Source organism: Ambystoma mexicanum, chromosome 7q (assembly GCF_040938575.1).
Source record: "Ambystoma mexicanum isolate Mex_15411 chromosome 7q, UKY_AmexF1_1, whole genome shotgun sequence".
NCBI classification, from domain to species: domain Eukaryota; kingdom Metazoa; phylum Chordata; class Amphibia; order Caudata; family Ambystomatidae; genus Ambystoma; species Ambystoma mexicanum.
Genome location: NC_090941.1, coordinates 1,127,464,479 through 1,127,752,836, shown reverse-complemented (window position 1 = coordinate 1,127,752,836; position 288,358 = coordinate 1,127,464,479). Strand labels below are relative to the sequence as shown.

Sequence of the window (288,358 nt, the reverse complement as noted above, 5' to 3'; positions counted from 1 at the left end):
GAGGGTGCAAAGACCCTCATTGTTCTATTATTGAGAATAGATTGGGTCCAGCTATTAGCTTTGTCCGAGAAGTGTGCTGCAGAGGAGAGGTGGTTGCATAGGACCATGTGGTTTACTAAGTCAATTGCAGCTGACAAGTCTAATAATAGAATGAGGGCTAGTTTGCATTTGTCCTTGAGGTTTTCAATTTGGGTCTTAAAGTCGATCAACACTGTTTCGGTCCCGTGCTTAGGTCTGAAGCCAGATTGCCTAAATCCAAGGAGGTTGTTTGCTTCTAGGTGTTCTTGGATCTGCAGGTAAGCTGCTCTGTCTAAGATGTTTAGAAGAAACGGCACCATGGTGATGGGTCTATAGTTTGCGGGGATATTGTAATCACGGGTGGGTTTTTTTAGAAGTGGGAGGACACAGGCGTCTTTTAGGTTATTCGGGACTGTGCTTGTTTCAAAGGAGGCATTGATGAAGGATGTGATGAATGGCGCCAGGTCTTTGGCTGCCTCTTTGATGACCGGGGCAGGACAGATGTCACTCTGACATTTCGAGGGTTTTAATTTAGAAATTAGATCCTCAACTTCTGTGCTTGAGAGGGGGAAGAAGTTGAATGTTTTGTGATTGGCCATGTGAGGCATTGGTGAAGTCAACTGGGCGTGTCCGATGATAGGCTTAATTTCTTGGCTTCAATTTTCTCTTGTAGCATTGTGATTTTTCCTAATAAGGCTTTCTGGAAGTTAGCACACCAAGTGGTATCTTTAATGCATTTGTCACAGGGTGAGGTGGGGGTTTCAAGCTCTGTTACGCTCACCTGGCTCCCACAGGGGCATTGGTCGGACCCGGACAGCTGCGGTCTCCACCCACGTGATGCGTAGTGCAGCGATGACTGACTGGATCTGCCCTCCTAATCTTGTCTGCTTAACCCGTAGAAATATTCTCCTGCAAGTGCACCTGGGTGTCCTTCCATCAGAGTGTCATGATAATTGGAGATGACTAGTTCTTGTAGTTCCTTGTGTGGTAGAAATAGTCGCCCTTGATAATAAGGTAGGTCATTGATGACTGAGTAGTCCGGGCCTTTCTTCACCCAGTCCTGCAGGGCTGTTGGATCGAAGAGTTGTTGGATCTTTACTTGAATATCCTCTAGTGTCTGCAGAGTGGTTATGCCAAGAATTCTTTGTTCTGAAATTATAGGCACCAGTTCCGGGTTCGCATATGCTTCTCCCATCCCTATTCGGGATAAGGCATCTGCCTTGTCATTTTTACAACCTGGTCGATAAGTGATCACGAAATCGAACTCGGCAAAGAACAATGCCCATCGAAGTTGACGCGACGATTGGGCCTTGGCTGTTTTTAAATACTGCAAGTTCCGGTGATCAGTGATTAACGTAATGGTATGCCTAGCACCGAGAAGACAATGCCGCCAAGCCTTGAAGGTGAATTTGATGGCTAATAATTCTTTATCGGTAACTGCATAGTTTAACTCGGGTGCCGCAAACTTTCTGGACCAAAATGCTACTGGGTGAAGTTGACCGGTTTCAGTATCCTTCTGGGACAGGACAGCTCCCATGCCTAAACTGGATGCATTAGTTTCAACTATGTATGGAAGTTCGGGGCGTGGATGCTTTAAGACAGGTGCAGACGTGAATTTCGCTTTCAGCTCTTGGAAGGCCTTTTCAGCTTCTTCGGTCCACAAGAAGCATTTCTTTTTTCGCAAAAGTGCTGTGATAGGGTGTACAACATGTGAGAAATCCGGAATGAATCTGCGGTAGAAATTAGCAAATCCAAGCATGCTTTGTACCCCTTTAACTGAACTGGGTGATGGCCACTTGAGGATTGCGTCCACCTTTCGAGAGTCCATTCTGACTCATTTTGGAGTCAGGATAAATCCAAGGAATTCAACTTCTGTAGCATGAAAAACGCATTTTTCCAATTTTGCATACAACTTGTGCTGGCGTAGTTTCTCAAGGACTGCACGAACGTGCTTCACATGGTCTGATTCTGAAGAGGAGTACACTAGAATATTGTCTATGTATACAACAACACAGACGTCAATGAGTTCACGAAGGACATCGTTCATAAAATACTGGAAGGCTGCTGGTGCATTGCACAACCCGAAGGGCATCACCTGGTATTCGAATAACCCGTACTTAGTGCGAAAAGCAGTCTTCCATTTGTCGCCTTTCTTTACATATTCTTTACAGATGATATGCCCCTCGGAGATCTAATTTAGTGTAGATGCAAGCGTCCTTTACTTGGTCTACTGATTCGGGGATCAGAGGCAATGGGTATCGGTTCTTAACCATGATCTGATTTAATGCGCGGTAGTCTATGCACATTCTGAAGTCACCTTCCTTTTTAGGCACGAAGAACAAAGCTGAAGATACAGGGGACTTGGATGGACGAATTAAGCCATTAGCAAGGTATTGGTCCAAATATTGTCGTAGGTGAAGGTTTTCGGGTTGCGTAAGGGCGTAGATCCTACTACATGGAGGTTGTGCACCGGGTATGAGATCGATTTGACAATCGTATGATCTGTGAGGTGGTAGGGTGTTTGCCTGTTCCTTTTGGAAAACATCCTGGAATTCTTGATATTCCTGAGGTAACTGCACGACTGGAGTAGCGACTGTGGCCAGGCCTTGGTTCAAGGTTTTTTTTGGGTAACAAGTATGTGCACAATCCGGGAATGTTATTCTCTTCTCTCGCCAATCAATGCAAGGATTATGTGTTTCTAACCAAGGTATCCCCAGTATTATTTGGAACTGCGGGGCTTTGATTAAATCAAACACAATAGTCTCTCGATGCCCATCCTGACCCAATAGTGTCATTTCTGCGGTGGAATGAGTTACAGGCCCAGAGGCAATTTCATTTCCATCGACTGTGGTGATGACATCCGAAGTGGTCTTTTTGCAGAGAGATAGATTCATCCTAGAAGCTAACTCGTGGTCCACATAGTTTCCTATGGCCCCGCTATCAATGTATGCCCTCACTGTGTGCATACGTGATGGCTGCCTTGGATTTATAAGGACCATTGGTATGATGAAGTGCTAGGTCTGAGTATCCTTCAAGCTCGGCAAGCAGACCTCTACGCTTGTTGGCTTGGTCGTTTCCTGAATCAGGCTCTGTTTGATTTTTATCAGCAACTCCAACTACTTTTTTAGATGTTTTTATAGGACAATTGCGTAGAAAATGTCCTGCGGCCCCACAGTACAGACACAATTGCATCTGCTGTCTTCTTTCTCTTTCTTTTTGAGTTAAGGGTCCCTTGACCCCCCCCGATCTGCATCGGTTCTGATACATCTGTTCCTTTGAGGGTAACATTGGGTTTAACCAATACCCGATTCTCGAACTTAGCTCGATCAGACTTTCTATTCTGAAGTCGGTGGTCTAACTGGACCACTAAGTCTATATATTCTGCACAATCCTGAGGTGGGTTCACAACTTGGGCCAAAACGTCTTTGAGTTCACCCCGAAGTCCACAATGAAATAATGTAATTCGTCCTACCTCTGGCCATCCGGTTTCCACCACTAACCTATTGAAAGTGGCGATATAGGTTAGTAGATTCTGGTTATCTTGTCGATAAAAGTTCGTTATCCAGGGCCTGTCCCTGTGAATGTCTGGCAAATAGTCTTTCCATGATCAATTGAAAACCTTGAAAATCCCGAAGAAGAGGGTCATCCTGGTTAACTAATGTAATTGACCAATCCGCTGCACTGCCACTAAGATATGATAGAACAAAGGCTACTTTGGTTTGGTCGTTCGGAAAAGCTCCAGGTCTGCATAAAAAGTGCAAGCGGCAATGGTTCATAAACAGGGCAAACTTTTTTGTTTCCCCAGCAAAACGTTCGGGTGGAGCTAAAGGAATGCTCCCTGGTAGAACCACTTGCACAGGATTGCTCGATGAAACAGGAGTTGGATTCCCCCGAGTCCAGGTAATGGTGTTTGCCCAGCTTGGTTTTGCAGTGATTGTCTAGCAAGATCATCAGTGTGCTCCTTTGACACAATCAGTTCTCTTCTGAGGGCATTAGTCTCTTTGCGCGCGGAGTGCACTTCTGCCCTAAGTTCCCCCAACAATAGGGCTAGTTGGTCGGTTTCTGAGGTTTCCATAACACCCGGGTGGGGATTTGTAGATAGGCTGCGCATTCTGTTACGCTCACCTGGCTCCCACAGGGGCGTTGGTCGGACCCGGACAGCTGCGGTCTCCACCCACGTGATGCGTAGTGCAGCGATGACTGACTGTATCTGCCCTCCTAATCTTGTCTGCTTAACACGTAGAAATGTTCTGCTGCAAGTGGAGAGATGGATTTAGCCACTTGTGGATTCAAGTGCTGGCACCCCCACAGTCCTCCCCAACTAATCACCTCCGAAATGCCTTCACAGCAATCTCACCTTATATTCTTGAAAGATGAGCTCTCCATCCTGCGTGGATTTGCAGGGGCATGTTGATTCCAGTTACTTCACTGGTATGAAGGCTCGGGAGAGTTCCGGAGAGTATTGACTCTGAGGTTCCTGGTGAGGACCAGTAAGTATTAAGTTCATAGAGTTCAATATGTCCAATGTTCACTCTTGTTCCCCCCTTCCTTTCTTGTCTTGCAGCTGGCTCGTGAAAAGATGCTCTTGTGGCAGCTGGTGGCACTCAGGTAAAAGTCTGTATTACCCGGCGCTGTCCGGTAAATGTTGCATGAGGAAAACATGTTGTTTTGTCTCTCTTTACAGATGCGGCACGTGAAAATATAGAGTCACAAAAGGATGCCTCCGGTGGTAAATCAGGTAAGTCTATGGTGGTAAGAATTATATTTGTTGATTCCCTCGGCTCACCTTGCGGTTTTCTTTTGTCTCCTAGGTGCCGAAGTTCGGCCAAGAAATGATGGAGGCAGCGCCGACCCGAAGGATGCTGTGAAGACTGGTGAGTATGGTGCGGCGCTGCAGCTGGAGGTGCGGTGCGTGTAGAAATGATGTTCTTTACAGGTCTGGAGACAAGATGGATCCAGAATCAGGTGTGGAATAGAAATAAGTTTGTTTTCTAACCTTGTCCCTTTCTTTCCTCTTTGTTTTAGGAGCTCTGGATTCGAGGCGGGCGTGGCAGATGACTGGATGCACGGTGAGTGTTACGCTGCTGGAGGCAGAACAATGCGAAGCGTGTGTTGCTGGTTGGGTGCGGTTTAAATAGCCTCAAAAGTAGTCCCAGGTAAGAAGTCCCTAGAACCACACCTGAGTAAAAAATAGTCCCTGTAGAAAAATAGTCCCTTTCAGGCTTCATGTTGGATTGGAGTCATTTGCAGCATGGTCTGCCTGAGGTAAGTAATGACTATGAGACTGGCACCTTAGGCGCCAGGACTGATTCCTACTATGAGCCTGGCACCTAAGGCGCCAGGACTGAACCCAGATAGCCCCTAGCCGGGGCTGCTGAGGTTTTATTAAATGTCTAGATGCCTGCTCCCTGGGATGATGGGCTTGGTCCGGGTGCCTGGGGGTAGGCATCATGACAAGCTGTTTGAGAATGTTAAAGAGTTCTTTTGTGCTAGATTTGGCATTCATGATGTGCTCATTATAAGTGTCTTTTTTGCCTGTAGAATAGACTCTTTATAGTTGAGGGAAGCCAGTATAAAGTTGTTTTTGTTGGTGACTGTGGGGAGGCTCTTCCATGCGGCTTCTGAGTTTCTTTTAATTTTGCTTAGGGACCTGAGGTGCGGAGTGAACCATGAGTTGAGGTGGGCCCGGTGTTTAGCTTTGCGTGGTTTTAGTGGGGCTGATGTAAAGATGGCCTTGAGTAGAGTGTGATAGTAAATGTCTACCATGACAGTAGGATCAGAGTATGCGGTGGGAGCAGTGAGGATGGGCTGTAACAGTGGAAGTAATTCCTCAGCTGTTATATTGCGGTAATTTCTTGTGCATAGGGGAGGGGCTACGTTTTGCTGGTTGGGCTGATTGGTTTCCTTCAAAGTGAATGTGATAGCATGATGGTCCGTCTAGGCACAGGGTGTGTTGGCATGTATGTTAATGTCGCAGTTGATGTCGAACAGCCAATCTCACTTCCTTTCTTTGTTATGTGTTGGTTCTGTGATGCAGTGATTGAAGCCAAGTTCAGAAATTGAGTTTGCAATGTTTATTGCCTTACAGTCTTTAGGGTCTTGGAAGCCCAAGTTCAGGTCACCCAATAAGATCATTTGGGATCCCGGCTTAGTGTAGGTGGCAAGGATAAGTGTGATGTCCTCTTTGAATGTGGAGGGGGGCCCAGCCGGTCTATAGCCTAAATGTACAGTAGTAGTGCTGGATGCTGAGATAGGTATCGTAATGGATAGTAGTTCAGCTGACTTAATGGGATTGCTGAGGATGAGTCTCATGCCTGGGATTGTTTTGGTGATGAATGCGATGCCCCCTCCTTTAGTGAGGTTAGCGTCTCTGTCCTGGCTGATGATGAAGTCATTTTCAGGTATGGCTAAAGCTAGGGATGGCCCTTCAGCCTCATGGAGCCAGGTCTCTATGATTGCCAGAAGGTCAAGGTCATTGGATGTTATGACATCCGCAATATCAAGGGCATGGGCAGGCAGGGATCTAGCATTAATGAGACCTCCTTTGATAAGAGAAGCAGGGTTATTTGGATTGCATTTTCTGTGTGAGAAATTTGTATTGGGTGAGATAAGGTTGTGTACTGGGTCTGATGAGCAATGTGGCAGTGTTTCTATCGGGTGGTGAAGGATGTGTGGGCCTGAATCTGGAGCCTAGTCTGGTGTTCCTACTTTGAAGTGAACATGGTTGGTTGGGGGTGGGGTTGGTTGCGAATTGATTTATCCATTTGGTAGGGGTGAGATGGTAATGGTTGCTGGTCGAGGATGGTGCAGTGTGCATGAGATTAAGGGCCTCATCACGAGTTGGGTGGTAACGCCAGCGCTAATAGCGCCGGCGCTAATAGCCCTACTGCCAACCCCCCCATCGCTATTAGCGCCGGATCACGGGTTTGGCGGAAGTGTTATTTCCCATTCCTCATTGGGCCCAATGGGGAAAATTCACGCTATTACTGCCGGCGGATTTCCCGCCAGCGGTAATAGCGCCGAAAATCGGCAATTTTGCCACGGATTTCCCCCCAGCTCAGATCTGGGGGGAAATCCACCAAAGCCATGATCTGGCAGACCCTTAAATGCAGCGGTAATAGCGCTATCGCCCCATTTAAGTGTTACCGCCAGACTCGTGATGAGGCCCTAAGTGTAGGGCGAAGGCATGATGGTAAGAATTTCGATGGAGGTATGCAGTCAAGCGATGGTAGTTTTTTGGACATCGAAAGCCGGATGCTGGGAGAAATGGGTGTAACATGGGTGGACGTACTGCTGTTCGTGGTCATGAAGGCAGAGCTGGTGATCAGGTGTGTGCCGTAGATCAGTGTAGAGGGGAGTCAGAGGGTTTGACCCAGGGACACGACTCGCAGAGTGAATTATGCTAGCACTAGTTAGGTGACTTATTGTCAGCTAGGTGGTTGCCCAGAGTATTGGAGATTGCTAGAGAGACATGCGACTGTGATGCTCAGATGGTATATAGGCTAAGGCTGGATGCAGATCAGGGTGTAGGCAGGTCATCAGAAAGGAGGAAGAAGGTCTAGTGAGATGTGGCTTATGCAAGTGGCAAACAATTGTGTCTCTTAATATTAAAAAAATCAAACATACAGTAGTACCGGAGCAGATTTGAAAATGCACCAAACAATTATAAATGCAACTGGAGTGAACGCTTTTGGATGCCTATGCTGGTGATTAGGTCAGACATTGGGCATACAGAAAGAGGTGCATGTGCAACAGTAAAGCATACAATGTAACAGGAGCAGATAGAATATAAAGTACAATATACAATTATTATATGGTGACTTAGCAAATAGAATGCAGCAGTATAAGGTGCCTCAGGGGCGACCTGTTGATGGATATGAACAGAAGCGCAAAGGAAATGAGTGAATCATAGCCATGCTAAGGCCCCAAGATCAGACAATCAACAATCACCAAGAAAACTACAATTAGTAAATGTACTTTGGGACAAGAATGAGGTGAACTTAAATCGACGGAATGTAATGAAACTCCTCCACTGTGTGCCATCGTTAAGAACAATTACATCAGAAGACATCGACATAGTGGGTACGCGTCGGAAACTCGTTCTAACTGGGTAATTCTCCATGTGCATTCACAACTAATTGAAAACACCCTAAAAGCCGCTTGTAATGAACTATTCATTTTTGTATATGAGTTGAGTGGATACAAGGAAGTCGATACCAGGCAAGCAGTCGAAGTTCAGAGCCCAAGGGCGTCATTACGTGGAAGATTGACTGTAAATGAACAAAGGAGAGAAAATGTGTTGGAAAGGCATAAAATAAGGGGTGGATGCAGCAAAGCCAATAGTCACCACGATGTTAGATTGCAAATAACAAGGAACCGGAAGGACGGACGTTCAAGGCAATTTTAGCAAATAACATCTACACCAAAGACTGAATGTTCTCTAGTATCTTGGAATACAAGAGGCTTCATGCACTTATTTCAAGAGGAAGGGTTAAAGAAAGAAAAAAACTCAATAAGATGCCTTTAAGAGACTTGGCTTCGCGAGACCCCAGTGTGTGATGGATACACAATCCTCCTCAATGCAGCCTGGAAGAAAATGATTGGACGTCCATTCTCTGGCTTTATAATCATGATTAAAAATAACGTGAATTGGAAATAATCAAAAATCAAATCCTAATATATTTGTTCAGGGAATGACCATACAAATAGTCTACCAAATCAAGATGAAAATAGAACATCTTCTGATTGTTAGCACCCACTGGAACCCTGCAAAGATATAATCTGGGATGATGCTGATTGATGACTGTATTTTGGAATTTAACAATCCATTCATCATTGTTTGTGGAGATTTGAACTTCTCATGGTTTGATGAAAATGGATTGTTGAAAGAAATGAAGACAGATCAGTTTCATCAAAAGAAATAGTGTGGCATATGTTGGGTGAAAGAGCTGGCTATTAGGAATTGTGAAATGCTAACCGGTCAAACCAGAGGTGACATTTCGGCAAGATATACTTGGCACAGAAATTGGTGCCACAAAACACTCCATTATATCTGGTCTTCAAGAAATCTTCCACAGAAAATTACGAACTTAAAAATGACCAGGATGAAAAACAGTGATCATGGTGCTGTAAATCTGACCTGGATGACAGAGATGTAACCAGTTGGAGAACGTTATGTGTGTAATCTGAGAGTTAACCAAGGTCTAAATCGACTGAGGATGAATTGAAACGAGATTGTGGACCTGACAAAGAAATGTATATCTGTGAATCAACAAGAACTAACAGTCCCAAACTATGTTCTGTTATTATCACAGTTCGAAATAATTAAAACTGGTCTCAGATCTGACCATCCAAAAAATAAATATCCTTTTAGTATAAAGGTGGCAGAAGAAAAGAAAAAATGAGAAAGGATATCAAGGGACTCAAGAGTCCTGCAATCCATTGCAGTGGAGTTTGGCAGTAAAGAAGCCCTGTCAAAAATACTGCAATTGGCTAATCTCATTTAAACTAATTTGTGATCAAGAGAGAGCCGAGACAATGCTAAAAGCTATAAATGCCCGCCATGGTAGAGATACCTGTACAATTATAAACTATGGTTCTCTATCTCAGAAAGCTAATATGATCATCAGTGTCAACGCAGATGTGTGGGTGAATCACTGCTCGCATGTATTTAAATACTCCACCCCGCCAGTCCCTGATCCAAGTAAAGAGAAGAAAGTACGTTGGAAGATCTGTCATACCAAAGATGAAATTGCAGAGGCAATTTCTAAATTGAAGTACTCAGGTGCTGCTGGCCCTGATGGCATTTCGAACATCATGCTAAAGAAAAACAAAGAAGAGTGGGCCACATTTATCGAAGCTCTCTTGAAAGGTATCTCCATTGAGATGACAATTCCATCGTCTTGACAATTGGCGGTTGTTTTACCGATTTTCAAAAAAGGGGATCGAGCAGATCCCAACAACTACCACGCGATTGCGCTGCTAGATGTCATCGGTAAGATCTTTGCCTCATTCTTGCAAAAAAGATTAAATAAATGGGCAAATGACGCTGGAATTGTAGACGCCAGACAATCAGGCTTACAAAAGGAGTAGGGATTGAGTTAAACTTGACCTTTTTAAATTTGTTAAAGCTTGAGATCATCAAAGGAGGCAAGGAATTATTCCTGGTATTTGTTGACTTACGTGAAGCATTTGACAGTGTAAAAAGAGCAACTATGTGGAAGAAATTACAAGGGTGGGATTGCCCACCGGATCTTTTACAAGCCATCATTGCACTTCACTCTGATACATCAATTCGAGTCAGAATTAATGCTGAGGGTGTGCACACAGAGAAAATCACAACTGAAAGGGGCATAAAGCAGGGGTGCCCGCAAGCTGCTTTGATCTTCAAGTTGTATATTGCGGACTTGCCAAAAGTCTTGACAGAGTGTAACTCCTTCCCTCAGAGAAGCAACGGCCATCAGATAGCTTGGGTACCCTATGCAGATGATTTGGTGCTCTTGGACACCACGCTAATAGGGTTACAGCGGCTATTGAACACCTTGTAATTATACTTGCATAGGAATGACCTACAAATAAACATTAAAAAATCCAAAATTATGTCTTTTGGGTCAAATCTTGGAAAGAGAGGCAAAGATTTCAAGTGGTGCAAAACTGGCAATCCATTAGAAATCATAGATAGCATCCGATACTTGGGTATTCTCTTTAACAAATTCATCAGAGAATGGCAGTGGACTCAAGATTTAAAATTGGGAAGGAAAAACCTTTCACTACAAGTAGCAAAATTACATGCAGATTACGCAAATTTACACTCAAACCCGTGATTATGTTTTTCCGGCAGAAGGTGGTAGCTGCATTAACATTTGGCAGTGAAGCCAGTTTAAATATAAGGTGGGCAAAATGGGATGTGTTGGAGGGTCAATTCTGCTGTAGGGTCCTCCATTTGCCTAGATGTGTGTTGAACTCAGGCTGCAGTCAATGTTTGCTACAGTTCTTTAGAAATCAGTGGCAATGATGTGGAAAATGTCAACAGAGTCTTCAGCGGGCATGGCTAGCATGCAAGCAAGGAAGACCTGAGCCTTTGCGGGCTCCCAAAACCGCTGCCAGTATCCTGTCTATTATGTTGTTTCGGCGTACCAAACTACTTCAAAAATACACCCACGAAAGGAGAATAATATGGTGATCGAGGCAGCAAACACAGAACTGTGGAAGCGGTTCCCTGCCGGAGCTGTGCCGAGTGGAGGGCTGTTAAGATGGATTTCTGAACTCTGACCTGGAGGGGCAGAGGTTCAGAAGGCCAGCCTAGTTTCTTGGAACAGGGTAACCTCTGGACAAGCCTGACCAATCAGGGTAGCGATGGCGGCGGTCAAGACTAAGTCTCAAGAGGTGTGAGGGTGACGGAAAGACCTCAATGAGCACACAAAGCAAGGGCACTTACAAATTACTCCAGACAGGTGTTATATTAAAAATATAGACAAATTTATTACAAGGCCTTTGTAAAATCAACCATAGCAAAGAATCGCAATAGTACTAAAGTAAACCAACACATCACAATCACTACAATATACATAAAAGACCATGGGGTCTAAGGAGTTAGGAGCACGTAATATGTAGACTACCTAGATGGGGAGGAAAACAGGCAGTGCAAGTAATCATTAGACCCAGTTCGACATCTGAAATACACCTAACTAGGAGGAAGTCCGAGCCCTACGAAGAGAGGAGCCTTATGCTCAAAAGTACCTGCACACGCTAGTGCCAATGGACAAAGGAGGGTCTCTTCAAGGATATCAGGCAGTTCAGGAAGGTGAATGAAGCAATGCAGAACAAGTCCCCACTACTCAAGCAAGGCCTCCACTTGTGGGCAGAGGCAGGGTGAGAGTGCGGGGTGGAGTCGCTATTTCGCAACTGCGGTAGAAAAGAAATGGGCTCCTGCGCAAGGGGCCACTGGTTGGGGTATGGAATACTCACCGGTCCCCGACGCAGGCAGACCCAGACTTCTCTAGTTGAGTTCACGTTGCTGGCATGTTCAGCTGCGATGATCAGGATGTCTCGACACTGGGTAGATTCTGTGTAGCAGGATGCAGGGTAGAGGGTGTCCCAAATGCAGCGGACGTACACAGGTTGTTGCCACAGCAGGGCAACACGACAACCGCATTTACTCTGGTCCTGGTGCACTCGTCTCACTCCAGACCTGGGAATGCCAAGTGTTCGAATTCAGTGTGAGGGTGCCGTGGACGCAGAGCAAGCAGTAGCCCAAGTTTCGAGGGCTTCTCCGAAATGGTGGCGGTGACAGAGCAACGCGTCCTGCGTAAACTGGTCAGCCCACTGGTTGGCCCAGGGACACTTCCGGAGAGGCTTACTTGCAGGTTTGATGAAGGTGCCGGGAATAGTTGGTCCCACTATTCCAAAGGGTCGAAGCGCCTTCGCATACCTTCTAGGACGATCAGATGCAGAGGGGTCTCACAGGCCGACAGCAGTTCAGGGTGCCAAACCTACAGCGGGTCACCAGCGGTTCCTCAACTAAGATGCTTGTTGCAGGATACTTGGCTCCTTATCCCTTGTTCGGTGTGAACTCAGGAGATCGACTTGGGTAGTGGTGTTTTCAGCCTCCTCTTATCCAAAGTTCCCTTCGCGCCAAAACGGAGAGGTCCCAATGGGAGATCCGCACACAAACACTCACACCATACGTGGTGGACCTATCACGGACCACGGTGGTCCCAGGCATTCAGGGCACTCTAGACTCTCTGACACCCAGGATGTGTATTGGGAACAGACATCCCAGCCCACATCCTGGAGGCACACACAAGGCATGCAGAAGCCTGCGAAATCGTTGTGTTTCGCGGGAAATTGCATGACCAAATAAGGACTGCCCCGGGTCGGCTCGACCTGGGAGAAGGTGAAGGGGCAAGACGGTCAGCGGACAGGGCAAAGAACCTCGTGGCATGGCTATTTTGGGAGCCAGGCCACCTATTCGTGCCAAACGCGGTAAGCGCGGATACATGGCAAAAAAGGGTTCAAAACACAAGAGAAACGATAGCTGCCACCAGTCCTGTCCGTGACACACTTGCACATTTCATAATAAGTTCAGTGAGAGTTTCTAGGGCCTTTGGAATGACTAGAGACCCCAGAGCGCGGTAATGTAAGTTACGGTGCACTCTTGTTTCATGTTGCTCAAAAGCTGCAACATGATGAAAGGACTAAGGGATACAAAGTCTCCCAGTACTGACTGTCTTAAGGGCATGTCAGTTTCCTCATAAGAATTGAACGAAAGCCCAGAGGAGTGCGGCGGGAGTCTGCGCTTCTCTGGCAAAGTCTAGATCAGGGTTTAAAACAACAGCAAAAAGTTTGGGGGTTGCCACATGGAGGGAAAATTACATACAATTATGAAATCTTTCTTCACACTCGCCCCTCCCAGATTAAGGACAGGGGGAACTAATCCACTCCTGGATGAGTTTCTTGTTCAGGTCGTTTAAACATTCTGGACAACCCATCAGCATTGCTATGTTGGACACCTGGCCTATGCTCAATAGTGAAGTCAAAGCCTTGCAGATTTATGGACCACCTAAGCAACTTTGGATTCTCTCCCTTCATGTTCATTAGCCACTTTAAGGTTTTATGGTCAGTTTGCACAGTTAAGTGGGCCCCATAGAGGTAGGGCCTCAGCTTCCATAGGGCCCTCACAACAGAGAAACATTCTTTCTCGACTGTGGACCATCTGAGCTCTCTGTCCTTAAGCTGGCGACTAATGAACCCAATAGGGTGTTCCTTACCCTTCTCATCTACTTGTGATAGTACAGCTCCTTTCCCAGTGTCAGAGGCATTTGTCTGCACAATAAAAGGTCTTTGGTAATCAGGGGCCCTGAGAACAGGGGCCTGGCACAAGGAGTCTTTTAAGCATTGAAGGCCTTCTCACACTCTTCAGCCCAAGTTACCTTCTTGGGTTTCTTCGGAGTGGTGAGAGCAGTCAGAGGAGGAGCTATGGTGCCATAGTCTGCCATGAAAATTCTGTAATACCCTGTGAGTCCTAAGAAGGCTCTCACTTGAGTCTGTGTAGTGGGGGTAGGCCAGTCTTGTACTGTTTGTACTTTACTGGGTAGAGGCTGTACCCTCCCTCCACCTACTTCATGTCCAAGGTAAACCACTGAGCCTTGTCCAATCTGGCATTTACTGGCCTTTATGGTCAAGTGGGCTTTCTGAAGAGCCTGTAGCACAATCCCAAGGTGTTTCACATGGTCTTGCCAGGTGGCACTGAAAACTGCTATATCATTCAGATATGCAAAACAGAATTCATCCAACGCATTCAACACATGATTCACAAGCCTCTGAAAAGTGGCAGGTGCATTCTTCAACCCAAAAGGCATTACCCTGAACTGGTAAAGACCTTCCGGAGTTGAGAATGCTGTCTTCCACTTGGCATGTTCTGCAAGGGCTATTTGCCAATAGCCTGCAGTGAGGTCAAACGTGATGAGGTATTTGGAGGCACCCAAGGTATCCACCAGCTCATCTGTTCGAGGCAAGGGGTGTGCATCTGTCTTGGTGACAGCATTCAGAGCTCTGTAATCCACGCAGAACCTCAATTCAGAAGTACCTGCTTTTGGAACCAAAACCACAGGGCTGGACCAAGGTCTACTAGAGGGTTCAATCACCCCAAGATCTAACATTTTGTTGACCTTCGTCTTAATGTAAGACTGTACTTTGTCTGACATCCTGTATCCCCTACTTCTGGTAGGTACACTGTCTCCTGTGTCAATGTTATGTTTGCACCAAGGTGTCAACCCAGGGGACTGTGAAAACAGGGGGGAAAATTGCCTAAGCAAACTTTTCACCTCATCCTGCTGATCAGAAGTCAGGTGAGGGGCCACTCGGACACCCTCAAAGGAGCTATCTGAAGGACCACTTTGAAACAGGTCAGGGAGAGGTTCAGACTCCTCTTCCTCAACATCGGAAGCCAATAGCAGTGCTGTGATTTCAACTCGTGGGATGAAAGCCTTCAGCCTATTTACGTGGAACACTCTTGGAGCCCTGTCCAGGCCTTCCAAGGTCCACTAAATAGTTGACCTCACCCAGGGGCTCCACCACTGTGTAAGGGCCTGACCATTTATCTTGTAAAGCTCTAGGCCTTATGGGATTTATGATCAGGACTTGCTGACCAGGTGTGAAGTTGATGAGGGAAACTTTCTGGTCATACCAATGTTTCACCAGGGCTTGTCCTGCCTTCAACTTCTCACTAGCCAGACCCAACAGGAGTACCACCCTTTTTCTGAGCCCTAACACATAGTCTACTACGTTGGTAGTAATACGGGGAGTGGGCATCTCCCATCCCTCCTTGACTATGGCTAAGGGTCCCCGCACAGGTTGACCAAACCGAAGTTCGAAGGGGCTGAAGCCAACACCCTCCTGTGTTACCTCTCGGTAGGCAAACAGTAAGCATGGTAAAAGAAGATCCCATTTTCTTCTCTGAGGTTCTTCCAGAGCCCCAATCATAATTTTTAACATTCTGTTAAACCGTTCCACCAGACCATTGGCCTGGGGGTGGTATGCGAAAGAGAACTTGTAGGTGACCCCACATTCTTTCCACATAGCCTGCATATACTTCGACATAAAGTTGCTGCCTCTGTCAGACACAACTTCTTTGGGGAAGCCAACCCTAGTAAAGATGCCGAGTAAAGTTTTTGAGACTGACTTGGCAGTCACAGTTTTCAATGGGATGGCCTCAGGATATCTGGTGGCATGGTCAACCAATACCAGGATAAACCTATTGCCTGAAGATGTTTGGGGGTCAAGGGAACCAACAATGTCAATCCCTACCCTCTCAAATGGTACTCCCACAACTGGGAGTGGTACCAATGAAGCTTGGATTGTTCAGCCACTTAACTGGCAGGAGACACAACTCCTGCAGTGACTTTCTACTTGCACCCCCATCTTGGGCCAGTAGAAGTGCATGGATAACCTTTGCTTGGTCCTCTTAATACCAAGGTGACCAGCTATGGGCATTTCATGCACCAGCTGCAGGAGGAAGGGTCTTACAGCAAGGGGAACCACCAACCTCCTATGGTCTCCTTCTGTAAACTCTGTGGGCTCACTATACAGGAGTCCACCTTCCCAATAAATCTGATGCTTCCCAGAAGGTTCACCCTCAAGCTAGCTAGGAGCAGGCCTGTCTCCTTAGGCCTTCCAGAGATGGGCACTCACATTGGCCTTTACTGAATTCTTCCCTGTCAGGACCACCTTCTACTAACAGATTGTTTAGTCCAGGATGGTCATTGGAGTCAAACACTTCAGGCATCACCACCTCCTCATCAGGTCCGGGTGATTGACCAACTACATCCACCGCAGTGGTAGGTGAGTTAGGGGGAATATTTTCTTTCCCTCTTTTTGGTTTCTTGACTCCGTTAGCCTTGGGTTTCCCCTTTGGCTGGGGCAGAGCATTGGTCTTGGCCAGTTCTGCCCTCGTTTGAGACCTTGTGCAGGGTCTGTCAGCAGTATCTCCCACAAGCTCTAAAGCTCTGACATCATTGCCCAACAAGACCTTTCCTGGGACACTACTCTGAATGCTCACTGGAATCCTGACTGCTGTACCATTGATAGTAAGATTTACAGGTATTACTGGGAACATGAGAGGTGGGGCGTCAACCAACTTAGTGGGCGTCAGAGTAGCTCTGGCAACTTCCTCTGAGTCTACCAAGGTAGAATCCACTACAGTTCGACTGCACCCACTATCCCTAAAAGCTGGAGTATCTACTCCATTGATCAGCACACTGTCTTTAAAGTAGTGTTTGGTATTATCTGGAATCCTAGCATAAGCCTCTGCGACTTTAGGCTCCCAGGAACCCAGGGAAACTAAAACTACCTCAGCTTCGATCCCACTGGGGAAGGAGTCTGAGGAGAAGGATGCTCCGGTAATCTCTTCTTCCTCGTAGGAAGAGAAGGCCAGATTAGCAGAGTGGACCCCCAAGGTTTTGACCTTACATCTGTGGTCAGTTGCTCCACAAGCAAAACAAGATCCATTGGGTCTGTTTACATAGGGAGGCTTATTATAACCAGAGTTCTGTTTTGGAGGCTGACCTCCACTACCCTGTGAGTTCTCTTGTGTGTTACTCTTATTTTTCTTTTTGTGGCCCTTTTGGGAAGAAGATTTATCAGTTTCCCCACCCTCCTTATCTTTGGATTTTTTTCCTTCCTCCTGCTTACCAGGATGTGTCTTGTTGTCATGATGCCTACCTCCAAGGAGCCAGGTCCGACCCAGCAACCTCAGAGGCAGGCATCATTTCCCCCAGGGGAGTGCCAGCAGGCCCAAGCTGGGGCCCTTTGGATGCAGTCCTGGCGCCTTAGGTGCCAGGATCATGTTGGACCTCTGTCCTGGCGCCTTAGGCGCCAGGCTCATAAAGCTAGACATGTGTTCAAGTGTTTTAATGTGCACTTACCTGATGCAGACCATGCTGCCACATCCAGGCCCTCTTGAGGCCTGAATGGAACCACTTTACCTGTGGGACTACTTTCCACCGGGGTGTGGTCGGGGAAGGATACATACCTGATCGGTGGAAGGATACACACTTGGAACTTCTTCCAAAGCTATTTAAACCACACCCGATCAGCAACTCACGCTTCGCGTTGTTCTGCTCCTCGCAGCTGGACGCTCACCGTGTCAGCTCCTGCATCTGGACCTCAGCCACGCCTGTCAGTATCCTGGGTCACCGGCAAAGGGAGACAAAAGACCTTACCTGCTAAACCAGCACCACGGAGACATCACACCGACGAGCCTGAAAAGGAAGACATCATTTTTAAAAGCATTTCGCTACGATCGCTGCAGCGCTGCATTTCACTCACCTATCCTGGACGCCTCCATATTCAGCAGCGATCATCCGGATCCACAGCCACTTCCCAGAGCCTAGAGAGAAAAAGACAAGAACAAGGTGAGAGAAGGAAGGGAATAGGAAAAGCTCAGTTTCCTGCTAAGACTTACCTGTTGGGTCATTCCCATTTCATTTCGGGTCTTGCCGCTTCCAGGCATTTTCCGGACCCCGGCCCCTATGGGGAAAAAAGACAAAGACATTGAATGAGCGAATGCAAAGACATTACCCGAGCGCTCATCCAGAACTTACCTGTCATTTACTGGAACTGCACGTTTCACTTCGGGTCGGCGCCATATCTCCGGCATTCCGAACCCCGGCCCCTAAGGGGAAAAAGACAATGAACATTATTATTAAGCTTGGACTTTTGAACTTGCAACAGAACTTTTACAGAGCCTTACCTGAATAGTCAAGCTTACCTGAACTCCCATCAATCCTCAATCCAGTGAAGTAACTGGGTTTCAACGCGCCCCTGCATCTGAAGCAGGATGGAGAGCTCATCCTTCCTGGCCCTAAGGTGAGACTTAATATCAAATTCACAGAAAAAATCAGCTCAGAAGAAATAGAATTTTTAGATCTACAACTGTACACAGATGGTGACAAGATACTAACAGACTTGTATATCAAACCCACAGCAGTCAACAACAAGCTACATGCACAAAGCAACCATCCAAAACACACCATAAAGAACATCCCATATGGAGAAATACTTAGAATAAAACGCAATTGCAGCTTGGATACCAGGTACCAAAAACACCTAACAGATCTAAAAGAAAACTTTATACAGAGAGGATATAAAGAAGACTCTCTTAACCATGCAATTCAGAAAGCAGAAAAAGTAACAAGAACCAGCCTATTAATTGAAAAACGAAAAGTAAAGAATAAAGAAATGAAAACCCATTTCATTACAACATTCAGTAGTGAAATATACAACATAAAGAAAACTTTGAATAAACATTGGAACATTCTATTCACAGATGATACACTCAGCACCATTATTGAAGAAAAACCATCAATGGCATTTAGAAAAGCTCCAACTCTGAAAAAGAAATTAAGTCCGAGTCATCTAAGGAACCCAGTAAAGGACTCCTTGAGTAGTTTTTTGAAAGTGCCGGCACCAACAGGATCCTACAAATGCAGCAAATGTTCAATTTGTTCACACATGATAAATGGAATCAAACAAATTAAATTACCCACTGGAAAAATGATTGACATCAAACAATTTATAAACTGCAGAGGTCAATATGTAATCTATGCTATACAATGCATTTGCAACAAGAAATACATCGGGAGCACGATAAGAGAAATTAGAATACGGATATTGGAACATCTTAGAGCAATCAAGAACGGGGATGCAAGGTACCCAATGGCCATACACTTTGCAAAAGAACACCAACAATCAGACATCAAGGACATCAAAATCATTGGACTGGAAAAAATCGAGCAACCTGAAAGAGGAGGAGACAGAGAACTTATATTAAGGAGAATGGAGTCAAAATGGATTTGTATAATGGATACATGCCAAACTGGTCTAAACACAGATCCAGAGATGGCAAACTGGTTATAAAAACACTATTGATTGTATATGTGCATCATCCTAAGTACCTCTCTGTCTACCACTGAAAGCATGTATAAGCAACTTGTTGTTCATTTATACATAGAGCCTATATACTCTATACCACATACACTGAAATATAGTAAATGGAAAGCTGGATCCAACGTGTTGATGCCATCACATACGCATAGATACAACAACATTTAGAGACACAATTAAATTAAAGAAGACATTAGTGTTAGCTTAGGGGTTCTTTGAAAATAAATCCATTCTTTTGCATAATAGCAATGCAACCTGAAAATTATTTGTACAAAAATGAAGGCTACAACATAGAAACACAATTTTTTTTTTTTTTTTTTCCACAAAAAACAAATCAAGATGGCCGCCGCACGTTTTTTGACGCGTATGACGTCATCGCGGCACATTACGCGATGACGTCATCACGCGACGTGCTCCGTGATATATAAACAGAAGCAGAATTGAGGTAAGATGCATCCGGGAACCACGGATGCACAGAGGCAATCGTACCGAGAGAAAGGAACATCTTTGAATCCACAAGAATCTACACACAAGGTAAACTCTATAGCAATTTAAAATAATTTTCTCTAGAAATGTAAAGGGCTACCTCATAGAGGGTGCATAAATTCAATCAAACTGAATACCAATGCAAATGCAGAATTTATACTAGTAATAATGGACCAATACTAAAATGCCATTCTATATAGGCTAGGAAGGACACAGCACACTGTATAGGACAGCAAAGACTGCTTTGCTGTTCAGAAATATAACACATTAATAGCCAGTATTAGAATGTGAACCAAAGCATATGAGCTTTGTGCATTTTTCTTATAGGGAAAAAAAGAAAAAAAGAAAAAAAGAAAAAAAAGGAAAAAAAAGGGAAAAAGAACAAAAGGAAGACAAATAGAGAGCCGATGAGAGAGAAAATTGAATACCAATCAATACTGAATCAGAATTATGAGAAACATGACAAGGGTGAGTGTATGTCCCCTTCTCAGATAGAAGTGGTTATGAAACTAGAGGTTTAATGCACTTAAGTCTCTGTTTATATACAATGTATGAACTTGGGTTCTTTTTTCACTTTAGAATCTCCCCTGAGGAACCGTGGCTAAAGTCATGGGGAAACACGTGTTGGGAGACAATTTGGGAAACAAAGTTTGTTTATTGAAACTTTAAGTGTATGGAGTATCCAGAACCTATACTGAATAAACAAATTGGAATTAACATAACCAAGTGATTGAGTAATTCTTCCCAAGGAGCGCACTAAAGGGTACCAACTTTATTTCTCAGTATCCTGGGTCACCTGCAAAGGGAGACAAAAGACCTTACCTGCTACACCAGCACCACGGAGACATCACACTGACGATCCTGAAAAGGAAGACATCATTTTTAAAAGCATTTCGCTACGATCGCTGCAGCGCTGCATTTCACTCACCTATCCTGGACGCCTCCATATTCAGCAGCGATCATCCGGATCCACAGCCACTTCCCAGAGCCTAGAGAGAAAAAGACAAGAACAAGGTGAGAGAAGGAAGGGAATAGGAAAAGCTCAGTTTCCTGCTAAGACTTACCTGTTGGGTCATTCCCATTTCATTTCGGGTCTTGCCGCTTCCAGGCATTTTCCGGACCCCGGCCCCTATGGGGAAAAAAGACAAAGACATTGAATGAGCGAATGCAAATACATTACCCGAGCGCTCATCCAGAACTTACCTGTCATTTACTGGAACTGCACGTTTCACTTCGGGTCGGCGCCATATCTCCGGCATTCCGAACCCCGGCCCCTAAGGGGAAAAAGACAATGAACATTATTATTAAGCTTGGACTTTTGAACTTGCAACAGAACTTTTACAGAGCCTTACCTGAATAGTCAAGCTTACCTGAACTCCCATCAATCCTCAATCCAGTGAAGTAACTGGGTTTCAACCCGCCCCTGCATCTGAAGCAGGATGGAGAGCTCATCCTTCCTGGCCCTAAGGTGAGACTTCACGGGGAATCGTGGAAGGGTATCGTGGAGGGTTGGAAGAGAGTGGGAGGCTTGAGCATAACTCAGTCAGTAGGTAATACTCCCTTTTCACGCACAGGGGAATATTCCTGCGAGCCGGAGAAGCCAGAGTAGAGGGCCCTTCCTGTCCATCTTCAGAGTCCTGCGCTTCACCATTGAAGAAGCATCAGCACTCAAAGCCAGACCTGCGCCTCCGTGGGAATCAGGTGAGCGTTACACTTGTCCTTATAGGACACTCGATGTGACACCCATAAATCTGCTGCAATGGCAAGCTTCTTAGGATCTATCTCCAAATGCTGCTTAAGCTCAGGGGAAGAAGATGCAAAAATATGTTCCAGCATGACAAGACTTATCATACCTTCAAAGGTAGAAACCTTATAACCTTCGACCCAGCCAGTCAAGTTTTTTAAGGTCTCATTTACATAAGATACCCAAGTACCACCTTCTTTTTTCTTATACTCTCTGAATCTTTTTAAGTATTGGGCAGGAGTCTTTCCAAACTTTAAAAGGAGAGTTTGTTTCAACATTGCAAAATCTGCTCTCTCAGCCTTCGACATTTCCATAATGGCACTGCAGCCAGAATGGAGCAGTCAGCTAAGTAACCAGGCAATTTTATCAGCATGGTCAACTTGTTGAACTTCACATGCATACTCAAATGTATTCAGCCAGTCCATAATGTCATTCTTTTCTTCATACACACTGAGCAGATCTTTTGGAAACCTTGGATGAGAGGATGCCCCAGACCCATGTCCAGGACCCTTGGATCCAGTGGCAACTTGAAGCTTGGCCAGTTCCAACTGGTGATCCCTGTCTTTCTGTTTTTCTGCCTGTACGATTTTTAGTTTGGCCATATTGAAATCAAGCTCCTTCTGCCTAAACAGCAGTTCTTGCTTCTTGAATTCAAGTATGGCCTCCCCATCAGCACTGGCAGAGGAAACATTGGGAATTTCATCCTCCCTGTACTCATGGTCGTGGTGTACCAGTGCAGCGGCAGAACTGTCAGTTTTACCAGTGAGAGCAGCCCCACCTCCTTCTGCACTGTCCTCTGAAGCTATAGCGCTAAGCTGAGCTTCTGGCCATGCCATGATTCTTTGGATCATTTCCATTTTTGTGCCTTGCGAGGAGACACCTCTTTCAGTACACATCTTTTTCAATGTTTCGGATTTAGAAGCATTTAAAGTTAACAAGGTACTTGTTTCCATACTGTTAGATAGGACTATGGCCTTTAAATAGTTATACTACGACAATTCACTACTTGTCCTGTTAGGAAGAACTTGAAATGCCTTCGCTCGTGCACAACACTGGATACCTTCAGTCGTATCCCACTCCTGCCACCAATTTGTTCAGATGGATTTCTGAACTCTGACCTGGAGGGGCAGAGGATCAGAAGACCAGCCTAGTTTCTTGGAACAGGGTAACCTCTGGACAAGCCACACCAATCAGGGTATCGATGGCGACGGTCAAGACTAAGTCTCAAGAGGGGTGAGGGTGACGGAAAGACCTCAATGAGCACACAAAGCAAGGACACTTACAAATTACTCCAGACAGGTGTTATATTAAAAATATAGACACATTTATTACAAGGCCTTTGTAACATCGACCATAGCAAAGAATCACAATAATACTAAAGTAAACCAACACTTTTCAATTACTACAATGTATATACAAGACCGCGGGGTCTAAGGAGTTAGGAGCACGTAATATGTAGACCACCTAGTTGGGGAGGAAAACAGGCAGTGCAAGTAATCATTAGACCCAGTTCGACATCCGGAATACTCCTAACTAGGAGGAAGTCCGAGCCCAACGAAGAGAGGAGCCTTATGCTCAAAAGTACCTGCACGTGCTGGTGCAAATGGACAAAGGAGGGCCTCTTCAAGGATATCAGGCAGATCAGGAACGTGAATGAAGCGATGCAGAACAAGTCCCCATTACTCAAGCAAGGCCTCCACTTGTGGGCAGAGGCTGGGTGAGAGTGCGGGGTTGAGTCGCTATTTTGCCACAGCGGTAGAAAAGAAAGGGGCTCCTCAGCGAGGGGCCACCGGTTGGGGTATGGACTACTCACCGGTCCCCAACGCAGGCAGACCCAGACTTCTCTAGTTTAGTTCACGTTGCTGGCAGGTTCAGCTGCGATGATCAGGACGACTCGACACCGGGTAGATTCTGCGTAGCAGGATGCAGGGTAGAGGGTGTCCCAAATGCAGTGGAAGTGCACAGGTTGTTACCACAGCAGGGCAACACGGCAACCACGTTTACTCTGGTCCTGGCGCATTCGTCTCACTCCAGACCTGGGAATTCCAAGTGTTCAAATTCGGTGTGAGGGTGCTGTGGATGCAGAGCAAGCAGTAGCCCAAGTTTCGAGGGCTTCCCCGAAACGGCGGCGTTGACAGAGCAAAGCGTCCTGCGTAAGCTGGTCAGCCCACTGGTTGGCCCAGGGACACTTCCGAAGAGGCTTACTTGCAGGGTTTGATGAAGGTGCCGGGAATAGTTGGTCCCACTATTCCAAAGGGTCAAAACACCTTCGCAAACCTTCTAGGACGATCAGATGCAGAGGGGTCTCGCAGGATGACAGCAGTTCAGGGTGCCAAACCTTCAGTGGGTCACCAGTGGTTCCTCGACTCAGCTTCTTGTTGCAGAATACTTGGCTCCTTATCCCTTGTTCGGTGTGAACTCAGGAGATTGACTTGGTAGCAGTGTTTTCAGCCTCCTCTTATCCAAAGTTCCCTTTGCGCCAAAATGGAGAGGGCCCAATGGGAGATCCGCTCACAAACACTCACACCATACGTGGACCTATCACGGACCACGGTGGTCCCAGGCATATAGGGCACTCTAGACTCTCTGGCACCCAGGATGTGTATTGGGAACAGACATCCCAGCCCACATCCTGGAGGCACACACAAGGCATGCAGAAGCCCGTGAAATCGTTGTGTTTCGCGGGAAATTGCATGACCAAATAAGGACTGCCCCGGGTCGGCTCGAACTGGGGGAAGGTGAAGGGGCAAGACGGTCAGCAGACAGGACAAAGAACCTTTTGGCATGGCCATTTTGGGAGCCAGGCCACCTATTTGTGCCAAACGCGGTAAGCGCGGATACATGCCAAAAAAGAGTTCAAAACACAAGAGGAACGATAGCTGCCACCAGTCCCGTCCGTGACACACTTGCACGTTTCATAATAAGTCCAGCAAGAGTTTCTAGGGCCTTTGGAATGACTAGAGACCCAAGAGCCCAGTAATGTAAGTTACGGTGCACTCTTGTTTCATGTTGCTCAAAAGCTGCAACATGAGGAAAGGACTAAGGGAAACAAAGTCTCCCAGTACTGACTTTCTTAAGGACATGTCAGTTTCCCCATAAGAATTGAGCGAAAACCAAGAGGAGTGCGGCGGAAGGCTGCGCTTCTCTGGCAAAGTCTAGATCAGGGTGTAAAACAACAGCAAAAAGTGTGGGGGTTGCCACATGGAGTGAAAATTACATACAATTATGAAATCTTTCCTAACACGCGCTGCGTATGGTGACCGAGATACACTACATTAAAATGGCCAACTGCAGCTCCCTGTGCTGACGGAATGGACGACCTGCACTGGTGCTCTGCAAGAATGGGATGCGGGGTCCTGACACTGGTCAGTGGTAGTGTCGGAACAGCCCAGCGCCAAACAGGAGTCCGCCCGTACCTCTGACTACTCTGAGCCCCGGTGACACTGTGATGTGGGGTAAGTAGGGAGCTGGTGAACTCTCTGGTGGGAGGCACCATGGAGCTGAGGTCTGGCGAAGGTGCGGACGAGGAAAAATCACATGCTGACAAGCCCAGCTGCGGGATCCCCTTGTCTTCATGTGCTGTATGGGAGACACGCTGTGACATCTCTCTGCAACCGTGGAATCCTGAGTAAGGTTGCGCAAAGTGTCAACTGAAGCACGGCAGCCAACTGTGGAACTCAGAGACAGAGACATTTCCTGACTGGAAGCGGCTGACCCCACAGCCGACTCCAGACCCACGGTGTGAGACTGCACAGTATGGAGCACATTTCAGCTACACAGGTCTGCAGGTGCTGAGCGCATAGTGGGTCGCTGTGGCGATCGGGGGGCATCTTCTGCACTGGTGATTGCCGCATTGCCCTTCTCTTTGAGACACAGCGCCCTGGCATGGATCCGCCCTCCTTTTGATCCGGAGAACGAGGGGCCATACGGCTCATCTCCTCAAACTACTGGCTGCCCTGCTGAGCTCTGGATACCCAAACTGAAAACACGATAGGACCGCCCTGAGATCCACCGGGCAATGATTCTGAAATAGCCCCGTGTACAATGGCAACGGAGAGCGGGAATTGCAGGCAGTCTAACCTGAGGAGTGATACGACCACTATGCAATAATATTGCGGGGAACAACACCTCACTGTTCACAGTATTCTGTGGCTTGCCATTCCCGTTTCAAGCCAGGTGAAGAATTGTGTTCCACTGCGTGGCCCGGAACTCAACCCAACATGAGACTATGGTGACACAAGCAGACCCCGCTGGTGTCCCGGCCCCCTACAGCGGCTAGACATCGGCAGCCTATCGATAGTATCTGCCATTGGACGACCTGCCTCAGTCCAGATGTGTTGCGGAATGACCATGTAGCAACCCCTGGTGAGGTGAAAACTACTGGGGAAGACCTGTGCCTTGAAGCTTCCTAGTGTGTGGCAGTGCTCAATTTAGGCCAAAGAAAGATCCAGGAATCACACCTTGCAACGCAAATCCCCACTTTTGTGAATACATCATATTACAGCGACAAGCCTCCAATACATGCACTGAGTGAGGATCGAGAAGAAGATAGGACAGAACAGGGGCATGGCTGGGTGGCCGGACAGGATCTGTGGTGGAGATGGGGTGACCCCCCCGGACCCTCTTGCCACCCTGCTAGGACCTTCAGAGCACAGAAGTGTGAGGTGGCCGCCCTCTGATTGACATCTGCTGTGCTGCCATAGCCCACCTGAGGTTCCGGACTGGGGGGTCACAGGAGTAGCTGTACACACAACCCTCCTGATGGGCCAAAAACTAACCTTCACCACACAACTACTCACGAAGGACGCACTGACTCCTATCGGTGCTGCTACACGAGGCAGCGACCACAACGTACCCCTGGAATACACCCGGCTTTCTTCCTAGCCACCCGGAGTCAACATACCCCTGTTCACTCACACGACCTGTCGCTCCCTTACCAATATTGCACTTGACAGCCAGTGCTCTGGCTATATCCGAAGACCTTCTGACCCTTATAACCACTCAAGTCGGAGCATGGGGAAAGACAAAACCAAGAAAGCATCCACACAAAGTACCATGGACCAATATGCAACTAATACCTCCACTACAGCGATGGACACAGACCCGTCGATGGCCTCCGTCGATGGCCTCCGCAGCTGAACCTTTAACCCTGAAAGATGTGATGGCCGCCATTGCCAACTCTCGATCCTCTATGGAGATGAAGATGGGCAGTATCTCTGCGGAGGTCTCCTTCCTCCAACATGACCTCCAAAAACTGTCCTCCCGCACCGTAGAAGTGGAACATCGGGTCTCGGAAGTGGAAGACAATCTCAGTGGAACACAGCTAAAGCTCTCGCAGATAATGGCACGTCTAAAGACCCTTGAGGCATGAGTGGATAAGGGCAAGGGTAGATCATGCCACAATAACGTTTTGTATCCTGGGCCTTCCAGAGAACGTGGAGGGCTCCAGCATGGAACTTTTCCTGGAACAATGGCTGGCCGACGTCTTCGCTCCAAAATCCTTTTCAAACTTTTTTTCAATAGACAGAGCCCATCGGATACCTCCAGGTCGCCCGATCCCGAGTGCTTCCCCGAGAACAGTCATAGCTAAACTTTAAAAATACTGGGATAGAGACGCAATTCTGCAGATGGTTCGTGCAAAAGGGACAATCACACACAATGGTTCCAGAATCACCTTTATTCAAGGATTATACCCGAGAAGTCCAGAAAGCTAGACAATCCTTCAAAACGCTGAAAAGGAAGCTTCATTCTATGAACGTTAAATACGGAGTGCTCTTCCCGGCTCAATTACGTCTATCTACTAGATACCATCCCAAAACCGATGGCCAAACCGAGCGGATGAATTAGACACTCAAGCAATATCTGAGGTGCCTACTCCACTATTCAGAAAGTACATGGAAGGATATGTTATGGGTTGCAGAAAATACCTACAACAACTTATACCACCCCACGACAGGACAAACTCCGTTTTATATCATGTATGGGCGACACTATCGAACATCCGTTTTTGACCCTCTAGAAGAACTGGAGATGCCTGCAGTAAAAACTTTTCACACAAGAATTAAGCAAGTCTTCAAAGAGGCTACTACACAGCTGACCCAAGCCAAGGAAAGGCATAAAACATTTGCAGATCAACACCGAAAAAAGTCCCCCGAGTACAAGGTCGGCGATGCTGTGTGGTTGGCGTCAAAACATGTGCCTACGAAAGAATCCAATACATTTTGTCCCAGATACCTAGGACCATACACCATTGAAGCCGTAATCAACCCGGTTGCAATGAGACTAACCTTACCTCCAAACATGCGCATCCACCCAGTATTTCACGTGTCACTCCTAAAACCAGTCCAACCTGGCACCTGACTGAAAACCCCTCTGGGCACCCACCGATGTGGACAGGGAACCGGAGTATGAGGTCAAAGAGATATTGGACTCTAAGATTAACAATCCTCAACTGTTTTACCTTATTGACTGTAAAGGATATGGACCGTAGGACAGATCGTGTGAACCCAGCATACATGTGCATGCCCCATGATTAGTAAGGAAATTTCACCATGACCATCCAACCAAGCCAAGGCCGGGAATCCCATCCTTAAGAGGGGCCTTAGGGGGGAGTGCTGTCACAACCACTAGCTCCATGGGAGACTCCAACCCCAATCCCTGCACTCATGCACACATATTAGGAAACCCCATTGGATCACATAGGCTCCATGGGCACTGTTTGGGGGCTCATACCAGTTTAGGTGTCAGGGTTGGGAAACATAGTAGGGCCCAGGCATGGCACAATTGGTGCCACATCAATTTTCCAATAAGTAATGCTGGGGGTTAGTCACTTCCTGTCTCCCCCAACATGGAAGAGACCTACACACACAGTTTTAGAAGCTGCAGACTAGCTATTGGATATGTCAGGGAAGCTTTGGGCGTGGTCAGGAGTAGCCAGGTATATAAACCACACCCAGATTGCTTCTCCTTGCTTCACGTTACTCTGGTTGTCAGCGTAACGCTCAATGGTACCAGCTCCTGCAATAGAGAAGAAGAAACATTATTCAAGGGTCAGATTATCGTTTTGCTTACTTGCGGATTATCCAGAAGAACGCTCCTGCAAGTCTCTGAGTCCCGCTCCGGTAAGGAAGCATCATCACACCGCACCTGTGGAAGAAACAAAGAACAGTAAGTGTTGCGCACACCAAGCAGCGCACACCAAGCCAGAAACACAGCACACATTCAAGGCTGCATTTAATAAAACTACAAAAGCCATACAACTACAAAAGCCATACAAATACGAAGAGTGGAAAGAAAGCATAGCAAATCACACGAAAAGAGAAAGAAAGCAAGGAAAAGCATGCACAAAGAGAAGGATAATAGAATACCGCAGAGAACAACCTTGTGCACGGGGGAACCCAAGCAGCTGAAGAACAGCATATTCAATGCAGAAGTGTGCATTGTACATGAACACTAACTGAACTGAAAAGACAACGTGCACAGCGTAAAGGCACGTATTGAGACTGTGGCAAAGACTAGGTGGGAGCACCGCCACGTTGCCATATAAAGATCACGCCACAGCAGGTCTGGGCGGGAATCAATGCTACGACCAGTGAGCCAACTGGTCTTCTATACGCGCCCGTGCCTGAGGAATAGGCAGGCTGGAGAGCGTCCTTATCCTATAACAAAGGTGAGCATTGTCCCAAGGGTTTTGAGCCACAGGGAGGGTGTGGGAAATCTTGTTACACTCCTCTCTAATTCCAGTGTTCCTGTCACAGGGGAAGCTCCGGTGCAGCAGTTGCAGGTCTAGGAGGCCCTTGTCCAAACCCTCAAGAGGTTCCAGGTGCTGCTGCTGAGCTAAGGTGAGCATAACACTTTCTGAGCAGCAGAGGACAGACCTAGACTCCGACATCACTGAGGCTGAGATCGCTGACGCCATTCCACAACTGCCATTGGGTAAGAGTCCAGGTCCTAATGGATTTCCAATCGAAATCCGGAAAAAGCTGGGTAGCAAGAAAATCGCAACTCCCCTTCATAAGATGTTTCTCCAGGCTAGGGAGGAGGGTACCCTCCCACCTGATCTGTTTAGGGCATTGATCGTGGTCATCCCCAAACCAGGCAAACCCCCTGAACAATGCACTTCATATAGGCCCATATCATTGATTAACGGGGATCCTAGCTAAACTTCTTGCCAAAAGACTGCAACGGGTCATCTCCTCACTGGTTCATCCCGATCAATGCAGCTTCATGCCGCATAAATCGAACATACAACATCTCCACTTGTTGCTGGAGCGGGCCCCCATCATAGATAAGCCACTCGTGTTGTTTGAAATCGACTTTGAGAAGGCATTTGACTCAGTACTGTCGGATAGCCTCTGGGAGACCATGAGATGCATGGGGTTCAGCGAAGTCTTCCTGGGCTCGGTACAGTTGTCATACACAGACCCGTTGGTAGAAGTAAAGGTGAACTGGTGGCCCTCTGGTTCCTTCCTGCTTTGGAGAGGTACACGTCAGGGGTGTCCCCTATCCCCCCACCTTTTTGTGCTGGCAATTGAATCCCTTCCCTTAAGGCTCTGCCAAAGCAGCAATTGGTTGGGATTTAAATGGTCAGAAGGTAATGAAGATAAAGTATCCCTATGCGCCGATGACCTCCTAATATACTTGAGTGACCCTACCCGAACATTCCCAATAGTCACACAAATGCTGACACGCTTCACAGAATTCAGTGGACTAAAAGTTAATTGGGGGAAGTCAGTCTTTTTTCTGGTGAAGGGTGGCCCCTGGCTATTCCCTAAAACTGCCCATATAAAATACAGGAGAACGGCTTCCGTTACTTGGGGATCTGGGTCTCCGGAGACCTCTCAAAATATGTGACCCATAATTTGTTCCCTCATTGCTACCGATGTCCGGCACTGGAAACTCCTCCCCCTAACACTGATGGACAGGGCCGCACTCTTCAAAATGATGACCTTACCACAATATCTCTTTATATTGCAGAACGCCCTGCTTAGTACCCCTCATTGGGAATTCGAAAGCCTCCTTAGAGAACTTATATGGGGGGGGAGGGGAAAGCCCGAATCGCACTTACTAAATCGCAGAGATCAGTTTGGGAAGGGGGCATCAGGGTACCGTGTCTCCAAACTTATTACTGGGCAGGCCAATTGGTGGTAATTAATGACCTACTTCATGGGAATTGTGAGTTACCACATATCAGAGCCGAACTGACCAATCTTCATGACACCCAACCAATTCATTTGCTCTATCAGCCTCTTGCCGGGCCACCGCCACAAACAATGGGCGCACACACTACCATAGTCTGGAGGCACGCACATACTTTTCTTGGATGGGGACACAGGGTCACCACGGCACAACCCTTATGGCATAATAATAACGTGGCTGAGTTGGACTAACTCAGAGCATGGCACAAATGGACAGAAGCAGGTATTACTAAAGTAATTGACATTCTCTCTGAGGGGGGCATCGCCCTGTTTGAAACCCTGCAACAGAGATTCCAACTCGCAGACACCAAGCATTATCATTACACACAGCTCACTCGTGCTCTGTGGAAACATATTCCAGCAAGCACTACAGTGCCTGACTATACAACCTTAGAGCGTAACATGCTTATAGCATCCATCACCACTAAGCTTATTTCTATCCTGTATAATGCTATGACACCCTTTGCTACTCCGGAACTGTCTAATCTCAAAAGGAAATGGGAAATTGATGTGGGAACTATAGAACCAGAGGATTGGATACAGGTGCTAATGCAGCAGCGTGAAATAGCAATTCCCTCTAGGCTTCGCCTGATCCAACTTAAAGTGCTGCATCACGTCTACTATCCTAGAACAGCACTAAACGGTTGGAGACGCGCCCCAAACCCCAAATGTTTACGATGCCAAGAGGGGGAGGGCTCCTTTATACATATCCTCTGGGAATGCCCCCTAATTAAAACCTTTTGGAGCAAATGCTGCAATAGACGAACTTACCCGAAATAAACCTCCTGATCCTAAAACACTGCTGCTGGGCATGCCTGATGAGGGTGCCTTTAACAAGCGGAGAGACTGTTCCTATCCAAGGCCGCTGGCCTGATAAAACGCAATATTGCCCAACAATGGTGTGTCCCAGAATGCCTGACTCTGGAGCAATGGACTGCCGATATGGACATGTGTGCTGCCATGGAGCATAGAGTGTATACGGCAAGAGGCTGCCCAGCAAAAGACGAGAAAATATGGGGAAGATGGGAAGCGGAGGGGGAATAAATACTTAAAGGGGTTATGATGTGTGGCGTCCACGTGAATCGCCTACTGTGATTAAGTACATGATGATAACCTATGCTACCAGGACTGCGATGTATATAAGGTCCGTAGATAAAAGTAAGTTTTTGTTTGCGCTTTTCTTTTTGGTTTGTTATGAAAATCAATAAAATATTTTATTTAAAAAATAAACAGAGTCTTCAGTAATTCCTTATCATATCTTGAATTCCACACCAGGAAAGCCCCATACAGGATTGCTAAAGTAATGGATTGGGAAGCTCAGTGTTCAATTAGCCCATGCAGGTTTTGACTTAGACACACTATTAAACAAACCTGGGGCAGTAAAGAAAAAGCAAATGTACTGTGACTGGATCGAAACTGTGAATAAAAGATCTAATCTTACCACCGCATTATGATGGGCGTGTGATGAAGCATGAAAAGTCAACACACCTCCGAAACATCTGCAAATGTTCCCATCCAGATATCATCGGGATCAAGTTCTGCGGCTACATCTAAACCTTCATCCGACTAAGAAGATGCTATTCTTGAAACATCAGGAGGCTACTTCAAATAATCATTGTCGATTTTGCAATACCGTAGTAGAGTCTCTAAAACATTTGATGACTGAATGTTTAATTTCAAATGTCCAAAGAAGTGCATTTCTGGAGAAATATGCACCTCCAAATGGAAACATGGAAGAGTGGTGGCATGTATTCCTGTCTGGCAGGAATTTACTGATGACTTGTGCTGGATCGATTATTTAGATAATCTTCTGATGAATTAGCAATTAAATATTCTTAAAATTTAAGTTTTTTTATCATCAAATTGATGAAGATTAAATAAGTTAAAAGAAATATAAAATGTAAAATAAAGTTTGTAATAAACTAAAATTAACAATAAAAGAAAAATCCTGGCCCATCGTTGGGCAGTCCATGCTCCTCTGGGTTAATGTATTGATTATTTCTTTGATGTACGTACTAAACAGAAGAGGGGCAAGGACACATCCTTCCTTACTCACTTTCTCACACTGAAGGAGGCAGTTCATTCTCCAGCAAGGTCAAAGCGCACAGCTGCTTTATTCTCAAAGTATTATAACTGAATAGCCGGAACCAGGCCGGGGGAGCTCCCTTATCCCTCAGGATCTGCCAAAGAATTTCCCTTGAGACCCTATCAAAGCGTGTCCTGAGATCCACGAATACAGAGTATAACTTCTTCTTCAGTAGCACAGTGTACTTCTGGATCAACAGGAACAGTCAAAACCTTTGATCTACTGTGCTTTTCTGTTTTCAAAAGCCCGTCTGAGGATCATTGATGATATTAGTCTCATCTACCTAAGCCTGTAAACGGAACAGGACAGCTTTTGCAAATATCTTGCCTATGCTGTCCAAGAGAGAGATGGGTCGGTAATTTGCTGGGGAATCCCTGCCCCCCTTTTTATAAATTGGTACAATTACCACATTCTGCCAGGAGGCAGGGATTATGGCAAGTCTAATAACTGCAAAGTTTGGCACAATACTGGGACCCAAATCTTTAACTCGTCTTTATAAAGATTGTGGGTATTCAGGTGCTTTTAAACTTTTTTGGGTCTTTATTACCCTGCATACTGCCTCTATATTAAATAATAGTTTTGCCCCTACAATTCATCTTGTCGGGAGATTGCACGGTCACATCCAGATGGTGCTCCTCAGCTGAATTGCGGAAACCAAGTATGTGCCCATGTACAGCATTGAAGGATAATATCCATATAACCGCCTCACCTTCAACTGATTTACAATAAGAGGTATGGTCATTGAAGGCAAGCCCCTGAATGCTCACCACGGAGAGAATACAACCCACTAGGGAAAAAAGGCAGCAAGTCGATCTTGTAAAAATAACAAGTTTAATCTCACATAAAATGAGAGCAACAGCAAAGAAATCTGCTGCTAAGAATGTTCTGGAAAAATCTGCATGAGCAGCACATTAAGAAGGCACATTGCATCATCGGTGACATCATCATATACAGTAAAAACCTGTGCGACTGGTTGATGGGCACCTAAACAGGGTCTGTCTGCTCTACAAGGATGCCAGGTCATTGGTTCCAGTCCAGTCCAGTCCGTCCGTCTTCCATCACGTGGGTGCTGCTGAGATCATCTTCTTCTCACCAATGAAGGTCAAAGAACACATGAACTACACTCCTAACACAATGCTATTTCATCATTATACTGTGCACCTGGCAGGCTTTAAGACTGGTACAAAGGAGGTTCTGGGGCAATCTGACCTCCACACACACATTTCACTCACTCCCTTCCATGCCATGCAGCTCCAAGGTTTCCACCCTCATTTTGAACTGTAATGTATCCCTCCCAGCACCTCGCAATACAAATCATATTATTGTAGCTCACAGACGTGCAGTGTCTGTTATTTTTGTACATTCAAGACTTGTTACTTTAGTGTTGTAGGTCGAAGGTCACCTGGTGCCAGGAATTCAGGGTTCTTAGGGTTTAGTCAGTTATATGGGCTATAACTTGGGGTCGCCTGGGGCTGGGCTGGGTCATGCTTTGGCCAGTGTGACATAACATACACACCAGGCACCGGTCTCTGATTGCGTCCTTGTAGGGCACATTCCTTTCGACTAGAAAAACATCCTTGCAACACTGTAAGAACAATAAATTAGCTTTATGGCAGTTGGGTGTGTCGGTTGTCCTCATGGGAGCTCAGGCCTAGATGGGGGTTTCACTCGTCTCGCAATTATGGCCTAGTGCATGAAATGCTGCATTCGCTGTGCAGGCTATGTCTCCTAACTATGGTTACTAACATCTATACAAAATGAACTAACACCTGCACAAAATGGCAGTCTTACTCGTGTAATGAGCTATACTATGCGGGTTTATTATATTGGGGTGGGGTCCTAACACTGTCGCCCCTACCGCCTGGCCCATTATAGTGCTTCAAATTGCTGTTTGCCCGACTCTAAAGCGCTTAGGGGGAGGGTCGGTGTCGCCCTCTTCCCAACATCTCCCTCTTCAAATTCTTGCAGAAGTGCCTCCCATTTTTGGGCGACAAAATCGTTCTTTTTCTCTGCAAGTAAACACTTGTAATTGGATCTGTACTGTCAAAGTTAGGTCTAATCCACAGCTAAAACAGTTCTTAAGAAGCCTACTATTTTACTTCTCTCCTCCTTGCATGCTTCATCATACCAACCAGATTAATTATTGCATTACTTTTTGCACTCAAGGCTGCACAAGTTATGTGAGGGACGAGATTCTCTGATAACATTTCAAATTCAGACATCATTTCAAGATACAATATATTCTCAGAGGTAATAACTGCAAGGTTTTCCAAGATTGCTTCGTATATGACTGGCTTCAAATCCTGTTCCATAAATCTTACCTATTTCACCAACTTGTGAGTATCACCTGTGAGGGTTTTGTTTCTACCATTAATGATTGAGCAGCATTAACACAACATAAAAGGGTACTCAAAGATTTATGATCACTTTCAATTCTTTGGTGCATCTCAAAATTGGTCACCCCGTCCCAGTCCCTAGCCAATTTCATGATATATCTGATGATACTAGCACCATTATGGCCAACATAAATTGGTTAAGCTGGCTCGTCTTTTAAAAACTTAGTTTTACAAGTCCTAAATTCCAGATTATAGAATATAAGGGCTGTATCAATGGCAAGGTAATGGACCCTCCTTGGGCGGGCTGCAACTGGACATGGTATGCCCCAGGCACTATCCTGGCCCTCCCACAATTCCTCCAGTTCCCTGATGTATTCCATTTGCAGGTTCAAATCACCTGCAACTATTACATAGATCTTGAAGTGATCATAGCCCATCCAGGAACTTATCAGATCATTAATTATTTCGACCACGGCTAACCTACCAGTTTGAGAAGGTCTGTTATAAAGATAAAATAGGAGGATTCATTCACCACCCTTGGTACAGACAACCAGATGCTGGAGCTCTTTCCGACGGAAAGAAAAAGAAAAGAAAGAACAAAGACTCTGGAAAAGCAGCAAAGAACTACAACTACAGAACGCACCCCCACAGTCAGGAACGAGAATCGAACGAACACTGAGAGAAAAGACAAATCTTTCTACTTAACTCCTTATCTCACTGACAACTGGTCACCAGAGCAAACCAACCCAACGCTAGAATCAGCAACATCAAACTACCCAACACAAGCGCGCAGAAGAAGGATGAACAAAACAAGAAACAGCAAATACATGACCGATGCGATAAGACCTTACATGACCAATGCAAGAAGAACTTCCAATCCACAACCACAACTCCTGGAAGACGAACCTGATGAAAACAAAAACCCAAGACAGAACCTAGAAGAAATCTTCGACGATGCTGACCCCCCAAAACCTACACCTCAACAAGAGATCGACCAGGATGGAAACCCCAACACCGATCAGAAGACAACCTCAACAAGAAAGCCCAAACCAAACAACACCTCCAAATTCCACTGCAATCTCATAAACACAAGATCCATGTCAAAACACTCAACAGAGATCTTCGACCTACTCGATGACAATGGCATTGACATCCTGTTCATCACAAAAACATGGCTGGACGACAACTGCAAAATCACACTCCAAAGCTGCTTTCCAGCTGACTTCAAATACCTTCAAATAAACAGTAAAAACTAAAAAGGAGGAGGCATCACAATAGCATTCAAAGGACACCTGAAAATAAAAACAGACAAACCGCTCAACATCCTCAACTGCGGAACCATGGTAATAAATCTAACAGCAAGCCCAAAAACCAATGTCACATTCATCCTGGTGTACAGTCAACTGACATATGATGCAACCTTCATCGACAACTTCATAGAAGCCATCACCAACATAGCCATCAACCACGAACACCTAATCATCCTGTGGGACTTCAACATCTGGTTTGAAGACAGTCACGCCAACTCCCAAAACTCACTGATCGAACAACTCGCCACCATGAAACTACGACAACTAGTTAAAAGGGCAACACACTCAGCAGGACACACCCTTGACGCAATTTTCACCAAGGAAAAACTCATCACCACGGCACCACCGATACAAATACTGTGGAGTGACCATCTCATCATCCCATTTGTGATCACTCTGCCTACTCAAGTCTGCATCCAACCTCCCAATTCACAACCACCACAAAAAGAAACTGGAATCACGTCAAATAAAGCAACCTATTCGAACAACTGGAGCTAACCAAACCCTCAACTACAGAACTAGAGCTAGCGGACCTAGAAGGGAAAGTGGAGCTACTACACAAATGGATTGCGTATACAATCGAAAAGATCACCCCAGAAAAACCATTCACCCCAAATCAAAAAAAAGAGCAATGGCAAAATGGTTCACCCCACTATTAAGCACCATGAAAAAGGAAAAGAAAAAGCTGGAACTGGAAAGGAGGAAAGAATACAACCCAGACAAAAAAACAGTGTTCCAGGGGCAAATCCACGCATACAAGAAGGAAATTCAAAAGGCGAAGAGGAGGCATTATGATGACAGAATCACCAATGCCACCAACACACAAAAGGAATGTTTAACATCATTAAAGAGATGAGAAATCCACCAGGCAGTGACAACACCCCAAACCCCTCAGAAAAACTATGCAACGACCTGGCAGACCACTTTTAGAAAAGAATCAATGACATCCGACAAACCATACAAAACATACCAATCGACCACAAAATACTACCAAGTGAACCTATCGCAGAATCTCGGCACAAACTCAAAAACGTTCCTGAAATATCAGCAGAGGCATTCGCAATGCTGATAAAACACAGCAAGAAAGCTGGATCACCCATGGATCCCTGCCCCGGGGCATCTACAAATCAATCCTCGCACAAGGAACGCCAGCAGAATACTACAGAAACCTTCTGAACCTATCACTAGCAAAAGGAACTGTACCAAGGACCGTCAAATCAGCATATATCAAACCACTTCTGAAAAACACAAGTGGCGACGTAGAAGACCTCTCCAACTACAGGCCGATTTTAAACATTCCCTACACGACAAAACTCCTGAAAACCTACATATATAAACTAACCCAAGAACACGTAGAAAAACAGCACCTGCTAGATCAAGCTCAAGTCGGTTTCAGACCCGCAAGAGGAATGGGAACAGCACTACTATCCATCTGGGACGACCTAAAATCTAACGTAGACTCAAACACAACCTAAGCCCTAATTCTACTCGACCTCTCCGCAGCCTTCGACACAGTTAGTCATGACACCCTAAACAAAAGACTAGAAGACATAGGCTTAACAGACACAGCATTACTCTGGACTAAATCATTCCTAGCAGACAGAACAGAAACCGTATGGATTAAACCCTTCAAATCCACTCCACGAGTTAACGGCTTTGTAGTGCCACAAGGATCCTCACTATCACCACTGTACTTCAACAACTACCAGACTCCGGTTATGAGAATCTTCAAAATATACAACATTACATGCTACAACTACGCAGATGATACTCAAATCATCTACAAAATGAAAGACACCCAAGCTGATCACTCAGCCCTAACCGAGTGTCTAAAAGAAGTCTTCAACTGGATGAATGCCAACATCCTGAAAATCAAGCCGGCAAAGAGAGAAATCATGATCATATCCAAAGACCAAGAAAACAAAACCACCATCACATGGCAAACGGAAATGGGAACCGCACCATCACCATTTAAGGTAGTAAAAAATCTGGGAGTTCTGATGGACAACACCCTAACCCTAGAACCACAAATAAATGCAACAGTCAAGAAATGCTTTTTCCTCCTCCACAAGGCAAGAAGAATCCTACCTCTTCTCTCCTTCACGCACAAAACACTCACTGTCGTCGCCCTCATCATGTCAAAAATCGACTATGCAAACAGCCTCTAGCTCAGAATACCAGAATACCTTCTGAAGAAACTACAATGGATCCAAAATACATCAGCCAGAATACTCCACAAACTATCAAGAAGAGAACACATCACTCCTGCCCTAAAAACACTACACTGACTCCCAGTAAAAATACTGCATCACCTTCAAAACAATGTACATAATGCACAGGGCAATCAATGGACAAGGAGCAGAATTCCTACAAAAGAAAATAACAATCTACAAGCCAACACGACTCCTCAGGTCAAGTAACGAAATCTGCCTGGAACCAAAACCATACCTCAAGAAAAAACTTGGAGGCACCTCCTTATACCACTTAGCCACAAAAACCCGGAACAACATCCCAAAAGAAATAAGAAACACCAAAGATCACCTAAAATTTAGGAAATGACTAAATACCTGGCTCTTCAACACCACAGACTCAAACTGAAAACCAAAACAACAGAAAGCAAAAGGGATGACTAAACTGGAGTGGACACGGACAACTCCCAGAACTGACTGGGAAGCTCCCACAGCACCTGGATGGGTGACGCCGGGTAGAGTGGAACACAGGCGACACCCATGGAGACAGAGTCAACAACCCCACCCTAATCCAACCCAACACCTGCACTCATCCTTAGTTGCCACCAGGTACCACAGTGTTGTGGAATTGTCAGGATATTAGCAATCACCTCACTAGCTGAGTCGTGGACATTGGCAGGTGCACTGGCCATATGAGTGGGAAGGGAAGACAGGTAGGGCTGAGAGGGAGGCTGGTGAAGGAGGGGCCAGATGTGAAAGGGACCTTGAAGGCCGGACGGGCCCATGTCAGGACAGAGGTGCAGGGGTGCTCCCGAACCTCATCTGGGGAGATTACACAAACCCAGCGCCTCAATTCAGGATAGAGATGCCAACTAACCAATTGCACTAACAATTTCTCCCTCTGCATACACCTCTCAATCTCTAAACCAAACCCATCCACAAACCTACAGCACAACAAACTGCGCAAACTTCACTACATGGCAACAACAAAAATACACAGAGACTTGCACAACAGCACACGACGACTACCAGCCGCAAACACACCAGGCCCAGCCAACTGACCCACCGTGCTGAGGCCGCCAACAGCACATCACTGCTCTCTTGCACTTTTCCAGCTTCCTCCCACTAACCCCCCTTTAGTCCTCAGCGTGCCAGGGGACCACTCTGGTGGTTATAGTGCACGGTACAAATGTCCTTTAACATTAACATTAACATTAACACTGGACAGGAGTCCATGATTTGCAAAGTTTTTATTCTCATTTTCTCTTTCACTTTTACATAGTGATTGTGGAATTGCCATAAGGATTTGAAGGATTGCTTGCATACATTACACATTGAGGTGCAGGGCCATTTGTAGACGGGATGGGTTGGTTTGGTGGAATGGAGAGTTGGTTGTAAATTTGTTGGGGATATTCTTTCAATGAGGGTTTCTTCTGCCATAATGGTGTTGTCTACCATTTCATACCCTCAGCCACTGCTATGTATTGCAATTTGGTTTCTCTGCTCTTGTTTGTATGCCTCTTCATTGAAATATGGTTCTGTGCTGGTTGTGAGAATCCACTCACCTGCACTGAAGTTTGCAAAGGTATCTATGCTGACATTGCGCTTGTTGCAAAGTATTTTTTGTAGTTTACTAATTAATTTTGTTAGAGGCTTCATTCTGGTTAAAATTAATATGAACAATTTTCTTTTGAGGAGCAGTGCACTGTCAATGAGAGCTTCCAGTATTAGTCTTTAGCAGTAAGTTTTGTGGGTTGAACGTGATTGCTCTGCTGTTTTTATAAGATTCTGAAGTACTCTATGTTGAAACATTTTTAGTCAAATTAATTTTTGGGAGTGCTTGGCTGTGGCTACGTTAACATTGGTAGATGCAATGCTAGCTGGTACTTTTATTCTTCTTAATGTATTTTGTTTTAATTTTACTTTTTGAAAGAGGGGCCATACTTTCTTTCTTGCTAGCTGCTTCTGTTGTGGCGAGTGACTGTATTAGCTGCTTTGTTCAAACATTTGCCACAAACTCTGCTAGAGGTGGATGACTATTTTGCATGCTTTTAATTTTATCTGCTCTATTTTTCCGTTGTTTTCTACGGACTTGCTTTTTGGTAGGCATTCTCTTCTTTCTGTTGGAGAAAAAAGGAAAGGGAGGGTTTGAAAGTTGTGCAATGTATTTGTGTGCAATATGCATGAGTGTCTGAATATCAGGGCAGCCATAAATAGAGGCCTGAGTGATTGTGTAATGGGCTGTTAGTTCTGGTTGGGAAGGTTGTAATAGTAGCTATGTGTGTTGATATGTGAAGGGCATATGATGGTGTACTGTGCATGCATAAGTAAGGACATTACAATGTTTTCACAATATTAGTGGGTGTTACGAGACTGGTGTTCAGATGAGAATACAAAGAGTGTGCCTGCTGAGGTGCAATGAATAAGAGTGAAGCAAATGCTTTTCAATTGGATAGAAATGTGTAGGCTACTCTATGGCTACACTGCACTGTATGATTAACAGAAAGAGTACTAGTACACTACTGTACTTACTTCGTTGGATGTGAAGAGTACTTTTCTTCTCGGTTTTATCTTCTAGTAGAGATTTTTCTGTCTTTCAGGAGGCTCTTCTTCACTGCAGTTGGGAAAGAAGCAAATTAGTGGGCATGTGTGGTAATGGCAAAATATTTGTGCTGGAAGAACACATTATTTTACACTGTTGGGGGATTTGTTGGGAAGAAGAGTTAGTAACAATGCATATGATTACGAGTATGGTTGTAACACTGCTGTTGGTGCAGAAGTGTTGGCACCAGATCTAATACATGTTTGTCAGGTAGCTTCCCAGTGTCACTAGGATATTACAAGTCCTGTTGGTCTGGAAAGTCAGGTGTTGGAAAATGTCACTCTCTATGTATGTGCAATTGTACAACACTGTATGGGAATGGGGAACTTGGAAGCACCAGCACTGTTGGTATTGGGGGTGGTGGTCCTCTGATATGTATGCTATACAGGGCTGCAGTTTTTAAAGTGTGCGAGTTGTTGTTGTCCTATTTGTATTGGAAATGGAGTACTGCAAGTCCTAGTAGGCTCACAGAAATGGAGAAGCCAAGACAGATGTACAGATTGGAAAGGAAAATGTTAATGTGTGCAATTTCATTAACATTCCCATACATGGATGCTTGGTACATGCCTGCTACTGCAGTGTGCAGGAGAAATGCTTCACCTTTCCTTTCATTAATTTACTAAATATTCCAGACAACATTGCTGTAAATGTGCACATGCATTTATTTGGTTTCCTTCAAATGGTGGTGAAATGACTAGTTAGAAACGCAGTGCATTTTGTCATTTTGCACTCTATGTACATGGCATGCTTTGGTAACATATATCACGTTTTCGTTTTCAATGTGCATTGTGGAAGTTTTACTGCAGGTGTGTTAGTGGGAGAAGTTGTTTTAAAAGTGAAAGAAGGAAAAAAGTAAATAACAGTTTGCACATTAGAATGGATGTTATGGGTAAGCATGCATGGCATGGTAATATATTGCACTTCCACATAGGATGTGCCTCTTAACCATGCTGTGGACATTTTTAAACATGCATTTCTTTTCTGCTACAAAAAAAGTCACACTGAGTGATGCTGAAATTGAAAAGTATGTTTTGAAACTGTTATGAAAGTGCTCATTAAAAGAGACCTTTCTCAGCAGACAATCTTGTAAGTAACTGCCACTTGATGTCAGGAGATGGGACAAATGAGAGTATGATTATTGAGTTGGTTATGCAGGGTAAGTGGCAGGAACCCTGTTTATTTGCATTTTTGATCGAGTTCGCAATTTACTGAACAGAATATATGCATACCTGCACTTTGTATTGCTAGATGCACATGTGGTTGAATCCGGAAGTAGAAATCTTGCAGAGCTTTACAGTACTTTTTGATGCAGGAGCGTGTGAATCACAGGAGACCTGTACTCTGAATGTTGAACAGTGCATCTGCAGTGGTGAACTGAGATGACAGAGTTAGATGTAGAGTTCTTGGCTGTGAGTGGTGGATGGGTGTGTAACTGCCTAGCAGTAGCCAATGAGGGAGTGCTGCAAAAAGTGAAGTGGAAAGGGAAGAAGGGCTGTCCTGTGTTGCGCGGGCCACAGTCACCACGGTAGTCCGCAGATAGGGTCTGTCACATCTGAGCCTTCTCAGCATGACAGGCATGGAAATGGGACTGTGGAGATTAGCCAATCAGAAGTTCAGGTTTGTGCTTTATAGGAAAAGAGGGTAATATGTTATGTCATTGCTGTGTGTGCTGAAGATGGCTGTTGTTGGAGAGATGGCGAGAGCTATTGTGTGGATGGTGGGCGATTCCTTTGAGAGTGACCTGCAGAGGTATGCAGAGGGAAGTGGCATTTCTGCCAATCTTGGATTTCAGGGAGTGGAGGCTTTATGGTGCAGTGTGTCTGGCTGCAATTTGCAAGGATTACTTGCGCTTTGCAGAGATATGGCCACTTTCAGTACTCCTAATGTTCTTGTGGTGCACTGCGGGGGAGTGCATTTGGGTACATCAGTGCTGCAAGTTTGCTCAGTGCACTGAAGGACTTGGTGAAGGCACTGATGCTGCTTTTTCCCAGTGCAAAGGTGGTTTTCTCACACCTACCACCTAGAGGAGTATGGAACAACCCCAATGTCTTCAGTCCTCAGCAAGAGCAAGACATGTCTTCATTTATGTGTAGTGCTGGGATGTTCTCTTTCCAGAATGAGAGCATTAATTCTGTGAGTGTGAACTTTGTCACTGCAGATGCCATTTCTTTGCCAAACATTGGAAATGGCATTTTCGTTTACAATGTAAGGGATGCTTTGAAGAGGTTCATGTAAGCCTGTAAGGAAGACAAGAAGAGAAATAGTCCAAACAAATATTTCCCAAAAAATTTTTGTTTGCAAGCACCTAAAAAAAGGCTCTTTTTAGAGCCACCACTAAAGTGGAAATCTCCTACCCTGGGTTAATTTCTGTCCCCACCCCCTTGAATTAGACGATATGTCCACAGACACCGCAGAAGTCTGTGGATTGCACGTGCCACATCTGGGGCTTTTAAGGATGGCAGGCATGGAAATGGGGCTGTCGAGGCCAAGGAATTGGCCAATAAGGTTTCCTGGGTGTGGTATGCAAGGAGAGAGTGTGGCAGAAGGTCTGTTTGCAGAGAGGAGTGCAGATGGCAATGGCTATGGCTGTGTCTTCCAGGAGGCAGAGTGTGTGGATTTTGGGGATCCACTGGTTGCAGGAGTATGCAGAGCACTGTGGAGTGGCTGCACATCTTGGATTTGATCATGTTGATGTGCAGTTGTATGCCACTTTGTGCCACTTTGGTGATATGCCATCATCCAGCCATTATTTTCGTTCCTTGTGGAGGGAATGGTTTAGGCCAAGTAACAGGAATTTCACTGCAGTTTGCAATGAAGAAATCATTTGGGAAAATGATGGACATGTTACCAAATTCCAGAGGAATTTTTCTCGCATTGCCCAGGGACAGATGTGGCTGCGCTCCAGTTCATTTGGTCCACAAATGGTGAAAGTGAGATGCAATGTCAATGAGGCTGTTTGTGCATTTTTGTGAGATGTTGGCATGACCTCTTTCCACAATGAAAACATAAAATTTCACAGCACCAATTTTTTTCGCAGAGGTGGAGTACATTTTGCTGATGCTGGTAATCAGCTTTTTTTTGTGAAATATCCAACATGCTTTGCATCCCTTTTTGCAAATATAGCATTTCATACTAGGTGTTGCCTACCTACTTTATCTTAAAACCTTTAAAAACACCTTCCAAAAAAAAAGGCTCTTTTGAGAGCCACCACTTTCTCCCGCAAAAGAGTGCATTGGTTTACATGCTGCCAGCACCCACATGTTTGGGATGTCTGCGGACTATCGCACTGTCCGTGGACTTTGCAGGCAGCACACGGGTCTGCATCATTTATTGGGTACTTCCATTTTTCAACTGTGAAAGGTGGCTCTGAAAAGAGCAGTTTTTCTTTGGTTTTTGTTGTTTTATAGTTTTTTTGTATTTTTATGCAGGACACACAAGGAAGGGCACAGCACCTGTCCGACTTGTCCGCTGCCGTGTGGTGCACTTTTAATTAGTTCGGGGATTCCACCCCTGTCCTGTGGACAGTGGCACGCATGCGCCCCTCATCGCACTGTGCCCCCAGACACTGTGCCTAGGGCAGACATGTACACTCACATGTGGTGCACTTTTAATTAGTTTGAGATCTCCGCCCCTGTCCTGCGGACACTGAAAAGTATGCGCACGTCATCTTCCGCCCAATAGGTGTGCGCAGGACAGCCGTAGTGTCCCCGGGGATGTCATGACGTGACCACACCCACGCAGTGCGATGGAGGAGTCTGCGGATGGTGTCTGTACCACCAGACAGATTAAAACTGCATTTTAGGCCAATCTAGGGTGTTTCAAGGTGAAACTTTGCCCTTGCAGAGCTCCTAGATCATGTCTTTGTTGACCTGGCAACTTTTTATAACTTCTTAAGCCCTATTTGTGGCTTGATAGTCCACGGACAGTCGTGCGGTCCTCGGACAGCCCCTCTGAAGGGACCCACTCATAATTGTTCCTAATTCTCAATCTGGCTGTCCAGTACAGTGCACCTGTTTGTTTACTGTGCAGATCTTTGCAGAAAATGTATTAGAGACCAGAATGGCATCTGCTATGCCCATTGCAGCTCTCCAACCACCACCACCATCTGGAGGGCCTGGAGAGGAGAGCAGGCATGGAGATGCAGAGGAGGATCAAGAGGAATATTAAGATGAGGTACTGGAAGTCCCTCTCCGTTGTTCCCGTCGTGAGTCCTGGGTGTGGCAGCTGTTTATCACTGTAGCGGGTGTACCAAAGGCTCGGGCAGACAAGGTTTGATGCAAGCTTGTACTCAGTCGCGGAAAACAGGGTCTGTACTCCTAAAGGACCACCTCCATGCTGCGCCACATCAAGTCAAATCAAAAGGGAGCAGTGAGAAAGGTGGAACCTTTCAAAGGGACGAGTAGGCTAATGCCCTCTACCTCATCCTCATCATCTGCTCTGATCACCAGAAGGGGGACTCCTGGGGGCAGAGGATCCCAGCAGAAGCCTTGCAGGCCATACATAACACTGTTGACCTTTACCATACGAGGGTCACAGTACTGTGTATGTACTGCGACACACCACTCTGTAGTGGGTAGCAGTTTTGGAGTGCTTTTGATGCCACGGTAAAGGAGCATGGGAAACACTGCTCACTACCTGATTAAGGCCCACCCAACATCTTCCTCTCTCCACCTGCCCCTCCATCCCTGTGGTTGGTGCCCATGTCCTCCCTTCCCTCCCCTCCCTTGCCTGTCTCGCAAAGAAAAGCCAAAAAATAATATAAAACACTCAAAAAAGGTTCCTTTAGGAGCCACCTTTCACAGTTGAAAAATAGAACAAACAAAAAAAGTTACAGGCCCCTATACAGCCTGTGAAGTCTGAGGACCATAATGTGTGTTGGTGGCATCAAAAACATGTAACTCTTTCGCATGGGAAATTGATGGCTCTGAAAATAACCTTTTTTGTATGTTTAGCTTTTCTAATTGTTTTTCAATTTTTATAGTAAACTAAAGAACATTGTACTAAACTGAACTATATCTTTGAACTTGCAATAAAGTAGGCATTTTGTTTTCCCGTTGTTTCCTTAAATTGTTTTTGCACCTACTGAAAAATGCTTTGTATATTTACAAAAACTGCTTCAAAGCATTCTGAATTTTTTGCAGGAAAATCTGATAACCCACATCAGTAAGATGTACACCATCTCTGCGGAGAATGTTGGCAGTGTCAAATTTAATATTTTCATTATGGAAACGTCATGCCAACATCTCCCAAAAATGCCCAAACACCCATATTGACATTGCACTTTGCTTTCTCCATTTGTGGACCGAATGAACTCAAGCACATCCACATCTGTCTCTGGGCAATGTGAAACAAAACCATTCCTTAATTGGGGAACATTTCCTTCAATTTCCTTCATTGAAAACTGCAATGAAATTCCAGTCACATACCCTAAACTGTTCCCTCCACAACCAACAATGATAATGTCTGGATGATTTAGTGTGACCGTATTTACACAAAATGGGAGCAGGTCCACACACTTCATGCTGCGCACTCCATACCATTTACATATAAATAAATCATCAAATCAAAGATTTTACGCCACTCCACAGTGCTCAACATACACCTTCAGCCATTGGATCCATGAGTCCCCCAAAATCCAAACACTCTGCCACCTGAAAGACATAGCCATAGCCATCTGCAGTCCTCTCAGCAAACTAAGTTTCTGCCAGCCTCTCTCCTTGTATAACACACAGAGGAAACCTGATTGGTTGATCCCCTGGGCTGTACAGTCCCATTCCCATGCCTGGCATCCTCAAAAGACCCAGATGTGGAACGTGCTGACCGTGGACTACCACTATGTCCGCAGCCAGAACACCCAATTCAAGGGGGTGTGGAGGTTTACACTTACTTTAAAGAATTTAGTGTACAAAGGTGGCTCTTTTTCAGGTTAGATTTTTTTGTGCTTTTTAGGTTTTTCTTTCCTACAACTACTTCGAAATATTTTCACATGCACTCTACATCATTTTTACAGGAACTTTCTCAATGTTTTGAAGACCGATTAATTTCCAAAATCAATGAAAGTCATGCCATCAGTCAAAGAATTGTGTACACAATCCGGCACAATGTTCTCACTTGCAAAATATGTCACCCCAACACCGTTCAAAAATGTACATAACACTTTGTTTACAAGGCACCTTCGTGCTTCTTGTTGGGGCCAAAACACATTGGTGCATCTTCATACTGCCCTAGGATGTATTTGTGAAAAGATAATATTTCCACGTGGAAATAGTTCCATTAATGCTTTCTGCATATGTTTCAATGCAATCTGCAAAGATATTGCTCTAATGTAGCCAAAGTATGTCCTCCACAATGTACCACAATTAACTCTGGACATTGAAATTGAGACATACTTTTGCAAAATGCAAATAAACTCCCCCTGTTTTGTACACTATACTAAGAAACCTCCACTCTCTCTAATCCAATGTTACCAGAAATGGCACACATTTCTGTCTATTCTTTCAGATTAAGCATCCAAGAATCTCCCATCATCCACACAGTAAGCCTTCTCATAGCAACAACCACAGCCATCTTCCCTACACACAGCAATAAAAAGAACTGCTACCCACTCTTCCAATAGACCACAACCAGAACACCTAGTTGGCTAATCCCTGCAGTGCCCTTTCCATGCCAGGCATCCTTACAAGACCCGGATGTGGCACACCCTGTCCGCTAACTGCCATGCTGTCCGCGGACCCCATAACACAGAGCAGCCCTTCTTCCCTTTATATTTTAATCTTTATAGCACTCCCTCATTTGCTACTTTCAAGCAGTCACACACCCATACACCAATCACATTCAAAAACTCTATATCTAACTCAGTCATCTTAGTTCAACACTTCAGATGTACTGTTGAACTCTCAGAGTACATGTCTCCTGTTACTCACAAGCACCTGCATCAAAAACTACTATAACAATCTCCAAGATTTCTATTTGCAGATTGTTAGGGAGAATTCTCTGTTTAGGCTGAATTTCCTAACCTAGTGAGTCCCCCAGCAGCTTTGCTGGATTTTTGGGGTTTGCCAAGAGTGAGACTCTTTTACCCTCACTCTTGGGCATGATTTGAGTGTGTTTCTTTGAATCTAGATGTGTTTAATGGGCTATGGGGTCTTTTACTCCATAGGGCTTCATGTGTTTTTGTGATGTGTGTTACACAGCACCCTCCTTGCAGTAACACAGGGGTGTCATAGTGACCCCGCAGTATAGACTCCATACCCTGGGACTGACTAATGTCTCCCAGGGCATGTAAAGTCACCATTGACTTTACTAGTCTTAAATTCTGAACAGAACCAGTACAAACCATCATATTGTGGATGTACTGGCTGGGGCAATTTAATTGCCCCGGGGTCTGTTAGTCGAGGGGGAACGTCTCCATCCCCCCTGATCGAGTTTTGGCTGGTGGCAGTGGATACTACTTTTTATATTCAACCGCAAATATTTTCCTATGGGATTTCCCATTGTTTTAGGCTACTACCTTTATTTAATTATTTACGGTAGCCTCGAACATACCGCCGGTTAATTTAATTAATATTAATTCTCCGGTTGGTATTTTTTGCCAAAACTTGATTCTAAAATGGCGTTTGTGTTCTCTTCTGTGACTCCAACCCAAGTCGAGCCCTTTGTTCCACTTTTTGGCAGGCTTCTCCACAGAAGCCCTCCAAAGTGGTGCCACTCTGTCTGGGGTACTTAGGAGGGGTGGAGGGAAATTTAGGCACCCTGGACTGAGTTGCCTAGGCAACTCAAGTCGCACTCCATCCTGATTGGCCCAAGTGGTGAGCCGGCCGGTTCACCACTTATCATGTTTGAGTGACAGCTAGGCTGAGTGAATGGGGGTTTGCTGCATAAAAGCAGGGCTTTGGGGACTGGAACTTCAGAAGTCGCCACAGGACCTAAGAATCTGACGAGGGAGAAGCTGAGCCGACCTGCCACGACACCACTACCGTTGGAGCCCTGCTGGACTGCCTCACCACTTTTCCCAACGACAGAGGAGATCTCCCGCCGGAGAGTCTTCTTCCCCTGACTGGTGGGGATAACCAGTTTCCCCGTCTTTTTGCTTTCCCGACGTACCTCGTGGCCGCCTTGCCCGTGCCAAGCACCCCGGCAACCGGGATACCACGACCGCGAAACAAAGGTACCACCTTTAACCGGAAAACTCCGCGGCTGGTTTCTGCCCTGGTAGTGCAACGACCTTCATCTTTCCTCCAAGTTGAGATCTTCTCTTCCCCTGGACGATGACACAACTTGCACCCACTACCAGGAACAACTGCCACCGCTGGAGGATCCTTCCCACTTAAGGTACCGTGTCCCGCCTGGCTTCCCTTGCTACCGACTGTACGGGTTAGATTTAGCCCCCGGCTTTCGAACCTGGGTTAGCCTGGGACACCCTGGCTAAACTTTCCTAAAGCCTCTCTAAACTTTTTTTGAACCCTCTGCAAGACTTTCTAAGCCTAGTGTAACTGTGTGATCTTGGGCGCATTTGTGCTCTGCTCTCTCTAAGAGTGAGCCCAGCCTTTGGACTTTGGCTCACCAGTGACTTCTGCTCTTCTGCCTTGCTAATAGTGTTCCTGAATCTTAGAGTGGTGTACCTTTCCATATTCTTTCTTTTTCCCTCCCTTTCTCGCAAATTTATTGGAGTGCCATCTAGTAAGCGCTCACCTCTGTATGAAAATAAGTGGTGTTTTACAGTGACTTATCTGATAAGGAAAAAGGGGTGTATATATTACAATAGTAATTGTGTTTAGAATATTTTACAATAAGAGTGCTGGAGTGTTTCAAACTGTGTGTTTTTAAATAAATAATTATATACTCTGATACCAAAGCTCTGGTCAGTGTTTGCTTGTATTATTGTATCTGAGTGCCTATTGTGTATACTTTTCATACTGCCTAACTCTTCTTGAGGGAAGTCTGACTGCTCAGCCACAGCTACCAGGTAAATCTGGGTGGTACAAATTGCTACCAAGTGGGTTTACTGCCAACACCTGTAGTCTTAAATCTTTTGCAGTGGTCCCTAAGGGAACTGCACAGGTTTCTGCCTAACACAGATTGAACATCATCTCCATCTATCAACACAAAGTACAGGTATGCTTATATGTTTTTAATTATATTTCCAACTCTTTTACAAATGCATATCAACCTTGTTTCCGCAACATACCCTGCATTAACCTAGTCAATAATCATACTCTCTTTTGTCCGACTTCCTGACATCAAGTGGCATTACTTTCAATGCTGTGTGGTTACAAAGTTTTCTTTAAATGAGCATTTTCATAACAGTTTAAAAATACATATTTTCAATTCCAGCAGCACTGTCTGTGTCTTGTTTGTGAAAGAAAAGAAAACATCATGTTTAAATGCCAGATCCTGTGTGAAAGTTCAATATATTGACAGTACATGCATTCTTACCAATATGACCCATTATAATCTACCAAGTGTTATTTTTTTTCTTTTATTCTGTCATTTGTAATACTTCTCCCACTAAAAAGTTACACTAAAACTCCCACAATGCAAAGTCAAAACAAAAACTGCATGTATGTTACTAAAGTATGGCATGTACATGGAATGAAAGATGGCAAATTCAATACATTTAAAAATATTTCTTTCAGCACCATTTCAAGTAAAACTAATAAATGCATGTATACATTTACAACAGTATTGTGGTAATTTTTAATAAATAAATGAAAGAAAATGGAAAAGATTTGTGCAATGTTATGAAATAACACTCAGTGTTTGCAATTTGATTAATTTTGATGCAAATGCATACTTGTTAACATTCCCCTTTCTAATCTGTGCGTGCTTATTGGCGCCTATATTTTTGTGTCATTCTGGGACTTGTAGTGCACCTTTTCTAATGCAAAATGTGCAGTCACAACTCCCACAATACAAACAAAAGAACCATCATTTAATAAGCAAATACACATTGGAATGCATCACATTGGCACGTTTGCACGTACTGACAACATGATAAACTTTCACACAAGTGCCAATTAAAAGTGCTCTACAAATATTTTCCATCTCCATTTCTTTTTTTTATTGAAAAGTTACGCACAGTGCTGCTATACATCCACAAAACCATTGTTTTACTTTCATGTACAGCCTGCCTAAAAAGAAAGCTTTTTAAACATTCAGCATTTTCCATATAGCATTGTATAATACTTATCAGGGGACCACCAGCCCCATTAGCAATGGTGCCAGTGTTCCAATGTCTCCACTCCCGTAGAGTCCTATGGGACTCCAAGGGAATAGGGACTAACATTTTCTGGGACCTGAGTTTCCAGGCCAATGGGACTTGTAATGTCCTGGTGCCAACGGGAAGCTAGGTGCCCGAAAAAGTATTAGGAATCTGGTGACAGTCCGTGTGCAGCACCAGCAGGGTTACCACCATACTTGTAAGGAGGCCCAATGTTATTAACTCTTCTTCCCAACAACTCCTCCTACATTTATAAATAATGTCTTCTTTTACCATATATACCCACTAATGTTCTACTTTCGCAATTGAGGTGAACAACAAAGTCCAGGAAGACAACAACCTGAAGAAAACTACTCTTCATATCCTACAAAGTAAGTGCATTAGTGTAGTAGTATTCTTTCTGTCACTCATAAAGTATAGTTTAGCCGCTTAGTAGCCTACAAAATGGATTTCTAATCAGCAACATTGATTTTGCTCTTACTGCTTACACTCAACATGTACACTCTTTGTATTGTCATCTGAACACCATTATTATAACATGCACTATTATCCTGAAAACATTGTAATCTCCTGATTTATGCGTTCACACTACAACTCTTTTACACACTAACCCAAGCCCTTCACACATCTAAAACCAAAGCTACTCTTACAAAATTCCCAACCACAACTATGAACCCATTACACAATCACACAGCCCTCTATTTATGTCGGCCATCATAATCACACACTCATTCACAATACATGCATATATATTCCACAACTTTCAAACCCACACTTTCCTTTTTTTCCAACAGACAGAACAGAATACCTACTAAAAAGCAACTCTGTAGAAAACAAAGAAAAAATAGAGAATATAAAAATAAAAGCATGCCAAATACTCATTCACCTCTAGCATAATTGATAGCAAATATTCAAACAAAACTGCTAGTACAGTCAAAACGACTAAACATTAACCACTAAAGAAAATAGAACCCCTCTTCCAAAAAATAAAAATAAAATGTTCAAAGAAGAAAACTGCTAATGACCCTACCACTATGTCTAACAATGTAAACGTAGCCACAATTAAGCATTCCCAAAAATGTATTTTTCAAGAAATATTTGAGTACTTCACAATCTAATGAAAACAGCTCAAAAGTCACAATCTACCCTTAAAAATTACTGCAGAAGACTAATCCTGGAAGCTCTAATTGACAGTGCAATTCTGACAAAAAGAAAATTGATTATATTAATTTTAAACAGAATGAAACAATTAATTAGTAAATTACAAAAAGTACTTCTAAACAACTGCAAAATAATCATAGATACCTTTTCAAACTTCTGTGAAGGTAAATAGATTCACACATGCAGTATCAGTATATAATTCACCACTGCACCCCATAGACACCATAGACGATGCATTAGAAACATATCAAATGCATCAAGCCAAAGGATCTCCAATCAGCATATGGGAGAAAAGTGTAGAAGCACATTCCTTTCTTCTACTCTTTCCTACAAGAAAAGGAGAAAGCTATGATGAAAGTTCCACACAAATAACAGCATCAGAATATCGCTCTATAAGAATGTATTATGAAGACCCCAGATTCATACAAAATGCAAAATACATATTCCACCTCCTCTTCGAAAGTGAACTAGCAACTATATCTATGGAGTTGCACACACATTAAAACCAGGCTCTAATTTATTAAACATGTCTACTACCCAACTGCTTCTAAAGATAAAAGACAAAGATGAAGTTTTGCAGTCAAGTATCACAAATCTCTTGGCAAACATGCGTGGTACAAACGAATACCGGTTCCGACGTCACACTGATATACATTGGGGCCGATTCATGGAATAATTGTGTGCCGAAATTGGTGGTGCAAACGAGAAAAATCCTGGAAGTATGTGCGCTGGATTTTCCTGGGAGCTGCCCAAATCTGCACCTACCTTACACGTCAGACGACATCCCGAACACTGTGTGCGATGTGCACAGCGAAAGTGCATGATGTGTATCGCACACACCAAAAAGGTTGCTGGACACACGGAATGGGGAACAACGTGTGAAAATGAGGGCATAACTGGGAAGTACTGCTGTGAAATACATGGAAATCCCACACGCACGCGAACAACATGTATTCATGAAATCAAATAGTGAAAACCTGAGCACACCAAAAGACATGCACAGGCATAAACACGTCCGCCACACGAAGGCAGGCAGAAGCACCCCCGCACAGTTTAAAAGTGCACTCAAACAACAAACAAGCATACACAGCTACGATGAATGTCCCATTTCTCGCAGCAGTGATCGTGAGACACCGTAAGAGGAGGAGAATAGCTAGGCCCTGCTTTTTTTGCCCAGGACCAGCCTTTTTGGGATGCCTGATGACGAGGTCTATGGCAGGTATAGGTTTACACCTCATATCATCCTAGACCTGGTCACTGGAAGGGAGGATGAGCTCACATCACCCACCTTGTGCTCCCAAACACTGAGCCCCTTGGAAAAGGTGCTCAATGTCCTGCATTTTTTGGTCACTCGGTCATTTTAGCAGACAACTGCCATAGTTGGGGGCTTCTCACAGCCCACGCAGTCACACTGCCTACACCAGGTGTTGGCCATCATGACTGCACGCCACTCAGTCCGCGGGCACATATACATGCCCAGAACACCCGCAGAAAGGCAGGCTGTGGTCCAGGACTTTTACAGGGTGGCACACTTCCCCAAAGTGCTTGATGCCATAGATTGCACCCATGTGGCCCTACGTCCACCTAGGGCCACTGAGAACATCTACCACAACCGCAAGCACTGGCACTCCATCAAAGTACAGGTTGCATGCGATGCCCATGGAATCATCACCTCTGTCTATGCAAACTATCATGGGTCTACCTATGACAGTTTCATATACAGAATGTCCACCCTGAACCGGGCCCTGGAAGCTGGGAAGCATGGCAACACATGGCTCATTGGTGAGTAGAAATGTCTGTGCACATGCATGCATGTCACACACAGACAAATACACAAACCCAAATAATGACAACCATCATCTCCTCCCCAGGGGACAGTGACTACCCTCTGAGCACCCACATGATGACGCCGATATGGAATCCCACCACACCACCCCAGGTAAGATACAACACAGCCCATATTGCAACCAGGGACATAGTGGAGCGCACATTCGGAGTGCTCAAGTCACGCTTCCACTCCCTTGACCGCTCTGGCAGACAGCTACTATATGCACCCCCAGTAATGTGCAGGATCATTGTGGCAGCATGTGTCTTGCACAATGTTGCAACACGGTGGGGTGTAACAGTGGACATGGTGGTGCCCCCACATCCCCAACCACACGCACAGGCACTGCGCATGGGAAGGGAAAGGGCACGTGGCGAGGCAGTCCGGACCCAGCTTGTGGCCAAATTTTTCACCTAAACTCCCACCTCTGCGGAGTGCACACAGGCCTGGCACATACCAGGTGACAATCGATGATGACAAAGAGACAGTCAATTGTCACAACCTTACCACCCTGAGAATGTTTCCACATAAGTGCTACATTGTGTGCATCCCTAGCTACCTAAACATAACCAATCCAGTGTGACCAAAAGGGACACATGCAAGGTGCATATCCCACCAGCGCCCCTGCAAAACAGGCCATAAAAATCCCTGGTATGTCACCCAAACTGGTCCTTGCTGGATGGCACCGCCCGCGGCTGCAGGACTGCATCCCTCCATCAACATGATGCCCCAGGCGCATCAGCAACTGGTGTGGAGTGTGACCGTGCGTCCAGAACTATCACAGGCAGATGTTCCAACACTGCCTGGCCCCTCAGGGCAGGTGTCGCGGACAGAAGATCATCCACATCAGGATCATTCACCGGCGACAAATCGTCATGATGCGCATCAAACTCAACATTGTGCTCAGAGTGTTCATCAGAGCTTGACTGATTGCCAGCCCTGGCCACGACGGTCTGGAGCACAAATGGGTTCTCGTGGTCTACCACCCAACAAACCCCTCTTGTGCCGGGTTGCTGATGTAAAAGCAACCCTGTTTCTGAAATCTCATATCATCCTAGACCTGGTCACTGAGAGGGAGGATGAGCTCACATCACCCACCTTGTGCTCCCAAACACTGAGCCCCTTGGAAAAGGTGCTCAATGTCCTGCATTTTTTGGTCACTCGGTCATTTTAGCAGACAACTGCCATAGTTGGGGGCTTCTCACAGCCCACGCAGTCACACTGCCTACACCAGGTGTTGGCCATCATGACTGCACACCACTCAGTCCGCGGGCACATATACATGCCCAGAACACCCGCATAAAGGCAGGCTGTGGTCCAGGACTTTTACAGGGTGGCACACTTCCCCAAAGTGCTTGATGCCATAGATTGCACCCATGTGGCCCTACGTCCACCTAGGGCCACTGAGAACATCTACCACAACCGCAAGCACTGGCACTCCATCAAAGTACAGGTTGCATGCGATGCCCATGGAATCATCACCTCTGTCTATGCAAACTATCATGGGTCTACCTATGACAGTTTCATATACAGAATGTCCATCCTGAACCGGGCCCTGGAAGCTGGGAAGCATGGCAACACATGGCTCATTGGTGAGTAGAAATGTCTGTGCACTTGCATGCATGTCACACACAGACAAATACACAAACCCAACTAATGACAGCCATCATCACCTCCCCAGGGGACAGTGCCTACCCTCTGAGCACCCACATGATGACGCCAATATGGAACCCCACCACACCACGCCAGGTAAGATACAACGCAGCCCATATTGCAACCAGGGACATAGTGGAGCGCACATTCGGAGTGCTCAAGTCACGCTTCCACTCCCTTGACCGCTCTGGCAAACAGCTACTATATGCACCCCCAGTAATGTGCAGGATCATTGTGGCAGCATGTGTCTTGCACAATGTTGCAACACGGTGGGGTTAACAGTGGACATGGTGGTGCCCCCACATCCCCAACCACACGCACAGGCACTGCGCATGGGAAGGGAAAGGGCACGTGGCGAGGCAGCCCGGACCCAGCTTGTGGCCACATTTTTCACCTAAACTCCCACCTCTGTGGAGTGCACACAGGCCTGGCACATACCAGGTGACAATCGATGATGACAAAGAGGCAGTCAATTGTCACAACCTTACCACCCTGAGAATGTTTCCACATAAGTGCTACATTGTGTTCATCCCTAGCTACTTAAACATAACCAATCCAGTGTGACCAAAAGGGACACATGCAAGGTGCATATCCCACCACCCCCCTGCAAAACAGGCCATAAAAATCCCTGGTATGTCACCCAAACCCTCCCAACCCCCATTACCCTTGTTGGCCACACCAACAAATGGCATGCAACAGCAAAAAAGCAAACCAAATGCACAACACGTGACAAATTAGTCACAAAGTGCCACGTGATAAATGGAAACAGGCCTGAGACAATCACACCTGACATGAAATCAGATGAAATGACTGACCAACAACCTCCCACATACAAAGTCATGCACAAATGCATGCCACCAGCGATACCATCAAAAAAAGACAGAATGCCTGTTGGCATGCACATTGCGCAATCCAAATCCGCAGATCCCAAAACCATGTGCTGTGTGTGTGCCCTGCAACACACCGCTCAGCACACAGCACAGTGAGCGGCCATTGTGTTGGGTATACACCTTGAGCATCATATAAAAAAGGACAAGCAACTAAATTACCCAGTGATGCATGTACACAATCTTAAGATTGTAAGCGATCATGCACTTCAGGGACACAGCATGGCAGAGAAGGCAATCTGTGTGCACGTGTGGGCATGGATGGGTGGTTGTATGTGTGGTGGTGCATTGTGTAAGTGTGTGTGTCAGTGGGGACATGCACTAAATACAAGCATGTGAAATGAAGTGACCCCAGTGTCTTGTACACATCACATGTGAACATTGCCCATGTGGATACCCTAGTGTGTCAAACCACACCAATCCCATGACACCTGAAAAGTAAACCCAACACAGGAACATCCATTGACCAGCAGAACACATCATGTGCACAGTACCCCACATTGACAGGGTCCGTTGGCTTCTTCCTTCTAGTCTACCTGGCTTCAGGATCCCCCTTCTCCTTGGTTTTCTTGTTCTTCCTTTCGTGTAAATAGGGCCTGGCTCCCTCAGAGGCCACCTTGACTGGCAGAGAACTCCAAGGAGCCAAACCCCCAAACCAAGCAAAAAGACTCAAGTCACCAAAAAACCCTGGAAGAGTCTCTAGTAGATGACTTGAAGTTGTAGAATATGGGCAAGTACATGCCCAAGCTGAATGATAGAGTAACTTCCAAGGTTGCACAGTTGTAAAATGGTTCACCAGGATGGGTAGGAACTGGAGTAGCCAATAATCAATGAGTATGCCACAACTGATGGGTAGAGCTGAAACATGAGTAGAAAATAACCAAGGAGGCTGGCAAAACTGGATGGTTGAGCTGAAACCCAATCAATCCTTGATAGTGTGAACAGAAAAAGGCAGAGACAGCACAAGTCCAGAAAGGCAGAGTAAACGTGAGATTGCCAGAAACAGCTGACAGCAAGTTAAGAGTAAGAGCAGTTGAATAGCTTTGGTAAAAGGCCAAAGTCAACATAAAGGTGTGGATGTAATAGAAGAAAGATAGGAGAAGCGAGAGAGAGAGCGAGAGAGAAAGATGCAGTGGTATAGAAGTGTACCGATAGAAGGATCGAGACAGAGAGCGAGTGAGAGAGATGCTGTGGTACAGAAGTGTACCGAGGCTAACCAAGGCAGCGTACAAGTACATGGAAAGAACTGCTCAAGAGACGGGCAAACAGGTCTGCAACAAGGACAGTAGCAGGAAGAAAAACAGGGACCAAAGGCACCAGAGTATGAAAAATGAGTAAAAGAGATGGAGTCCAATAGCAAAACTACACCGTAATGCAGCAGCGAAGTCCAAGAGGGAAGACAGATACAAAGTGCTGTCGAAACGGTAGAGAGCATAGAAGTAGTCTAGGCGGCCATCTCAGGTGAGGACTGGACCTTGAGTTGTGGTTCTTTGGTCACATTCCTAATGCTTCCACCTTTGCCACAATTTCTAGGGGGTGAACCTAACACGTACCAACTTGACATTGTCACCACCCGGCCCCCTCCCACCATCAGAGTGGCTTTTACAGCTAAAGGGTGCAGGCTACCGTCAACAGCATGAAGTGCATCAAGCACGTATACAGTAAAGTAATGAAAAAACATCACAATCAACTTCAAAAATATACTCACCAAAATTGATTGCAGACATGCCGTGGAGAAAATACCCTTAATCCCCACTAGGGGTGTATACACAAGTAGGACTGCAGACTGGCCACAGATATGACGAAAGTCCAATGTGTCTGTGTAATTTGCTGTCACACCGAACCATCTTGCAAGCCCATGGAAAGGGGAAGCAGGAGTGGCATATGTGTCAGGACCCCAAGCCAAAAACACATAAACGAGACAAGCTTGTATGGGCCCAGCTGGAACACATACAGTGGATGCTTTTAAAAGCCACAAAGCACCACACCGTCACATGAATACACAATAGACAAACAATATAATAAAAAAAGGCCACATACGACCCGGTGGGGTGGGGAGTCACCCAGGAGTGGGGAGGTACAGGGTTCACCTCAACACCCACATGCGATGATGTTGAGATAAAAAAAAAACCTTGATGGGCTCAAAGCCTGCATGGCCCGACCTGTGTGGAAGATAAGTCATCCTCCTACTCACCCTCTGGATGACAATCAGAAGGTGGACGTGGCATAGTTGCGTCACCACGCCTATCCGCAGCTTGCCCATCCACGACAACAAGCATGCAGGTCTGGTAAGCCTGGTCCTGTGTGGCAACGGCATGTAGGTCAGCATGCAGTACCTCACGTGATATGCATGCTTCCTCTTGCAAGGTAGCAGGTGTAACACACAGTTTTGCCTGCAGGGCCTCACATGACATCTGAAGTACCTCCCGGCATGCACGTAGCTCAGCCGAGATGGTGTTCTCAAGCTGCTCCATCCTCACTTCTGACCGCTGCCTCTGGGTCATGTTGAGCACACCCAGAGTAGATCTGAGGGATCTGTGTTATTCCCTCAGGGCCTCCCTGTGTGCCTCTGCATGAGCAACAATTACCTTGTGCAGAGATACCATTTCAGCCCGGTGTGCCCTGTCTGAGGCCACCATGCCCAGCCTGAGTGAGTGGCACATGGACTGCATTGCCTGCTGCTTGAGCTCCACCTACCTATCAGGGGGAGCATGGATTGGCCACACTTTCCATGCCTTGAGCAATCTTCTCAATAGCTGCCCCCTGTTGCTCTGAACTGGCATACATGGCTTTCTACAACTCAGTATTCCCCGGTGGCGCACGGCCACCGCGTTGCCGGACATTACACCTGCGAGACTCAAGGAGCTGTGGTCCTTGCTGGATGGCACCGCCCGCGGCTGCAGGACTGCATCTCTCCATCGACATGATGCCCCCGGCACATCAGCAACTGGTGTGGAGTGTGACCGTGCGTCCAGAACCATCACAGGCAGATGTTCCAACACTGCCTGGCCCCTCAGGGCAGGTCTCACCGGCGACAAATGGTCATGATGCGCATCAAACTCAACATTGTGCTCAGAGTGTTCATCAGAGCTTGACTGATTGCCAGCCCTGGCCACGACGGTCTGGAGCACAAATGGGTTCTCGTGGTCTACCACCCAACAAACCCCTCTTGTGCCGGGTTGCTGATGTAAAAGCAACCCTGTGTCTGAAATGACATCACCATCCTCTGGCTCCATTGCGTCATCACCTGTAACGTGAACAAAACAAACAAGAGTTCACATGTCAGCAGCACATAACCCACACACACATAGACATCACTACATCGACAACACATGAAGCAGACATGTCACAAACAACTCAAATTCCGGCATGCATCCAGTAGCATTGATATGCAATGGCATCCCAAAAGCAGAAATGGATGCATGTAAATTGTGAAGCCTACACATGTACTAAATGTAGTACATCACCTCCATCACACACCACCTCTGGCAGGCACATATCACAGGCAGAAATGACAGATGGCAACAAAGAGATGGCACATAGCATAAGCATGTTTGAACAGCCAAATGGCCACAGCTGCAAGTGAATCAAAACACACCGTGAAACACGTAATATGCATGTAGTGTAGACATGCATCACTAAATCATCATCACCAATATAGCATCATCAATCTGCAGCTCGGCCCGTCCCGGGTGTCATGGGCCCTGAAGACATAGTGAATGTCCCGAGCAAAGCGAGGGACTTCAACGAGGTATGAGGGACCATAATGCCGAGTACAGTCCGGCTGCCGGTCCATGAAGCCTCTAGAACACCCTTTAGGGCCTGATTCAGCACTTTGTGCATTGAATGTGCCAAAAAACATGATTCAGTGTGTCAAATCATCACGCCCAGGCTCCACCAGTATTGCTAAGTGGGCCTGGGCGTACTCGTAGTGCACAACAGTGCACCTTCAGGATTGTGCTGGTTGAACATAACGGGCGCAATGCTGAAATCTCAGCAGCATTTTCATAAAATAACGACATATTAGTTATTTAACAAAAATGCTGCTGAGAACACATGTGTAATTAAACACTTTCACACACACCTAAGTAAGTAGCAGCAATGTTGCACTACACAACGTTGAAGCTGCTTGCATATGTATATGTGAAAGTGTACACCCGTGTTCATATACACCCGTGTGGTGTATATAAACAGCATCCTATACAGCAAAGCAAGCAGCTTCAACGCTACTTGCTTTGATGTATGTGAAAGTGTAGACATACACATATGAAGGCAGCTCCACGGTAATTACAACCCGATTTGCGGGCTATTATCAATCTGCGGGCTATACCAGTTAGTATAGCCCACAAATTGGCCAATCATCTTTGCTAAACACCCGCTAGTGTATTCCAATACAGAGTACATGTGTCACAGGATGCACCTGTGCTAGTGCGTTTCATAACAGTGAAGGGATGAAAATCTGAACATGCAGGTGTAACATGGCTCAGAAGTGGGTGGGTGCAGTGCAGTACATGTGTACGTTACCAACAATCTACATCAACAAGTACGTTTTGATGTCAATCACTTAACATGGCGGCAGTGTAAGGGCAAGTTCAGCCATCATGTGCAAAGTGCATGCACTGGGTTGCATGGCTACATTTAACCTCCCCTCCCCTTGGTTGAAATGCAAGGAGGCATTGCATGGAAATGAAAGGTTGACCAGAGAAATGTGTATTGGCAGATAGTGTTGGCTAGCGTCAATTGCATCATCTCAGTCAACTGACACCACAGCAGATGAGAATGGGACAGTAAGCAGGACACATGATGAACTGTCAGTAGTTCACCCATTCATGCAGAAATCACTACACCAGTCGATCAGAGTCAGGGGGCCTGCAACAGGGGGAGGCCTGTGCCCCACACAGACAATCACACCCTAAACATGTGCGTGATGCAGGACTGAGCCAGAGTGAGCATGGAATGAATAACCAAATGCCATGATACCTATGTAATCTCGGACATGTACTACAATGATCATCCTGCCAAGGACACATAGAGGCGTGCATGGAATGCACATGGAGCATGAATGGGCACTCATGTTCCCGGGGAGCATCTGGCATCTGCACAGTCTGAGTGAGATACCCTGCATCAAGGACAAAGGATGTACCCCACAGTATGTGTCTGGCAGGTTCACAGGGGGAAGTGTGCATGTACACAGGAGCATAGAACAGGCCATTGTAGTAGTCCAACATGTTACCCACCAGTGCCATGGTGGAATTGAGGTGCAGGGGGGTGGAGGAGCAAGGAAGCATGCCCGCGTGGAGTACCAGCATGCAGGCTTTACACACATGCATGTCAGTCATGCGATGGCATAGTCCGATTCGATTACTGAGTGGAAAAGTACCACAGGCTACATGCAGACAGGTCAGTGAGCTGGAACATGGACCAGAGGGGCAGACGCGTGACTAGCATGTGAGTAGGGTTCATGAGTGGCGATGAGGACAGTCCCCGTCTGCTTCACATGTCCAGCATGCATCACAACAGGCATGCATTAGTGAAGCATTGCATGACTCGCACATGAGAACCATGTACACATAGCATGCAGTGGCAGTCAAGCACAACACATCACACAAGCAAACAACACATGGGCTAGACAAACACGCAACAACACTCAGTGGACGGGGCATCATAATCCTGCATCTCTCCCAATCCTTCGATCAATTGTGGCTCGATGAACTCTGCAGCGATCTCCTCGTGCGGAGTGAGTTTGTCCTCCTCAGGTGGTGGCCCACTGCCAGTCACCTGAGTCATGGCATAATTGGAGGCACGCTTCAGTTTAGCACAGCGTCGGAGGTCATCCCAACACTTTTTGCACTCCTGAGCTGTGCGCACCTCATGTCCGAATGCACTGACACGCTCCGCAACATGCTTCCAGTGGGACAAACGCTGGGCAGCCGTAGTGTGACAATTCAGGCCCACTAGCATATCACGGTTGTGTCTTGACACGTAGTCCACAAGGAAGTCCAGTTCCTGCTTGTTGAAAGGCTCATTCCTCGACGTGCTGGAGGCCAGAGCCGTGTCTGGGGTCCAGGCTTTTGCGCAGGAGCAACCTTCCTCCTCTTGGGCAGTGGTACAGACCCTGACGTTTTCAGATAGATTATGGACCCAACCTTGAATGTTTGTGTAAAGACTGCATGGATTTTGTTAAGTGGAGGCTAAATTATATGACTATTGTATGTGCATACATTGTGACACTTTTGAAAAAATAAAACATGGGCGCATTTCCAGCAAACTTGTGTAAGGAGTATTGGCAAGGACCTTAAAGCATGGTTTTGCAAATGTTCCCATGTTTTATTCTTTGACAACTGTCAGAATGTAGGTACAGAAAATAGTGATATACCTTTGGTGACTGAGGTATAGCATGTGGCCATGGGCAGTGGCCAGATTGTGCAGGTCATGGCATAAGGTCATGACCCGGATAATCTGGCTACTGGCCATGACCACAAGGGACGACAAATGGGTTAGGGTGGCCATGTCCACCTGGGACCAGCTATGTGGTAAAGTTATTTGAAAGTGGGATAGGTTTGAAAGGAGGAAAAAAGGTGCTTGTGGTAATATGGTCATTGGGTCTCTCTTTGCCTTCTGCAGGCTGCCATGGAAAGCAAAAAGGGGCTCTGTATGGAGGCCCACCTTCCCTTTCGATGGTGGCCATCTTGGAAAAGGATTTTCCTTCCTATAGCAGGACACCACAGGCGTCCTGTTGTAGGAAGAAAATGAATTTTTTTAGGCCCCGGGTTGCCGCTTTGGGAACCTGGGGTGCTAATGGCCTTCATCCCCCTTTGCAGGGTCTGAAACAGGGGATAACGTTCCAGAGCCCTTGTTATCTGGCCTTGCTTCGCTTCAGCCGATAACTTGGGCTGCCGGGCCATTATCCCCTGATGCAGTCCCTGGAATGGGGGATGAACGCAACATTATTCCCTTTAGCATAACACAAAATGCTAATGGAAATGTTGGAAAATCTTATTAAGTCTATGTACTTTACTGAGAAATGTAAAGTAGATGGAGTCTGCAAGATTTGTTTTTAGTTCTATTTTTTTACTGGGAAATGTGGTTAGTATAAGGGACCTTTCTTTTGTTATTTCTTTATGTATTTTTTTAGCAGGAGAGGTTAGAACGTAAGGTCGGGAGGGAAATGAGGGAAGAGGCACCAAGCCTAAAATGGAGTGGCAGGTGGACAGGGGAAGATGTTGAGCGTGTGTTACCTCTAAAATAGGGGGCAGTGTTTCTCATGCTCCTTGATTACAGCTTCAAAAGCACTTCAAAATTGCTTCCACCTGCAGAGTGGTGTGTTGCAGTATGTACAGAGGACTGCTGTTTTCAAAATATATGGATCAACAACCTTTTTTATTGCTTGCAAGGTAGTTGGTGGGATTTTGTGTCCCACAGAAGTAGGCTGTGTGGTTACAGTATTGGTTTCAGGAAGATGAGGTGGAGGAAGACAGCCTAACACTTGCTAAGAAAGGAACAACCTTTCTGAGAGCATTGCAGTGTGTTAGGCGGAAACCTGTGCAGTCCCCTCTGGGACCACTGCAAAAGATTTAGGACCACAGGTGTTTGGCAGTAAACCCACTTGGTAGCAGTCTGTACCACACAGATTCACTTGGTAGCTGTGGCTGAGCAGTCAGACTTGCCTCAAGAAGAGTTAAGCAGTATGTGGAGTATACAATATAGGGCAATTCTTCACAGTAAGACAAGCAAACACGCAACGAGGCTCAGTGTAAAGATATGAAGGTATTTATTTATAACGGAACATCTAAGGAAAACACTATGGCACTAATACGGCAAACAACTTCAATCACAATTACTATAAGTAAATCAATCCCCCTAACAATAGTTCGAGAAGTTTAGGTTCAACGGCACCACTTATTTGCAGACAGAGGTGAATGCTTTAACCTAGATGCCACTCTAGTATTCGTTAGGACGGGAGAGAAAAGGCAGGGTATGAAATCAACTCAGTACCAACACTTTTACGAACAAATGCAAGGCAAGTAAGGCAGGGTCTACTGTAGTTCAGAGGCCAGGCCCACTCGGAGAGAGGCAAGGCGATATGTCCCAAAAAGTATCACAGTGGAAATGCACTTCGAGTCTTTGTCGCAAATTGTCACAGAAAGATTGGACCAGTTCAGAACAGAAAGTTTAAGAAGGCTTGGAGGCGACCCAATGGAGTGGCGAGGATTAAGACACCTCACGCTAACCGTCACAAGGGAAGCCAGGCGGACATGGTACCTTGTATGTGGAGAGACAGCTCCGGCGGGGGCAGTTGTTCCTGGTGGTGGATGCAAGTCGGGGCTTTGCCAAGAGAAGAGATGCTCTCGTCGTCGAAGGAAAGTTGAAGATCGTTGCACCACCAGGGAAGAGACCAGCCGCGGAGTGCTCTGTCACAAGGCACCATCTTTTGTTCGCGGTACGGGTTAGTGGCTATCCGGTTGCCGGGGTGCTCAGCACGGGCAATTCGACCACTACGCCCTGGAATCGAAGAAAAAGCAAAGAGGACTGGTTGTTCCCACCAGTCAGGGGAAGAAGACTCGTCAGCTGGGAGATCTCCTCTGTTGTTGGGAAGTGGTGAGTCGGTTCAGCAGGGCTCCACAGGAGGTGTCGTCGTTGCAGGTCAGCTCAGCTTTACCCTCGTCGGATTCTTAGGTCCTGTGGTGACTTCTGAAGATCCAGTCCCAAAAGCCCTGCTTTTATGCAGAAAAACACCCATTCATTCAGCCTAGCTGTCAATCAAAACACGCTAAGTGGTGAGCGGGGTGGCTCATTAATTGGGCCAATCACACCAGAGTGCGACTTGAGTTGGCAAGGCAACTCAGTCCAGGGTGCCTAAACCCCCTCCCACACCCCCTGTGGTACCCAGACTGAATGGCACCACTTTGGAGGGCCTCTGTGCAGAAGCCCGCTAAAAGTGGAACAAAGGGCTCAACCTTTGGTTTAGGAGTCACAGAGACGAACACAGACGCATTTTTAAAAAACCGAGTTCTGGCAGAAAATACCAACCGATAGATTTATTTAAGATAAATAAACTGGGGGTATGTTAGACATTAACGAGAAAAAGTATTAACCTCCAACAATGGGAAGAATCCCATAGAGTTATATTCGGGGTCGAATATAACAAGTAGTTTCCACTGCCACCAGCCAAAACTCAACGAGGGGGGGACGGGACAGTGCCCCCTCGAATAACAGACCCAGGGGTTATCGAATTACCCCTACTAGTACGTCCACAATAGGATGGTTTGTACTAGTTCTGTTAGTAAATTTAGGTCTAGTAAAGCCAATGGTGACTTTACATTCCCTGGGAGACAGTAGTCAGTCCCAGGGTATGGAGTCTATGGTGGGGATCCTCTAGGACGCCCCAGTGTTACGGCACGGAGGGTGCGGTGTAACACACATAGAAAAACATATGAGACCCTATGGAGTAAAAGACCCCATAGCCCATAGAACACATTGACATTCAAAGGAATTAACCACATTCAGGTCCAAGAGTGGGAGAAAAAGAGTCTCACTCTTGGCAGGATGAAAAAAAACAAACTCCAGAAATCCAGCAAAGCTGCTGGGGGACTCACTAGGTTAGGAAATTCAGCCTAAACAGAGAATTCTCCCTAACACAGTGGTTGGATTTGGTGTGGTGGCACCTGGAGGTGGTCCCATAGGTGTACTGTCCAGGTAGTCCACGATTGAGTACAACGTTACTCTCAGTGCACTTCACTTTGGTAGCTTTAGCCTTTGGTACATTCCCAACAGTGGTATAGAACTGCCACACCCATGATTCTCTTTTTCTAGAGGTAGGCACTTCCTCAACCTCCTCTTCTTGGTCCTCTTCATTTTCTTTGGAAGTATTCTGCTGTTTTTGTTGTGTGGGTCCTCCAGCTGTGGTGGTGGTGGCTCTTGGGGAGGAGGGATGGCATTAGATGGTGCAATTTTTAAGATAAATGGCAGTTTTGCTATTTTTCTTCCAAGTATGTGCTTTGTACTAGATTGTAATGGATAATGAGCAAGAATAGGCGTAGGAGCTGTGCAAGGGTACATTTTGAGCTTGAAAGTTCCTAGATCAGTAGAAAATGCAGTTCTAAACTGTCCTCAAAGCACGGACCCGATCGTGAAGTGTGGACTTGTTCGCGGACACATCATCATGCCGCGCATGAGCACATTGTCACGAGGCACTGTCCGGAAAGTCTGTGATGATGTCAGACATTCGTGGACATCGGTGGACGCAAATACAGTGGAAAAAGTGTACAGAAAGTGTTCTAAATGATGCCATAGGGTGGGAAATGGTTGAGTTTTAGGGTGAAACTTTGTAAATTGTACAGAAAATGTGCTATATTGGGGTAAGTTAATATATTAGTAAGTTGTAGAAAAATAGCATGCACTGGTGAAAACCCATGAAATTCACTGAAAAACTTTGTTAAAGGGACGTTATGGTTAAGTTGCACTAATAAAAACCTATGAAATTCAATGAAAAAACGTTGTTAAAGGGACGTTATGGTTACAAGTAAAACCGAAAAACCTTGGAATTTCACCAGTTATGGTAAGCAACAATAATTTGCGTCACCACCGTGCACTGCTAAGACTAGCGCCCACGACATCAAAGATGGCATCAGAAATGTCATTGATAACATCACATTTGAAATTAATTTTGATGAAAAGTCCCTACAAGGGGTTCTGTTTATAATGTTGGTAACAAGATGTCATGGGTGATTGGTAGACCTATCATCAACTACTTAATCTATTAAAGAATGTACTCATCTAAACAGCATTTTATTGAAGTGTTGTTAATACAGGAACCTAATCATACCTAAACATAAGCAATGGCTGCAGCACGCACCATAGAAGTACAATATTTATAATCTTGTAATTTTGGATAGTAAAATAATGAATGCTACCGTATCAGAGTTTTGAGTAATGTTAAACATGTAATAACTAGCTAACAATTCAAGACTTACTACACACTTGTGCTGGTACAAACAATACATATGAAGATCCACAATGCATACAAATCAGAGGCACAAACAAGGAAATCAAAGTAAGGAAGAAAGAAACAGCATCATCATAAAATGTTAATAACATTAAGGTTTATCTTCATGTATATAAATTAATTGTGTGTTTGAGGCCTGCTTATTGCCCCATGTATGTGCACCATAAGCTGAGACCAAACCATAAGGAAAGTACTTTAAGAACATATGACAAGGTTAACATCTAGATATATAGCACCTTTTGAATTTTAATATTCTGACTGTTAGTGAACAAAATGCAATGATAGCAGCTTCTATCATAAATTGCAAACTAGATTACTGTAATAGCCAATTAATAGACACCTCGCAGACCAATGCTAAGAAATTACAGGTAATTCAGAATGGCGCTGTATGTGCTGCCTTTGGTCGTAAGTACAAAGCACACGTCACGGAAGCCAGAAGAAGCCTACACTGGCTGCCCATCCAACACAGGTTACAGTACAAGTGCTTAGTCACAGTGTTTAAGTGCCTCCATGATGAAGCTCCATCCTACCTGATCACCAGACATAAGAAGAAGCCCTTTGGACGCACCTTGCGTTCCAATGACCCTGTCGATCTGACACAACCTTGCATTATCTTGAAGAAAATTGGTGGAGCTAGCTTCAACTCATGGGCTCCCTCCTTATGGAACGCCCTCCCCAAATATCTTGTTGATAGCGACTCAACTGCTCTTTTCAAGAAACATTTGAAAACATTTCTCTTTGATGCTGAACTTGGCTGACTGACTCTATAATTACCTTTTAACACCCTAACCAAGCCCTTTTTTCACACCATCTAGCTTTTTTGGGGGGTTTTCTTTTTCCTTGTTGCTTTGTTTATCTTGGTAAGCACCCTGAGGCCTATGGGTTAGTGGTGCTATAGAAAAACGCAGATAGATAGATAGATAGATAGATAGATAGATAGATAGATAGATAGATAGATAGATAGATAGATAGATAGATAGATAACCACCTGGCGTAGATATGTCAGTGAACAAAAACAAGTGATGTCCTGGGTGTTAGTCTTAGCAGTGCACAGTGGTGGAGCGAGTTACGGTTGCTTAGCTTACCATAACTGGCGAATTTCTGAGGTTTTCCGGTTTTACTTCTAACCATAATGTCCCTTTAACAAAGTTTGTCATTGAATAATAAATAATATGTGTATATTAATTATAGATAGTATAGGGGCAGTATACAGTATTTGTAACATGATAACATAATAAAGTTGAGTTGTACCGTTGGGGTACAGGTTGAGTTTGTTGTACATGGTAATGAAGGAGAAATCGTTGCTTCTTTCTCTGTGAAAAAAATACAGTATAATATGTTAGGTAGGATAGTTTACAATGTTTCATTGCAACAATCTCACACAATCATGTACTTTTTAGACCCTCATAATTAGTACATTCTAAGTACTATGTTTTAAATATTACTGTGTGTTTTGCACAGTTGCTGTTTCTGTTTGCATAACCATTGGGTCTTTGGAAAAAAAAATCCATACAGGATTTAAAAAGAAACTACTACATTTATGTGTTTAAGTATCTGTTTGTGTTAAGTGTTTGTCTGAAGTGTGTAGTACTTAAGTGAATGTTAAAGTGCGCAAATAAGTGTGTTTGTTGTTACAAACAGTTTTGGAGTAAGAAGAATCGTGATGATGTATTTGCAAAGAAGTGTAATGGACGGTATTTTTGAAGTAGTCAGATACATGTTGGTGTATTCTAAGTGTTTTGCTCTTCAAAAGTACCATTGTACTCTTTTCTTTAAAGGTATTTATGAAGTACTTTGACATCTGTTTGCGTAACTAGAGGCAATAGGCCTCTCGCGAAATGTCAAAACCCCACATACAGTCGTGGTCACATCCTTGACTGGATACAAACCGGGAACTTCAGAACCTCATCAATCTCTGTGGATGCATGCGCATGGCCCAACCACTCATGCATTCTCTTCAACATCCTACTGTCTCATGATTTGAACCTCAGCCCATTAGGCAACTAAGCCTGTCATGATCAGGAATAATAAAAGGGTAACCCCTGAAGCCTTCTGCGCCGTGGTGCTCCCCGAACTAACCAAACTGCCTAGTGACACAATCCTGGAAAACCTTACCAAACAGTTTAGGTCTATCACTAACAGTGCTCTTGACAATATGGCAATGCTACGCCCTGTGAAACCTAAAAAAATCACCAAGCACAACCACTGGTTCAACTCTGAGATCATCATATTCAGGAAAGACAAACTCTAAGCAGCACGGAGCTGGAGGAAACACTCCTGCTCCACTAGCATGACAGCATACAAAACAGCTGTCAACAATTATAAACAAGGTATCCTGAAAACGAAACGATCTAACCTTAATGACCGAATCACCAGAGCCAAATTGAGCTCAGGTGAGCTCTTCTCTATTCGGCAATGGGGGAGCAAACTTCCCAGCTCTGAGCAGTAAACCTCCTGTTTCTGTGACACCTTTTGCATTCAAAGAATTATCAGAGCTGGAAGTACTAAACATTGCGCAAAATCTTAAACCAGTGTCCGGCAAAGGTGACATCTTTCCAGCATCCTTGTTCAAAGACTGTTGTATGCCATTGTTCCATGAGTGACTAAAATCATTAACATCATCCTTCACCAAAGCCCAGGTTCCATCATGCTTACTGGGGTCCTGGATCACTCCTCTACTAAAAAAAGACAACCTAGATCCAACAGTGGCTTCCAACTTCCGCCCCATAATTAATGTACTGTTCCTACTGAAAATTCTCGACAAAAGTGCCTACATACAGTACTGTGAGTATGTCGAACAACATAAACTATTAGGAATAGGACAATCTGGTTTTGGCTCTGTACATTGGACAGAGAAAGCACTGCTGGATCTCAAATCTAACATTATAAATATTGTGGACCAAGACAAAACAGCTCTACTTCTTCTGCTTGTCCTGTCAGCCGCTTTCGACCTGGTTGACCATGAGCTACTGGTTGAACGCCTGGTGAAAATAGGAAAATGCTCTGACTCAGCTACTAAATGGTTAAAATCCTTCCTCGGACCTAGACAGGCTGGGTTAGCAAAACATGACAATCAATCATCCTCCACACCACTGACTTCGGCATGCCACAGGGATCATGCCTTTCCCCATTACTGTTCAATGTGTACACCATGTCCTTGTGCGCCCTACTGGACAGTCTGGGCGTGCAGTTCGCCAACTACGCGGATGACATATAGATTCTCATTGAGCTTTTAGGGGTCTATTCAACCAATCTGGAAAGAGTGACTAAAATATTTTCTGCAATACATTCTTGGATGTGTCGCAACTCACTGGCCCTCAACAATGAGAAAACCGAACTGGTCATAGTGGGCACTGGTCCAGGACTAATAAAATGGACCCCAAATACAGCCAGTTTCACATCGCAGGCAGCACCATCACGTGAAAACTACTTAGACTCACATCCAACGTCTAATAAACAGGTAGCATATCTTTAAACGTCATGCTCTTACATAAACAAACTGTTGTGGCAGATCAGACCATACCTGTATGAACAGAACAGGGCCGAGGTAGCCTCCACCACTGTCAATGTTAAACTTGACTACTGCAACAGCCTAATGGTCGGTACCTCACTAGCAAACATAAAACGTATCCGAAGCACACTGTAAACTACAATGGCTCCCAGTGGGGCAAAGAATCCAGCATTAGGCAAGTTCTCTTGTGCACAAGTGCGTCTCTGGCATTGCCCCCCTTACTTCTGCTCACGTGTCAAAAAAGCATCCAAAAACGCACACTGAGATCTAACAATAATGGTTTACTGGTATGCCCAAGCTTTAACCTCAAACAGCTAGGAGGCACCAGTTTCGACGCTTGGGCTCTGCCACATGGAATGCACTGCCCTTTCAGCTGAGGACAATACCAATGCTGTCCCAGTTCAAAAAGAACTTGAAAACTATCCTCTTTGACAAAGGTAAACCATAAAAGAGCAACTAGAAATGTTGGAGCTTTCCTAATACACCCTTGTATCATGTCTCTGTTTGTCTTGTCAGTGTCCTGAGTCCTTCTGGTTAGTGGCGCTATACAAAATATAGATAGATAGATGGATAGATAGATAACAAAATGACTTCCTAAGAAACAAAATGTTAAGAGGCTCAGAGGCATGTTAACCTTTGACATCGGTTTTATTCTTAAGCAGATAAGCATAAAGACCCAGGGCTCAGCCAGTGCAGTCACAGAAAGCTCTGCAACCCTTCAACTGACAAACCACATAAAAGTAAACAAAGAACACCCCGACAGTATCAGAACCTCTGACAGGCAAAACTCTATATGACCAAGGAACACTCTGTATGACATAGCAATGTTCCACCCCAAGTCACATTATAACACATCTCCCTCCTTTCACACACACAGCGATCACACAACACCCCACTTCACCACTGCAATCCTGTTCTTGTTCCATACCTGACCACCAGACTCCCGAACCGCTCCTTCCAAGACAGCAACCACCTTCACTGGATCAGAATACAGGGAATCACCATTCCTCTTCACCACTCCATTCCTGATCCTTACCCAATCACCACATTCTACACTTAGCTCCTTCTTTCCCCTCCTCACATTCTCTCGCATAACCCATTTCTCCTTTTTCCTCTTCAACATCCTCCTCACACCATCAACAACCAAATCTGACTCTCTAACTCTCTACTCCTACCCCACCACGGTGGGCTCACTGCAGAGTTAGGTTTGAGACCCCTCATCAGTTCAAATGGACACAGACCGGTGGTCGAATGCGGACACATGCGCAGAGCCCATTACCTATCCTGAACAGCCACTTTTTTGTCTTACCCACCTTCTTGGGCCATACGTACACTCTCCATCACACACCTATTCATTCTTTCCACTACACCATTTGTCTCAGGATGATATAAAGCCGATCCCTTATGATTAACTCCACATTCCCTCAGATATTTGGCAAAACAACCTCCAGTGAATTGTGTATCATTATCTGTAAGCATACTTACAGACGCACCTTCTCTCCCAAACACTTCTTGAAGAACATCAACCATGCTCTCCTCTGAAATTTCTCTCACAACCTTGAATTCACAAAACCTCGAAAACAAACCCATGACGAGAACAGTAAACCTTCCCCTAGCATAACCGAGATCCACTGGACAAAGTATGTCCATAGATAAATCACTCCAGGAACATCGACCTCCACCTTGCTTTCTTGCCTCCACTCCCTTTCCAGCTTTAATACACATTTGACATTCCTTCAACCTCCTCTTGATGTCTCTATCGAATCCTGGCCACCAATAATCACATCTCAAAACACCTTTAGTCTTCGTAACACCTATGTGACCACAATGAGCTAAATCAATCACCTTATCGCGAATACCCCCAGGAACCACTGCATGCTCCCATCTGAACAATACACTGTCCATCACCCACAGCTCATCTCTCACCTCCCAAAATGGCTTTTCCCTTTCCAACAAATCAGTCCATTTAGGCCAAGCAGACGACGTCACATAGGCCATCACTCTTGTCATCACCTCATCTTTCTTTGCCTCCTCTAGCCACTCCTTGGACACAATGCCCTCAGAATTGACAAAAACCATTTCCATGTCAACCCCCTCAACCTCATCACACGTCGATATCTTGAGTCTCAACAAACTATCCGCCAAAACATTTTCCCTTCCCAGAATTACCTCCATTTTAAATTGATGACACTGCATCCTGGTGACCCATCCAGCCACCCTTGTCTAATCCCTTAATCTCAAAAATCACTTTAAAAGGCTTATGACATGTTCGAATAATGAAATATGTTCCCCACACAAAGTTCTTGAATCTCTCCACAGCCCAGTAGCATGCCGAGGCTTCCTTCTGTAACACAGAATACCTCACTTCTGCCCCCCTTAATCCTTTGGATGCATGGGCAATTATTTCATCACTCCCATCCGCACAAACCTGTGACAACACAGCACCAACACCTCTGTCATTCGCATCCACCGTAATGACTGTGGTTCTCATCGTATCATAGCAGCCCAGAGGTTGCACTAGGTTAATCTCCTCCTTTATCCTCACAAATTTCTTTTCACACTCCTCATTCAACACAAATTTGCTGCCTTTCTTCGACATCTTTCATAATTCTATCGCCGTGACCGCATAGTTTTCCACAAACCTTTGGTAAGGTAAGGATCTCAATTCCATTTTATTGGCAGGCTTATTCACTTCTTTTATAGCATCCACCAAACTCTCCTTCGGCTTCACTCCCTCCCTAGACACTTCATGGCCCAGGTACCCTACCTTGGACACCCTAAATTTACACTTTTCCTCTCTCAATGTAATCCCCCTCTCCTCAAATATCCTCAACACGGTATCCAAAGCCTTATCATGATCCTCCACTGTCTCACCGCACAACAGCACATCGTCTTGAAAGCAAAAGATTCCATTCACTCCCTTAAATAGTCTGTCCATCACTTTTTGGAATACAGATGAGGTGGGCACCAAACCAAATGGCATCCTCTTAAAATGGAAAACCCCTTCATGTGTGAGAAAGGCCGTCAATTTACGATATCCTTCCTCTCACTCCAACTGGTGATAAGCCGACGCCATGTCCAACTTGGTAAATACCTTTCCACGCCCCACTCTCGCTAACATCTCTCCCATATTTGGTAGCGGATGTCGGTCAACCAACACGCACTTATTCAGATCATGTAAATCCACACATAGTCTAAGTTCACCAGATCCCCTTTTCACCACCACCACGGTCGATGTCCAATCCACACCCCCAGCCTTTTCAATCACACCCATCTGCAGTAACTTATCCAATTGTCTCTTGACTCAATCCCTTAAGGCCAGTGGGACCGCTCTCAAGTTGACAGCAATAGGTATACTACCTTTTCTCAAAATAATTTGATCTTGGAAACCCTTTATCTTACCAACACCCTTCGTGTAAACATTGGGACCTAACTCTACATGGGTGCATCCGACCTGTAACACTTGGTCCTCCTCATTGGGATCGAGCCTTAACTTTAGATTTCTCTGCTCTCTCCCTCCCAGCAAGGTAGGACCCTTCTTATTGACATATATTTTCCATTCACAGAGGCGCCCCTTAACCTTAAACTTTCCCATGCAATAACTCAATAACTCTATCCTGTCCTGGTTGTATCCCTCTTGATTAATATCTGGCCTCAACAAATTCCAGACATCTCCCTTCATATCCCTTTCAAAGACATCCCTTGATATCAGGGTAATTTTAGACCCTGAATTAGCCATCATTCGTACCTCATTTCCATTTACTTTTACAGACGCATACGTATGCTCACATCTGTCCTCCTCCTCACCATTCCACACAACATTTATAGTATTACAGTTATATTCTGGACAGGCACTGCCCCTTCTTCATCCGACGACCTCCCTTCGCCTTCTTTATTAACATACTGTACTCTTCTCTGATTGAATTGACCAAACTGATAGTTCTTGCAACAGTTTGCAAAATGCCCCTTTCTCTTGCACTTCGCACACGTGGCCCTCCTTCCCGGGCATGCCAACGATGCTAAAATGACTGCTGCTTGCACATCGGAATCACAGTCGTTCTTCTCTTTTCTCTCCCTTCTGGTTACTTCCTTGTCTGCTTTTCTCCTCTACAGTTCCCCAGACGACTTCTTCTTGTTTTTGGATTCACCCACATTCAGTACTTCCACTTTCGACTCCCATGGTTCACTACACTCTTTCTTTGTCAGCCTTGCCACACAGGCCAACAAATGTTCCACATGCTTAGTTATGTCCAATACCTCATCAAGGGTGGGCTCAACCCTCAACCATAGTTCTTCACAAATTTTATTTGCGCTGCAGTGGGTCATGAACTAGTCTCTTAAGTGCTCATCGAAAGACCCTTGGTACTTACATGATAATGCTAAGTGGCGTAAAGCAGTGACATACTCTTCCACCGACTCTCCTTGTTCTTGCATTCACATGCGAAAGTTGAAACGTTCCAAAATCGTGCTGGTTTTAGGGTTGAAATATAAGTCTAACTTGAGAAGAGCTGTATCAAATTCATTTGCAGAATCACCTCTTCCATCACCCACCAGCTGTGGCGGCGTCTCGCATATCCTCGGCCCTTTATAGCCCAGAAAGAGCTGAGCCCTTAATATCTGTGCAGGACCCGGCGTAGGTATAAACACAGGAGGACCCGCTATACCTGACATGGCCATCTTAATAATAATAATAATAATAATAATAATAATAATAATAATAATAATAATCTTCACTCAGTGTTTACGTTTTTTTTATTTTAAACTTTTAATCTTTCCCTTCCTTTGGTAGGAAAGGTATAGTTATAGTGGTCTGCAATGCTTTACACTCTTGGCCCTCAGAACGTTGCACTTGGTCCTCTCCAACCTCTCCCTCTCGTGGAAAGGGGTTGCCCTGATGTCTTCTGACACTTAAGTCTTCTTCTCTTCTGTGCTTTGCTGTGCTGCGCTGGTGTGCTGCTAAAATTGCTGCACACCCTCCTGTGGTGCTTACCTTATTGTGGATGGTCCCTGCCGTCGGTAGAGGTACTCCTCTTTAACATGTGCTGGCACTCCTTCTTTTATGTGCTTCCTCCAACTTTACTTTACCTTTTGACCGCGCCCCTCCCTTCTCCTCCTTTCCCGGTTCCTTGCTCAAACAGGCAATCGCTCTCCGGGTTGGGGCTGCAAGGAGTGACCTTCTATTCCCCCGCCGCGGTAATCTTGCTATTACCAGGCGCGCCTATTCCATCCTCATCGCCAATCTTAAGATGAGGACTCAGAGGCACGTTAGCCTTTGACATCGGTTTTATTCTTAAGCAGAAAAGCATAAAGACCCCCAGCTCAGCCAGTGCAGCCACAGCAAGCTCTGCAACCCTTCAACTGACAAACCATGGAGTTCACATAAAAGTAAACAAAGAACACTCGGACAGTATCAGAACCTCTGCCAGGCAAAACTCTATTTGACCAAGGAACACTCTGTATGACATAGCAATGTTCCACGCCAAGTCACATTATAACACGAAAAGGGAGTGCATGCTCCTGGAAGGAACGTCACCCCTCAAGTGGAATCAGGCAAGTGGTTTGTGGGTCTGCCGCAGGGCCTAGACCCTTGCTGGTCTTCCGGTTACAATGGGAGGCCTCATGGGACAATCAGTGGGTGGTGGTGGGATTGGAGAAGGAGAAAGCAGGCAACGGGAGGAGCGTGGAAGCGGTAAAGCAAACACAATGACTTCCCAAGACATAAAGATGGAGCAGCAGGCTGCTCCTGGCAGCATGCTCAGTCCACGAGTGAAATCAGATTTGCGACTGTTGATTGGCCAGTCGAATTACCCCTTTTACTCCAAGACCCAAACTCCACCATGTGAAATAATGCCGTAACCTCATGCTCGTCTACGGGAATCTTGGATGACCCTAGCTCTCTCTCCTCTCTCTCTTCCCTGCAGCTCTCTGGCCGGCCTCTCTTGGCCCTCCTCCCACTCCCACCTGCATGGCAAAAAACCTTGGGGTTATCTTGGACTCTGCACTCTCCTTCTCCCCTCACATCTCTCACGTCTCTAAGAGGTCACACTACCAGCTGTACCTCCTTAGAGGTATTCTTCCTTTCCTATCCTTCCCCCAGAAGCTCACTGGCCCTCATTCTGACTCAGGCGTTAAGGGATTTACGGCGCGGCGCGACCCTTAACGCCTGATTACAAGGTTCCCTTTGCGGGATGGCTTTTAACGGCTGCTTTTTTGCAGCCGTTAAAATCCATGCCGCAAAGGGACCTTGGCGATAATTACGGCACCGTAATTTACGGTGCCGTAATTATCGCCTTTCCCCATTCCCATTATGCCCTATGGGGCGAAAATGGGAATGGGGAAGGGTAAAATGGGAAATGGGGATTTACCGCCCCACTCAACTTGGAATGGGGCGGTAAATCCGCCAACCACCATGGCGTAAACGTAGTTTACGCCATGGTGGTAAGGGTACGACCCAGGCGGTAACTTACCACCTGGGTCGTAATGAGGGCCACTGTCTCCAGATACCTGGTCCTCTCCAAGCTGGACTAATGTAACAGCCTCTATCTAAATCTTCCTGCCTCCACTCTACACCCTCTGCAACTTATCCAGAACAGGACTGCGAGACTTGTCCTTGGCCTCAAGCCCAGGGATCGTATCTCTCCAGGACTGAAATCTCTGCACTGGCTCCCAGTAGCTGCGAGGATTAAATTCAAAACCCTCTGCATTGTACACAAGGCCTTCTGGGGTCGAAATACCTTCAACTCTCTCTTCCTAAATACCTTCCTTCTCGAGCTCTTCGCTCATCTGCCTCCAACTCCCTCAGGGTCAGTCGCTTCTCCAAACAACGAGTTGGTGGCAGATCCCTCTCTTCGGCAGGGGCCTCTCTCTAGAACAGCCTTCCTGCCTCCCTGAAACTCGAGGAGAACCACCTCTGGTTCCGGAAACACCTCCAAACCTTCCTCTTTGCTTCTGCTTTCTCTCCTACCCTCCCTTGCTGAACTCACGAACTCCTGACTGAAATTGCACTGGTTACCTGGCCACCCTTTCTGATCTCTGGCCCAGGCCCTGTCAACTGCCCACCTGCACTGCCTCCCTGGCAACCTCTGCACTTGGGGACTGTTTTCTGTATCCCTTCAGTCCCCTTTCCAGCACTTTGTCCGCACTTCCTTGCACTTGTCTGTTTTTATGTGTTTTTATCTATCTTATTTATTCCACTTCCCATGTACTGCACTTTCCCCCTTGCACTCTTCCTTCCCCCCCTTCCCATGCACTTGCGCGATCTGAATGACACTTGGCCTAGTAAGATCGTTGTCTGTCCTCCCTTTGTTGCCCCCCTTGCCTCGTCGCGCCTTGAAACACTTGTCTATAGGCGCGTTATAAATGCCATATCATATCATATCATATCATACCCGCAGGACTGTTTTTGTGGAGTTAAGACTTGCTTCGTAGCCACAATCAAAAAAGTAGAAAGCACCTACTCATTATGTGACAGACCGCAATTAACTTGAATACGGTTATTTCCAACCCCTCTGTGGACCTTCACAGTGCTCTGTAATTATATTTCCCCTGGCAGTTTTCTGATGATATAAAAACTGAAGCCAGGGTGAGGATGGCGAGAGCAAGTTCATATTTGTAAGGACCCACAGGTCCTTGTGGTGTTATTAGCCTATTTTGGTGGGTCCTAGTTTGCTATGTGTGTGATGCAGGCTCACCAGGGCTAGGCCTGACGCTTAGGGTGGTGACCCAGCGTTTCCCCAGATCATGCCTCTGCCTGGTATAGTGTGAACACCGCTCGGAGTAGGCAGACAGTGGTCGCTGTAGCTTCAATGGACCTGTGTGTCTTTGCAGCACTACTCCACTTGTCCTTCATCGGCGTCAGCTCCATGCAGGTGGAGTGCACGCTCCGGCACTCCATGCAGGACTCCTATTCCTTGGAAGGTGGCATCCTCATTGGAGGCGTCTTTCTTGTACATTCGGGATTCGTGTCGCCTGGAGTCACTCTCCAGGAAGAGCCACTGAAGATATCCTGTAATGGGTAAGTACAGCTTCTAGGACTGTGCAAATAGCGTATTTAGTATTGGGCTGAATGCCGAATCGTTTGTCAACGATTCGGCCAGAATAGTTGCTTTATTTAATAAATCATGTTCCAAAATTGAAAAAAACACACCTATTAAAAAATGCAAATAAAGCACCATTTTAAATGCATTCTATACTTGTATTCTTCTCACTGTAATTAATGCAGCATCTTTATTTAAAGTATAACATCCAGAACAAAAGCAGATTTAACCAAAATGAAGGGACTTAAAGTACAGAAGGTTGCTGCATATTCAAAATCAGTGGCAGTCAAAGTAGGAGGTTTTAAAAATGCCAAAGGACGAGGTTGCAATGAACAAAATGGATATTGCAATTTGAGACTGCCTATGGAATCAGACGAATTGCATTGTCTATCCAGTTACAAAGTTTCTGCTGTCGAATTTCAAAACTACTTTGCAGCTCACGTAGAAATGTATAAAATGCTTCATGTCGGCTTATGCAGGATATAATTCAAGAGTAAATGTGAAATGTGTGACCTCCATCTAACAACTATTCACCACACCCCCTCATTGGCCAAAAAAAGGAGAGGACTCTCCCAAAGAGGCTGTTGCTGTTTGGTGAATGGGTGAGCACCCGTTCATTTATTACAATTGATTTTGCATATCAGGTCTAACTATTTATTGCATTAAAAAAAATACAAAAAACATACCAATTCTGGATCATACATAGGGGATGTTTGTTTATGTAACTCTGATGGCCACCAAAACAATTAAACAAATTATAGCAGCCCTAAAATATACTTTAACATTTACTTCATACTTGATCAAAATATGGTCCTATTCTAACCAATACATTTGCTGCAGTTTTCCACCAAATTTGCTGTTGCCTTTGTCAATTTCGTTGTTTTTCCTGTGTGGTCCTGTTTTTGTTTTGTTTTGATTTCTTTGGGCAATAAAGAAAGCTGCTTGGATAGTTTGGTGTGTTAAAGCAGCGGCGACCCTGAATTAATCTGATCTCACTCGATTCAGCCTTTCATTCTTCAAAGGGTAATTTCACGAGCATCACATTTTTGCTACAAAGCAATATATATAAAACATAGACAGATGTGCAAACGTGCAAGGGAATCTGCCCCATATATTGAACTGCAGCCCTCTGGTGGCTTTGAGAGTGAGCTTTGCAAGATTGTCCCGTCTCCACTCCCACGTCCAGTTGTGTTCAGCTCAAGGCTCCCTGTAGAGTTTACACCCATGTTTTTAAAAAAGGCTAGTCTGACCTGGCCCCTTCTGCTGAGCGCTGGCGGTATCTCACTTGCCCCTGCATTCAAATGCTGCAGAGATGATTAAACAGCAAGTATGATCTGCACCCATTTCTGAGTAAACAATGGTCAGCAATCACTCCTTGTGCTGATGGAAAGGTGCTGTGTCTCAACCTGGTCTGTTCCTTTGTCACCTTTGCAGTCCCGAGACCAGCTGTTAACATGTTTGTCAAAAGAGCAAAATGCCCATATTGAGAAAACACTGTGTGAAGGGGCTTCACATTTAGGAGAGCCAAAGCACATATCCAAACACCTTCATATAGTAACTAGATAGAAATCCCCCTAAATGCAATTCTCGTTGGAGAAGGAAACACTTCAGAGGATAGTCCTATGTTTTGCAGAACAAAAAGGCAATGTAATCACTACTACCTGCTAAGTTTATTTTTTTTATTCCTCGTTAAAGCAGAATCATTTTCTTGCTCTAGTTGCCGTCATTGTCTGATTGCTCTGAGTAGTTGTAGGTTGTTATCTCTCTGTGTGGTCTGGGGAGGTGGGAGGCCATACTGGGATTTATGTTCAGTAGGGATGGGCAAGCAGAATTCCAGGTAGGGGATTTGTGTTTTTGGGGTGGGAGGTCGAATGCCATGTATGGGATTTGTGTTCCGGGGTGGCAGGCCCCAAGTAGGACGTTTGTGCGGGTGTTGGGGAGTCAGGATGCCGGTAATGGGGGCTTGCACTGTATGCCAGCAGAGTGTCAGCAATGTTGTCTTTAGTTCCAAGACTTACATGCTCATTTTGCCCGTTCAGCCCATGTTTGCCACTTGGAGCCAAGCCAGACTCTAAGGCTCGGCCCTGACTTGGTCCATCCCAGGAATTCTTTGGCTCTCCCAACTCTACATCCTACAAATTCCACCAACAGAGCATAGCTCTCTGACTGTCCCATACAGAGTCCTCACACCTATCTTTAACCGCAGTCACACACTGGCCCTGTTTGGAACTGGAGAGATTACCCAACACACATTCCTCTGAGAGGCCTGTTAGGTGGGGGCATATTACTCTGCCTGCCATAACCGAGCCCTGCTAGTCTGCACTACCTATTGTGAATTCTTAATGTTTCTTCATGGGCACGGCCCATAGGAACAAATGCTGCTCACTTTTCACTTATCCTCGCCACTCCTTCTCGCCAATACACACACATATGCACCTTATCATCCCAAATAAAATATCAGATAATGTTAAACTCAGTACTCAAGTCCTTAAAAAAGAAAAGAGGGGACTACGATGTGTGCAATGGGAAGTGACATGACAGGAACTGAATGTATCCTAAAGTGAAATATGCACATTTCTTTCAATTTGTCTTTTCCAACTGAAGAAAGTGCACATTGCATATAAACATTTTCCAAAAGAAAAGATGTTCCTGTATTGTTGCAGGCTAAGTATAAAAGATGAGCACCTTTTATGTCTAAGAATTTGTAACAAAACATGCCCTAAAGAGCAGATTACAATAGAAGATATTTTACAGCTGTATGATAGCAACGTGTCTGGTCTTGTGACTAAGTGCCTGATCTAAGTCTATATTTGCCTTTCTGAGTTCTTGTTGCATTGTATTCAAATGAGAATGACAAAGTATTCGGCAAGAGCCAAAAAGCAAGAAAGTATTCGTTCGGAGCAGAATAACTTTTTTTAAGCCAGAATTCAGCCGCATACTTACTCGAAGCCGAAGTTCCGTACACCCCCAATAGCTTCTATATTTGAACAGGAATAAAGCGCCTCATAGCCTGACTAGTAAGGGCAGTTTATTAATGAGTATACAAGCATTGCAGCTATGAAGGCTGATACAAATTATTCCAGTGTGTATATATATGTCATAGGTGTGGGGTAAGAAGATTTATTTTCAATACGTATGAATAGTTCACAAACTGTGCCTTTCAAAGGGTAGTTATAGTTTCTTACACTAATGTGTGTATCTCACTTGCAGTATGTATTGGAACTTATATCTTCAGGTATATATCACCAATCTCCTCCAGGTCTCCAGTAGTGGCAGAGCCTGCCTCCTTCCTCAAAGCTCCTTGAAGCATGGTTCTGCTCCGCCCTTAAGTAGAGCCATCGATTCCTAGCACCTGTTTCACAGTCACATGACAACTACAACTCTCCAGGTGGCCAAAGGCCACATATTACAATGAGATACATACCTGGCCACCTAAATGCCTGTGTGTCTCTCATTACTTGTCACTAATTTCCATTTAATATCAGTGGGCGAAATGAGCGGGAACTATCGGGAGTGGAGAGACACTACACTTACTTGAAATGCATTCTTTATTTGCATTTCCTTTGTTGATTCTCTTTCAACTGGAAGCTCTCTAGATGAATGCAAATATTTAATCATTAGGCATGTTTATATCTAATCAATGAATTTGAATTGAATTTTCTGTTATAAATCCTTCCTGATGAGCCAACGGATTTGGTGAAACACGTATAGAGGGCACTACTATTTAAGAACAATTTTTGGAGGATCATTTTTGGAATAAAAAAGCCTCATGATACAACAAACATGATTTTTGGAACATCATTTAACCTATAGTTAGTGTTAACTTCAGGTGCGCTAGAAGGTGACTTGAAAATTCTGTTCATCATAAATTGTGACACACTCAGCAGTCTGAGTGTTACTAGTCACCACCAAGCTGCACCCAAATTACCTTTATCAAAATAAAACACTGTCAACCAAAGACCAATTCGCTATGAATTGTATTTGAGACTGCAAATGTATAAACAATTATTATTATTATTATTATTATTATTATTATTACGCCTTTGACTTGATCTCACAGGTTTAACATCCGCTACTACCGGGATGTGCTGGCCATGGTGTTTGCCACAGAAGAAATCAATGGGACTCCTGAGCTGCTGCCCAACATCTCCCTGGGTTTCCGTATTTTCGATTCTTGCATGTCTGAGAACAGAGCCATCGAAAGTCTGCTCTCGCTTCTCTCTGGACGGACGGGCCTGGTCCCAGGATACCGGTGCCCAAAGCAGCCGCTCCTGGCTGGAGTCATTGGAGAAACCATGTCATCGCTAACCGTCCCGATGGCCAGGATCATGGGCGCCCTTCACTACCCGCAGGTAAAGGACAGAACGAGAGGCAATAAAAAAAAATGAAACAAAGGGAAGATAGAACATGTTACATTTATAACGCCAGTATTTGTCTTTCTTTATGATTTATCATACAATCCCAGAGAGCTTTAATATTTGAATTGTGAGAATGCTGCATGATTGTTCAGGCAGTGCCACACAGAGCCACTCTTTGCAGTATGAACACAATAGCTTGTGAGCATTCAAATGGGTGGGGTGCATTAAGCCACCCAGAAGTGCACCTAGCGAACAAGGCACAACTAGACTGGTGTCAGAAGGTTAAGCCAACCTTTCCCCACAAGAACATATGGAAAAGAAATAGGGGAAAAGGTGCACATTGGAGTACAGGTTTCGGAAGATGAGACATGGGACTAAGAGAACACATGCCATATGCAGGTCACGTCTTCAACATCACACATCCCATTTCTGTGGGGTGGCAAAGGATGTGCACACCCACCAGAAAATGCTTTCCAGGTAATGCCACTTTCCCAGTGGGAGAACATTCTAATTAAAAATGTCTTCCAGAATAATCAGACCACTCTGTAGTCGACATCAGGAGATATCCAGCGCTGAAGTGTGTCTATTTTAGTAAACAATGAAACAAACCACACATAGCCTCACCCAACCGCACATGGCAGCTACCAACCGAAAAACACACCTACACTCAGTGAACAGTGTCACCGAAACTGAAGCTTCCAACAGCACATCACAGCTGCCTTGCTCTGTCTCCCGCTCAGTCCGACTAACTTACCCAGCCTCCCGCTTGCTGTACAGATCCGCCAGGGCACCTAGAAACAATGGAGGTGGCAACAGTGCACGGTATACAAATCTTTTAAATAACATAACATAGTATGATAAAAATATGTGTGTCACAACCAAAGTACAACCAGAAATGCTTATCTAACTCACAGTGGGTGTGCTCCTTACTGCAAGGGTTTTGATACAATATACTAGGTGCTCTTAATACTACTGTATCACAAGGGTGTCCAAATATTTCAGTGTCCTTTTAATAATATAATGCCTGGCCGGCTGCAGGACTGTTCAAGGATGCTATCTATAAATATAAAATGCTTAGGTATGTTTCTGTACTCAGCTGATGCAATTTATCAGTGTTAGGTTTCCCGCTGCTGTCCAAATGGCAATGTGCACCCACTTCAACAACAGCTACCGTTTCATCAAACAAAATGAGCACGGTTCTATACAGTCACCTTCACCCTCCACTACAGCAAACATTTGGAAGTTACTTCTTTCCATCCTCACTTCTCTTCACACAGGGCACAGCGGTTGCAGTGTCAATGAACAGTTAATTACCGGCTCATCATTTCAGTCTCTAAAGAGCGAAACGCTGTAGGACGAATGCCTCCTCACAAGCTAAAACTGAAAGTAGCTGCTTTAATTATGTTACTACGCAATCTTAGGCCATCACGGGGACTCTGCAATAGAAAAAGGTTGACAATTTTGCATCTACAAAGACACATCGTAGAGGCCCGTGTGATCGATAGAACTTGGATACGGTTCTTTTGCTGCGCATACCTCGCATTCCATCTGATACGTTTAGCCTTATCAATTACCATTAATAGGTAACAGGAACCTACGCCCCCTTCTGGGAAGTGATCAGTGGTAACTCTGATATCTAAGAAGGGGGACAGAAGTGACCCTATGAATTACTGACTGATATTGACCTTTAAGATATGCCAGAATGGCATATGTTACACCAGGAACAACTAGTGGACTTTAAAACAAGAGCAACATTATAGTCTGTCTCTTTCTATATTATCATGTCACATTTCACGTGGACATGTTAACTCCACATTGCCCCAGTTAAACACATTCATGTAGAGCCCTTCCTGCCTAATTGCACCCGTCCCATTCCCCTGTTGTCAGATCTTGCTTCCTTGTACTCGCTTGCAATTGGCCTCCCTTCTCCAGATGAGGTGCGAAGTCACAGGGTATTCCTGAAGCCAGGTCTCCCCAAATAGATTAATAATAATAATAATAATAATAATAATAATAATAATAATAATAATATTCCATATATAACTGATGAAATTGCCGTGATGGTTTCACATGATCTCAACTAAGCACCCAGGCCCGTTTATGAAATGGCCTGTGAAATCTGCTATTGAAAAAGTGCCTGCACTTCACAATGACATTTTTGCATTTGCTTCTGCATTTATATCTGTATGGTTTATAATGTTGTGTATGGTGCCCCCTGCAGCAGCTGGGCACTTCATAGAACTAGCATGTGTAATGGAGGAGAAGGAATGGGATTGGGTAAGGTAGGCTGCCCAACCTTCACAGCTGGCCAGTTGAAGTCATTTGTGGAGGACTGCAGTGCAAACATGTGTCGATAAATGGGTGACGTTGGCATGGCACACCACCTCCTGGTGGGATCTGGGCTGTGATCGTTGAGGACTCATGCAGAGTGGGTCTAGCGTGGGTCATGCATGACATGCAAGTGGGAGCTGGGGTTAGCTGTCCTGCACAGAACAGATCAGGGTCTGGCAGTTGGTGAGTTGATGGGGAGTTCAGCTTTAGCAGTTAGGTTGGGAAGAGCCTGCAGGGCAGAGCGGTTTGATTACATCGGCAGTTACACATTCCCACGAGAAAACTGCCATGCCACTATCCACATTCTCACTCCAGCTCCACACAGTCTTGAACCCACAAGATGGGCAGTGCCATTGCATACCCCAATATCACTACTTTGCTATCACATGGCATGTTATTGCCAACACAAACTTAAGTTGCACTACTTAACACCAGACACCAGCTAGGGACACAATTTTGCCAATGTACCCCCCCAACACCTCCATATGCCAGGTAGTGCCAAATTTATTTCATTTTTATTATATTTTTTACATGTGTAGAGCGCACAGCAGCCCAAAGGCATTGAGGCGCTTGTTGCAAGAAAGTGTACGTTAGCAAGGTTACAAAACAAGCAGTGGTTACTTAGTTACAGCATATGAGCAAGGTTACAAAGTACAGGTAGGGTGTTAATTTTTGGTTACAGTAGTCTACAAGGTAATGGCTTGCTTGGGAGTTGACGAAAGCAGTTAGGCAAATAGTGCTGTTTTGATGGCTTTGCGGAACGGTAGGTGGGAGTCAATTCCCCTGGTGTGTGAAGCTAAGGCGTTCCAGTGGGCGGCAGCGATGGCTGGGAAGCTGGAGCCGCCTGCACACACTCTTCGTGTTCTGGGCTTGGTGATCATGTTGGTATAGGCTAGTCTGGACGGCCTGGCGGATATGGGCATGGCTACGCGCTGAGCCAAGTAGGGCGGGCCAGATCATGTAGGCATTTGTGTGTGAGGGATAGGATTTTGAAAATGATTCTCTGTTTTATGGGAAGCCAGTGGACTTGTCTCCTAAGGTCTGATATGTGGTCCTTTCTGGCGAATCCTGTAGCAGCCCTGAGGGCATTGTTCTGGAAAAGTTGGAGTTTGGCAATGTTTTTGCCTGAAGTTTGTGCTATGCCAACATTATATTGTGATCTTTGTTGTGCATAATATATGACTAAGACACCATTCACCCACCACTGTGTGCTCATTAGGTGCCAGCATGTGCACAGAATACCACAGTAGCAGAACATATGGCTGGGTAGCAGGTAAAGTAGCCATGAATTATACAGAATGAAATACTCCCTTTTGATTCCTACTTCTTTTTCATAAAAATGAAACCTCCTTGGGGATGTCAATACCTGTAGAAAGTATGGTAGGGTGTATTTTATCCCATGTGTAACAGTCATCATTTAAACAGTTCAAGTACTGTAACGGTGATGGTGACTTCATGTGACGGTCCCCTTATCTGATGTGATACACTTATCAAGGATATTCTCTAGGCATGCTCTATCACTTTTTATCCTGGAGTGTGCCCTAGAGTCCTTGAAGTTTTGAATCTACCTCAGGGTTGTCCACTCTTCCCAAGCTCTCCTCTGCATGCCATGTGTGGTTACCAACACATGGCATGGCTGTTGCGCTTCTTCCACCTCTCTCACAGAAAAGAGATACCCAGAAGCAAGATTACCAGTGACATCCACCAGGGCGCCATGCTTGAATAACCGTGCAGTCCCTTTTGCCTGCATATATTTCTAACAAACACCAGTGGTATAGCACAAAATGTGAGGGCCCCCCTGTGAGCCATGCTGAGGGGGGCCCCCGCAAACTCCTTAACAAAGCACAGGGCACGCCATACCCTGAGCCGGCCCAGACCACCACATGTGCACAATGTCCATGATGATTATGCCGCTGCAGGGGCATGCACTACTCCAAGTGAAAGAAGTACATATGTTTTTTAATCAAAGCTTAAACGTTTCACCTAGTGTAAAGAGAAGGGGCGGTGCCTGGTCCCCAAATATAGCAGCCACCAGTGGTGTTTGGTGAGTTTTTTTTTTTTTTTTGGAGGGTGTAAATATTTGTTACAAGTAAATGATTGCGACCGAGCGTAGTGAGGGAGCCCGTACTAACGAAAACAGGTTTGGGAGGCTCAGGGGGATTCTTCCCCCTCCCTTGAGAAAATGCTTTGAATAATGGATTAAAATGGTGCATTACACAGCACACTTTCTGTGAAAATGTGGGTAAAAGGCCAGACAGTTTGCCATCGGTTTTGTAGGGTGTAGGGTAAATCATGAAAAAAGTACAATAGATGCAAATCACCCAAAGTGCACAGGGCATTTCCCAATGCATGTTCACGCCGGTCCCTGCAATAAATGCCAGTATAAAAAACTTGATCATGCTGGCTGTGTCCATACATTTCCATGCTGGCTCAACCAACATACGATAGTATTCCCATATAAGAACATAATCATGTTCGCTTTGAGATGTTTTTTATAGTATCATTTCTGGCAGTAGGCGCAAAGCTGGCTCTGCCAATATACACCAGTACTCCTATGCAAGAACATACTCCCGTTGGTTTGGCAATCAAAAGCAACATGTCACTATAAGAAAACATGTTCAAACTGGTTCCAATGTAAGCCAGTCTAGACCCATAACAACACTTATCATCCCTGCTTCATCATAGATGCTCAGTTAATAAAAGTTCATGCTACAGTAAAAGATATGCAAGTCGCTACACCAAAAAGTCAGTCTAGCGATGTAATAATACTTATCTTGCTCGCTTTATCAAAGTTGCTGAGTATACATATTATGCCACAGTAAACACTGGCTAAACTGGCTGCAGCAAAATGCCAGTCTAGTCAGGTAATGGCACACATGAACTTGGCTTTGCCCGAAAATTCAAGTAACCTGTTAACCTGTAGTTTCCTTACTGTATATCGTACCAGCCCCTCCTGACTAACCTTGAATGAAGGCTTTGCATAGCATCCCTGACTCTGCCAGCCCACTTGGACTTATGCATAAAAAGTGATGCTACTCATCTGTGACTGTGTTTATGCCGGTATATTGAAATTCAAATCTAGATGTTATTGTGCGTATGCCTATATATTAAAATTTGAATCTAGATGTTATTGTGTTTATGCCTATATATTGAAATTCGAATCTAGATGTTATTGTGCTTATGCCTTATACACTGAATTTCGATTCTAGATGTGACTGTGTTCATGACTCATATACTGACATTCAAATCTAGATATGCCTACAGCTAGATAAAAGTCTATGCTTAGGACATACCCTATAACTATGTCTGCCAGGCGTACATACGATTCTGGCTCCTCTTGATTCCATCTACTGAAACTGAATTTAAATGTGAACACGGTTAGACTAGTAAGCTGTTCAGGGCTGCTCTTTACACTTGTGACTGCTATCTTATAACTACAATTGACATGTGTAGACACAACTCTATTCCTGCTGCATGTGCTGAAATTGAATCTAGATGTGTTTACAGTTAAAATAACAAACTGCTTAAGGTTGCTCTTATACCTATGACTGCTATACTTAGCCATATCTGTGACTGTGGCTATACCGACTGAAACCTAAACTCGAACATAGTTCAAGATTAGATATCTCTCGGATAACTACCTAAACAACTGCAGACTCTGCTGTATCATATGATTGAACTTAGGCGTGTCTATAGTATTAACTCTAGCAATTGCTTAAACTTAACAGAGTGCTAACATATCTGAGGACTACCACCGGATCTATCTAACATACTCAGTCCTTTTAGATCACTCACCTAGATATAGACCTATTGTATAACACATCATGCACCTTACACTGTCTAACCTAGTACATTTGTGCACCTTACTTACATTAGTGATACTCTATACAATGTCTTCATCAGGAGGTATAATAAATACCGGTTACCAGACATTTGGTCGAAAAAAATTGGTCGACCAGACAAATGGTCGCACCAATTTGGTCGAAAACCAAATGGTCGAATTTTCTTTTTTTTTTATTTTCACCCTTTTTTTTTTTTTTTGGGGGGGGTCCCCCCCAACCCCATTTTTTTCTAAAAACCCATTTTTGTAAAAAACGAAAACCCGAAAAATAAATATATAATTAAAAAAAAAAATTCGACCATTTGGTTTTCGACCAAATTGCGTCGACCAAATGTCATTCGACCAGTTTTAGGTCGACCAAATGTCTGGACACCATAAATACCATCGCCTATACCAGTCAGCCATCAATATATTCCACCACACCAAACCACACCGTGCAACATAGCCTCTAAATATTAGACTAAGGGCACGAGTACCAAGAATTTTTGACCCTCTCATCAGATATGAGACCAATACCCTCCGAACAAAAACTGCCTCCAAACCCACATCCAAATCCAAATACGACAACCTTAACAGTTTTAATAACCCACAGGCAAAAAGAGGTAGAACCATTAGCCGCCAAACAGGCCCACCTCCCCTAACCAAACCCATACCAAAACTGAAAGGCGCCTTAATACATGCCAGATCATTAGTCGCTCATGCTATAGAAATATTTGAAGTCATGTCCACTGAGGATTACGATTTCTCAGCGATTACTGAAACCTCGCTCCATGAGGCGTCAGGTCCAGCACTATCCCTAGCCATTCCTAATAACTACACCATCCTCAGAATGGATAGATGCGAAGCTTGAGGCGGTGGTCTAGTTATTATCGCCAAAACTGAGCTCGGCATGAGACTATCTCCTTCACCTGTCATTGACACCTGTGAAATAATGTCCATTAAAATACCCACAGTCAACTCTCAGACATTGAACATTCACCTGATATATAGACCCCCCAGTCTCATCAAAACCTTCATAGAAGACCTATCCACTATTCTCTCAGAAAATATAAAGGATACATCCCAAACAATACTGCTCGGCGACCTTAATGTTGGTTTCAATGATATCAATGACCAGCAAGCGACAGCAGCATCCAACATCCTGACAGAACTGGGCTTCACTCAAAGAGACACGAGCCAACTCACATCAAAGGGAGAATCCTAGACTGGGTTGCTGATCACAACTGCAACATTTCTACCCTAACTATTTCACCCCAAATCTGGACGGACCACCACTTGATGTCCTTTATAGTGGATACTAAAACGCCCACCCCACAAAAACTCCTGGTGCCACCTATACTCACCAGAAATAAAAAAATATTACAGTAGACAAATGAATCCCTGGCATCTTGCCTACCCTCAACGCTCTACCTGCTAACCTAGATCCTAACCTCCTAGTTGAAGAATACAACAAAATTATGAACAAAACTCTTGATAACGGTTGGCCACCAGGGGGTGCGCGGATGAGCTCCTCTCTTGCGTGAGCTCCCGTCCGAGGTCCCGAAAAGTGGAATGAGCCCCCACTTTTGGACCCCCCCGGAGTTAAAATTTGAGACAAAGGTTTATGAAGGTATCGACCATACACAGGAGAAATCCCGGGTGAAAACGGCCCAGGCTTCCAGTGAATATTGCCAAGAACCTGTGGCGGTGAAAATGAAACTTGATGCGGCATTGAGGCGACTCGGAACCTCGTGCCTGCCGGGAGCGATTACTACGCTGGCACCAAGAGGAGCGCCCACCGGAGGTTGAGCCATCACATCTACGCGACATCACTTTTGGAAGCGAGGACCCCACGGAACAGTCGATGGGATGCAGTAGTGGGGAAAGGGCCTGAAACGAGCTAGACGGTGCGAAGCTGGTCGCCCCGCAGAGACGACAGAGGCACGGGCCCTGTGCTCCCACTTCTGCTGAGTCGTACTCCCGCGGAAGGATTACTTCACCCCCCTCTGCAAGGAGCGTGACCCAAGAGAAGCGAGTGACTCCCGCTGACCCCTCCATCGCTTGGCGGTAGCGCACAAAGCTTTCAGCCCGAAACTGCGACACAACTGATTGCGGCCTTGCCGGCGCCCCTCGCCCGGAAACCCGCGAAACTGAATATAGGCAACGCGCTGCCTTCCAGCCGTGTGGTGCCTTGGGGTTCGAAGATAACGAAGAAGCGGGCACACGATGGATGCACTTTGCGACTGAATTACGGGTCCCCACGTGGGGGTGTCCGCGGGACATTGATAGACTACGAACAACCCTGCTCCCTCAAGACAATAAGGCCCTTGCTTGGACGGTAACAACAAACGCATCTCCCCCACAGAGGGTAAGGCCCCCAGCGACACCCTTACAACGGTCTGTCTGGGCCAGACACCAAAATAATAGAAGGGGGAAATTGGTCTAGGGGGTGGGCCTCCTCTGTGGTTCTAAGTACTTGAGCTTTTGCATCTGCGACATGTTGAATCTGCAACACCAGGCGCATGAACGCCCGCCAGAATCTTGCCATATAAGCATTCGGATTAGCACCCCGAATTGACGTCGGACCCACAATGGCCACATCATCAATTGTTGGCGCAGAAACTGCCGCGACAAAAGGAGATATTGCGGATTTACTGGCGGAAATAAGAAATATGGGTGCCAGCATAGAAGTAAAAATCGATAAGCTCACACAGCGCCTTGATAACATAGAGGACAGGGTTGAGGGCGTTGAGAACAACCAGGCCTCAATTGACATCCTAGAAACGCAGCTCTCACACAGAATAACCGAATTAGAACGGACGGAGCAAGAATTTTTACTCAAGATGGACGATTTGGAGAATCGCGAAATGCGAAACAATCTACGCTTTTTTGGGATTCCTGAGTAGGAAGGAGAGACAGAGGAGGACCTAAAAACGACTCTTCACGATATCATCAAGCTACTCATTGCGGACGACAACATTGATGAACCCAAAACGGAACGCATTCATAGAGCAGGAGGCCCACCTGGAGGCCCGAGGTTGGTGCTGGCAAGATTCCACCATTATCAAGATAGGTCGAGAGTGCTGGAAAAGGCACGGAGTGGGGGCACCATTACCCTAAGTGGGGCCCAAATAACAATATACCAGGACCTCTCCACCCTGACACTGGGGCGCATGTTGATTCAAATGTAAACTTAAGAACTATGAGCAGTGCAACGGTCATGTGGCTGTTTCCATATCAAGGAAGCGAGTTGCAACGGTCAGACAGTATGGATGGTCCTAGATCCCGTCGTTATGATGACCGCTGAATCATATTGCAGGGGTACCATAAGGGTGGGGACGTTAAATGTCAAAGGTCTTAATTCACCAACAAAAAGATCACTTGTCTACAGAGAATTTCGCAGATCAAATATTGACATCCTTCTATTGCAGGAGACTAAATATATGAAAGGAGAGGAGAGGGTGGTCTTGGGGAGGTGTTCCGGGATGGAATTTTGGGGCTCGGGACCGTTGAGGAGGGGGGGAGTGGGAATCCTCGCTAGGAAGGGGCTGGACTTCAAGGCCACAAAGGTCTGGTCAGATGTTGAGGGCCGTGCCCTACTGGTTCCGGGGACCATTGGGAATGTGTCCACTAAGATTGCCAACATTTATTCCCCCAATGTAGGACAAGTTAGATTTCTCTCCAAAACAATTCCCAAGATTATGTTAGAGTCAACAGGTCATGTCATCCTTGGGGGAGATTTTAATATATGGGCAGATCCCACGCTTGATTGGAAACCTGGTAATCCAGAAATGCGCGAAAAACTTGGAGGAGATCACGCTCAATTCAGGTCAATGATGGAACTCTATGGACTGACTGATGTATGGAGACAAATGCACCCTACAGAGAAAGCCTACACTTTTTTTTCAGCCCCACACAATACCTACACCCGCATCAACCACCTCTATTTCTCAAGGGACTTATTCGGTACGACCTCACACACAGAAATCACACCAATCACATGGTCTGATCATGACATGGTGAGCGCTGACATGGTATGGGAGTCCTTGCCAGTTAGAGGTGGGAATTGGAGATGCAATGAAACCCTATGGAAAGACCCTGTCTTTAAACTGGAAATGGAAACTGAGATCACTGAATACTTTCGAATGAATGATACTGGGGATGTTTCTAGACAAGGGGTCTGGGATGCGGGTAAGGGGACCTGGAGGGGAATCCTTATAAGGGAGGGAGCCAAAAAGAAAAAAGAGAGGGCTTTGATCGAAAACAGACTCCGCAAGGAAATCACCCAACTAGAAAATGAGGCGAGGGACGGGGATGTGCTACACCATGAAAAAGCCTGCCAAGCACAGACAAAACGAGAGGAACTCCGACACCTGGAACATTATAAAATAACTTGCAAACTCCTCTTCCTTAAACAAAAGTTTTATGAGAAAGGGGACAAGGTGGATGCGCTGCTGGCGGCCAGGCTGCGAGCACAACAGGCAGAACGCAAAGTGAAGGAAATAGTTGATGGAGGCCCCAACACCCCGATAACTAGCACCACCATTCCCGAAGCCTTTGCAGACTTTTATGAAGCTCTGTATACCCCAGAGATGGTACCGGATTCATCCGGTATTCGCTCCTACCTGACTGACATCGACATGCCCAAACTGTCGCCCACTGAATCAGAGGCCCTGGACGCCCCCGTAACTTAGGAGGAGATCCAGGTGGCCATAAAACGATTAACACTGGGTAAATCCCCGGGCTCAGATGGGTACACTGCAGGTTTTTAAAAGACAATTGCCACCCATCTTACGCCCTTCCTAGCGGAATTATTTAATGAAATCCTAGAGACTGTGAAGCCTCCAGACTCATTCGTTAAAGCACTCATAACTGTCATCCCGAAAGAGGGGAGAGACCCCAAAAAATGTGGATCATATCGCCCCATTTCCCCGATCAATCTAGATGCAAAGATATACACAAGGGTCCTGGCTGCTAGAATTGAGTCATTCATGCCCCGCCTCATCCACCCCGACCAAGTTGGTTTTATATTGGGCCGCCAGGGTGCAGACACCATGCATAAGACCCTGCACCTGATACATGCCTCCCACAACCTGGATACTGATCCTTCATTATTTTCCATCGATGCAGAAAAAGCGTTCGATAGGGTTGACTGGGACTTCCTGATGGGAGTCCTTTGCAAGATTGGTATGGGCCCTAAACTTAGAAAGGGAATCTAGGCAGTTTACTCGAGGCCCACAGCTTCGGTATTTGTAAATGGGACATGTTCTAGGTGGTTCCGACTGAAGCGAGGAACCCGACAGGGATGTCCATTATCGGCCATCCTGTTTGCCCTATCGCTTGAACCCCTGGCGCATAAAATACAATCGGACCCCAGCATAGAAGGGATACACCTGGGTCATACTGAACACAAACTGGCATTATATGCTTCATGTGGTCAATCCCCCCAGATCCATCCCACGAGTTATATCTCTCCTCGAAGAATATGGCCAGTTATCAGGGTTTAAGGTCAATCGATCTAAATCCATACTGTTCCCTCTCCAGGGCACACCAGAGACGAATGAAACAAAATATTCCTCCCTTGGATTAACGTTAGAAAATGACGCTATGCAATATTTGGGGATTCATATTACGAAACGAATAGACGCCCTATACGAGGCAAACTTCCCAAAACTCCTTGTGAGATTCCATGCAGACCTAGCCAGGTGGGACAAACTAACCATCTCGTGGCTTGGCAGACTTAAAGCTATAAAAATGACATGCCTCCCGAGGTTCCTCTATCCCTTTCAGATGCTCCCCATTAAAATTCCGGAACGATACTTCGCCGAGGTCCGAAAAGCAACCCTAAAATTTTTGTGGCAGGGGAAGACAGCTAGAATCGCCTACCGCATATTGACACTGCCCAAAGACAAAGGAGGAGTAGGCCTTCCCGATCTTAAGAAGTACTATGTCGCGGCTCAACTTCGAGTGCTCATCCCTCACTTACGCAACCATAAAGAGCCTCAGTGAATAGCTATGGACAACCATTATTTAGAACCAGCGACACTCTCGGAGTGGCTATGGTCCCCAAGAAAAAGAGTCTTGAGGAAGACAAGGGAGCATCCCCTTTTTGCCACCTTATGGGAAATATGGAGAGAGGGTCCAGAGATGAGAGAAATCACGACATGGCCCTCCCCCTTGAGTCACCTGTGGTCCCGGGCATTAATAATTACATCCCCAACGTTGAAAGATTCCAGGCGTGGTATGAGGCGGGACTAGAGAGGATAGGACAGCTCCTCCGATGTGATTCCTTCATCACTCTCCTGGAACTAACAGAGGCTCTTCATATAGGCTTACTATCCACCTTCCATTATCTACAGATCAAAGTGGTCCTAACGAAGGCGGCATGGAAGGCAAAACTTAGTAGAGAACTCACACCCTTCGAAAAGCTCTTGGACTCCAAAACTGACAGGAAATGCCTGATTTCCGCCATGTATGAACTACTCATAGAAGCGGGTGGAGGGAACACACTTAATCTCAGGACGCGTTGGGGGAAAGATATGGGCCTAGAAATAGATGATGACATGTGGGATAATATGTGCTGCATGGCAACGCGCGCATCCATATCGTGCCAATACAAGCTGGATTGTATTGGCACGATATTCCATCAAACTCCATTCCATCAAACTTTTGCATCGCTGGCATTATGACCCCTACAGACTATCCAAAATGTATCAGTCATCCCCCCCTCTGTTGGCGTGAATGTGGACAAGTTGCGGACTACTGGCACATGTGGTGGGGATGCCCTAAGATTAAGATCTATTGGGATGAGGTTTTGGGGTGGATTAGACACCTGGACGGGATTCAGAGAACAGCGAACCCTCACCTAGTCCTTTTCGGTCTAGAGAAAATAGACGATGAGTGGAAGAGAGTGCAAGGCTTGGCCCCCCATCTCTTGCTTGCAGCCCGAGCCTTAATAGCCACCAGGTGGAAATCAGCTATGACCCCAACCAAGACTGAATGGATAAACATTGTAAGGAACATATGCACCATGGAAAAAATCACAGCCTCACTCCACGGCAGAGCAACACAGTGTGGTCTGACTTTTTATCCAAACATACATCAAACAGACAACCACCCTAGTGGGACAAGGTCCAATGCTCGTGTGGCTCGAATGGGTCCCTCCCCGCTTGATGCTGTCCCCCCTCCGCCCTCCGCTTTGATCCTGTTCTCACACTACCGACCACACGACATCCAAATCAAGATAGGATATGAAGCCCTCCCTATGGAGAACCCCTGCACACATGACATCAAAAAAGTTTCAAGCTGTGACAATGACCGCAAGACCATACAAGCACGACTCCTTGGCAACACGACTTCCTAGTCCACGGGGGTTGGGGGGTGGGGGGAAAGCGTAAGAGAATGAAGAAAACGAGGAATCTAAGCAAAGTTTTTCCCTGTTATTCAGTTTGGTTCATGGTAACAAAATTATGCAATGTATTCTAGTTTTTATTTCCACCTGTCTAACGCCTATGAATCCACATGTAACTTTTTCTTTTGTTCCTATTTCGTTTCTTTTCCATTGAAAAATTGTAATGTGTTAAAACCTAATAAAAACCAAATTTAAAAAAAAAAACTCTTGATAACATTGCCCCTTTAAAACCCAGAAATAGTAAACCTTACAATCACTTGAACAACTGGTTCACCCCCCACCTAAAAAACCTCAGATTAGAAAAAAGAAAATGCGAAAATACTTGGAAACGATACCCTACGCCAGAAAAAACTAATCAACATTTCATCTCAATATAAGAAAGAGATCCTTTTAGTTAAACAAGAGGCTTATAACAATAGAATCACTCAAGCAAACTCTAGCATGAAAGAGTTATTCTCTCTACTCAGAGAACTTGAAAGCCCCATAACAGTCCAAGATAAGTGTATCAAAGACAAAACATGGTGTTTTGAAATCCAGCATGTGCTAGCAAACAAAGTCCTAAACCTCCAAAAGAAAATAGAATTAAAGAAAGAGTCACTAGCCACTATTGCACCGCTGAAAATTACAGTACCCTCCAAAACCAAACACCACACCCGATTTCACTTCTCTAAAGTCTCCATAATTGAGGTTGAGAAAGTAATACTTGGACTCAAACCTTCTAATTGCAAAGGTGATCTATGTCCAGCACAATTGATTAAAGATGCTGCTAGAGATCTTTTGCCAATCATCACTAAACTGATCAGTGCCTCCTTCACCACTGGCATTATTCCCAGAAACTTAAAGGAATCCTGGGTACTCCCACTCCTTAAAAAGCAAACCTTAGACCCAGCTGTACCCACCAATTACAGACCGATTACAACTGTACCGTTCTTGCTGAAGATTCTGGATACGGTGGCATACATCCAAATTCAGAACTTCCTAGAATCTAACCAGTTATTAGGCTCCCGTCAATCCGGCTTCCATCCCTTACATGGCACCGAAACCGCAATTATTGATCTCAAAGCCCAAATAGATAAACTAAGAGATGTTAGAAAACCTGCATTACTTCTCCTCCTGGACCTATCTGCGGCATTCGACCTAGTGGATCATAAAGTCCTATGCAACCACTTGGATTCAGCAGCCCACTTCTCCAGTGAGGTATTAGCGTGGATTTAATCATTTCTCAGTGACCGCACCATGAGGGTCTTCTCACCTCTCTCTACAGCTGCCAACCCTATCCCCATCACTTGTGGAGTGCCACAGGGCTCATGTGTATCACCAACTCTATATAACATCTTTACTAAACCTCTGTTTGATGACTTGGACCATCTGGGAATCACCTAAACTAATTATGCAGACGATACCCAGATCCTCCTCCCTCTTACAGGGGTTTACAGTGAGGATCTAGCAATGGTGAATACAATCTACAGTATCGTTCAGGCATGGATGGCCACCCATGGCCTCTGCCTAAACGATGATAAAACAGAGCTTCTCATCCTGGGTACTGCACCCCTTCTCAACAAACTAGGCGCAAATGACTCTTTCTTTATCATTGATGAGAATCGTATTCAAGTAGCTAAGGAAGTAAAAACATTAGGTCTATACTTAGACTCTACACTTTCATTCACCAAACAGGTAAATACCTTAGCCTCATCAACAGCCTATACATGCAAACTCATTAGAGCAGGTAAACAATTCCTATCCCTGAACAGCTGTATGACCTTAGCCAGAGCCTTGATCATCTCCAAATTAGACTACTGCAATGCCCTCTACATTGGAGCGACCAAATCTACAATCAACAAACCAAATCTACTATCAGCAAAATACAGATACTGCAAAACAATGCCCTTCGAGCTGCACTGAATATCCCCAAGAGAGAACATATCTCTGACACTAGAAGGAAGCATAAGTGGCTTTCCACTCATGAGAAAATTAGACTGAAAACTGCTACCCTCACTTTCAAAAGTCTCAATAGCAAAGCTCCACAATACTTAAAGGGATGGTCTAGTAAATTTTTTTATTTAAAATATAGATAGGCAACATAAAAAAAAAATACTAGCATTCTCCGTTTTAAAACTTCCTATGTAAAATTTTGAGCTATTCAAGCTCAAAATTCGCAAAAGCAAGCACATGGGCGCATCCATTTTGTGAAATGGAGGCCCTCCTGTGCTGGCTTTTGCTTTTGCGGCACTAATGAAGGAAAAGCCAGGCAGCTGTAGTAAACAAAGGCTACCGCTGGGTGGCTTTCCCTTCATTAGTGCTGTAGGCGGAGGACGGGGACCGGAGACCAGAGCAGGAAAGCTGCAGCTGAATCTCGGTTGTTAGGCGGAAACCTGTGCAGTTCCCTCTGGGACCACTGCAAACGATTTAGGACTACAGGTGTTTGGCGGTGAACCCACTTGGTAGCAGTCTGTACCACACAGATTCACTTGGTAGCTGTGGCTGAGCAGTCAGACTTCCCTCAAGAAGAGTTGAGCAGTATGTGGAGTATACAAAATAGGGCAATTCTTCCCAGCAAGACAAGTAAGCACGAAACGAGGCTTAGTGTAAAGATATTAAGGTATTTATTTATAACGAAAACATCTATGAAAAACACTATGGCACTTTCACAGCAAACAAATCAAACACAATTACTCTACGAAGAAGAAACGATCAATCCCCCTAGCAATATTTCGACAAGTCTAGGTTCTACCAGCACCACTTATTTACAGACAGAGGTGTATACCTCAACCTAGATGGCACTCTAATATTAGTTAGGATGGGAGAGAAAAAGATAGGCAGGTTACGAAATCAACACAGTTCAATACTTCACGGGCAAAATGTACGGTAAGAAGGCAAGAACCACAATAGATCATAAAGTTCAGAGGCCAGGCCCACTCGGAGAGAGGCAAGGCGATATGTCCCAAAAAGTCTCTAGTGGAGATGCATTCAAGTCTTTGTAGCAAATTGTTATCGGCAGATTGAACCAGTTCAGAACAATAAATGAGAAAAGCTTGGAGGCGACCCCACGGAAAGGAGAGGATTAAGACACCTCACTCGAACCGATCGAAAGGGAGGCCAGGCGGACACGGTACCTTGTTGTGGAGGGCAGCTCCGGCGGGGGCAGTTGTTCCTGGTGGTGGATGCACGTCGGGTCTTTGCCAAGAGTAGAGATGATCTCGTCGTCGAAGAAAAGTGAAGTCCGGTGCACCACCAGGGAAGAGACCAGCCGCGGAGTGCTCCGTCACAAGGCACCACCTTTTGGTCGCGGTACAGGGGTAGAGACTATCCAGTTGCCGAGGTGCGCTGCACGGGCAATTTGACCACTGCGTCCTGAGGCAAATAAAAAGCAAAGGGGACTGGTTGTTCCCACCAACCAGGGGAAGAGACTCTCCGGCAGGGAGATCTCCTCTGTCGTCGGGAAGTGGTGAGTCGGCTCAGCAGGGTTCCACCGGAGGTGTCGTCGTTGCAGGTCGGCTCAGCGTTACCCTCGTCGGATTCTTAGGTCCTGTGGCGACTTCTGAAGATCCAGTCCCAAAAGCCCTGCTTTTATGCAGAAAACCCCCATTCATTCAGCCTAGCTGTCAATCAACACATGCTAAGTGGTGAGCGGGAAGGCTCACCACTTGGGCCAATCACTCCAGAGTGCGACCGGAGTTGGCAAGGCAACTCGGCCCAGGGTGCCTAAACCCCCTCCCACACCCCTGTGGTAACCCAGACAGAATGGCACCACTTTGGAGGGCCTCTGTACAAAGCCCGCCAAAAGTGGAACAAAGGGCTCAACCTTTGGTTTAGGAGTCACAGAGACGAACACAGACGCCATTTTAAAAACCGAGTTCTGGCAGAAAATACCATCCGATAAACTTATTTAAGATAAGTAGATCGGTGGTACGTTAGAGATTAACGAGAAAAAGTATCAATCTCCAACAATGGGACGAATCCCATAGGGTTATGTTCGGGGTTGAACATAACAAGTAGTTTCCACTGCCACCAGCCAAAACTCGACGAGGGGGGACGGGACAGTACCCCTCGAATAACAGATCCAGGAGTAATCGAATTACCCCTACTAGTACGTCCATAATAAGATGGTTTGTACTAGTTCTGTTAGTAAATTTAGGTCTAGTAAAGCCAATGGTGACTTTACATGCCCAGGGAGACAGTAGTCAGTCCCCGGGTATGGAGTCTATGGTGGAGGTCCGCTAGGACGCCCCAGTGTTACGGCACGTAGGGTGCGGTGTAACACACATAGAAAAACATATGAGACCCTATGGAGTAAAAGACCCCATAGCCCATAGAACACATTGACATTCAAAGGAATTACACACATACATGTCCAAGAGTGGGAGAAAAAGAGTCTCACTCTTGGCAGGTTGGAAAAAAACTCCCGAAATCCAGCAAAGCTGCTGGGGGACTCACTAGGTTAGGAAATTCAGCCTAAACAAAGAATTCTCCCTAAAACTCGCCCCCCCCCAGACTAAGGGACAGGAGGATTTAATCCACTCCTGGATGAATCTCATACCTCTAGTCGATGACATACATCCTAGAGAGACCATCAGCATTTTGGTGGTGACATCCTGACCTGTGCTCAATGGTGAAATCAAACCCTTGCAGGCAGATCGACCATCTCAATAGTTTTGGGTTTTCCCCTTTCATTTGCATTAACCATCTCAAGGGTTGGTGGTCAGTCTGAATGACAAAAGTAGAACCATACAAGTACGGCCTAAACTTCTTCAGAGCCCACACGATAGCAAAGCACTCTCTTTCGATTGTTGCCCACCTTGTTTCAGGATCCTTCAGCTTGCGGCCGATGAAGCAAACGGGGTGCTCCCTACCTTTCCCATCCAGTTGACTGAGTACGGCACCTATTCCTACATTTGAAGCATCTGTCTGCACAATGAAGTGTTGGCGGTAATCAGGAGCTCTGAGTACTGGGGCATGGCAAAGAGCCTTTTTCAGGTTTTCAAAAGCCTGATTGCACTCTTCGTTCCATTTAACCTTCTTAGGAAATTTGGGCGAGGAGATGACATTCAGTGGAGAAGCTATGGTCCCATAGTTCTCTATGAAATTCCTGTAATACCCAGTGAGGCCTAGGAAGGCTCTCACCTGGGTTTGCGTAGTCTGTGTTGTCCAATTTTGCACAGCTTCAATTTTACTGAGCAAAGGCCTTATTTCTCCACCGCCTACCTCATGCCCAAGATAGACTACCTTACTCTGTCCAATTTGGCATTTGCTCGCCTTTATGGTCAGATTGGCTCGTCCAAGAGCCTGCAAAACATCTCTTAGGTGGGTTACATGTTCTTCCCAGGAATTGCTGAACACTGCGATGTCATCCAAGTATGCCATGCAGAAGTCCTCCATCCCATTCAGAACCTGGTTTACCATCCGTTGAAACGTAGCAGGTGCATTCTTCAATCCGAAAGGCATTACCTTAAACTGGTATAAGCCAACGGGGGTAGAAAATGCAGTTTTCTCCTTGGCATGGTCTGTCAGGGCTATTTGCCAATAGCCTGACGTCAAGTCAAATGTGCTGAGGAACTTGGCGGCGCCAAGTTTATCCACCAACTCATCTGTTCTTGGCAAAGGGTGGGCATCAGTCTTGGTGACTGCATTAAGAGCTCTATAATCCACACAGAATCTAAGTTCTTTAGATCCGGCCTTTGGTACTAACACAACTGGGCTAGACCATGGACTAGTAGAGGGCTCTATTACCCCGAGATCAAGCATCTTGCTGACCTCACCTTTGATGTGGGTTCGTACGTTTTCTGACATGCGGTATCCTCTGCTTTTGACTGGCAGACAGTCACCAGTGAGTATGTCGTGCTGGCCCCAAGGGGTCAAGCCTGGTGAAAGCGAGACCAGAGAGGCAAACTGATTCAACATAGATTTGCACTCTTCTTGTTGCTCGGGTGTCAGATTGGAGGAGAGATTTACTCCTTCAATTATTTCATCTAAAGGTAAACCTCTGAGGAGATCCGGAAGGGCTTCACTCTCTTCTTCCTCGGATGACGCCAGAAGCAACGCTCCTACATCAGGTCGCGAGACATACGCTTTAAGTCGGTTGGTGTGAAAGACTGTCGGAGCCTCCTTGGGATTGCCCAAGTCCAACAGATAGTTAACCTCTCCGAGTTTACCCACGACTCGGAAGGGTCCCATCCACTTATCTTGCAAGGCCCTCTGCCTTGTTGGGATCATAACGAGAACGAGCTGGTCTTGAGCGAACTCAACCATGTTAGCCTTTTGATCGTGCCAGTGCTTGACCAATGCTTGTCCAGCTTTCAAGTTATCGCTTGCTTCCGTCATCATGTGTGACATGCTCCTCCGGAGACCTATCACGTAGTCAGTCACTCTGACTGGCTTGGGGGAAGGAGCACTCTCCAACCCCTCCTTAATCAGGGCCAATGGACCTCTGATGGGATGACCATAGAGTAGTTCCAAGGGCGAGTAACCTACGCCCTCCTGAGGGACTTCTCTATAAGCAAAGAGAAGGCATGGCAGTAGAAGGTCCCACTTACGCTTAAGGGGTTCCTCTAAAGCACCTATCATGCTCTTCATGGTTCGGTTGAACCGTTCTACCAACCCATTGGTTTGTGGGTGGTAAGCTGTTGAGAACTTGTAAGTAACTCCACAGGTTTTCCACATGGCTTTCATGTAGTTGGACATAAAGTTTGACCCCCTGTGAGAGATTACTTCCTTCGGAAACCCGACCCTAGTAAAAATACCAAGGAGGGCCTTAGCCACAGCCGGAGCTGTAACAGTCCTCATAGGAATTGCCTCAGGATACCTAGTAGCATGGTCTACTACAACAAGTATAAACCTGTTGCCTGAGGAGGTTGGAGGATCAAGGGGACCAACAATGTCAATCCCTACTCTCTCAAATGGGACTCCCACAACTGGGAGAGGCACTAAAGGTGCCACATTCTTGGAGCCAACCTTACCAGAGATCTGGCAGGTGTGGCAGCTCCTGCAGTGTTTTTCTACTTCAGCCCCCATCTTCGGCCAATAGAAGTAGAGAGAGAGCCTTTCCTTAGTCTTCTTGAAACTCAAGTGACCAGCCAAAGGAATCTCGTGGGCTAACTGCAAGAACTGTGGTCTGATCTCTTGGGGTACTACAAGTCGTTTGTAGTCTCCATCTTCCCAGTGCAACCTGTATTTCCCAGGCTCTTGCCCTTCAGCCTGAGCTTCTGCCTGGTGACGAAGACCTTCCAGAGTTGGACATTCTCTCTGTCCCTTACTGAAGTCTGCCCTGCTGGGTCCACCTTCTGTCAGTAAAGACTGCAGCTCAGGATGGTCAACAGGATCCAGATCTCCAATGAGTTCCTGGCCCTCCATTAGCTCTTCCTCAGAGTCTAATTCTACCACACAGGGTTGTACCTCCCTCTCAGCCTCGGCTGGAGCTGGAGTTACGGGTGTAACTTTGGACAACCGCGGGGAAGTCCGTGTGGGCTGCACTGGAATGCTGGCTGCTGGTTTCGGGATAGAAGCCTTAGGATTCCCTTTCGCTTCTGATTTCTTGGAGACAGCGGCTGACAATTCCAGTGGAGCAGGAGTGATTTCTTTCTTCATCATCTCCTGGAGAGTACCGCGCATGGTACTCTCTCTTGCGGGTCTGGTTAGCTCCTGTAACCGTTTACTAGGAGGTCTGGGAGTATGTGATACAACTCTGAGAGTTTTTAAATCGTTACCCAACAGTACGCGTCCTGGTACCTCACTCTGTATGCTGACAGGTATCTTCACAGTCATGTTGTTACACTGGATGATAACTGGTAATTGGGGAAGCATCTGCACAGGCCCTCCAGCTAACTTGGTGAGGCGTTTGGGTGCCTTAGCAACATCCTCAGCCTGAAAAAACGATTTATCCACCACAGTTATGCTGGCCCCAGTGTCCCTAATGGCAGGAGTCTCCTGACCATTCACCTGGACACTGTCCTTATAATACTCTTTAGTATTATCGGGGATAGAATTATAGACATCTAAATTCTGTTGTTCCCACAACCCCACAACCCCAGAGATACTAAAGAAACACTGGCTGAGACTCCAATGGGTTCGTCAGCTAGCAGTAGAAAGTTTCCACTTGCCATTTGGACTTCCTGCTCTGGAGCGAAGGCTAAGGAGACAAGCTGGACCCCTGAAGGTTTACCCTTACATCTGGGATCTCCTTTCACGTGCTCAGTCGAGCCACAAACAAAGCATTTACCGAATGCTCTCTGGAATGGTGGCTTGTTCTGACCTCCTTCCGGTTTGGCACCAGAAGACACACTATTCTGCTGTGGTTTTCCTTGTGGCTTACCCTTCTGGTTTTGTTTGGGGCCCTCTTTGGAATGTGAGTTATTAGAATTCTCTTTTGAGTCTTTTTTAGGGTGTTTTCCCTCATCCTTTTTCTGAGTTGCCCCAGAATCCTTATGAGTAGCCCCGTTTGGCAACCCATAAGTCAGCAGCCTTAGCTAGCTCCCGGGAATCTAATTCCTTCGAATCAGCCAAGTGCTGTCTGAGCTCAGGAGAACAGGCATCATAAATAGACTCCAACATAAAAAAATTCCTCATACCCTCATAAGTGTTCACTTTGTAACCCTTAATCCATCCCTCTAAGTTCTTCAACCCTTCACTCACCCAGGTAGCCCAAGGGGTACCATCATGCTTTTTGAGGGTTCTAAACCTCTTAAGATACTGGGAAGGGGTCTTCCCGAAACTAGCTATTAAAGCTAGTTTCACACTTTCGTAATCCGTCTTATCCGCCTCCCCCAACTCCATTACCACATCAGTCGCAACAGGAGGGAGCCTAGAGAACAACCAGGGAAGTAAAGCATTCCCGGTGATGTCCTTGAGCCCATGATTGTATTCAAACAGCTTCAACCAATCCAACACATCCAATCTCGGTTCATACATACCCACTAATTCCTTCGGCATCCGGGGTCTTTTGGGACTGGAGCTCCTAGAGGAACCAGAGAAGAGAGAAGCATTTTCCATAGACAACTTTTTCATCTCTAACTCGTGATTAAGTTCTATTTCCCTGAGTCTTAACTCAGCTTGCTTCTACTCAGCCTGGGCATTCATCCGTCTGAACTCGAGCTCTTGGTTTCGTTCAGATTGAGCCAAGAACCGTTTGTATTCTAATTCGAGCTTCATTTTTTCAAGTTCAAAATAAGCAGGGTTACTCGTGGGACCTGGTATGGGCCCCGTAGGCACAGCTGGTAAGGCGGGTAGAGGAGCAGGGGAGACAGTTTTGTTAGCCTCGCCATCCTCGTCAGCCTCTTCATCGCTATCATCAGAATTACGATTCATATCAACACCATTACTGTTATCTACATTTGCTGGAGAGCTTGGTTCCTCTGAACCAGTACCCAGACTTTCGTTCGCCAGCAATCTCTCGATTAGTTCTAACTTCTTGCCTCTTACAGAAAGATTATCTTGCCTACAGAAAGCTCAGTATTTTCACCTGACAAGGACTCTTGACTGTAAGTTTCCATCGTAGACATGTTTTTTGAAAGTTGCTTTTGTGCAAAGTTTTGTGGTTAGTTATCCTACAGTGTCGAAAAGCACTCTAAACTGTATACTCGATACAAATCCCACCGCTGTACACCAGTGTTAGGCGGAAACCTGTGCAGTTCCCTCTGGGACCACTGCAAAAGATTTAGGACTACAGGTGTTTGGCGGTGAACCCACTTGGTAGCAGTCTGTACCACACAGATTCACTTGGTGGCTGTGGCTGAGCAGTCAGACTTCCCTCAAGAAGAGTTGAGCAGTATGTGGAGTATACAAAATAGGGCAATTCTTCCCAGCAAGACAAGTAAGCACGAAACGAGGCTTAGTGTAAAGATATTAAGGTATTTATTTATAATGAAAACATCTATAAAAAACACTATGGCACTTTCACAGCAAACAAATCAAACACAATTACTCTACGAAGAAGAAACGATCAATCCCCCTAGCAATATTTCGACAAGTCTAGGTTCTACCGGCACCACTTATTTACAGACAGATGTGTATACCTCAACCTAGATGGCACTCTAATATTAGTTAGGACGGGAGAGAAAAAGATAGGCAGGTTACGAAATCAACACAGTTCAATACTTCACGGGCAAAATGTACGGTAAGCAGGCAAGAACCACAATAGATCATAAAGTTCAGAGGCCAGGCCCACTCGGAGAGAGGCAAGGCGATATGTCCCAAAAAGTCTCTAGTGAAGATGCATTCAAGTCTTTGTAGCAAATTGTTATCGGCAGATTGAACCAGTTCAGAACAATAAATGAGAAAAGCTTGGAGGCGACCCCGCGGAAAGGAGAGGATTAAGACACCTCACTCGAACCGATCGAAAGGGAGGCCAGGCGGACACGGTACCTTGTTGTGGAGGGCAGCTCCGGCGGGGGCAGTTGTTCCTGGTGGTGGATGCACGTCGGGTCTTTGCCAAGAGTAGAGATGATCTCGTCGTCGAAGAAAAGTGAAGTCCGGTGCACCACCAGGGAAGAGACCAGCCGCGGAGTGCTCCGTCACAAGGCACCACCTTTTGGTCGCGGTACAGGGGTAGGGGCTATCCGGTTGCCGAGGTGCGCTGCACGGGCAATTCGACCACTGCGTCCTGAGGTGAATAAAAAGCAAAGGGGACTGGTTGTTCCCACCAGTCAGGGGAAGAGACTCTCCGGCAGGGAGATCTCCTCTGTCGTCGGGAAGTGGTGAGTCGGCTCAGCAGGGCTCCACCGGAGGTTTCGTCGTTGCAGGTCGGCTCAGCGTTACCCTTGTCAGATTCTTAGGTCCTGTGGCGACTTCTGAAGATCCAGTCCCAAAAGCCTTGCTTTTATGCAGAAAACCCCCATTCATTCAGCCTAGCTGTCAATCAACATATGCTAAGTGGTGAGCGGGAAGGCTCACCACTTGGGCCAATCACTCCAGAGTGCGACCGGAGTTGGCAAGGCAACTCGGCCCAGGGTGCCTAAACCCCCTCCCACACCCCTGTGGTAACCCAGACAGAATGGCACCACTTTGGAGGGCCTCTGTACAGAGCCCGCCAAAAGTGGAACAAAGGGCTCAACCTTTGGTTTAGGAGTCACAGAGACAAACACAGATGCCATTTTAAAAACCGAGTTCTGGCAGAAAATACCATCCGATAAACTTATTTAAGATAAGTAGATCGGTGGTACGTTAGAGATTAACGAGAAAAAGTATCAATCTCCAACAATGGGACGAATCCCATAGGGTTATGTTCGGGGTCGAACATAACAAGTAGTTTCCACTGCCACCAGCCAAAACTCGAAGAGGGGGGACGGGACAGTGCCCCCTCGAGTAACAGATCCAGGAGTAATCGAATTACCCCTACTAGTACGTCCATAATAAGATGGTTTGTACTAGTTCTGTTAGTAAATTTAGGTCTAGTAAAGCCAATGGTGACTTTACATGCCCGGGGAGACAGTAGTCGGTCCCCGGGTATGGAGTCTATGGTGGAGGTCCGCTAGGACGCCCCAGTGTTACGACACGTAGGGTGCGGTGTAACAAACATAGAAAAACATATGAGACCCTATGGAGTAAAAGACCCCATAGCCCGATAGAACACATTGACATTCAAAGGAATTACACACATACATGTCCAAGAGTGGGAGAAAAAGAGTCTCACTCTTGGCAGGATGGAAAGAAACTAACTCCCGAAATCCAGCAAAGCTGCTGGGGGACTCACTAGGTTAGGAAACTCAGCCTAAACAGAGAATTCTCCCTAACACTGGTAAGTGCTATTTATTTTATTTTTTTAAATAAGCACTAGCTGCGGTTTTTTTTCTAAGTTTTCCGGGCTGGAGGAGCCCGGAAAACTTAGAAATAAAACCGCAGCTTTAAAAACGTTGTATTTATGTTTGCGGTCGCTTTTGAAGAAACAACGCGGCATTGCGGAAAACAACCGCGTTGTTTCTACCTGAATCTGCTTTTCCATTTGGGGCTCTCGGGCTCCCCACGGGGAGCCCGAGAGCCCCAAATGGGAAAGCAGATTTAGGCAGACAACGCAGCATTTAGCATTTCCCATTTGGGTCTCTCGGGCTCCCCACGGGGAGGCCGAGAGCCCCAAATGGGAAATCAGCTTCAGGTAGAAACACTACGCGGCATGTAAACATAACCGCGTGTGTTTCTGCCTGCTGTGGCTTTCACTTTGGGTCTCCGGTGCTCCCCTGGGATAGCCAGGGGAGCACCACAAGTGATAGCCACGGCAAGTTATAGCCACAGCAGGCAGAAACACACGCGGTTGTGTTGGAAAACGCTGTGGTTTTCTTTCCAAGTTTCTCAGGCTCCTCCGAGCCAGAGGAGCCTGAGAAACTTGGAAAGAAAATCACAGCGTTTTCCAACACAACGTTGTATTTATGTTTGCGGTCGCTTCAAAAGCAACCGCAAACATAAATACAACGTTTTTAAAGCTGCGGTTTTATTTCTAAGTTTTCCGGGCTCCTCCAGCCCGGAAAACATAGAAAAAAAACCGCAGCTAGTGCTTATTTTAAAAAAAAAAATAAATAGCACTTACCGAGATTCAGCTGCAGCTTTCCTGCTCTGGTCTCTGGTCCCCGTCCTCCGCCTACAGCACTAATGAAGGGAAAGCCACCCAGCGGTAGCCTTTGTTTACTACAGCTGGCTGGCTTTTCCTTCATTAGTGCCGCAAAAGCAAAAGCCAGCACAGGAGGGCCTCCATTTCACAAAATCTATTTTTTAAATAAAAATGTTTACTAGACCATCCCTTTAACTGACAGATTCTCCAGAATAACATCTTACAGACTAACAAACTACTCAAAGCAGCCCAATTGTGGAACGAGTTACCTACCTCACTGAGAATGGAACAATCCTTCACTAAAAAAGTCCATTTGTAAACAATGTTATAAGAGAAAATCTAAAGATTACAAAATTTGAAATAAAATCCTTGTTGATTGACTGTCAAGGATCAATTGGTCAACTGAAAAGAGAGGTATACTATAAAGAAGAACAGCCCAAAAAACCTGACGTCCAGCCAACTGGTTATCTAACTCTACGAAAGAGACTAAACACAAGATAAATGAGTAACCAATATGTATCAATTCGGAATCTCCACTTAAAATTGCAATTTGGAACACTAGAGGCCATACACACTTGATGAAAACAGACCAACCTTATGTTATTGGACAGCTATGATTTAATCCTACTACAGGAGACATGGCTGACCACTCAACCCGTATGGGCAAATTGCCATATTTGTTGGGTACCGGCTATTAAGAAGAACAAAGGAAGACCCTCTATGGGTTTGCTAGGTGCTTTGAAAATAACTGTCTCAGATAATCTGACACAGTGGAAAATTCCACATCCAGGAATACAATATCTTAAATACGAAAACAAAAACCCAACCTAATAATGACTATTATAAATTGATATTGGAATCCTGTAAACATCACAGACAAAATATGTTTAAAAATAAATAGCAAAATATTAGATGACATGGATATGGATCTAACTATTACAACAACATTAATTGCAGGTGACCTAAATATCCATTGTGTGACCAGTGAGAAAATATATGATCTAATCGAGCAGATAAATGGCTCAGACTTATGCGGGACAGGAACATGAGCATGCTGAATGGAAGTATACAAGGAGATGTACCTCCCCAAGCAACATGGAAGAGGCAAAAAGTGGAAGCCATAATTGATTACGCATTTTTATCAAAAGAATCCTTGGAGATCGTATCCCAGTTTAATATTGTGTCCACTGAGTAAAATGACCCCAATATTTTAGTAATAACGTGTGATACTTCTAGCCAAATGATCAGGAATTACTATAAAACCCAATTAAGTCTACGCCAGGGGCTGAATAGAATTAAATGGACCACTGACAAACTAAAGGGACTATTGAATAATCAGTCAAGTACTAATCATACCCAATACATAGATGTGCTTCAGCAGTTCAAAACGATGAAAAATGAAAATGGTGCTAACAGAGAAAGAAATATAAAACTCTACGACCCCATAATCTGGAAAAAAAAGGGGAAAAAAGAAAAGTGATAAGAAATATTAAATTTAAGAATAGTAAATAATATAATAATTACTGTACCGCTATTAAAACGAAATATATAAATGTTCTTAAACAATATCAAATTGCCAAAGTACAAAGAGAAAATGAAACTATGTTAGGTGTAATTGCTAATAGGTCAAGTGCCAAATATAGGCGCTACTAAAAAATGGAGCAAAAACAAATATAGCACCTCACACGTTAAATGCCATTGGAAAACAAGGCTGGATGGATCATTTTTCAAAGCTATTCTATAATAAAGTCTTGGTACAAGATCCATGTATTACATACGACCAAGTAGAAAATAAATTAGTGATTGAGACCCAGGACATAGAAGATATAATCAGAAAATTAAGTACCTCGAGGACCCCGGGGCCCAATGGCACATCGAATGCAACCATGAAATTATTTCCAAAAGAATTGGCGCTAATTTCGGAGAAAATATATGTAAAAATACATGAAACAGGGAGAGTACCACATACATGGAAACAGCCTATTATTTTTCCAGACTTCAAAATGGTGACCCTTTTTTTTTTTTTTTTTATTGATTTGGTTGAATTTAATCAACCTTTCAAACAGAAGAAAAGGAAAAGAAGTACAGCATTTACCAAAAATCTTTGTAACATTCATCATATATATCTTAAAAAACAACATCTTATTTACATTATTTTGCGACATAAAAGGAAAAAAGAAGTATCAAGTGCAACATTTGATTAGATTCTCGCTTTGATTAATTGTCTAAATTGAGACTGGTGAGAAAATTAACAGCCGCTATCTGAATTGCAATATTGTTTGAACCCAGCAAGACCGACCAGCATGGTGACCCTTTAAACCCTACCAACTACAGGCCATTAGATCTGATGGACTCTGCAGGAAATATATACGGCAAAATGATATTGTCGGTACTAAACAAATGGCTTAAGTCAAACAACCTTTAAAATATTAAACAGTCAGGCTTTATAGTCGGTGTGGGCACAGCTCCAAATACAATAATATTGCAAGCACTGAAATCCTAATGTCTAAATAAGAATAGACCGTCGTATGTAGCCTTTATAGACTACAAACAAGCATTCGACACAGTATCGAGAGCATTACTATAGAGTAAGTTTCAACTAGCTGGATACCCGGCATATATACTTTATCTAATACAGCAACTATATACGGAGACAACAGTGCAGGTAAAATTAAACTGACAAGGATTATTAACACAGCCAATAAAACCAACATTGGATTAAAACAAGGATGCTTGTTAGCATCCACCTTATTTAATTTCTATGTATCCAATGTTGGTAATCATTTAAATGCCGTAAGGGCCTTTCCCCTGAAGCTAAATCAAATAGAGGTGAGATATTTGCTCTATGCTGATGATTTGATCATATTAGATCAAACACCTATTGGCTTAAGCAGAACTTTCGGTGCTCTGGAAAAACATGCTAAGTAGTAACCGACTTATTAAAATATTTGAGCATTAACATCAATGATATTAAAAGTGAAACACCTTACAAAGATGAAATCAAACACAAAATGCAAGTACTTTGTTCACAAGCCAAATTAATCTAGCAGAAATATGGGAAGTTCTCCAGTAAACCTGTTATTACATACTACAGACAAAAAGTGATCCCTACTGTTACATACAGTGCTTCTAGTAAGTTGGATGGCCCTCATTACAACACCGGCGCTAAACCATGCCGCTATTAGCACCATAGTTGGTGCCGGTGTTGTAACGGCTCCGCCATGGTTCAATGGGGAATTACCACCCCATTCCAAGGTTGGCGGGGCGGTAATTCCCCATTGAACCATGGCCCTTCCTCATTCCCATTTTCGCCCCATAGGGCTCTATGGTAAGGTCCCTTTGCGGGTCCCTACTTTAACGGCTGGTCTATACCAGCCGTTCCGGTCGGGTCCCGCAAAGGGACCTCGTAGTAAGGCGCTAAGTGTTAAACGGCGCCGTTAAACACTTAGCACCAGGGTCCTAATGAGGCCCATTGACCAACTGAACTGGCCATACTTGGAGGGTATTATTGGAAGACAGTCCAAAAGCTGCCAAAAAGCTTCCCCATGCCTGCAATAAGAAATTAGTTGGGACTCATATCACTTAGAGAGGTAGTTAATTGGAATTCTCTGTTATTATACGCAAAATGCAAATTGATAGAAAAATATGATTGGACAGTGATTGGTATCATATCTGAGATGTTCTTAGACAACGACACAGGTACGATAAATACCTGGAATTTAGCTGCAGAAAAATTATGGCAGAAGCGGGTTTAAGTGAAACTTTGCTAGTAAATAATCCAGAAAGAGCTAAACAAAAACACTAGATGTTTGATTGGATAACAACAAGAGAGGAATGTCAGAGATACAAGTGTTTTAAAAAAGATAATTCCCCGATAAAAAAATATCATGTAATTCCAAATGATATACAACGAAATCCTGATATACAATATCGGACAGAGATCATGAGATTTAGATTCAACTTGGTGCCGTCAGGAGAAGTGAAAGCCAATTGGATTGTGAATGAAAAAACAGGTCCAAAATGCAGATTTTGTAGAAAACAACAAAGAAAAAGAGACTCTCAGACACATTATGGTTGAATGCAAGTCCCTAATTAATTTGAGAAGGGTATTTTTTATATGAGATATTTTAAAGAGTACATCACATTAGATAATGATGACTTCTGGGATATAATGTGTAGTGATAAACTTATATCAATACATTTAGCGATTATCAGATATCTGATAAGGTTGAAAATAATAAAGCCTATGAAAATATATCTGAATTAGACACAGCCTATAGGTGATCTAGGTGATCCACCAATCCTGAATGGTCTCCTACCAATAAATTGTCTCCCAGATGGTGATTTAATTCATTCCACCTTAAAGAACAATCCTTTATAAACAAAACTAAAGCTTTCATTAAAGAATTTTTCTTTAATAATCATTCTGAACATACTTCGATACACAACTGGGATGCTTTTTAAGCTTCCCTCTGCAGTTTTATAATCCAATTTGTTGCCATCAAAAAGAGACAAACTAAATACACTCATAACGCCCTTCTAGTCTCAATAACATGTCTTCAGAAATCCTATTATGCAAATCCTGATCCTAACACCTTGAAAGCCCTTACGATTAAACGCATCAAGTTCAATACAATTTGCACTGACAAAGCGGCTAACTCCATTCTCAGGTCCATAACCAAATTCCCTAATGGATCCAATAAAGCTGGGAAAATGTTAGCCTCATATCTTAAGAAGAAAAAAGAAAAATCCCTTATAACTCATATAACTTCCACGGAAGGTAAGAGATTAACTAATCCTAAAGACATAAATTATGCTTTTCTTGATTTCTACTATAATTATATACCTCTGATTCCTCCACCCACACTGAAAATATAGAATCCTTCTTCCAAGCTAACTAAAAAGTGAACCCCTCTGACCCGATTGATTTATCCCCCTTAACAGATTTCATTGATTCTATTGGACCTAAGCTTTTAGAATTATACTCTTATTTTGTTGCAATTGGACAAAGCCCTGGATCATTTGGGGAGGCTCTCCTAATACACTTTCCCAAGCCCGACAAGGATCCTTCGGTAATTAAAAATTATTGACCCATTTCTGTCATCGATTCGGATTAAAAAATCTATGCTAAAATTCTCGCAAAGCGACTAGAAGCGTACCTCCCCAAACTCATACATCTGGATGAATCTGGCTTTATTAAAGGTCGCCTTGCTTCATCTAACTCCAAATTGCTATTTAACATTCTTGCTCATTCCCATAATTTGAATGTACCATCTGCCCTTCTGGCCCTTGACGCTGAAAAAGCTTTTGCTCGCGTATCCTGGACGTTCATGTTTCTCTCCTTAACTTGGCAGGGCCTTTCTCCATACTTCGTAAATCTGATTAATATTCTTTACTCCTCTCCTTCTACTCGTATCCTTATTAACAATTCTCTTTCCTCCTCTTTTCGAAAGAGGAATGCGTCAAGGCTGTCTTCTTTCTCCCTTATTATTCAACCTTGCCTTAGAACCCCTTCCTCAAAACATTAGAATGAACACTTACATTAAAGGAATCATGATAAATAATATAGAGGTTAAGCTTTCCGCCTACGCACATGATATTCTAATTTACCTCTCTGAACCTGTCTCCTCCATTCAACATTACATTTCTACTATAAATGACTTTTCTATCGTTTCAGGGTACAAACTGAATTTCGACAAATCAGAAGTCATGTCCTTTACATATGCGTTCAACATTACCAATACCCCTCTCTCTGGCTTTTCTTGGCAACCTCCTCATATTAACAGGCCGATTCATGGAATGAATGTGCGCCGAAAAAACGGCGCACGCGTGCGAAAACGTGCGATTCGCAGTGAAATAGCAAAAATCGCAGTGCAAGTGCGATTATCGCATAGAAAACAGCGCACACCTATTCATGGAAGTCCGTGCACGCGCTAAATGTGGGATGTGCGCTGAAAAAGTGTGCGGCGCACGCTGGCGCACGCTAACGCACAGGTCATCGAACGCCGTGCGATAAGGCCACAGCGAATTCGCACATAGCGCGGCGCACACAACAAAAGTAGGCGTAACACGGGGCGTTACACGCAGAATGGGGAACAACTTGTGAAAATGTGGGCGTCCCGGGGGAAGTACAGGAGGCAAGTGCGCGGAACGCCCACACGCTCGCCTACAACAGAGTGCGACCAGAGTTGGCAAGGCAACTCGGTCCAGGGTGCCTAAACCCCCTCCCACACCCCTGAGGTAACCCAGACAGAATGGCACCACTTTGGAAGGTCTCTGTACAGAGGCCCGCCAAAAGTGGAACAAAGGTCTCAACCTTTGGTTTAGGAGTCACAGAGACGAACACAGACGCCATTTTACAAACCGAGTTCTGGCAGAAAATACCATCCGATAAACTTATTTACGATAAGTAGATCGGTGGTACGTTAGAGATTAACGAGAAAAAGTATCAATCTCCAACAATGGGGCGAATCCCATAGGGTTATGCTCGGGTCGAACATAACACGTAGTTTCCACTGCCACCAGCCAAAACTCGACGAGGGGGGACGGGACAGTGCCCCCTCGAGTAACAGGTCTAGGAGTACTTCAATTACCCCTACTAGTACGTCCACAATAAGATGGTTTGTACTAGTCCTGTTAGTAAATTTAGGTCTAGTAAAGCCAATGGTGACTTTACATGCCCGGGGAGACAGTAGTCAATCCCCGGGTATGGAGTCTATGGTGGGGGTCCGCTAGGACGCCCCAGTGTTACGGCACGCAGGGTGCGGTGTAACACACATAGAAAAACATATGAGACCCTACAGAGTAAAAGACCCCATAGCCCATCGAACACATTGACATTTCCAAGGAATTACCCACACATACATGTCCAAGAGTGGGAGAAAAGAGTCTCACTCTTGGCAGGATGGAAAAAAACAAACTCCAGAAATCCAGCAAAGCTGCTGGGGGACTCACCAGGTTAGGAAATTCAGCCTAAACAGAGAATTCTCCCTAACATACGTGTATTTCTGGGGCTCGCGGGTGGTTTCACACGCGATCGGGCCTGGGGGAGCAGGGTACCACTCACCGTCTGCCTTGCGTGTAGAAGAACGCGTAGCCAACACCCACCCGCTGTGAAGTGATAGCGTGTGAACCCCAATGCCTGCAAAACACAAGCACCGCACCCCACAAAAAGCAACGCCCGTGCGCGATACGTCACAGACGGGCATACGCGCTAAGGGCCTTTGGTCCAATGGAATCGCGTATGCGTGCTGACGCGCTTACGCGCTAAGGGCCTTTCCTCGAATTACACGCTGACGTGCAGAATTTTCACGTGCCAAATCACTCCGTATCAAGCTGGCCACGCGTAAGCACACGGAAGACCACGCTCCTGCCCAAAAGGCTGAATTACTGCCCTCCAGAGCCCCGAGCAGCCTCCCACGAGCCATCTGCTGCTGCTGCCTGCCTGCCTGCTGCCACCGTGCCCTGCCATTTGGTGCCTGCACATCAGCCATCTGCAGGGGTCCAGTTGCTGTGTCCACCCCTGCTGGAACAGAAGACTCCCGACTGGGATACCATCGCTCCACAGCCCAGCCCCAGGACCCAGTTGCCCACCCATGCCTGCCTCGGAGGTCACCATGTCAGGGCAAACACCATTCGAGACCACTGGCGACCCCCAGCCAGAGGGGCAGAGGGCCACCAGCTTCAGTCAGCCTCGTGGATGTGTATGTGGTGTATGTGTTTAAATGTAACATGGGGAGCCCTATGCGGAATGGACACATAAGAGCATGCCAGTCTCTGTTCCTGGACATGGGTGTGGGTGAGGGATGGGTGCTGATGCCATGTACATGTATGGTGTCCATGTCTGTGTTTCTGACCTACGTGTCTGTGACTTGTGAATGCCATGGATGCATGACACATGTCTGTGACAATGTTCAGATTCACTGATGCAGCCTAGTTATCCTTGCATCCACTGTGTCTGGGGTGTACGAGTCCAGATGGATGAAAGTACGTGGAAGTGTGTGCATGTGATAGGCATGACCCATGATGCATGTGAGTCCAAAAACAACATTGTATGCTTCAAGAGTCCCTTGGACATGTTTGCTTATGTCCATAGCATGCGCCATGCCTGTTACTGCATGTGTTTTGCCTGCACTGACCCATGTGTTGTGGAGGGACATGATGGAAGTGATCTTTGACAGTGCCACTCATCTGCTATTGCTTCCTGTCTAGGGGACCATTGTACAGTACCCTGATGCTTGTGTTCTATGTCTCCCTCTACACAGCGCAAAGTGAAGAAGCGGGCGGAGACGGCGCTGTGGAGCTAAGCGGTGGGGATGCCCCCACGGCTGCAGCGGAAGGGGTGGGTGAGCCCCCACAGGGGGCTTGCAACGGCGGAAGACGGTGTGGAGCCATCCAGGTTGGTGGTTTCCACAGAGGAGGAGGAGGCCGCTACTGAGCCGCACATGGGGCCTGGTGGGGGCATCCCTGCTGGTGCAAGTGGTGCAGTCCAGGGGCAGGGGCAGGAGGCAGCACATGTCGCCGTGGAGGTGCCTGTGCATGTCACTGTCCCTGACACTGTGACTGCACCACCATGCACCAGCAGGGACTCCCCATCCCAGGCCCGTCCGCAGGTAGGGGGGATGTCCATGTCATCTGACTCCCCTCCACCTGCGGACGAGGGGTCATTCGTGATGTGCTGCGTACTTCCTGGGGGGAGCACGCACGTCATCACAAAGAGCACCGTGCCAACGTGGCCCAGTTGGGAGCGGTCATGGTCGGGGGTCTCGCACATGTGTCGGGCACTCTGGCGACCCTCTCCTCCTCTGTGGAGGCTATGCGCCAGTCGTACTCCATGCCGTCTTCCGGCCCTGATGCCACCAAGGCCCCCTGTGGACCTACCCCGACCAATGCAGCCACCTCGGTGGGGATCCCATCCCTGCCACAGTCGGGATTCGGAGGTCCAGCAGGGGTGGACACACCAGCAACTGGACCCCAGCAGATGGAGGATGTGACGGCATCATCGGGCAGGGCACGTGCACAACGGCGTTGGTGGTTTCCATCAGCCTAGATGCCGTCGTGCTGGCAGAGGCAGTTGCGTCGGAGGCAGCAGCAGGCTCGACGTGGGAGGCATCATGGCTCGGGGCCATTAACATCAGGGGTGCAGGCATCGGCCGGAGGGCAGGAGAACCCTGGAATGGGAGTGGCTTCCGTGTGGGAGCGGTTGTGCCAGCAGATAGGTGCGGAGCGGCAGCGGGCAGAGGAGGAACGGCTCACAATGGTCAGGGCGGAGGACTCCATGCGGAGGGCGCTGAGGCGGGCTGAGTGCCGCGAGGGTCTTCGCAGGGAGTTGGAGCTGGACACTGCATTATCCCTGCGAGACCTCGGGGCCAGGGAACATGCCCGCCTCCAAGCCATTGAACAAGAGTTCGATGATGCCCTGGCCCATGCCAACAACCAGTGAGCCGTCGGACTAGCCCGCTGCCCTTGTAAATAGTTATGTAGTTAGTGTTAGGTTTCCTTTGGTTTTTTATTTATTTTGGACCTTTTGGACTATGAACCACATTTTTGTAAATACTTTTTATATTAGGTAAGATTTTTATATAGGTTTCATTTCTTCAGTTGGGATCATGGACCCTGGATTGTTTAGCTGTATATAGTTGACTGTTGGATTTTAGTGGGTTTTTTTGGATTTACCCATGGAGCAATGGTTTTCGGTTTTGTTTTTACCTTGGATTTACTTTCTTGAACTGTGACTTTGGACACCTTTCCTTTGGATTATGATTTGTGGTTTTTCATTATTTTACGGACATGCTGCTATTTGTTTTTTATTCCCATTGTCATTTGTTTATTTTTAATTCCATGTATGCTGTTTTTAATAAATTTTTTTCATCAGACTTCAATGTGTAGTATCATCTCATTGATTTCATGCATATCATGATATGGGTTTTGAGATTCACTGACACCCATTGGGTGTATGTGAGGGACATGTGTTCATTTCCAAACTTGCAATTGGGGTTCTATCATGTCATTGCCATTTCAATTGGGTGGATGCAATACTCGGGTGGGTGTTTGGCATTTGGAGGCTGACCATAAGGGCCAGGGATCTAGATTGTGATGACATGTTGGCTGGGGGACATGTGTGGGGGCCTGCTGGCAGGTGCCCCGCAATGCTGGGGGGTGGGGGTGCAGGGGGACATGAGTGGGACATGAGTGGGGGCGTGCTGGCAGGTGCCCCGCAATGCTGGGGGGTGGGGGTGCAGGGAGACATGAGTGGGGCCTGCTGGCAGGTGCCCCGCAATGCTGGGGGGTGGGGGTGCAGGGGGACATGAGTGGGACATGAGTGGGGGCCTGCTGGCAGGTGCCCCGCAATGCTGGGGGGTGGGGGTGCAGGGGGACATGAGAGGGACATGAGTGGGGGCCTGCTGACAGGAGCCCCGCAATGCTGGGGGGTGGAGGTGCAGGGGGACATGAGTGGGACATGAGTGGGGGCCTGCTGGCAGGTGCCCCGCAATGCTGGGGGGTAGGGGTGCAGGGGGACATGAGTGGGACATGAGTGGGGGCCTGCTGGCAGGTGCTCTGCAATGCTGGGGGTGGGGGTGCAAGGGGACATGAGTTGGTGATCATTAGTGCAAGGAGACATGTGCCTTTGCTGGGGGGAATGCCCATGTTGGGTGGGCTGCCTGCGGGATATGACCAGGGATGCAGGGTAGTCCCCTGTGGTGTGGGCTGCCTGCAGGGGCCGTGGAGGGTGTACAGGGAACACCTGGGAGGAACCACACTGCCAAATCACATGTAGGACTCCCCGGCATCCCTGTAATACCCGCACCCAGCCCAATCGCGTGTGGAACTTCTCGCGCACCTCTGAAATACACGCGCCCAGCCCAATCGCGTGTGGGACTTCTCGCGCACCTCTGAAATACACGCACACGCTCCCCCAGGCCCGATCGCGTGTGAAACTTCTCGCGCACCTCTGAAATACACGCGCCCAGGCCAATCGCGTGTGAAACTTCTCGCGCACCTCTGAAATACACGTGCCCAGGCCAATCGCGTGTGGAACTTCTCGCGCACCCCTGAAATACACGCGCCCAGGCCAATCGCGTGTGGAACTTCTCGCGCACCTCTGAAATACACGCGCCCAGGCCAATCGCATGTGGAACTTCTCGCGCGCCCCTGAAATACACGCGCACAGGCCAATCGCGTGTGGAACTTCTCGCGCACCCTTGAAATACACGCGCCCAGGCCAATCGCGTGTGGAACTTCTCGCGCACCTCGGAAATACACGCGCCCAGCCCAATCGCGTGTGGGACTTCTCGCGCACCTCTGAAATACACGCACACGCTCCCCCAGGCCCGATCGCGTGTGAAACTTCTCGCGCACCTCTGAAATACACGCGCCCAGGCCAATCGCGTGTGAAACTTCTCGCGCACCTCTGAAATACACGCGCCCAGGCCAATCGCGTGTGGAACTTCTCGCGCACCCCTGAAATACACGCGCCCAGGCCAATCGCGTGTGGAACTTCTCGCGCACCTCTGAAATACACGCGCCCAGGCCAATCGCGTGTGGAACTTCTCGCGTGCCCCTGAAATACACGCGCACAGGCCAATCGCGTGTGGAACTTCTCGCGCACCCTTGAAATACACGCGCCCAGGCCAATCGCGTGTGGAACTTCTCGCGCACCCCTGAAATACACGCGCCCAGGCCAATCGCGTGTGGAACTTCTCGCGCACCCCTGAAATACACGCGCCCAGGCCAATCGCGTGTGGAACTTCTCGCGCACCTCTGAAATACACGCGCCCAGGCCAATCGCGTGTGGAACTTCTCGCGCACCCCTGAAATACACGCGCCCAGGCCAATCGCGTGTGGAACTTCTCGCGCACCCCTGAAATATACGCGCCCAGGCCAATCGCGTGTGGAACTTCTCGCGCACCTCTGAAATACACGCGCCCAGCCCAATCGCATGTGGGACTTCTCGCGCACCTCTGAAATACACGCGCCCAGGCCAATCGCGTGTGGAACTTCTCGCGCACCCCTGAAATACACGCGCCCAGGCCAATCGCGTGTGGAACTTCTCGCGCACCCCTGAAATACACACGCCCAGGCCAATCGCGTGTGCAACTTCTCACGCACCTCTGAAATACACGCGCTCAGCCCAATCGCGTGTGTGACTTCTCGCGCACCTCTGAAATACACGCACACGCTCCCCCAGGCCCGATCGTGTGTGAAACTTCTCGCGCACCTCTGAAATACACGCGCACAGGCCAATTGCGTGTGGAACTTCTCGCGCACCTCTGAAATACACGCGCCCAGGCTAATCGCGTGTGGAACTTCTCGCGCACCCCTGAAAAACACGCGCCCAGGCCAATCGCGTGTGGAACTTCTCGCGCACCCCTGAAATACACGCGGCCAGGCCAATCGCGTGTGGAACTTCTCGCGCACCTCTGAAATACACGCGCACAGGCCAATCGCGTGTGGAACTTCTCGCGCACCCCTGAAATACACGGGCCCAGGCCAATCGCGTGTGAATCTTCTCACGCACCCCTGAAATACACGCACACGCTCCCCCAGGCCCGATCACATGTGGGACTTCTCGCACACGCTTGTTCCCGAAACCCATAATACTCGTTCCCCGCTTTGCGTTTGCTGTTTGCCAGTCCGTTGAACTGGTCCAGGGTTGGCGCAGCCCTTGGTGATGGTTTTGCGATCTTGATGGCTTTTCCTTGCGCGAAGGCGTTCTTGGGGGCGTAACTGGCGCTGCTGCAGGCTCGCTGCGCCACTCTGCGCCACGTCTGCTTTTAGAGGCGAGAATCCATGAATACGCTGTGCGCGGAAATTGATTTTATCGTACGCGGCTGGCGCAGACATTCGCACGGGCACGCTGTGCGCCAGCCGCGTGCAGCACTTTTGTGAGGAATTACATGAATCGGCCTGTAAGTATGTAGGACTTTTTATTTCTAAAGACATCTACATCACTATCAACCTTAATACTAATTCTCTGATTGAAAAAGTCACAGAAATGACAGAAAGATGGTCGCCTCTTTTTCTTTCTTGGTGGGGACACCTTGACACTATTAAAATGATGATAACCCCTATCGGCCTCTACTCACTATCCATGATCCTCACTACAATTCATTTCTCCTTCTCTAAAAAACTTGACTCCCTTCTTCTTAAGTTTCTTTGGAACCATAAAGCACCACGTATTGCAATTAACAAATTAAGACTTCCCAAACCTCAGGAGGAGTAAAAGTTCCTAACTTCCAACGGTATCACAAAGCTTTTATTCTTAAACAATGATCTATCTTTAAACACTACGAATCCCATCTTGCTAATGCTCCTCAATGGATCAATATTGAAGTCCTTTATTTCTGCTTTCCCTTTCTAATAACTTCACCATGGCCCAACATGACTGGTTTACCTTCATTACACTTCTTCAAAATGATCTGGAATAAACTCCCTGCTAGTTCATTCACTAAAGTTAATCCTGATGATCTCTTTCTTTGGTTCAATAAGCAAACCCCTACCAAACCCAATCTTTCCATTATATATCGATGGTATACTTCAGATATCAAATTCATTAAACCATTGATCCAGAACTCAGCAGTTGTTCCCTTCCAGACGATTTGTTCACAATATAATACTCCCACTTCTGATCTCCCCTTGTACACGTCCGTAATTAAGTCTATCACTAAATCCCTGCCTACTTTTAACCAGAACTCACCAGAAATCCTTCTTCTTTTCTAAACCTTTTAATTAATCACTCCATCAAAGCAGCCAAGACCCTCCTTCTCCTAAATCGCTTAATCTGAGTACTATCAGAAAATGGGAAATTGACTGGAATCTTCAGCCCTCCGAAGATCAGTGGACCAAAATTTGGAAAATATGTCAATATACGTCCCCTACAGTCAACCTTAACCAAACCCCCTTTTTTATTTTCCACCATGCCTTTCTGACCCCACACATATTGCTAATACTCTAGATAGTATATCCGATAAATGTTGGTCATGTTCTGTACCAAATGCAGATTAACGCTTGCTAATCTCATGATTGGCTCTATAATCAATCCTGTTATAAGTCAAATTGATTCTCCTTCCTTGGTTAACCTATTCATAAACATTGCTTTTCAAAATATTACATGTATTTGGAAGAAAACTACTAATCTATCGTACAGTACCTGGTGGAATTCTATATGTTCCAGCCATCGAATGGAACAATGCCATGCTTCTGTATTTGATTAAGTGCATACATTTTACAGAAAATAGAATAGGTTCATACTTTATTTGAATTCTCATGATTAACTAAACTCAACTTTTTTAGTATGCATCCCCTCCCTACTCTTTCCTTATGTTTTTATGTCCTGTTATTGCGTACTGTTTCCCGCTGTTCTGTCTAATTCGTTATCATATCCAAATAAGTTATACGAAGCCTTTAGACTAACATGTTTTTTTCTTTATTTTTGTCAAATTATATAAGTTTTGAACTTGCAAATGTACATAGTTTTAGCATGGCAAGTTATGTAAATGTTTGAAATAACTAACTGCTTAAATTATATGCCTTTCTTCATTTCTACTAATAAAAATATTTAAACAAAAAAAAAAAGAAACGAACTGAAAGATTTGTAAAGGCTTGCCCTGGCCTCTTAGGCATGTACACATGACACTGGAAATGTTTGTTTTCTGGGTAGAATATCCATCTAATGCAATATTGACTCTGCTCTTTTCTCCTCCTGACAGATTAGTCATGCATCGGTATTCTCCTCCCTGAGTGACAAGCAGCAGTTCCCTTCCTTCCTCCGCACAGTCCCTGGATACACATTCCAGAACATCGCCCTTCCAAGACTGATGAGGCACTTCCACTGGACCTGGGTGGGAATGATTGTTTCAAAAGATGAGGTGGGCCTGCAGGGTGGGCAGGGTATACGGAAAGGGATCGAGGACAGTGGTGGCTGTGTAGCTTTCATGGAGCAGGTGAACCTTCGATATTCCAAGGAGAAGATCCTCCAACTGGCTGAAATGATTGGGAAGCATTCAGTGAAGGTGATCATTGTTCACTGCCCTGAGGTGCACATGAAGCTGCTTCTGCAAATCCTCCATGAGCACGGTGTAACCAGTAAAGTCTGGATCTTCACAGCATCCTTTACAATAACTCCCGGAATATTGGACAACGATGCGTGGAAAATCTTCAATGGATCACTGGGACTTGTTCCTTTTACAGACCACATGCAGGATTTTGAAAAGTTTCTGTACAGCCTACACCCATCTAAATACCCTTCCGATATATTTGTAAGACTCTTCTGGGAGAAAGCCTTTAAATGTATATTTTCTGAGATGAATAGGACTGACATTGCATCAAGTAATCAGCTAGACCTAAGGGCTGAGTTTTGCTTGGGAAATGAGACACTGGGAAAGGAGTCTAGAGCATTATTTGAATTGGATGATCTGAGTTACACTTACCACAGTTACACAGCAGTGTACGCTTTTGCTCATGCACTAAACACTCTAATCACATGTCAGCCCAGACAGGGACCTTTCAGCAATGGATCATGCGCTGACGTCAACAACATTCAACCATGGCAGGTAACAAGAAGGGCAATTGTGTTTCTTCATTAAGACTAGAAGTATAACCTAGCTTGTAAATATTTATGTTATCTGTTTGATCTGTAAAAAGGGATATCTATCTATTCACAACATGGACTTAAAGTGACACCCCCACATTTTACAAAATTAGCTGGAGTTTGTGAGCATTTCCACTGAGAACAAACATGGCTCCAATAACATGTTCAATGGAATTTCTTCCATTCAGGGAAGTTCTACAACCACTTTTTAGTTCACTGACCCTTCAAAGTCTAGAAATACCCATTTGCGTATCAGTCTAGTACCACTGTGGGGATGCAAGTGCAACATCCCAGGCAGGCGAAGGGATTTAGACTGCGCAAAACATAATAGCAGGTGGCCTAGTGCTAGCAGTTCTCGTTGGGTGTGGAGAAGTGCATGTGTCCATTTGTAGATATCTTTGACACATATTAGACACACCATATAGTCACACAGAAAGAGCAATGAGGTAGTTTAAAGATAGGGTGATGTATTTTGCATTTAGCAGTAGTATGCTGTGTTATGTTTTAAGGGATGTGCGAGTTGGTAGCTGACATAGGTAGGTGTGTGAGATGTTGTCAGAGAAGTGCTGCGGTAAAGGCGAGGTCCGGGGACTAAGTTAGCAGGAGTTCCTCTCTGTTGGATTTTATGGAACGTTACAGGATGCAGTTTGTGAAAGTATGACAAACAGGCCTAACGTGGAGCATGCTGCTCTGACCAGTTGATCCTGAGACAAGAACCCCTTCCTTCCCCCACAGAGAAGCTATGCTGTCAGAGCCATAAGCAGCCTCGCTGTGCTGTTAACAGTTCATTGAGTCCAGTTGCAGAGCTCAGAGGAGCTGTGAAGGAATGTTGGGTCCAGAGAGGAAGGGTAGGGATGCTCCTTTTGAAGGCTCAATTCATGTGAGCAGGGCATTGGATTATGTGATATCAAGAGGCCTGGTGAAGATTTAGTGCACTACTGCCCTCACCCAAACAGCAGTCATCCTGTTTGAACTGCAGGTGCTGCACTCTTGGGATCAATAAATAAGCAAAATTCAAACCTAAGAGTGGTGCCTCGATGAAATCATTAATGGGCACTTGGGTGAGAGATAAACGAGCAGACGTGCTAGGGCTAACATGGTGTCTCACCCTTGGTGTCTCACGCAGGTGCCCATGACATCATTCATGGGCACCTGGGTGAGACATAAGGGAGGAGACGTGCTAGGGCTACCATGATTTCGAATGGGAGAAGCAGAGGTGATGCCAATACATGCATCTACAAAGGCAGGGAGCTGTCAGTGCGTGCCACCGTGTCTGGTATAACGAGGAGGCCCATTGTATTTTCAAAGCAGAGTTGACCTCGCTGTTCACACTTTTGATCAGGATCCGACGGAGGAGTGTACATCACGTGATCGCAGGAATCTTTACTTGTTAAAGAAATGTACTATGGTAACAATGCACCAGGTAGTCAATCAGCTCCTAAGTTTTGCAATGTTGATATAGCCAGTCACGTGTTTGGGGGAATGTGTTTTAGATAATGTGTGACCCATGGGGTAATGGGCTATAGGGGAAAATTATAATTGTATATAGGTGTTAGCCAATGGGAAGTGAGGGATCATGTTGTAATCTATGCAATGCATACTTGTGTTGATCTGCAGTGTTCCGCTATAAAATATGTAGCTTCTTAGCTCTGTGTTAGTTCGGTTCTATGAGACCATCTGATGTTTTTTTCATGCAATTCAACAATGTTTTCCTTGCAAATGGTGCATTGATTATTTGCCCTATTTGGGATTGTTTTCATCATTCTGGTGTTGGGGCATTCACCTTACAAAATCTACAAGGACAGCCTGGCACTGAAATGCTAGGAAATTCTCCTGTGAACAAGACTACCATCAGCAAACTCAGAGAGATGTGTTATGGCCTTTGCAGGCCTCCTCAGTGAGGTGAATCTCAGCCTGTCTAGGGCACAGTGAACAAGGGCTCTATATCTGGATTATCCTCGGTAACATAGGGTGACATACCCAGGTTTAAAAAAACTAGCAAGATTGTGGGAGCCCCTGTCCTGAGAACAGACAAGTTAAATGAAATGTCTTCCATTCAGCAGGGTCTGCAACCACGTTTCAGCTCACTGACCCTTCAAAGTGCAGAAATATCCATTTTATTATCAGTCTGGGCCCACCCACTGGGCAGTACATCTTTGATAGGAGTCGAAACGAAGAATACCCACTGTCATCAGGACAACCAAAAATCAGCATTTGGTATTAGAATTTGAACACTGTTTCTCCAGCCGTGCATCAATGACAGTCTATCTCCATCCATACGAAGGAGAATCTGGGGGTCGTCCATATATGAACAGAATTGCAGCCCCAGAATATAGATGACAGTGGTTGAACATATATGTTAAATGATAAGGGAGACATTTAGTCGCCCTGAGTGACTTTCCAAGCAATAATAAAAGAGCTGAGAGGTAACTCTGGACTTATTTTTCAGGGCTAATGGGCTGATCAATGGGATTGGCTAAAGGTTCAGCAATATCTTCCTCTTTACTTAAGTAACGGAGTTCCCCCGATCTCCTCTCCTCCTCCTCCTCACCTGATGAGGTTGAATAGTCCAACTTCTTTCTTTGGGTGTGTCGAGCGTTGGGCTTCCTTTTCTTGAGTAGATAGGGTCTGCCTCGAAAGGAAGCCACTGTGACTCTAGATCAAGAGATCCACAGTGTCTCTCCTCCGTGACAGCCAGTAATGTTGCAAGGGGAAAAAGACTTTGCTAAAAAAAAACCTTGGTGCGGAGGTGAGTAGATGCCGGAGAAGCAGTCAGAAGACTTGGCTGGGATCTCAGGAGTGTTCACAGCTGGAGGAGCGGGTGGACGAACGTACCCGTGCCGAGAACGTCCACTGGATGAAGAGGCACAGGATTGTCGCTCCTGGAGGATGACTGGTGGAAGATCCACGTAAGTGAAACACAGCAAGAACAGGTGAGAAATCCTTTTGGAAAGGCAAACGTGGAAAGGAAGCAAAAATAGAATGCTCAGGCGAGACAAAGGGAGGCAGGTACAAGGGAAGGGAGTGCGAGCCAGGGTGTAGAAAGAGGGAGAGCACGAGCAGGAAGTAGCGGGCAGAGTTAAACTAGAACACCGCCGGGAGGGTAGCAAACGAGCGCACGTAACGGAGGAAAAACACAGTTGCAACGTGCCGAGCCGCCGACAGACGAATGGTAAATACTATCGGCGGCAGCCATGTTGGAAAAAAAAATAGACCGTCAAACACGTAGAAAATGGAACGTGGCGGCACAGTCTAATGGTGTCCTTGTTTCCACCTCCTCCACACACGCCATTCGCCAGCGGCTGTGACATTATTACTGACTGCCAGGAAAGAACTGAGCCAGGCAGGTATTGTCCCCCAGCCACCGCCTTTCTAAGCCTCAATTAGCTTGCTTGATGATCAGTGGTATCAAACATCACTGAAATATCTAAAGACGCTTAGACACTGCCATCGTCAACAATTAAAGGAACAACATCAAGAACAGAGTGTTGCACTGACTCGGTACCCATGATCCATGTACCTGGAAGTTTCTGTGAACTGTTGCAATCGATTAGTGATGACTCCTTCTGTAGGTTTTTCCCAAAAATATAGCAGTGAAATGGTGCACCCAATGGCTGGTACAGAGGGGTTCAGAGATGTTTTATTTATGGAGGGGCCCTGACTGTAGTGTGTTCAAAAGCATCAGGATCAGGCCTGTGTATCATGAGCTGCTCACAACGTTAACCTGAACGGGAAAGGTCTGATACCCCTGATGGACAGGGCCATCTTAATAGTTTCTGCGTACCATGGTACAGGCAGCATTGGGGCCCCCTCCCTGATACCCATGCCCTCCTCCAGTCCCACCCTCAGCCCCCAAAACCATGTTGCCCCCCCAATCCACAAAATGAAGGGAATACATACCTCAAGTCAAATTCAATAGAAACTCAACTTGCCTTTAAATGGATTATCTAGTTGTTAATATAATATAAACATTACACATCTCTGTGACATGTTTACCCAAGATGGTGCTTCATTGTAGAAATGTTCCATGTTTATTTTTGAATGATATATTCATTTTGAAAGAAAATAAAGGACTAAGAAATTAAGCAAGTATTTATTTAATAAAATGATAACCTAAAAGTTGAAACTGACAATATATTTTCCTGTATGAATATATCTAAAGTACATGCACCTGGAAAAAAAATTACATGACGAGGCAGCAGAGAAAACAAAAAGGCACGTAACAAACATCAAAGTTCACTTAGCATTTCATGCCAACACAGCAGCCAAACAAATTCAAGTAATCATAGAAATAATGAAATGAGAAACACCCAGTGAGTACATGCTTTCTTCTTCCCAAGGCTGATGTGCCTGAAACACGGCCAATATTAAAATATATAAGTCCTTCTAGATTTGCATATTGCAAAATAATTAATTATGTCAGAAAATACAATCTCTTGAATCATGCCAGACTCAATGCTTCACAGAGACACAGAATTCAATCTGGTTTCAATCAAAAAGATAAAACAGAGACAGTTCAGAGATGTTCTTCCTTCGCCTATTGGGATAACGTGGGACTAGGGAAGGCTATGCTCTCAAAAGGGAGGTGAATGTGAACCAGCAGTGATCCAAACAGCACAGGATCACAGTCCAAAATAAAGGGAAAGTCCAATCAAGGTTCTATAAATATCTGTATTGTTACCTTTAGTTTGCCCTAGCCCATACAAAGTGCATACAATTCATGAAATGTACAATATTAAAACTTACAAGAGAAACACAAACCAACAAGAAAACCAGTAATTCATACATAAAGTGCAAATCACTTTGTACCAACTCTGCTAATCACTGATGATCCCTGTACATTTTAAAAACATTACCCATAACACTTCTATATAAGGGTTATGCATCCTTATCTATTTGCAAACACAGTTTAATAAAACCCAATACTTCACAAATAAAATATGAGTTAACTTGTGCAAACTAAACAAACCCTATGTACAAAATAAATCATACAGGCGATGAACAATACATACCATAAAATACAATAAAAACCCAAAGACATATGAAAAAAACGGAAACCCTATTAATTAGAGCCATTTCCTAAATAGTTAAATGCTACAATTGAAAACTTAGAAGAAGAGCAAACAGGAATACACTGTAACTACAACAACAGTAAGGTATTAAGCTATAAAACTAGCAGTTTGTGTCTTCAGTATCACAATGCTCTATAAATATTACAGGGTCTGCAGGAGTGGCCCTGTATTTATGGTTAAATTGCTCAACCCACAGGAAGAGCACTTTTTGGGTGGCTTATAACTTTCCACCCAGGACAAATCTTTTCCAACCTTTGGAAAAAAAGTATACGGCTCCCTCAGAATGATATTGCAACATTTGGTGCGGTTTCATCCAGGGAAGGGCAAAGTTACAGGGGGATCCCTACATTTAAGTCAATCCTCATAGACGCAATAAAAAACATGTTTTGCTTGCACTTACAGCCCAAACCCCTGGATGGATTTTTAGCAGGCGCAGTATCTTGTCCCAAAGGGGTGTTTTTGTAAATTTGGTGTAAATCCGGCCAGTAGTTTTTTTAAAAATGGACAAAAAGTAGGTACAAAACTGACTCACTTCCTGATTCGGGGTCCGCAGACATCTCTGGGCCAATCAGGGGCAAGCACATGTCTGCGGTCATCAAACATGCCTGTTGATTGGATGGTGAAAAACGTGAGCTGCGGACACAGCATTGAGCCAAAAGTCTGGAAAACACATTTGGGGTTGTCTGGTGGCAGAAAGAGGGCCTGGAAATGGTGAGGGAGTGGAAGAAAGTTTATTTGGAGCTGTTTTTATGGGTGAAAAAAAAGGGTGTGAAGGTGCCACTGAGTATGCGGACTTCGCCCGTGTCCGATTACAGCGCGATGAAGAAACAGTTTGGAAAACACATTCGGAGTTATCCGGTTGCTGAGGGAGTGGCTGCAAAGAGTGGCAGAGTGGAATAAAGTTGATATTGAGCTGTTTTTTGGTAAAAAAAGGGTTTGCCGGTGCTGCTGAGTCCGCGGTCAATTTTGGTGTCCGAGGACATCATTTGGATGGCAGGGGGTTCTGGGTGAGTCCTGTTATTTGAAAGTGTATTGTATGTGCTTGTTATATGGCTTAATTATATTGTGGTGGCTGTGGCCAGTGTACAGATTCTTGGAGGCATGGCCACAATTATAGTAATATGTGTATACAGTATTTGTAGTATGGTGGAATGATACAATTTAAGTGTATATATTATTTATGATTGCAGTACAATTGAGGATACACTTAAGGAATGTGTATGTGTTTCTTTGTGCAGATAACATCTACATATACATGTACTTGTTTGACCATCATAAACAGTACATTCAGATGATTAAACACAACTATTCTAATTGTGTGAGTGTAAGTAGTTAGATACCTGTTGGCATATTCTAACTGGTTTTGGGGTTTAAAAGTACTGCTGTAGCATTTTAGATGTAGTTAGATACCAGCTGGCGTATTCTGTTTATTATACTATCATTTAGTTAGTACATTTGGGGTGAAGGCATAGGTTAGATTTGATGGTAATGTTGGTTTATTTTAATTACATTGAATTGCACATAAAGTATTGTAGTGACAAGACCTGGAAAGGAATATTTGAAGTGTATTGCAATGAAGGGTATTTTTGAAGTAGTTAGATACCTGTTGGCATATTCTAACTATTTTGCCTTTTAAAAGTACAATTGTAGTATTATGGATACTCGTTGGCGTATGCTAACTGTCTACTGTGCCACAGTTGAGTGACTACATTTGGTTGAAGGAATATTAAGTAGGCATTTGTTAGATTTGTTGATAGTCTGTGTTTTAGAGTAATGGAAGTGTTGTTACATTCAAACCAACCACTTCTTTTTTGACATATGCAGTCTAGTGGCCTAAAGTGGTCGTGGCACCAGTGTACTAGATTATGCATACTGTTGTGAAGGTTTTCTTGCCAAGATTTACTTGGCTGTGTGTGAAGCTAGTAAGCTTTTTATTGTACTGTAGAAGAATTACTATTACATATTGTCTATGTGAGTGTATTTGTATGCTGTAACTACAAAAGGGGCATCATATGCCAATATTTGCATTCTGCAGAAGCTGGTGGAATGGCATGGATTCACAATTCGGTAGATACACATCTCGCTCATTAGGGATGTGCTCTTCTGAAACATGGTTGCAGAGAGTGCATGTATGTTTAGATGTATGTTTAGATGCATGCATGTTTAGATGTGGAGGAAATCCAGAAGCTTTCATTATTTGGTATGTTTTTGATTTTTAGTACTTGTAGTAAGTACATTAGGAATTATTGTGGATCTTGCTGTGTGTTTATGATGAATGTTACCATTCCTGTTCAGTAGACCAATTCTTGCCTTATACCTGAGACACTGTAAGTGTTGTGAGGATTATATGTGGCATTCCAGTTTTCAGTTTTATTTTCAGTTCTAGTGAAAGATGGCTCCTAAAGGAACTGTTTTTTTGTGTTCTTTTGATTTTGCAATTTTTTTGGCTTTTTAAATGTTTGACAGGAGAGGCAATGTAAGGTGGGGAGGGAAGGGGCACCAAACACAGAGACAGGGGGGCAGGTAGACAGGGGATTCTCGTGCTCCTTGACCGCTGCCTCATAAGCACCATGAAACTGCTCCCCCCTACAGATCGGTGCTTTGCAGTACAACCATAGCACTGTGACCCTCGAAAGGTAAGGTTCAACAGCATTCTGTATGGCCTGTGAGGCGGCCGCTGGCATCCTCTGCACCAAAGGAATATCCTTTGTGGTGATAGGAGCGGTCGAGGAAGATGGGGTAGAGGCCATCAACCTGCTTTTCCCTGAGAAAGGTAGCACCCGATTGTTTGGATCTGGTGTGGTGGCGCATGGAGGTGGTCCCATAGGAGTACAGCTCACGTTTACATCTTTACTCAGTGCATCTCACCTTGGATGCCTGAGCCTTTGGTACATCCCCAATGGTGGTGAAACACTGCCACAAACATGACTCACTCTGGGTGCTGGTGATAGGGACTTCCTCTACCTCATCTTCATCTTCCTCTGGATCCTAATCTGTACCTGGATGTTAGTCTTAGCAGTGCACGGTGGTGGCGCGAGTTATGGTTGCTTAGCTTACCGTAACTGGCGAATTTCAAGGGTTTTTCGGTTTTACTTGGAACCATAACCTCCCTTTAACAAAGTTTTTTCACTGAATTTCATAGGTTTTTAGTAGCGCAACTTAACCATAAAGTCCCTTTAACAAAGTTTTTTCACTGAATTTCATAGGTTTTTAGTAGTGCAACTTAACCATAATGTCCCTTTAACAAAGTTTTTTCACTGAATTTCATAGGTTTTTAGTAGCGCAACTTAACCATAGCGTCCCTTTAACAAAGTTTTTTCATTGAATTTCGTAGGTTTTTAGTAGTGCAACTTAACAATAATGACTTTCACTTTATATACATATCATATGGAACTGACTGAATCTCTTCTACTGTACTTGATGTCCGCGAACTCATTTAATGTTCGCGGACATGTTCGAAGAACAGTACCACTACCTAAAAAACTCTGGGGGGGTATGTTTGATTGTTATATCATAACATAGGAACATTTAACACATTTTAAAAAAAGCACATAAACACATTATATGTACTAATACATAAGAAATGTAACCCATATATACAACACACTAACCATTCATTTAAATGCACTATGTTCTAAAATAGAATATACCACAAGAAAATAAATTGGCTTCCAACATAATTACCTCACAAACACAACAGAAGTGAGAACAAGAGCAGACCCACTACATAGGACATATCTTACCTGAAATAGTAAGTGTACTAAATTTTATTCATATATTTATAAACTTTCTGTATTAGATAAAAAAATATATTATCTTTTTTTTTTCTCTCACAGAAATGTCTAGTACTCTGGAATGGCTAGAGGAACATTTCCCACATGAAGAAATGTCACAAGATAGTGAAACTAATGGTAAACACTTTATAATATAAACCATTTAATTATTATTATTTTGCATACATTTAACATATATATATATTTTTTTTTACAGAGCATACCAAAATAGAAAATACTTCGGAAAAACCTGTTATGGATAACACTTTTCACAGTATAGAAGATAAAATGGATTTATTGTTGACTAATTTTAATAATTTGAAAACTTTTGTGGAAGATCATTTTAAACCAAAAACCTCGTACCATTGTCCCACATGTACTTGTCCCTCCTCACCATATCCCAGTCAATTATCCCCAAACCCTCTCCATAACCCAACACGTTTTGATGAGACTTCCATCCCTTCTTCACCTAATAACAATCATGATGAAACCCCTAATTCTCCTGTTTTTGTTTCTGTTTCTGCCTCACCTTCTCTGTCATAAATTATTAATATATGTTAAATAAAGTTAAATTTTTATATTGTGTTGTAAATAGTTTCGTTTTAAAAAAAAAAAACAATGTAGGTGTCCGCGGACAGTGCAGGTGTTCTGAAATGTTCGTAAATAAACAAAATGGAGGTGCCCTGAAGAACACTATGCCTGTTTGTACTGTTCGCTAGCAAGATGAAACTATTCTAAGAACACATGCGGTGTCCTGAAATGTTCGTAAAAAACAAAAAATTAAAGTGTCCTAAAGAACACTATATTTGTCCGTAGTGTTCGCTAGCAAGTTCAAACTGTTCTAAGAACACACGTGGTGTCCTGAATTGTTCGTAATTAAACGAAAATGGAGGTGTCGTAAAGAACACTATACCTGTGCGTACTGTTCGCTAGCAAGTTGAAAATGTTCTAGGAACACAATTGGTGTTCTGAAATGTTCGTACATAAACGAAATTGAACGTGTCCTGAAGAACACTATATCTGTCCTTACTGTTCGCTAGCAAATTTAAACTGTTCTAAGAACACACGCAGTGTCCTGAAATGTTCGTTTCACGTGTGACACAATTTTAATTAGTTCAGGACCCGAACAGTGTCCGTAGAACATCAACGCGCATGCACTAGCCAATCTCCGTGCATTTGGTGCCCTGCGGACATGCGCTTCCTTCGCGGACTTGTTCGGGTCCCCGAACAAATTAAAAGTACATTTTCAATTAATCCATAATATTTTTCAATAACATCTAACCATGGCACAAGTCCCACATAGTAATCCTGAGTTTCTACATACCTTTTGAAACTTTTCAAGCTTTTTTTTGTGTTCGATCTGTCCGCGGACAGCGCGCATGTCTGCGAACCGCGCACAAGCACCCCTATAAAAGACCACGCCCTAGAGCTTATTCTCATTGTGTTTCTGGCTATTCTTCAGAGCACAGCTATTTCTCCAGCAACTTGCTGATTACACTATCGAGATGGCATTCCTGGCTGCAGAACTGCCACCTGGTGCTGCACCTGCTTCAGCACCACCTCCACCCCCTCCACCACCACCTCCCCAAGGGCCTGAAGAGGGGAACAGGAGTGAGGATGCGGAGGAGGAAGAAGAGGATGATGAGAATGAGGTACAGGAAAACCCTACTACCCGCACTAGGCGTGAGTCTTGGGTGTGGCGGTTATTTACCATTCATGGTAATATTCCTAAGGCTCGTGCGAACCGTCTTACCTGCAATGAGTGCAAAATGATACTCAGTTGCGGGAAGCACGGTAAGTACAGCTTTGGGACCGCTACTATGAAGCGACACCTGAGGTCATTTCACTCTGGGGATATTCGCAGGGTTGTACCTTGCGAAGAACGTAGCAGGTTGATTTCCTCTACTTCATCCTCTGTTTCTGATCCTGTCACCACAAGGACCAGCTCTGTGGGACAGCGTCTTCCTCAAGCTGCCTCACAGGCCATACAAAATGCTGATGACCCTTACCTTTCGAGGGTCACAGTTGTATCTATGTACTGTGACACAGTACTCTGCAGGGGGGAGCGACTTCGTAGTGCTTTTGAGACTATCGTCTCAGAGCACAAGAAGATCTGCTCACTACCCAAATAAAACACACTCTACATCTTCCTCTCTCAGCTCGCCCTTTCTTATCCCTGTGGTTGGTGTCCCCCCCCTTTACCTTCCTTTCCCCTCCTCTCCTAGTGTGTCGTGTATAAAAAACCCAAAAAAATACAAAATATTAAAAAAAAAAAAAATAAGGCTCTTTTCAGAGCCGCCTTTCACAGTTAAAAAATAGAAGTGAAAATAAATGAAGCAGGGCCCTTTGTATTTTTTAGAAGTCCACACACAGTTCGCGAACATTTAAAAAATTGGGTTGCTACCCCATCACAAACATTGCAATTTTCTCTGGGAAGAAGTGGTGGCTCTGAAAAGAGGCTTTGGGTGGTGTTTGTAAGTCAAAAATTATAAATGCTTAACACCTACTTCAAAATGGTTGTTGTAATTCCAAAAAAGGTTGCAATGCATTTTGTACATTTCTCAGAAAAATCTGATTGCCAGCATAAGTAAGATGGACTCCATCTCTGCGAAAAATGTATGTAATACGAAACATAATATTTTCATTGTGAAAAGAGGACATGCCAAAATCTCTTAGAAAGGCACAAACAGCCTTATTAACATTGCACCTTGTTTTTTCCATTTGTGGACCAAATGAAGAAGAACGAAGCCACATTTGTCTCTGCACAATCCGTGAAAATATCACTTGAGAATTGGGAAACATGTCCATAACCTTCCCAAGTCCTTCTTTCATAGCAAATTGCAAACAAATTCCAGTCACATGTCCTAAACTGTTCCCTCCACAATGAATTACAATTATGTCTGGATGTTGCTCTGTCTCCAAAGTAGCACAGAGACGTAGCAAGTCCAACCACTTCATCCCACGTACTCCATGCCAGTGTACTTCCACATGTGGGAATCCAAGATCTACAGCTACTCCAGAGCTTTCTGCATGCACCTTCAACCAATGTATCCAAGAATCTCCCAAAATCCAAACAATCTGTTTTCTGAAACACACAGCCATAGCTATCTTTTGTTCTGTCAGCAAAAAGAGTATCTGAGAAACTCTCTCCTGGCACAACACACCCACTAAACTTTCCTGACCAATCCCTTTCAGTGCTTATTCTCATTTGCATGACTTCTGAACCCGAAAATCCCCAAATGTAACTCCCGATGTCCGCGAACTACTGCCATGTCTGCGGACATATCGTAACATGAACAGCCCTTCTACCATTTCCACTTCACTCTCTCTGTCATTCCCTCATTGGATGTAGCTAAAAAATCACATGACCATGCACCATTCACATTCAATACCTCTAGATCTAACTGCATCATCATAGATCAGCACTGCAAATGTACAGTGAATCTCTCTGAGTACAAGTGTCATATCATTGGCAAGCACCATCTACCAGAAATACTGTACAAGTCTCCAAGATTTCTACTTGCAGCTCCATGCATATCCATATGCATGAACACAAACTTTAGATATGCATATTTTCTATACAGTAGATGAACACATTTTCAAACTGACTTTTAGCTTGTGTAATCTGTAAAATGAATTTACTGTATTTTTTTCCATTTCCTAAACTCAACTATCACTTATAAACCTTTATACTATTTACTTTCTTTATACACACACACTCAAATCATGTTAAACTGACATTTTTTAAATGAAATATATAGGCTACATATATTCAAACAAAATTGCATGCAAGCACAATTTATGTTTAAATCTTTAAAAAAATACTTATACAATTTCATATTTTTTTGTTTTTATTCATTTATTTACATAATTACTTTAATTTAGACATGACATTGAGGCGCTATTACCTAGAACAGCCTACCTACAGAAATAGTGGTATTCACTGGTATATTATAAATTTCACAAGACATAGTAAAGATATTTTTTTTTGCTACAGTTAGTCATTCAATACAATTTGTTCATTAAGAACATATCATATGTACTGAACTGATGCAATGTATCTTATGTAAATAAATTAGTTTAATGGTTTTAAAGAAGACACTGAGGATTTCAATTAAAAAAATCAATATCTAAATTAAAAACAGCGCTATATACAAACAAAGTTACTAATTTGAAGCTTTTACAATTGCAGTGAAGACCAGTCTCCTGAAAAGAAGCAGCCAAATTCGAATGAACAAAGAAGAACTAAGAAGTTACCTGTTAATTTAAGAAAAAAAGTAAGTAGAATATCACCCTAATATTTGTATTATTAATCAAACATACTATAACGTTAATACAAGCTATTTTGGTGCCTAAAAATAGAGATTGTGTACCATTTTGTCCAAAAATCTCCATGTCTTAAACAGCGATTTACAGCCAGAATGGCCCACAAATTCCTATTTTTGGACACACAAATTACCCAACTGAACCGCTACAATTTTCATATTGTAGAACAAACAACTGTTTTAATTGTATACATTAGATTTACTATTTGTACTTTTCCACACCACTAGATTACTTTTTTTTGTCATCTGAACCCAAGTTTAGTAACACATAAATTCAAGAATACCTATCCCTACTAGTTGTAGTTCCCAATGCACAATCACACACCATTACATACATCTTTATCATCTTACTCAAACACTCATGCACACAGCACACATACATTCCAGAACATCCCAACCCATATCTTCTTTATTTTTTTCAACAGACCTTAAAGAATGCCTACCAAAAGTCAAGTCCGTAGAAAGCAACGCAAAAGTAGAGCAAATGAAAATAAAAGTGTCCAACATAAGCATCCATCTCCAGCAGAATTTGTAAAAAAAGTTGAAACAAAACAGCTAATACATTCATTTAGTGAGACACAAGAAGTTTCAAGTACAAACACTTTGCCTCCTCTATCAAAATGTAAAACAAACCAAAAAACAATTAACAGAAAATCAGCTATCACTACAGATAAAACTACTTCTTCAAATTTTAATATAGTGCAAAGTAAGCATACCAAGAAAAGTATTTTAGCCAAAATGTACCGTCACAAAGTCCTTCAAAATCTTATAAAAACAGGAGAGAAATCAGGTTCAATGCTTAAAACCTATCGTAGGAAATTAATCTTAGAAGCGTTGATGGACAGTGCAATTCTTCTGAAAAGAAAGTTATTTATTTTACTGTTAAACAAAATGAAACCACTAACAAAACTAATAACTAAATTACAAAAAAGACTTCTCAATAAGCGAAATGTCAACAGAAAGAACTTCTTAAGTATCTGCGGGGGTGAATGGAACACACTACAAGCACAGATCCATATTTTAATGAAGAAGCGTACAAACAAAAGCAAACAAATACAATTGCCATACATAGCAGTGGTTGAGGTTTTGAAAAAGTGAATAATACCATAATGGAACAAGAAGTACTCCTTACAAAAATATGCCCTGAAAACCTATAATTACCGCTCCATTCAACTGAATCAGAACGTCTAGTGTACAAATGTCCATGCACGTCAATGTGTAACATTCCCAAACAATGTTTCAAATCTTTACGCCAATTCCTCAATAAATATGTAAAAAGCAAAGACAAAATCAAAATTAAATGACTGCAAAATATGGATACCTTTCCAGTGCGCAAGTACACAGGACTACAAGGACATTCATTGGCCTGCATTACAGGACCTACTTGTAAAACCACTTTCCATGATATCAAAAGGATATCAACACATCATTCAACTATAAGACATCTAGTCTATAAACTGTACTATGCTAAAAGTCCTGCTTTAGCATTAGCAAAGTTAAATAACATCCTTCTACATGGTACAGAAAAGACCTACTTGAAGAAATTGACTATATCCAGAAAAAATATTTTGGAAGTGAAAGCAATTTACAGAATGAAATAGCTTTAAACCAATTAAGCAACAATTCTACATATGGCAACCTCTTGCTAAACACATACAAAAAAGAAATACTAAAATTTAAAAGTACATCAGCTGAAGTACCAAACCATGTATGTGTATGTTGCCGTAGAACTTTTTTATAAAAGTAACACAAAAACTGTAGACCTATCATACAAAATAGAAGACGATGAAGATTCTAAATGGTTTGAATTAGCTCTCTACCTTGTAGCAGAAAACAAATACGAAATAACTGAGCCCTTAATACTTTGCAGTTACTGCACTACAAAACTTGACAACAACCAAACTCCTTCACGTGCTATCACAAATAATTTGGAATTATACCCAGTACCAAAACCCCTACAACAACTTAATTTATATGAGAGCATCATAATTCAAACAGTACACCTATTTAAAGCAATAATACGCCTTCAACCAAAAACAGCAAAATTACCTCCCTCTGAATTGGTAAAAGGCATTCGTGGAAAAGTAGTTTATTTACCATTAGATCTAAAAGAAAATGTGCATACTCTAGGAGTGCAACGTCCAATGCAGCAACTCTTTAATTATCTTAGTAAATGGAGTACCTACAAAAGACAAAAAAATATGGCAACAGCTGGTAGATTTATATAAAGTTAGACAAGCCTTCCAATATCTTAAAGAGAATAATGAATATTACAAAGAAATTAATATTGAAGAAAACTTGAAAGATACAACTGAAATAATTCAAGAAACACAAGAAGCTGGTCAATTTGAGCTACTAGATCCTGCTACAATATCAAATACTTTAGACCATTATACAATTCATCCTTTGCACTGTAATGACACCGTAGAAGATGTACTGGAAACTTACCAAATGCGTCAAACAAAAGGATCGCCAATCAGCATATGGGAAAAAAGTATAGAAGCATGTGCTTTTCCTCTACTCTTTCCTACTGGCAAAGGAGCAAGGTATGATGATAGACCTATTCAAATATCAGCTTCAGAATTCCGCTCATTACGGATGTATTCTGAAGATCGCAGATTTAGACAAAATGTGGAATACATATTCCACCTACTCTTTGAAAGTGACTAGCAACTTTATGTTACGGAGTTGCACACATATTAAAATCAGGATCACATTTTCAAAATATGACAGCTACACAATTATTAGAAAAAGTGCAACAAAAGGATGAGGTTTTACAATCAAATATTACAAATCTATTAGCAAATATTCGTGATACTAAAGAGTACTGGTTTCGACGTCATGGAGATGTACGTTGTATGATCAGAAACCTTGGCCCACCCACTTGGTCTGTTACATTAAGTTGTGCAGAATATGCATGGGAAGATTTACATGATTTCCTACGCATATCAAATAAAAACAAAACAAATATAGATATACTAACACCTGGAGAACTTTGTTCTTTGGATCCTGTTAATGTTTCAAGATATTTTCACCATCGCTTCATTGCTATGCTACATGCACCGCGAAGGACTGACAAGGACTGTTTGCTGTGCTTGTCTCTTGTCGAGGAACTCTGAACTTCGTCTTTGCACGGCCATCGTGCCTCGCCTCTCTTGACTTTGTGCTGCCGTGAGACTAGGAGGAAGTCTTGAGCTGTGACACCGTCGTGCCTGACCTACCCTACGTCAGGAAACAGGTGCTTTAAATTAAGCTTCTCTCGCCTTGAACACGCCCCGCTTGCCTCCTTATATTCACTCGACCTCAGCGCACTCGCGCTGCGCACCGCGAAGGACTGACAAGGACTGTTTGCTGTGCTTGTCTCTTGTCGAGGAACTCTGAATTACGTCTTTGCACGGCCATTGTGCCTCGCCTCTCTTGACTTTGTGCTGCCGTGAGACTAGGAGGAAGTCTTGAGCTGTGACACCGTCATGCCTGACCTACCCTACGTCAGGAAACAGGTGATTTGCAACGTGTGCTCGCCTCCTTTCTTCCTCCTGGTTTGAGGCTTGAGGCTCTTGGCTTGAGGCTCTCTGGACAATAAACAGCTGCTTATGTATAATGAATATCAGCCAAACAATAATCTGAATTTATTTTTTTGTTTTATCTCTCTTTACTGCTCAAAGGTGCTTTAAATTAAGCTTCTCTCGCCTTGAACACGCCCCGCTTGCCTCCATATATTCACTCGACCTCAGCGCACTCGCGCTGCGCACCGCGAAGGACTGACAAGGACTGTTTGCTGTTCGCGGTGCGCGGCGCGCGGCAAATGATGGGCGGTTGCTTCTGACTTGAGAATCTAGTGTATTGGGTAAGCCCTACCTTATTCTTTACTATTCTGCCCCTTTACTGACAGTCTAATTCACTAATACTCACGGTTGTGTTTTTGGAACGCAACCTCTAAATAAAAAATAACAAAAATAAAAAATAAATAAAAAATAGATAAATAAAACACATCACACATTATTTCGGTGAATTGCTAATGTTGTGAGGGTATTACAGGTGACGTGTTATACACCAATCAACCACTAATTTATGGATTCTTCCTTAGTCACTTTAAGGAATGGGAAACGATTGCGGGAATCCAACATAAAACCTGGTTCTAAATCCATCACAAAATCAAAAATGGAAGTAGTGAGGGTAATAGAAACTCGCACACAGTCTGAGCCTCTCGCTGATAGACAAATGACGCCTACTTCCAATTCTGGAGAACTAGTTACCGAACAGCACATAAGCATGGAAGGCTCTGTTCCTTCATTTGAACTACAAATGCATATACCTTTCACTCTACAAACTGCTAATGACTTTGACACTCAAGATAATGTCTTTTTCGGGGTGATAGACAATGGCCCTATGCCCGTCTCAGATACCTCTATGCTCGCTCCTGGCATTATGTCCGCCTTAGAAAGGCAAATTAGTCTCTCTCTCGGCCCCTCTACCCCTGTATCAGCTACTTGCGGAGCGAGGGAACATGTTCATTTTCATCAGACGCCATGTCCGTCTTCAGCGCCTTGTAATCAACCCTCTTCATCCAGAAGTCATTCACACGAAAGGCCTATGCTGAGCAAAATGAGAAGCTCCCCCACTCTTGAACCTCAATCCTTCATGAAACTACAACAGGAAAATACTGGATTCTCTGATCCTTTGAATAATCATTTACCACATGTGCCTTCCCTTGATCCTACTGCTCCCAATTCTCTTATATCCCCAATTTCGAATAATGAAAATTCTTCACAATTATTGGAGCGTGAATTACATTCCTTTCCTGTATTAACTCGTATTTTAAATTTATTGGACAGGGGACACGAATTTACACACGTGTTGTTAAAGGATATAAAAGAAGCTATTGTTGACAATTCGATTAAACTAGCAAAAATCGAAGGGTTTATGCTAGCCCAGGAATCCTGTCATAAGTTTCATGTTGCTTGTCCTGAACGTACGGCTGAGCTTGTAAAGAGAGGCTTTACTGCTAATCTGGCAACACAGGCTTCAACATCACAAAGTACACAAACAACTGAGATTACATATTTGTTAAATGGCATAGCCACTACTTTTTCTAATGCCACTGCCGGAGTTAGTTTGCCTGTAACTTCTACCTCTGGCCCAACTCCAATGGACATAGCAGAGGTGGCTAAACTTCAGCACGATAGAATATTACAAATTGAACAGCTGTTATTCAGATCAGAGCTGTTCTCAGCCGACCTTCTTAACAATGATTTAAATGCTCAGGCTGCTACTGTGGACGAGCAGGCTCCTGATAGTCCCTCAGCGCTTACAAACTTACTTGAGAATTCCACCTTGACCTCGCCCGACTTGACTGAGGTGCCATCAAATATTTATCATCCTTCTCGGAGGATAAAAAAATCCTATCAGAGAGCATTGAAACGAAGAAATAAAGCAAAGAAACACTATGCCGCCATTGCGATTGACGGCAGTGCAGCCATCCCTTTGCAAGCTCCAACCAAAAGTTGCACTCATGGTGATGTAATACTGAATACTTCACAAATTGGAAGCGAAGACTTTCACTTTAATTCTAGCCAACTGAACGAAGAAAGCTTAATGGCGTTACAAATAAATTCCTCTAAAAAAGCCAAAAAAAAAGCAAAGAAAGGAATGTGTTCAAATTCTCTCAAATCCATTACTGAGAATGCATTAGAAGATCTCACTCAGGCTGAAGAATCTGCTGTCTGTGGAGATGTTGTAAGCTCTAACACGTTAGTTCAGGCAAATCTCAACACTTTCTTTCCCCTGATTGCAAACAAAAAAACATCAGGCTGTAGTGGGACTAGCATTGCTAAGAAAGAAGCCCTAGAATACATTTCTCCATCCACTGTGAATATTCCAGTAATGTTTCATCAACCCATGCCTACGATGCAATTGCAACCCATGCCTACGACGCAATTGCAAGAACCTCAATTCTCTCTCCTGCAAAACACTGACACTCAAATGCTCCTTCCAACTGTGTTGACAGCCACCAATAATCCTAGTGGAGCAGCTTCTGCCATGCAAGCTGGTTCATCTTCTAGCATCGCCACTTCCTCAGAGATTATCTCGGTGGTGGCTGTGTCTCCTTCTGTGGTGGCGAGTGTGGTCTGTCGAGAGCCCATTGCTGTATGTACCCCGGATATCGCAGAGGTTATAGTTAATCGCGATCTGCGTTCCTTCAATGAAATCCCCGAAGAGACGCAGACCTTGATTGGCTGGTCCAGTAATCAACAAATCAATGGAGTGGCGCCTATCAATCGCTCATTCTTGATGAACACCATATATAAAATCCCTTCGCTGCGCAATTTAATTTCCCAAGACATCGAATGGATAAAGTTACCCTTAATCAACAACAATTGCATGCTTTGCAAGGTAATTTCGCCCATTATTGCAAAGCTAATTTGGGAGCATAAATTGGACCTAATTTTCTTGGGACTGGAACTACAAGCTTTTTCTTCTTTCGAAAAGGCAATGCACTTCTTGGAATTTATTCCCCCACCCACCTCGTCTAAATGTAATACCCTGACTAATTCGGCCCTTACACCTTTGGAGAATGAAAACATCTTAGTTCAGTTGGCCTCCCTTACTTCTGCTCTAAATGGACTTTTGGGAATTTTGCCGCCTTCTCAGAAACCTTTACAAACAATGAGCACGATTGCGGCATCTTCATCATAATGTAACAAGCTTATTGTTCAATCCTGGAATTGCTGTGGCCTAAACAATCTTCTCACATGGTTTACAAATAGAAAACTGAATGCTCTTCCTTCTATTTTATTTTTGCAAGAAACCATGTGCTGTAAAGAATTTTGTCTTGATGGATTCACAGCCATTCATAATACCGCACGCCAGCCACTGTCTGGTCGGCCAGTTGGAGGTATTTCCATTCTTCTCAATAATGATCTTGTCTTCGTAATAAACCGTAAGCTGTGCTCTCAATTGTTTGTAATGACAAATATTGACATTGATATTTCTGGACTAAAAAAAGTGATGTTGATCTCCATCTATTGGAACCCCGCTAAGCTTTCCATCGATGAAGCAATCCACATTCTAAATGAATTATTTACAGAAACTTTCTGCAATTATCCAGCGACAGAAGTGTTGATTTGTGGCGACTTCAATGCGTATCTATTCGCATCTAAAAAAGTTCATCTTTCACACATAGCCTCTCAGCACTTCAAAACTTCACACGCAAATGGTTTAAAATGGGCCCAATTTTTTTGGTCATGGGATCTAGTAGTTGTAGATCCCTTATTTCCTCAAACATTCCTAACTTGGCACAGGGGAAAGGCTTGCTCGACTATTGACTATATTGTTGTCTCCCAGGGTTTAGCGGGCATTATTGGTCCTATCACTTCGTTCTTTCCTGCTTACGGTGATCATGCCATATTACAGTGTATCATACTTGCTGAAATCCAGTCCTTTAGCAGACTCCAACCGCTGTCTCTAATTCAAAGCGACAGACAACTCTTGTCTATTCACTGGAATATCTCTACCTGTCGACGTCTAACATTTTTAGTAAACCGGGACTGGTGGCCTGATCATGATCAAGGGGCACATTCATGCCAGACTATCCTTGCATGGAATCTGCAAATGATCCATAATCATTTAACTACCCTTGCAGAACTTGCATTGATACAGCCGCAATCAAATGCTCCTAATTATGTTCTGTCATGTAAAATCGCCAAATTAAAATCGGAAAGAAATCATGAGCTAAGAATTCTTAAAAGAAACTTCTATTCTACACACTGTAGCAATTACCGTGTAAGTAAGAAGTTACTACTAAGCAGATATAGATGCAATATAAGAGCGGCCAGATCGGCATTTCATTTAATTGGTAACCAAAACATGGTACGCCTAATCTGTAACCGCAATACGCGGGACATTTGGAAACTACTGCGTACAGTGAACAAAAGTACTAGGCCTTCGCTCGCATCTTCGATTGATGGCATTGCTTGGTCCAACTTTTATGCACAGAAATACTTGCTCCCACCAAGATTCTCATCTGTAGACATTATGGACTTAGTTACCCATATTCCAATGATATGCCCATGGACTATTGAAGACATTCTGTTTGCCATTTCTAAACTTAAATCCTCAAAATGTGCAGGTCCCGATGGCCTCCCTCCCTGTGTAATCAAAGACGACCCACTGTTTTGGGCTAATACTTTTTTGAAGATTTTTCAATCTATCTTTATCCAAAAACATCTTCCGACCTCGTGGGTTTGCTCTATTATCATTCCATTACATAAAAAAGGACCTACAAATGACCCCCTCAATTTTAGGCCTATTGCACTTTTGGATGTGGCATCTAAAATCTTTTCCCTCCTCCTTTTGAAGGAGGTTGAAGCACATATTTCTGAGAATCATATTCTAAACAAAGCACAGACTGGTTTTCGAAAGAACATGGGCACACAATTAAATGCCACAATCCTAGCACATTTAAAAGCTGCAGTACTTTGTCCTAACCATGGTCCAATCTTTATAGCATCTCTGGACTTATCCTCTGCATTTGACTGCGTTATTCGCAGTAGGCTCTGGAACAAAATGCTCCGATTACAATTCCCTCCCTACTTGGTTGCACTAATCGCATTGTTACATGACAAAACATCCTTTAGAGTACGCATTTCGAGTCAGGGCAATTTGACTGCCCCCATTTCTACTGCAATTGGGGTTAAGCAAGGATGTAATCTTGCAGCAGTACTATTTAATCTTTACTTATCTGACATTGAAAAGCTACGGGACCCGGCTTTCTCTAATACAATTCGTCTTGGCAAACTTCAGCTGTCTTGGCTTGCGTATGCCGACGATGTGCTTCTTTTTGATAGTACCCAATCAGGTTTGCAAAACAAACTGAATATTTTTCAGCATTATTGTAGCGATAACAACTTGACGATAAATTCTACAAAATCGAACATTCTTGTGCTTTCCTCAAAAATAAAAACTCGTAAATTTCGTTGGCACCTGAATTCTTGTAATATTCTAATAGTTAAACAGACTATCTATCTGGGCTACAACTTGGCAAATAATTCTTCTGCTATTTTTTGGCAAATCACACTTGCAGATAAAACACGATCTTTGCAAAACCAAATGAAAATGATTTTTCATAGGTACTGTAAATTTTCTCTACTTCCGTTGTTTGAATTCTATTCTAAGAAGATTGAAGCAATAATTTTGTACAGTTTAGATCTATGCCTCTTAGACCTATCAGTCTTTCTAAATAAACTTCAGGAAAAATTGTGGAAGGCAACATTAGGTCTTCCGCATTATCTTCCTAATTCAATATTACTTCACGAATTAGGGCTGAATTCTTTAGCAGTGCGCCATGACTGGCGCACTTTAAAGAACTTTGCAAAAATGTGCACTCCGATTGAAAATTCTATTTATGAGGATTTTAAAATCATGTTGCAGGAAGCCTATCCTATATCGATTAGAACTTTTTACAAGCGTATGCTTTCTATTTTAGCGAGTATAAACATTTCTGCTGAAGCCTTTCCATCTAAACTATTTAAAGCACATAAATGACTGTTCGAGAATGATTGGGCGGCTATCTGTTCGCAAATCTCGGTCTACAAATCGTTCACCGAATATGCAAAATTCCGTCACAAGAAATCGCCAAGACTACCATACTTGACACTCTGCCCTTGTGCAGAAACTAGAGCCCTTTACATGCGATTTCGTCTAGATCTATTACACACGAAAGTAAGAACGAAACACTGGGAGAGGACTGCTAATAATACTAACAGTATCAGCTGCAGATTTTGTAATAAATTGGAAGTAATCGAAACTTTAAAACATCTCTTTCTAGCATGTCCATTCTTTGAAACCGAAAGAGTGAAATCGATTACATCTTTCAGTTCGACAGACTCGAGTCTGACAAGAGAATTAGTTTGGTCACGTTGTATGTGGGGCTCCTCAAATGCTATCATTCTAGCGACAGTACGCCTGGTAAAAATCATTGAGGAGGCACTATCATCGAGCTCAGAGACTGCTCTCCATCGAGTCACAACTTTTGGTGTTTAGGTCAAGACTATTTACATGCATGCATGTGCGTATATATTTATGTGTATGTGCATATGCATGTATGTGCGTGGTTATTACCAAATTTTCTTGTATATGTTTACTTTCTTTGTCATACATCATGTCTTGTAAAAATCAAAAGGGGAAAAAAAAAACTATTTGTTGTGCTTTCTCTTTCCTTTTCATTTAGGTAAAGTATTACATGATTTTTTATATATGATGTTTGTAATTTGACGATCTGTTTTTGGTCCTTTTTAAATTCTGTTTTAATTCTGTAAATTGATAAAAATTATGATATTGCTGTTTATGTAATTTTGGGAATGAACTGAATGGACTAAATATCAAAAAATGTAAAGTTGTTTATTGGATGTAACTTTTATGTACAATGCTATAATTTTGTAAAGATGCGTAAGCATCAAAAACAAAATTTTGATCAATAAACTTTAAAAAAAAAAAACTGTTACTCCCCTTGGAGAAGTGCAACACTTCTTTTGGAGAAAAGAATACCAAGCCAGAGGAGCACCACATATCCACATGCTTTTATGGATTAAAGATGCTCCTAAATTTGGTCAATACAGTGATGCCACTGTTTTACAGTTTATTGAAAAATATGTCACTTGTGAAATTCCATCAGAAGCCTCAAATAGTGATCTTCATGCACAAATTTTACAATTTCAAAGACACAAATGTGGAAAATATTGTCGTCGCAAATACAAAAACAAATGGAAATACTACACCAAATGCCAATTTGGTTTCCCTAGACCAGTTACAAATACAGGTCAAGTGAACAACCTCATGTCTTCAGTTAGACATAGTGTTAAAGGTAAGTCCCCTAAAAATACATATTACATAAAAAGAAAAGAAGAAGAAAAATATATCAATGATTATAATGCAATCATTGCCCACTTATGGAATGCAAACATAGATGTGCAGTACATTGCAGACAATTCTACTGCAGTTGCACGATATGTCACAGCATACTTAACTAAAGCAGAAAAGACAGAGCTCCAAGACCTCTGGAATGACCTGTCATCAGATAAAACAGTATCTCAGAAATTATACATCTTGGGCATAAAAATGCTCACCCATAGAGAATGTGGATCATATGAAGCAGCTGATTGTTTAACTGGTACTGCATTGTATGGTAAATCTGAAAATATAGTATGGCTAAGTCTTGGTCCAGATAAATCTAGAAAAAGAGTTCTAAAACCATATAAAGATATAGAAACAATAGCCAAACATGATCCCAACAGCCAAGACATTTTAAAAAACAATTTATTGGACACATACTACCCAAACAGAACTAATACTTTGGAAAACATGTGTCTATACCACATAGCCCAAAACTACACATACAAAAATAATATGAAACCTGATGAAAAAAAAGGTAAATATAGAGTGACAAACTGTGAAGGCCGCTTAGTTAAACTCACTAAAACAAATTTAATTATTCATATCAAATTGTCATTAAAGAGTCCTCAACATAAAGAAGTATATTACTTGTCCCTGCTACAACTCTTCAAACCATGGAGAAAAGAAGAACAATTACTAGATAACTATGACTCATATGAGGATGCTTTCAAAGCAAATGAAAGCACTATAACTGATGTAAACTTTACACATTACAAAAAAATGTTGCACAATGAACAGCAACACGAAGAAGAACTCCAAGCCCAACTAGATAAGGACACTCCTGACAGTAGTCAACCTTCTGTAACAGGAAGCCAAGAACCACTGGGAGAACCACTAATAATAAATGAGGCAGAATTAGCTATGAAAAGTAGAAAACATGTGTCAGTATGAAGGAAGACTTAACTATACTACAATCAAAACTAAACAATGAGCAAAGTAGCATTTTTCAAGAAGTAACAAAACAAATTGCACATGGTGTAAAACATGAAAATAAAGAATGTTCCTGCCATAATTATAAACCTATACTACTGTATGTCAGTGGTGAAGCTGGTTCTGGCAAAAAATTCCTAATCAAATTCATTAGTAAATTCCTTTAACAATTGACAAACAACAAACTGTCAGCTGTTGTCACTGCCCCACAGGTTGGTTTAGCTGCCTACAACATAGGTGGTGTTACATTACACCGAATACTACTATTACCAGTAGAACACTAGAACAAATTAGACTATTACAAACTTTCTGCAGAAGCTGCAATGGAATTACGCAGAGTATTGAAACAAATGAAAATGCTACTAATAGATGAAGTGAGCATGGTCTCCAAACTGATGTTAGCTTTGATTCACCTCAGATTACAAGAAGTACTCAAAACAGACTATGAAGAGCTCTTTGCAGGAAAACACTTTATTGTTTTTGGAGATCTGCTTCAATTAACACCAGTAAAAGGTGAGCCTATTTTTAAAACATTAGGACACAAACTCTGCCGTAAAACTGTTGGCAGCATTGGAAATGTCAACCTTTGGCAACATTTCCAATACAGAGAATTAACAGAAAACATGTGGCAATCTGCAGATCTCACTTATGCCAACATTTTAAAAAGTATCAGAGTTGGTATACTTTCTAAAGAAGCAGAAGCAATATTGAAATCCCGGCACATTAATGCACTTTATGGCGATAATGCATGTGCTACAGATGTTATGGAACAATTAGCCACAAAAATGTCAATTGTATGGCCTTAATGCCAACTCTTGCAAGCTGTTTCAAATTCAATGAAATCATGCTAAGTAAAGAAATGCAACCAATCATGGAAATTAGCGCCACAGACAAACTAGATGTACATGGTATGACACTACCCATGTGTGACCAAGCCACAACAAGACTAAAGAGTTTAGAAAAATCAATCTCAAACACAGCAAGCTTAGAAAAGATGTTAAAATTATCCTTAAATTGCAGAGTAATGCTTAAACGTAACCTTGACGTGGACCAAGGACTAGTTAATGGAGCACTGGGTACAGTTGTTGGCTTTCAAACATACACACGCGACAACAAAATTCAGTTTGTCAATATACTCTTTGACAAACTTTCAGAAGTAAAAAGGATAGGACGCTCAACAGCTAGATTCCTTCTCTTCAAAGATATGTATCTACGCAGAGAACAATTTTCTCTAACTCTTGCATATGCAGTCACGATTCATAAATCACAAGGTCTTACCCTAGACAAAGCCATGATAGATATTGGTAACACAGTCTTTAAAGAAGGCATGAGCTATGTATCACTATCACGCTTACGTACATTTGATGGTCTATTTCGAATCAACTTTGATGCAAGTAAAATAAACGCTGATATTCCTTGCATTTTAGAATACAATAGACTTCGCTCACTATACACCCCCCACCTAAACACATATTCTGTTCCACAAAACTAAAACATTATAAAAGAAAAATAAATCAAACAGAAATGCAACAGGATGTCACTGCAAATCCTCCAAAGAGAGTAAAAGAAACTAATACTTCATCAAGTACCACGAGCAAAAAAGAATCAATTAGGGAAAGTAATCCAAGTACTTCTTTAAAGAAGGAAGACAAACTCCAAAAAAAGCAGTTAGATACAGAACTACCTGGACCATTTAAATTCTCAAATATAGTTGGTGTAAGTTGCTACGCAAATGTAGCAATGAATATTCTATTTCAATTACCACCAATTGTTGACAACATTTACTTACACAGAACAGACCCATTGTGTTTGCAAATGTTAGTACTTCACAGAAATGCAGCAAACAATCCTGACAACACGTATAGTGTTTTTGGAATAAGACAACAATTGGACTACTGTGCTGGAATGGTGAAATTCACTATAAATTCACAGGAAGATCCACAAGAATTTCTAATGTACTTACTACAAGTACTGGAAAGCAAAAACATACCTATAAATGAAATCTTTCAGATTTCATACATGTGGAAACATACATGCACTCTCTGCAACAATGTGACACAAGAAGAAATCCCCAATGAACACTTCATATATATATCAATACCAAATTGTGAATCCATTCCATTTCAGCGACTTGTACAAAATGCAAACCATGGTAGATTATGCTCTACCTGAAATTCAGGTAATCGCTCCACGTTAGTAATACAAACACATAGTAAATACATAATACTAATGCTTCTATGTTATATTGCAGATGGTACCAAAAACAACTGCAAGCTGACTGGATTCACACATGGTCAAATATCACTTGGTAAGAAAACCTTCACAACAATAGGTATAATCTACCACGCAGGAGCCACAACCAATTCAGGGCACTACACTGCATATATAAAAAAGAAATGTGGATGGTTGGAATGTAATGATAGTACCATTACTCTAAAGCAGAGATTACCAGGAAATCTTACAAACGCTTATTTGATGTTCTTAAAACCAAAATTTGATAACTAAACTGTATTTAAACCCTAAGTAAACTTGTGTTAAAAAATATAAACTGCTAGAAAACTCCAAAAGCTATCTAACTGCTCAAAGATTCTACAACTAATCAGATAAATGAATAGCACTAAATTAGACCAAAAAATACACAGTTAGAATACGCCAATTGGTATCTAACTGTCCCAAAATTTAACTATATCCAAATAGATAAATCAATACCACTAAAATATATAAAAAAAATAGACAGTTAGAATACGCCAATTGGTATCTAACTGCCCCAAAATTTTATAATATCAAAACAAATAAATAATATGTTACTGCTCCAAAAAATACAACAAGCCAAAGTATAAAGCATTAGCCAGAAACAACAAGTGAACATTGAAAACAAACAAACAAATAAACTGTAGCATAACAGAAAAAGGTTTTTTTTTAATCCAACATGGATTTTATTTTCTCCCACAGACCCAATGATTGTAGCAACAAATACAGAAACTGAGCAAATTGCACAGTACTCTGATTAGTAATCTACTAAATATGAGGGTCCAAAAAAAAGAAAAGTATATTGATTATACAATGTAATAAGTCATTACAAAATAATAATACTAACATGCTTTTTTCTTTTATCACATAAATGAATAAGAAAAACATGGACTCACATTACTAGACCAAAGTATACAATAATAAGGAGAACCATAGCAGCATATCACATCCATAGTATCTAACACCTTTGTTCCTTATACATTTGTTTTTCACCCAAAGTTATAAGCAAATATGAATGTGATATGCTGCAGTGGTTGTTGCCAGGGCATACAGTCTTGGGTGCATGGCGAAATGGCCATGCACCCAAGACTCTATGCCCTGGCAACAACCACCGCAGCATATCACATCCATAGAGTCAAACATTTCAACTATGGTCTATGGAAACTTTTAATGTCCGCGGACATTATGAGTGTTCTTAGAACACTTTCAACTTGCCAGCGAACAATACGGACAGCGTTTTCAGGACACCCCCTACGAACATTTCAGAACAACGCGATAGCTCTTAGAACACTTTCAACTTGACAACGAACAATACGGACAGTGTCCTCAGGACACCCCCATTTTGTTTATTTGCGAACATTTCAGGACACTGCGAGGGTTCTTAGAACACATTCAACTTGCCAGTGAACAATACGGACTGCGCCTTCAGGACACCCCCTACGAACATTCCAGGACACCGCGAGTGTTCTTAGACACATCTTCAGAACACCCCCATTTTGTTTATTTGCGAACATTTCAGGACACTGCAAGTGTTCTTAGAAAACATTCAACTTGACAGAGAACAATACTGACAGCGTCTTCAGGACACCCCCTACGAACATTCCCCGGACACCGCGAGTGTTCTTAGAACCGTATTCAGAACACCACCATCTTGTTTATTTGCAAACATTTCAGGACACCGCAAGTGTTCTTAGAACACATTCAACTTGACAACGAACAATACGGACAGTGTCCTCAGAACACCCCCATTTCGTTTATTTGCGAACATTTCAGGACACCATGTGTGTTCTAAGAACACATTCAACTTGACAGAGAACAATACGGACAGTGTCCTCAGGACACCCCCATTTTGTTTATTTGTGAACATTTCAGGACACCGCAAGTGTTCTTAGAACACATTCAACTTGTCAGCCACAACCCCCATTCATATTTGCGAACATTTCAGGACACAGCGAGTGTTCGACAACGTCTTCAGAACACCCCCATTTTGTGTATTTGCGAACAATTCAGGACACCGCGAGTGTTCTGAGAACACTTTCAACTTGACAACGAACAATACGGACAGTGTCCTCAGGACACCCCCATTTTGTTTATTTGCGAACATTTCAGGACACTGCGAGGGTTCTTAGAACACATTCAACTTGCCAGCGAACAATACGGACTACGCCTTCAGGACACCCCCTACGAACATTCCAGGACACCGCGAGTGTTCTTAGACACGTCTTCAGAACACCCCCATTTTGTTTATTTGCGAACATTTCAGGACACAGCGAGTGTTCTTAGAACACATTCAACTTAACAGAGAACAATACGGACAGCGTTTTCAGGACACCCCCTACGAACATTCCCCGGACACCGCGAGTGTTCTTAGAACCGTCTTCAGAACACCACCATCTTGTTTATTTGCGAACATTTCAGGACACCGCGAGTGTTCTTAGAACACATTCAACTTAACAACGAACAATACGGACAGTGTCCTCAGAACACCCCCATTTCGTTTATTTCCGAACATTTCAGGACACCATGAGTGTTCTAAGAACACATTCAACTTGACAGAGAACAATACGGACAGCGTCCTCAGGACACCCCCATTTTGTTTATTTGTGAACATTTCAGGACACCGCGAGTGTTCTTAGAACACATTCAACTTGTCAGCCACAACCCCCATTCATATTTGCGAACATTTCAGGACACAGCGAGTGTTCGACAACGTCTTCAGAACACCCCCATTTTGTGTATTTGCGAACAATTGAGGACACTGCGAGTGTTCTTAGAACATATTCAACTTGACAACGAACAATACGGACAGCGTCCTCAGGACACCCCCATTTTGTTTATTTGCGAACATTTCAGGACACTGCGAGGGTTCTTAGAACAGTTTCAGTTTGCTTGCGAACAAAACGGACACATATTGAGTCCTCAGAACACCCCCCATTCAGTTTATTTAGAACATTTCAGAACACCTGTGATGTCCGCAGACAAATCGAACACAAAAAGAACGTCTAGCACATAAAAAACACAACTTTCATCCTATCTCATACACTCCCACCCTCCCCAAACACTCCTACACACCAACACACTCTACTAAATACAAATTTTGAACAAGGTTTCACCGCGCTGTCCGCGGACGACCGCAAATCCAAGCTGGCGGGCGCTACCGAAAATCTGACGCGCTTCACGCTCCACGCCGTCCAATCAGCAAACACGTTGCATGTCCGTGAACATCACGCAAGCCGATTGGCCAATCAGGACACTGTCCGCAGAGCGAACAGGGAAGTGTGTCCGCGGACCGAACACAGATTTTCACCAAATTTGCAAAAGCACGCTTTCGGGACCAAGCCGCTGCTCCTGGTCCAAATTTGGTGAAAATCCGTCCAGCGGTTTGGGCTGTAGATGCGAGCAAATTTTTTTTCCCATTCAGTCTATGGGAAAAAAAAAAGTTTTGGGACCCCCCTATAACTTTGCCCGCCCTGGATGAATCCTCACCAAACTTTGCAAAATAATTCTGTCTCCCTGTACAGTGACCCAAATACATTTTTTGCAAAGTTTGGTGAGGATCCGTCCAGGGAGAGGGAAGTTATAAGCCGCCCAAAAAGTGCTCTTCCTATGGAAACAGCAACTTAACCATAACTACATGGCCACTATGGTGGCCATGTAATATATATATATATGCATATATATATATATTCAGTGAAAAAAACTTTGTTAAATGGACGTTATGGTTAAGTTGCGCTACTAAAAACCTATGAAATTCAGTGAAAAAACTTTGTTAAAGGGACGTTATGTTTCCAGGTAAAACCGAAAAACCCTTGAAATTCGCCAGTTATGGTAAGCTAAGCAACCATAACTCACGCCACCACCGTGCACTGCTAAGACTAACACCCAGGACATCAAAGATGACATCACAAATGTCATTGATGACATCACATGTCTGGCTCACTATTTTTTCTTTTGCTGACATATCTAGACCACATGGTTTTCTTCAGTAACAGTCAGAAACTAAGAATTTTATTTTATTTGTAGACATATCCTTCTAGTAGGTTCTTACAGTAATTCCCTTAGAGTACAGTCACATCATATGAAACATATACATATGGGAAAACACAAGCTTGAAAGACAGCAATCCTTTTTGTGCATAAAGATAATCACTAGACTTATGAGCACTTTCTGATAGTTCTGTTTTTTTTTTATTACTGTACTTTCCCTGTATATGGTCATATTTGTATACATTGTACTCACACTACTTTCCTTAGGGTCCAATCACATCAAGTGATACATATACATAGGGTAAATAGCAGCTTTGAAACAGAGCAATCATTTATTTGCATGAAACTAATCAGTTAAGTTATGAATTGTTTCTGCTACTACTTGTGCTTTTTTGCTAACTTCACTTTCCCTGTATATACCCATACTGGTATGTGTTCTTGTGTCTTTGTGTTTTGTCTATAGTAATGCAATTATGTAATACATGGGTTTTATTAGCTACTTATTACATATTTCACAGTACACAAAAATCTATTAAGAAAACAATTATCATTTCATTATTCAACATATTAACATTACGAATATCATACCTTCATCTTGTACGCTGCACACAATGTTATGTTTCTGTATGAGTAGCTTAGTATACTAGATAGAACCCCATAATAGGATGCTATCTATATCAATGCATCGTTCAATGCACTTATTAGGGTATATTTCTTGCAATGATTCTTGACACTTTTTTCGCAACATAATACGAATCCCTTCTACACATATTTCATGAGAAGTACATACGCATGTGATGTCATCAATGACATTTGTGATGTCATCTTTGATGTCCTGGGTGTTAGTCTTAGCAGTGCACAGTGGTGGCGCGAGTTATGGTTGCTTAGCTTACCATAACTGGCGAATTTCAAGGGTTTTTCGGTTTTACTTGGAACCATAACGTCCGTTTAACAAAGTTTTTTCACTGAATTTCATAGGTTTTTAGTAGCGCAACTTAACCATAACGTCCCTTTAACAAAGTTTTTTTACTGAATTTCATAGGTTTTTAGTAGCGAAACTTAACCATAACGTCCCTTTAACAAAGTTTTTTTACTGAATTTCATAGGTTTTTAGTAGCACAACTTAACCATAACGTCCCTTTAACAAAGTTTTTTTACTGAATTTCATAGGTTTTTATTAGTGCAACTTAACCATAAAGTCACTTTAACACATTTTTTTTAACTGAATTTCATAGTTTTTTTATTAGTGCAACGTAACCATAACGTCCTTTTCAATGGAGGAAGACCGCTAGCATCCTAGGTTCTCAAAGTGGGAACCCGGGGTGGTAAAAAAAAGATTTTTCTTCCCAAACTGGGACGCCGCAGGCAGGCGTCCCGGTGTAGGAAGTAACATCTTTTACCAAGATGGACACCAGGGAAAGGGAGGGCAGGGTGTATAAAGAGAACACAACAGGCCATCGGCAGGGGGGTCGGGAAGACCAGGAGAGAGACACGGGGCATGAGCAGGGGGTGGAAAGAAGGGAGACACAGGACATGAGCGGGAAAGAAGGGAGACACGGGGCATGAGCGGGGGCTGGGGGGAGAAGGGAGACACGGGGCATGAGCGGGAAAGAAGGGAGACACGGGGCATGAGTGGGGGGTGGGGGGGAGAAGGGAGACACGGTGCGTGAGTGGGGAGTGGGGGTGAACAGGGGAGACACGGGCCATGAGCGGGGGAAATGGAGGGAGACAGACACGGAGCATGAGCAGGGGTGGGGGTGAACAGGAGAGACACGGGGAATGAGCGGGGGTAGGGCAAGGTGGGGCCCCCACCCCCGCTCATGCCCCGTGTCTGCCATGTTCCAACATTGCAGACACGGGGCATGAGCGGGGGGTGAGGGGGAAAGAAGGGAGACACGGGGCATGAGCAGGGAGTGGGGGGAAGGAAGACACAGGGCATGAGTGGGGGGTGGGGGTAAGAAGGGAGACATGGGGCATGAGCGGGGGGTGGGTGGAACAAGAGGTCAACAAGGGGCATCATAGGAGGGGGGACAAGAGGAAGACACGGGGCATGAGCAGGGGGTGGGTGGGAACAGGAGGAAGACACAGGGCATCAGCAAGGAGTGGGGGGGGCAGGAGGAAGACACCGGGCATGAGCGGGGGGTGGGGGAACAAGAGGTCAACAAGGGGCCTCATAGGAGGGGGGACAAGAGGAAGACACGGGGCATGAGTGGTGGTGGGGGGCAAGAGGAGAGAGACATGGGGCATGAGCAGGGGGTGGGGGTACAGGAGACAGACACGGGGCATGAGCGGGGGATGGGGGGCAACAGGAGTGAGACACAGGGCATGAGCATGGGTGGGGGGCAACAGGAGACAGACACTGGGCATGTGCGGGGGGTGGAGCCCACAGGAGAGAGACACGGGGCATGAGCAGGGGTGGGGAGAACAGGAGACAGACACAGGGCATGAGCGGGGGGTGGGGAGAACAGGAGACAGACACGGGGCATGAGCGGGGGGTAACAGGAGAGAGACACGGGGCATGAGCAGGGGGTGGGGGGCAACAGGAGACAGACACGGGGCATGAGCAAGGGGTGGGAGGGTACAGGAGACAGACACGGGGCATGAGCGGGGGGTGGGGGAACAGAAGACAGACACGGGGCATGAAAGGGGGGTGTGGGTCAACAGGAGAGAAACGGGGCATGAGCGGGGGGTGGGAGGGTACAGGAGACAGACACGGGGCATGAGCAGGGGGTGGGGGGCAACAGGAGAGAGACATGGGGCATGAGCGGGTGGGGGGAATAGGAGACAGACATGGGGCATGAGCAGGGGGTGGGGGGTACAGGAGACAGACATGGGGCATGAGTGGGGGGTGGGGGGCAACAGGAGGGAGAGAGACGGGGGGGTGGGGCAACAGGGGACAGACACGGCATGAGCGGGGGCGGGGGAACAGGAGACAGACACGGGGCATGAGCGGGGTGTGGGGGGAACAACAGACACGGGGCAGGAGCTGGGGGTGGGGAGAACCGGAGACAGACACGGGGCATGAGCGGGTGGGGGGGCAACAGGAGACAGACACGGGGCATGAGCGGGGGTGGGAGGAACAGGAGACAGACACGGGGCATGAGCGGGGGGTGGGGAGAACAGGAGACAGACACGGGCATGAGCGGGGGGATGGGGGGCAACAAGAGAGAGACACAGGGCATGAGCAGGTGGGGGGAACAGGAGACAGACACGGGGCATGAGCGGTGGTGGGGGTGAACAAGGGAGGCACGGGCCATGAGCGGGGGGAAAAGGAGGGAGACAGACACGGAGCATGAGCGGGGTGAACAGGAGAGACACGGGGCATGAGCGGGGGTAGGGCAAGGTGGGGCTCCCACCCCCGCTCATGCCCTGTGTCTGCCCTGTTCCAACAGTGCAGACACGGGGCACGAGCGGGGGGTGGGAGGGGAAAGAAGGGAGATACGGGGCACGAGCGGGGAGTGGGGGGAAAGGAAGACATGGGGCATGAGCGGGGGTAGGGTGGAAGAAGGGAGACACGGGGCATGAGCGGGGGTGGGTGAAACAAGAGGTCAGCAAGTGGCATCATAGGAGGGGGGGACAAGAGGAAGACATGGGGCATGAGCAGGGGGTTCGAGGGAACAGGAGGAAGACACAGGGCATCAGCGAGGAGTGGGGGACGGGAGGAAGACACGGGGCATGAGCGGGGGGTGGGGGGAACAGGAGAGAGACATGGGGCATGAGCAGGGGGTTCGAGGGAACAGGAGGAAGACACAGGGCATCAGCGAGGAGTGGGGGACGGGAGGAAGACACGGGGCATGAGCGGTGGTGGGGGGCAACAGGAGAGAGACACGGGGCATGAGCGGGGGGTGGGGGGTACAGGAGGCAGACACAGATCATGAGCGGGGGGTGGGGGGCAACAGGAGAGAGACACGGGGCATGAGCGGGGGGCAACAGCAGACAGACACGGGCATGAGCGGGGGTGGGGGGAACAAGAGATCAACAAGGGCATCATAGGAGGGGGGACAAGAGGAAGACACGGGGCATGAGCAGTGGTGGGGGGCAACAGGAGAGAGACACGGGGCATGAGCGGGGGGTGGGGGGTATAGGAGACAGACACAGATCATGAGCGGGGGGTGAGGGGTAACAGGAGAGAGACACCAGGCATGAGCGGTGGGTGGGGGGCAACAGGAGACAGACACGGGCATGAGCGGGGGGTGGGGGAACAGGAGACAGATACTGGGCATGAGCGTGGTGTGGGGGCAATATGAGACAGACACGGGGCATGAGCGGGAGGTGGGCCAAGGTGGAGCCCCCACCCCCGCTCATGCCCCGTGTCTGCCCTGTTCCAACATTGCAGACACGGGGCATGAGCGGGGGGTGAGGGGGAAAGAAGGGAGACACGGGGCATGAGCAGGGAGTGGGGGGGAAGGAAGACACAGGGCATGAGCGGGGGGTGGGGGGGAAGAAGGGAGACATGGGGCATGAGCGGGGGTGGGTGGAACAAGAGGTCAATGAGGCGCATCATAGGAGGGGGGACAAGAGGAAGACACGGGGCATGAGCAGGGGGTGGGAGGGAACAGGAGGAAGACACAGGGCATCAGCAAGGAGTGGGGGGGCAGGAGGAAGACACCAGGCATGAGCGGGGGGTGGGGGAACAAGAGGTCAACAAGGGGCATCATAGGAGGGGGGACAAGAGGAGAGAGACACGGGGCATGAGCAGGGGATGGGGGGTACAGGAGACAGACACGGGGCATGAGCAGGGGGTGAGGGGCAACAGGAGAGAGACACGGGGCATGATCGGGGTAGGGTGAATAGAAGACAGACACGGGGCATGAACAGGGGGAGGTGGTCAACAGAAGAGAAACGGGGCATGAGCGGGGGTGGGAGGGTACAGGAGACAGACACGGGGCATGAGCAGGGGGTGGGGGCAACAGGAGAGAGACATGGGGCATGAGTGAGTGGGGGGAACAGGAGACAGACACGGGGCATGAGAGGGGGGCAACAGGAAAGAGACACGGGGCATGAGCGGGTGGGGGGAACAGGAGACAGACATGGGGCATGAGCGGGGGGTGGGGGTTACAGGAGACAGACATGGGGCATGAGCGGGGGTGGGGGGCAACAGGAGGGAGAGAGACGCGGGGGTGGGGCAACAGGAGACAGACACAGGGCATGAGCGGGGGGCGGGGGAACAGGAGACAGACACGGGGCATGAGCGGGGTGTGGGGGGAACAACAGACACGTGGCATGAGCGGGGGGTGGGAGGAACAGGAGACAGACAGGGGGCATGAGCGGGGGGTGGGGAGAACAGGAGACAGACACGGGCATGAGCAGGGGTGTGGGGGGCAACAAGAGAGAGACACAGGGCATGAGCGGGTGGGGGGAACAGGAGACAGACACGGGGCATGAGCAGGTGGGGGGAACAGAAGACAGACACGGGGCATGAGCGGGGGTGGGGGTGAACAAGGGAGGCACGGGCCATGAGCGGGGGGGAAAAGGAGGGAGACAGACACGGAGCATGAGCGGGGTGAACAGGAGAGACACGGGGCATGAGCGGGGGTAGGGCAAGGTGGGGCTCCCACCCCCGCTCATGCCCCGTGTCTGCCCTGTTCCAATGAGCGGGGGGTGGGGGAAAGGAAGACACGGGGCATGAGCGGGGGTAGGGGGGGAAAGAAGGGAGATACGAGGCACGAGCGGGGAGTGGGGGGAAAGGAAGACACGGGGCATGAGCGGGGGTAGGGGGGGAAGAAGGGAGACACGGGGCATGAGCGGGGGTGGGTGGAACAAGAGGTCAACAAGTGGCATCATAGGAGGGGGGGACAAGAGGAAGACATGGGGCATGAGCAGGGGGTTCAAGGGAACAGGAGGAAGACACAGGGCATCAGCGAGGAGTGGGGGGATGGGAGGAAGACACGGGGCATGAGCGGGGGGTGGGGCGAACAAGAGGTCAACAAGGGGCATCATAGGAGGGGGGACAAGAGGAAGACACGGGGCATGAGCGGTGGTGGGGGGCAACAGGAGAGAGACACGGGGCATGAGCAGCGGGGTGGGGGGTACAGGAGGCAGACACAGATCATGAGCGGGGGGTGGGGGGCAACAGGAGAGATACACGGGGCATGAGCGGGGGGCAACAGCAGACAGACACAGGGCATGAGCGGGGGGTGGGGGGAACATCAGGTCAACAAGGGGCATCATAGGAGGGGGGACAAGAGGAAGACACGGGGCATGAGCGGTGGTGGGGGCAACAGGAGAGAGACACGGGGCATGAGCGGGGGGTGGGGGGTATAGGAGACAGACACAGATCATGAGCGGGGGGTGAGGGGTAACAGGAGAGAGACACCAGGCATGAGCGGTGGGTGGGGGGCAACAGGAGACAGACACGGGCATGAGCGGGGGGTGGGGGAACAGGAGACAGATACTGGGCATGAGCGTGGTGTGGGGGCAATATGAGACAGACACGGGGCATGAGCGGGAGGTGGGCCAAGGTGGAGCCCCCACCCCCGCTCATGCCCCGTGTCTGCCCTGTTCCAACATTGCAGACACGGGGCATGAGCGGGGGGTGAGGGGGAAAGAAGGGAGACACGGGGCATGAGCAGGGAGTGGGGGGGAAGGAAGACACAGGGCATGAGCGGGGGGTGGGGGGGAAGAAGGGAGACATGGGGCATGAGCGGGGGTGGGTGGAACAAGAGGTCAATAAGGCGCATCATAGGAGGGAGGACAAGAGGAAGACACGGGGCATGAGCAGGGGGTGGGAGGGAACAGGAGGAAGACACAGGGCATCAGCAAGGAGTGGGGGGGCAGGAGGAAGACACCAGGCATGAGCGGGGGGTGGGGGAACAAGAGGTCAACAAGGGGCATCATAGGAGGGGGGACAAGAGGAGAGAGACACGGGGCATGAGCAGGGGATGGGGGGTACAGGAGACAGACACGGGGCATGAGCAGGGGGTGAGGGGCAACAGGAGAGAGACACGGGGCATGATCGGGGTAGGGTGAATAGAAGACAGACACGGGGCATGAACAGGGGGAGGTGGTCAACAGAAGAGAAACGGGGCATGAGCGGGGGTGGGAGGGTACAGGAGACAGACACGGGGCATGAGCAGGGGGTGGGGGCAACAGGAGAGAGACATGGGGCATGAGTGAGTGGGGGGAACAGGAGACAGACACGGGGCATGAGAGGGGGGCAACAGGAAAGAGACACGGGGCATGAGCGGGTGGGGGGAACAGGAGACAGACATGGGGCATGAGCGGGGGGTGGGGGTTACAGGAGACAGACATGGGGCATGAGCGGGGGTGGGGGGCAACAGGAGGGAGAGAGACGCGGGGGTGGGGCAACAGGAGACAGACACAGGGCATGAGCGGGGGGCGGGGGAACAGGAGACAGACACGGGGCATGAGCGGGGTGTGGGGGGAACAACAGACACGTGGCATGAGCGGGGGGTGGGAGGAACAGGAGACAGACAGGGGGCATGAGCGGGGGGTGGGGAGAACAGGAGACAGACACGGGCATGAGCGGGGGTGTGGGGGGCAACAAGAGAGAGACACAGGGCATGAGCGGGTGGGGGGAACAGGAGACAGACACGGGGCATGAGCAGGTGGGGGGAACAGAAGACAGACACGGGGCATGAGCGGGGGTGGGGGTGAACAAGGGAGGCACGGGCCATGAGCGGGGGGGAAAAGGAGGGAGACAGACACGGAGCATGAGCGGGGTGAACAGGAGAGACACGGGGCATGAGCGGGGGTAGGGCAAGGTGGGGCTCCCACCCCCGCTCATGCCCCGTGTCTGCCCTGTTCCAATGAGCGGGGGGTGGGGGAAAGGAAGACACGGGGCATGAGCGGGGGTAGGGGGGGAAAGAAGGGAGATACGAGGCACGAGCGGGGAGTGGGGGGAAAGGAAGACACGGGGCATGAGCGGGGGTAGGGGGGGAAGAAGGGAGACACGGGGCATGAGCGGGGGTGGGTGGAACAAGAGGTCAACAAGTGGCATCATAGGAGGGGGGGACAAGAGGAAGACATGGGGCATGAGCAGGGGGTTCAAGGGAACAGGAGGAAGACACAGGGCATCAGCGAGGAGTGGGGGGATGGGAGGAAGACACGGGGCATGAGCGGGGGGTGGGGCGAACAAGAGGTCAACAAGGGGCATCATAGGAGGGGGGACAAGAGGAAGACACGGGGCATGAGCGGTGGTGGGGGGCAACAGGAGAGAGACACGGGGCATGAGCGGCGGGGTGGGGGGTACAGGAGGCAGACACAGATCATGAGCGGGGGGTGGGGGGCAACAGGAGAGATACACGGGGCATGAGCGGGGGGCAACAGCAGACAGACACAGGGCATGAGCGGGGGGTGGGGGGAACATCAGGTCAACAAGGGGCATCATAGGAGGGGGGACAAGAGGAAGACACGGGGCATGAGCGGTGGTGCGGGGCAACAGGAGAGAGACACGGGGCATGAGCGGGGGGTGGGGGGTACAGGAGACAGACACAGATCATGAGCGGGGGGTGAGGGGTAACAGGAGAGAGACACCGGGCATGAGCGGGGGGTGGGGGGCAACAGGAGACAGACACGGGCATGAGCGGGGGGTGGGGGAACAAGAGACAGATACGGGGCATGAGCGCGGGGTGGGGAGAACAGGAGACAGACATGGGGCATGAGCGGGGGCGTGGGGGGCAATAGGAGACAGACACGGGGCATGACCGGGGGTGGGGCAAGGTGGGGCCCCCATCCCCGCTCATGCCCCGTGTCTGCCCTGTTCCAACATTGCAGACAAGGGGCATGAGCGGGGGGTGGGGGGGAAAGAAGGGAGACACGGGGCATGAGCAGGGAGTGGGGGGGTAGGAAGACACAGGGCATGAGCGGGGGGTGGGGGGGAAGAAGGGAGACATGGGGCATGAGCGGGGGGTGGGTGGAACAAGATATCAACAAGGGGCATCATAGGAGGGGGGACAAGAGGAAGACACGGGGCATGAGCAGGGGGTGGGAGGGACCAGGAGGAAGACACAGGGCATCAGCAAGGAGTGGGGGGGCAGGAGGAAGACACCGGGCATGAGCGGGGGTGGGGGAACAAGAGGTCAACAAGGGGCATCATAGGAGGGGGGACAAGAGGAAGACACGGGGCATGAGCGGTGGTGGGGGGCAAGAGGAGAGGGACACAGGGCATGAGCAGAGGTTGGGGGGTACAGGAGGCAGACACGGGGCATGAGCGGGGTGTGGGGGGCAACAGGAGAGAGACACCAGGAATGAGCGGGGGTGGGGAGAACAGGAGACAGACATGGGGCATGAGTGGGGGGTGGGGAGAACAGGAGACAGACACGGGGCATGAGCGGGGGGTGGGGGGCAACAGGAGAGAGACACGGGCATGAGCAGGGGGTGGGGGGCAACAGGAGACAGACACGGGGCATGAGCAGGGGGTGGGGCCAACAGGAGAGAGACACGGGGCATGAGCGGGGGTGGGGAGAACAGGAGACAGACATGGGCATGAGTGGGGGGTGGGGAGAACAGGAGACAGACACGGGGCATGAGCGGGGGGTGGGGGGCAACAGGAGAGAGACACGGGCATGAGCAGGGGGTGGGGGGCAACAGGAGACAGACACGGGGCATGAGCAGGGGGTGGGGCGGTACAGGAGACAGACACGGGGCATGAGCGGGGGGTGGGGGGAACAGAAGACAGACACGGGGCATGAACGGGGGTGGGGGTCAACAGGAGAGAAACGGGGCATGAGCGGGGGGTGGGAGGGTACAGGAGACAGACACGGGGCATGAGCAGGGGGTGGGGGCAACAGGAGAGAGACATGGGGCATGAGCGAGTGGGGGGAACAGGAGACAGACACGGGGCATGAGAGGGGGGCAACAGGAGAGAGACACGGGGCATGAGAGGGTGGGGGGAACAGGAGACAGACATGGGGCATGAGCGGGGGGTGGGGGGTACAGGAGACAGACATGGGGTATGAGCGAGGGGTGGGGGGCAACAGGAGGGAGAGAGACGCGGGGGGTGGGGCAACAGGAGACAGACACAGGGCATGAGCGGGGGGCAGGAGAACAGGACACAGACACGGGGCATGAGCGGGGTGTGGGGGGAACAACAGACGCGGGGCAGGAGCGGGGGGTGGGGAGAACCGGAGACAGACACGGGGCATGAGCGGGTGGGGGGGCAACAGGAGACAGACACGGGACATGAGTGGGGGTGGGAGGAACAGGAGACAGACACGGGGCATGAGCGGGGGGGTGGGGGGCAACAAGAGAGAGACACAGGGCATGAGCGGGTGGGGGGAACAGGAGACAGGCACAGGGCATGAGCAGGTGGGGGGAACAGGAGACAGACACGGGGCATGAGCGGGGGTGGGGAACAGGAGACAGACACGGGGCATGAGCGGGGGGTGGGGGCAACAGGAGAGAGACGCGGGGGGTGGGGAAACAGGAGACAGACATGGGGCATGAGTGGGGGGTGGGGGGAACAACAGAGAAAGACACGGGGCATGAGTGGGGGGTGGAGGGCAACAGGAGACAGACACGGGGCATGAGCGGGGGTGGGGGGCAACAGGAGACAGACACGGGGCATGAGCGGGGGGTGGGGGAACAGGAGACAGACACGGGGCATGAGTGGGGGTGGGAGGAACAGGGGACAGACACAGGGCATGAGCGGGGGGTGGGGGAACAGGAGACAGACATGGGGCATGAGTGGGGGTGGGAGGAACAGGGGACAGACACGGGGCATGAGCGGGGGGTGGGGAGAACAGGAGACAGACACGGGGCATGAGCGGGCGGTGGGGGCAACAAGAGAGAGACACAGGCCATGAGCGGGGGGAAAAGGAGGGAGACAGACACGGAGCATGAGCGGGGTGAACAGGAGAGACACGGGGCATGAGCGGGGGTAGGGCAATGTGGGTCTCCCACCCCCGCTCATGCCCAGTGTCTGCCCTGTTCCAACAGTGCAGACACGGGGCATGAGCGGGGGGTGGGGGGGAAAGAAGGGAGATACGGGGCACGAGCGGGGAGTGGGGGGAAAGGAAGACATGGGGCATGAGCGGGGGTAGGGGGGGAAGAAGGGAGACACAGGGCATGAGCGGGGGTGGGTGGAACAAGAGGTCAACAAGTGGCATTATAGGAGGGGGGACAAGAGGAAGACATGGGGCATGAGCAGGGGGTTCGAGGGAACAGGAGGAAGACACAGGGCATCAGCGAGGAGTGGGGGGATGGGAGCAAGACACGGGGCATGAGCGGGGGGTGGGGGAACAAGAGGTCAACAAGGGGCATCATATTAGGGGGGACAAGAGGAAGACACGGGGCATGAGCGGTGGTGGGGGCAACAGGAGAGAGACACGGGGCATGAGCGGGGGGTGGGGGGTACAGGAGGCAGACACAGATCATGAGCGGGGGGTGGGGGGCAACAGGAGAGAGACACGGGGCATGAGCGGGGGGCAACAGCAGACAGACACGGGGCATGAGCGGGGGGTGGGGGGAACAAGAGGTCAACAAGGGGCATCATAGGAGGGGGGACAAGAGGAAGACACGGGGCATGAGCGGTGGTGGGGGGCAACAGGAGAGAGACACGGGGCATGAGCGGGGGGTGGGGGGTACAGGAGACAGACACAGATCATGAGCGGGGGGTGAGGGGTAACAGGAGAGAGACACCGGCATGAGCGGGGTGGGGGGCAACAGGAGACAGACACGGGCATGAGCGGGGGGTGGGGAACAGGAGACATATACGGGCATGAGCGTGGGGTGGGGAGAACAGGAGACAGACATGGGACATGAGCAGGGGGGTGGGGGGCAATAGGAGACAGACATGGGGCATGAGCGGGGGGTGGGGGGCAACAGGAGAGAGATACGGGGCATGAGCGGGGGGTGGGGGGTACAGGAGACAGACACGGGGCATGGGTGGGGGGCAACAGCAAACAGACACGGGGCATGAGCGGGGGTGGGGGGGTACAGGAGACAGACACGGGGCATGAGTAGGGGGTGGGGGGAACAGGAGACAGACACAGATCATGAGCGGGGGGTGAGGGGTAACAGGAGAGAGACACGGGCATGAGCGGGGGTGGGGGAACAGGAGACAGACATGGGGCATGAGCGGGGGGGTGGAGGGCAATAGGAGACAGACACGGGGCATGAGCGGGGTGAGGGGGGCAACAGGAGAGAGACACGGGGCATGAGCAGGGGGGTGGGGGGGTACACTAGACAGACACGGGGCATGAGCGGGGGGTGGGGGGTAACAGGAGAGAGACACGGGCATGAGCGGGGGGTGGAGGAACAGGAGACAGACATGGGGCATGAGCGGGGGGGTGGAGGGCAATAGGAGACAGACACGGGGCATGAGCGGGGGGTGGGGGGTAACAGGAGAGAGACACGGGGCATGAGCGGGGGGTGGGGGGCAACAGGAGACAGACACGGGCATGAGCGGGGGGTGGGGGAACAGGAGACAGATACGGGGCATGAGCGTGGGGTGGGGAGAACAGGAGACAGACACAGGGCATGAGTGTCATGATCTCTGCTTCCAAAAGGTCAGGGTTTTCCCAACTCCCTTGGAAGCAGATCCATAACCCAGGTTCCGAGTGCCAACCAGTCCCAATTGGGACCTTTTGGACCCAGTCCTGGCGCCAGTGGCACCAGGCTCATAAATATGCCCAGTCCCAGCGCTGGAAGCGCCGGGCTCATAATGCTTGGGTGGACTTACCTTCAGCAGACCATGCTGCTTACTTGCCTGCCAGTTGAGCCTCTGATCCTCTTCTGTTTGGAACTACTTTTCCTGTTGGGTGGGGCTGGAGCCACTCCCTAGATTCAGAACACTGGAACTCTTCTGGAAGGCAGGAACTCTTTTCTTACCAGGAACTCTTTTCTTACTTAGGCGTGGCTGTGGAAGGAGACACCTAAGCACTACAGGAGGCTATTTAAACCACACCCGGTGGATGAATCTTGCTTTGCGTTATTCTGCAACCTCTGCAGCAGAACGCTCATCGTGTCTTCTGCATCCGGTCCTGGGCCTAAGGAAAAAGGCTTACCATCCTGAATCCAGTCTTCAGCAACACCTATAAAGACAAGAAAGAACAGGTTAGCATTCCGGCATCTGAAAGGCAAAGGCTTACCATCCTGAATCCAGTCTTCAGCAACACCTATAAAGACAAGAAAGAACAGGTTAGCATTCCGGCATCTGAAAGGCAAAGGCTTACCTACTCTTCATGCGCTCCGGAGGTCTTCACACTGCATTCCGGCATCTGAAAGACAAAAGTTTACCAACTCTTTGCACGCTCCGGAGGCCTTCGGCGCTGCATCCCGCATCTGAAAGACAAAACAAGGTGCGTTTAAAGACATTGGGGAACTTTAATACTCACGTGCCATTACTCCTTTCCACATCTAATCCAGTGGGTATTCCGGCACCCTGCAGCCGCTCCGAACTCGTACCTGCAAAATAAAAAGACAGTTAGAGCGCATAGTGAATCAGGCAACAACCGCTTACTTACGTGCTTCCAGGCGCTTCTATTCATCACACGGGCTCCATCTTCAACTCACTTCAGCCCGTCATCCGCCATCGCCGGAACCCTGCAAAACAAGAGACATCATTACTAAAGACTTTAAAGACATTTGAATGACTCGAAACTTACCGTTCGTGCAGTAAACGACAGACAGCAGTCCTCTGAAGTCAAGAGGCTTGCGCTACCTATCCAGTGAAGAAACTGGTTACAGCACCCTGCCCCGAGGCAGATGGAGAGCTCGGCATTCACTTACCTAAGGTGAGAGCGTTAACCTTTGGGGGTCTACAGGAGAGGAGAAGAGGAAAGAGATAGGGACACCCCAATAACCCCAGTTCATTAACCCCATATTTTCTATCTGCAGACATCTTACTCTACACGTCAGGCATACAATGCACAGAGGTCCAGCCCAAAGAGCCAACCGGGTGCTACACATCACCTTTGAAGATACGGTAGTCGCCCAGTCAAGACCGGCGCCTCTGCGAGAATCAGGTGAGCGTTACAGAACGCAAAGCCTACCGCAAAACTCTCGCCCAGGCGCTATGGAAACCTCGGATACTGACCCCCTAGCCCGGTTACTTGGGGAACTAAGGGCAGAAGTGCATGGAGCTCGTCAGGAAACGAATGCTCTAAGAAGTGAACTAATTATTTCCAAGGAGAGAACAGACAATCTTGCTAGACAAGTGCTACAGTCACAAGCCGGACAGACCCCGTTACCCGCATCAGGGGCAAATCTTCCTTCAACATCCTCTATGAATCCAGTGCAGATCAACCTACCTGGGAATGTACCTCTGGCTCCGCCCGAACGATTTTCTGGTGACCCAAAGAGGTTTGCAGTATTTATCAATCAGTGCTGGTTGCACTTCTTATGCCGGCCAGCAGCCTTTCCAACTGATCAAGCAAAAGTAGCTTTTGTACTTTCGTACCTTAGTGGCAATGCGGCAGACTGGTCGATCCCTCTAGTTAATCAAGATGATCCGGTTCTCCGTGATTTTCAAGCCTTTCAGCTTAGTATGGAAAAACTGTTCGCAAGACATTCACAGGGGCAGGCCTTGGACAATGAGCTTCTTTCGTTGCGACAGGGTAATCAAGACCTTTTGGCTTATATTGCATCTTTCAATAGACTAATAGTGGAAACTCAATGGCCTGAGGACAAAAGGATTACGCTGTTTTATAGAGGTCTACGTGGAGAGCTCAAAGACGTTTTAGCCCATGTAGTGAATCCCCCACAAGACTGTTCGGATTATATAGACTTGGTCGTTCAAATAGATCACAGGCTGCAGAACAGGAAGGCCGATCGTTCCAAGTTTGATGCTCGAGTATTTTCCAAACCGCCAACTCCTTCCAAAGGAGTAGACTCCGGGGAACCCATGCAAATAGGGGGTCTGAAAGGTCCTCTAACACAAAGGGAGTGGGAAAGGAGGAAACAGTTGCAATTATGCCTATATTGCGGAAACTCAGGGCACTTTCTTCGAGACTGTCCGGTGAAACCTGCCAAGAAGGCAGTAGGAGCTGCAGTTACCAAAGTTACAAACTCTGAGCAGGGAAACGACCTCGCCCGACAAGAATAGAGGTCCTCTTGCCGAGCGTGAAAACCAGTTCCGTGACCTCGCATTTCGTGATACCTATGGTCCTCATTAGCCCTGATAATCCGGATCGATTACATGCAATTGAAGCTTACGTCGACAGCGGTGCCATCGGCAATTATGTGGATCATGAAATGGTTTTGAGGATGAATCTAACTCTTTGTCCCAAGGCTGTAAAGGACGTCATTACTACGGTGGATGGTACGGAGATAGCCTCCGGGCCAGTAACGCATACCACTCAAGAGGTGACGCTAGTAAGTCAAGATGGACACCATGAGAAGATCGTGTTCGATGTGATCAAGGCCCCTCAGTTTCAGATTATTCTAGGAATACCTTGGTTAGAGAAACACAATCCTCTGATCGATTGGCGAGCAAGAACGGTCCAGTTTCCAGAATGTGTCTCTACTTGTCACCCTCCACCTGGTGTTGCACTGGCCGCAATTTCTTCAGAGACTCCCCAGTTACCTCCCGAATACCTAGAATACCAAGATGTTTTCCGGAAGGATCAGGATAACTCTCTACCTCCTCATAGGTCTTATGACTGCCAGATAGACCTGATACCTGGATCTACTCCTCCTTGTAGTAGAATTTATGCCCTCACCGAGCCTGAGAACCTTCACCTTCGACAATACCTGGATCAATACCTGGCAAATGGGTTTATTCGTCCTTCCAAGTCCCCTGCTTCTTCAGCTTTGTTCTTCGTTCCAAAAAAGGAAGGAGACCTTAGAACTTGTATCGATTATCGCTCCCTGAACCAGATCACCGTTAAGAATAGATATCCGTTACCTTTGATCCCTGAACTCCTGGACCAAGTCAGAAAAGCATGCATATATACAAAGCTGGATCTTAGAGGAGCTTACCACTTGGTACGAGTAAAAGAGGGCGATGAATGGAAGACGGCCTTCCGCACCAAGTATGGGCTATTTGAATATCAGGTCATGCCCTTCGGACTTTGCAATGCCCCGGCCGCCTTTCAATATTTTATGAACGATGTCCTCAGAGAGCTCATAGATGTATGTGTTGTTGTTTACATTGACGACATCCTCGTTTATTCTTCATCGGAATCTGAACATCGGAAACACGTGAAAATGGTCCTCGAAAGATTGCGTCAACACAAACTTTTCGCTAAGTTGGAAAAATGTGTTTTCAACGTGACTGAAGTTGAATTCTTGGGATTCATATTATCACCTGGCGGAGTGCGTATGGATTCAAAGAAGGTCGATGCAGTTCTCAAATGGCCATCACCATCCTCCGTAAAAGGTGTGCAAAGCATGTTAGGCTTCGCTAACTTTTACCGCAGGTTTATCCCCGAATTCTCTCGAATAGTCCAGCCCATCACTGCCTTGTTAAAGAAAAACAAACGTTTTGAATGGTCTACCGAGGCGGAACAAGCTTTCCAGGATTTGAAGACTAAATTTATCTCTGCACCAATCTTAAAACACCCTCGCCCCGAACTCCCCTACATCGTGGAAACTGATGCTTCAAGCCTTGCCATGGGGGCAGTTCTATCACAAAAGGACCCGGTAACCAATCAGTTGCATCCCGTGGCATTTTGGTCCCGCAAATTCTCGCCTCCTGAAATCAATTACACGATTACTGACAAGGAACTTCTGGCTATCAAGTCTGCCTTTAAGGCTTGGCGGCATTATCTGCTGGGGGCCCGACACACCGTTACTGTGATTACGGATCACCGAAACCTGCAATATTTGAAGACCGCAAAAGCCCAATCCTCTAGACAACTCCGTTGGGCATTATTCTTTGCCGAGTTTGACTTCATAATTACCTATCGACCTGGTACAAAGAACGGTAAAGCCGATGCCCTTTCTCGGATGGGAGTGGAAGAACACTTGGTCAACCCTAAACCTGTACCAATCATTCCCGAACAAAGAATTCTGGGTGTAATCGCCACAGAAACCATAGAGGAAGTTAAGGATAAAGCCAGGCAACTTGTAACTCCAGCAGACATACAGAATTGGCATCTGCAGGGAAAGGACTTTGCAGTAAAGGACAACTTATTGTATTTCCAAGAACGATTATACCTACCCAGCACAGATTTACAGAAAAAAGTAATCTCTTGTTATCACGACTCTTTAATGGAAGGTCATCCCGGTATATCCAAGACCTCAGAAAAGATCAAGCGCTACTTCTGGTGGCCGTCTTGGAAAAAAGATATCAGAGACTTTATAATGTCCTGTGGAGTATGCGCCCAAAACAAGAGTCAAAAGGAAAAACCAGCCGGCCTCTTACGCCCTATTGACATCCCACCTCGCCCTTGGCATACGCTTTCTATGGACTTCATCACCGATCTACCTCCATGCTCCGGATACAATACGATTCTAGTAATCGTGGACTTATTCTCCAAGATGGCGCATTTCATTCCGCTCAAAGGCTTGCCAACAGCAGCAAATCTGGCCCGAGAATTTCTCGAAAACATCGTCCGACTGCACGGTTTTCCTTCGGTTCTAATTTCGGATCGAGGTAGTCAATTTATTTCTCATTTTTGGCGAAGTTGCTGTCGGTCGGCTCAAATTGATGTGAGACTATCGACCAGTCACCACCCTCAGACCGACGGACAAACCGAGAGGACCAATCAAACTCTGGAACAGTATTTACGCTGCATGCTGCAACAAACTGAAAAAACTTGGAAAGATATCCTTTGGATAGCCGAGTATGCCTACAATAACTCTGTCCATTCGGGAACTGGGAAAACCCCGTTTTTTCTTTTGTACGGCAGTCACCCTCGAACCTCGGAGTTGGATCCCCTCCAAGATCTTGAAACACCAGCAGTAGACTACCTGCATTCTACAATCACCCAAGCCTTTAAGGAATCTGTTTCTCATCTTCAAAGGGCTAAAGAACAATACAAGAAAGGAGCAGATCAACATCGGAAGGAAGCCCCTCACTATCAAGTAGGGGATCAAGTCTGGTTATCCACCAAATATCTATCTCTAAAAGGGCCACGCACATTCAACCCAAGATACCTTGGTCCCTATTCCATCACTACCATAGTAAACCCAGTAGCGGTCAAGTTGGACTTGCCCCCGCACATGAAGATACATCCGGTCTTCCACGTCTCTCTATTAAAACCTGTGCAACCTCAAACCCGACTAACCAAATCTCCAAAACCTATCCTAGTGGATGGAGAACTCGAGTTTGAAGTCAAAAGCATTCTGGACTCCAAGATCTCCAAATCTAAACTATTCTACCTAATTGACTGGAAAGGCTACGGCCCCCAAGAGAGATCCTGGGAACCTGCTGAATATGTCCACTCTCCTCGCCTAATCAAAAGATTTCACCGAACATTTCCTGACAAGCCAAAACCCCCGGAGAAGCCCGGTTTGGGAGGAGCCTTGAGGGGGGGTACTGTCATGATCTCTGCTTCCAAAAGGTCAGGGTTTTCCCAACTCCCTTGGAAGCAGATCCATAACCCAGGTTCCGAGTGCCAACCAGTCCCAATTGGGACCTTTTGGACCCAGTCCTGGCGCCAGTGGCACCAGGCTCATAAATATGCCCAGTCCCAGCGCTGGAAGCGCCGGGCTCATAATGCTTGGGTGGACTTACCTTCAGCAGACCATGCTGCTTACTTGCCTGCCAGTTGAGCCTCTGATCCTCTTCTGTTTGGAACTACTTTTCCTGTTGGGTGGGGCTGGAGCCACTCCCTAGATTCAGAACACTGGAACTCTTCTGGAAGGCAGGAACTCTTTTCTTACCAGGAACTCTTTTCTTACTTAGGCGTGGCTGTGGAAGGAGACACCTAAGCACTACAGGAGGCTATTTAAACCACACCCGGTGGATGAATCTTGCTTTGCGTTATTCTGCAACCTCTGCAGCAGAACGCTCATCGTGTCTTCTGCATCCGGTCCTGGGCCTAAGGAAAAAGGCTTACCATCCTGAATCCAGTATTCAGCAACACCTATAAAGACAAGAAAGAACAGGTTAGCATTCCGGCATCTGAAAGGCAAAGGCTTACCATCCTGAATCCAGTCTTCAGCAACACCTATAAAGACAAGAAAGAACAGGTTAGCATTCCGGCATCTGAAAGGCAAAGGCTTACCTACTCTTCATGCGCTCCGGAGGTCTTCACACTGCATTCCGGCATCTGAAAGACAAAAGTTTACCAACTCTTTGCACGCTCCGGAGGCCTTCGGCGCTGCATCCCGCATCTGAAAGACAAAACAAGGTGCGTTTAAAGACATTGGGGAACTTTAATACTCACGTGCCATTACTCCTTTCCACATCTAATCCAGTGGGTATTCCGGCACCCTGCAGCCGCTCCGAACTCGTACCTGCAAAATAAAAAGACAGTTAGAGCGCATAGTGAAGCAGGCAACAACCGCTTACTTACGTGCTTCCAGGCGCTTCTATTCATCACACGGGCTCCATCTTCAACTCACTTCAGCCCGTCATCCGCCATCGCCGGAACCCTGCAAAACAAGAGACATCATTACTAAAGACTTTAAAGACATTTGAATGACTCGAAACTTACCGTTCGTGCAGTAAACGACGGACAGCAGTCCTCTGAAGTCAAGAGGCCTGCGCTACCTATCCAGTGAAGAAACTGGTTACAGCACCCTGCCCCGAGGCAGATGGAGAGCTCGGCATTCACTTACCTAAAGTGAGAGTGTTAACCTTTGGGGGTCTACAGGAGAGGAGAAGAGGAAAGAGATAGGGACACCCCAATAACCCCAGTTCATTAACCCCATATTTTCTATCTGCAGACATCTTACTCTACACGTCAGGCATACAGTGCACAGAGGTCCAGCCCAAAGAGCCAACCGGGTGCTACACATCACCTTTGAAGATACGGTAGTCGCCCAGTCAAGACCGGCGCCTCTGCGAGAATCAGGTGAGCGTTACAATGAGCGGGGGGTGGGGGGCAATAGGAGACAGACACGGGGAATGAGCGGGGGGTGGGGGGTACAGGAGACAGACACAGATCATGAGCGGGGGATGAGGGGTAAAAGGAGAGAGACACCGGGCATGAGCGGGGGGTGGGGGGCAACAGGAGACAGACACGGGCATGAGCGGGGGGTGGGGGAACAGGAGACAGATACGGGGCATGAGCGTGGGGTGGGGAGAACAGGAGACAGACATGGGGCATGAGCGGGGGGGTGGAGGGCAATAGGAGACAGACACGGGGCATGAGCGGGGGGTGGGGGGCAACAGGAGAGAGACACGGGGCATGAGCGGGGGGGTGGGGGAGTACAGGAGACAGACACGGGGCATGGGTTGGGGGCAACAGCAGACAGACACGGGGCATGAGCGGGGGTGGGGGGTACAGGAGACAGACATGGGGCATGAGCAGGGGGTGGGGGGCAACAGGAGAGAGACATGGGGCATGAGCGGGTGTGGGGAACAGGAGACAGACACGGGGCATGAGCGGGGGGTGGGGGGTACAGGAGTGACACGGGGCATGAGCGGGGGGTGGGGGGTACAGGAGACAGACACGGGGTATGAGCAGGGGGTGGGGGCAACAGGAGAGAGACACAGGGCATGAGCGGGTAGGGGGAACAGGAGACAGACACGGGGCATGAGCAGGGGGCAACAGGAGAGAGACACGGGGCATGAGCGGGTGGGGGGAAGAGGAGACAGACACAGGGCATGAGCGGGGGTGGGGGGGTACAGGAGACAGACACCGGGCATGAGCGGGGGGTGGGGGCAATAGGAGAAAGACACGGGGTGGGGGAACAGGAGACAGACACGGGGCATGAGTGGGGGGTGGGTGGAACAACAGAGACAGACACGAGGCATGAGTGGGGGGTGGAGGGCAACAGGAGACAGACACGGGGCATGAGCGGGGGTGGGGGCCAACAGGAGACAGACACGGGAATGAGCGGGGGGTGGGGGAACAGGAGACAGACACAGGGCATGAGCGGGGGTGGGGGAACAGGAGACAGACATGGGGTATGAGTGGGGGTGGGAGGAACAGGAGACAGACACGGGGCATGAGCGGGGGGTGGGGGCAACAAGAGAGAGACACGGGGCATGAGCGGGTGGGGGGAACAGGAGACAGACACAGGGCATGAGCGGGGGAACAGGAGACAGACACGGGGCATGAGCGGGGGGTGGGGGGCAACGGGAGACAGACATGGGGCATAAGCGGAGGGTGGGGAGAACAGGAGACAGACACGGGGCATGAGCGGGGGTGGGGGGCAACAGGAGACAGATACGGGGCATGAGCGGGGGGTGGGGAGAACAGGAGACAGACACAGGGAATGAGCGGGGGGAACAGAAGACAGACATGAGGCATGAGCGGGGGGAACAGAAGACAGACACGGGGCATGAGCGGGGGGTGGGGGGCAACAGGAGACAGACACGGGGCATGAGCGGGGTGGGGGGAACGAGAGAGACACACGGGGCATGAGCGGGGGGTGGGGTGAGGGGGAGAGACACACGGGTCATGAGTGGGGGGTAGGGGGAGGGGAGAGACACACGGGGCATGAGCGGGGGGTGGGGGGAGGGGAGAGACACACGGGGCATGAGTGGGGGGAGGGAGAGAGACACACAGGGCATGAGCGGGGGGTGGGGGGAGGGAGAGAGACACACGGGGCATGAGCGGGGGTGGGGGGTAGGGGGAGAGAGACACACGGGGCATGAGCGGAGTGTGGGGAGCGGGGGAGTGACACACGGGGCATGAGCGGTGGTGGGGGGAGGGAGAGAGACACACGGGGCATTAGTGGGGGGTGGGGGGGAGGGGGAGAGACACACGGGGCATGAGTGGGGGTGGGGGGAGGGAGAGAGACACACGGGGCATGAGCGGGGGTAGGGGGGAGGGAGAGAGACACACGGGGCATGAGCGGGGGGTGGGGGGAGGGGACAGACACACAGGGCATAAACGGGGGGTGGGGGGAGGGAGAGACACATGGGGCATGAGCAGGGGGTGGGGAGGAGGGAGAGAGACACACAGCGTTCGTGTGCAGGCGGCAGATCCCGCTCCTCGGCCCTCCGCTGGCCATCGTGTGCCGATGGCTTGAGCGTGGGGCTGGAGGAACAGGGGAGACACGGAGCATGAGTGGGGGTGGGGGGACAAGAAGGACACACGGGGAATGAGCGGGGTGGGAGGAACAGGAGACAGACACGGGCGGGGGTGGACTCACTGTGCAGGTGGCAGATCCCGCTCCTGCTGACAAAGCCTCTCATGAGAGGAACAAAGATGGCGGGCGTCTCTGAAGCCAGACGCACTGCACGCTTTCACCGCAGACATCACGCAAGCTGCTTGCCCAATCACCGGAGCGAACAGGGAAGTGTGTCCGCGAAGCGAACACAGATATCACTAATTTTTTTCACTTACATTTTTGTCATTTTTTTTAAAACTAATGGACGGATTTACACCAAATAAAGCAAAGCACGCTTTTGGGACCAAGCCGCCGCTCCTGCCGCAAATTTGGTGTAAATCCGTCCAGCGGTTTGGGCTGAGGCGTGAGCAAAGTTTTTTTCCTTTATGTATATGGGAAAAAACAAAAGTTTTGGTACCCCCCATACTTTTCCCCCCTTGGACGAATCCTCACCAAACTTTGCAAAAAAAGAGTGGGCCATATGCTTTTTTTGCAAAGTTTGGTGAGGATTCGTCCAGGGGGAGCGAAGTTATAAGCCGGCCAAAAAGTGCTCTTCCTATGGAAACACCAACTTAACCATAACTTTGTATTGCATTACTATGTAAGTTATTTTCACTAAAAATAACTTTGTTAAGGGGACGTTATCAATGACATTTGTGATGTCATCTTTGATGTCCTGGGTGTTAGTGTTAGCAGTGCACAATGGTGCGGGCAGTTATGGTTGCTTAGCTTACCATAACTGGCGAATTTCAGGGGTTTTTCGGTTATACTCCGAACTATAATGTCACATTTATAAAGTTTGTTTTAGTGATTTTGACAGGTGTTTAGTAGTGCAACTTAACCATAACGTCCCTTTACCAAAGTTTTTTTAGTGAATTTTATGGGTTTTTAGTAGGGCAACTTAATCATAACATCCCGTTAACAACGTTTTTTTACTGAATATACACTTTAATGATGTGAATTTGGGAGATAGGTACTATAATTCCCTTACTTTATATACATGTAACATAGAACATAGAACATACAGAACCCCCTTGCCAACGATATTTGAAAGGCACGGACAGAGAGCCTGTCTGCGGAGGAGCGCGGATGAGATCAACACTACGCAAACAGTCAGGGAGTATCTGAAATTGTTCTATTATGCCATATGAAAAATGCACAAGTTTAAAAAGGAGCACATAAACACATTATAAGTAGTAATAAGTAACCATTCGAACCTACATGTCTCAGACATTACCCATTCATTTAATTACCAAGTAGAATAAAAATGGATTATACCATAACAAAAAAAGATATGCCTCCAACGTAATTACCTCACAGAAACTGTGCAGCCAGGAGTGACAGTAGACGCACACAGCACAACGAAGACAAATTACAAGAAAATAGTAAGTGAACTTTATTTTTCTTATATGTGTGTGTACTTTTTTGTATACGGTGCAGAAACAATAATGTATTCTGTTGTTTTGACACAGAAATGTGCACTACTTTGAATTGGCTGGAGGAGAATTTTCCACATGGGGAAATGTCGGAAGATAGCAATAATAATGGTACACACTTCTCTGCATAAGCTAATTAATACTCAGTATTTTATGGGCATTTAACATATATATATTTATTTTTAACAGACAAGTTAAAAAAAGAAGAAAGTCCACCAAAGGACACAGAGCAAGACAGCCTGAAACGGATAGAAGAGAAAATGGACATACTAAATGAGAATTTTAATAGGTTAAGGCAATTTGTGGAGGAATATGTGAGAGGAAAAATAAGATATCACTGCCCCACCTGTACCTGTCCCCCTTCTCCATTTCCTAGTGAACCATCCCCAAACCCTCAAGAAGAACATAAACGTTTTGATGAAACCTCCATCCAATCATCCCCTCCCAACCAGCCTGTGTTAAACCCTAATTCCCTTATATTCATTTCAGTATCTGCTTCCCCCTGTATATCTCTTGATTTATGTTGTTGTGGAAAGATTTGGATCACATTTTTTTTTAATAAAGAGTTAAAATGTCCGCGGACAGCGTGCATGTAACATGGATGTTCTAAGGGCAATACCCCTATCCGTGCCATTCGCAACCAAGATGGAACTAATCTTAGAACGCACCAGGTGTCCAAGTTGTCCGTAAATGAACAAAATGGAGGCCTCCTAAGGACATTATACCTCTCCGTATTGGTCACAACCAAGATAAAACATGGTCTTAGAACACACCAGGTGTCCAGGATGTCTGTAAATGAACAAAATTGGAGTGTCCTAAGTACACTACACCTGTCTGTACCGTCTGCAGCCAAGACGGAACTGTCCGTAGAACAGGCGCGGTGGCCTGCATGTCCGTAGTCAAACAAAATGTAGGTGTCCTAAGGACACTGTACCTGGCAGTACAGTCAGCAGAACATCTACGCACATGCGCATCACACCCATAAGTACTGCGAACATTGCGCCTGCCCGTAACTGTCCGTCTCACTTGTGTTGCACTTTTAATTAGTTTCAGGACCCGAACACTGTCAGTAGAACACCCGCGCACATGCACACATCCATTACTCTGCATGTGGTGTCCAGCAGGCACCCATTTCCTTCGCGGATGTGTTCACGACGTCATCATGTGACCGCACCCACGCTGAGCGTGTGGCCTAATTTCCGCAGTTTGTGTACTTCCGCAACATTTCAAAAGAACTTATATAGACATGGGAAATTATTTTACAATATAAAATCACATGTCCCATACAATGGCCCTACCTTTCAACGTATTGTTTAGAATTTTTGCAACGCTTTTGAGTGATCGATATGGTCACGAGGTGCACCCCTCCACCCCTATAAAAGGCCACACCCCCGAACTCATCTTCATTGTTCTTCTGGCTATAGCAGATTGAGTTGTGCTGCCTTTACTGCTGTAGCGAAGATTAGCTGACCAATCCTAATGGCATCCATGGCTGCTGTTGCTTCGTAAGCCGAGGCACCACCCCCAAACCCTCCACCGCCACCACCTCCCTAAGGGCCTGCAGAGGGAAATAGGCGTGAGGATGTAGAGCGCGAGGAAAAAGAAGAAGAAGAAAATGAGGTGGAGGAACTCCGCACTACAAGCACTCACCGGGAGTAGTGGGTGTGGCGGTTGTTTACCGTTTGTGGTAACATACCAAAACCATGTGCAAGGTCAGGTGTAACCGGTGCAATTTGGTGCTGAGTAGCGGGAGACCTGGTATATACAGCTTTAGTATGACAACCATGAAGCAACACCTAACTTTGTTCCACAGTGTGGACATTCGCAAGGTGGTACATGTGAAGAACGTAGCAGCTTGAGTTCCTCCGCAGCATCCTCTGCGTCCGATCCTCTCACCACAAGAGACACTCCTGTGGGAGAGCGCATTCCTCCAGCTGCCTCACAGGCCATTCGCGATGCTGTTGACCCTTACCTACGAGGGTTACAATATTTTGTATGTACTGCGACGCAGTACTCTTCAGGGGGAGACTCTTCGAAGTGCTTTTGAGACTACGGTCACTGAGGACCAGAAGAACTGCTCCCTACCCAAGTAAAGTCCACCCTACATCTTTCCCTCTCCACCTGCTCTTTCTTATCCCTGTGGTTGGTGTCCCTTCCTTACCCTCCTTCACCCTCCTCTACTAGTGTGTCATGTGTTAAAAAAAACAAATTGAAAATAACAAAAATGACAAAAAAGACGCTTTTCAGAGCTGCCTTTCTCAGTTTAACAATGGAACTATCAAGTGGCCGGTGTAGGCCCCGCGCATTTTTCAAAAAGCCCGCAGACAGTCACAAAAATGGAGGCTGCAAGCGGAGCACAACCAATGCAGTTTTCGCTGGGTGTAAGTGGTGGCTCTGAAAAGAGCCTTTTGGTGGTGATTTGTGTGTTTCAAAAACTCTGGATTCGAAAAACAGATGGCCAAATAGGTGACTATGAACCCAAAAAAGGTTGCAATGCATTTTGAACATTTCGAAGAAAAGTCTGATTGCCATCATATGTGAGATGGACTACATCTCTGCGAAAAAAGGAAAGTGCTGCGAAACAAAATGTTTTCATTGTGGAATGAGGACATGCCAACATCTCTTAGAAAGGCACAAACAGCCTTATTGACATTGCGCCTCGCCTTCTCCATTTGTGGACCAAATGCAGAAGAACGCAGCCACATTTGTCTTTGTGCAATACGGGGAAAAACTACTTGGCAATCTGGAAACATGTCCATGACCTCCGCAAGTCCTTCCTTCATTGCAAATTGCAAAGAAATTCCAGAGACATGTCCTAAACTGCTTCCTCCACAATGAATGATAATTATATCAGGATGACGCTCTGTCTGTAAAGTAGCACAGAGAGGTACCAATTCCAGCCACTTCATTCCACGCACTGCATGCCAGTGCACTTCCACATGAGAAAATCCAAGATCTGTAGATATACCGCAACTTTCTGCATACACCTTCAGCCAATGTATCCATTAGTCTCCCAAAATCCAGATAATCTGTTTTCGAGCACATGGAGCCATAGCTGTCTGGTCTCCTGTCAGGGAAAAGATGTTCTGACTAAATCTCTCTGTTCGGAACACACCCACTGAACTTTTCTGACCAATCCCTAGCTTTGCACATTCTCATTTGCATGCGTCTCCACCCCAGAAACCCTCTTGATAATACGCGCTGCCTGCAGACTACCGCCATGTCCACGGACACGTAGAGGATCTGAGTGTGACGACTGTACATTTAAATACTATTCCCCTTTTCCCCGTTAAGGTGGGCTCTGAAAAGAGCCGTTTTTTGTTTGTTTTTTGGGCAGATGCCTGACGGACACCTGTTATTTTGTGTTTTTGTTATTTTTTTTCTTCTTACTTTACTCCTACAATCATAACAGAACCTTCTCCAAAGCAAGCCTTACATTCCAAAAGAACGTGGCATTTCCCAAAAAAGATAACGAAACACCATCTGCTTCAAAATAAGCCGCATTACTGGAAACAATGTTCTTGTGGCTGCAGAAAAAGATACCAGCGCGTAACATGAAAGCATGCATGCCGCAATTGATGTTACACTTCCCAATGCTTTGATCAGGACAGAAAACAGAACTGTTGTCCCATTTTCCTCTAGGGAGTAAGCCAGAAAAAATTACCTTAGCAGTTGGAAAGATGTTAATGACTGCTTGCACCAATTGTTCCAAATCTTCCAACAAAGTAGGTGAATTCACGTAGCCCAAATGGCAAGCACCGTAGTGCAAAACTACCACATGGGGACTGGTCATCCTACGCATATCTCTGCAAACTTGGAGAATTGCCGCAACATTGCAATTAGTCGCAGCGCTCCACACCACCTCCACTCCTCTAGCATCGAAATTGTGTGCCACATGCCTACTTTCGGAATAGTGCTGTAAACCACGGACAAAAATATCTCCTAGCTACAACACCCTGACTGTCTCCACCTCTGCCATCTTCACTACACAAACCGACTTGAACATTTGATTGGCTGATGCCTACAGTCCCCTTTCCATGCTGGATTTGTGTAGAACACCGTATGTGCCACGCCCTACCCGCGAACTAGCGTGGTCTACGTGCGACACGTAACTCCTAGCCAGTCCTTCTACCCTCTCCAGATCACTCGCGACTCCATTCCCTCATTGGACACAGTTAAGCAGTCACACAACCATCCACCAATCACATTCAAGATCTCTACATCTAACTCTGTCATCAGAGTTCCACACTTCAAATGTAGGGCCTCATTAGGACCCAGGCGGTAAGGGGTTTACGGCGGCGTAAACAGCGCCGACCCTTACCGCCTGATTCCGAGGTCCCTTAGCGCTATGGAGGTTTTAACACCTGCTTTTAGCAGGTGTTAAAATCCATGGCGCTAAGGGACCTTGATGTTAATTACACCACCGTAATTTACAGTGGCATAATTAACGCCTTCCCAACTCCAATTATGCCCTATGGGGCAAAAATGGGAATGGGGAAGTGTAAATGGAGATTGGGGACTTACCGCCCCGCCAACCTCGGAATGGGGCGGTAAGTCCACCAACCACCATGGCGTAAACGTAGTTTACGCCATGGTGGTAAAGGTACGACCCAGGCGGTAACTTACCGCCTGGGTCGTAATGAGGCCCGTACTATTGATCACTCTGAATGCAAGTCGCATATCATTGCAAAGCACCTACTTCAAAAACTACTGTGCAAATGTCGCGGATTTCTACTTACAGCTCTATGCATACGCACATGCATGAGTACAAAGTACAGGTATGCATATTTTATTCAGAGAACATGTGCAACCCTTATGATTTCATTTAAACAAATGAATGCCACTAAATCTATATAGCCAATACATACCAACTCTCCCCCTTTAAGTGCAAGACTTCCAATTTTTCATTGTGAAACTGCACTACTTCTTACTGTCTCCCGCATAACCTCTACATACCTAACAACCCTCCCGATTTAGGCGCGAAACTCGATTTTCCACTAGAAAATGTTACAATTTATCACTGTCTAACGCCTAAATTAATGCGACTTCCAATGCGATCGTATAAGAAAAATAAACGTTCTCGATTGCTGTGGTGACATCTCCCTCTGGATTTCTCCCGATTTTTCGCATTCGTACTTATAATATGAAAGTAGTCACATTTTTCCCATGTACTACAATGACCTATCACTTACAAACCTCTCTGTGCTATAGACAACACAGCTTAAAAAAAACAAGAGGATTTCATGCCATGAAAATTGGACTCATTTGCGAAGCAGGTTCAACTAACATACTGCAAATAACATATAAAGGCTACACATGGTGAAATAAAATGCACACATGCACTATGTTGAGATATCAAAGGAGAATACTCCGACGAAAGATGCAAAATGAACGTGTACATTAACATCACTGCTTTAAACACACAAAGTTACGAACTTCTTCCTTTTTCAATTGCAGTGAAAACTACTCTCCTGAAAATCACCAGCATCTACACCACAAACAACATATCCAAAGAAGCCTGGTCATTCTGCAAAAAAAAGTAAGTACAGTACTACCTTTATATTCTTACTGTTCCTCAAAGAGACTCAGGGGCCGATTCATGGAACAAACGTGCGCCGAAAATCTTCGCGCAAGCATGCGCAAGCATGCGCAAGCAGAAAAAAACAGGCGCACGCGCACGCGTGCGATTCATGGAAGTCCATGCGCGTGTTCACCGCGGGATGTGCGCCAAACCCGTGCATGGCGCACAAGTCACTGCAACATCGCGAAAGGCGTGCGCGACGCGCACAGTGAAAGCGCACAACCTCAGCGCACACACCAGAAAGTGGGCGGGACATGGGGCGTAACGCGCGGAATGGGGAACAACACGCGAAAATAAGGGCGTAACTGGGGATGTACTGCAGGGAAGCAGACGGAACGCCCACACGCACTCGAACCACACGTATTCATGGAATCGAATAGGGCAAAGCCACGCACAGCCAAAGACACGCACAAGCTGAAACACGGCCGCCACACGAAGGCAGGCGGTAGAGTCCCAGCGCATCAAAAAAGTGGCGCGCAGGAAGTTAAATACGCGATTGAGCGGGGTACGTGGATTTCAGGGGTGCGCGAGAAATTCTACACGCGATTGGCCTGGGTACGTGTATTACTGGGGTGCGCGAGAAAATCTACACGCGATTGGCCTGGGTACGTGGATTTCAGGGGTGCGCGAGAAATGCTACACGCGATTGGCCTGGGTACGTGTATTACAGGGGTGCGCGAGAAAATCTACACGCGATTGGCCTGGGTACGTAGATTTCAGGGGTGCGCGAGAAAATCTACACGCGATTGGCTGGGTGGCTGGGTACGTGGATTTCAGGGGTGCGCGAGAAATGCTACACGCGATTGGCCTGGGTACGTGTATTCCGGGGGTGCGCGAGAAATTCTACACGCGATTGGCCTGGGTACGTGTATTACAGGGGTGCGCGAGAAATCCTACACGCGATTGGGCCTGTGCGAGTGGGGCAGTGTATTACGTGGGTGTGCGGGAAGTTGAAGAGGTGAATTGCCAGTGTGGGTCCTCCCAGGTCTCCCCTCTACCCCCGTCCACGACCTCTGCAGGCAGCCCACACCACAGGGGACTACCCTGCACCCCTGGTCATGTCCCGCAGGCAGCCCATCCACCATGGGCATGCCCCCCAGCCAAGCCACATGTCCCCTTGCACCCCCACCCCCCAGCACCGTGGGGCACCTGCCAGCAGGCCCCCAACCATGTCCCACTCATGTCCCCTTGCACCCCCACCCCCAGCACTGTGGGGCACCTGCCAGCAGGCCCCCAACCATGTCCCCTTGCACCCCCAGCAGGCCCCCACTCATGTCCCCCTGCACCCCCACACCCCAGCACTGTGGGGCACCTGCCAGCAGGCCCCCACCAATGTCTCCCACCACCCCCACCCCTCCAGTCACCAGGGGCAGCCTCCACCAGGCCCCCAACCATGTCTCCCACCACCCCCACCTCCCAGCAGGCCCCCACTCATGTCCCCTTGCACCCCCACCCCCCAGCACTGTGGGGCTCCTGCCAGCAGGCCCCCAACCATGTCCCCTTGCACCCCCACCCCCCAGCAGGCCCCCACTCATGTCCCCCTGCACCCCCACCCCCCAGCACTGTGGGGAACCTGCCAGCAGGCCCCCAACCATGTCCCACTCATGTCCCCTTGCACCCCCAACCCCCAGCAGGCCCACACTCATGTCCCCTTGCACCCCCACCCCCCAGCACTGTGGGGCTCCTGCCAGCAGGCCCCCAACCATGTCCCCTTGCACCCCCACCCCCCAGCAGGCCCCCACTCATGTCCCCCTGCACCCCCACCCCCCAGCACTGTGGGGCACCTGCCAGCAGGGCCCCAACCATGTCCCACTCATGTCCCCTTGCACCCCCACCCCCCAGCAGGCCCCCACTCATGTCCCCTTGCACCCCCACCCCCCTGCAGGCCCCCACTCATGTCCCCCTGCCCCCAGGTCCTGACGAAACGCAATCATGGCAGTAATGGGCAGCATACCCAGCACAAACACCCAGCCAAGGATTGCATCCACCCACATAGTAGATGCAATTACATGATACAACCCCAATGGCAAGTATGTAAATGAACACATGTCCGTCACACACACATACACAATGGGTGCAAGTGAATGTCAAAACCCATATCATGACATGCATGAAACCAATGAGAAAATACCACAAATGTAAGTAATAAATATATGTATTAAAGATGAAAATGAAGTAAAGAAATAAAACACACAACAATGGGGATGACAAAACAAATGGTCCATGTCCGAGAACTAATAGAAAAAATCAAAAAACAAAGGAATCCAAAAACTAATGTAGTCCAAAGCAAAATAATGGGGGAAAAAATAAGGAAAAACCATTGCCTCATGGTGAACACAAATATAAATCCAACAAATGTTTTCCAAACATCAAACTATGTACAAGAATATCCCAGGGTCCATAAGCCCAACACCATAAATGAAACCTACTACTACTAACTAATAATAAAAATATATACAGAAAAGTGGCCATTGTCCGAGCGGTCCAAAAAAAACTTAAAAAATAAAGGAAACCTAACACTAACTAACTAAAGAACTATATACAATGGCAGCGGGCAAGTCCTGCGGCTCACTCTGTGATGTTGCCGGCCAGGGCATCCTCGAAATCCATGTCGATGTCCCGGAGGCGGGACTCTGTCCTGGCCCCGAGGTCTCACAGGGACAACCCTGTGTCCACCTCAAACTCCCTGCGAGCTTCCTCGAGGCACTCAGCCCGCCTCAACGCCCGACGCATGGAGAACTCCGCCCTGACCATGGTGAGCCGCTCCTCTTCCGCCCGCTGCCGCTCCGCACCTATCCGCTGGACCAACTGCTCCCACACGGAAGACACTGCCATCCCAGGGTTCTCCTGCCCTCCGGCCGATGCCTGCCCCTCTGATCTTGATGGCCCCGAGCCATGATGCCTCCCACGTCGAGCCTGCTACTGCCTCCGACGCCACTGCCTCTGCCAGCACGACGGCATCCAGGCTGATGGAATCCACCGATGCCGTCGTGCACGTGCCCTGCCAGATGATGCCGGCACATCCTCCATCTGCAGGGGGACAGTTGCTGGTGTGTCCACCCCTGCTGGACCTTCGACTCCCGACTGTGGCAGGGATGGGGTCCCCACCGAGCTGGCTGCGTTGGTCGGGGCAGGTCCACAGGGGGCCCTGGTGGCATCTGGGCCGGAAGACGGCATGGAGCACGACTGGCGCATAGCCTCCACAGAGGAGGAGAGGGTCGCCAGAAGGCCACACACATGTAGGAAACCCCCGACCATGGCGGCTCCCAAATGGTTCACGTACGCACGGTGCTCTTCGTGATGATGTGCATGCTCCTCCCGGGAAGCATGCACCTCATCACGAATGCCAGCCGTGCGCAACGCGACACCAATCAGGACCCTCTCCACACGGCCAGGGGTCCCCTCGTCCGCAGGTAGAGGAGTGTCAGATGACATGGACATCTCCCCTACCTGCGGACGGGCCTGGGATGGGGCATCCCTGCTGGTGCATGGTGGTGCAGTCACAGTGTCAGGGACAGTGACATGCACAGGCACCTCCACGGCGACCGGTGCTGCCTCCTGCCCCTGGCCCTGGACTGCACCACTTGCACCAGCGGGGATGCCCCCACCAGGCCCCATGTGTGGCTCAGTAGCGGCCTCCTCCCCCTCTGTGGAAACCACCAACCTGGATGTCTCCACGCCGTCTTCCGCCAGTGCAAACCCCTGTGGGGGCTCACCCACCCCTTCCGCTGCAGCCGTGGTGGCATCCCCGCCGCTCTGCCCCACAGCGCCTCCTCCGCCCTCTTCTTCACTTGCCACTGTGTAGAGGGAGACATAGAACACAAGCATCAGGGTACTGTACAATGGTCCCCTAGACAGGAAGCAACAGCAGATGAGTGGCACTGTCATACATCACTTCCATCATGTCCCTCCACAACACATGGGTCAGTGCAGGCAAAACACATACAGTAACAGGCATGGCGCATGCCATGGACATTGGCATACATGACCAAGGGACTCATGATTCATACAATGTTGGTTTTAAACTCACATGCATCATGGGTCTTGCCATCACATGCACACACCTCACCGTAGTTCCATCCATCTGGCCTCGTACACCACAGACGCAGTGGATACAAGGATGACTAGGCTGCATCAGTGAATCTGAACATTGTCACAGACATGTGTCATGCATCCATGGCAGTTACAATTCACAGACACGCAGGTCAGACACACACACATGGACACCATACGTGTACATGGGACGAGCACCCATCCCTCACCCCCACCCATGTCCAGGAACAGAGACTGCCATGCTTCCATGTGTCCATTCCGCACAGAGCCCCCCACGTTGCAATAGAACACATGCACCAACCATGTGGTTCACACATCACTGTACTCACATGCCTGACCATGATGTCCCTGCACACACACATACGTACATGGCCTATGTCACACATACAGGCAGGTATCAGACAACCAGCACACTGCAACATGCCCTGTCTCACACAGTAATGCTTGGCCACTTACCGGCCAACTCCAGATGGGTCTGCCTCCGAAGGATCTGGGCGTGGAGCGCTGGGTCTACGCGTTCCAGGACCCTCATCTGGATGTCACTCAGTCGTGCCCGCCCCCCCTCCGCGAGGCGCCGGGCCTTATTGAGAGTCCTGGATCTCAAGTCCTCCCAGCGCTTCTTGATGTGCTTGATGTCGCGGGTTGCCACCCCCTCCGCGTTGATGGCAACCACTACATCGTCCCAGATCCTCTCCCGTCCTTCCTTGTTGGCGCGTGGTCTTCCGAAGAGGGCATCATAATGCCCCAGGACATGCTCCACCAGGACACCAACTTCCTTCTCACTGAAGCTGGTGGCCCTCTGCCTCTCTGGCTGGGGGTCGCCACTGGTCTCAGATGGTGCTTTCCCCGACATGGCGACCCCCGAGGCAGGCGTGGGTGGGCAACTGGGTCCTGGGGCTGGGCTGTGGAGCGATGGTATCCCAGTCGGGAGTCTACTGTTCCAGCAGGGGTCGACACAGCAACTGGACCCCTGCAGATGGCTGATGTGCAGGCACCAAATGGCAGGGCACGGTGGCAGCAGGCAGGCAGGCAGGCAGGCAGGCAGCAGCAGATGGCACGTGGGAGGCTGCTCGGGGCACTGGGGGGCAGTGATTCGGCCTTCTGGGCAGGAGCGTGGTCTTCCGTGTGTATTCGCGTGGCCAGCTTGATACGGAGTGATTTGGCACGTGAAAAATCTGCACGTCAGCGTGTAATTCGAGGAAAGGCCCTTAGCGCGTAAGCGCGTCTGCACGCATACGCATTTTCATTGGACCAAAGGCCCTCAGCGCGTGAGCGCATCTGTGACGTGTCGTGCGAGGGTGTATCCCTCATTGCACGTGATGATAGAACACATGTGGATTTCAACCAATCGTGTGTGAAAGTTCACGGCACCCCGGAACACACGTACCCAGGCTAATCGCGTGTGGAACTACCCGCGCACCCGGAAACACACGTACCCAGGCTAATCGCATGTGGAAAACTGCACGTCCGCGTGTAATGCGCGTAATCGCGCGTGAAAAACTGCACGTCCGCGTGTAATGCGCGTAATCGCGCGTGAAAAACTGCACGTCCGCATGTGACGTGACGCGCGCGTGCGTTTCCCTCAGCACGGGTTAAAGGTGAGCGGGCCCAGCAGTTCGCTGTACGTGCCTTCCGTGGAGACCGACGTGTGTTGCTGCTTCCAGTTGTTTCGCGCGGCATCTACTTCACAGCTCTCAAGGACGTATCTCTTCTTTTGGCGGGGGTATTGGCTACGCGTGTTTTTCTGCATCGCGCTAGTCAGACGGTGAGTCGCAAATGCTCCTTTTCCCACTGCGGGTGCCCCTGTGTATTGCACCCATTTTCGATGTCATCGTAGCCTGCGTGTCCCACGCATACGCGTTATTCGTGTGACTGGGTGCCACCGCGTACTGCGGGAGGTCAAATCCACGCACGTAGGCTGCAGGGTTGCGTGCACGGTTTTACTGCAGTTTTGGGGTGCCTGAGCGTTGCGTGACCCGTCACCACATCACCGGGGTCACATACAGCCTTGCAGGTGCAGGGGGGCTGTTAACATCTTGCTTCCCACCCCCTTCACCCCAATTGCCCAGGTCAATTGTGCTGTACACCTCCCATTGGCACCACTGCATCTGTGCCAGCACTGTTACATCTGTGCCATGGTTGGGAGGCCACCAAAGGTGAGGGGCGCCTCAGCTGGGCGTACTCCTCGTGGCGGGCGTGGTCGGGGACGTGGCCGTGGTGACCAGGGAGTAGGGGGACTCCAGGGTGTCCAGGGCAGCCACAGAGGGGGAAGAGGCAGGGGTGCGCCACTTGAGCACAATGTTGTGCCATGTGTTGGTGCAGCCATGCCACCACCCCCTGTGGTTCCGGGGGATGCAGCTCTTGCATCTGGCACAGGCACCCGTATGACCCAGCAGTCCGTTCCATCGACTGCCACGGGCCCAAGGGTAGCGGTAGCTGCAGGTGCAGCTGTGGACACCGCCACCCAGGCTCAGGGTCTGCCAGCGCAGGCTGCGTTGGCACTTGAAGAGCCCTTGGTAGATCTCCAACAGGCCAGGGGGGAAACCATAGGGGCACGCCGGGCTGCTCAGACCAAGACACGTGTCCCTGGGGCAGTCATGTCATCTGCTGCCCCGAACAGCCGGGTGTTGGCAAGTGCAGGGGCAGATGCACCCAACAGCACCCCGGTTGTGAGTCTGCCAACCAGGACCGTTGCGGTCAATGACCCTGCCACAGCTGATGTTGCTGCGCAGGGTCCATAAGTGGGCACCCAGCTGCCACTGACACAAGTCAGGCCTTTGGTCATCCCTCCACCTGCCACTCCCTCGGCTCAATCCACCAAACCCACTGGCCATACTGGTCAGGGCGGCATTAGCCAGCCAGGGTCTGCGCCACAGTCCAAGAGGAGGAAGGTTGCACCTGCAGCACAGGCTGGGACCCCACACACAGCCACGACCTCCTGCACGTCGAGGAAGAAGCCTTTCTGTAAGCAGGAACTGGACTTCCTCGTGGACTACGTGCAGGGACACAGCCGTGACATGCTAGTGGGTGCCAATAGTCAGACTACGGCTGCCCAACGTGACACCCACTGGAAGCATGTTGCGGAACATGTCAGTTCATTCGGCCATGAGGTGCGCACGGCGCAGGATTGCAAAAAGCGCTGGAATGACATCAAGCGCAGCACTAAGGCTAAGCGTGCCTCAAATTACAACTTGACTCTGGTGACTGGCGGTGGGCCTGCACCAGAGGAGGAAGAACTCACTCCGCATGAGGCTCTCGTTGCGGAGTTCATACCACCAGAATTGGTCGAAGGTGTGGGAGAGATGCTGGACTTTGATGCCCAGTCCAGTGAGTGTTGATGCGTACTTGTTGAGGACGTGTGTGTTTCACTTGTGGGATGTGTTGTGCATGATTGCTGCTACATGTGACGTGTACATGGTTCTGATGTGTAAGTAATGCAATGCTACCGTCATGCATGTCTCCTCTGCCTGCAAGCGGGACTCCATGTGGGCATGCTCCCTTGCCCCTCCTCCGCCACTCTGCACCCCAGTTCCACCTTTGCACTGGTCTGCTACATTCTTGCCAATGTGTAGTTTCTTGTTCATGTGTCCTGTGTAGATGCTAACTTCCAGCTTAGAAACTGCCAGACATATGCCGTGTGGTACAGCCTTAGTACTCGATGCAGGGTATCCCACTTGTACTGTGCATGGGTCAGATGTCCCGCAGGGACATGAGTGCCCATTCATGCATGCCCCTATGTGTCCTTGACTGGATGATCACTGTAATATGAGTCCTTGGTTACATACATTGCCTGCCATATTATCGGCCTCCCCATGTCAACTGTGGCTCAGTCCTGCGTTGCACACATGTTTAGGCTCTGACAATCTGTGTGGCTCACAGGCCTCAGCCTGTTCAATGGCCAATGACTCTGTCCAACTCTTGTCGTGTCTTCTTCACACGTGGCTGGCCTCCGGATCTTCCATCATGTGTCCTGCCCACTGTCCCAGCATCATTTGCAGTGTTGTAATTTGAATCACATTAAGCTGTTGATGCCAGTCAACACTGCTTGTCAATACACAGGTGTATGGGCAGCCTTTTGATACCATGCTAGGCATCCCTGCTTTGGTACTGGGGTGGAGGGGTGCTTGGCTGCTAGACATGGTACACAATGAATACACAATGCACATGATGTCTGAATTTGACATTGCACTGCCTTCACATTTCCTGGCACACACCATGGAGTGCTTGTACATGTAGGTAGTGAGTGGCGTACACATTTTCAGCACTGCATAGACCCACTTCCATGCAAACTGCCACCTTTCAACAGGTCTGATCACAGTGGCTATTCAAAGTAGACCCAGCATGCATGCCAGGTCATATGTTGTGTGTCACATGTCTGCCGGATGCCTTTGCTGTCGGTGTGTGTGTGTGTTGTGTGCTTCTGACATGTGTAGTGACCTTTTCCTCTCTATTTTTCAGGTGATGACGCAATGGATGCAGAGGATGGTGTTGTCATGCCAGACACAGGGTTGGTAAGACCACATCAACCCGGCACTAGTGGGGGTCGTGGGGTGGTAGGCCACGAAAACCCCCAAGTGCTGCAGTCCATCCTGTCTCTGGCTGCCTATGAGTCCAGCCTTGATGACGACTCTGACGTCCATGTTGAGTTGGATGAGCATCAAGTCCATGTGTCAGGGGTGAGTGATTCTGATGTGGACACTCCTCTGTCTGCGACACCTGCACTGAGGGATCAGACAGTCTTGGTTCCTCCGCCCGTGGTGGATCGGGACGCAGGGTCACCCTCCACACCAGTCACTGATGTGCCTGGGACATCACGTCGACGGGGGCATGTAGTCGTGCAGCCGCAGGCGGTGCCAACACAGCGAGGACCTCCGGTCCTTGGGTCCCGCAGGGGTCAAGCCCGGCAACGTGGTCGCCGCGCGCAACCGCTGTATACTGAGTGGGAGCAAGACATGACTGCCAATTCCGAACGGCAGGGGGCAGCAATTGAGAACATCGCTGACAGCATGGAGCGTGTGGCCCGATCTGTGCTCCCCCCTGCTAGGCAGGTGCTTCTCCAGCAGCAGGCGGCACGGTCCACGGCCCGCTCGCTCAGGCTGGGCATGGCGGCCTCAGACAGGGCACGCCAGGCTGAAATGTCGTCTCTGCTTCAAGCAATTGCTGCTCACACAGAGGCGCACATGGATGCCCTGAGGGAGGAGTATGCCTCCCTCAGATCCACTCTGGGTGTTCTTATGATGTCCCAGAGGCAGCAGGCAGAGGAGAGGTTTGCACAGCTTGAGCGCACCATCTCGGCTGAGCTACAGGCTTGCCGGGAGGTGCAGCGGTTGTCCAGCCAGGCCTTGCAGGAGGAACTCCGTGTTACACGTGCTACCTTGCAAGAGGAAGCACGTGTATCACGTGAGGTTCTGCATGCAGACCTATGTAACATCGCCACACAGAACCAGGCTCACCTGTCCGCCAGACTTGCTGCCAACGAGGGGCAAGCTGCGGCTAGGCGTGGCCAGGCTACTGTGCCACGTCCTCCTTTCCAGGATGAGCCAGACTCGGACGACCATCTATCTCCCACATAGGTCGTGCTGTGCAGGCGTTGAGCCCATGGAGGTATTTTTTTTTGGCTCAGCATCATCGCATGTGGATGTTGAGCAGCACCCTGTACCTCCCCCCTCCTGGGTGCCTCCCCTCCCCCCCGGGTCGTATGTGGCCATTTTTGATTTTTCTTTTAGTTTAGTTAGTTAAGTTTCTGTTTGATAGTTAGTTTAAATAGGTAATGTAGGTTTTCCATAGTTAGTGTAATTAGTTAATAGTTGAGTTAGTTTAAAATTTGTAGTCTATTGTGCTTTCATGTGACAGTGCGGTGCCTTGTGGTTTTTGAAGGCATCCACTGTCTGTTCCAGCTGGGCCCTTCATGGTTGTCTTGTGTATGTGTTTGCTGCTTGGGTTCCTTGACTCACATATGCCACTCCTGCCTCCCTTATCCATGGGCTCGCAAGGATGGTTCGGTGTTACAGAATTTTACACAAGGGCTTTGGACTGTCATATCTGTGGCATGTCTGGTGCTTTGTGACTTGTGTTGACACCCCTAGTGGGGATGATTTAGGTGTAATTGTCCACTGTTCAGCTTTTGCTAGATGGGGTGTGTCATGATTAATGTGGACATTGATTGCTAAGCATTGTGTATTATGTCTCATATCTTTCCTGTACACGTGCCTGTTGCAATTCATGCTGTAGATAGTGTTACACACTTTGGAAGTCAAAGACGGACTGATGGTGTGATTTGTGATGTGACTCTCTGACATGGTCAAGTAATGAGATGCCTGATGAGACACACACAGATCACTTTGATGCATTAATCATTTGTTTCATGCACTTTCTGCAGGGGGATGAGGCACCAGAGCACCTTTGCCAGCAGACATGGCCCATTGGACGACGGAATTCCTGACCCGTTTGTTGGTGCCCACATGCACATGTGTGCACGAGCAGAGCCACAGTGATTGCAGACCCACATCCTAGAACTGCTGACATGTTCCAAGGAACTCCAGGCAAGGTGAGCATCACAGGGGGGCCACGACACAGCAAAGCTTGCACCAGGCGAGTTGCACATGCAGGCTTAGTCACAGCACTGAGGGTGAGCTTAGACGAATATTGGTGTTGAAGCACACAATGCAGCTTAGATGTGTTTGTGGACTGATGGCTGTTGATAGTAGGGTTGTCTGGGACACATGCAGGGGCAGTGGCACATACCCTGCGGTACACCAAGGTTCATTGAGGCACTTGTATCAACCATGTAGCCTTCCGAGACATGGAAAGGGGCAGCTCACAGGGACATACAGCAAGGGACATACTTGGGTGCAGTGCATGTCTATTCCACGTACTTCATGATAAATGCACTGCCAACTTTGTTTTGGTCATGGTGGTACGCAACTTGCTCTGTAGTCATGGCTTGCCATATGGGTCTGTCTGCTTACCCAGGGAACATTGCATGTTGTGTGAATTGTGACACATTGGTGTTCCATTTGCCACGCACCCACCAGCGCCTGACTTACTGCATTGACTGTGTATGACCTGTCACAGGGGTGATGTTATATATGGGTACGAAGCATCGAGCACTGATTGTCTGTTTGTAGAGTAGTTTGTTGCTATGGGGCATGTTTTGTGTTGTGTTTTCGTGTAATTGGCACATACAGGTTGTTGACTGTGTCTCTCTTTGCAGCATTGCAGTGCTCCTGTAACCGGCCCTGAGAGTGCGCAGGCAGGAGGCCAGCACTCAAAACCAGAGCTAAGTGTCTTGTTGTTTTCCTTACAAACTGCCCTGCATAGGCTTGCTGGGGAGTGTACTGATGCACGGATGTATGTGTGGTCCTATTTGGTATGTTTTTTTCCCTAATCACCCGTGATCCTATGCAATTATGAAACCTGTACCCTCTACCCGGTGTTCCTGCTTCCCGTGCCTATCCAAGCAACGTTCCCTGACCCTCTTTCCCCACTGGGGTTGCGGATGCCTGTGTAAGCCCCGAACTTGCAGGCGCCAAAACCCTAGAGGGGGTGGTTGGTTCGTACCACTCCTGAGCCTGGACTACAGAAGGCCATGACAATGATGTCCAAGTTTGTTTGGATTGTGTATGTGTTCATGCAGATTGTACATTTTCGTGCATTCCCTAGTTTCATGTGTCATTCCTCCTCCCCTCATCTGCCACTCATTCCAGTCATCCAGTGTGTCTACACCTGTCCCGACTGCATATCCCTGAACCTCATTCCCCACCATGATCTCAGGGGCCTGTGTGAGTTTGACCTTGCAGGCACCCGGGACTTGGTGTGGGTGGTTGTTTCATGAGACTCCCGCGCCTGTACAGGGGACCTGTGACAGTACACATCCATTCATGGTGCATCATCCTATGTCATGTACCACACATGTCTCACATCCTGTCGTGACATTGTTCTGCTGTGCTACCTTGGTTGTTGCATCATTGTGGTAGTACTTGGCATTTGTGAGGTACTGCTATGTCAAGTCATCTACTGGAGGGTGTTTGGGTTCGTTTTCATGCCTTGGATTTTGTGATTTTGGAAATGAGTGTGGATTCTGAGGGTTCAGGCATCTTTTTACACACAAGGTGGGAGATGGACACGAAGGGTAAAGGTGATCCTGTGGCCAGGTGGAAATGAGGGTTGGAGGCTCCATGACCCAGGTGCAGTTGTTCAGTGGGTCATGGTCATTTGCGCGGGATGGGGGGTTGTTGTTGATAGTTGCATTGCCCTGCAGTGTGATGGGAACTCTGACATTGTAATGTTGTTGTCCTATGTACATGTTGTGTTCTGCTGATCAATGCCTGTTCATGTGTTGTGTTTTCCTTTCAGGTGCGAGGGTTTAGTTGTGGTTTGACATGCTGGGGTGTACACATGGTGGATGTTCACATGTGATGTGTAGGGAACACTGATGGTCACTTGAGTGCACATGCATATGTGGAGTGCATGTCCCTGCAGAACCACACACTTGCACTCGGATGCACTCCATGTACTCCCACCCTTGCATATCCACGTGTACACTGTTTGCCTTCTGGTGCCCACTGTGTCCCGGCAGCACATGTTCTGTGACCGATTATGGTTCCAGTACATGCCTAATTTGATGTTTGATGTAGTCTGTCACTTAGATGTGATGCTCAGGGTGTGCATCACACGCAATGGCTGTTCACTGTGCTGTGCACTGAGCAGTGTGATGCAGGAGTGGGACACTGCACACATGAGCTGCAGTGTTGATTTTGCAATGCATAATGTGCATATAGACAGGCATTCATTGTGATGTTACGTCTACGACTGTTGCAATGCATTTGGAAACGACTTATTTTGTGTGGGACATTTTGTTGGTCTGTCATTTCATCTGATTCCGGGTCAGGCATCATTGTCCGATGCAACTGTACATTTAGGACATGGCAATGTGTACCTTATTGTTACTGCGTCAGTGTATGGGTATTGCTTGCCATGTCATGTTGATGTTTGGGAGGGTTTGACTGACATGACAGTGATGGCCATGGCCTGTTTTGCAGGTGTGTGTGATGCACACCTTGCATGTCCAGGTCATCCGCTTCTCAGAGCAACTAGCTGGGGGTAGGTTTCTCTCCGCAGCAGGGCCCTCCCCCTGGAACAGACTTCCTGCCTGACTTGAACTTGAGGGGAACCATCTCCAGTTCTGGAAGCACCTCAAGACCTTCCTCTTTGCTTCTGCTTACTCTCTGCCTCTCCCTTGCAGAATTCTTCACTGGAACTGCACAGGAGCTGCTACTGGGACACTCTCACCAACCTCGGTCCCTGGCACAGCCACTGTCCACTTGCACTGCCACCCTGGCAACCCCTGCACTGCAGTACTGTCTCTCTATCCCTACAGCCCTCCCTTCCCAGCACTTGTCTGCACTTACCTTTGCAGTTGCCACCAGGCGACCTATGTATTATTTTTTTGGCCTACTTCCCCTGTACTGGACTCCCCCCCACCCTTCCCCTTGCACTTTTCCCTTCCCCCTACCCCTGCACTTGCACAATCTCAATGACACCTGGCCTAGTAGTACCGTTCTCTGTGTTCCCTTGTCCCCCCCCTGCCTCATTGCGCCTTGGAATACTTGTGTATGGCCCATGTCATGTCACATGTCATATGTGTGCCTTTTGGTTGCACAGGATAGCTTGTGTTTAAGTAGCTAGGGATGCAGACGATGTGGCACTTCCATGGCAACTATCTCAGGGTGGTAGGGTTGTGACAGTTGACTGTCACTTTGTCATCATCGATTGTCACCTGGTATGTGCCAGGCCTGTGTGCACTCCGCAGGGGTGGGAGTTTAGGTGAAAAATGTGGCCACAAGCTGGGTCCGGGCTTCCTCGCCACGTGCCCTTTCCCCTCCCATGGGCAGCACCTGTGCCTGTGGTTGGGAATGTGGGGGCACCACCATGTCCACCGGGACGCCCTGCCTTGTTGCAACATTGTGCAGGACACATGCTGCCACAATGATCCTGCACACTACTGGTGGTGCATAGAGTAGTTGCCCACCAGAGCGGTCAAGGGAGAGGAAACGTGACTTGAGCAGTCCGAATGTGCGCTCCACTATGCCCCTGGTTGCAATATGTGCGGCGTTGTATCTTACCTGGGGTGGTGTGGTGGGGTTCCGGATTGGCCTCATCATGTGGTTGCTCAGAGGGTAGGCACTGTCCCCTGGGGAGGTGATAATAATTGAGATTATTAGGGTTGGGATATTTGTCTGTGTGTGACTTGCATGCATGTGCAAGGGCATTTGTACTGATCTAGGAGCCATGTGTCGCCATGCTGCCCAGCTTCCAGGGCCCGGCTCAGGGCGGACATTCTGTATATGAAACTGTCATGGGTGGAGCCAGGGTAGTTTGCATAGACAGAGGTGATGATTCCCTTTGCATCGCATACCACCTGTACATTGATGGAATGCCAGTGCTTGCGGTTTCGGTAGATGTGCTCAGTGGCCCTAGGTGGACGTAGGGCCACATGGGTGCAATCTATGGCACCGAGCACTTTGGGGAAGTGTGCCACCCTGAAAAAATCCAGGAGAACGGCCTGCCTTTCTGCGGGTGTTCTGGGCATGTATATGTGCCTGCGGACTGAGGGGCGCGCTGTCATGATTGCCAGTACCTGATGTAGGCAGCGTGACTGCGTGGCCTGTGAGACCCCCCCACTATGGCAGTGGTCCGCTGAAACGACCCAGTGGCCAAAAAATGCAAGACGTTGAGCAGCTTCTCCAAGGGGCTCAATGCTTGGGAGCAAAGGGTGGGGGATGTGAGGTCATCTTCCCACTCCCTGACCAGGTCTAGGATGATATGGGGTGGAAACCTATACCTGCCGTAGACCTGGTCGTCAGGCATCCCAAAAAGGCTTGTCCGTGGTGCAAAAATGCGTGCCCTGGCTATTCTCCTCCTCCTGCGGTGTCCCACGATCAGTGCAGCAACAAATGGGGCATTCATCGTCGCTGTATATACGCGTTTGTTGTTTGCTTGCACTTTTATTCTGTCCGCGGGACGCCTCCGTGTGGGCGGACTCGTTGACGCCTGTGCACGTCTTTTGCCGTGCACGTGTTTCCCGTATTCGGGTGTCATCGCGTGTGATCGGAGGGGAGCGAGCGTACACGCGATTGGCCTGGGTACGTGTGTTTCCGGGTGCGCGGGTAGTTCCACACGCGATTGGCCTGGGTACGTGTGTTTCCAGGTGCGCGGGTAGTTCCACACGCGATTAGCCTGGGTATGTGTGTTTCCGGGTGCACGGGTAGTTCCACACGCGATTAGCCTGGGTACGTGTTTTTCCGGGTGCGCGGGTAGTTCCACACGCGATTAGCCTGGGTACGTGTGTTTCCGGGTGTGCGGGTAGTTCCACACGCGATTAGCCTGGGTACGTGTGTTCCGGGGTGCCGTGAACTTTCACACGCGATTGGTTGAAATCCACGTGTGTTCTGTCATCACGTGCAATGAGGGATACACCCTCGCACGACACGTCACAGACGCGCTCACGCGCTGAGGGCCTTTGGTCCAATGAAAATGCGTATGCATGCAGACGCGCTTACGCGCTAAGGGCCTTTCCTCGAATTACACGCTGATGTGCAGATTTTTCACGTGCCAAATCACTCCGTATCAAGCTGGCCACGCGAATACACACGGAAGACCACGCTCCTGCCCAGAAGGCCGAATCACTGCCCCCCAGTGCCCCGAGCAGCCTCCCACGTGCCATCTGCTGCTGCCTGCCTGCCTGCCTGCCTGCTGCCACCGTGCCCTGCCATTTGGTGCCTGCACATCAGCCATCTGCAGGGGTCCAGTTGCTGTGTCGACCCCTGCTGGAACAGTAGACTCCCGACTGGGATACCATCGCTCCAAAGCCCAGCCCCAGGACCCAGTTGCCCACCCACGCCTGCCTCGGGGGTCGCCATGTCGGGGCAAGCACCATCTGAGACCAGTGGCGACCCCCAGCCAGAGAGGCAGAGGGCCACCAGCTTCAGTGAGAAGGAAGTTGGTGTCCTGGTGGAGCATGTCCTGGGGCATTATGATGCCCTCTTCGGAAGACCACGCGCCAACAAGGAAGGACGGGAGAGGATCTGGGACGATGTAGTGGTTGCCATCAACGCGGAGGGGGTGGCAACCCGCGACATCAAGCACATCAAGAAGCGCTGGGAGGACTTGAGGTCCAGGACCCTCAATAAGGCCCGGCGCCTCGCGGAGGGGGGCCGGGCACGCCTGAGTGACATCCAGATGAGGGTCCTGGAACGCGTAGACCCAGCGCTCCACGCCCAGATCCTTCGGAGGCAGACCCATCTGGAGTTGGCCGGTAAGTGGCCAAGCATTACTGTGTGAGACAGGGCATGTTGCAGTGTGCTGGTTGTCTGATACCTGCCTGTATGTGTGACATAGGCCATGTACGTATGTGTGTGTGCAGGGACATCATGGTCAGGCATGTGAGTACAGTGATGTGTGAACCACATGGTTGGTGCATGTGTTCTATTGCAACATGGGGGGCTCTGTGCGGAATGGACACATGGAAGCATGGCAGTCTCTGTTCCTGGACATGGGTGGGGGTGAGGGATGGGTGCTGGTCCCATGTACACGTATGGTGTCCATGTGTGTGTGTCTGACCTGCGTGTCTGTGACTTGTAACTGCCATGGATGCATGACACATGTCTGTGACAATGTTCAGATTCACTGATGCAGCCTAGTCATCCTTGTATCCACTGCGTCTGTGGTGTACGAGGCCAGATGGATGGAATTATGGTGAGGTGTGTGCATGTGATGGCAAGGCCCATGATGCATGTGAGTTTAAAACCAACATTGTATGAATCATGAGTCCCTTGGTCATGTATGCCAATGTCCATGGCATGCGCCATGCCTGTTACTGTATGTGTTTTGCCTGCACTGACCCATGTGTTGTGGAGGGACATGATGGAAGTGATGTATGACAGTGCCACTCATCTGCTGTTGCTTCCTGTCTAGGGGACCATTGTACAGTACCCTGATGCTTGTGTTCTATGTCTCCCTCTACACAGTGGCAAGTGAAGAAGAGGGCGGAGAAGGCGCTGTGGGGCAGAGCGGCGGGGATGCCACCACGGCTGCAGCGGAAGGGGTGGGTGAGCCCCCACAGGGGCTTGCACCGGTGGAAGACGGCGTGGAGACATCCAGGTTGGTGGTTTCCACAGAGGGGGAGGAGGCCGCTACTGAGCCACACATGGGGCCTGGTGGGGGCATCCCCGCTGGTGCAAGTGGTGCAGTCCAGGGCCAGGGGCAGGAGGCAGCACAGGTCGCCGTGGAGGTGCCGGTGCATGTCACTGTCCCTGACACTGTGACTGCACCACCATGCACCAGCAGGGATGCCCCATCCCAGGCCCGTCCGCAGGTAGGGGAGATGTCCATGTCATCTGACACTCCTCTACCTGCGGACGAGGGGACCCCTGGCCGTGTGGAGAGGGTCCTGATTGGTGTCGCGTTGCGCACGGCTGGCATTCGTGATGAGGTGCATGCTTCCCGGGAGGAGCATGCACATCATCACGAAGAGCACCGTGCGTACGTGAACCATTTGGGAGCCGCCATGGTCGGGGGTTTCCTACATGTGTGTGGCCTTCTGGCGACCCTCTGCTCCTCTGTGGAGGCTATGCACCAGTCGTGCTCCATGCCGTCTTCCGGCCCAGATGCCACCAGGGCCCCCTGTGGACCTGCCCAGACCAACGCAGCCAGCTCGGTGGGGACCCCATCCCTGCCACAGTCGGGAGTCGAAGGTCCAGCAGGGGTGGACACACCAGCAACTGTCCCCCTGCAGATGGAGGATGTGCCGGCATCATCTGGCAGGGCACGTGCACGACGGCATCGGTGGTGTCATGATCACTGCTTCCAAGGAGCCAGGATCAGCCCAACGTCCTTGGAAGCAGGCCCCTAACCCTGATCCTCGGCACCAGCCGGTCCCCAGGACCTTGTCCTGGCGCCGGTGGCACCAGGCTCATCAGAAGCCTCGGTCCCGGCACTGGAAGCGCCGGGCTCATCATTGGTGTGAAGATGCTTGGGTGGACTTACCTGCGGCAGACCATGCTGCTGACTTGCCAGACTCTTAAAAGTCCTCGGTGAACTGGGACTACTTTTCTTACCTGGGTGGGGCAGCACCACTCCACTGGAACTCTTCTGGAAGCAGGAACTCTTTTCTTACCTAGGCGGGGCCGTGGAAGGAGACGCCTCATCACTCCAAGGCTATTTAAACCACACCCGATTGATGAAACGTGCTTCGTGTTATTCTGCATCTGCAGCAGAACGCTCACCGAGTCTGCTCCAGCTTTTCTTCTTTAGATCCTGAACCTGCAAGAATTATACTCACCATTCCGGTACCCGAGCAACATCAGCACCTGCAAAAGATCAGAAACAACAGGTTAGCAGAACGAACTTTCACACACAGTGTATGCTTACCTGATCCATCGGCAGCGGCCGTGTCTCACGCTGCGCCTTCGCCTGCAGAGACGAACAGCACTATTTTACTTACCGGCACGCCGTGCATTCCGGATTCTTCACGCTGCATCTGCACAAAGATAAACAGCATTATTCTACTTACCGGCACGCTGTGCATTTCGGATTCTTCACGCTGCATCTTCACCTGCATAGACAACAGCACTCACCGGCACGTGGCGGATTCCGGATTTCTTCTTTCTGCATCGTCGCCTGCAAAGACAAAGAAAGAGACAGTAAGAGCACTTGCCATACTTGCTCAATTCCAGGCGCTTCACTGCCACGCATAAAAGACTATAAAGACTAAAGGTGTCCAGAAACTTACCGGTCGTGCAGACAACGACGGTACTCATCCTCTGAAGTCAAGAGGCTAACGTTTCACCAGTGAAGGAACTGGCAACGGCACCCTGCACTAGACGCAGATGGAAAGCCCAGCATTCACCTATCTAAGGTGAGCAAGTTGACCTGGGAGGGGGGTTCAACAGACAAGCTGGGAGGAGAGAGATAGGGACATTCAACAACCCAGACCTTTAATCCCCATATTATTTCACCTGCAGAAACCTCACCTTTCAAGTTCGACACACAGTGCGGAGAGGTTCGACCCCAGAAGCCAACCGAATCCTGCACATCACGTTTCGTGTTACGGACACCTTCCTGCCAAGACCCGCGCCTCCGTGGGAATCAGGTGAGCGTTACAGAACGCGAAGCCCACCACTAAACTCCTACCCAGGCGCAATGGAAACTTCAGATACCGATCAACTAGCCCAGTTGCTTGGGGAATTAAGAGCAGAAGTACATGCAGCTCGCCAGGAAACAAGCTCTCTAAGAAGAGAACTGATCATTTCTAAGGAGCGAACAGAGGACCTTGCTAGGCAGTTGTTACAAACTCAGGCAGGACAGACACCTTTGCCCGTTCCAGGAGGGAGTTATCCTTCTGCATCAGCTTCAAATCCAGTGCAAATCAATCTGCCCGGTAATGTGCCCTTGGCTCCGCCCGAACGCTTTGCTGGTGATCCAAAGAAATTCGCAGTGTTCATCAACCAGTGCCGCCTGCATTTTTTATGTCGACCAGCTGCATTCCCAACGGACCAGGCCAAGGTAACTTTCGTGCTTTCTTATCTCAGTGGCAGTGCTGCAGATTGGTCGATCCCTTTAGTCACCCAGGATGATCCGGTTTTACACGATTTTCAAGCCTTCCAGTCCAGCATGGAGAAACTGTTCGCAAGACATGCACAAGGGCAGGCCTTGGACAATGAACTTCTCTCATTACGACAGGGTAACCAAGACCTCTTGGCTTATATAGCCTCTTTTAATAGACTCATTGTGGAAACACAATGGCCCGAGGACAAGAGAATAACGCTTTTCTACAGAGGCCTGCGTGGAGAGCTCAAGGATGTGCTAGCGCAGGTTGTGAATCCTCCACAAGAATGTTCAGACTATATTGACTTAGTTGTCCAACTAGACCATAGACTACAGAACAGGAAGGCAGATCGTTCCAGATTTGATACCCGAGTGTTTTCCAAACCACAGACCTCGAATAAGGGAGCTGACACTGTGGAACCCATGCAAATAGGGGGCATGAGAGGACCTTTAACCCAGAAAGAGCGGGAAAGAAGAAGGCAGCTGCAATTATGCCTCTATTGCGGTAATTCAGGACACTTTCTTCAGGACTGTCCCGTGAAACCAGCTAAGAAGACTGTAGGAGCCGCTGATACCTGTACCACAAGTTCTGAGCAGGGAAACGACCTCGCCCGACAAGAGTAGAGGTCCTCTTGCCGAGCGTTAAGATCTGTCCCGTGACCTCGCATTTCGTGATACCCATGGTCCTCATTAGTCCTGAACGTCCGGATCGTTTGCATGCAATTGAAGCTTACATTGACAGCGGAGCAATCGGTAACTATGTGGACCGTGAAATGGTATCAAGGATGAATCTAACCCTTGTCCCTAAGGCAGTAAAAGACGTCATCACTACTGTGGATGGCACGGAGATAGCCTCCGGACCAGTAACGCATGCCACCCAAGAAGTGACGCTGTTAAGTCATAATGGACACCGGGAGAGAATAGTGTTCGATGTAATCAAGGCCCCTCAGTTCCAGATCATTCTGGGAATCCCTTGGTTAGAGAAGCACAACCCTCAGATTGATTGGCGAGCAAAGACGGTTCAGTTTCCAGAGTGTTCTACCACTTGTTATCCTCGACCTGATGTTTCACTGGCGACGATCTCTTCTGAGGAGATTCTCAAATTGCCTCCCGAATACCAGGAGTTCCAAGACGTCTTCCAGAAGGATCAAGCTAACACCCTACCTCCTCATAGGTCTTACGACTGTCAAATAGATCTGATACCTGGAACAACTCCTCCTTGCAGCAGGATCTATGCCCTCACCGAGCCAGAGAACCTTCACCTCAGACAGTACCTGGACCAATACCTAGCTAACGGGTTTATCCGTCCTTCAAAATCTCCAGCTTCATCGGCTTTGTTCTTCGTTCCGAAAAAGGAAGGAGACCTTAGGACTTGCATAGATTACCGCGCCCTGAATCAGATCACTGTTAAAAACAGATACCCGTTACCTTTGATCCCTGAACTCCTGGACCAAGTCAAAGATGCCTGTATATACACAAAGCTGGATCTCAGAGGAGCCTACCACTTGGTACGGATCAAAGAGGGCGATGAATGGAAAACGGCCTTCCGCACCAAGTACGGGCTATTCGAATATCAAGTGATGCCCTTTGGACTGTGTAATGCTCCTGCTGCTTTCCAATATTTTATGAACGATGTCCTCAGAGAACTCATTGACGTATGTGTAGTTGTCTACATTGACGACATCCTCGTCTATTCATCATCTGAAGAAGAACATCAGAGACATGTTAAAAAGGTTCTCGAGAGATTGCGTCAACATAGTCTTTTTGCTAAGCTTGAGAAATGCGTCTTCAACGCAACGGAAGTCGAGTTCCTGGGATTCATACTGTCACCTAACGGAGTCCATATGGATTCAAAGAAAGTTGATGCGATTATCAAGTGGCCATCACCAACCTCTGTAAAAGGAGTTCAAAGCATGTTAGGATTCGCTAACTTTTACCGCAGATTCATTCCTGAATTTTCCCGGATAGTCCAGCCCATCACCGCTCTGTTGAAAAAGAACAAACGTTTTGAGTGGTCTTCTGAAGCGGAACAAGCTTTTCAAGATCTAAAAGCTAAATTCATTTCTGCACCTGTTTTAAAACACCCTCGCCCAGAACTACCTTACATCATGGAAACGGATGCTTCTAGTCTTGCTATGGGAGCAGTGTTATCACAAAGAGATTCGGTCACAAACCAACTACATCCGGTTGCCTTTTGGTCCCGCAAGTTTTCGCCTCCTGAGATCAACTATTCAATTACAGACAAGGAACTTTTGGCCATCAGATCGGCCTTTAAAGCCTGGCGGCATTATCTTCTAGGAGCCAGACACACAGTCACCGTAATGACTGACCACCGCAATTTACAATACCTAAAGACAGCCAAAGCTCAGTCTTCCAGACAACTTCGTTGGGCTCTGTTTCTAGCAGAATTTGACTTTCTAATTACTTATCGACCAGGCAGTAAGAACGGAAAAGCGGATGCCCTCTCCCGGATGGGAGTAGATGAACATTTGATCAATCCAGATCCAATACCCATAATCCCAGAACAAAGGATTTTGGGTTTGGTCAGCACTCAATCTTTTGAAGACATCAAGACCACGGTGAAATCGCTCCTAACTCCGACCGATTTGCAGGACTGGCAATTAAAGGGAAAAGATTTCTCAGTAGATCAAGACCTACCATATTTCCGAGGACGATTGCACTTGCCCTGTGAGAAACTACAAAAACAAGTAATCTCCGGTTATCATGATTCTCTAATGGAGGGGCACCCTGGCATCACCAAAACCATGGAAAAGATCAAAAGACATTTCTGGTGGCCATCGTGGAAAAGGGATATTAGAGACTTTGTAATCTCCTGCGGTGTGTGTGCCCAGAATAAAAGTCAAAAGCAAAGACCAGCCGGCCTATTACAGCCACTTGACATCCCTCCCTGTCCATGGCATACCCTGTCCATGGATTTTATCACGGACTTACCTCCATGCTTGGGATATACTACCATCTTAGTAGTCGTGGACCTATTCTCGAAAATGGCTCACTTCATACCCTTGAAGGGTCTGCCTTCAGCCTCAGTATTGGCCCGGGAATTCTTGGCAAACATTGTTCGCTTACACGGTTTTCCTTCGGTTTTAGTCTCCGATAGGGGAAGTCAATTCATCTCCCACTTCTGGCGCAGTTGCTGTCGTCTAGCCCAAGTTGATGTAAGACTCTCGACCAGTCACCATCCCCAAACTGACGGACAAACCGAAAGGACAAACCAGACACTAGAACAATATCTACGCTGCATGCTCCAACAAACAGAAAACCCCTGGAAGGACATTCTTTGGATCGCTGAATACGCGTACAACAATTCGACTCATTCTGGAACCGGGAAGACTCCCTTTTTCTTGTTATATGGACACCATCCTAGAACCTCCAACCTGGATCCTCCCCAAGAAATTGAAGCACCTGCTGTGGATCACTTGCATTCGGAGATCACCTGTGCTTTTAAGGAAGCCACTGCCCATCTGCAAAGAGCTAAAGCTCAATTCAAAAAGGCAGCCGATCGGCACCGTAAAGAGGCCCCTCACTACGCTGTAGGAGATCAAGTCTGGTTATCCACTAAGCACCTGCCTTTAAAAGGACCCCGCACTTTCATCCCGAGATACCTTGGGCCCTACCTCATATCTGCCATAATTAATCCGGTGGCTGCCAAATTGGAATTACCTACGCATATGAAAATACATCCAGTATTCCATGTCTCCTTATTAAAACCAGTACAACCAGAAACCCGATTGACTGAACTCCCGGAACCCGTTTTGGTAGACGGAGAACTCGAATTTGAAGTGAAGAACATCCTAGACTCCAAAATTTCCAGGTCTAAATTATACTATCTGGTTGATTGGAAAGGATACGGTCCCCAGGAAAGGTCTTGGGAACCCTCAGAACACATCCACGCACCTCGTCTGGTCAAGAGATTCCATCTGAATCACCCCGACAAGCCAAAGCCCCCGGAGAAGACACACTTAGGAGGGGCCTTGAGGGGGGATACTGTCATGATCACTGCTTCCAAGGAGCCAGGATCAGCCCAACGTCCTTGGAAGCAGGCCCCTAACCCTGATCCTAGGCACCAGCCGGTCCCCACAGGGACCTTTTGGACCTTGTCCTGGCGCCGGTGGCACCAGGCTCATCAGAAGCCTCGGTCCCGGCACTGGAAGCGCCGGGCTCATCATTGGTGTGAAGATGCTTGGGTGGACTTACCTGCGGCAGACCATGCTGCTGACTTGCCAGACTCTTAAAAGTCCTCGGTGAACTGGGACTACTTTTCTTACCTGGGTGGGGCAGCACCACTCCACTGGAACTCTTCTGGAAGCAGGAACTCTTTTCTTACCTAGGCGGGGCCGTGGAAGGAGACGCCTCATCACTCCAAGGCTATTTAAACCACACCCGATTGATGAAACGTGCTTCGCGTTATTCTGCATCTGCAGCAGAACGCTCACCGAGTCTGCTCCAGCTTTTCTTCTTTAGATCCTGAACCTGCAAGAATTATACTCACCATTCCGGTACCCGAGCAACATCAGCACCTGCAAAAGATCAGAAACAACAGGTTAGCAGAACGAACTTTCACACACAGTGTATGCTTACCTGATCCATCGGCAGCGGCCGTGTCTCACGCTGCGCCTTCGCCTGCAGAGACGAACAGCACTATTTTACTTACCGGCACGCCGTGCATTCCGGATTCTTCACGCTGCATCTGCACAAAGATAAACAGCATTATTCTACTTACCGGCACGCTGTGCATTTCGGATTCTTCACGCTGCATCTTCACCTGCATAGACAACAGCACTCACCGGCACGTGGCGGATTCCGGATTTCTTCTTTCTGCATCGTCGCCTGCAAAGACAAAGAAAGAGACAGTAAGAGCACTTGCCATACTTGCTCAATTCCAGGCGCTTCACTGCCACGCATAAAAGACTATAAAGACTAAAGGTGTCCAGAAACTTACCGGTCGTGCAGACAACGACGGTACTCATCCTCTGAAGTCAAGAGGCTAACGTTTCACCAGTGAAGGAACTGGCAACGGCACCCTGCACTAGACGCAGATGGAGAGCCCAGCATTCACCTATCTAAGGTGAGCAAGTTGACCTGGGAGGGGGGTTCAACAGACAAGCTGGGAGGAGAGAGATAGGGACATTCAACAACCCAGACCTTTAATCCCCATATTATTTCACCTGCAGAAACCTCACCTTTCAAGTTCGACACACAGTGCGGAGAGGTTCGACCCCAGAAGCCAACCGAATCCTGCACATCACGTTTCGTGTTACGGACACCTTCCTGCCAAGACCCGCGCCTCCGTGGGAATCAGGTGAGCGTTACAGGTGGATTCCATCAGCCTGGATGCCATCGTGCTGGCAGAGGCAGTGGCGTCGGAGGCAGCAGCAGGCTCGACGTGGGAGGCATCATGGCTCGGGCCATCAAGATCAGAGGGGCAGGCATCGGCCGGAGGCCAGGAGAACCCTGGGATGGCAGTGTCTTCCGTGTGGGAGCAGTTGGTCCAGCGGATAGGTGCGGAGCGGCAGCGGGCGGAAGAGGAGCGGCTCACCATGGTCAGGGCGGAGTTCTCCATGCGTCGGGCGTTGAGGCGGGCTGAGTGCCTCGAGGAAGCTCGCAGGGAGTTTGAGGTGGACACAGGGTTGTCCCTGCGAGACCTCGGGGCCAGGACAGAGTCCCGCCTCCGGGACATCGACATGGAGTTCGAGGATGCCCTGGCCGGCAACATCACAGAGTGAGCCGCAGGACTTGCCCGCTGCCATTGTATATAGTTCTTTAGTTAGTTAGTGTTAGGTTTCCTTTATTTTTTAAGTTTTTTTTGGACCGCTCGGACAATGGCCACTTTTCTGTATATATTTTTATTATTAGTTAGTAGTAGTAGGTTTCATTTATGGTGTTGGGCTTATGGACCCTGGGATATTCTTGTACATAGTTTGATGTTTGGAAAACATTTGTTGGATTTATATTTGTGTTCACCCTGAGGCAATGGTTTTTCCTTATTTTTTCCCCCATTATTTTGCTTTGGACTACATTAGTTTTTGGATTCCTTTGTTTTTTGATTTTTTCTATTAGTTCTCGGACATGGACCATTTGTTTTGTCATCCCCATTGTTGTGTGTTTTATTTCTTTACTTCATTTTCATCTTTAATACATATATTTATTACTTACATTTGTGGTATTTTCTCATTGGTTTCATGCATGTCATGATATGGGTTTTGACATTCACTTGCACCCATTGTGTATGTGTGTGTGATGGACATGTGTTCATTTACATACTTGCCATTGGGGTTGTATCATGTAATTGCATCTACTATGTGGGTGGATGCAATCCTTGGCTGGGTGTTTGTGCTGGGTATGCTGCCCATTACTGCCATGATTGCGTTCCGTCAGGACCTGGGGGCAGGGGGACATGAGTGGGGGCCTGCAGGAGGGTGGGGGTGCAAGGGGACATGAGTGGGGGCCTGCTGGGGGGTGGGGGTGCAAGGGGACATGAGTGGGACATGGTTGGGGGCCTGCTGGCAGGTGCCCCACAGTGCTGGGGGGTGGGGGTGCAGGGGGACATGAGTGGGGGCCTGCTGGGGGGTGGGGGTGCAAGGGGACATGGTTGGGGGCCTGCTGGCAGGAGCCCCACAGTGCTGGGGGGTGGGGGTGCAAGGGGACATGAGTGGGGGCCTGCTGGGGGGTGGGGGTGCAAGGGGACATGAGTGGGACATGGTTGGGGGCCTGCTGGCAGGTGTCCCACAGTGCTGGGGGGTGGGGGTGCAGGGGGACATGAGTGGGGGCCTGCTGGGGGGTGGGGGTGCAAGGGGACATGGTTCGGGGCCTGCTGGCAGGAGCACCACAGTGCTGGGGGGTGGGGGTGCAAGGGGACATGAGTGCGGGCCTGCTGGGGGGGTGGGGGTGCAAGGGGACATGAGTGGGACATGGTTGGGGGCCTGCTGGCAGGTGCCCCACAGTGCTGGGGGGTGGGGGTGCAGGGGGACATGAGTGGGGGCCTGCTGGGGGGTGGGGGTGCAAGGGGACATGGTTGGGGGCCTTGTGGAGGCTGCCCCTGGTGACTGGGGGGTGGGGGTGGTGGGAGACATGGTTGGGGGCCTGGTGGAGGCTGCCCCTGGTGACTGGAGGGGTGGGGGTGGTGGAAGACATGGGTGGGGGCCTTGTGGAGGCTGCCCCTGGTGACTGGGGGGTGGGGGTGGTGTGAGACATGGGTGGGTGCGTTGTGGAGGCTGCCCCTGGTGACTGGGGGGTGGGGGTGGTGGGAGACATGGGTGGGGGCCTTGTGGAGGCTGCCCCTGGTGACTGGGGGGTGGGGGTGGTGTGAGACATGGGTGGGGGCCTTGTGGAGGCTGCCCCTGGTGACTGGGGGGTGGGGGTGGTGGGAGACATGGGTGGGGGCCTGGTGGAGGCTGCCCCTGGTGACTGGGGGGTGGGGGTGGTGGGAGACGTGAGTGGGGGCCTGGTGGAGGCTGCCCCTGCACTGCTGGGGGGTGGGGGTGGTGGGAGACATGGGTGGGGGCCTTGTGGAGGCTGCCCCTGGTGACTGGGGGGTGGGGGTGGTGTGAGACATGGGTGGGGGCCTTGTGGAGGCTGCCCCTGGTGACTGGGGGGTGGGGGTGGTGTGAGACATGGGTGGGGGCCTTGTGGAGGCTGCCCCTGGTGACTGGGGGGTGGGGGTGGTGGGAGACGTGAGTGGGGGCCTGGTGGAGGCTGCCCCTGCACTGCTGGGGGGTGGGGGTGGTGGGAGACATGGGTGGGGGCCTTGTGGAGGCTGCCCCTGGTGACTGGAGGGGTGGGGGTGGTGGGAGACATGGGTGGGGGCCTGGTGGAGGCTGCCCCTGGTGACTGGAGGGGTGGGGGTGCAAGGGGACATGAGTGGGACATGGTTGGGGGCCTGCTGGCAGGTGCCCCACAGTGCTGGAGGGTGGGGGTGCAAGGGGACATGAGTGGGGGCCTGCTGGGGGGTGGGGGTGCAAGGGGACATGAGTGGGACATGGTTGGGGGCCTGCTGGCAGGTGCCCCATGGTGCTGGGGGATGGGGGTGCAAGGGGACATGTGGCTTGGCTGGGGGGCATGCCCATGGTGGATGGGCTGCCTGCGGGACATGACCAGGGGTGCAGGGTAGTCCCCTGTGGTGTGGGCTGCCTGCAGAGGTCGTGGAGGGGGTAGAGGGGAGACCTGGGAGGACCCACACTGGCAATTCACCTCTTCAACTTCCCGCACACCTACGTAATACACTGCCCCACTCGCACAGGCCCAATCGCGTGTAGGATTTCTCGCGCACCCCTGTAATACACGTGCCCAGGCCAATCGCGTGTAGATTTTCTCGCGCACCCCTGAAATCCACGTACCCAGGCCAATCGCGTGTAGAATTTCTTGCGCACCCCTGAAATCCACGTACCCAGCCCAATCGCGTGTAGATTTTCTCGCGCACCCCTGAAATCCACGTACCCAGGCCAATCGCGTGTAGAATTTCTCGCGCACCCCTGAAATCCACGTACCCAGGCCAATTGCGTGTAGAATTTCTCGCGCACCCCTGAAATCCACGTACCCAGCCCAATCGCGTGTAGATTTTCTTGCGCACCCCTGAAATCCACGCACCCAGGCCAATCGCGTGTAGAATTTCTCGCGCACCCCTGAAATCCACATACCCAGCCCAATCGCGTGTAGATTTTCTCGCGCACCCCTGTAATACACGTACCCAGCCTATCGCGTGTGGGGACACCCGCACACCCCTGAAATACACGCTCCCCGCTCTGCGTTTGCTGCTGCCCTTTGCGCTGGATTGGGGATTTTGATGGCTTTTCCCTGCGCGAGGGGTGTTCTAGGGGGCGTAACTGACGCTGCTGCAGGGTCGCTGCGCCACTCTGCGCCACGGCTGGTTGTGGATGTTGGAATCCATGAATACGCTGTGCGCCTGAATGTGTTTCGGCGCACGCGGCTGGCGCAGACTACCGCACGCGCTCATTGTGCGCCAGCCGCGTGCGCCACTTGTGCGCCGAATTCTATGAATTGGCCCCTCAGTCGATTATTTATGTAGTTTGCGCACCAAAAAAAACATTGATTTCTAAACCATTCTACCCACAAATCCCCATTTATTAAACAAAGAATAACAGGCAGAATGGCACAGAAATCCCTGTGTTTCTGGAACACAAATAACATACAGAAGCCTTAGAATGTTAGTACTACAAAACAAATAGCTGTTTTAATTTTATACCATTACGTTTACTATTAATGCTTCTCCTCACCACTAGCTCACTTTCTACACTCATCTGAAGCACAGTGTAGTAATATACAAACAGTAAAATAGCCTTCCCAACTCATTGTAACTGCCCAATGCACATTCACACACCACCACAAACAACTTCCCTGTGCACGTCAATGTGTCAATTTAACATGTGTAACATTCCTAAAAAATCTTTCAAATCTTTACATCAGTTCCTCAATCAGTATGTGAAAGGTAAACACAAAATCAAAATGAAAGTGCTGCAAAATATGGATATCTGTCCAGTGTGCAAATACACAGGACTACAAGGACATCCATTATCCTGCATTTCAGGACCTATTTGCAAAACTACCTTCCTTGATATCAAAAGAATATCAATACATCATTCAAGTGTAAGAAATCTAGTGTGCAAACTGTACTATGCTAAAAGTCCAGCTTTAGAATTGGCCAATTTAAATAACACTCTTTTACATGGAACACCCAAATACCTACAAGAAGAAATTTTGGAAGTGAAAGCCACTTACAAAATGCAAACAGACTAGCAACAATTCTGCACACAGCAACCTTCTATTACACACATACAAAAAAGAAATACTAAAATTTAAAAGTACATCGGCTGAAGTACCAAACCATGTGTGTGTGTGTTGCCGCAGAACGTTTTACAAAAGGAACACAACAACTATAGACGTAACATACAAAATAGAAGACAATGAAGATTCCAAATGGTTTGAATTAGCTCTCTACCTTTTAGCAGAAAACAAATACCAAATAAGTGAACCCCTAATATGTTGCAGTTACTTCACTACAAAACTGGACAACAACCAAACTTCTTCACGTGCTATCACAAATAATTTCTAATTATTCCCACTACCAAAACCCCTGCAACAACTCCATTTGTATGAGAGCATCATAATTCAAACAGCTCACCCAGCAATAATACGCCTTCAACCAAAAACAGCAAAGTTACCTCCCTCTGAATTGGTGAAAGGCATTTGTGGCAAAGTAGTTTATTTGCCATTAGATCTGACAGAAAATGTACACACCTTAGGAGTGCAACGTCCAATAGAGCATTCTTTAATTGTCTTAGTAAATGGTCTACCAACAAAAGACAAATACATTTGGCAACAACTGGTGGACTTACATAAAGTTAGACAAGCCTTGCAATATCTGAAAGACAATAACGAATACTACAAAGAAATAAATACTGAAGAAAGCTTAAGGGAAACAACTGAAATAATTCAAGAGTCATTAGAAACTGGTCAATTTAAACTTCTGGATCCTGCTGCAGTATCCACTCTTTTGGACCATCATACAATTCATCCATTGCACTATAATGACAGCATAGATGATGCACTAGAAACTTACCAAATGGGACAAACCAAAGGGTCACCAATGAGCATATGGGAAAAAAGTATAGAAGCACATGCTTTTCCACTGCTATTTCCTATTGGCAAAGGCGGAAGATACGATGATAGACCCACTCAGAATACGGCATCAGAATACCGCTCATTACGTATGCATTCTCATGATCCCAGATTTAGACAAAATGTGGAATACATATTCCACCTACTCTTTGAAAGTGAACTAGCAACCCTATGTTACGGAGTTGTACACATATTGAAATCTGGAACCCACTTTCAAAATATGTCAGCTATGCAATTAATACAAAAAGTGCAAGAAAACGATGAGGTTTTACAATCAAGTATAACAAATCTGTTTGCAAACATGCGTGGTACATAAGAATACTGGTTTCGACGGCACGGAGATTGACGTTGTATGATTAGAAACCTTGGACCACCCACTTGGTTTGTTACATTAAGTTGTGCAAAGTATGCATGGGAAGATTTACATGAGTTCCTACACATAGCAAACAACAACAAAACCAACATAGATATACTAAAACCTAGAGAACTTTGCTCTCTAGATCCTGTTAATGTGTCAAGATATTTCCATAATCGTTTCATTGCTATGCTACACTTTATTTGTAATAAAACTGTTCCTCCCCTCGGAGAAGTGCAACACTTCTTTTGGCGAAAAGAATACCAAGCCAAAGGAGCACCACATATTCACATGCTTGTATGGATCAAAGGTGCACCTAAATTTGGTCAGGACAGTAATGCCACTGTTTTGCAGTTTATCCAAAAATATGTCACTTGTGAAATCCCTTCACAACTGACACATAGTGACCTTCATGGACAGAATTTACAATTTCAGAGACAAAAATGTGGCAAATATTGTCATTGCAGATACAAAAGCAAAGGGAAATACTACACCAAATTCCGCTTTGGTTTCCCTAGACCAGTTACAGAAACAGGTGAAGTGAACAACTTCATGTCTTCAGTTCAGCATAGTGTTAAAGGTAAATCACCTAGGAACACGTATTACATAAAAAGAACAGAAGAATCAAAATATATAAATGATTACAATGCAATCATTGCCCTCTTATGGAATGCAAACATAGATGTGCAGTACATTGCAGAAATTCCACTGCAGTTACACAATATGTTACAGCCTACTTAACAAAAGTAGAAAAAACAGAGCTTCAAGACCTCTGGAATGACCCATCATCAGACAAAACACTATCTCAGAAATTGTACACCCTAGGCATAAAAATGCTCTCTCAATGAGAATGTGGCGCCTATGAAGCGGCAGATCGTTTAACCGGTACTGCTTTGTATAGAAAATCAGAAAACATAGTATGGCTAAGTCTTGGTCCTGCTAAATCTAGAAAAAGAGTTCTAAAATCATATGAAAAATAGAAACGATTGCCAGAAATAATCCCAACAGCCAAGACATTTTAAAAAACAATTTACTCGACACATACTATCCGAACAGGAGTACCACTTTGGAAACCATGTGTCTATACCACATAGCTCAAAACTTTGCATACACAAATAATATAAACCCCAATGAAAGCAAAGGTAGGGATAGAGTGACAGATTGTGAAGGCAGCTTAGTGAAACTTACCAAACGAAGCTTAATTAATCATGTCAAATTGTCATTAAAGACTCCTCAACAGAAAGAACTATATTACATGTCCCTGCTACAACTTATTAAACCATGGAGAAAAGAGGAAGAGATACTAGATAACTATGACTGCTATGAAGATGCTTTCAAAGCAAATGAAAGCACTATCCTGATGTGAACTTTACCCAGTACAAAATTATGTTGCACAATGAACAGCAACACGAAGAAGAACTTCAGGCCCAACTAGATAAGGACACTTCCGACAGTAGTCAACCTTATGTAACAGGAAGTCAAGAACCACTAGGACAGCAGCCACTAATAGTAAATGAGGCAGAATTAGCTATGACAGAAGTGGAAAACACCATGTGTCACTATGAAGAAAATGTAGAAGACTTAACTGTATTACAAGCAAAACTTAACAAAGATCAATGCACCATTTTCGAAGAAGTAACAAAAGAAATTGCACATGGTGTACAACACGAAAATAAAGAATGTACCTGCCAAAATTACAAACCTATACTGCTTGTCGTCAGCGGTGAAGCAGGGTCAGGAAAAACATTCTTAATCAAAATCATCAGCAAGTTCCTTCAACAACTGACAAACAACAAGCTGTCAGCTGTTGTAATTTCCCCCTCAGGTTTATCTGCCTACAACATAGGCGGTGTCACTTTACACCAATTACTACTCCTTCTAGCAGAACACCAAAACAAATTATACTATTACAAACTTTCTTCAGACGCTGCAATAGAACTACGCAGAGTATTAAAACAAATGAAAATGCTACTAATAGATGAAGTGTGCATGGTCTCCAACCTAATGTGGGCTTTGATTCACCTCAGATTGCAAGAAGTACTTAAAACAAACTACGAAGAACTCTTTGTAGGGAAACACATTATTGTTTTCAGAGATCTTCTACAATTGACACCAGTCAAAGGTGAACCTATTTTTAAAACCTTAGGACACAAACTCTGCTGTAAAACTGTTGGCAGCATAGGAAATGTGAAACTTTGGCAACATTTCCAATACAGAGAATTAACAGAAAACATGCGTCAATCTGCAGATCTCACTTACGCAACATTTTAAAAAGTATTAGAGTTGGTGTACTATCTCAAGAAGCACAAACAATATTAAAAAACTGCACATTCATGCACTTCATGGCGATAACGCATGTGCTACTGATGGTATGGAACAATTAGCGCAGTAAAATGTCAATTGTATGGCCTTAATTCCAACTCTTGCAAGCTGTTTCAAATTCAATGAAACAATGTTAAAAAAAGAAATACAACCAATAATTGAAATTTGCTCCACAGACAAACTAGACGTACATGGTATGACACTACCCATGTTTGAGCAAGCCACAACAAGACTAAATATCTTAGAAAATTCAATCTCCAACACAGCTGGGTTGGAAAAAATATTAAAATTATCCTTAAATTGTACAGTAATACTTAAACGTAACCTTGATGTGGAGCCAGGGCTAGTTAATGGGGCACTGGGTACAGTTGTTGGCTTTCAAACATACCCATGTGACAACAACATTCAGTTTGTCAATATTCGCTTTGACAAACTTTCAGATAGGGCGCTCAACTGCTCGATTCCTTCTCTTCAAAGACATGTATGTACGTAGAGAACAATTGTCTCTAACTCTTGCATATGCAGTCACCATTCATAAATCCCAAGGTTTTACCATAGACAAAGCATTGATAGATATAGGAAAAACAGTCTTTGAAGAAGGCATGAGCTACGTAGCACTATCACGCTTACGTACACTTGACGGTCTATTTCTACTCAACTTTGATGCAAGTAAACTGACCGCTGATACTACTTGCATTTTAGAATACAATAGACTGCGTTCAATGTACACCCCCCATCAGAAATCATATCCTGTTCAGAAAAAGGAAAACGTGGTACAAGAAAACTAATTCAAACAGAAATGCAACAGAATGTGACAGGAAATCCTTCAAAGAAAACAAAAGAAGCTCAAACTTCATCAATTACCACAAGCAAAGAAGAACCTATTAGGGAAAGTAAATCAGGTACTTCTTCAAAGAAGGAACAGAAACTCCAAAAAAATCACTCACAGACAGAACTATCTGGTCCATTCAAATTTTCAAATGAAACTGGTGTCAGTTGCTATGCAAATGTAGTAATCAATATTCTATTTCAATTTCCACCAATTGTTAACAATATTTACTTACTCAGTACAGACCAATTGCGTTTGCAAATGTTAGTCCTTCATAGAAATGCAACACACAATCCTGATAACACGTATAGTGTTCACGGAATAAGACAAGAATTGGAAAACTGTGCTGGAATGGTGAGATTCACTATAAATTCACAAGAAGATCCACAAGAATTTCTAATGTACTTATTACAAGTACTGGAAAATAAAAACCTACCTATAAATGAAATCTTCCAAATTTCATACATGTGGAAACATACATGCACTCTCTGTAAAAATGTGACACAGGAACAAATCCCAAATGGGCGATTTGTGTATGTATCCATACCTAATTGTGAATCCATTCCATTTCAGCATTGTACAGAATGCAAACCATGGCAGATTATGTACTATGTGCAATTCAGACAATCGCGCCACCTAACTGATACAAACACATAGTAACTACATAATACTTATGCTTCTACGGTAAAATGCAGATGGTACCAAAAACAACTGCAAGCTGACTGGATTCATACACGGTCAAGTGTCACTTGGGAAGAAAACCTTTACAACAATAGGTATAATCTACCACGCAGGAGCTACAACAAATGCAGGCCACTACACTGCATACATTAAGATGAAATGTGGATGGTTGGAATGTAATGATAGCACCATTACTCTAAAGCAGAGATTGCCAGCTAATCTTACAAATGCGTATTTAATTTTCTTAAAGCCAAAATCTGTACATCAACATTAACAAAAAGTTCAAGTAAAAGACTATAAACAGAATACGCCAACAAATATCTAACTGCCCAAGAGTGTGTAACAACCGCACAGATAAATGAATACCACAGATCCAAAACAAAAAAATACACAGTTAGAATACGTCGACAGGTATCTAACTGTTTAAAAAATCTGCAACAAGGCAACATACATAACATTAATCAGAAACAACAAGTAAACACTCAAAGGAAACAAAGAAATAGTTTGTTGCATAGCAAAGAAAGTTTTTTTTTTAATGCGACAAGGATTTTTTTCCCCCAGACCCAAGGATTTGAAAAACAAACACAGAAACTGAGCAAAATGCACAGTACACTGGTTTGTAAACAAAATATGAGGGTAAAAAAAAAGCTAAAATGTCTTTTGTACAATGTAATAAGTCTTTATAAAATGCAAACACTAACATGCTCTTTTCTTTTATCACAGAAATTAAAAAAGGATATTTCCGCCAAGTACTAAAGTCATGTAAGAAATATATTGAATTTCAACAAAATAAACAGTGGGTATTATTTCACACATGTCATACATATTCAAATCTATACGTCTGATCTATGGCAGTAATATGGTACAGTGCCTGTAGGCAGGGCCTAGAGTGTTGGATGCATAACCTACCACCTACAACCTGCGGCCAAGCAACCAAGACTGTAGGTCCTACCCACAACCATTGCAGCATATCAAAACCATGTTGGCTTATAACTTCACTGCTTATAACTTTGGTCTTGTGTGTATGGTCTGTGGCCATGTACCTAAGACTCTAGGTCGTGCACCCAACCACCGCACCACAGCACACCCATGCTGACTTACAACCTCAGTGCTTATAACTTCAGTCATGGGTGCACCCAAGCCTCTAGGTCCTGCCCACAACCACTGCAGCATATCACACCCATTGTGGCTTAAAACTTCAGTACATATAAATTTGGTCTTGTGTGCATGGCCTTTGGCCATGGACCCAAGACTCTAGGCCCTCCCCACAACCACCTGATCGATATGCGATACTACAGGTGTATCTATTGCTGTGATATGCTGTGGTGGTTGTGGCCAGGGCCTAGAGTCTTGGGAGTATGGACTACGGGCTACGGCCTATGGCCAAGCACCCAAGACTCTAGACCCTGGCCACAACCACCGCAGCATATCACACGCATGGTGGCGTATAAACCAATAGCACACCCATAGAATGATACATTTTAACTGCAGCATACCCTCAATTTCCACCCAGGACTACAGGCCCTGCCCACACCTACCAGATAGATATTCAATTGTATGGGTGTGATGTGTGCATTTGATATGCTACGGTGGTTGTGGGCAGGGCCTAGAGTCTTGGGTGTGTGGCCTATGGCCTGTGGCCTGCGGCCATGCACCCAAGACTCTAGGCCCTCCCCGCAACCACTAGATTGATGTTCGATGCTACGGGTGTAGCTTTTGCTGTGATATGCTGGGATTCTTCTGGCCAGGGCCTGGAGTCTTGGATGTATGGCCATAGATCTTTGAAGCGATAAGTGTGCAGTATATAAAACCCATGTTGGCTTATAACTTCAGTGCTTATAACTTTGTTCTCGGCCATGCACCCAAGAATCTAGGCCCTCCCCACAACCACCTCCCCACATCTAGGCCCTCCCCAGTTTGATACTACGCATATATCTATAGCTGTGATATGCTGCAGTGGTTGTGGCCAGAGCCTAGAGTCTTGGAAGTAATGCCATAGACATTTGAGTGAATGGGTGTGCAATATATAAAACCCATAGTGGCTTATAACCCCAGTGCTTATAATTTTATTCTTGGCCATGCACCCAAGACTGTACATGCTCCCCACAACCATCTGATCAATAAGCGGCACTATGGGTGTATCCATTGCTGTGATATGCTGCAGTGGTTGTGGCCAGAGCCTAGAGTCTTGGAAGTAATGCCATAGACTTTTGAGTGTATGGGTGTGCAATATATAAAACCCATAGTGGCTTATAACTCCATTGCTTATAATTTTGATCTTGGGTGCATGGCCTTTGGCCATGCACCCAAGACTGTACACGCTCCCCAAAACCATCTGATCGATAAGCGATACTACGGGTGTATCCATTGCTGTGATATCCTGCAGTCATTGTGGCCAGGGCCTAGAGTCTTGGAAATATGGCCTACGGCCTACAGCCTACAGCCATGCACCCAAGACTCTAGGCCCTGTCCACAACCACTGCAGCATATTACACCCATGGTGGCTTATAAATCATTAGCACACCCATAGAATGAAACATTTTAACTGTATCATGTACTCAATTTGTACCCAGGACTCTAGGCCCTGCCCACACCTACCAGATACATAATCGATTGTATGGGTGTGATGTATGAATGTGATGTGCTGCAGTAATTAAAGGCAGGGTCTATATTCTTGCGTGTGTGGCCTATGGCCTGCAGCCATGCACCCAAAACACTACGTCCTGCCCACAACCACCCCACTGTATAAAACCCATGTTGGTTTATAACTACAGTGATTATAACTTTGTTCTTGGGTGCATGGCCTTGGGCCATGCACCCAAGACTCTAGCTCCTGCCCAGAACCACCACAGCATATCGCACTCATTGTGGCTTGTAACTTCACTACATCTAATTTTGGTCTTGGGTGCATGGCCTTCAGCCATGCACCCAAGACTCTAGGCCCTCCCCACAACCCCCCGATTGATGTGTGATACTACGGGTGTATCTATAGCTGTGATATGGTGCAGTGGTTGTGCCTAGAGGCTAGTGTCTTGGGTGTAAGGCCATAGATATTTGAATGTATGGGTGTGCAGTATATAAAAACCATAGTGGCTTATAACTCCAGTGCTTATAACTTTGTTCTTGGGTGCATGGGTACATCCCGGACAAGGCGGGCATATGGAATACATCATTAACACCTGCCGCCTAAACAAATACAGTATTTCACCCATCTCTTACTCTCTGAACCTCCCCACTCACTCTAACACACCAAAACTGTTACCAAAACAGCATTTCGCCTCTGGTCGCCGCTGCACTCTCTGCGGATCCAAGATGCCGGCCGCATCCAAACAATCTGATGCACATCACGCCTCACTCCAGCCAATCGGCGGAGACGTCGTGTGTCCGCGGTCGTGACGCCAGCCCCTTAGCCAATCGTTATCTTGTCCGCGAGCGAACAGGGAAGTGTGACCGCGGAGCGGACATAGATATCACTAATTTTTTTAGACCGACTTTTTGTTCGTTTTAAAGAAACCTACTGGACGGATTGTCACCAAATTTACAAAAGCTCGCTTTCAGGACCAAGCACCTGCCCCTGCCGAAAATTTGGTGAAATTCCGTCCAGCGGTTTGGCCTGTAGGCGTGCGCAAAGTTTTTCCCCAATTCAGTCTATGGGAAAAAAAGACATTTTGGGACCCCCGCTATAACTTTTCCCCCCTGGACCAAACATCAGCAAACTTCGCAAGTAAATTCAGAGTGGCCCATATACTTTTTTCTCAAAGTTTGGTGAGGATTTGTCCAGGGGGAGCGAAGTTATAAGCCACCCAAAAAGGGCTCTTCCTATGGAAACAGCAACTTAACCATAACTACATGGCCACTACCGTGGCTGTGTAATATATATAGGTTTGTTGCGATGGAAATGAGTATATCCCACCCCTAAACGCTTTTAGGTGAGACAAATCCCCCATGAGACAGTGTAGTGTATGAGAGGGGAGAGAACCGCACTATGAAACTTGGTGCAAAAGTAATATAGTGCGAACAACAGGTGCATGTCTTTAGGACACACATAGAGAGAAAAGGGATTTTTTGTAGCTATAACAAAAGCGCAGGCTTGCATGAACGCGCTGCACTAGTTGAGCTCCATGGAAAGATTTCACTAGGCCCAACACCCTTACTGCAATACGAATGCACACTGCTAGTCCCCACAGACATCCACTTCCCCTTTGTCCCTTCACTGTTGCAAACATTTAGTATCTTTCAGAGGAAAGTGCCCTGCAAGAGCGTGAGACAACACCAGGCTCCGCGCAGAGCCCATTCATCACCACTAAACTGCCAGCTGGCCTCCAACCCCCACCCAGCCAGCCCAAAGCTACCCCCACACCCATGCATTACAGGATAAGCGAACAAACCCCCTGTCCAAGTATAAACCAAGCGACAGTAAAAGATCTAAACATGCACAATTGTTTCACCCCTCAGCATAAAATACATCCTTTGTAACACGAGGTACAGGGACGGATACATTATAAATCAAACCCAGGGTGAGGACCTTAGGTGTGAGTGGAGCTGTATCAATGAAGCCCAGAATGTGTGGGTCAGTGAGACTGTATTTGATCCTCCCTTCCCCCTGGCACCAATCCCCGAGCCGCCCAGGTGCATGCCACAGTGATGTGGTAGTAGGCGTAGTGCGCTGGTTTAGATGTAACACTGTATTTCATGAGCGACCTGACGTTCACCAGACAACAATATGAGCCCGGCCGACCCACGTGAAGTCTGACCAATGGCGGAAGAACCAACCAATTGTAGCCTGGCATCCCACATGGAGCAGAATTATGTGTACTGTCTATCCAATGAAATGGGCTAGTCTAGACCCTATATGTGATATCATCTGTGATGATTTTGTCCCTTATAATGCACCGTCATGTCTTTAGGAGTCAGAGCGTTCTTGAGCAGCAGAGTCCTTTGCTGATATTTTGTATTCTGTATAATTAAACCCTGTTATCCTTGCAAACCACCTCCTGGCTTATTTACCTAAAGGGTTGTATTCAGTCTGTAGAGTGCGTTAACAGGAACTTGCCTTCAGGTTCTAGTTCAGATTGGGAGGTAGTGGACGGGGAGCACTCTGCGTGGTTTAGTTGTACTCTGAATTGAAAAGTCAAATACAAGAACCGCATGTGTGGTCTGCATCTTCTGTATGGTGTAAAGTAGTTACATGTCAGACGTTATATGCTTCTCTCACCACCAGATCCTCCACTATCTGAAAAACCTGCACTTTAAGACCCCCGCTGGGGAAGAGATATTCTTTGATGCAAACGGGGACGCCCCGGCAGCGTATGACATCCTGAATGTGCAGATATCTCCAGAAGGGGGCTTCCAGTTCATAAAAGTGGGCAAGTTAGACCCAAATGCAGAAGCAGGCAAAGACATCACAGTCAACACTGACTCCATCATGTGGAGTGACGGATCTGTACAGGTGAGAGTGGATGCTTATGGGGGTGGGGTGGTGGACCATCAAAGACACAATCAATGAGCGCGTCCCAGCGTGTGCACATTGTATGTTGCCCTAATTCCTACATGCTCCAGGAGATTGGGTGGTATCTGCATCGGGGAAGTCAAGCTAATTTAATTTTAATTTAATTTTTATTAGGTATACGTATAGCACATGGCTTTGTATAACTTTTGATTTACAGACAACTTTAAAACAACATTATCAATAATTATTACAAAACATTCAGGATAAGCATTTAAAAATCTCAACGATCTGAATATAAAATCTAACAACAAAATAGATCAAGTTGGTATCATCACCTTGTAAGAATTAATGCCACAGTTGCGGAAAATCCAACATATTAACAGCATTGTTATATGATTTAAAACATTGCAAACGCAAGTAATTCAAACTTTCACATGCAATTAAAAGATGAAACAATATTTCTTCCAATAGATTTCCACATAATCTACAGTATTTGTGGTTATATTCAATATTATTCAACCAGCTCTTGGGGGATAGAGCCACAGATCTATTAAATTTCAGGAGAAGATACACCCGAAATGTCCGTGGGCTCGGATATGCTAACAAATATTTTGGGGTAGTTTTACGAACTCTTCTATATTGGCAGTAATCTGTAGCAGATGTCAACAAATCAAGATGGTTCATGTTTAGGTGAAAAGCAGATACAGCAAGTTTCTTTTTGAGCCACAGTTTGATGTTTACGGTTACGCATGGATTGTCATCTTCATATAGCAACTGCTTATAGAAACTTTTAAGATACCAATGATTCTGATTGGATTAGAGGCATCTAAAGATAAAAAAGCGTGTATGTAAGGAACAATTATTGTGTCAGTAGAAGCTGTGGTCAAACGATGGTGTAGCATCACGCATTGAGTGAGATAAACATTCCATATGCCCTTGATGTCAAACTCAAGGTAAATATATTCGACACTTATAGTTTTAGGAAGTCGAAACAAACGCCTCAATAGTTTGGCTTCAAAGCGAATGAGTGAAATTTTAAATTTGTGACCCCAAATCGCTATTGCATATGATAATATTGCAGTGACTTTCGATTTGTATATTGATATGACTACAGCTGCACTGTAACCATTGTTCCTACTAATAAATGCACTTATAACATTAGTAGAAGACTCACATTTCATTTTGACCTCCGCCAATTGCAAGTCCCACTTCAACTTGTCATTAATGACAATCCCTAGATATTTATAAGCAGATACTTGTTCCAATCGAGCATTGAATATGGACCAATGTAGTTGCTGCGGCTTCAACTTTTTTGTAAAGACCATGATCTTACTTTTTTGGTTGTTAACAATGAGACCATTGTTGGTCGCATATGTAGCTAACGCATTCAACATAAGTTGAAGCCCCACTGGAGTGTAGTCCAAAAGTAAAAGATCGTCTGCATACGCAAGCCAACCCACTGTCACGTTCTTAATTTTGATAGGGTTGGCAGCATAAGTATTAAAGGAGACAATCATATCGGCGAGATAAAGATTGAAAAGTGTTGCCGCAATCATACAACCCTGTTTTACACCTCGTCTGGAAGGCATAGATTTTGATAATTTGCCCAGGGCATTAAGACGAACACTGACTGATGTATCTGCATGTAGCAGCATCAACATGCAAAGCAAACCACTAGGTATCCACCATGCAGTCAATTTGCGCCATAGCTGATTTCTACAGATCGTATCAAAAGCAGCGGAGAAATCTATAAAGGCACAATAAACATCGAGATTCCTCCGCTCCCAAGAATGATTAATTGCTGAACTAAGAATTGTAAGATTGTGAATGGTGCTAGATTTGGGACGAAAACCAATCTGATTTAGAGGAAGGATCTTATTAGTGTCAATTCAAGAATTTAGTTCATGGAGTAATATTGTTGTGAAGGCTTTAGATGTTGAGTCTAACATCGCAAGCATTCTGAGGTTAGAGGGCTTATCCCAATCACCCTTCTTGTGAACAGTCAGTATATTGCTCTCTTTCCAGGATGGTGGTAACTTACCCTCTTTGCCAATTTTGCAAAATAAAATGTTCTTTTGTTCTGTATACATAAGGGGAGAGAATGTTCTAAACACTGTTTGCAAGGGATACATAATCCCATACACATTTTAAGCAATCTCCTCGCCATTTTCATACTTTAATTCCTCAGCCCACTCAATTAGTCTCCATCTTACTACGCTAAAGTAAAATCCATGTTAAATTTTAACACAGCATCAACAAGTGTGTGTCAGACACTCGATGAGGTTGTAAGGTTATGACCGACCTACGTAGACATGGCTGCTCTCTTTGGAATGATTGGTCCTCTAATTTGATGGATGGCACAGACAACAAGTCCAAACAATGATTGAATGGTGGATGTCCAGATGGATTTCTGGAGGTGGTGATTCGTTCAAGGTTTTCAATAGATCGAATATTGGTCATTATCTATCCCCTGCTGTGTTTCTTCACCACATCATTAATAAGAGGTAAAACACCACCACCATCTTTCTACACAGCTGTGGGCACACTTTCCAGGTAGAAATCAAGACAAGTCAAAGCACCCAATGGATGCAACGTGCAGCAGTCTGCATGCCCCATTACACGAGTGCCATGTGGTGTTTGGGCTGGCCTTCTTGTGGAGTTGGATCACACTGCATCACCAAAACATGTTCACTTGATTTTGCAAAGATTGCCTTTTTGGGGGCTCACGCCTATCATGCACCATCACCCACGTGCCCCACTTCCTCAGGGACTTAGAACAAACAACGCTGTTACTGATGATGGGCCGTGCATTTCTGGACAGAAGTCTTTGCCGACATGTGGATGGACAAAACCATTGAAAGTGGAGTGAAGCAGACTATGCCCACTCATTTGCCAAGAGCATACCACAATTTCTGTAACAAAGTGCCTGCCATTTGCTGAAGGCAGAGGAACTTTTCTTGCAGTACTCTGTGTCCCCCTTTCAAAGCGACACACCTGAAAAACACACATTGCTCCATTTATGGGCAGGTTCTAGGCCCTACCTTACCCACCTGTCTGCTAGGATACCCATGGTTGGCTTAGTGCTGTGCAAACCAGTGCTGAAACTTTGCAGGGTATTGATAAGGTACTCCCTCCTCAATTTAATGAGTGTGCAATTGTCTCTAAACTAACCTCTAACTCCAGTGTAGCAAAATGTGACTGTCCCTTTAAGGAAAAACATGTATTACAACACTGATAAAACGTCTGTTGGAAATTCAAGTAAGTCATTTTAAAATGTACACAGGATTAAGGGAGTCCTGCTGATACAATGTTGCAGGCCCATAGATGTGCAGCTGCAGTTTGCATCAGAGGAAATGCAAAGAGGCAGAAGCACTGTCTCCTGGCAGGTAGGTTCTCTGTTGAGTTTCCCTAAGCACACATACTACTCAGTAAAATAAAGAACATTAAAAGCGTACCTAGTAGGCTTGCAATATTCAAATCACACACTGGTGGAGCAGGTGCGCTCAGTACACCACAAGCAGCAAAGGGAAAGATCACAGGGATTCCTATCTCTCAAGAAGGTGGACGGGACAGGCCAGTTAAAGATTACTGTCTCTCGAGAAGGTGGACAGGACAGGCCAGTTAAAGATTACTGTCTCTCGAGAAGGTGGACAGGCCAGTTAAAGATTACTGTCTCTCGAGAAGGTGGACAGGCCAGTTAAAGATTACTGTCTCTCAAGAAGGTGGACAGGAAAGGCCAGTTAAAGATTAATGTCTCTCGAGAAGGTGGACAAGACAGGCCAGTTAAAGATTACTGTCTCTCGAGAAGGTGGACAGGCCAGTTAAAGATTACTGTCTCTCGAGAAGGTGGACAGGACAGGCCAGTTAAAGATTTCTCTCTCTCGAGTTGGTGGACAGGCCAGTTAAAGATTACTGTCTCTCAAGAAGGTGGACAGGCCAGTTAAAGATTACTGTCTCTCAAGAAGGTGGACAGGACAGGCCAGTTAAAGATTACTGTCTCTCAAGTTGGTGGACAGGCCAGTTAAAGACTACTGTCTCTCAGGAAGGTGGACAGGCCAGTTAAAGATTACTGTCTCTCAAGAAGGTGGACAGGACAGGCCAGTTAAAGATTACTGTCTCTCGAGAAGGTGGACAGGACAGGCCAGTTAAAGATTACTGTCTCTCGAGAAGGTGGACAGGACAGGCCAGTTAAAGATTACTGTCTCTCGAGTTGGTGGACAGGCCAGTTAAAGATTACTGTCTCTCAAGAAGGTGGACAGGCCAGTTAAAGATTACTGTCTCTCAAGAAGGTGGACAGGACAGGCCAGTTAAAGATTACTGTCTCTCGAGAAGGTGGACAGGACAGGCCAGTTAAAGATTACTGTCTCTTGAGAAGGTGGACAGGCCAGTTAAAGATTACTGTCTCTCGATAAGGTGGACAGGCCAGTTAAAGATTACTGTCTCTCAAGAAGGTGGACAGGCCAGTTAAAGATTACTGTCTCTCAAGAAGGTGGATAGGCCAGTTAAAGATTACTGTCTCTCAAGAAGGTGGACCGGACAGGCCAGTTAAAGATTACTGTCTCTCGAGAAGGTGGACAGGCCAGTTAAAGATTGCTGTCTCTCAAGAAGGTGGACAGGATAGGCCAGTTAAAGATTACTGTCTCTCGAGAAGGTGGACAGGCCAGTTAAAAAGTACTGTCTCTCGAGAAGGTGGACAGGCCAGTTAACGATTACTGTCTCTTAAGAAAGTGGACAGGTCAGTTAAAGATTACTGTCTCTAGAGAAGGTGGATAGGCCAGTTAAATATTACTGGCCAGTAGATCAAGAAGGTGGACAGGCCAGTTAAAGATTACTGTCTCTCGAGAAGGTGGACGGGCCAGTTAACGATTATTGTCTCTCGAGAAGGTGGACCTGCCAGTTAAAGATTACTGTCTCTCGAGAAGGTGGACAGGCTAGTTAAAGATTTCTGGCCAGTAGATCAAGAAGGTGGACAGGCCAGTTAAAGATTACTGTCTCTCGAGAAGGTGGACAGGCCAGTTAAAGAGTACTGTCTCTCAAGAAGGTGGACAGGCCAGTTAAAGATTACTGTCTCTCGAGAAGGTGGACAGACCATTTAACGACTCTGTAGTTTTCAACAAATTTCTAGATGTAATTTGAAAGAGCAATCTATCTTTGGCAGTCAATCCAGTCTTTAAACAAATATTTTAACTTGAGTCATTATGACAATGTTTATATTTCAGTGGCTGAGGCAGAACCAGTAATAACATCCTCTGAACATCTGACTGTAATGTACTAAACTGTGGGTAATTATAATTGTTCCAGTATAGACACTGATCAGAAGCCATGCATTTACATCATTGTGCATCCATATTTGTCAATTAATGATATGTAAAAAGGGGGGACCAACTAGATAGATCACAATAATTTTACATAGGAGTATGGGAGTCCCTCTACTAAGAACAAACGTGGGTCACATACCCTGCTCTATGGAACGTCTTCCACTCAGGAGGGTTTACAACCACGTTTAGCTCACTGCACTCTGCACAGAGAAACAAAGAACATTTGCATGTCAGTCTGGTCCCACCCACAAGCGCAGCCCCGCACCAAAATGCTGAGCAAATCTCCTCTGAATAAGAGTACCATCAGCAACCCCGACACGTGTTTCAGCCTAGTCTGGGCTCATCAGTGTGGTGAAGCTGAGCCTATCTAAGACACAGTGACCAAGGGGTCAACGTCTGTATTACCCTGGTAACTTAGGGTGAAACCCCAAGATTTACAAAGTTACAAAGGAGTGTGGGAGTCCTTCTACTGAGAACGGACATGGGTCAAATACCCTGTTCTATGGAATGTCTTCACCCAGGAGGGTCTACAGCCACGTTTTAGCTCACTGCACTCTGCACCGAGAAACAAAGAACATTTGCATATCAGTCTGGTCCTACCCACAAGCGCAGTCCTGCACCAAAATGCTAAGCAAATCTCCTCTGAATAGGAGTACCATCAGCAACCCCAGACATCTGTTTCAGCCTAGTCGGGCCTCATCAGTGTGGTGAAGCTGAGCCTCTCTAAGATACAGTGAGCAAGGGTTTCACATCTGAATTACCCTGGGCTACTTAGGGTGAAACCCCAAGTTTTGTAAAGTTACAAAGGAGTGTGGGAGCCCCTCTACTGAGAACGGGCATGGGTCAAATACCCCGTTCGATGGAATATCTACCACTCAGGGGGATCTACAACCACCTTTTAGCTCACTGCACCCTCCACAGGGGAGAAATATCCTTTTGCATATCAGTCTTTGTCCCGCCTACAATAATGAATTGAAATTTTCATTCCCACGAAAATGTTTGAATTTTGCAAAGTTCATCGATGCACTCCTCAACAGCTTGACACGTGTGCATCCAAACTGCTTATCTTTTTCACAGTTCCAATCCTTTGTTTGCATGTAAAGAGATCAATATGCAGCAATATTATGTGAAAAATGTCACCATTTGAAAGATATTCAGTCTAGTGTTTGATCAATGTTTAGCCAGTAGCCGATTAATGGCATGAGTGTCGATGCCACTTATATGTTTCAAAATTCTGTTATTAACTGGTTGAAGGGTATTTCAGATGCCAGACTATGATGCATGCGAAGAAATGTGACTTATGATTAATGAACCATTTCATTAAGTCTTGCAGTTAGTGAATATGTTTTCACTAGTAGTACTATTATTAGTCATTTATATAGCGCCTTTTTCCGTTTATATGGCCTCAAGGTGCTTGTGGTGGGAACACCCTCAAGGACCGATGTCCAGGTATGGGAACATTCTCAGAAAGGCTTAGAATGCGTCCATGAAATTGGGCAACATTAGGAATTAAGTGGGCTGGCCGGGCTCTAGTAAGCAAGCCAAGAGGCCAGGCATGTGCATGGGTGCTGGGGGCCGTCATGACAGTGCGCTAGTGCAAGAGATTCATTATGTGTCCAGTTAGACCAAATTTGTCATAGGTTGTCGCTGTATCCTAATGGCAGAAATGTTGAGGCAGGTCTGGTGAAAGGAGGTCAAGACATAAGTGTTCAGCTAGACCGAATTTGTCGTAGTCGCATCTGCATTCTAATGTGTGTGGATGGATGGCCGGCGTTATAGGTACCATAAGCTCAGATGGAGCTTATCGTTGATTTTGCTGTGTGATCTGATCATCTGTGTGAAAAGAGAAGGTTCCCATATAGGCTCTTCTAGGCACTATGGACAAGCTAACCTCAAAGTTTTCTAAGCACACTAGGCTGCCTATTTTAATACATTCTCTAGGCATGAACAGACTGGCGACCATATGATCTTGAGAGAATAGGATTCTCTAAGTGCAATAGACAGGCTACCCTTATTTATTTATTTATTTATTTGTTTGTTTGTATAGCGCTAAAGCCCGCAGGCATCGGAGCGCTTACGAATAGACAGGACAACAGATTTTCAAACGGGACAAAGTGTGAAATGGATCCTTATTCGTAGTGATCAAGTTAACCTGATTCCAGGATTTATTTGAATAGTAGTGTTTTCAGTTTCTTCCTGAGTTGAATGTAGTTGGATTCGAGCTTCAGTGAGGTAGGTAGTTCATTCCATTTTTTTATGCTTATGGTTGGGAAAGCCTTGCCTAGGCCGTGTTGCTTTTTTGTTGTGGTGATTTGCAGGAGGCCTATGTTGGAAGATCTGAGGCACCTAGATGTCTCATGCCACTTGAACTGTTTCTTGAGATAATCTGGGGCTTTGCCATAAAGGCAGCGATGGACCATGGTGAGTGACTTCAAGATAATTCTCTCTCCCATGACCAACCAATGAAGAGCCTTCCTGTCTCCAGTGATATGTATGCTTGTGATAGTCCTGACGGCGTTGTTTTGAATTACCTGACATTGTTTCAAACATTTATTGCTTGCTCCTAGTAGTCGGGAGTTTCCATAGTCCAGTCTAGATAAAATTGTTGCTCTGGCGATGGTGGTGCTGTTCTTTTGATCAAGCAGAGGTCTAATTTTTTTCAGAAGAATTTGGTGGTATTGGCAATTTTTCTTTAAATAGGCTGTATGTGCCTCAGCTCCTAGAGAGGCTTGAAGATATACTCCTAGAGTTTTCACTTTTTCTGATATGGGAATTTGAGTGTTTTTAATACAGATTTAAGAATAAAGTGGACTCAGTTTCTTCCTGGCCTGTGAGGATCCAAAGATCATGAGCTCGGTCTTGGAGCCATTTAGACACATTCAATTTTCTTTCATCCAACACTCAATAGTGTTGTATAAGGATGAGAGTTTGTCGCTGTCCATTTTGTGATCCCCGCTAAGTTCGAAAACTAATTGGGTATCGTCGGCAAAGTTCGTAAAAATATACCCCATTGGGATAACATGGTGCAGAGGCAGCGCATGTAAAGATTGAAAAGCAGAGGGGAGAAGCTGGGAGTAGCTGGCACCTTGTGGAACTCCACAGTCTGCCGGTTTGGTGTTTGATGCTTTATTACCCCAGACGATCCTAGATTACCTATTTTATAGAAATGAGGTTATCCACTCAGTTGCTCCTGGTGAGCAATTTCCTGAGTTTTCGAGGGCTTCTCGGAGTTTTGTGTGATCTAGCAGATCAAAGGCTGCCGAGAGGTCCAATAAAATTAGCAGACCTGATTTACCTTTGTCCAGGATGGATAACATTTCGGTCTGAAGATCTAACAAAGCAGACTCGGTACTATGGCTGGACCTAAATCCGGACTGTTGTGGTTGTAATAGATTGTTTTCATCCACATAGTTTTGAAGTTGTTCAGTAGCTGTTTTGTCCAAGATTTTCAACAGAAAATTGCAGTTTGTTATGGGTCTGAGATTAGCTGGGTCTTGTTGGTTTAGTTCAGGTTTCTTGGGTAAGGCAGTGACCGTGACCGTTTTAATGATGGCAGGTACTGTTTGATCCCTAAAAGAGGCATTCACAATTCTTCTGAAGAAAGGAGCGAAAATATCGGGATTGTCTAAGATGAGTTCAGGTGATAGTAGATTTTCTGAGCACGAGGTGCATCTCATGTTAGAGAGTGTTTTTTTCATTTCGTCTAGTGTGATGGGCCTAAATTGGAATTTAGGATTTTCTGGCTCATTCTTATTTTCTGTTGGATTGATCTTAGTTGGGATATTCGTGGTCTGGCAGTTGAAATGGTCTCTCTGGCTTTGGTGATTTTATTGTGAAATGCAGTTTGGACTTTCTCACAATCTGATTCGGTAGGCTGGAAAGGTGGAGTGAGTGTTATGGGTTTGTCTATGGATTTGAGAATTTGAAAAAGTTTTCCTGTGGAGTTAGCCGCGCTGCTAATGATGTCGTTGTAATAATTTTTCTTCAGATCTATACGTTTGGATTTATAAATATAAAATATATACATATAATAAAATATAGTTTGCTATATATCTTCTAAGTTCTATAATGGGCTACCTTCAGGCATCTTCCTAGTGCAAATAGCAAGGATACTTGCATATATCTTTATGTGTTACACTAGTTAACTTAAACATCTTCTAAGTACAATGCATAGGTTATCATCATCTGTCTTTGAAAGCAATGGACAAGCTAACATTATAAAGTGCAACACAAGTGCCCACTGCCAATTCCATCTAAGTGTGGCACACTGCCCACCCTCAAATCCATCTGACCTTCACAGATCTTCTGAGTGCAGCATATGTGCTACATTTCCAATTACCTCTAGAGCAGTACATGTGCTAGCCTTCACAGTTATTCACATGCAATGAATCTGCTATCCTACCCAATTTCTTCTAAGTGCAATACATGTGCTAACCTACCCAATTTCTTCTATGAGGGATACATGTGCTAGCCTTCAAAGTTCTTCACATACAATACATCTGCTTATCTTCCCAATTTCCTCTAAGTGCAATACATGTGCTAACCTACCCAATTTCCTCTAAGTGCAATACATGTGCTAACCTACCCAATTTCTTCTATGAGGGATACATGTGCTAACCTTCACAGTTCTTCACATGCAATTCATCTGCTAACCTACCCAATTTCTTCTAAGTGCAATACATATGCAAACCTACCCAATTTCTTCTAAGTGCAATGCATGTGCTAACCTATCCAATTTCTTCTATGAGGGATACATGTGCTAGCCTTCAAAGTTCTTCACATACAATACATCTGCTTATCTTCCCAATTTCTTCTAAGTGCAATACATCTGCTAACCTACCCAATTTCCTCTAAGTGCAATACATGTGTTAACCTACCCAATTTCTTCTATGAGGGATACATGTGCTAGCCTTCAAAGTTCTTCACATACAATACATCTGCTAATCTTCCCAATTTCTTCTGAGTTCCTCACATATGTTAACCTACCCAATATCTTTGACCCCCGAATCCATGTAAGTGTGACACATTTCCTGACTCCACACTAAATCTAAGTGCGACAGCTTTCCTACCCCCAAAGTACCTCGAAGTGCAACACATTTCCTGCCCCCAAAATCCATTTAGGTGTGACACATTTCGTGCCTCCAAAATCCCTCTATCGTGAGACCTTTCCTGCCTGCAAATTGAAGCTAAGTGCAATACATTTTCTACCCCCAGAATCCAATTCAGTGCGACTAATTTCCTACTCCCCAAAATGCAATTAAGTGCAACACATTTCCTACCCCCAAATTACAGCTAGGTGCAATACATTTCTACCCTAGAATTCAACTAAGAGCAATATCTTTACTACTCCAAAAATCCATCCAGTTCAATGCCTTCCTACTCCCAAATTACAGCTAAATGCAGTACATATTGTACCGCCAGAACCCATCTGACTGGGGCTCATTTCCTACTCCCCAAAATGCAACTAAGTGCAATACATTTCCTACCGCCAAAATTACAACTAGGTGCAATACATTTCTACCCCCAGAATCCAACTAAGTGCAATACCTTTCCTACTCCCAAAATCTCCCCAAGTTCAATGCCTTCCTATTCCCAAATTACAGCTAAATGCAGAAAACATATTCTACCCCCAGAATCCATCTGACTGGGACTCATTTCCTACTCCAGAAAATGAAACTAAGTGGAATACATTTCTTATCCCGAAATTACAGCTACTTGCAATGCATTTTTTACTCCCAAAATCCATCTAAGTGTCACACGTTTCCTACTCCAAAATTAGAACTACTTGCAATACATTTTCTGCTCCTAGCATACATCTAAGAGCAAGACTTTTCCTACTCCTAAATTACAGCTAAGTGCAATAAATTGATAACTACCAACACATCTAATAGATTGTCTAGCGTGTGCAATAGGTAATCTACACAGGGTTATGATATGATTGTGGTAATGGAAGAAGGAGTGGCAGGGTTTTAGTTGAGCACAGTAATGGCTGTGTTCACCGCCCATGCCACCTTATCGTATGTGTTCCAGTAGCGTGCTTTGTTGGTCGTCCATAGGCAAACAGGAATACAGGGGATGGAGCTGCTCAACAGTGAGCTGTCCTTTACCTCTGGCCCTTACCAGACTCCCCGGGAAGGCTGCCCTGGGGGACCCTGTGAAGACGGCTGCTTCCTGGAGCAGACGGTTAGTTGGAAGAGGTGGGGGAGGTATGGGGAGGGAGCTATGGGGAAGGCAGCCTGATGAACGGGATCAGGAGGGAGAGAAAAGGGAACACATACAAAATCAAAAATGGAGACAGAGACCCAGGAGGACCAGGGGTGTCTACTTATCCGTACCAGGCATCACACAAGTGAGCAGGACAGGACCCGCATTAGCGGACCGACAGATGAAGAAGGGTGATTCAAGGCCCAATGCTCAGTCTGGCTCCTGCTTCCTGCAGCAGGCAGCCAGCCACGGGCGGCGAGGGCGGCGAGGGTTGGAAGGGGATGGAGAGAAAGCTATGGAGAAGGCAGCGAGGGAATGGAATCCGTGGGGAGAGGAGGGTGGAAAAAAGAAAAACATGGAGATAGAGAACCAGGAGAGTCTGTGGGGCCTACTTTCATTGCACCAGGCCTCAAACAAGTGTACAATGCAGTACCCATGTTAGCAGACCTGCAGATGAAGAAGGGTGATTCAAAGTACCACGCCCGGCCAGGCTCCTGCTTCCTGGGGCATCCAGCCAATCATGGGAGGGGTGGGGAGGGTGGGGGTAATGGGATGGTTGAGGGAGCTATGCGGAAGACAGCGAGAGGAACATGATTGGAAGGGGAGGGGAGGGAAAAAAGAAAACATTTAGACAGAGTCACAGGAGGGTCAGCAGGGCCTACTGACCCCACACCGGGCCTCGCACAAGTGTGCAGTGCGGGACCTGCATTAGTCAGAGCCTCATTTAATCAATATGTTTTCCTCAATGTAACAATTTACCTAAAGTTCTGCTTTCATCACATCCGTAAAAGTAAATATTCTAAATCAGTTTTACTGAATTATTGATTGCGCATGCTGTGGTACATTTATTTAACGTAAGGTATTGTAATGTAATGCAATGTAAAGTGGTTTTACATAGCACTCTTCTGCCATTTTCCGGTGGCCCATGCTGTGCACGGCATTCTGAAAAAAGAGGGGATGTTGATGGGATAGGAGGAGAAGCAGAAGCATCTGAAACATGAGTGCCACTCTGGTTCTATTGGTTTGGCAATTACATTTGGATATGTGTTTATCCGGGGGATGAGGGAGGGCCAAAGACATGCAGCTACAATACGCTGGCTGTGGACACTAATGCAGTGGCTGCATTAGGGCTTAACATGAGTCCTTCATCATAGCTTCATTTGTTTTGATGTGGTAAAGGATATGCATGAGGATGTCATTTAGGAGGGGCACCTGTGTGTTTATTGCAGAGATTTTGGAGACAATGATGTAGAGTTGGTAGAAGATTTTAGATTTAAATCTGGTGGTCTGGGAGAAGAGGAGACTAGACTCACAAGGGGTACACGTGGTATAGTAAATGAGTGCATTGGGCTCCATCAAAGAGAGTGATAATTGGGTGTCATCCAGGGATGTTTGTGGTAGTATTGGTTTGAATGCAATTAGTCTGTTCTCTAATAGACTTTGGTAGGCAAATTGAGTGTGGGTTAGATGTCCATTTTTATAACATGTGGGGTCAATTCCATTCATGTTGTGTGTAGCCCACCTGAAAAGAGTGCATTCTCGAATAGTGTGTTGTTGGTGAGATGCCCTTGTGTTTGCAGTATGTTCATATAGTTTAGGGGAGCTTTCGTTTGTGTCAAGGTTGTCATGAGATGGTGTATGCTGGTTGAGGTTTTGGTGCTGATCTCAAGCTGGTGTTAGCTGACTATTCAGGTTTTATTTCTTTTTGTAGTGGTGAGGGGATCCTCTTCTATGATAAGGGGTCTGGGCACAAAGTTAGAGTTATATTTGAAAGCAGAAGAACAAGGATAATCCATGTGGTTTCCGGTTGAAGTGGGCACTGTTAATACAGCATTGCTGCAGGAACAAAGACCTGCGATGGTCAGCAGTCAATGCATCTCTTTAAGTCCATGGAACAGGTAGTTTGCGATGATCATTGTTTTGAGGAGAAGCCTCCCTTTTTGGGGAGTCACTGGAGTCAGTGGTGATGTGTTTGTAATATCCCAGTCTTAGGAGTAATCCAGCTGTTCAATCGTGGACTCCTTGTAGGTATTTCATGTAGGTACTGACGTTAAATTTGGGGCATTCATCCCTTGTAAATCTTATACCCATTGGTTGCCTGCTGATGGATTGGAGAGAGAAATGTCTGGGAGACTTATATTTACATTGATTTTTATGAAATATAGCTCCAGTTCAGGGAAATTAGTTTGGTGCTATTTGTCAATATTAAATACATATTGTACTAATGTTTGTATAGGCAATGGGCATCCAATGGGGTGCTTTTATGTGACCATATGAAGAAAACAGTGCCAGTGCAATGGTCCCAGGATTAGAACTATTTGGTCAAATTAAGCCAAAAATTTGTTTGTGAAATTTCCTCCTCACACATTCTTAGAATTATTGTAATTGGGTATTTATAACACGCTTACTACCCAGAGGTCCCAAGACCTGTCCCCTTATACATTAGCATACAAAGGCACTCATTTAACTTACGGAATGGCACCTCTTTTTTTGCCTGTTAAGTTTACTGAAAAGAATATTGTTGTTGAGTTTGGAGTTTGGTTTCTCCAACACATTTTAGTGTGATTGGCCTAATTGCTGGCAAAATATTTCAATTGCTCTTGACAGCAGTGGTTGCTAGATGGTTTCAGTTACTACTATGATGTCTTACCATTTTATATTTAACAAATAAACATCCTTGGAATCTTACAGCTGATTCAAATCATCTGTTGTGCCTTGTATAGAGAAAGGACATTTGAACAGTGAAGTGCTTAATATCTTCAAATACATGTTTGGTAAATGCCTAACCTAAATGGGTTATTGGACAACTTTGAGTAACATTGGATGATGAGGAGACAAATTGTATTATGCGTTGTGCATTTTTGAAAGAATGCATACAGCACCTAGTTTGGGATATTGGAATTTAAAGTGTGTTCTTTCATCCTCATTGGGTAATGTTGATGCTGATGGAGCTTTTGTAGTTATACTTTTAATCTTATGAGATCATATCACAAGTACTAATTGCAATCTTGGTCTCATAGTTGCCCCAATGCTTCTGCTGTGTAGTCTTCCAGGTTCATTGATTGCGCACAAAGTATGCACGCTCAAGCAGGAGACAGCCGGCAGAATAAGTCATCTATTGGAAAAATGATAGACAGTCTCTCGCAAGACTGAATTTCTCAAAACTCAGAGAGATTTTGGAGACAATGATGTAGATCCTTCGGTCAGTGATACCTCTGTTTTGAGCTACAAAAAGTGATATGTCCACATTTCCATCTCAAGGACAGTATGTCCTGTCTGCTACAGCTAATTCACATTTTCATTGCTTCCCCGGTATGACCACCATTGATATTACTATTTTCTTGCCTATCCACTGCAGGTACCACACTCTGTCTGCAGTGACTCTTGTCCTCCTGGGTACAGAAAGGCTGCCAGAGAGGGGGAGCCAATCTGCTGCTTTGACTGCATTCCCTGTTCACAAGGAGAGATCAGCAACATCACTGGTGAGTTTCATTTTATAAGTGCCCGTTAAAATGATGTTGTCTGTAAAATAACTTTTACATCCGACATAGGGAGAATGACCAGTTGGACCTAACCCAATACCACTCAAGAAGAAACATGTGCCTGGGACTTTTGAGACAGAGGAAGGGGACTCTGCATAACTGACTCTTAGAAATACAATACATGGCTTACCCTATAGAAAACCCATAAGGTTAAAACATATTATTACCAACCTTCTTACTATTATGCAATATCAATTTTATACCACCTTGTACATGGTATGCTTCTGATAGGTCCCTCTAGTCAGAGAAAAATGTTTTCCTTCAGTATCATTGGATAGCTTATCTTGAGTATACAACAAGCCCACATTAGCATAGCTGGCATCCACAATTTTCTCTGATGCATGAAACTGATAGGCTTATTTTAGACTTGGCTGGACACAACTATGACAGTGCTCAATTCCAGCCAAGAACATTTTTATGCACTGATATCTAATCCTTATCTGATTGCTGAGGTCTTGCCAAGTTACTGCTTTATACTGTTGGAGTAATATATATATATTCTATATTATAGTTGCCAAAATAGTACAGCTGGTCTCTCAGAATAGTCTGCATTAAACACTCTGTGCCCTCTTCAATAATAATAAATGTATCTAAGCTTCCCTTATTTATCTGACCTTATCAGAATCTTTTCTACCTTTTCTGCCAATTTCCATGTTTATCCTGACAAAACTAATTATCTCACTGTGAGATGCTGCCAAGGACTGTCTCCAATGTATCAGTCTCTGTTGCTTGTCTGAAAACTCTTGGCATGGTTCATAGTCTTCCACACCTGGCTTAGGACTGGAAACCATTTTGCACTTGAGTATCCATTTTCAAATATATTTTGTATAACACTGTATTTTTCTCCAGGGAACTATTATTTATTTAATTAAGCATTTCTCACTTTGTATCATTTATCCATAATATATCCTTATACACTTATGGTATGGTGTGATATTTAAAGCACCCTTCATTTCCTAATCCACCCTTATCCAACTATGCGCAGTGCTGTGTGCACTTTTTACTTTTAATAAAGGCAATCTAATCATATCCTGATTTCTACAATGATGGAACCATCTGATATCCCTATCATGTTATGTATATTCAGTTTAGGGGGGAGGGGTTGGCACACCCTATACAGTTCCTTACCTCAAACAAACTAAAACTCAGGCAGTCAGGAAGTCCATGCTGTCCAAATCGAAGGTTCACCATCCTAGTCCAAACTCCTATTCTATAGTTACCACTTAAACATAAATCCTAATATACGAAAAGTTATTTCTATAGCCCAGGATAATGACTCGCTTCTCCTTGGTATGAGTCTCTCAAAGTGCAGAGTTCTCGACTTCTGGATATGTTCCACAGTTCACAATCAAAAAATGACAATGTTCCACAATACAACGGTGGGGCTAGAAGAATGACACCCTTCTCCTAGCTTTTTTCTTGTTTGAACTTAACTTGAACTACTTCAACAGTTCTTGGAGTTCCATCCAAGGGCTTCTTTTTCTCACCAGTTTCTTTACTTTCTCTGCTTTCTTTGCCTTGCCCAACTGGGACAAGTTAGAGACCTATCAAATGCGCTTTGGTTATTTGAAGTCATTGTTTCTTAGCACAGGGTTGAAATAAAGAATTCTCTTCTTCCTCGATTTCCGAAAGACATGTGTCCTGTTAGTTTCAGAGGGGCACTGACTCTTGGTGGGATCCGGTGTTGACGGAACAACCAAAAAAAGAAAGTCCCTCACGTCACTATCGTGTGTTGCAAAAGGCATCCCCTAGTTCAGGTGCCCAGCAGGCTTGCAGTTTACGGGCTGTATGCCGGGAGGATACTGTTCAAGCCAATGATGCTTTCAAAGGTCTCTGGGTCCAGGAATTGATAAATTTGAGGACAAGTTCCAATGGATTTTCGTCTTCATCATTTGGGGGAAAGGGTGGGAAAGGTTTTCTAGTGCCAGCCCTACATTCCAAGTAAGTCTCTTTATAATGTATTTTACTTTCCCCACTGTAATGTGTTATGACTCTGATTGCCTTTTCTTTGACTTCATAGATGTTTCAAGTTCACTTAGAGATCCCACAGCTCCCTCCTGGACTTTCTCCCATTCTCATTGCCTGGTCTTGGTGGGGAACATTTGACCGGTTCTGCCTAGGGTTGTTTCATTATCTTAAGTTTCTTTATTCTTCTTTCGTTGTGGACCGCTTGGTTTCACAGCCCTTGGCTATAGGAGGTTCGGATATTCTTTGCAGACCTGACTGCCAATGCTTCACCAGAGCCTGACCTGCTTTCAAGTTATCTGATGCTTCTGCCATCATGTGTGACATTCTCCTTTGGAGACCTATCACATAGTCAGTGACTCTCACAGGCTTGGGGGAAGGAGCACTCTCCAACCCCTCCTTAATCAAGGCCAATGGGCCTCTAACTGGATGGCCATAAAGAAGTTCAAGGGACTAAATCCAACTCCCTCCTGAGGGACTTTTCTATAAGCAAATAGAAGGCATGGCAGTAGAAGGTCCCACTTTCTCTTAAGGGGTTCCTCTAAAGCACCTATCATGCTCTTCATTTTACGGTTGAACCTCTCTACCAATCCATTTGTCTGAGGATGGTAGGAAGTTGAGAACTTGTAAGTTACTCCACAGTTTTTCCACATGGCCTGCATGTAGTGGGACATAAAATGACATCCCCTGTCAGAGATAACTTCCTTAGGAAAACCTGCCTGGTAAAAAAACCATGTAGGGCCTTAGCAACAGCCTGAGCTGTGACAGTTGTCATAAGTATTGCTTCAAGATACCTAGTAGCATGGTCTACTACAACCAGGATAAACCTGTTTCCTAAAGAGGTTGGAGGGTCTAAGGGACCAACTTATCTACATCAGACCCCAATTTAGGCCAGTAGAAATATAAAGAGAGCCTTTGCTTGGTCTTCTTAAATCTTAAGTGACCAGCCAAAGGTATCTCATGGGCTAACTGTAGGAACTGGAGTCTGCTTTCAAGAGGCACTACAAGTCTTCTGTAGTACACTGGGATAGACTCAGTCGGTTCACTGTAGAAGAGGCCATCTTCCTAGTACAACCTATGCTTCACTGGCTCTTGCCCATCCAGCTGGGAAGCTGCCTGTTGACGAATACCTTCAAGAGTAGGACACTCTTTGACCTCTGCTGAAGTTTGCCCTACAGGGTCCACCTTCTGCCAGTAAAGACAGCAGCTCAGGATGGTCTGCAGGATCCAGATCTCCAACAGGAGCAAAGTCCTCTTCTAGCTCTGATTCCTCAGCAGCTGATTCAACCACACAAGGTTGTTCCACACACTCGGCATCAGCTGGTGGATGAGTCAATGGTGTGACCTTGGACAGTCCTCTCTGGGATGTCCTTGTTGGTAGCACAGGAGTGCTGGCTTGTTTCTTCCTGGAGGTTTTAGCTTTCCCATTTTCCTCTTTCTTCTCAGAAATTGCAGTCATTAAGTCCTGTGGACTGGGAGTTATAGTTTCCTCTATAATCTCCTCTTGAGAGCCCCTTAAGGTACTCTCTTTGGCTTTCCTAGTCTGCTCCTGTTGCCTTTTTCTGGGAGGCCTGGGGGTGTTTGATACAACTCCAAAAGTTTTTAAGTCATTCCCCAACAGGACTCTCCCAGGTACTTCACTCTGCACATTTACAGGTATCTTGACAGTCATGTCATTGCACTGGATGAGAGCGGGTAACTGTGGAAGCATTTGGATAAGGCCTCCAGCAAGCTTAGTTAGGAATTTGGGTGCCTTAGCAACATCCTCTTCCTTGAAAAATGATTAATCAACTATAGTTATGCTGGCCCCAGTGTCTCTGATGGCAGGGGTCTCCTGACCATTCACAAGAACACTGTCTTTGTAATACTCTTTAGTATCATCTGGAATAGAGTTATACACATCTAAGTTCTGTTGTTCCCACAGAACCAAGGATACTAAGGAAACACTGACTGAGACTTTCTTGGGTTCCTCAGCCAGTAAGTGAAAGTTTCGACTTGCCATTGGTACTTCATCCACTGTGGAGAAGGCTAAGGAGACAGTGTGGACCCCTGAAGGTTTACCCTTACATCTGGGATCCCCTTTCACATGGTCAGTTGACCCACACGCATAACATTTACCAAATGTCTTTATGAATGTGGGTTCGTTCTGACCTCCTTCTGGTTTGTCACCAGGAGGTATACTAGCCTGATTTGGTTTCCCTTATGGCTTACCCTTGTTATGTTTGGGGGCCTCTTTTGGAGTGGAAGTATTAGAATTCTCTTTGGTATCTTTCTTGTGCTGCTTCCCCTCATCCTTCTTCTGAGTTACCCCAGAATCCTTGTGAGTAGCCCTGTTGGCAACCCATAAGTCAGCAGCCCTTGCTAAATTCTTTGGATCAATTTCCTTATAGTCAGTCAAGTGCTGTCTCAGCTCAGGAGAGCAAGCATCATAAATAGATTTTTCATACCTTCATAGGTTTTCACTCTGTAACCCTTAACCCATCCATCTAAGTTTTTCAAACATTCAGTCACCCAAGTGGCCCAAGCGGTGCCATCATGCTTTTTTAGGGTTCTAAACCTCTTAAGATACTGAGAAGGGGTATTCCCAAATCTAGCTATCAAAGCTAGCTACACAGTTTCATACTCCTTTCTGTCTATATCGCCCAACTCCATTACCACATCAGTTGCAACAGGGGGTAGCCTAGAAAAAAGCCAAGGCATCAACTGATTCCCTATAATGTCTTGAATCCCATGGTTATATTCAAAGGCAGCCAACCAACCCAAAATATCAAGCTTAACTTCATACATACTTACTGCATATTTGGGCATGCAAGGCCTCTTAGGACTGGAAGGCCTAGAGGACTCTGGTAGAGAACCAGTTTCAAGAGACAACTTTTTCATTTCAAGTGCATGATTCAATTCCAATTCTCTGAGTCTAAGCTCTTGATGCTTGCTTTCAGTTTGGGCCTGGATCCTTTTAAATTCTAACTCAAGTCTCAATTTTTCTAAAGATACTAATTCAGGACATGGGTTTGGACCTGATGTGGTCCCTGTCGTCAAACGTTGAGGTCTATGAGCAAGTAGAGGTTAGACAGGGCCTACATTCTGAGACTCTTCTGCCTCATCTAACTCATCCACAATATTAGAGCTGGGCTCTAACATATTATCATCCTCATCAACATTTTCCACATTTGCTGCAGGGGTTGGGGTTTCAGACCCACTCCTCAGACTTTGGTATTCTAACAACTTTTCTATCAATTCAACCTTTTTGCCTTTTACAGTGCGATTTCTAGCTTTACACATATCTCTCAATTGATCAACAGTTAAAGTCACTAGGGTCTCCTCTTTGTAGCTTTCCATATCAGTCATTGTTAGGGAGAATTCTCTCTTTAGGCTGAATTTCCTAACCTAGTGAGTCCCCCTGCAGCTTTGCTGGATTTCTGGAGTTTGTTTTTACCTCCTGCCAAGAGTGAGACTCTTTTTCTCCCACTCTTGGACATGATTTATGGTGTTCCTTTGACTGCTTATGTGTTTTATGGGCTATGGGGTTCTTTACTCCATAGGGTCTCATGTGTTTTTACAATGTGTGTTACACAGCACCTTCATTGCAGTAACACAGGGGTGTCATAGTGCCACCCCACCATAGACCCCATACCCTGGGACTGACTACTGTCTCCCAGGGCATGTAAAGTCACCATTGGCTTTACTAGTCCCAAATTATTAACAGAAACCAGTACAAACCATCATATTGTGGACGTACTGGTCGGGGCAATTCGATTGCCCCGGGGTCTATTAGTCGAGGGGGCACGTCTCCGTCCCCCCTGATCGAGTTTTGGCTGGGGCAGTGGAAACTACTTTTTATATTCGACCGCAAATATTTTCATATGGGATTTTCCCATTATTTGAGGCTACCAACCTTAATTATTTAATTGTCATAGCCCCGAACATACCGCCGGTTTATTTAATTAATATTAATTCTCCGGTTGGTATTTTTTGCCAAGACTCGATTCCAAAATGGTGTTTGTTTTCTCTTCTGTGACTCCAACCAAAGTCGAGCCCTTTGTTCCACTTTTTGGCGGGCTTCTCCACAGAAGCCTCCAAAAGTGGTGCCACTCTGTCTGGGTACCACAGGGGGCGTGGGAGGGGGTTTAGGCACCCTGGACTGAGTTACCTTGGTAACTCAAGTCGCACTCTTGTGTGATTGGCCCAAGTGGTGAGCCGGCCGGCTCACCACTTAGAATGTTTGAGTGACAGCTAGGCTGAGTGAATGGGGGTCTGCTGCATAAAAGCAGGGCTTTGGGGACTGGAACTTCAGAAGTCGCCACAGGACCTGAGAATCCGACAAGGGAGAAGCTGATCCGACCTACCACGACGACACCACCTGTGGACCCCTGCAGAACCGACTCACCACTTCCCAACGACAGAGAAGATCTCCCGGCTGGAGAGGCTTCTTCCCCTGACTGGTGGGCACAACCAGTTTACCTTCTTTTCTTTGCACCCCAGACCGGTTTGTTGTCGAACTGCCCTGCCAAGCACCCCGGCGGCCGGATAGCCACTCACCACTGAACTGCGAATCAACAGACCGCTCCTTGTACCTGAGAAACTCAGCGGCTGGTCTCTTCCCTGGCAGTGCAACGGACTCCTGTCTTCCTCCACGACGGGATCCTCTCTTCCCCCGGATGAAGCACTGACTTACACCCGCTGCCAGGAACAACTGCCCCCGCTGGAGCATTCTAACCACTTTAAGGTACCGTGTCCGCCAGGCCTCCCTTTCTAAAGATTGCAACAAGGTAATAATAACTCCTTAACCTTCTGGACTGGGCTGGCCGCCTTGACCCGCTAACTGGTCCCTTTCTTTGGTCCAACTCCTTTATGAACCATTACAAGAGTTTTGTGCACTGCAACCATGTGGCCTTGGACACATTTCGTTTCGATCCCCTTAAAGCGGATCCTGCCTTCTGACTCTGAATTCACAGTGTTACTTTGCCTTCCTCTCTTGCTGTGTTCGTGAAAAAGTGTTGGGATCTGTTTCAATTTGTTCTCTGCTTTTCTATCCCTTTTAAAACTAACTATTAGAGTGCCATCTACGTTAAGCGCTCACCGCTGTCTGAAAATAAGTGGGGCTTTACTAAAGACTTGTCTAATATTCTTTTAAGGGAGTGTATATCTTTTAGTGACCGTGTTTTTGAATTGCTTACTATTAGTGCCTGTGTGTTTTTCTAGATGTGGTTTTAAATAAATAATTATATCTCTTTTACACCAAGCCCTGGTCAGTGTTTACTTGTTCTATTGCGTTCTCTTGACCTATTGTGAATACTCTGTATACTGCCTAACTCTTCGTGAGGGAAGTCTGACTGCTCAGCCACAGCTACCAAGTGAATCTGTGTGGTGCAGACTGCTACCAAATGGGTTTACTGTCAAACATCTGTAGTCCTAAATCTTTTGCAGTGGTCCCAGAGGGAACTTCACAGGTTTCTGCCTAAGAGTCATGATAAAACAATTGCTTCTTTAGTGTTGCTTAGCCTTGCAAGGGTTATTCGAACAAAGGTAAAAGTAGCACTCTAAATGTAACAAGTATACTTTATCCTCACCACTGTATGCCAGTGTTAGGCAGAATCACATGCAGTACCCTTTGGGAACACTACATGCAATTAGGACTACAAGTGTAAGCATAATTTCACCTTTGGTACAAGCCTGTACTACACAGTAAAGTGGTAGCGATGGATGAGCAGCCAGACTTATCTCAAGAGTTTAAGTGAGCAGTAGAACAAGTTACACAAAGGACCAACAAATACAGTGATTCAAATATACACTTACTCAAGGTTTCTTGGTAAAAGAATATACATTTATTTACTCAGTTTCAAAACATTACACTAGCAAGAGCAGCTCAATATCACACACTAATAAACCACAAATAAACAATCGGTAAGTAAATTAATGTAAAGTTTAGCTCCCCTGAAGTGGGAGCAAAATGGCACTTCAGATACTTAACAAAGGGGTAAAAAGACAAGGTAATAAGAATAGACAGCCCAAATACATTCATAGGCAGGGCAATAAATTCAGTTAAATACAACCAGCAATTCTTCTCAATAGGCCTGGGACAAAGTCAATGGTTCAGAGTCTTTTGTATAGGATAGCACAGTTCTGGTAGATAGCGGTTAAGTCTTTGCCACGGAGAGTAGAAGACATTGGCTACGTGAAAAGTTTGATGAATGTTAAGGGAAAGACAAGCCTTCGTAGTTGAGGAAAGATTCACGCACTTTCTCGATGGCCGAAAAGATTTCTGGACCGCGTTTGCACAGTACCTTGTTAATGAAGAAGAGCTGCAGCTGAGGCAGTTGTTCCTGGCAGTTCGAGTAGATGTCGCTGTTCCTGTGCTTCGGTCGTGGGGACAAGAAGGAGGACACCGGGAGGTTCCTGCACTGCCCAGGGATGAGGCCAAAAGCTTTAGCAAGACATTGGTTTAAGGTGTGAGTGCCTTAAAGTCCACAAGCTGGTTTCCTTCCCTCTGGCTATCCGGTTTTCGACAGCACTCTGATGAAAATTCGACCAGATGGGAACGGTGTCCAGGTGGCTTGCGAGTTGGTTGTTCCCACCAAACTCAAGGGGAGAAGTTAACCTTGAAGGGCTTCTCTGACGATTGGAGTTTCCGGCAATTCGGACCTGCAGCAGGGCTTCACCGGTCATCAAGGAGTTGCAGCAGTCCTCTTCCTTCAGCTCGTCTTCGGTTCTTTCATTCCAGTGGTCGACTGTGCTTTCCAAGTCCTAGAAACGTGCTTTTAAACAGTTTCCCCCATTAATTCCAGCCTGGCTGTCACTCACAAAGCAGGGTGGCTGTTCTTGCTGGACAGCCAGCCAATCACGCCAGAGGGCATTCAGGTGTCCTAGGAGACTAAGCACAGGGAGTTTCGGGCAGCTCCCTCACATTCTGTCCACCCCAGACACCCTAGTGCCAGAGGAGGGCTTCATCACTGAAGCCTGCCAAAGGCCAATGAACAAAGGGACCAAACATGGTTTGGCGCGCAGAGACAAACACAAGAAGGACCTTTCCTAAAAGAAATGGCAAAAAAAGTCGACCGGAGTCTGTTTTTACAGATAGGTCTTGGGCACCATATTGAAAAACATGGCTGACCCAATTTTTAACTACCGTTGTTAGCGGTCGGGAAAAATCATGGCAGTTTCATCTAAACCACTGCCATCAGCCATTTAAAGTAGGAAAGGGTATCATTTGACTGTTACATGAGTGTTTTGACTCAGGGGAAGCTAGGTAACCCCTCCAGCACTCTATAGGAAGATAGTGTGTGCTGGGTCAGTAAATTTAAAGAGATTAGTAAAGTCAATTTAACTTTAAATGCTCTGGGAGACAGTAGTCAGTCCCAGAGAAGGTATTTAAACATTGGGGCGTCTGAAAGACACCCCTGTGCCACTGCACTGAAGGTGCTGTGTGACACACAGAAAAAGATGATGCCCATGGAGTTGTTTTAAAACTCCATAACCCGAGAACACAAAGGTAAAACACACATCGAAAATACATGAAAGAGTGGGAAAAAAGGCTCTCACTCTTCCCAGGTAGAAAAATAAAATCCTAGAAATCCAGCAAAGTTGCTGGGGGTCTTAAAATGTAAGGGAAATTAGCACAAATTGAGAATTCTCCCGAACAGCACCTCCCCTCGGCTTGCTGATGAATTATAAAGTGCTAGTCTCAGGTAGATGTTGTTTATGTCTTCAATGTAGAAAACAAAGCAGATTTGCTTTCACTGCCTCTTCATTGTAGCTATTTGTCATATCTATGGATATAGGGTTAATATACTGCCCTGCTCAAAACAAGATATGTTAGCAGTTTTTCGTGCATGCATGATATATGATGAAACTGTCTAGCTGGTTAGTGCTCTGCTATATTAAATGGTTACATAACTGAATGAATAAATGAATGTATGTTAATACAGAAACACACTTCTCACTATGTGTTGTGAAACTACTAAAAGCAGACGCCCTTGCTATGTAGCTGTTTTTCAATATAATGCTAATATAGGCCTCTAGGAGCCACTTTGAGCATTGAAGTGCTTTGAGTATACTTTTGCTGTTTTAAGCACTACTGTTGCCATTCTAAGTATTGCAATCTACACTGCCCTTGAACCTGTATCACACTACTTGCTCATTCGCTTCAAGGCACTACATTCAGCTCTGCCTGTTAAAGGCAATGCTAGTTCTGCTATTATGAAGGGATATTCTGAAATGAGATGGTGTCTCACCTGTAGCTCTTACCCCCGCCGGGCAGAGTGGGATGAAATACCATGAAACCGGTGTCACACACTAACTCCATGCTTGAGTCACATAAACGAGTTCCATTAACCCTTGCATGGACATTCCATCAAGGTATGGTAGGATCCTGTGTGACCCCAACAGTTGCGGGTGGAGTAGTGACATCATGATTACTGCCAACTCAAGGGGGATTCTTTGACAAGTCATAACCAGGGGGACGATGCCTCTGAATATGCCATATGCAGGGTAATATGCAGATTATGTAGTGGCATTGACTTGTGATTTCCAGATGTGCTGCCTGGGTGACGAAGGTAAGAGGAGGTCCTGAAGACAGGGATGGGTCCATGGGACCCATCAGTATTGGTGGGGTTTAGGCAATGATGACTGGCAAACATCGAATGAGCCAATCACCAACAGGCTTGTGCTCGCCAAGGCCATCCGGTATTGTAGATGTAACTGTGTATAATGATCACAATGACTAAAAAGGGAATCATCAGACACATGAAGGCCGATGCTGCAGCTATTCAGAGTGAGTGCAGCCAGGTAAATATTAGAAAGGGTCACTGATTAGGCCAGGGTCTGGAGAGTGCTGCAGCAAGTTGAGTTTATTTGGGGCAGATAGGAGTCTATATTGACCTAGTGGATGTGGTCAGTAAGAAACAAGACACACCAATGTCATAGCTACAGCTCCCACAAGCTTCCATGCTTTTAGTGAGCTACGTAGAAGGTACTTATTGCTGTATGTGTGTGTCTACTGTTCTGTAGTGTGTCCCTATTACCATGCCTGAATCCTCACAGGGCGTCAGAATGTTGCTCATTATTGGACAGGGTTAATCATTGTAAGTTGTAATGAAGACAAGGGCAGTTTGTCATATTTTGCAGACACATATATAGGGCCGGCTTGGAAAGATGTCCCTGGAGCAAAACAGGGGAAGCCGCGGTTAGCTTATTTGTCTAACTCACAGAGCCTACATTAGAGCTCTTTCGTTGCTGCCTGGAGTATTTCTGAGGTGCTCGTAAGCAAATCTTTCTGACTCCGATTGGCACATGTCCATCGCAGAGATGCCCATGACAGCTCCAGATTGGCTTCAGTGTCAAGGAAGCTAGAGGCAATCTGTGAGTCTCAGGGCATCTCCTGATATGCTCGAGTGCAAATCTGTGTGACTCCAATCCATAGAACCTAGGAGAACTAAAATAAAATATGTGTCACAGTGCAGTACGAGGAATTTAGGAGGTGTAGTGTCGGTGCAGACTGCAGTGGAGGCTAAAAAGGGTGGTCCATCAAATCAAATGCTGCAGACAAGTCCAGCAGAAGACAGGGCACAGGATAGGTCCTGATGCTTGGCCTCTATAATATACTTGATGGTGGCTTCTGTGCTGCTGTGGGGGCAGAAGACAGGGCACAAGATAGGTCCTGATCCTTGGCCTCTATAAAATGCTTGATGGTGGCTTCTGTGCTGCTGCGGAGGCAGAAGACAGGGCACAGGATAGGTCCTGATCCTTGGCCTCTATAATATACTTGATGGTGGCTTCTGTGCTGCTGCGGGGTCAGAAGACAGGGCACAGGATAGGTCCTGATGCTTGGCCTCTATAATATACTTGATGATGGCTTCTGTGCTGCTGCGGGGGCAGAAGACAGGGCACATGATAGGTCCTGATGCTTGGCCTCTATAATATACTTGATGGTAGCTTCTGTGCTGCTGCGGGGGCAGAAGACAGGGCACAGGATAGGTCCTGATGCTTGGCCTCTATAATATACTTAATGGTGGCTTCTGTGCTGCTGCGGGGCAGAAGACAGGGCACAGGATAGGTCCTGATGCTTTGCCTCTATAATATACTTGATGGTGGCTTCTGTGCTGCTGCGGGGGCAGAAGACAGGGCACAGGATAGGTCCTGATGCTTGACCTCTATAATATACTTGATGGTGGCTTCTGTGCTGCTGCTGGGGCAGAAGACAGGGCACAGGATAGGTCCTGATGCTTGGCCTCTATAATATACTTGATGGTGGCTTCTGTGCTGCTGCAGGGGCAGAAGACAGGGCACAGGATAGGTCCTGATGCTTGACCTCTATAATATACTTGAAGGTGGCTTCTGTGCTGCTGCAGGAGGAGAAGACAGGGCACAGGATAGGTCCTGATGCTTGGCCTCTATAGCAGAAGACAGGGCACAGGATAGGTCCTGATGCTTGACCTCTATAATATACTTGATGGTGGCTTCTGTGCTGCTGCGGGGGTAGAAGACAGGGAACAGGATAGGTCCTGATGCTTGGCCTCTATAATATACTTGATGGTGGCTTCTGTGCTGCTGCGGGGGCAGAGGACAGGGCACAGGATAGGTCCTGATGCTTGACCTCTATAATATACTTGATGGTGGCTTCTGTGCTGCTGCCGGGGCAGAAGACAGGGCACAGGAAATGTCCTGATCCTTGGCCTCTATAATCTTCTTGAATTTGGTGTAACTTGAAGTCAGGAAATCCCATTTAAAAATAAGTTTGCTTCTAAAAAACTCAAGAAGCAATCAGAACAGGTTGTTTAGCAGATTGAACAAGGATAACAAGGATAAAACACAAATTAGATGCAGGGACAGAGCTTTTTACTGCAAGGCCAAAGCACAAATGAGCTCTTGAACACAATTAAGTGTCTGCTGAGCTAATGTAGTCTAAAACAAAACAATACAGCAACTCGCACTTAAGATTACATTTGATTAGTAATCTAAGAGGTATTTAAAGGGCATAATACTGGCATCAAGTGGAGCGAACATGATCCGGTCGCGTTTTAACACTCCATGCTGGGATGTTAGCATCACACTCTGCATCGTCCACAAGACTTTCTGGGCCATGGATCTGACTACCTTAAACTCTCTCTTCCTAAGTATCTTCTCCTTATAGCCCTCTGCTCGTCTACTTACAATTATCTGCAGGTGAGTCACTTCTCCAAGCAGAGACTGGGTAGTAGATCTCTCTCCTCTGCAATTGCCTCCCTATAGAATGGCCTCCCTGCCCCTCTCCGTCTTGAGCCACATCTTCTTAAATTCTAGAAGCTCCTCAAGACCTTCCTTGTCTCCTTTTCCTTCACTCTGCCTCTCCTTTGCTAATCGTCCCTTCCTCCTGAACCGTTGTGCTGCTGGGTGTTCCTCTGAGTCATACAGGACACCAGGCCCCCCTGTCTAGTCCCACTGCACTTGCTTGCTGACCCTCCTGCACTGCCGCCTGGCCTGCCCTGCACTACTTGGGTGTTATTCCCCTCGAAGGGCCCAGCCCTGCTTGCACTTAAGTCAGGGACCTGCTGCCCAGGGTGCACTTCTGCCTGTATCCCTCCCCTGCACTTCTTGTCTGTGTACTTGCACAATCGAAATGATGCTAGGCCTGGTAAGATTGTTTGTCTTGTTGTCCCTTGCCTGGTTGCGTCTTGAAACACTTGTGTCTAGGCGCATTATAAATGATATATCAATCGATCATAGAAAAGCAGTGCCAAGAGCTTTCACCTTCAAAGAGACACAAGGAAGCATTTAAGAATCCCACGCTGATTACCATGCACACTAACATTAGTATAGAGACAAAAGTAGCAATTTGACATTTTATTTGGATGTCCCATAAACTAGATTATGGGCCTCATTCCGAGATTGGAGTTAGCCATGGCGCTATTAGCGCCATGGCTGCCTCCAATACCGGGTCCGGGTCCGGGTCCGGGTCCGGGTCCGGGTCTGGGTCCGGGTCAGGTCTGGTTGGATGGGGACTTACCGGGAGTCCCCATTCAACCAGCATCGACTATATGTGTGTAAACTACCCAACTGCATTACAATAGTGGCGCCTAGCTCGATTCTCACCATATAGCTGATATTGCGATTTGGCTTGCACATTTGACCATTACATTATTCAATTCAGTGACCATTACAGTATTGCAAGGCATGATTTGCAATGTATACCATGATCTTATCTCCAACACGCTATCCCGAGGGCCCAATCTACGATCAGTAATTGAACTAACAGCATTTCCTTTCTGCTTACATACCGGCATATGTGTAACTCCCCCTAGCCGATTATACCTTACTTAGCCTTACTTTTGTTGATTTCTAAAACTGATGGCACTATCATTCAATACCCCAGACATTTACTATTGTTGACTGTAGGCCTACAACATACGTAATAGATTTGTCTACATCTAGTTATTCACGATTGACTAGATCTATCAATTGCCAACACATTTAGCGGGATATTTACTGTGTTACCCTCACCACATTGTACAGTGTAACGTTATAAGTACACAGCCTCAGCACTAAACTAAATACCATTCTGTCACATAGTACTGTGCTATACTATTGTGCCATAGTGTTATGCTGTGCCATACTTGACCCTAGGTACTATGCACACTACCGTGGTAAATATAGGCTCCTTAGGCACCCTATTTACAATAGGTTTATTAACTTGCCTGTCCAGACTAGCTACCCCTCGACCACCTCTTCTTCACACTACATTTATTATGGAAACGTCTTCGACTATTCTACCCACAGTACCCTCTCCTAACAATCTGGCTCATGGACAATCATTAAGTAAATTGAACCTCCCCCAGGGACCACCCAACCTCAATAGTCCCTGTAATATTGCCACCAGAAACCTTAGGCTCTGCTCTCGACTGGCCAAAATATTTGAACCTCCTGCCAGTTCCACAACTATCATAGACAACCAGAGAAAAAGCCTATCTAATAGACAAAATACCACTACAACTCATCCTTTCATACCTCACATAAAAGTCCAAAAATCTAAGCACCACTCTGGTTCACAGGTCGCAAGAGCTACTTCCATTACCCTATCCCCCCCTCCCTAATCAGCTCTGAATCAGGCTTTAAGGGGGCCTTAATCAATGCAAGATCCTTAGTCATGCACAGAACGGAGATAGCTGACCTGATTGTACCAGAAAATTATGACTTCCTGGCCATCACTGAATCCTGGCTTCATGCTGCAGCAGGTCCCGGCATCACGTTAGCAGTCCCAGACAAGTATACTATTCTGAGAGCAGGCAGAGATGAGTCAAGAGGAGGAGGCATAGCCTTTATTGGTAAATCTAACCTATTTATGAGATTAGTCCCTTCCTTACACATCAAATCCTGTAAATCCCTCTCAGTCAAAATACCTACCCTCAACTCCCATACCCTCAACATTAATCTTATTTATAGACCGCCAGGTCATATAGGCTCGTTTGATAAAGATATTTCCACCATACTTTCTAAAAATCTAAAAAGTACCTCACAAGTCCTGTTGCTGGGGGATTTCAATCTGGGTTTAAATGACCCTAAAGACCAACAAGCAACTACTGTGGCCAAGACCTTGGCAGAACTTGGCTTCACCCAGAGATTGACCTCACAAACTCATAACAAAGGGAGAATACTTGACTGGGTGGCAGATTATAATTGTAATGCTTGATTACCTCCATCGCCCCTCAAGTCTGGACAGGCCACTACCATCTGTCATTTATCTTGGCTTCCAATAGACCTACCACTAAGTTGACTTTATCCTCTCCACCCATACTAACCAGAAACAAAAGGAATATCATGCTAGATAAACTTTCACCCCATATCCTACCCACCCTTAATTCATTACCTGACATCATGGAACCTAATTCGTTAGTTGATGAATTTAACACAATTATGACTACTACTCTTGACGCCATTGCCGCCCTTAAATTGAGAAACAGCAAGCCCAAAAGCCACTTTAACTCCTGGTTAACCAAACACTTAAAAGATCTGGGAAAAGAGAAGAGAAAATGTGAATCTGCTTGGAGGTTACTACCCTCTACTGATAACAAAACTAACCTAATCAATATATCATCTCAATATATGAAAGCCATTCTCCTGCCGAAACAAGAAGCATATAACAATAGAATCCTGCAAGCCAATTCCAGAATAAAGGAATTATTTGTAATCTTAAAAGAATTAGAAACACCAATCCAAGAACAAGACAGTTGTGTAAAGATAAAACTTGGTGTTCCAATATTCAGCATGCTCTAGTCAATAAGGTCTCCACCCTCCAGGATAAGATTACACTAAAGAAAGCCTCCTTAACATCCACAACCTCACCTAACATTACTCCCATGCCCCCCACCTCTGCTCACAAACATCTACCCCATTTCAGCTTCTCCAATATTTCCATTCTCGAGGTCGAGAAGGTTGTACTTTCTCTCAAACCGTCGAATTGCCTGGGTGACCAATGTCCAGCACAACTAATTAAGGATGCTGTAAGAGACCTACCACCTTTCATTTCAAAACTTGTTGATGCCTCTTTCTCTTCAGGCACTATCCCAAGCAACGTCAAAGAGTCCTGGGTACTCCCTCTCCTTAAGAATCAAACATTAGACCCAACCATACCGACTAATTACAAGCCCATCACAACAGTGCCATTTCTCCTTAAAATTCTAGACAAGGTGTCTAGGTGTCTCCAAATCCAGAAGTTACTGGAACTTAACCATCTTCTAGGAGCCCGCCAATCAGGTTTTCGGCCACAACATGGCACGGAAACAGCATTAATTGATCTCAAGACCCAAATCGATGAAGTCAGAGACGAGGGAAAATCAGCATTGCTTCCCCTTATGGACCTCTCGGCTGCATTTGACCTGGTGTACCACAAGGTCTTATGTAGTCACCTGGATTTTGCAGCTCATTTTTCCAAAGAAGCCATAGTCTGGATACAATCATTCCTTAGTAACAGGACTATGAGAGTGTTCTCTCCTTCAGCTACTGCAGACCCCATCCCCATTACATGTGGGATGCCTCAGGGCACGTGTGTCTCACCGACTTTGTATAACATTTTTACCAAGCCCCTTTTTGATGATCTGGACCATATTGGTATCACCTACACTAACTATGCAGATGATACCCAGATTCTCCTACCACTTGCTGGGGATTATGATAAGGTTTTGACTTGGTAAACAGTTTACAGCATCATTCAGGCATGGAGGGATTCCCATGGTCTCTGCCTGAATGATGACAAAACTGTGCTCATTATCCTAGGCACCACCTCCCATCTCAAAAGATTAGACCCTAAATACACCTCCTTCATCATCGATGGGAACCCGATTAAAGTCGCCAATGAAGTAAAAACCCTAGGTTTTTACCTTGATTCTACTCTTACACTTACTAAACAACTCAATATACTAGCCTCGTCTACCGCTTATATATGTAAACTAATCAGAGCGGGCAAACCTTTCCTTTCTACGAACAGCTCCATTATCCTGGCCAGAGCGATTATCCTGTCCAAATTGGACTACTGTAACTCCCTATACATTGGTGCCAATAAATACCTTATCAAGAGAATACAAACCCTCCAGAACAATGCCCGAGAACTGCTCTAGGTATAGCAAGGAAAGAGCTTATCTCAGAGTTGAGGAGACAACACAACTGGCTATCGACTAGTGACAAAATCCAACTGAAAACGACCTCACTCACTCTGAAATGCTTAAATAATGGGGCGCCTTATTACCTGATAGAAAGAATCAACAGAAAATCCAAAAGCAGGCTCACTAGAGCAGTCAATACCAATTGTCTTTCTGTGCCAAGATTCAAATTATCCAAAGTCGGGGGTAGCAGCTTCCCAGTTAAGACAGCCCAGCTGTGGAACTCCTTGCCACCCCCATTGCGAGCCGACCAAACATTCATTAACTTGAGACAGAATCTCATTAACTGGCTTAAAGACAATGACCATTAATTTTCCTGCCGCCCATCTCACCCTTAGTGCAAATAGTTGCATAGTGCCATCTATTTATGCCTCCTGTTGTACATTGTTATTTCCATGATTATATAACTCATTATATATGCCATCCTGTACATTTGTATATTATATCTGTATATCGTGACTTGTACTTACTTTTCCTGCATATTATGGATATTGTGTCTGTACTTCTAGATCTCTATCTTATATGCCACTCTGTAACCTAAGCTGGAAGTCTTCTTGTACCCTCTGCGCCCTGATACCCTCGGGTCTGGCGTGCATTATAAATAAACAAACAAACAAATAAAGCGTGCAGCATCCACCACCCTCAGTTCTACTTCACACAAACCACATCTGATGTGGGTTCCTGGCGACTGCATATTCCTGCCCTGTACAACTGTGATATGCACCCCACTGTTGGGGCAGTTGCTGCCATATGCGATATCCGGTATCTTTTCTCCCATCTGACTTACTCTGTGATGTACCGAAGTTTCTTATGATCAAGATACTTACCTGCTGAATATTCCTCCTTTTGTCATTGGCCTCCCACACTTCAAGATACTTCATATTACTCTATTGTATTCTCCTAACCCTGTACCGTAACTGTGACAGTGAGTTTGAGGCCATCTGTGTAATCTTATACCGAAAACCTGAATGGAATAGAGGAAACACTGTGTGCAACTTAGTATTGGTGCAATGTGTTATTTGAGAAACGTGCAACATTTCTAACCACTTGTTATGACTATATGTAGACATCTTCAATGTTCAGTTTATCTATACAACCATTGAATTGCTCTCTTTTTTAGATGCAGTGAAATGCTTAAAATGTTTTGAAAACCAATGGTCAAATGAGAGACATGATGAATGCACCCAGAAGGATATTGAGTTCCTGACGTTTCATGAGCCACTGGGTCTGACACTTGCCATCTCTGCCACCACAATGACATTTCTCACTGCTTCTCTCCTCTGTGTGTTCATCAAGTTTGGAGACACTCCTATTGTAAAAGCCAACAACCGTGAACTCAGTTACCTCCTGCTCCTGTCCCTGATGCTCTGTTTCCTCTGCTCATTCCTATTCATCGGAAGTCCAAAGAAGGTCACATGTGTGCTCCGACAAACAGTGTTTGGAATTGTTTTTACTGTCAGTGTCTCTTGTATTCTGGCAAAAACTGTGATTGTTGTTATTGCCTTCCAGGCTACAGATCCTAACAGCCCAGCAAGGAGGTGGCTGGGATCAAAGACTCCGATCAGTATCGTTTTTTTCTGCACGTTGTTGCAAGTTCTTGTTTTTGTTGTATGGTTATTAAATTCTCCACCATTTCCAGAACTAAACATGACATCTTATAAGGAGAAGATAATCTTTGAGTGTAACGAAGGAGACGCCATCTTCTTCTACTGCATGCTGGGATACATGGGCCTCCTCGCCACCGTCAGCTTCATCGTGGCCTTTCTCTCCAGGAATCTCCCTGGAAGCTTCAACGAGGCCAAGCTGATCACCTTCAGTATGCTGGTGTTTGTCAGTGTCTGGATCTCCTTCATCCCAGCGTACCTGAGCACGCGGGGGAAGTACATGGTGGCCGTGGAGGTGTTTGCCATCCTGTGCTCCAGCGCTGGACTGCTTGGCTGTATATTCATTCCAAAATGCTATATCATTCTGGTGAGGCCAGAAAGGAACACCAAGCAACATTTAGTGGGAAAATCACAATTTGGCAGTAAGAAAAAAGAATGATGATCATAGTGACTATTGTTAGATATGTCAACAGAGACAAATGATTCCTGAAATTGATGTCTTTTTTTTGATGGCTCACAATACTGGCAACAAATAAAGCTTCATTAATCATTCTATGGAATTGAAAATTGCAGTAGATACAAATACTGTTCATCATACGAATAGTCAGAAATGTTGAACAGGAGAGACAAAGATACAGAAGACAGAGAGAGAAAGAGAAATAGAACGGAATGGTTAAAATATCACTACACGTGTGAAGCCTATCTCTCTGCCACAGCTAACCTCTTTGTGTCCAGGCCTGCATCCATTCTCATGTTGTGCTGTTCTCGAAGTAGTCACCTTAATACCACTGATGACGAGCTCCATTCCTTGAGCAAGTGAGCGCTGGGAGAGAGCCAGGCACTACTTTCATTATTTCAACATTGTGCTTTATCCAATGAATATTGGCTATCGCCATATTAAGGTACTGGAGTGCATCGCTCGTTCTCCCAAAGCATGTCTCACTTCATCAGGATTAGCTGTGGAGGACCTTCATGTGGCCATCTGGAAGCAGGTAGACTGAGCCGGCCCCCGAACGAAGACCCACAGCTAAAACCCTGGCTTACCCTGTCCGGGTCTGGCTGGGCCTCCTATCTCCTCTCCGGCCTGTACCTCGCTCTGCCAGCTGGTATCACTACCATCTGATCACCGGTAAACCAGTCACCTCTCAGATGCATAATATCACCTTACACCCCAGCCTCAGTGGTCCCTCTGCATACTGATCTCCCCCAGCCCTCACTAGTCCGGCTGTGAGTTCCTCCAACCTTGGCTACTCCCTCACTGTCCATCTGGCATTTCCACCAACTCCATCCCCCACCTTGCTTATGATTGCATCCTTCCCTGCTGATGGCACCGCCTCCATACTTTAGCTCTTGACTCTCCTTACACCTGGCCAAGAAGCTGGGTAGTCCCGACCCATACCTCTTTCCTGAAGGCCACTCTTTGTGTATCCACAGCCTCCTCCAATCTGCTCCCCCTCAATCTTACTCGCTGTATTTTCATTCTGTGCAGTGCCTTTTAACAGACTTAACAGATTGCCTGCCTCAGAAAATGCATGCCTTTTTGCCACTTCATGTATTTTCAAATCTAGCTGTGATGACACATCCTCCATTTTCATCACTGTCTGCTGCCTCCTGGACTTATGCTTCTCAAATCTGCTGTGTTCATTCCTAGTAGCTCTATCACACACTACTGCATGCTACCTCTACTTGTTTTAATTTGTGGGATCCCCTTAGCTCCAGGCCTACCCTTTTGAGCACATCTCTATGGAGATTCACCTGTACAGATGTGTCTGTCCACTGTTAGGCCTCTCTGCCTCAACTGTTTCTCATGCTGTTCTTCTCCTACTGGTCTCTGCGTCCCTATATTCAGGACCCTTTTATTATTCTGTGTTGCCTCTGTAACCTCGGCCATACCTATTATTCCCTCTCACTGCGCAATCCCTGTGTACCAAACTCTCACAAATTACTTTTGCCTCTTCTCCCTCATCTAACATGTTATTTTCCTGTATGTTCCGAATCTTGATGTGATCCAGGCACCGCCTGAATCCTGATCCCTGCTGTGTCTCAAACTTGCGCAGTGATTATTTTCTGCTGCACTCTTAGTGCATTGATTGATTGTTGCACTTAGAGGTGCCTCTAAACTTGCACATTGTTTGTTGGTTTTCTGCTGCATTTTTAGTGCTCCGATGGATTGTTGCACTTAGAAGTGCCTCTAAACGTGCACATTGTTTGTTGGTTTTCTGCTGCATTTTTAGTGCTCTGATGGATTGTTGCACTTAGAAGTGCCTCTACACTTGCACATGTTTGGCTACAGCTGTATTTAGTGTTCACTCAGACCAGTACCTGATATTCTGGTTCCTTGAGCATCTCCTGTCAAAGCACCTCCTTCATCTGTGCCTGCTCGGCGGCTAGGCCACCTGGTGAGACATTTGTACACTGTGCAGCTTCCCTATCTATCTCTGTCCCCTATGCTATCTGCATGGTGCTCTCTATCTCCCCTATCTACTGTAACTACTTCTCTATCACCTATCCTATCCCTCCCTTGAAGTTTGGAAGAAAGAAGCTAGAAAAAGACCCCTTGGCCTCCAAACCTGGCCTAACTATTACTGATACCTACATCAATGCTACTTCCAGGCAGACTATCACCAACATCCTCTTCTCTGTCTCCTCCCCAGAACTTTGGACTCCCCACATGCTCTATACTCTCTTCCCTTTCTCCTCTTCACGCATTAATAGTGGCACCAGATGGGAAGCACTCTTGACCTACTTGTCATTCTCTAGATGCATCATTAACGTCTATCACAACAGCACTGTCATGGCCCAAGGCTCTCAAGCTACTCTTCTCCTTATCAACCAGCGCCTGCCCTCTCTAACTCCCCCCACTCCTGTTACTCCCCCCTCCTCCTCTCTAACCTCACCACCACTTCCGATGGGTGTACTATGCTCCTGTACCCCTCCTCAGAAAACTTCAAAGGTGGTAACCAACTTCACTTAGCCACTCTGAATGCTTGTTCTGCTGTCAAACACTCCTTTGACATCTGTCTCCTTCTTGAAGACTTTGACCTCAATATCCTCGCCCTTACCAAGACGTGGTTCGATGCCAGCTCTATCACTGCTCTCAACACTCTCCATCCTGATGGCTACAAACTCATCTCCAAACCCAGGCCCAACCGGCCGGGAGGTGGAGTGACTCTGATCTTCCCTGAGTGGGCCCCTGCTTCTATCATACCTACTAAATCCTACATCTCCTTTGAATGCCTTGTATGCAGGCTCAGGGACTCCCCTACTCTCTCACTCGCCATCGCTACCATCTACAGGCCCCCTGACCCTATCCCTCTTTTGCTCTTTGAATGGGCCAACCTCACCTCCTCCCTCTTAACCTCTAGTTCCAAATTCCCCCTCCTTGGGGACTTCAATATCTACCTCGACTCTCCTGATCCAGGCATTCATGGTTCCGTGACCTCTGTGAGTCCTTCTCTCTTCGTATTCCTCCTTCTGACCCGACCCACCTAGCCAGTCATACTCTTGATGCCTTCATCTCTGTCGACATGCCTATCTCTAACCTGCTCACCGCCCCTCTCTCCTGGTCAGACCACTCCCTCCTCTAATCCCACTTGGGGACCCTTGGCCCTCTGTCTGAGCTGCTGCACCGCACTGTCAATCTCTTTCTCCGTCATTCGACCGATGAAGCGAGTGTCAGTCGCTGCTTTTGCCTCCACTTGCATCCCAGCCCTTTTTCTGACTCTCTCTCTGACTCTGCCCTTGCTAGCCTTCACATCTCCATCTCTAAAACCCTTGATATCCTTGCCATTGTCATGAGGATCTGCCAGAAGCTAGCCTCCAAGCTCAACAGCTGGTATGATTCTGACCTAGCTTCTCTGCACCGTAAGTGCAAAGTTGCTGAACGGAAGTGGCAGACCTTTGGCTTATCCTCTGTCAAACTGGCCTGTCGCCTGCTTCAAAGGCAATATAATTTCTCTATTGGCTCCAGGAAGAGGGCCTACATCCAAGCCTGCATCTCTGGAGCCACCAACAACATGGCTGAACTCTTCAAAATCTGCAAGGAACTCACCAATCCAACTGCAGGCTCCACTTCTGTCCTTCCTTCCCACGCTCTTTGCACCGCCAAGGCCTTCCACTTTACATAAAAAACTAGGGACATCTTGTCGCACTCTCTACCCCCCATCTCCACTCCTTCATCCCCCCTCTCTTGGCACCCCCCCACCACCCACCTTCTCCCAACGTCTGCCCATTGAACCTGATGATCTCTCCAAAGTTGTCTGCTTGATGAAACTCTCGTCCAAACAAGTGCTCCCCTGCTCTTCTAGAACCTTTAAGGACAATGGGCCTCATTACGACCCTGGTGCTAAGTGGTTAACGGCGCCGTAAAAGGCTGCGGCGCCGTTAACCACTTAGCGCCTTACTACGAGGTCCCTTTGCGGGACCCGACCTTAACGGCTGGTCAGGACCAGCCGTTAAAGTAGGGACCCGCACAGGGACCTTGCAGGCAATTACGGTACCGCAATTTGCGGTACCGTAATTACCGCCTTCCCCATTCCCATTGAGCCCTATGGGGCAAAAATGGGAATGGGGAAGGGCCATGGGGAAATGGGGAAATACCGCCCCACCAACCTTGGAATGGGGCGGTATTTCCCCATTTCACCATGGCGGACTCGTTACAACACCAGCACCAACCATGGTGCTAATAGCGCCATGGTTTAGCGCCGGTGTTGTAATGAGGGCCAATATCTCCTCTCTCGGCCATGCCAATTTCTGTAACCACTCCTTTGCCACAGGCTGTTTCCCTCTATCCCGCAAGCATTCCCATGTGCACTCATACCTAAAAAAGCCGTCTGCAGACCACTCCTGCCTGTCTAACTACTGCCCTATTTCCTCCACCCCCCTTCATGGGCAAAATCTCTGAGAAGTTGGTTCTCCCCAAACTTATCCTTCATACTGAACTTGTTGGTTGCCTCCACAACCATCAATCTGGATTTCGGGCATCCAGAGGAATGGCAACTGCTCTCCTGAACACCAGTGAAGACATGCTCGCAAACCTTGACTCCAACTCTCCTGCTGTTATCATTCTCCTCGATCTATCTTCTGCCTTTGACATGCTCAACCATTCTATCCTCATAAAATAGCTCTGTGAGCCCCTTGGTTTCAGAGACCTAGGCACTGGATTGGCTGCCCTCCTTCCTCACTAACTAGCATTCTCAGTTGCAACTGGGCCCTTTCTCCTCCACCACCTCACTGCCTGAAAGACTGAGATCCTCCTCATTGGGACAACTGCACCCTCCTTTGCTCTCTCTGTCTGGCCGCCCACTCTGGGCCCTCTTCCTGCTCCTTCCTTTGAGGCTTATAACCTTTGTGTTATCTTCGACTCCACCCTCTCCTTCTCTCCTCACATCTCGGAAGTCTCTAAGAAGTCTTAATATCAGCTGCACCTCCTCAGAGGTATTCTTCCTTTTCTCACTTTCCCCCTGTCACCAGAGCTCTGGTCCTCTCTAGGCTGGACTATTGCAACACCCTCTTTTTAAATCTTCATGCCACTACTCTTTGACCTTTACGACTTATCCAGAACATGACTGTGAGACTTGTCCTTGGCCTCAAGCCCAGGGATCATATCTCTCCAGCTCTGAAATCTCTTTACTGGCTCCCTGTGGCTGAAAGGATCAACTTCAAGACCCTCTGCATTGTCCACAAGGCTTTCTGGTGCCTGGGACCCCTCTACCTCCAACTTTCTCTTCCAAAACATCTTCCTTCTCGAGCACTCGGCTCATTCACCTCCAACTCTCAGAGGGTCAAACAGAGAGTTGGGGGCCGAACTATCTCCTTGGCTGGGGCCTCCCTGCCTCTCTCAAACTTGAGCAGAACAACCTCCGGTTCCGGAAGCAACTCAAGACCTTCCTTTTTGCTTCCGCTTTCTCGCTTCCTTTCCCCTGCTGATGTACTTGACTGCTCCATGCACTAGTCACCTGGTCACCCTCTGAACTCAGGCCCAGGCTCCTGTATGTCCAGTGGCCCTTGCACTGCCTCCAGGCTCTCCAGCACTTAAGGGTCTGTATCAGCAACCTCTTGAGTCCCTTCTCTCTGCACTTATAAGCCACCCATTGGCTGCACTTGTTTACTGCACTTCCCCCTGCCCCTCCCCCTGGCACTTCTTCCCTTCCCTCTTCCCCGCACTTGTGACAATCTGAATGACACAAGGCCTAGTAAGATTGTTATTTTGTCCTACCTTCGTTTCCCCCTCCTTGTCTTGTTGCGCCTAGAAACACTTGTGTACAGGCGCGTTATAAATGCCACATCATATCATATCACTCTCCACCTGCGGAATCCCTCCGGGCTCTATCCTATCGCTGTGGCTCTTCAATATCTATCTCGCCCCTCTGGCTCACCTCATCTCCTCCTTCTCCCCACATTTCTAGTGGTATGCTGATGAAACACAGCTTTCCTTCAACCTTTCCTCTACTACCTCCTCTCCTCTTCCTCTCTCATCCCTGATTGTCTGACCACACATCCAGGCATGGTGTGTGGCTAACGATTCTTCTTATTGGGACTCCTGCGCCATGATTCCCTCCTACCCTCTGCCCTCTTTGGACCCTCTACCTTCACCATCCTTTGAGGCCAAAAACCTTGGGTTCCTCTTTGACTCCTCTCTCTCCTTCACCTACACATCTTTGACCTTGCCAAGAAAGGCAACTTCCAGTTTACCTCCTTAGAGGCATTCTCCCTTTCCTCACCTTCCCCTAGAAGCTCAATGTCTCCAGAGCTCTGGTCCTCTCTGGGCTAGACTACTGCAATAGCCTCTTCCTTAACCTCCCCACCCCCACCAGCTCATTCAGAATAGGGCTGCAAGACTTATTAAGCCCAGGGACTGTATATCACCCTACAATCTCTCCACGGGATCCTAGTGGCTGCAAGGATCAATTTCAAGACCCTCTGCAGTATCCACAAGGCATTCTGGGGCCTAGGACCACGCTATCTCCAACTTTCTCTCCACAAAAACCTCCTTACCGGAGCCCTTGGCTGCTCTAACTCCAACTCTCTGCTTGTCAAATGCTTCTCTAAGCAGAGACTGGGTGGCAGGTCTCTCTCCTCACCTGGTGCCTCTCTTTGGAACAGTCTCCCTACCTCTCTCAGACTTGAGCCGTATCTCCTTAAGTTCCGATAACTTCTCTACCTCTTCCACTCTTCCACTCTTTCGCTTTCCTGCTAATTAGAATTGTTATTTTATAACGCGCTTGATACCAGAGATTGGTTCCTAAGCGCGGGATCGGGATTCAAACCTGTGTTGCTCTGCATTGCCTTGCTTCCAAGACAAACGTGTTGCTCCTGAGCTACCCCCCCTCCCACTGCAACTGAGAGTGGTGGCCTGGGCCCTTAGGAATATCATAGGTTACCAGGCCCTCCACCCAGAGGACGCCAGCACCCCCCCAACAGTGCCCTCGTGGGCACACTTTTGGCAGCTGTGCATCCCACCCTGGGAGCCCTCCACCCTAGCACTTAGCCAGTGGCCTCCCACCTTGGCAACCCCTGGCACTTCCCTCCTGGGCTCCCACTAGCACCAGCCTTACCCTGGCCCCGCCACATCCCTTCCATTCCTGCACTTCTCTTCTTTGCACTTGCACTTCCAAATGCTGCAAGGCTTAATAGGACCGTGACTGTCATTTTCTCCCTTGCTCCCTTCCCGCTTCCCTTGTGGCAACTGGAAACGCCATTTTGCTGTATAGGCGCCTAACAAATGCACAGTAAAATAAAATAATGGACAGAATGTCACCGGTTATTTGATTTTCTCGCACAGCACCACGCCTCTCTGGGTTTCCCTGTATTCTATGTGAGATTTACATCAGGCCTCTGGACGTTAGTCCAAAGCACATTGAATGGCAACCTTTGTGGCACAGGTGTAGACACCTCCTAATGTGTGAATCACACTAGCGCAACAGTTTGTAGGCTACGAAAATTATTCTACATTGTTACGCAACCTTATCTACTCAAACTGTGCTGTCCTGAAGATGGCTGCTCCTTGTTTAGCCGAAACTCAAATCGACAGACAAGAGCACAAACTCTGGATTTATGACTTACTGAAGAATCTTGTATAATTAACCAGTAGGACCTGAATATCACCATAGCATTTTTACATGGTGCAGGCCTCTGGGTTGAAAGAATTGTGCATTGTTTTTCGATTATTATTTGGATATGTGGTGATTTGGGGGGTGGGGGAGTGTGTGTGCGTGCGTGTGTGTGTGTGTGTTTTTTTAGGCTGAATTCAATGCCAATACACATTGTGTTTATTTCTGAGGTTGAAAGCCCTTTTATTGACATCAATACATTTCTGCAAAAAAATTCAAGAACTGGTTTGTGTAACTGCCTTCATGAGGCATTTCTGAAGTTATCACAATGCATTGCTGGAAGGCTTTTTTGTTTGTCTACACCAGCCACACCTGTGCTGTAGTAGGGGGCCCAAGGGAGACCCAATACGTCAGGGGAGGCTGATCAAAAGGGGCTCAGGGCCATGACACTATCTCAGTTCCAGCCAAATGTCCCTCTAAGCAAAAATCCCTGAAATGCAGAATACAACGTTTGTGGGGAGTTGTTAGACTGGTGGGGGAGGTGTAGGGGGGCCCCTTTTTACCACTACAAGTGATCCAGCACCAGCCACATATTTTACTACCCGCCCCCCCATAAGGAGATATTTTCCCCCAGAAGGCTACAGGGTCTGCAAGGTGTCCTTGTGATGTTCCTTTCAGCTGTGCATCATGTGTCCTGCAGTACTGTTGAGGAAAACAGTGAGAGGCATGGGTGCTGCCAGGGTGCACCTACTAACTCCCGCTCATGCTGCAACATGGAGGTCCCACCTTACCCAGCCTCGGTGAAACATTCCCATTTCATTTTTCTCCCAGGTTTCCCCCCCCACAGTTCATCTTTTCCTTTGCAAAAATCAAAACAATAGAAAATTAAATAATCCCACCAAAAAATACAAAATGAAAGAAATGCAAAGAAAAATCCCAGTTTATAAAGCGCTTTATGCTGGATTGCTACCACCTCTAGGCACTGTAATAATAATATGTATCATTGGTATCCTATTTAATGGTGATCATGTTCTAATTACTTTTTTCTGGGGTACATAGACATTCCTGTCATTACCTTCAGTGAGAAACAGGTATACCTGAATAAATGAGGGTCAGAAGGAAACCCATGGTTTGGTTGGGTTATTCAGCTATCGTAGGGCTGCGAAGACACTTTAGGTTCCAACCAAGCTCCCTGCTAATCATGTACTCCAGACACCTTTAATCATTCAGCCGTTGTCAATCAGTGTTCTACAGGAAATAAAAGGAACCATGTGGCTCCAGCCAGTCTCCTCTGTCACACCATCCACGTGACACATTAGTTGCTAGAGGCAGCCTCTCTATGTATACTAATAGGAGTTCTAAGTGAAACAAAATGAAGTTACTGAAGGTGTTAGTAAAGTTAATGTGAGTGGCTGGGTGGGAAACACAAGGATCTTTGCATTTCTGAATGTGCTGACATTCTACTGACTAGCTTGAGGGAATGATAGCTCTGCCTCACAGGAGAGGTTCCTCTTTGAAAAATTGCTGTGGTTCGTCCTTGGAGGCAAACCGCTATCTAGACACATTCTTCTGGTGCTCCCTCGCGAAAAAGCCGCTGTCTGAGAAATGATTTTGGACTCTGCTTGTAGAAAAATCATTCTGTGATAAATGTTTTCTACATTTATGATATGACATTTATAATGCACCTGTACACAAGTGTTTCTAGGCGCCACAAGACAAGCGAGGGGAGACAGAGGGAAGACAAGACAAACAATCCTACTAAGCCTTGTGCCATTTGGATTGTGCAAGTGTGACAGCAAGAAGTGCAGGGGGAGGGGAGAGGGGGAAGGGCAGGTCGGAGGGAAGGGGAAATGTGAGGGCACCATGGCTCTGAGTAAGTGCAGACAGGGTAGAGAGGCTCTGGGTAAGTGCAAGGAGGCAGGGGGGCTGCAGGGGTTACAGTTACAATCCCAATATGTGGGTTGCCAGGCGGCAGTGCAGGGAAGATTGGTCATGATGCAGCTGGCAGCAGGTGAGTCTCGGAGAGTACCAAAAAGCCAATCGGTGCAGCAGACAGGAAATTAGCAAGGAAGCGAGAGCGAGAACAAAGAGGAGAAAAGGAAGGTTTTAAGCTGCTTCCGGAACTTCCTGAGATCTGGCTCAAGTGTGAGAGGAGCAGGGAGGCCATTCCAGAGGGAGGCACCTGCAGAGGAGAGAGATCTACCCCCACTCTCTGTCTGGAGAAGCGTCTGCCCCTCAGTGTGTTAGGTGTAGCTGAGCGAAGGGCTCTAGAAGGAAGCTATTTAAACAGAGATTTAGACAGAGAGAGTTGGATAAAGAGAGGACCCGGGCCCCAGAAAGCCTTGTGGATGATGCAGAGCTCTTGAACTTGATCATTACCAGTAGAGAGATTTCATGGCTTGAAAGATGTCGTCCCTGCGCTTGTGGGGCGGCATCTCCAAGGATAAGCCCCCAAGGATAAATCTTGCAGTCCTGTTCTGGATTAGTTGCAGGGGGTGAAGAGTAGAGGTAGGCAGATGAAAGAGAAAGATGCTGTTGCACTAGTTCAGTCTGGATAGAACCCAGGCTCTGGAGACAGAGAGCTTCTGGGGAAGGTGAGAAAAGTTAGAATTCCTTTGAGGAGGTGCAGCTGGAAGTGGACCTTCTTGGCAAGGTCTGAGATGTGTGGAGAGAAGGAGAGATTGGAGTCGAAGATGACACCACGGTTTTTTGCCACACGGGAAGGTGAGGGTAGAGGATCCAATGAAGGCTGGCAGAGTGAGAGAGCGAAAGCTTTAGTACCTGATAAATACTCAGATGCTGGAAGCAGCTGACAAGTCGACTACTGGAACCGATTCTGAAGTAGAAGATGAAGAAAATGTGCCTGGTACAATTTCCAGTGACTGGAGAGACTGCTATGTAACCGGAGCCTGCTGTTACCCTTTATTCCAATCAACCTGAGGACACGGAAAAAATGATGGCCACGACCCAGAGCCTGGTGAGATCCACCAGACTCAGGAACCTGTATGGTGAGCCAACCCACATTGTGCTGCGACCTTGATGGTCTGCAATACCCCAATACCCTGGTACCTCAAGCCATTTTACAATGCACAGTCTTCTGAAATCCAAATCATAGTGAAACTTTGGTACCATCCTGCTGGAACTCCAGAGACATGATTTGAGTTCTAAAAGTCCCCTCATTAGAGTGCTAGACCTTGCAAATAAAGCCAATCGAATCTGGCTCCTGAAAGGGTGTAAAAACCACAGTGCTGCATCCAGCCATGAAGAAACTCTTGCCTGGGGCCTTCCCCATTGATCCCTGCTGCAAATTCCCTTCCAAAGTCTTGTCTCCCATCTTCACGACAAAGGAATCCATCGACCAGGTTTTTGGCTGCAGATCCTGAATTCTTCCTGCTGCAACTCTTCCTCTGTGCTGAGGTACTGTCGTGGCTGGGGAACTGTTCAAGTTAAACTCTGCTCTGGCGGCAATAATCAAGCATGGGAGCTTTTGCTTACTGCTGCCAGACAACAGAGCTTAACATGGAGAGGAGGCTGCCACAGGTTTTACAAATACCATAACTTTCATTTTACGTTTTCTGTGCTCCCTAACCCCAGGGAAGCACAGAAAACATACAATGAAAGGCACTGCAATTATAATTACTTTGACGGCTGCCGCCAGAGCCTGGGAAAGCAGTAAAACAAAGAAGCAGGGCAGGAAGGAGCCTGAAAGCATTCTCTGCTCTCTGGCTGTAATAAACAAAAGCTCCCGGTAGGGGGCTTTTGCTTCATTATTGCTGTAAGAGCAGAGATTAACACAAGCACAGGAGGCTCATTCATTTCACACAATGGATGTCTCCGAGTATATTTGTTATACATATTTTTTATTATGGCCCATTTTTTTGAAACAATAACATTTTTGAGAGAACTTCCCCTTTAAGTCTGCGTGATTTCTTTTATGCTTTTGGGCTGTTTTCTGTGATTGGGAGTCCTCTAATCTAGTTCACCCAGGCCCAATGCTGGAATCCTCCTACAGTGTTTTCAGAAGTCCCTGGACCCTAACTAACTTTAAAGTGTACTACTTACTTGTTTGAACAGTCTTCCACAGGAACTCTGACTTTTGCCTGCAAAAGGACTCTATCTCACCCTGCATACAGCTGGCACCTAGACCACTAGGGGCCCTCTTCTGCCGCTGAGAGAACTCATGCAGTAGACTAAGGCAGGACTGGATAAGTTAAAGATTTTGTCTTGAAAAGAATAACAAGTGTTTAAAAGTTACTTACTTGTGAAAGAGTTAGGTAGTAACTGTCATTCTGAGACTGAACAGTAACAAACATCTTACTTTCCTTGAATGTGTGGTGTGCCATTCTGAAAAGTATATATAAGGTTAATTTACTCACCTGTGAATTGGTTGTGCCTCTTTCCCAAAGGTAATGCTGTTGGCTTCACTAACTTTTTCTTTCATAGAATAGGTGTATACGTTCCTCAACTGGGTCTTGCTGTCCCTACCTTGCTGTATATGGGGTCGGATTGGCCCATCTGCCAGTAGGCCCCTGGCCGGGCTGAAATCATGTGTAATCCATGAGGGTCGGTTTCTGCCCACACCAGGCTTGGTTTGAAGAAAAACATTATTTTTTTGATGAAACCAACAAAAAGCACCCGCAACAGCATAATTCATCAAAGCAAGGTAACATGTTACGTTGCATTGATGATTGATTTGCATGCATGATGTGTGCATCATAAATTATGATGCATGCATCATTCACATGCTGCTGCAGCATGCGGCCAACTTTGCACCAGACTTGCAGATGAACTTTACTCGTCTGCTGTTAAATGTCAGTTACCAGTTTAATGGTATCCACTGCAGAATAATTGCTCATTTTACTATAGTAGATATGATAGCTCAGTGGGTTGAGCGCTCACTGCTACGATGTGTGTGTGTGATCTACAGGTTGCAGGTTCTAATCCCAACAAGGCCATCTCACCCTTTCATACTTCTGAGGTCGATAAATGAGTACCAACAAAGGTTGGGTGATATTGTGTGCATAATTGTTCTATAAAAAAGAGCTTAAGCGTAAGGGCTATTCAATAACATATTATTATTTGGCCTTGGACGTCTGCTTGCATTCATATTAATTTGACAATATGGATCTATACACACAGATATTAATGATACATATGGTGATCCATTCTTGTATGAAATGTATATCACAGTAGTGAAATCATAACCATATTATTCGTAGTGTACTTAGGAACAATGCTATTTGATGCCACTTCCTGTTTAGTCAAGCTGTGAAAGGTCATGTTTCATCACTTACTGGGATGTCACTTTCGGGTGGGGTTAAATGCCATCACTTGTGGTGATGTCATCAAAAGTCATGGGGCGAGGGGTGGGCCACTTTTTTGAGGCAAGGGGTGGGCCATTTTTTCTTGGGTGTCCGGGCCTATTTCTTGTACCAGTCCGACCCTGGCTGTATAGCCTGTGTTGGGATCAGAATGAGTCGATCCCACCCCACTAGGCGCTTCCAAATAAAGCAAACCCCAGATGAGGCAATATAACCTACAAGGGGGGAGCACTATGTACCAGCAGTGCATACACATAGGTGTTCAGCACTAGAAATGCCAACACCCCGCAGCGGCATTTTCTGTTAGGCCCAACAAGGACAGGCCGCAGGCTAACGCTGCTCATGTTCCCAAGCCACAAAGCCCAATTCTTCCCAACATGCTGGCTCCGCTTGAGACCTGTGCCCATGGAAGATCATTTCCCTCTCGCCCCTTCAGTGTTGCGAATATTTAGTATCGCCTCTAGGAATGCGCCCGTTGAAGAGCGTAAGACAGCACCAGACTATGCACTGTGTCATTCATCTGTATTAACCTGCCATCGGGTCCCTAAGCCTCACCCAGCCAGGCTGGAGCCAGCCACGCACCACTCACTCGACCCCCACACCTCTGAATTCTTAATAAACACAAGGCCCCAGGTCCTAACCTCCATAAAGTACCCACCACAGAACTAAAAGCCCACATGACTGTATTTCGCTCCGGCTGTCACACACGTCTCCTGTAACATGATGTACCAGGAAGGGTGAATCAAAGATCAATCCCCAGGGGGGAAACGTTGGGTGCAGGAACTGCTGTATCAATGAAGTCCCGAATGTATGGGTCAGCAAGACTGTATTTTATTCTCCCCTCTCCCCGGCACCCCATTCCTGTGCCGCCCAGGTGCCTACCATAATGAATAGTCCGTCTCAGTTGTTTAGTTTAGATAGATATAGTGTATTTTATGTATGCCCTGACCTTCACCTCTTGGATGAGCACAGCTGACCCACATGCCTCAAGACCAACGGGGAAGAACTAGACAATTACCGCCTGGCATCCCCTATGGAGCAGGCCCATGTGTAGGGTGCCTCCAATCAATGGCACCAACATGTCCTATCTGTGAATGACGACTCTCATGTTTATAACCCCATGTTTGCTGATGTAAGACCAGACCGCTCTTGAGTAGCAGAGTTCTTTGCTGGCATTTGTATTTTGTACAAGTAGGCCATGTTATCCTTGCAAATCTATCTCCTGGCGTATTTCCCTAGTCGGTTGTATTTACTCTGTAGTGTGCGTATAAAGGGACTTGCCTTCATTTGGTGACCCCTATGACGTGATTCCTTAGTCGCTACAGTGACCAGTCCCCATTAAACGCGTATGCAGCAGAAGTGGCTCTTGTAGGTGCCGTCTTTGCAGAAATCCTGCCTGCTCGTTGGAGTGAGGTGCGACCTACGGGAGTGGCCCAGACCTGTTGTGGATTTCCCGCGAATGGAGGCTTTCGAAAGAATGTGGACACGTGAGTATAACTTGCAAGGGATAACAATGTTTGAGGTAGGGTATGGACTAGTATGAAAAAAAGAACACGCAGTGAACGGAAGTGAAAGTATAGTTTGTTTGTTGGATGTAGAAGCGTGTTGTTTTATGGCAATTTTTACTTTCTTTAATTATTTTTTTTAGATATATCTACATATCAGAGATAAAAAGAGGAAAGGATAGGGTGCCTCCGCGAGTGGGGGGAGAAGGTGGCAGCCACAGTACACTTTCCCGGCCTGTGCGGAAATAGAAATAGAAAGAGAAAATTAGGAGCCCTTTATAATGAGAGGGCTCGGGAAATGTAGTGATTGTCTGATTGTTGTTTTAGCTTGTTATTTTAGCTTGTTATTTTCAGCGTATTTTTCTCATGTGTGGAGGAGGTCCAGGAGGGGCATGTATGGGGTGTGTCTGTGTGTATGTGTTATAAGAGTGAAAGAAGGTGTTTCAGGGGGGGAAGACTTGAAGTAACTGTTTGTTCTTGGTAATGAATATTTTTGACTACACCGACTGACCACGTAGGTATGACCACGATAGAGATGTTCTAAAAGGTGACGGGACTGGAGGAAAAGTGAGGAGACTACATCATTTTCTTTCCTCCCTCTAAGGGGGGAACACGTGAGCAAGGACATTACTGACATGACACAGACTAAGTATCAGCATGGGGACAGTGTCATGGCCACAGTCCCGAGAACACAAAAACCACTCCATATGGTGATGGGGCAATGGGTCACTTGACTCACTTAGGTCCCTTTGGGACCTATAAACAAAGGGGCCCTGGCTGGACTCAGTCCTGGCCCCTTTGGCACCAGGTTCGTATAGAGATGTGAGCAGGAACACTTTATTTCGGTTCAGGAGTGCTTTTACTTTATTTCAGTGCAGGAGTGCTTTTATTTTACAAGAACTTTCCAGGAGCTGAAAGCCGTTGTTCCAGAGAAACTCCTCATGTGCTGACTCATCGGGTGTGGCTCCCTAGGCCTGGTCTTCATGTGCGGCAGGCTGTGGTAGACAGGTTGAACATGGTGAGCGTGGCTTCAGAAGCTCAGCTATATAAGCTGCTCCATCCTTAAGGCCGGTGCTTCGCATTACTGTGCACTCGCGTGCAACGTGACACTCACCGCCGCTTGGACCAGTTTACTTACCTTTAAAACCAGGCATTCCCCTGCATACTCACCTCCAGGAAACCGGTGCTTCATCGCTTCATCTGCAGACACATCTCCTGACATCCAGTGAACTTGATCCCGACACTGCAGCACCGCACTCCACATCTATGAACTCGGACCCTCTGAAGAAGAAGAAAGACAAGGTTAGAACAGCCGTCCTAGGGCCGAGCCGCATTTGAACCCTGCGCGCCCCCTAGTTAACAATTTACCAGCTACTGTATCACTGCAGCTTCGTTCCTCATTCCCTCCGGCTGTGTCATGATCTCTGCTTCCAAAGGGTCAGGACTTACCCAACTCCCTTGGAAGCAGACCCATAACCCCGGTTCCGGGTGCCGGCCAGTCCCAATTGGGACCTTTTGGACCCTGTCCTGGCGCCAGTGGCACCAGGCTTATAAATATGCCCAGTCCCAGCGACGGAAGCGCCGGGCTCATAATTCTTGGGTGGATTTACCTGCAGCAGACCATGCTGCCTACTTACCTGCCAGTTGAGCCCCTGATCCTCTTCTGTTTGGGACTACTTTTCCTGTTGGGTGGGGCAGGAGCCACTCCCTAGGTTCAGAACACTGGAACTCTTCTGGAAAGCAGGCACTCTTTTCTTACCTAGGCGAGGCCGTGGAAGGAGACACCTAAGCACTACAGGAGGCTATTTAAACCACACCCAATGGATGAATCTTGCTTTGCGTTATTCTGCATTCTCTGCAGCAGAACGCTCACCGTGTCTTCTGATCCTGTGCCTAAGGGAACAAAGGCTTACCATCCTGGAATCCAGTCTTCAGCAGCACCTATAAAGACAAAGAAAGAACAGGTTAGCACTACGGTCTTCAGTGGCAGCGCATCTCTTACCTGGTCCAGCGGCTGTCACCAACGCCTCGCGCTGCATTCCGGCATCTGAAAGACAAAGGCTTACCGACTCTTCGCACGCTCCGGAGGTCTTCGCGCTGCATTCCGGCATCTTAAAGACAAAAGCTTACCGGCTCTTCGCACGCTCCGGAGGCCTTCAACGCTGCATCCCGCATCTGAAAGACAAAAGAAGGTGCGTTTAGAGACATTGGGCAACTTTACTACTCACGTGCCATCACTCCTTCCCACGCCGAAATCAGCGGGTATCCCAGCACCCTTCAGCTACTCTAAAGCTCCAAACTTGTACCTGCAAGGTAAAAGAGACAGTTAGTGCGCATCGTGAAGCAGGCAAGAAGCGCTCACTTACGTGCTTCCAAGCGCTTCTATTCCTCACGCGGGTTCGATCCTCAACTCTCTTCAGCCCGCCATCCGCCATCGCCGGAACCCTGCAAAACAAGAGGTATCATCACTTACCGTTCGTGCAGTAAACGATGGACAGCAGTCCTCTGAGGTCAAGAGGCCTGCACCCTTATCCAGTGAAGAAACTGGTTACGGCACCCTGCCCCCGAGGCAGATGGAGAGCTCGGCGTTCACCTACCTAAGGTGAGATTGTTAACCTTTGGGGTCCTACAAGAGAAGAGAAAGGGAAGAGGAGAGGGGCACCCAATAACCCCAGTTCATTAATCCCATATTTTCTATCTGCAGACATCTTACTCTCCGAGTCAGACACACAGTGCACAGAGGTCCAGCCCGAGGAACCAACCGTGTGTTACACATCACCTTTGAAGACACGGCATTCACCCAGTCAAGACCGGCGCCTCTGCGGGAATCAGGTGAGCGTTACAGAACGCAAAGCCCACCGCAAAGCTCCCACCCAGGCTCTATGGAAACCTCGGATACCGACCAGCTGACCAGTTACTTGGGGAACTAAGAGCAGAAGTGCATGCAGCCCACCAGGAAACGAATGCTCTAACAAGGGAACGGATTATTTCCAAGGAGCGAACAGATGATCTCGCTAGACAATTGCTACAGTCACAAGCCGGACAAACTCAGTTGCCCGCATCAGGGGCAAATCATCCTTCAACATCCTCTACGAACCCAGTGCAGATCAACCTACCCGGGAATGTGCCTCTGGCTCCGCCCGAACGATTTTCTGGTGACCCAAAGAGGTTTGCAGTATTCATTAATCAGTGCCGCTTGCACTTCTTATGCCGGCCAGCAGCCTTCCCAACAGATCAAGCTAAGGAAGCTTTCGTGCTTTCGTACCTCAGTGGCAGTGCGGCAGATTGGTCGATCCCTCTAGTTAATCAGGATGATCCGGTTCTCCATGATTTTCAAGCTTTTCAGCTCAGCATGGAAAAACTGTTCGCAAGACATTCACTGGGGCAGGCCTTGGACAATGAGCTCCTTTCATTATGAGAGGGTAATCAAGACCTTTTGGCTTATATTGCGTCTTTCAACAGACTGATAGTGGAAACCCAATGGCCTGAGGACAAAAGGATTACGCTGTTTTATAGAGGTCTACGTGGAGAGCTCAAAGATGTGTTAGCCCAAGTAGTGAATCCCCCGCAAGACTGCTCGGACTATATTGACTTAGTCGTTCAAATAGACCACAGACTACAGAACAGGAAGGCCGATCGTTCCAAGTTTGATGCTCGAGTGTTTTCCAAACCACCAACTCCTACCAAAGGAGCAGACTCCGGGGAACCCATGCAAATAGGGGGCATGAAAGGACCACTAACCGAAAAGGAGCGGGAAAGGAGAAAACAGCTGCAATTATGCCTCTATTGCGGAAACTCGGGGCACTTTCTTCGAGACTGTCCGGTGAAACCAGCGAAGAAGGCATTAGGAGCTGCAGTTACCAGGGTCACAAACTCTGAGCAGGGAAACGACCTCGCCCGACAAGAATAGAGGTCCTCTTGCCGAGCGTTAAAACCAGTTCCGTGACCTCGCATTTCGTGATACCTATAGTCCTCATTAGCCCTGAACGTCCGGATCGATTACATGCGATTGAAGCTTACGTCGACAGCGGTGCCATCGGCAATTATGTGGATCATGAAATGGTATTGAGGATGAATCTGACTCTTTGTCCAAAGGCTGTAAAGGACGTCATTACTACGGTGGATGGTACGGAGATAGCTTCCGGACCAGTAACGCATACCACCCAAGAAGTGACGTTAGTAAGTCAAGATGGACACTATGAGAAGATCGTGTTCGATGTGATCAAGGCCCCTCAGTTCCAGATTATTCTAGGAATTCCTTGGTTAGAGAAGCACAATCCTCAGATCGATTGGCGAGCAAGAACGGTTCAGTTTCCAGAATGTGTCTCCATTTGTTACCCTCGACCTGATGTTGCACTGGCAGCAATTTCTTCGGAGGTTCCCCAGTTACCTCCCGAATACCTAGAATTCCAAGATGTCTTCCGGAAGGATCAAGCTAACTCTCTACCTCCTCATAGGTCTTATGACTGTCAGATAGACCTGATACCTGGATCTACCCCTCCTTGTAGTAGAATTCATGCCCTCACCGAGCCTGAGAATCTTCACCTCCGACAAAACCTGGATCAATACCTAGCGAATGGGTTTATCCGTCCTTCCAAGTCCCCTGCTTCCTCAGCTTTGTTCTTCGTTCCAAAAAAAGAAGGGGACCTTAGAACTTGTATAGATTATCGCGCCCTGAACCAGATCACCGTTAAGAATAGATATCCGTTACCTTTGATCCCTGAACTCCTGGACCAAGTCAGAAAAGCATGCATATATACAAAGCTGGATCTTAGAGGAGCCTACCACTTGGTACGAGTAAAAGAGGGTGATGAATGGAAGACGGCCTTCCGCACCAAGTATGGGCTATTTGAATATCAGGTCATGCCCTTCGGACTTTGCAATGCCCCGGCCGCCTTTCAATATTTTATGAACGACGTCCTCAGAGAGCTCATAGATGTGTGTGTCGTTGTCTATTTTGACGACATCCTCGTTTATTCTTCATCGGAAACTGAACATCGGAAACACGTGAAAATGGTCCTCGAGAGGTTGCGTCAACACAAACTTTTTGCTAAGTTGGTAAAATGTGTTTTCAACGTGACTGAAGTTGAATTCTTGGGATTCATATTATCACCTAGCGGAGTGCGTATGGATTCAAAGAAGGTTGATGCAATTCTCAAGTGGCCTTCGCCATCCTCCGTAAAAGGTGTTCAAAGCATGTTAGGCTTCGCTAACTTTTACCGCAGGTTTATCCCCGAATCTCTCGAATAGTCCAGCCCATCACCGCCCTGTTAAAGAAAAACAAACGTTTTGAATGGTCTACCGAGGCGGAACAAGCTTTCTAGAATTTGAAGACTAAATTTATCTCTGCACCGATCTTAAAACATCCTCGCCCAGAACTCCCCTACATTGTTGAAACTGATGCTTCGAGTCTTGCCATGAGAGCAGTTTTATCACAAAAGGACCCAGTAACCAATCAGTTGCATCCCGTGGCATTTTGGTCCCGCAAATTCTCGCCTCCTGAAATCAATTACACTATTACTGATAAGGAACTTCTGGCTTTCAAGTCCGCCTTTAAGGCTTGGTGGCATTATCTTCTGGGGCCCGACACACCGTTACTGTGATCACAGATCACCGTAACCTGCAATATTTGAAAACCGCGAAAGCACAATCCTCTAGGCAACTCCGTTGGGCACTATTCTTTGCCGAGTTTGACTTCATAATTATCTACCGACCTGGTACGAAAAACGGTAAAGCTGATGCCCTTTCTCGGATGGGAGTGGAAGAACACTTGATCAATCCTAAACCTGTACCTATCATTCCCGAACAAAGAATTCTGGGTGTAATCGCCACACAATCCATTGAAGAAGTTAAGGATAAAGCCAGGCAACTAGTAACTCCAGCAGACATACAGAATTGGCATCTGCAGGGAAAGGACTTTACGGTGAAGGACAACCTATTATATTTCCAAGAACGGTTATACCTGCCCAGCACAGATTTACAGAAAAAGGTAATCTCCTGTTATCACGATTCTTTAATGGAAGGACATCCCGGTATGGCCAAAACCTCGGAAAAGATCAAGCGCTACTTCTGGTGGCTGTCTTGGAAAAAAGATATCAGAGACTTTATAATGTCCTGTGGAGTATGCGCCCAAAACAAGAGTCAAAAGGAAAAACCAGCCGGCCTCTTACGCCCTATTGACATCCCACCTCGCCCTTGGCATACGCTTTCTATGGACTTCATCACCGATCTACCTCCATGCTCCGGATACAATACGATCTTAGTAATCGTGGACCTATTCTCCAAGATGGCGCACTTCATTACACTCAAAGGCTTACCATCAGCAGCAACTCTGGCCCGAGAATTTCTCGAAAACATCGTCCGACTGCACGGTTTTCCTTCGGTTCTAATTTCGGATCGAGGAAGTCAATTTATTTCTCATTTTTGGCGAAGTTGCTGTCGGTCGGCTCAAATTGATGTGAGACTTTCGACCAGCCACCACCCCCAAACCGACGGACAAACCGAGAGGACCAATCAAACTCTGGAACAGTATTTACGCTGCATGCTGCAACAAACTGAAAAAACTTGGAAAGATATCCTTTGGATAGCCGAATATGCCTACAATAACTCTGTCCACTCGGGAACGGGGAAGACCCCATTCTTTCTTTTATACGATAGTCACCCTCGAACCTCGGATTTGGATCCACCCCAAGATCTTGGAACACCAGCAGTAGACCACCTGCATTCTACAATCACCCAAGCCTTTAATGAAGCCGTTTCTCACCTTCAAAGGGCTAAAGAACAATACAAGAAAGGAGCAGACCAACATCGGAAGGAAGCCCCCCAATATCAAGTAGGAGATCAAGTCTGGTTATCCACCAAATATCTACCTCTAAAAGGACCACGCACATTCAACCCAAGATACCTTGGTCCCTATTCAATCACTACCATAGTAAATCCGGTAGCGGTCAAGTTGGACTTGCCCCCTCACATGAAGATACACCCGGTCTTCCACGTCTCTCTACTAAAACCCGTGCAACCTAAAACCCGACTAACTAAATCTCCAAAACCTATCTTAGTTGATGGAGAACTCGAGTTTGAAGTCAAAAGTATCCTGGATTCTAAGATCTCCAAATCTAAACTATTTTACCTGATTGACTGGAAAGGTTAGGGTCCCCAAGAAAGGTCCTGGGAACCTGCAGAATATGTCCACGCGCCTCGTCTAATCAAAAGATTTCATCGAACATTTCCTAACAAGCCCAAACCCCCGGAGAAGCCCGGTTTGGGAGGGGCCTTGAGGGGGGGTGCTGTCATGATCTCTGCTTCCAAATGGTCAGGACCTACCCAACTCCCTTGGAAGCAGACCCATAAACCCGGTTCCGGGTGCCGGCCAGTCCCAATTGGGACCTTTTGGACCCTGTCCTGGCGCCAGTGGCACCAGGCTCATAAATATGCCCAGTCCCAGCGCTGGAAGCGCCGGGCTCATAATGCTTGGGTGGACTTACCTGCAGCAGACCATGCTGCTTACTTACCTGCCAGTTGAGCCCCTGATCCTCTTTTGTTTGGGACTACTTTTCCTGTTGGGTGGGGCAGGAGCCACTCCCTAGGTTCAGAACACTGGAACTCTTCTGGAAAGCAGGAACTCTTTTCTTACCTAGGCGAGGACGTGGAAGGAGACACCTAAGCACTACAGGAGGCTATTTAAACCACACCCGATGGATGAATCTTGCTTTGCGTTATTCTGCATTCTCTGCAGCAGAACGCTCACCGTGTCTTCTGATCCTGTGCCTAAGGGAACAAAGGCTTACCATCCTGGAATCCAGTCTTCAGCAGCACCTATAAAGACAAAGAAAGAACAGGTTAGCACTACGGTCTTCAGTGGCAGCGCATCTCTTACCTGGTCCAGCGGCTGTCACCAACGCCTCGCGCTGCATTCCGGCATCTGAAAGACAAAGGCTTACCGACTCTTCGCACGCTCCGGAGGTCTTCGCGCTGCATTCCGGCATCTGAAAGACAAAAGCTTACCGGCTCTTCGCACGCTCCGGAGGCCTTCAACGCTGCATCCCGCATCTGAAAGACAAAAGAAGGTGCGTTTAGAGACATTGGGCAACTTTACTACTCACGTGCCATCACTCCTTCCCACGCCGAAATCAGCGGGTATCCCAGCACCCTTCAGCTTCTCTAAAGCTGCGAACTTGTACCTGCAAGGTAAAAGAGACAGTTAGTGCGCATCGTGAAGCAAGCAACAAGCTCTCACTTACGTGCTTCCAAGCGCTTCTATTCCTCACGCGGGTTCGATCCTCAACTCTCTTCAGCCCGCCATCCGCCATCGCCGGAACCCTGCAAAACAAGAGGTATCATTACAAAAGAACTTTACATAAGTCAAAAGCCATACTCACGTGCTCCTCGGCACCGCTCCACAGCAGCCACGCCTTACGCACTTAAAGACTTTTAAGACATTTGAAGTGCCCAGAACTTACCGTTCGTGCAGTAAACGACGGACAGCAGTCCTCTGAGGTCAAGAGGCCTGCACCCTTATCCAGTGAAGAAACTGGTTACGACACCCTGCCCCCGAGGCAGATGGAGAGCTCGGCGTTCACCTACCTAAGGTGAGATTGTTAACCTTTGGGGTCCTACAGGAGAAGAGAAAGGGAACAGGAGAGAGGCACCCAATAACCCCAGTTCATTAATCCCATATTTTCTATCTGCAGACATCTTACTCTCCGAGTCAGACACACAGTGCACAGAGGTCCAGCCCGAGGAACCAACCATGTGTTACACATCACCTTTGAAGACACGGCATTCACCCAGTCAAGACCGGCGCCTCTGCGGGAATCAGGTGAGCGTTACAGGCTGTCGCCTCGAGCTTCGCAGCTTCTGCCGCACCGGCAACATCACCTGCAAGGGAAGAAAGCAAAAGAGCAAACATCAAAAACAGACCAGGAAAGACAAAGGCAAACAGGGACACTTACATGAAGTATAGTGGCTTAGTCGCAGCAGGACTGGACTACCACGTGCAAGGGATCTGTGAAGGAAGTCGGTCCAGATCATACAAGCGCCCCTGCCAGAACCAGCAGGACGGAGTGCTCGCCAAAACTAATCAACAGGTGAGCTTTCCAGGGACAGCGCATCCAACGGGTAACATGGTTTGGTAGATGGGGTCTGGAGGCGGATCAGGCGCATAATCTGGCATACTCACACCCCCTAGTCTCCATGCAGGAGCAGTCACCAACAGCCTCACCTATTACCACCAGTCACCACATAAGCGCAGAGGGTGAAGTCAGACCGGAGAGACCTCACCCCCAGGAGGGCTGCAACCATACCCCAACGCCTCCGCAGAGACCAGGTGAGCGTAACAGACAGACACCCCATAAGACCATATATGTCAGACCCTACCCCTATACTGTGATAAGATCAAGAAATACCACAATAAATGGGTAATCGAAACTAAAGGAGAAGGGATGCCCACTCCTGGCCAGATGGGAGATTGTTTGATAAGTATGCCTTAGACCATATGTCTACGTACCTGACTTCCAAATACAAGGGGAGGCAACAACAGGACCGACAAGAAATATTGGATTCATGGAGAATGTTTGAAGAAACAGAGGCCACAGTGAAGGGAGGGATAATACCTGAAAATGGAACAAAGACTAACACGAGGGAGAATGAGGAGGGGGGAACAAACAAAGAAACTTTACCCATTATTAACCAAACCAGTAGAAGGGTACACAAATCTGACCTATGTGTCTGGGTGAACAGTTTTAGCAGGCCATGGTAGAGCCCCACCCCCTCCTTATGTTGCACCCCCCGCACTGTCCACCCATAAAGGGGTGAGGACTAGAGACTTCAAAGCGGCATTGTCCACCGCAGGCACAGAATTAGCTAGGCTACGAGCAGCTTGTGAGACAGCAAGGACAACAGAAATTCAGGTGCTGCCCCCAGGGACTCCACCTTTAGCACCTGGGGATGAGTGGAAGTCTGGGGATTTTCTGTTTAAGATTGACAGCGCGGCCATAAGATCTGTACAGGTAGAAAGGGAGGGGGAGACGGACAGCTTAGGTTACGAGAACATGGGGCCCGCAAGCGGGGACAAAGAATACTTGAGCAATTTCGACGACACATAGAAAGGGTCGGCCGGTGGGGCAAAGTGGGGCAAAGGTAGCACCCACCACCACACCGAGGGTAGAAAGCCTGTGGGATGGAAGGTTGAGGGAACGGTTCGGGAGAATAGTGTTAGCAAAGAAAAAGGAAAGTGGTCTGAAAATGGGGAAAGTTCAAACAAAATTACAAATGCCCTTAATCCACAAAGGCACAGACCGCCATCATTATGTCCCTTGGGCACAGATGGACAAAAAATATCTCCTCAAGGCCCTCCCCCAACTCACTGAAGGGGCAGGGAAATAGATTTACGTTTTTGAAAAACACATATCAGGGGTGCATCTCACTATTGGGGACATCAAAAGTTCGATGGTATCGACAGTGGGAGATCAGGCAGAATCAGTATTGGTGAAAGTGGGGTACCCGATAGTAACACTGATCAATGACTCCCACGATGGGGCATTGTTCAACAATATCAGAGCACGTGTCTGGGATGCACTGCGAAAGACCTTCCCAGACACTCCTGATTTACAATCAATAATGCAATGCACTATGGGAGATAAGGAAGATGCTGCGCAGTACATTCTTTGGGTTCAGGAGATGTGGAGAGCAGATACGGGCAGCGCCTGGGACCAATCAACATCTTTGTTCTATTTCATTGTGAAGAGGGGGCACCCTAAGGAAGTGCAGAAGGCGGTCGACCCCAATGGAAAGGAGAGCCACAAAGAGGTCGAGGTGGGTTCTGAGGGCAGAGAGGAGGGGTTTCAGGGGACAGAGCAAAGGGGTGGTGTACAGGGGCAATGTTGGTCATGCAGGAGGTGGGGTCACTTTTCCAGAGAATAGTCATAGCAGACAGGGAGGGAACTATTCTACAATCAACAAACATACAGAAGCCCCCCAGTGAGCCCACAAGGGCCCACATACGGGTCAACCATGATCCCGTACAAGATACACCAAGCATACCCTCAGTTACCTCCCCAAATCTCGAGTCCATATCGCCCTCCACCATATCAGCAAGTCATGCAGCCACACCAAACCCGCACCAACTCACAGGGCAAGGGAAACAGACCCCCTTTCACCACCACATGCAATGGTTCCACAGTGTATGAGGGAACGCCTTTTCTTTCCAGGGACAGACACCTATCCTGACTAGGACAGCCCACAGAGAGCACTTGTGTGTCTGGTACTATAACTGACCTTCCATCCAGAAATTGGAACCGCTGGTGGGGGCAGAGATAGGAAATAAGCAATTCATCTTCATGGTGGACTCAGGGGTGGAAAAGTCATGCATAAGTGAAGGTGACTTCCCGCTATCAGGAAAAACTCTCGACATGCATAGATTCTCTCGGGCTGTAGTGACGGTTCCATACACAAAAGATTTAGATGTCAAAATAGGAGGGAGGGGCGTGCGGGTGCTCCTCCTCTACTGAAAACTGAATATGACCATATCCTTTACAAATAGAGAGGTTATCTGTGCCACCTCCAGCATGTGCTCTCTCCAGGCAATGCTAGTAATACACGCAGTGGCTAATGAGATGGTGGTGAGAGGGATACCCGTGAACCCAGAAATGTTCTATGGCATTAGAGGTGCTTGCCAGAGCGGTGCCCCAGATTACCAGGAAAGAATGGAGAGTACCTGCTGATTTCATTTTTCGACCTGTGGCCCTCCCCCAAAATGGTTAATGGCACTATCTTGTCTTTGGACTTAGAAGGGTTACAGGTGTCTGCAAAAAGAATTGCAGTACTGGGAACAGATACGCATTGGTGCCAGTGGTTCACAGTGTTATATATCAACACTAAAATACCCCTACGAGAACTAACAGATGAGGATACAGTAATGATGGAGAAATAGTACTTGAGATTTGTATACCTTTTGACATCATAGTGCAGTATCGAAATGGTGCAGAGCCCCCTCATGGTCATTGTTAGTGGGCCACCTTCATTCTGTGAAAGTAACCTACAGCAGGGTCCCCCACAATTGTGGACCATGAACCCGCATGATGTTGGGATGTTGAAAGAAATGACAACAGTAAAAATAACACTCAAACCAGTTGCAGTACTTCCAAGAGTGAAACAGTACCCCCTGTCGAGAGAAGCAGAGGAGGGAATTCAGGAAACATTACAGGCCCTACTTCAACAGGGGATTATAGGGACCTCTGTCGGGGGGAAATTCTGCCGGGGTCGGCCGGACCGTCCGCAGACCTCCGGGCAGGGAGGCCCCAACTCCTCCCGTATATCCCAAAAGAGATAGAGTATGAGACACACGCAAGAAGCAAGGTGACTCTGCTGTTTATTAGACAAAACGGCAGGGATGGGTCAAGGAGCGTACGCGTCCGTCCTGACACACACACAATCGTGGGGCTCGCAGGCCCTTTTTACCTTAGTATGACGCGCTACTTGCGTCATCTTACAAAGTTTAGTAAAAAACCTATTTGGTTACTCGAGTGGTAGGGTTAGTATAGCGCACATATAGAGAACGGTGTCAGTGGCTGAGGGTTAGTCAGGTGGTATACCTGGGCTGTCCCTTCAATTTGATACATGAAAATTGTTACATGAAGACCTCTGAGGATTGGTCAATGTTAATGACGTCAGTGATAAGAGCCCCATGTTCTGATTGGTCCACTCGCGAGCCTCCCAGTCTGGGACTATCGCTGTTCCCAGCTCGCAGTGCACCTGTCATTTGCAACAATGTTTTAATATGGGTAGGTGTAAACAATGTGAGGATTTATTCATATGTTGGGAGGTCGAATACTCCCACTGCTGCAGATGTCCAATGAGTCTTTTAATTGTATCTCACTGTGTCTTGAAACGTGGGATTCAGGCGTCTCCTTCCTCCTGGGCTTGGCATCTTGTCAGGTTTGGCTTTGTCCCGTGAGGTGGGACCATGTTTGAGGCAAAATTCAACATAATTAATATTGTTTTTCCTACTGTGTGCCTGGTTTATCTTGCAGGTGCGACCTTGGCGTTGGCTTACAGCGTGCGAGATTGCAACATCGTGCCCTTCGCGTTGTGCTTTCGCCGGGCTCATTTTGCAGGGTCAGCAACCCAGTTCTTGCTCATTCAATGTTCAT

The 288,358-nt window shown here is 46.5% G+C and overlaps 1 protein-coding gene across 1 annotated transcript; it reads left to right on the top strand.

Moving 5' to 3' along the window:
* Positions 1-79,477: 79,477 nt before the first annotated feature.
* LOC138528218 (extracellular calcium-sensing receptor-like) lies at positions 79,478-260,772 on the top strand. Its single transcript, XM_069639674.1, has 6 exons — positions 79,478-79,686; positions 83,769-84,060; positions 124,866-125,708; positions 225,847-226,074; positions 240,955-241,078; positions 259,850-260,772. Exons 1-6 carry the CDS (start codon positions 79,478-79,480, stop codon positions 260,770-260,772), a joined length of 2,619 nt encoding a protein of 872 aa, XP_069495775.1.
* Positions 260,773-288,358: the final 27,586 nt, after the last annotated feature.

Bases quoted from the DNA above. Each gene is read 5' to 3' on its own strand.
- LOC138528218 (XM_069639674.1), top strand. From the start codon at position 79,478: ATGGACCTGTGTGTCTTTGCAGCACTACTCCACTTGTCCTTCATCGGC. The intron at 79,687-83,768 runs GTAAGTACAGCT...TTGATCTCACAG, and splicing joins CTGAAGATATCCTGTAATGG to GTTTAACATCCGCTACTACC. The intron at 84,061-124,865 runs GTAAAGGACAGA...TCCTCCTGACAG, and splicing joins GCGCCCTTCACTACCCGCAG to ATTAGTCATGCATCGGTATT.